Source organism: Procambarus clarkii, chromosome 25 (genome assembly GCF_040958095.1).
Source record: "Procambarus clarkii isolate CNS0578487 chromosome 25, FALCON_Pclarkii_2.0, whole genome shotgun sequence".
Lineage (NCBI taxonomy): Eukaryota > Metazoa > Arthropoda > Malacostraca > Decapoda > Cambaridae > Procambarus > Procambarus clarkii.
Window position 1 is genome coordinate 4,460,400 of NC_091174.1, and position 211,068 is coordinate 4,671,467.

Sequence of the window (211,068 nt, forward strand, 5' to 3'; positions counted from 1 at the left end):
ATAGTATAATGAAAGACTGAATACCATTAAAAGAAAATCCCTATACTGTACTCTAACAGCCTTTTTGAGCAAAGTGACTTTTTAACCAAAGAAACAAGGATGATGAATTCCAATTGCAGAGTTAGCTTAAGTGGAGGGGATGATGATTGTCTAGAATGAACACATACTGGTGAGGAAGGTTGAGAGAATTAATAGGAGAAATCTCCAAATTAGAAGGGTAGAAATTGTGAATGTAGTGTACTGCAGTTATTATACACAACAGAACGCTCATTTCCAAGTGAATTATTAGTTCTGACGTACCTTATTCTACATCACATTGTTAGCACAATTGAGCACTTTACCACTGATCTCCGAAAAGCTGTTTTCTGTCTTGAAAAACTTGTCATTCTGAGAAAGAGAGAGATGAATCAAAACCTATTCAGTTTATCAGCATTATATTTTCCAAATAACTAAGGCATTAGTTATGTTGACAATGTCAACATGCAGTGCCAGGGGTTTTGTCATGGGAAAGGGTTGTTATAAAAAAAAAAGTATACATGCTAGTTATTCCTTTTGTCCAGTTTGGAGGGGTCAATCACACCCTAAAGCTGGTTAAATTTGTGAGTATTTTACCTGCGGCCGGGTCTTGATTCACCCCGCCTGGAGGGGTTGCTACATTGTACAGTATGTTTGAAATGAATAAGGCAGCCCTGGAGCACAGTATAGTGGTAGGATTACATGAGTATACCACAACAAGTATCACAGTCACTTGGAGCAAGTTTAGTACTGGTGACAGCAGAACTTACAATGTATTGCAAAATATAATAAAGGTTGTGGCATTATTTATTGTATTGTATACCCAGTTTGCAAAATTTTGACTTCATTATGTTGACATTTTAAACGGATGTGTAAATTGGTACAAATCTACTTATTATAAAACCTAGTAAAAAATCACTTACCTATGACTGAACTGGCAGTAAAATTGGGAGTTAAAAGTCCTATAAAGCTAGTAAAAGAAAACAGGGGGTAATACAAATAAACAAACAGGAAGGAGATACCTGTTCATGTTTACAGGTGTTCACATTCTGTTCAGAATATCTGCCCCCGTTAACGAATTGTAAGTAGCATCACCTATACTGCCAGCAACTCTGATCAGAAGCATAGCTACCATATTAATGGAGTCACCACTACCTAACAACACTATCATTGTCACAAACACACCACCGCTTGTTAAAAACTACCACCATTACTATCACATTTCCACTTTACCAATTTCTGCCACGGACACCATTATTGTGATCAGTGGTGTAATTCCATTGGGTCTAATTGTTACAAGAAGCTACAAATATTCTAAACCAGGATATTTTAATCACATCAGATACACAACTGTAGCACTGTAGACTGCAGACTATTGTTTTATTGAAACTATACATTACTATAACCGACTATAATTTACCTCTATCTGGATAGTGAAATTGGCTCCTTTCCATTAGTGTGCCGAAAATATAATACTGTTAAGATGAATCTGAATAGATGAATATCCAAACTGTCCTATTCCCAAAATACCTGAAAATTTACCTGTGGCCCACAATCGCTCTAGTGGCCTCACATAGGACAGGAAGCCAGGGGCTTGTCAAAGGTTCCCATCCCCATTTGTCCTGGTGATTTTATCGAGCTGGATCTTGAATTGCAGCAGTGTTTTGGCATTTACAGCTTCGGTGGGTAGGCGGTTCCATCGCTTTATAAACTATGGGTGGAAAAAACATGTTTTCTGTCCTACATTGTGGCTTGTTGAACTTGAAACCTTCGCTCCTTGATTGTGTTGCATCTGACCTTTTAAAGTAGTGATATGGATCAATATCCTCCAAATGTGTCTGTATTTTAAAAGTTTCGGCGAGATTAGTTCTATCATGTTTGGTTTGCTGTGGCCCTCAACCGTTCCATATGAGTTGACGGAGTACTAGAATGATTTTTTTTAACTCTCTGCTTGGATACAATAATCCAAGTTTACCTTCTTTTTCACGAAGTCAAAGATTCGTTTTACTATTGCTAGTTTTTTTTTTTTTTTTACTGCAGCTCTGTAATTATTCTGTAATTTTCAGATGGGAGAAAGAACCTTTAACATGATTCTGGCCACGAAGAGAGGATATGGGTGGAAACTAGAAACTCAAATGATATGATAAACAAGGTTAGAAGCCACTGAAATAGACAACCAGCAACTGAAAGGCAGGGTCCAGGAACTAGAGCTGCTGGTCTTGCCAACACATATAGGCGAGTGCACACAGGCGAGTTAGGAAAGGTGTGGGGGTTGTGGGGCAGAGGGGGAGAGGGGGAAAGGTGCAAGCAGCGCTAGGAAAGTAAAAATTAGACAAAATCTCCCGAGATCAATGATCATGACTCATATGCTCACTCACTCCCTCCCCGCCGGCCTTCTTCCTTCCCTACCGCCTGCCCCCACCACCCACATCTCTCCCTTCCCTTCCCTTCCCTCTAACACCTTCCTCCCTGTGCATTTCAACCCGTCCTCAGAACAAGTCCATTCCATCCAGCGGTCGACCCCCAAAGACGCATTTATCAATTTTAACATGCTGTTCGTTCAAAATAGGAATGTTCTCAAATGTAAATTAATATTGTTATATGTTAGCATATTGTGCATATTTAGACATTGGTTAGGTGTGGTGTTTAGATTCTGTTGGCGATTATTTGTATTTGTGGTACGTGGGTGAAGCATTTATAGCGTTGTGGTTCGAACAAAATTCGTCAGTGAAGCACTTATTCCGGAAGCGTTCGCATGAAATCAGTTGCGAGTCGTCAGCCCGTTCTCCAAACAAAGATCCAAAAGTGATTCCATGCACCCACCAAACCCGCTGTTTATAAATGAAAAACGGTTTACACACGACTCAACTGATGACGTCCGAACACTTCCGGAACAAGTGCTTCACTGACAAATTGTGTTCGAACCACAACGCTGTATATGTTTCACGTTCTACAAATACAAATAATCGCCAACAGAACCTAATCTATGCCTAAATATGTGCAGTATGGTCATATACAATAATGTTAATTTAATTTTGAAGAAAATTATTTTTTTTTTAATGTGGTTAGTCTCACTAAAATTTGCAGGATTACTGGCAAGTCTATGGAAAGTGTCATGGGGGTCAATGTCGGCCTGTGTGGGAGGCGTGCATGTTCGCAAAAGCTGAGAGGGTGTGTTGGGGGAGATGGGGAGGGTGTGTGTTGGAGAAGAGACAACCCTGGTACCCACATCTAGCTCATAAAATATTTCCATCGGCGATCAACCAAGGAAATTATAACAATCTCCCAAATGAGAAAAATCCACAGGAGCGGTGATGAAGGTTCGAACCTATGCGCTGGGTGTTCCCAGATGCACGCTCTAGTCGACTACGCCACGACATGGTCAAATAATTGCAACCTGGGATACTACTGCAACCTCGAGGCTTCCACTGAAACCGAACCAGGGTTTAGGCTTCACACAATTCCCTCCATGCACTCTGGCTTTGTCGTCAGTAATTCTGGAACACCCAGCGCGTAGGTGGATGTTCGTCGACGCAACGTCGACCAAGCTCACGAGGCGTTTGACCTGTCATCTTCTATCAGGTGCCCCGAAAAATCACACGAGACAAGCCCATGACATTACCCTAACAGGAGAAATGTTGAATAAAAACACTTGTATAAAAGACAAAACCAAGATGTAAGCCGATTACAAATTCTTAAAGCAATCTACATAAACGTAGAACCCACCATAAATACCGAAGTAACGGAACTATTCACTCTACCCACCGCGAGAGTAAGAACAAGACCGGGACGTGAAGATGCCACCGTAGACGACACTACTCAAAACGCCATGCCCACTACACCTGATTAATCTTTATGTGCTTCCTCCCTTTTTTCCACTTTATTTGTCCCCATTTACGTCCCTTATTTATGTCTTATTCATCCCTCCTTTACGCTGTACTCCTCACCTGTTTGCATTATTTACCTGACCTTCCTAATAGTATAAATCCAATATGCCCAGTACAATTCCACGCAGTTACAACCCTGCTCCCGTGCCAGGTAAGTCTACTACGGGCTCGCCATAGCCCGTGCTACTTTGAAGTTTTTGTTCAGAGTTGCCAAATCTAAAACGACAAAAAGTCCCATCACTTGAGAATGAACCATGTAGGTTCAAAACGTTGTGCCAATTTATAATAGGTGTAATGCATTCTTCAGTTATTTATTTTAGTTTACCTCGAACAAGATGACATTTGGATAAATCCTCTTCCAATTAAGCCAAGATGCAAGAGCACGAGTCAGAGGGATAGAAGCCCTAAACAAGAAAATAAATACAAAAAAATGCAGTCATATTCAAATAAGGACTTATATTGGTTAGTGTCTTTGGTTACACTTTACAATAAAGTGTGTCACACTACACTACACAAAGTGTAGTGTCATTTGTTCAAAGTGTGTCATTTCTTTGATGTTTGTTGTTCAGAGTTGCACTTGGATACCTATTTACTTGAAATTACATCTTCAATATTATCATTTAATATCCTAATTTGATTGTCTCTCATACATAAATGGAATATTTTTTGTATATAGTTTTATTCTTTGAATTACAAAACCTTTCAGACAGGCGCCCCCCCCCCATGCATGACAGTCGTGCGGCCCCCCATGCATATGACAGTCGCGCGGTCCCCCCGTGCATATGACAGTCGTGCGGCCACCGTGCTTGACAGCCGTGCGGCCCACCGTGCATGACAGCCGTGCGGCCCATCGTGCATGACAGCCGTGCGGCCCATCGTGCATGACAGCCGTGCGGCCCATCGTGCATGACAGCCGTGCGGCCCATCGTGCATGACAGCCGTGTGGCTCATCGTGCATGACAGCCGTGCGGCCCATCGTGCATGACAGCCGTGCGGCCCATCGTGCATGACAGCCGTGTGGCTCATCGTGCATGACAGCCGTGCAGCCCACCGTGCATGACAGCCGTGCGGCCCACCGTGCATATGACAGCCGTGCGGCCCACCGTGCACACGTCAGGAATGCAGCCCCTCCCCCCCCCCCCCAACACAAATAATGTAAACAGAGGGACGTGACGTCACCCGTGTCACAACGCTCAAGCTGGCGACGGCTTCAGTCTTTTCCTGGGGGAACCAATTTACCTAATTGTATAAATCCGAACCTCCACGTTCAACTTGACTATACAGAAGGCTAATAATGATGCTAAAGAGTAGCATCACACTCTTCACGCAGGGAATTACCAAAGAAATGCTTGCAGGTAAAAGGAGCACAGAGAGCTATAATCCACCCACCACGAGTGTTGGCTCAGCACTGAGGTAGGGAGCGCAGCCCCCCGACGCACCCATTACGTCAACATAAAAGAAAACGAATATACATCCATAACAAAGACCCATAACAAATTGTGTCCTTCTATTAATTGCAGACAATAAGTCACAGTCACGTGGCTGAAATTTTGATACCCAGCTCACAATTGTGAAAATAAGGAATTATTTATTTACTAGTTTTTTCTACCAGCTTTTTTCGTTAGGAATAACTAGACTAGAGCAAAACCAGTCGCTTTGAAGGGAAAAGATGAGCACTGAAGACAAAAGTCTTTTAATATATGTAATAAAATGCATTATATAAATGCAATATATGTCAATTATTTTCTGTGAATAAGCAATTTAAGCTTAGACTAACGAGTGTAAATTAACACTCCCCACTGGTAGGAAGGTAGTGAAAAAGAGTAAGCTAAGCACACACACGTTCAAACGATTGTCCTCTGAAGGATCATTGATTTAACCTTCACGTACAACACGTCGCTATGGTGATCTCAGCATCGCGCTACAGTCTACTGACGTTATAATGAAATATTAGTATATCATTAAAAAAATGTATCAACATGATTCTAGAACCTAATTGTGGTCCCACACTAAAATCATAGGGCGCCGCACCGATAATCATCTGGTGTTACACCAATAATCTTTCTGGCGCCATACTGATAATATGGCATCACACCAATATAATCATTTAGCGTTCTACGATAATCTTCCGGCACGTCATTGATAAGCCTCTGTCGCCACACCGATAACTCTCTGGCACCACACCAATAGGCCTCTGGCGCCATACTGATAATTCTATGGTGCCACACCGATAATTCTCTAGTGCCACACTGATAATTCCCCCACAATGATAATCTTGTGGCGCCACTCTGATAATCCTTTGACGCTACATCGATAAACATCTGGCAGCAGTCCTATAATCCTCAAGCACTATATCAATTAACCTTTGGAACCACACCAATAATCATTTAGCATCATATCGATAATCATCTGGCGCCACACCTATAAACCTCTGGCGCCACATTAAATTTGTCTGAAGGCATGTTAATAACATTCATTAATAATTTGTAATGCTTGTATATATATATCGACATAATTTCGGACGACTGTGCATTTAGAGCCTTATTATATATGTTTTTTAGATCATATTCTTTAGTATTTACATTTGTTTATCTTTACAGATAAAAATATTTGGACGCCATAACGACTTTGTTACCGCCCTTCCCTTCTTCACACCTCATGGGTTACTCCCCCATTCTAATCATTCACTGCAGGTGTGTCTCTTTACCCCCCACCTCCCTCTATCCCCCCGAGATTCCCCCCTCTCTCGCCCTCTTCACCACTACCTCACGTGGAATACTTGCTCTCACCCCAACACCCAAAACTTCCACAACTGTGTATCCTCTTCCTAACTGTCCCTTATTATGTATCCACTCTGCCCCTTACTACGTCATCTCTTTATAACTATGTATCCTCTCACTGTTCCTTATAGTGTATTCGCTCTCTGTTTGCTCTCATGTCATATTCGCTCTCTGTCATAGCCTCATGCCTAGAAAACGCGCCTGTTGAAGCCGATACCCATCAACTGGTATGATCAACTGCTGGAGCTGGCCTTCCAGGAAATATTTATATGTCAAGAAATTTTCCTACTTTCCCTAGAAAAGCTGTGCGGGCATACTGGCCTCGCCGCCTGTAAATACTTCTCTGAGTTTAAGTATGGAATCAGCCCGGAATGGAGAGACGTAACACTGTTCAGTTTTACACTAGCCAGTGTTTGAATAAATCTGAAAACATATTTATTCAAACAGATAGCGTTTATTGGGCCTAGGATGATTACATTTATTTATTTTATTAATTTATTTATATATACAAGGTTTCTTAAATTCTTGTACACGCACAGAGTTTCGGGCAAATCTTTAATCCTAATATTCCCCGGAATACGACCCACCAAATCGTTTAATAACGAAGTACCCATTTTACTGTTGGGTAAACTGAGGCTAGTTAAGGATTGGCGCCCAGTAAATCTTCCCCGGCCAGGAACCCAGGCCAAAGGGCTTGCGAAACGCCAGGCGAGTATCTTACCACTACGCCACAGGGACATTAGATTCAGTTAAGCTTTATTAGCAACACAAATACACTGTTTATACTTTTACCGATCCTCGTGGTCAGTATCAGCATGGTAGCTCATGCTCACACCATGTACAAGTCAAGTGATCAACAAGTGGAATGTACTGAAAGTAAAGTTTGAATCCACCTCCATCCACAACTTTAAGACCAGAATCGACAAAGAAATCAAACGTCAGGATAGTTCGAATTGTAGAAAGTATAATACAGCAGGTATACAAGGCCAGTGGGCGAGGTATAAAGAGCCAGTAGTAACTGACATAAGCATTGTCATCATCCGGCAGCCAGCACTTGTGCCGCGCTGCTCCAATCACCGTCGTCGTCTCCCTGCGCCACTAGTGAATCGGCACAAGGCTGACATCCCGGATTTTTCCAGTGTTAGGCTACGGCAACATATGTGTGTACCATATTTACTCATACACAACTCGTGTGTGTTCAGCAGCAGACGCCACTCTCCAGCTTATGCGCACCGTTTCTCCAGTGACAACGCAAGAATAATTTATTTATATAAATATATTCACGAAGATCAGCTCAAGCATTTTATCACTCATGATGGGTGTCAGACTGTACATTTGGCTGAGTTTAGTTTAGTCCATTTATTATGCACTCCATATCCATCTTGTGGGCGGTAGTGAAAAGGGTTATAGAGACATAATGAGCTCAGGGATTGAACCCCATAATTCATTTAGCTAAGCAAGTTACAGTTTTGATGAGCTAGTTACAAAATTCAATGGACATCGTCACATCAACAATGGGTTCAAGACCGACCACAAGTACATTTGGCAGAGTTAGTATTAACGGTACAGTGGTCTACGCCTTCGGTCCACAATCATGAGACCCGGGTTTAATCTCCCGAGGACAGAAAAGGTTGGGCACGTTTCTTTTCACCTACAGTAAAAATGGGTATCCAGGAGTTGGGCCAATGTTGTGGGATGCATCGTAGGGAAGATCAGAATAATTGGCCTATGCCCTAGGCTTAGAGGGATCTCGATAAACCTAAGAACAAGCTTCCTGTCCCCAACAATGGGAATAAATATATCGACATTTATAATGTTCATTCATATCAACCTTACTAAAATTATGTTGATATGACAACAAATATAAACTTCAAAGCTAGAACCCCCGATATGGCTCTTCATTCACAAATGATTTTGTACACTCGTCTTAAAAGAACGTTGACTCCCAAAATGAATATTATAAACATGTATGATGTCAAGGCTGTATGACGTCACGTATTGTATGTAAACACTGCAGGAGTAGGAGCCAACTGGCACCGAGACCCGTCTCAGTGTCCCTATCAACATACCAGTGTCCTTATGGTATAAACATCGTCAGGTGAGAATAGTAAGCTACATCGGTGGCTGTATTATTATTATTTTCTACCACAGACGTGGCCACACATTTACAATGCTAACTAGCACATATACATTTTCTTCTGTCCTCCATGGACAGGGTGAAAGATTTGTCAAACATACAGTTCAGAGATTTATTGAACAACCACAGGTGATCGTAGTGCTTTTAAAATGTTAGGCTAAGCTACAAACGTAAATACATAGATTTATGAATGCATTAATGTCGTTGGCTGTGGCAGGGAGAATGGTGAGTATTACCTCACATCAATGACCAAACTGCACATCAACACATGATGTGGAGCGTTACGTTAAATATTGGCGCTAATAAAGTGATCATATATTTATTTACAAGATACAGTTATTAATACTTTTGGCAAGCGTATACAGTGAGTTTATATTTGTGCTTAATTATACCTATATACAGTACTCTTAATTGGATCATTAGTAGCGATCTAATACGAGTACTGTAGGGAAGGTTACGGTCCCCATGAGATACGGAATTAAGACTTGCAAGAAGTGTAACCTTGCAGTGTGTGCATACAAAAGGCAGACTAATTAGGATACTTGGCTAGGATTTTGGATATATCATCCTAGATACAGTACACGGACATTTCTTGAACATTGTAATAGAATTGTTTCTAACTCTTGAATTTATTCACATTCAGTTACCTTGTGACGTAAGGCTTGTCAACAGTTTTCCCTAGACAAAATTTACCAACCAGAACTGACACTGAGTATGCAACACATCCCCAAGTATTGCTTCATAGGACTTGTCTGGAGAATAATTGTCGTTGTTTTAACTATGTTATACAGGCGAAAACCTTCCGACAAAATTATAAATCGTATATAAAACCTAAAAATATAAGGAAGCCTATTGCCTAATTTCATATATAATCGCACATGTAGAAAACTTCATATCAATGCATAAAGATAAGATATCACACATAAATCGTGGGGAAGAAAACCATGTAATGTGTACTGCAATTCCCCAGCCGCAGGACCTATTATTACGCAGCTAATACATTGCATGGGTGTAATGGGTATTCGGGACCCACTGGTACTAGCACTTCGTACTCTCGACACCTTGCTCCTTTTCTGGGCTCTGTTTCTGTACAACTTACATTCAATTTCCCCCACCAGGCGAAGCTTAGCACTGGGTGAAAAATACGTCCGGTAACTACAGCAAGATGGGCCCCATGGCAACTGCGGCCTTGTACTGCCAGGAGGATCTTAGCTCTCTCTCCTGCCGCTGCTCGCCCGTCTGGCAGCGCGCACTCACACACACACACCCTATTCAAACACATTTGTTATTTATTTATTTATTTATATATAAGAAGGTACATTGGGGGGTTAACAGAGAACATAGAAATTAAGTTGTTTTTCATTCTTGTAAAGCCATTAGTACACATAGCGTTTCGGGCATATTTCGAAACCCTTAAATTATGTGGTTTCGGCGTGGGGTTATCTCACTCCCAACACACAAGTGTTACTAGTCTAATTCATCTTGTACCTTATGATATATATTTGATCAGTAAGGCGTTCAGTCAGCGGTGTCATGCAAGCCATCTTAGCTTAGTAAAATATAATAAAAATGTTATTAAAATATAATAAAATTGTCTGTAGCCAATAGTTTAGCGTCAATTGTGTAAAATAATATTTTGTTTTTCTTTCATTTAAATTGGCCAGGTTGTATAAAGATACCTGAGCGCTATATTACTATATTTGGAACAGGAACAGGTGCTAAACATGCAGCTGTACAACAGTTTAATCAAGCAGTATATAGAAAATGTTGTTTGATATCATGACTAACCATTTTTATCTAGTAATTTTATGATTTTGTTGTATAATAAATGATATACTGTATAGCCTTGAGTACTTTATTTTTATATAATAGATGATATACTCACAAGACATCATACAGATATACCGAAAAAGTTGGCATACAGTCGAATGCTCGATGTTATGTCCCTCTGCTCTTGAACAAATCCACAAGGGCCGTGACGAGGATTCGAACCTGCGTCCGAGAGCATCCCTCTACTCTTCTTAAACTATATATTATTCACCTATCTATCCATAGCTCACTCATAATACCTATGTATGGGATTCAACAAGCAAGCTAATCATTAAAAACAAAATTACCATCGTACAACAATTTGTTTCAGGCAACATATACAATATATTGTTCAAATCTAATAGTAGGCTAATCACGCATATATTTACCTTACTGTTGATTTGTAGTCTCCACATATACAAAATTATACTGCAGTATACTGTTGCAGTATAATATACTGTATACTCAGGCTTGAAACTTTTCATAGTGATATATTACACAAGCAATAAGTAGCTGACATTTGCAGAGTCCGACTCAGGCTATGAACACATAATAAAGGGACCAAAAATATCAAACTAAATCAATAATGAAATAAACTCATTGAGCAACACAAGTTATATAAAGTTAATGTTAAGAAATACCTATTATCTCTCATTATAATTTGGTATGCAATTAAATGTTTTCTAAAGACCTATCCTCACATCCTATAGGTTGTCTCCCCAGCACCAGTACTTAACTAGGCTTGTTAACAAAACATGTTAAGTTGATTGATTTTTGCTAATTTATTATGCACCTCATATCTTCCTATGGGCGGTAATGGAAAAGGTTAAAGTCGAGATACCTATCACAATCGACTTGAGAATGGTCCAGGACGGACCGAAACGTCGTCGTCCCTTCACCTTCTAGTGTGTGGTTTGGCCAAACATACCTATAATGGGCTCACAAATGCATTAGTGCATGGGCGTGTTAGACCAAAATCAACCTTATTGGCTTCTATCTCGCATACACAAAGTCTGTAAAAACATAGATACAGATTACCGTTATATAATGTAGTCAACCAATTCTGGTGGGCAGAGGATATCTGCAGTTGAAAGGTAAACAAAGAAAGTTGTTGTTGTTGTTGTTAAATGAATCACGGAATAAGTATATCTGCTTGCCCGGCAGCTTGGTCTTGCCTAGCAGCTTGGTCTTGCTTGGCAGCTTGGTCTTGCCCGGCAGCTTGGTCTGGCCTGACATGCGCAAGCCCAAGAGGACTTCCCTTCCGGAATTGATCAATAAGACGCTAGGAACTTTCGGGGAAATCTTAGCGCAGGTGGCGTGCCTATACTGGTCGTTTTCCTCAACCTAGCTTAGCAGCGCTTATTGAGTACTTGTTTTAAGCCATAAAACATACTGAATGATGTATCTGAATAGTTTACAATGCCTAGAGGGGACAGTCACCGTCATTATGTTAATATTACATTTAATAAATTACTGTAATATTCGGTACACGTAAGCATTAAGGTAAGTGGTGCCAGGGATTGGTTCGTTAGGTGAGCACAGGTCGAACACTGTAAGAACCATAGTAGTAGTAGGCATCCATCAGTCTCAGGAGACTATGGAGTTGCGCTCTGGTTGTCGGTCTGGAGTGACCTCTCCAGGGCGCAAAGCCAGGGTAGAGTGATAAGGGAGAGAAGCTGTTACCCAAGCAGCAACTCCCCCCCCCCCCCCCCGTCCACGGCGCCGAAAGTCTCCAATGGAAAGGCAAACGTCAATACGATTGGTTCCAGCGCCGTCGTAGGAATTAGAGATAGACCATAGGCCTATCTCTAACTTAACAAATCTAATGACATTCTACCTTATGCCTTCGGAAATTAATGTCCTCCTTTTACTATCACCATCATTACATACAGTATTTACCATGTAGTTTTATTTCTGTATAATATTTACACAGTCTGCTTTAACAAATTTAAACCAAATTATCAAATATGTCTACATTTCTTAGTATCACAAATGAGGTTATGTATTAATGCGCCCCTGCATCCTTGACTCACGAGGTGAATTGAATCGACGAATATTTTGGAATCCGGATCTTGCAAGCTATATTCGACGTGAACCTTAGAATAACTGGCCGGGTTTCGTAATATTTTATTAAACAAGTTGCATAGGTTTCAAGCTAAACAAGCCACAGTGTAGGACTAAAAACAGGATATGCTTTTTTCCCCCACAAGGTTATAAACTAATGGAACTGCCTACCCGCCGAAGCTGTAAATGCCAAATCTCTTCTGAACTTTAAACTCTTGCTTGAACTAATTATCAGGACAAATGGAGGAGACCTTTGACAAGTTGCCGGCTTCCTGTCCTCGTCGAGGCCACTAAAGTGTTAGTTAAGAGGGCGCGAAAGATGAACTGTGGCTCGGTAATATAAGTTATTAACAAGTAATATTGTTTAAGACAGGTAATTAAGGTATATAATAATTAAGAGATGTAATGCAGGTGATTAAAACATGTAAAATACAGGTGGTTAAGAGACGTATAATACAGGTGATTAGGGCATATAATACAGGTGATCAATACAAGATCTACTTAAGAAAGGAAATTATTGGTGATTAATACAAGTAATTAAGACAAGCAATACTTCTGATTAAGGTAAATGGTACAAGAAATTCGGATAATACAGATGTTTATGAAAACGAATGGTTAAAACCGAAAGCTAAATAAATAAGAAGCAATGAGAGTGGCTAACACGACATTCAAGTGATTAAGATAGATTAAACAAATAGTTACGACAGATAACACGTGTTTAAGATAAGCAGCCTAGGATGCAATTGAGTGAGACAGATAACTCCTGTGATTCGAGCAATTAACACAATTTTAAATCGTATCAAACAAATGTCTTAAACAGAGTATTTAGTTTCTTAAGTCAGGCAAGACAAAGTATTCATATAAAACATAAGAATAAGAGTTACAGCAATTATCATGAGAGAGGGGATCAACTTTTTCACCGTTTTTCTATCAACAACTCGGCTAGCTACCTGGTCTGCAGACGTGAGAACAACGACACCTATTAATTAAGCATGTTGTGAGTCGTGAGCTTATCGTCATAGAGATAAGTTATCAGCACACTAGTGGTAGGTAAAGGAGAGGAAATGACTGTATCTAGTAAAGTTGAGCTAGGCTATGATGAGAGAGGCGGTCCGGGCTCCTCCTCCTCAGTCTCTCTCTGGCAGTGGTGGGGGTAGGAGCCGACGGTATTTACTCTATATCTCACTCACTAGAATTCTAAGTCATTCTGACTTCCTTCATCGTGGTCTACTACTGCTGCTTGAAATGTGCTATGGTTAGTGGTGGTTAAGGAACAGTTAACACACGTTGTCTGGCTTGTTGGAATATATTATCATGGATGTAATGTAATGCAATCTCTTGTGCACTTGATTATTAAGAAAGGATTATCGTGCTTGTGTCGGATATATTACTGAATGTCTCACCAAAAATGAGGACAAATATCTACAGGAACTAGCCGGAAAGTTGTGGCTTCAGTAATGTTCTAAGTCTGATTACCTCATCTTTTCTATTTATGAGGTGAATATCAATTAGTATTAAAAATATACCCTCCAAAATACCATATTTATTGCGTAGAAAATGTGTTAGAACTAAATAATTTTATAAAACAATTTAGTTATTAATGTATTGGCATAACTATAAATAAATAAATAAATAAATAAATGTTTATTTAGGTAAGGTACATACATACAAGAGATTTTACAAAGTTTGTTGGATTAATAGATAGAGCTAGTACATACAATGCCTAAAGCCACTATTACGCAAAGCGTTTCGGGCAGTATTAGGTCTCTTGAATTAACTTATGGAACAAAAGGATAATAAAAACACATCCTTCGTAAGCAATGGAAATTTAGTTCAGTATATTCTAATACATTCACGTTCAAGGAAATTTGGAAAACACTGAAAGGAAAATCTACGTTGTTTTACAAACTGGAAGTGTCGATACCCATAGAAATAAATTTCGTCTTCAAGTTCAAGTATGTTTATTGAGACAAGAAAAAATACATCTCAAAGAGACCCCAATTTCGTCTTGTATCTAATAGTTTGTATCCTCATAGTTTAAACATTCACACAAAATTTACGAATATGAACATTCTACTCGACGTAAAAAGGTTTTATTTTTGTATTGTTTGCAACGTTATTGTTGTTTAAGATTCAGCTACTGGGAACAAAAAGTTCCAAGTAGCACGGGCTATGGTGAGCCCGTAGTGGACTTACCTGGGCACAGGAGCGGGGCTGTTACCTGTGGTGTTTGCAACGTAATTCCAGAGTAATATACACTTGTAAACAGAGCATGCGGGTACGGGAAAATGTATTCGGCAGGTGCAATATTGCACAAGGAATCGTGAGATGTAGCCCTGATATGTGTGGTAAGTGGAAGGGGACGTTTTCTGACATAAGAATTTGATATGCACACTACACTAAATCAGGATGATTTTCCCGGTTGCAATTCTTTTACCATGTCGTAGCTCAGTCGATTAAGGCAGCGTCTGGGATCTTCTCGGGCGTAGGTTCGAACCCTCGTCACGGCCCTTGTGGATTTGTTCACTTTGATATACGTGCTCGCGTTGAGGCTTCATGTATGATGACTAATATCTATTCATCATCGCTAGAAGTATTATTTATTATCTACTGTGGCGATGGAGACGTTTTATCCAGGGTGTTACAGCAGAAGATGACCACCTTCTCTTAATTGAAATTGAAATTGAAATAAGTTTATTGAGGTAAAATACACACAAAGGGATGAGGTAGCTCAAGCTATTTTCACCCCGTTCAGTACATCGTGTTAATACATACATAGATACACATCACAAACAATAAACGTATTACCGAACATTCTGAGAGATAAACATATACATTTCCTCCTTTACACAAGTAACCTTCTCGTAATGGCGTGACGCAGAGTGGGATGTGTGCGCGTCACTTCTAAGATGAGGTCTGATAAAAGACTTTTTGTGCCCTCTGTAATGCTTTTGCGCTACCGCTCACAGGATAAGTATGGGGTGCACAATAAACTAGCCGTCTTCGGCGGCAACAACACTTAATAAGTCACGTTAAACACTCTTCGGTTTGGCTAGTAACTGTGTTGGCCACCGCGCGGAAAGCCACACTCTTGGCTGGGGGGGACCTCGATAAAGCTAACATTCTTTTTCTCTTGTCTCTATCAGCAATCCAAATGCATAACGTGATTTGTGGATTTGTACTCGCCATGGAGGGACTTGAAGTAGAGGGAGTAGAAATAGCATAAGCTAATCTATCCTTTTGAGATTTTCTTGTCTCAATAATCATACTTGAACTTGAATGCCGAACATCGTCACCAATTTAAAATTCAAAATAGCCTGTAATTAGCCGAATATCTGGTTATCTTCCAATCTCTTATGGTTGTCGGCAATCGCTGGTGGGTTTATATATATTTATATATGTTAGTATATTTAGGTAGCAATCTTTCTTGTAAACATATGTTGTTGAATATGACCGTAAGGGTAAGATTAATGATTCTAACACGAATCTTCTCAATATTTGTTAAGTTTTTTTCACTGTCGAGGGTAATTGAAAAATTAACTCTCCAAAGTTCATTTTGACATTTTATTTATGGTCTGACGCATAGAAGCCTTTCGCAAGAGACTTCTTATATTTTCAAAGATAATTTTGAATACTCTGTTTCATGCCTATATTCGTTTTTGGGTGAGGTGATATGACCTAAATGTTTTTGGGTGAGGTGACAACACGAATCAATGGGTAAAGACAACTTTACATACTCAGAACACGAATCAATGTACAATCAAAACACGCAATGTACGCATTGATTCGTGTTCTGAGTATGTAATATTGTCTTTACCCATTGATTCGTGTTCTGTTGTCTACCCATTCTTTGTTTTCTTACCTCATTTTGGTGACCCTGTCATAGAATTTCAACAAGTATACCTGATATAATTTCCCCTCTGAATTCATGTTGTCCCTCAGTTACAGAATTTGCTCTTTCCCAACATTTAGAATGTAAGAATGTGATATGCGTGTTACTGCTGATACCTGTCTATATCTTAGGCTTCAAGTCTGTTTTAGTTTTGAATATTGGAACTACAGTGGACTTTCTCAAGATGTCTGCAAGCTTTCTATTTTCATGAGTTGTGTTTAATACTCTAATACGTGTGTGTGTGTGTACTCACCTAGTTGTGCTTGCGGGGGGGGGGGTTGAGCTCTGGCTCTTTGGTCCCGCCTCCCAAACCGTCAATCAACTGATGTACAGATTCGCGGTGTATGTGTGTGTGTGTGTGTGTGTGTGTGTGTGTGTGTGTGTGTGTGTGTGTGTGTGTGTGTGTGTGTGTGTGTGTGTGTGTGTGTGTGTGTGTGTATGTGTGTGTGTGTGTGGGTATGGGTGTGTGCGTGTGCCCGCATGCGTACGCACGCGCATACCCCGGATGATGTTTTGACACATCAGGAGTTACTAACGTTCTATGTTCATGTCAAACTCAAGTCATGACAACTATTTAATTGCTTTTTCCCTTCCAATAACTACAATTAATAAATAATTTTTCTTATGCTTATCTCGTTTATTTCTAATGCTTATCTCGTATGTAGCATTATTCTATATTGCCCATGTTCAACACCTGATACCCTTCAACGCTACCTAGTACTCACCAATACCACCAGGTGCCTTACAACATCACCTTGTATCCTAGAACATCTTCTGGTACTCTTCATCACCACCATGTACCCTCCAACATCACCAGGTACCCTCTAATACCACCAGGTACCCTTAAATAGAGTTAAGGACGAAAGTAAACTCAGTATATATATATATCACACACTTGCATGAACCCATAAGTTATATTTAACAAACGTTTGTTAAATATAACTTGCGCGTTCTTGCAAATGTGTGGTAGTAGGTACAGGCACGAGTTTTCCCTAGTAAATATGACTGATAGAAAAATGTGTGTGTCTGATCTGTAACCATCATCTGGCGTCATTGGGAACTAAGTTTCGCAGAAAAGCCGCTCGATTCTCAGTCCTTTTAATGATCTGATGGTGGTCTATTGGTTAGCACACTGGACCGCTACCCGGCTGGCCCAGGTTCGATTTTCTTATAGAGGAAGTGTTCTGTTATATAATCTAGAAGTGGGATTCATTTCTTGGCGTATATCTTGTTGTTTTGCAGTAGAATATTATGCTGTGAGAAAGGAGAAAGTTGGTTTTGATAAGTGGGCAGTCATATACTGGTGTTGTTGAACACTCTAATGGCTTTTGAGTCTTATGTAAATGTAAACATTTATGTAAATGTAAACCATGTAAATGTTTTTTTCCTGCCCGAAACGCTTTGCGTAATAGTGGCTTTAGGCATTGTATGTACTAGCTCCTATCTATAAAGCCAACAAACTTTGTAAAATCTCTTTATGTATGTACCTTTGCCTAAATAAAAATTATTATTATTATTATTATTATTATAATGCTTATTATCTTATATTAAGGGAAATTCATCTTTAGTTATATCTCATCTATATCACATATATAAAAAGGAAGAGCTCTATTTGGTACCCAATCATATAGACGTTGCCACAAATGACTGAGCTGAAAAAGGGACCATGTAAATGTTTACCAACACCCGAAATACCATCTTATATTCACATAGAAAATGGGACAATTCATTTACCAGAAAATGTACCGACATTCGCCATCGTATTTCTTATCGTATAGACATCTTGAGCGATATGTAGCTAGACAACGCTTAACGCTTTTCTTTAGATAACTACTTATTTCCCTGGCAGCTGTTAGATGTGTCATCCTCCGTTATATCCTCGACAGCTGCTACTCTTGGATGTGTCATCTCCGCTAGCGTCAACATGCTCGTCTTTCTTGACTCCTATAGACTTCCCGGACGCTGATGTTTGGAGATAGTGTGTGAGTGGGGCTGAGTATGTGGTGTTATGCGGTTAGTGGAAATAACGCCGACAGTGTTTGTCAACTGGTCAATGTCTGGATAGTCTTTAGGAACTTGGTTATAAATGGGTCTTCAGAGTGTCATATTCAGCCCACATAAGAGTCCCTCGACAGTGTTTGTCAACTGGTCAATGTCTGGATACTCTCTAGGAACTTGGTTATAAATGAGTCTTCAGAGTGCCATATTCAGCCTACATACAACTCCCACGACAGTGTTTGTCAACTGGTCAATGTCTGGATAGTCTTTAGGAACTTGGTTATACAAGAGCCTTTCCGATTGACTTATTCAGCCTACATAAGACTCACACTTGAATATGCAGACCTTGCATAAGTATAATCTGAAAATAAACAAATATAACTAGAAAAGTTCCAAAGAAGGCTTGTTCCAGAGCTGAGAGGACTGATCTATGAGGAAATATTGAGAGAACCGGATCTCACCACAATGGAGGAGAGAAGCAGTGGTGTATCGATATATAAGATTCTAAGGAGAATTGCTAAAGTATGCAAAAGAGCAGCAAAATGAGGGGACAAAGATGGGAATTAGAGAAATGTGTCTCAGTGATGTTAAAAAGAACTTTAGTAAAAGAGTTGTAAATAAACTAAATATGAAAAAAATCGAATGAATAGTCATTGCACAAAATAATAATTAGTTGGAAAGATGGAACCTGGGAGTTGAAGCTCGACCCTAATAACACATAAGTGATAACACACACATATATACACTAATTTGTTGGTGAAAATCTTTTAGCTCTTAAGTTTTATCAGTCAATTTAAAGACATAATTAATTCATAATTGGTCCTTAAATTTAAATGGGCTTTGTTTAGTAATAGCGTTGCTATCTATTTAGACACCCTTCCTTCACCCCATCCTCATGTCCCAGCAAAAGCCTTGTTCTCGTAGCTCTCCTAACAGCAGTACGGTTTATCACAATAGCTCAGATGAACACACTAGTGCAGGTCACCACAATAGCACATGTCAACACAACACCCCATGCTAACAAAACAGCACAATACCAACATAACAACCCGGGCTCATCACAACTGCCCGTGTCAACATAGGCCAACAGACTTATCAGACAACATAGTCATCACAACTGCCCAATGCTAACGAAATAGAATCGGTCAACAAAAGAGCTCATGCTGGTTGATACCTGGTTGTTAACACAACAGCTAACACAAATGCTAACACAACAGTACACACAACAACACAAGTTAACATAACAGCCACCGTCAACGCAACAGCAAAAGTCATTACAACAATCCAGGTCAACACCAACAATAAACAACAACCACAGGTTTTCATTTGCCACTACGTTTTATATACACAGAGAGGCTATGTAAACAAAAAATCAACTCTATTTACTAATCAAGTATTATCTCGTATGTAGCCTACGCTTTAGTAAAAATAATTTGTTGTAGTTTTTAATAGGTCAAACATCCCCCCCTGCCTTCTTACTTATTTTTCGGATGACGTGTAGTGCAGGACACGAGTAGGCTACACTATATCCTGCGACACGGCCAACGTTCTCGGATATGAAGCAGTTGTGCACGCGATTAAGTGTAGGTTAGATCATATAAACCAAAAAGGACAGAATAAATGTAGACGAAATGTAAAGGACGAAATAATGAAGATAGGAGGTGTCCGCTAGCTAGTGGAGGTTGTGGAGGACGCAGTTGAGGCTACAGACTAGACTCGAGGACACATACACTCCAATCTTGTCTGTAATCACGTAACGCGATTCTTGGCGAGCGACGTGTGCAAATGACAGCTATCTGGTTGACCAGACCACACACTAGAAGCTGCTGAAGGGACGACGACGACGTTTCGGTCCGTCCTGGACCATTCTCAATCGACTTGAGAATGGTCCAGGACGGACCGAAACGTCGTCGTCCCTTCACCCTCTAGTGTGTGGTCTGGTCAACATACTTTAGCCACGTTATTGTGACTCCTCGCCTGTACAGCTATCTGGTGCTGCAGTTATTTAAGGTGGCTTAAAGAATACACAATCAATGCAAGTAACCAGAGCACTTCAAGCATGTGAAACCTAACAAGTAAACTTAGGGAAAACGAACAAGAAAACGATAATGAAGACCATTTTGAAAAATGGTAATGGAAGAAGAAGAATAAGTAAATAAAAATAACACATATAAATATAATAAAATAATAAGTAACATAAAAATAATAAAAAATATGTTTTTTGTTAGGACAATTGATATGACTGGAGCCAGAGTGCTGGGCAGGAAGGCGAAGTTTCCTGTTTGTTAAGGGATATACGTGTCACCTCTTGCCCGCACGGAGGACCACTGGCCTCTCCTCTCAGCCCGTTCTTGCCAGCGGTCCCAACGTCAAGAAACTGTCCTACTAAAGTGCCCTATCCAAGCCAACCGGAGGACCGACAAACAGAAAGCGGGACATCTCTTGTTTAGTTCCTCACACACACCTTGTCATTCTCAGTGTTAAGGGTTATTCATGCCCGTGCCACCTCTTGGGTGGCTTAATCTTCATCTGTCAGTTAATTCTCTGTGAACCTGCCTGCCTCTTTTGTCAGTTTCATTACCTGTTCCTTTACTGTTGTTTTCTTCCTGATGTGACTATGAAGCAATTTGCGTTGGGTCTTTGCTTTATTTGCTATGTCATTTTCGTGCTGTCTCTCTGCTTCTCTTCTCACACTGAAGTACTCATTCCTGGCCCTCTGGTATTCTCCATCTTCTATTTGGTATTCTGTTATTTCTGTAGTTTCTCCATGTACTTTGAAGATGCTTTTATACTAAGATGCTTTGAGCGAGTGTGCGTGCGGATGCCTGTGCCACTTTGCCTCTAAATAATCTTTCTCCTGAACTGGATGTGGTTCGAAGAAATTGTCCCTGTTTTCCTTCCTCCACCACATCTCACGACATTGAGGTACAATAATCTTATAAAGACAGCTGCTCCCTTTTTTATATTTTCATTGTACCCTTTGACCAACGTATCTGCCTGTCTGTCTGTCTGTCTGTCATTTCTGTCGTAATAGTTGACAAATGTAATGCACTAGGAAGTGATGTGATGGAGGCAGACTATACGTAATTTCAAATGTAGATATGACAGAGCCCAAATAAAGTCAGGAGCCTATACACCAGTTGATTGGCTGACAGTTGAGAGGCGGGATTAAAGAGCCGAAGTTCAAACCCCTCAAGTACAGTTAGGTTAGTGTACACACACACACACACACACACACACACACACACACACACACATACCGGCCGGCCGAGCAGACAGCACGCTGGGTACGTGATCCTGTACTCACCTAATTGTGCTTGTGGGGGTTGAGCTTTGGCTCTTTGGTCCCGAGGACCATTGTCCTGTGGTCCCGGGTTCGATCCCGGGCGCCGGCGAGAAACGATGGGCAGAGTTTCTTTCACCCTATGCCCCTGTTACCTAGCAGTAAATAGGTACCTGGGATTTAGTCAGCTGTCACGGGCTGCTTCCTGGGGGGGGGGGGAGAAAAAAATAATAATAGTAGAAACAGTTGATTGACAGTTGAGAGGCGGGCCGAAAGAGCAGAGCTCAACCCCCGCAAGCACAACTAGATGAATACACCTTTCTTATACAGTGCATGATTTTGTGAAAACATCCATCTATTTCCTGGTGAACCGTATTCAACAAATGCTAAAACCTTAGTTTTTTCCGTTTCAGTAAATATGCAATGAAGAGGAAAGAATGCTGGATGAAATACCAGATAACGATAAAGATTATAAAGTAAAGACGCTCCTATAAACACTGGTGATTTGCGCAGAAGAACGGTTCCAGAAGATCTACGTCCGTTGTCTAGGGTTGTGGGGAGGGGTTCGACACCAGATCCCTCTGATACCCCTACACCACCACACCTCCCAAACACACTCTCTCAGGACTCACAAACTTGGCGAAATTGCCTTGGCAGAGCGAAGGGGGAAAGGTGGAACCAGACACTCCGCGATAACTACTCTCAGCACCGCTTTGATCACCAAGATGGATTCCACTTCCTCCACGGCCGAGTCAGCGACAGACAAGGTGCCTGATTGGGCAATTGTGTTAACTGCTGTGGCCGCCGTCATCATCTCCATACTAGGATTTTTCGGTGAGTTTGTAAAATGTTTTTTATTCTCCCTCAGTCCCTTACTTCCGGGTGACGACTTAGTAACATTTCTTCCTGGATACCACTGGTTGAAATTTAAATTTAAATTGAAATAAGTTTATTGAGGTAAAATACACATAAAGGGATGAGGTAGCTCAAGCTATTCTCACCCCGTTCAGAACATCGTGTTAATACATACATAGAGACACATCACAAACAATAAACATATTACCAAACATTCTGAGAGATAAACATATACAATTCCTCCTTTACACAAGTAAATACCACTGGTAATTTGATAATAATTATTTATACATAACCTTAAGTGACATGGCAACTCTTAGATATGTCTCCATAACGAAGTAATTTCATATTATATATTTCTCCATACATTTTAGTTAAATCCCAAACTTTTAACATAACCGAAAATTTTGTTTAACATAAATCACACTTAAATCATTAACTGTCGTTAGGTCTCTTAGTGAATCGTATCGCTTTAATATATCTACATTCATGTGTTCTTTTTTTCCTCTCGTATCGGCATCTTGAGTAATATGTAATTGACCTTTTGTTTACCTGAGCGGTGCTTTAGAGTCATCCTGGCTTAGCCTAGCGCCTTATTCTGCTGGTTACTTTCTTACTTTTTATTTGGCGACTTCTTATCACTTATACTTTTCTTGATTTGAGTAATTTTTAAAAACATATTATTAAATAGCTCTGAGTAGTATCTTGGATGATACTATAGTAAAACATATCTATGTTGGATTAATTTGGTAACACTTATTCGCGGAAAAATATGAATTGTCTCAATAAGTAAGGTATTTTTCCTTGTAGGCTTTAACTCGCATCCTAGCTTTAAATGGCAGCTTGCTAAGACTTATTCCTAACTGGAATAAAGTACTGATGATAAAATGCTCAGAATCAGTCTACCATCTGGTTATAGTTCACCCAAATCTGCCTTAAGCTATAGACTTTACTCACAGCAATTTATTGATTTATACCAGCCACCTGTTCTCAATAATGGCAGTACATTGATGACTATCTATTAAACTGTCATATATATATATCAGCGCGCTTCAGAACTATATTTACGATAGGCCATTTTCTATATATGCTTGCTTCAGATATAAATAATTTAACCCATCTATTAACTTTGCCTAACCCCAGTGATAATAAAGCCTAAATTAGTTTAGTTCATTTATTATACACCTAAACGTGGTCTCTGACAACGGGACCCTAACTAAAAGATTTCTCGAGCACTTTAATTTATAACTTTATTTTCCTAAATGCACATTCATTGTATTATATATTTTGGAGACTATTGATTGGCTTTGGTTAGCCTTTGGGCTCAAGGCCTATCGACTGCAAGGGTTATTTTTGATGTAACGAAGCTTGCTAAACAACTTGCAAGAATACTTTAGACTTCATTAAAGTTCAAGACTTAAGTAACCTTTGTGCATTTTCACTAAGAAGGACGCCTATCAGTGTGCATATATTCCTGTCGTTTGATTAGAAGATTGAGCTGTCTATTTATATGTATGCTTCAGGAGCCAGATTCACGAAGCAGTTACGCAAATACGCACATCTTTCCTCAATCTTTTAACGACTTTGGTTACATATATTAAACAGTTTACAAGCATGAAACTTCACAATCACCTGTTGTTATTGTTATAAACAGCCTCCTGGTGCTTCGGAGCTCATTTACTGTTTAATAATTGTAAACACAGCCGCCAAAGATTGAGAAAAGATGTACAGGTTCATAAGTGCTTGCGTAACTGCTTTGTGAATCTGGCCCCAGATCTGTGTATTTTGAATCAGTAGTTGCAATAGATCGCCATCTATGAGTGTGCTTCGGAACTACAGTTGCCGCTAGCGCACCTTCTACGGGTATTCTTAGGAATTATGGTTATGACAGTTGGCTATCTATGAGTGCACCTTCCCCGAAGTAGACTTCTTCTGCCTCCGCAGGAAACCTGTTGACTATCCTGGCGCTGCCCTACCCGACCCGCCTACGGAACGCCGCGACCTATCTGGTGGTGAATCTAGCGGTGGCTGAGGGCATCTTCTGTGTCACCATCCTCCCCATCTCTGCCGCTCACCTCTTCACTCTTTATATGACCAGCGGCAAGCCCCTCTTCGATGACAGGGGATGCAACGTCTTCGTCTTTTTGAGATATGTCAATATCCAGGCCGAGCTCCTCTCTATAGCCGCAATAGCTGTCAACAGGTGGGTTTGGAAATGGGGTTGGCTGAAAAGTTGCTTAATGATAATAATAATAATAATAATAATAATAATTCTTTGTGTTGGGGACAGGAAGCCAGAGTGTATTCATACACGTTAGGCTTTTATCTAGGCCCTTTTTTCATATGTATGTTATCTTATCTTATATTTCCGGCCTTTTCCATTTTGTTAATTAGTTACAAAACTGATCGATTACAAAAATGGAACACTAACTACATATCTTAAGAAGCTGTGGATTTATTTGAACTCCTCTAATGACAGGTTATCTTGAGGTTATCTTGAGATGATTTCGGGGCTTTTTAGTGTCCCCGCGGCCCGGTCCTCGACCAGGCCTCCACCCCCAGGAAGCAGCCCGTGACAGCTGACTAACACCCAGGTACCTATTTTACTGCTAGGTAACAGAGCAAACTCTGCCCATTGTTTCTCGCCGGCGCCTGGGATCGAACCCAGGACCACAGGATCACAAGTCCAGCGTGCTGTCCGCTCGGCCGACCGGCTCCCCGCATGGCGGACAGGAAATGAGGATGCCACATAGAGATGCTGGGAAATGAAGCAGGCTGTCCTTGGGTCTCTTGTTATTCCGATGACCCTGGAACCCAAATCTGTCTGAAAGCCCCTGGCGCTTTCTCGCCAGGGGCCGAGGTTCTCTGGTCCGATAAGGATAAAGTTGCACTGGAGTTCTTGTTAACTGTATGTGTTGTAATGTACTGTTTCCCTGTTTGACTCGCCGAGAAGGTGATGTAGACGAGGGAGGATATGCATATATGGTCCCATGCCAGTTGCATGATATTACTCCCGTCCCCTGTGCCAGGTAAGTCCACTGCGGGCTCACCATAGCCCGTGCTACTTGGAACCTTTTGTTCCGAGTAGCTGAATCTAAAGCAACAACAATAACATGCTCCAGGAGCACAGTGTATTCCCACCTGAGCAACCAGTATGGATAGCAGAATTACAGGATATAAGAAAACGGGTTCTCTAAGGGGCATTGGGTAGTGGTGAGACTCATATTCGACTCCATATTCAAGGTGACTTCGTCCCACCTCGTGAGAAGGTTAGGTAAGGTCGGTGTTTTCTATGAAGCTTTTCAAGGTAAACTAAAATATTCACAATAAATTAGTATGTCACATGTGCACGTATTTAATAAGTCAATATTGACTATACGAAAGTGCGAGAACGGGTTGCACCTTAATTTACATATCTTACCTATGTTAATTTACATATCTTACCTATGTTAACGTGAAACTCATATATAAAATTAAATTCATGAAGTGAAAAACTAAACATGTGTAGGTGGTTCTGAACAGAAAATTATTGAACTCTATAGACTTTGTTCAAATATTTGCGTGGGAACGTTTTTTCCCACTAATTATTGGTTCTTCGTTAACCGCCTTAGCCTCGCGCCCCTTGTTTGCTGGCTCGCCCCCTGGATAATTCTTCACCCTTGTCGGTTTTTCTTATTTTCATTTGCCTTAATTGCATGGGCTAAAAAAGCCATATGGTAGAAAACAAGTTCTCGTTTGATTACGGTTTTATATAGGGTGATAGTATGTTAAAACGTATACATGGGAATACATGTATACGTATATGTATATCTGCCCGAAACGCTTTGCGTAATAGTGGCTTTAGGCATTGTATGTACTAGCTCTATCTATAAATCTATACATTTTTGTAAAACCTCTTGTATGTATGTACCTTACCTGAATAAACATTTATTTATTAATTTTTTTATTTACATACACCGAGAGGAGTACCCCACTTCTCGGTATGTATATGTATTAAAATTTTATACTTTAGTCCTGGATTAAGTTCAGAACTAAAGTATACATGATGGTCAATAAGCTCTAAGCCTTAACCCTCCCGCGGTTGATAGAACAACACCAAGCCTAGCCAAGAAATATTAAACTCATTATAAAAATATGAAATTAGTTTAGTTCATTTATTATGCACCTACTACCCATCCTGTGAGCTATATTAGAAAGGGTTTCAGAGGCATATAATGGGCTGAGGAACTGAACCCCAAGATGTATTGATAAGCAGTTAGTTACAGTCGTGATAAGCTAGTTACATAGTTTAATGTATATAACAACAGTCTTTTGCACCATAATGGGTTCAAAAACTGGACCACAACAATCTCTAAGCTAATCAATTTACATTATGGTGAGCTCGTTACATATAATTTACATGTGTGTATCATGCACCCTTCATCTATCCTATGGACGACGGTGGAAAGTTTACAATCACTTGCATGTACTAGGCAAATTTTGGATATCTAACTACGATAGCTGGTAGAAGCACATAGCGAATTAAGTCATTCAAATTGAAAAGTATAAAACTTAGTAACACTTTCACTTAGTACTTAGTAAGTAACACTTAGTAAGACTTTCTAACCATCCCTAAAACGAGAGGGATGGTTAGAAAGATAGAGATGCGGCATTAGCATGAAGACAATCGACTTGAGAATGGTCCAGGACGGACCGAAACGTCGTTGTCGTCCCTTCACCTTCTAGTGTGTGATCTGCTCAACATACTTCAGCCACGTTATTGTGACTCATCGCCTGCATTAGCATGAAGAATGTACTGTGTTGCCTGAGAGCAACGACCACCACCTGGCGCACGAAAATCTAGGTATTTATGTGCTGGCAGAGGCCTGACGTCACGCTTTTGGTATCCAAATATTTCTCCACAGTCCTTCTGTTATAATTTTCAGGTGCGATTGGATAAAATGGCTAAGAAATAAGGTTTTCATGTGTATTTACAATGTTAAGACAATTTCAAAACATATTGAATAGTTATGATTTTCATATTCAAGGAAAAACAATGATGTTTACTTTTGACTTTAGTTTGCTCTCAAGTTTCCTCTGCCAGCGTGACTCTTTCCTTTCTTTTCCTCTTCTGGTATTTTCCGCGTTTTTTTTTTGTGTTTTGTTGGTTTGTTTACCCTTGCTATTGTAGTTCACATGTTTTGTTTGTGCATGATGCTATTCTCAGTTCCGTCTATGGTAGTTCCCGCATACCTTTATCACAGAGAAAATTTTTGTTGCTGGGCAAATTTGAATCTTATGGATGTCAATTATGTTTAATTAATTTATTTATATACAAGAAGGTACAATAGGTTGTGTATGAAAAATATTTTGATGTAAGTGGTGCATTCTTGCAACGTTACTAACATGTATTATCACATATATTCGGTGATCTAGATGTTCCGTGTAGTGAACATGTCGTATACATGTTTGAGTATTATAGCCGGTGTATTGAAGAGTGACTCACGTGAGTTAGGGCAATATGAGGTGTGTAGTAGATGTTTGACAGATGATAACACGGGAAGTCCTGTTTAGGCTATAGAGGTCCCCCCTCTATAACCAAGGCCGGAGAGGGGGGGGGACCTCTATGACCATGGAAGGGGAGGTACCCATTCGCTTACTAGCCAAACATAACAATGCTTAACCTGTCATATGATTTGTGTGTGAAACAAATACAGGTATACACGTGTATTTAATGAAAATGTGTGTGTGTGTGTGTGCCAATAGGTGTTCGTCTCATGCGTGTTTGAACATGTTAATGTGCCAACGCATGTTTTCTTCCTGTAGATATTGTGCAGGGGGGCATTGACCCCCAAAGCCAACAACAGGTATACATAGATAAGGCGTAATCACAAAAAAACATCTTGAAAATGTGTTAATTCACGAAAACGCTAGAATAATTTGAAACAAAATTAAAATGTTATTCTTAAGAATATATATATGTATCGACTTTTCTCCTCACAAGTGTTTTGATGACTGGTGAGTCCAACACGTGTTTGACAGGTGTTTCTACCGACAGGTGTGTGCTGATCGCTATACCCAAACAATACCCACGCTTGTTTTCTGGGCCTAAGACAGCTGGCCTCATCGCTGCCATCTGGCTGGTATCCGGCTTGGTGATGACAGTACCTCTTCTGGAGGTAGGTACTCTCTCTCTCTCTCTATCTCTATCTCTATCTCTCTCTCTATCTCTCTCTCTCTCTCTCTCTCTCTCTCTCTCTCTCTCTCTCTCTCTCTCTCTCTCTCTCTCTCTCTCTCTCTCTCTCTCTCTCTCTCTCTCTCTCTCTCTCTCTCAGAACCAGTTTATTTCACGAGTTTAGTCTGCCTGACACTCTCGTAACATTAATATAATTAGCCTTTAGCTATCTAAGAGGAAGGGAAGGCTGGACTAATTTCATATTTTTAGACTTCTGGAGGAACAGGAAAAACATTGCCTTGTTTAAGGAAATTCTGTTAAGTTGGTGGCAGAAAGAGAAAGAGACAGTCAGAGGCTACAAATAACAATGACTGGTGTGGCAAGCGTGTGCTGTAAGGCATCTAATATTGTCCCCAATACATGTTAATGGCCTAACCAAGGAAATACACAGGGGTGGAGCCAACTGGGTTTGGGGGCCCCCCTTGGACAAAAACAGGTAAATGGGGCTCCACCCTCTGGTCAGTGTGACTATTCAAATTATAAATATATACATGTGGACAGCTGGTAGGCCCCTAGGCCATGACCTATTTGGCTTATTGATGAATCTGTCCCTGAGTAAACTCGACAAACACATAGACAAACATGTCTATGTTTGTGTGTGGAACAAAGATGCTAAAATGAACTATTTAGAAATCCAACATTCTGCTTGTAACTCATTTTGTATGCATGTACTTTTTCCTAAATAAACGATGCCATTATCATTATCATTAGCTAACATGGGAGAGAACTGTAGGATGCTGCAGGAAACACTAGACTAATGTAGAGCTGGTCTGAGAGTTAGTTAGTCGACTTCAATCCTAGTAAACTTAAGGTAATCAAAGGGGGATAAATTCAGAGACCACAAGGCCAGAATACAATGCAGAATAGGGAGCTTCAGGAATCTGAAAACGATAACGATCTAAGTGAGAGCTTGTTTCTGGGGGCACATACAAACAGAATCATATTAGCGCATAAATAAAGCTATCGCACTTCTAATAGCTTTCAAAAACCTGATCAAGGAGGTTGTTGTTGTTTTAGATTCAGCTACTCGGAACAAAAGTTCCAAGTAGCACGGGCTATGGCGAGCCCGTAGTGGACTTACCTGGCACAGGAGCAGGGCTGTATCTGTTCTTCTGTATGCCTCTCAAGGAGGCATTCCGGGCACTATAAATATCTTGAGGCCAGAACTAAATCTTTACGGGCCATTCATGCCCGTGCCACCTCTTGGGTGGCTTAATCTTTATCAGTCAATCAATCAACTAAATCCGAATGCGGGAAGTCATAAATGGAGTGCCTCGGGGCTCTGTCCTGGAGCCTCTAATGTTCACTATATAAGCCTCTAATGCTCACTATATAAGCCTCTAATGCTCACTATATAAGCCTCTAATGCTCACAATATAAGCCTCTAATGCTCATTATATACTGTACATAAATGTATACAGGACAGTTGTAGAGTATTAGTAAATTTAATGGTGACATTAAATATGACGGGAAATAAATTCACACAAACTGACTTCAAGTTCAAGTATGTTTATTGAGACAAGAAAATACATCTCAAAGGGATAGAGTAGCTTAGGCTATTTCTACCCCCTCCCCCCTCCACTTCAAGTCCCTCAAGGGGCGCACAAAATTCAGTGAGTACAAATACACAAATCACAATACAAGAATCCTGACTTTAAGTGGACGGAAAATTAGTAGGGGTGAAGAATCGTGATTATTAAAGATCGAAAGCCCAGAAGCAGAGTATAAATGTTTGAAATAAAGGCAATTAGGTACAAGGATTTTTAATATTGAAACGATAATAATAAAAAACACTTTTACTGTAATAATATTATGTTCTGTATACACTTTATTCTTGCGCTTCTAAGACCTCACTTGGATCGTGCCCAGTACAATTCTGGGAACCAGTATGGACAAATATAACCTTCACATGGACTAATATGACCTGCCTCACATGGACCAATATAACCTTCCTCACTTGGACCAATATACCTTTTTCACTTGGACCAATATGACCTGCCTCACATGGACCAATATGACCTGCCTCACATGGACCAATATGACCTGCCTCACATGGACCAATATAACCTTCCTCACTTGGACCAATATGACCTGCCTCACATGGACCAATATGACCTGCCTCACATGGACCAATATGACCTGCCTCACATGGACCAATATGACCTGCCTCACATGGACCAATATGACCTGCCTCACATGGACCAATATGACCTGTCTCACATGGACCAATATGACCTGCCTCACATGGACCAATATGACCTGCCTCACATGGACCAATATGACCTTCTTTGGGACCTTCTGAAGATGTATTTAATATACGAAAGTACTTAAGGAAATTTCCTGTTTCATTTTTCCTCCGTGGTCTGACATTGTCATATATATATATCTGACATTGGGGTCAGGTGAAGTCACAGTGAGAGGTTGTGTTAACCGGAGCTCCTGAGTGTTGTGATATTATCATAGCAATATGGAAGTTGTAGTGAAGGACCTGGTGACTCTAGTGGGAGCCCTGAGGACAGAGTTGGACTCTCTGCGGGAGGAGGTGCGTCAGCTTAAAAAACAACGAGAAGTAACGAAGGAGGAGACCAGCAGTAAAGGGACCTCGTCTTGGAGAGTTGCGAAAGACAGGGGCCTTAAGAAGACTTTGATAAAGCCGCCTTCAAACGCCATAGCAACTTCAAATTCATTTGACGTTTTGGAGGACGAGTGCTGTGGAGAGACTGTGGATCGCGCAAAAGGGAAAGCAACGAAGAGAAAGGAAGCGCAGGCCCCTCAGAAAGTAAAGGAAGTACCTAAGCAAACATTAGTTGTGGGAGATTCCCAGATAAGGTATTTGGATAGAACGTTTTGTGCTAGAGATAGGGGGAACAGGTTAAGGGTTTGCTATCCCGGAGCTGGCATTGGTGATATTATAAACAACATGAATGATATTATGGCTGGTAATGGGAACAATCCCATTATTTGCATTAGCGTGGGAGGAAATGATGTTGGTCGAGTCAGGAGTGAGGAACTGATTCAGAGGTATAAAACAGCCATAGAGTTAGTTAGGAGCAAGGGAGGAATCCCGATCATATGTGGCATTCTTCCAAGAAAGGGAGTGGGAAATGAATGGATATCGAGGGCACTTGGTGTCAATTGCCGGCTGGAAAGATATTGCAAATCAAATGCAATATCTTTCATAGACAACTGGGAACACTTCTATGGAAGAAATGAAATGTATGCTCGTGATGGGGTGCATCTATCGAGAGCTGGGGTTGTTGCTGTTGCGAACTCGCTAGAAGAAGTGGTTAGAGGTGTTTGTTTGGGTTTAAACTGTTAGTAGATAGAGGTATGGGAATTGATTTGGAGGAAGGAGGTAATAAAAGTATGTGTTGGTGGGAGAAAGGAATTGGCAAAACGATCAGGGAAAGAGAAGGTCCGCAAAATAACAATTCACTTAGGGTATATTACACTAACAGTAGAAGTCTAAGAAATAAAATTAACGAATTAAATGCTCTTGTCTGCACAGAAAAAATAGATATTATTGCACTTACCGAAACGTGGATGAATGTAGAAAATAGAGAACTATTAGCTGAATATCAAATATATGGATTTAAACTATTTCACACAGATAGATATATTAGACGAGGAGGTGGAGTAGCCATATATGTTAGGGACAATTTAAAATGTAGTCTCAAAGAGGGAATCAAAACAGAGCCACACACAGAAACTATTTGGATTGAATTAAACGAAAAAGCTAATAATATTATAATAGGAGTAATATATAGGCCACCAAATTTAGACAGAATGGAAGCAAAGCATCTATGGGATGAAATATCTAGAGCATCTAGATCTAACAGTATTTATGTCATGGGTGACTTTAATTTTAGCGGAATAAACTGGTTGAACAAAACAGGGAATAGTGAAGCAGAAGATTTTCTAGAATTAATTGACGATTGCTTTCTTACGCAACACATTAAGGAACCAACACGGGAAAATAATATTTTAGATTTAGTGTTAACTAACAGGGAAACGCAAATTAATGACATCGAAATAGGGAGTGAGCTAGGGAGCAGTGATCACAAAGAAATCAGATTTAGCATAGAATGGAATAGACCAGTAGGAGAAAATTCTGTTAAAGTGCCAGATTTTCGAAAAGCTGATTTTAATAGCCTAAGAAATTTTTTGGGTCAAATTGATTGGAAAGGCTTGGGTATGGGGTGTGGGCCGGTCTTGGAGCGAGACATGAACCCAGCGATAGGTGACTTAAATGGGGATTTCGATGTGGATTCAATATATAACTTATTTAAGAATATTCTAAACAAAGCACAGGAACGTAGTATACCATACAAATTGAATAGATCGTATACCAATGACCCAAAGTGGATAACAAAGAATTTGAAGAACCTTATAGGTAAAAAGAGAGCTTGGTACAAAAGGATTAAAAATGGGGAGGTCACTTTAGAACAGGAATTCGTACAACTGGTTAGAAATGTTAAAAAAGAGATAAGGAAAGCAAAAAGAAACTATGAAGTTCGCATAGCAGGGCAAGCAAAGACAAATCCTAAAGGGTTTTTTCAGTTATATCGTACTAAGACTAGGGAAAGGATAAGAACATAAGAACATAAGAACATAAGAACAAAGGCAACTGCAGAAGGCCTGTTGGCCCATACGAGGCAGCTCCTATTTATAACCACCCAATCCCACTCATATACATAAGAACATAAGAACAAAGGTAACTGCAGAAGGCCTATTGGCCCATACGAGGCAGCTCCTATTCTATAACCACCCAATCCCACTCATATACTTGTCCAACCCGTGCTTGAAACAATCGAGGGACCCCACCTCCACAATGTTACGCGGCAATTGGTTCCACAAATCAACAACCCTGTTACTGAACCAGTATTTACCCAAGTCTTTCCTAAATCTAAACTTATCCAATTTATATCCATTGTTTCGTGTTCTGTCCTGTGTTGATACTTTTAATACCCTATTAATATCCCCCCGGTCAATACCCTATTAATATCCCCCCGGTAAATAGGTCCATTAAAAACTGAGACAGGTCAAATAACAGATAGTGATGAAGAGATGAGTAGTATTTTTAATAAATATTTTGTATCTGTATTTACTAAAGAGGAACTTAACAATATGCCTTCAGCCGAACAAGTCTATGTGGGTGGGGACGAGGACAGGTTGACGAGTTTAGCAGTTACCAGGGAGGATGTTCTTAAACAAATAGTAAAACTCAAACCAAACAAATCCCCAGGGCCGGATGAAGTGTTTGCTAGGGTGCTTAAAGAATGCAAAGAGGAGCTTTGTGACCCACTGTCAACCATATTTAATAAATCAATAGAGTCAGGCAGAGTGCCAGAGTTTTGGAAAGTTGCTAATGTGATACCAGTTTTTAAGAAAGGAGATAGATCACTTGCGTCTAACTATCGACCAATTAGCCTAACGTCTATTGTGGGAAAGTTACTCGAATCTATAATAGCAAATAAAATTCGTCTTCATCTTGAAAAACATAAATTAATAATTGAGTCGCAACATGGTTTTATAAATGGCCGTTCATGTTTAACAAATTTGTTATCTTTTTATTCTAGCATTGTTGAGGCAGTTGATAGTGGTAAGGATTGCGATGTTGTATACCTTGACTTTAGCAAAGCTTTTGATACAGTGCCACATGAAAGACTGATTAAAAAAATAGAGTCTCATGGTATTGGGGGTGCTATATTAAGCTGGATTAGGGCATGGCTATACCAAAGGAAACAGAGAGTTAGTATAAATGGAATCAAGTCAGAGTGGGAAAATGTTGTAAGTGGAGTGCCTCAAGGCTCTGTCCTGGGACCTCTGTTGTTTATAATATATATAAATGATTTAGATTCAGGTTTGAGTAGCAACATTTGCAAATTTGCCGATGATACGAAAATCGGTAGGGAAATTAATTCGGAGGAGGACTCACTATCACTTCAAGTTGATCTAGATAGGGTTTTGAAATGGTCAAAGGATTGGCAGATGCAGTTTAATGCTGATAAATGTAAAGTTCTGAGGTTAGGTAATGATGATAGAGTTACAAGATACCAGCTAGATGGTGTTGTGATTGCGAAGTCGGATTGCGAAAGGGATCTGGGAGTTATGATTAGTAAGAATTTAAAACAAAAGGATCAATGCATAAATGTTCGTAATAAGGCAAATCGGACACTTGGATTTATTAATCGCAGCGTTAGTAACAAGACACCTGGTGTGGTTCTCAAGCTATATCTTGCTCTAGTTAGGCCCCATTTAGATTATGCAGTTCAGTTTTGGTCGCCATATTATAGAATGGATATAAATTCACTTGAACGTGTCCAGCGTAGGATGACTAAGTTAATTCCCCAAATTAGAAATCTTTCATATGAAGAAAGATTAACAAAGCTTAAGTTGCATTCACTGGAAAGGCGAAGAGTTAGGGGTGACATGATAGAGGTTTACAAGTGGATGAATGGACATAACCGGGGGGATATTAATAGGGTATTAAAAGTATCAACACAGGACAGAACACGAAACAATGGATATAAATTGGATAAGTTTAGATTTAGGAAAGACTTGGGTAAATACTGGTTCAGTAACAGGGTTGTTGATTTGTGGAACCAATTGCCGCGTAACATTGTGGAGGTGGGGTCCCTCGATTGTTTCAAGCACGGGTTGGACAAGTATATGAGTGGGATTGGGTGGTTATAGAATAGGAGCTGCCTCGTATGGGCCAATAGGCCTTCTGCAGTTACCTTTGTTCTTATGTTCTTATGTTCTTATGACCTGCCTCACATGGACCAATATGACCTGCCTCACATGGACTAATATGACCTGCCTCACATGGACCAATATGACCTGCCTCACATGGACCAATATGACCTGCCTCACATGGACCAATATGACCTGCCTCACATGGACCAATATGACCTGTCTCACATGGACCAATATGACCTGCCTCACATGGACCAATATGACCTGTCTCACATGGACCAATATGACCTGCCTCACATGGACCAATATGACCTGCCTCACATGGACCAATATGACCTGCCTCACATGGACCAATATGACCTGCCTCACATGGACCAATATGACCTGCCTCACATGGACCAATATGACCTGCCTCACATGGACCAATATGACCTGCCTCACATGGACCAATATGACCTGCCTCACATGGACCAATATGACCTGCCTCACATGGACCAATATGACCTGCCTCACATGGACCAATATGACCTGCCTCACATGGACCAATATGACCTGCCTCACATGGACCAATATGACCTGCCTCACATGGACCAATATGACCTGCCTCACATGGACCAATATGACCTGTCTCACATGGACCAATATGACCTGCCTCACATGATCTGCCTCAGTAGAATGCTCATTCTTTGCTCTGATGAAGGCGAATTAAGCCGAAAACGCGTTAAGCATTCTCTATTTTTCACATATGTTTTTTTCCGCATACTTGGATCAGTGTTTTTGTGATCATTGTTGATCAATATTGATTTATATAATATATTGCGTGCCTTGATCTATTTTTTGTACAATTATACCATCATGCTTGAGGATGAACTGACCTAAGCACATGAACACCACCAGACCTGGAGCCAGATTCACGAAGCACTTACGCAAGCACTTACGAACCTGTACATCTTTTTTCAATCTTTGGCGGCTTTGTTTACAATTATTAAATAGTTCATGAGCTCCAAAGCACCAGGAGGCTGTTTATAACAATAACAACAGTTTATTGGGAAGTTTCATGCTTGTAAACTGATTAATTAATGTAACCAAAGCCGTCAAAGATTGAGGAAAGATGTACACGTTCGTAAGTACTTACGTAACTGCTTCGTGAATCTGGCCCCAGGGACAGAGGAGGGCGCTAATATTTACCTGTGGAGCGTCATCCGGGTAAACAATAGGCTAAGAGCCGCCTGCCTCTGGCTCCTGTTGCCCGGGTTCACCTGTAAGAGTTGTTGAAACTCTCATGTGGTGATTGTGGGTTTCCTGGGATTGTTTGTGTTGCTTGGGGGGGTACGAGTGTTGTGGTTAGTGTATATTACTCAGTGGTGTGTGGTTTGTCCACTACCCTGCCCTCCCTTTTACCTCTGTTTACACTCAAGAGCCTCTGACTGTTCTCCCACACACAAACCTTCAGACCTTGTGTTATGCGTGTGTAGTTCTTATGTCGAAAGTTATTCATTTATGTTTTTGCGTCTTTGTGGACCCGTCATTGAATTTGTACAATCACAATCGACTTGAGAATGGTCCAGGACGGACCGAAACGTCGTCGTCCCTTCAACTTTTAGTGTGTGGTCTGGTCAACATACTTCAGCCACGTTATTGTGACTCATCGCCTGCACTTGAATTTGTAATCTTCCTCCTCCTCCTCCTCTGTGTTATCATACTCTGATGTCCGTCCTTGGCGCCTTTCCCCGTCCGTAGATCTATGGGAAGTTCACGTACAACACCAGTACAGATGAGTGTGACTTCGACGACAGCACCCAGTTCGGGGAACGCCCCCGGAAGCTCTTCCTGGTTCTCGGCTTCCTGCTGCCTTGCATCATCATTATCGTCTCCTACTCCTACATTTTCTTCAAGGTGAGAGAGAGAGAGAGAGAGAGAGAGAGAGAGAGAGAGAGAGAGAGAGAGAGAGAGAGAGAGAGAGAGAGAGAGAGAGAGAGAGAGAGAGAGAGAGAGAGAGAGAGAGAGAGAGAGAGAGAGAGAGAGAGAGGGGGGGGGGGGGAAACCTGTCATCACTAGTGACGTGCCACGTGCCCTAACTTGTTACTCTGTTCACCCACCTCGTGGCACTCTTGACGTCATACATCTACCACATACCCTAACATATACAGATACCCGCAGTGCCAGTGAATAGGTGTCTGTGAATGAATATTCATATATATGAATTGGGAGTTGTTTGTATTTAACATACCTGGAACTGAACAACATTACTCCAATTGTGTATTTCTGTAGATGTATCTGTTCCTCCATCAATTGTCTGCGGAAATCCAGAGTTATCTGTTGTTGCTAGATCAACAGATCATCATCCTCAACTTCCGCAAGCAACTGATGACTGAACCGATACATATAAATAATTATATTAATGCTGCTGAGTTCAATTCTATGTGATATATATATATATAATATATACACCCCAGGCACGCCAGAGTTCGTCCAAGATGCAGTCTAACAACAGCCTCTTGAAGAACGGCGCCAGTAGCTCTGATCCAAGGTTAGTACCCGTCCCTATCATGTTTCACCAGCTACTACACCAACGGTTAATACCTCTGTACACTTGTTCAGCAACTGCAAATACTATGTAATCATTTTTTTTCTCTTAGCTGCTCCCGTTATGGGATTGTAGGCGGGAACTGGTGTCAATTTTAACCTGATGTAATATATTTTTAACTTGTATTATGAACTGTCTTTCCCTTGCCAAAGTTAAAATGGGGTGGGTGATTTGATTTGTATTTTCCCGGTAGGCTCAATAAGCCTCGGGTAGGCCTGAGAACACGTGACATCCGCATCGCCAGGACGATAGGGGTCATCTTCTTGGCCTTCATGATCTGCTGCACACCCGTCTCTATTGCTCACTACTTCGACTCCAAGGTACGGTTTTTGTCCCTGTCCTTTCCCGTGTCTCTAGCCTTCTGTGTCTTGTCTCTAACCGCCTGTCTCCTCCTGTCTTGTCCCAACCCGTCTCTCCTTGTGTCTCTGAGCACCCGTCTCTTCTCCCGTCCCAAAATCTCTACTCCACACACACACATTTATCATGCCTTTATCACGGCAAAATATCATCGCTTTGAAATATAAAAATTTGAGTGGAATAAAGCAGATATGTTTTGATTTGATAGATGCACATGCCGACGCTGCTGCTGCTGCTACACCCACTCTACTGGGCCCAATACTGCATCAACATCTTCATCTACGTCTTCATGAACAACCAGTACCGCGATGCCTACGTCAATTACATCTCCAGGTGGTGGCCCAACTTCAAGGAGGTATGATCAACGTCTTGTAATCTGGTAACGGATGCCATTTTTTTTTCTTGCTCCACTTTGGGTCAGGGGTACCAGCTTTTGTATAGTTGCCCGCCATTTTTGGGTCAGGGGTACCAGCTTTTGTTTAGTTACGCGCCATTTTTGGATCAGGGGTACCAGCTTTTGTATATTTGCGCGCCATTTTTGGATCAGGGGTACCAGCTTTTGTATATTGCGCGCCATTTTTGGATCAGGGGGAGCCAGCTTTTGCACTAAACATGATCTGTTATTGTGTTTAGGATTGATGACTTTTAGTCTCGCATACGAATGTTGTCGTGAGCTTCAGTTGGCGGAAATGTTTCACAATTTACACCAGTCATGTTGCAAAGTATATAATAATAATAACAATAATAATAATTATTATTATCTGTCAACAAGGTTGTTTTATTTACATATCACGAGAAAGGCAATTTTTCAGGGAGGGGGGAGTGGTCAAGTGAAAAGTGGTGCAGGTGGAGTGGTGGTGTTTACATCCTGGGTGAGGCCTCAGCACCACAGCTGACCTCAGTCAGCACCCAGTCAGCTGTCGAGGTGATTCACAGGCCACTCGTGCCCTCTATTATTGACTCTGCCAGCTTCGTGCAAACATTATGAACACTGTTGCAAATTGTTGCAAGCCACTAAACCCACTTCCAGTTCTAGCTCCGATGATTTGAAGATTATATAAATATATATATATATATATATATATATATATATATATATATATATATATATATATATATATATATATATATATATAATATATATATACGCTGAGAGTTTGCTTTTTGTCCTGGACGATTCGATTTCGTGATCATAGGGATTGGTAAGGATTGGGGGAAGTGAGTGGAAGACGGATTAGGATTAGAAATACAAGAAGTATGGGATGTGGATAAGTGGGAGAAGTTTAGCGGCATATCCATTTTGGAGTTGTAACAGTCGTGTTACTGTGATGTGTTGTTGTTGTTGTTGTTATAGATTCAGCTACTCGGAACAAGTTCCAAGTAGCACGGCCTATGGTGAGCCCGTAACTTACCTGGCACAGGAGCGGGGCAAGTAGCACGGGTTATGGTGAGCCCGTAGTGGACTTACCTGGCACAGGAGCAGGTGCGCTGCCCGTTGTTTGGGAGGAGGGTGTGATGTTAATAGGCTATTGTTTGGGAGGAGGGTGTGATGTTAATAGGCTATTGTTTGGGAGGAGGATGTGATGTTAATAGGCTATTGTTTGGGAGGAGGGTGTGATGTTAAAAGGCTATTGTTTGGGAGGAGGATGTGATGTTAATAGGCTATTGTTTGGGAGGAGGGTGTGATGTTAATAGGCTATTGTTTGGCAGGAGGGTGTGATGTTTATAGGCTATTGTTTGGGATGAGTGATGTTAGCAGGCGTTTGTTTGGAAGGCGGGGTAATTTAGCCTTTACACTAGGTAACCACTCGATCAGTCAATTAATGTTTATTCAAACGAATATGTCTATGAAGAACATAAGAGTAACGTACAACTGTAAGGACAGGAGTTACACATACTAATGAAACTCGCTATTACGCAAAGCGTTTCAGGGCAAACTAATGGAATCTGTTAGGCTATTCTACGCCATGTTTTACCTAGAATACGATCCACCCATTCGTGTTACATCCAGGTCCCCATTTACTACAGAGAGACAGCCGGTAAAAGAACTGTGCCCGTTCGTCCTATATCCTGCCCAGGGTTCGAATCCAGCGGTGTGAGGGCACTGACCACTATACACCAAAGGTTGCTGCTACTGCGTGTCTAGTTGCCACCAAACTACCAAACTATAGATTGTCTCTTGTTAATTTATCTGCTTCGCTTATAAAAATCCCAACGCTGTAAAGATTAGGCCAATGTTATATCTTCGGTAAAAAGATTCAGCATTTGTTAAATGTATTTGCGCTAATTAACTTTACTGATACCAGCGGTGTTAGTAAGGTGTTTTTGAAGATGTTTTTGTGTAGTTTTGGTGTTCTTGAATGTGGTACTGGTCATGCCGTGTTTTGTGGTGTTCTGGTTATCTTGAATGTGGCCAGCTTCGTGCAAACATTATGAACACTGTTGCGTTCGTGGTCGTGCCGTGTTTTGTGGTGTTCTGGTTGTCCTGAATGTGGTATTGGTCATGCCGTGTTTTGTGGTGTTCTGGTTATCTTGAATGTGGTACTGGTCATGCCGTGTTTTGTGGTGTTCTGGTTATCTTGAATGTGGTATTGGTCGTGCCGTGTTTTGTGGTGTTCTGGTTGCCTTGAATGTGGTACTGGTCATGCCGTGTTTTGTGGTGTTCTGGTTATCTTGAATGTGGTATTGGTCGTGCCGTGTTTTGTGGTGTTCTGGTTGCCTTGAATGTGGTACTGGTCATGCCGTGTTTTGTGGTGTTCTGGTTGTCCTGAATATGGTACTGGTCATGCCGTGAACATTTTGCACCAAAAAGCATTTCTACACGATGAAATCCATCACTGGGTCGAGTTTGTATATGAGTTAAGAAGCCTCGTCAAGTCTCCAGTGTTCACATTACCCGAGCGAGGCTATTTATACACCCTCATCGGAGTCAGGAAAGTGAGAAGATAAGACAGCTAGTGATAGGATACCATGGGGGCCTCATCATTTACATCACAGATTGGGGTCAATTAAAAATACTCCTTAGGTGTTTTTTTGTTTTGTTTTTAGAAAGAATATGATAGACACCATGGAATTTTAATCATCACTTCCCCGATGATAAGGAATTTAAATATATACTGTAATCATTTTTTGTTCGTATACTTCAGGTCAGCTTGCAGAATTAGGTAATAGTTTTCCTTACCACTAAATCCCCAATATTTAGCTCTATCCATTGATCTAAATAAAGCCATCTCCTTTTTATCGCATCAGGCTACATATAAGAATCGCTAAGCCAAATTTCCAGGAGAATGGGCCAAGCCATTACGACAATATAGCACTTGGAAGGGATTAGGATAAGAATTTAGGGTGGGACGGAGGGCAAGAATGGTACAATCACAGCATTGAAGACTGATTGGACAGTGTTTCATTTCTTGGAGTATCTAAAGTAGATATATCTAAAGCCGATCAATACAGGTGGACTAATCAGTAACTCCTTTCTTCTTCTTTTTGACAGTAGGTGCAGTTTGCGTGAAGGGTTTGCCAAGGTGTCGTGAATGCTGCTGATTTGACAGCTGGCGTGAAGAGAACCATTTTCCTTCAAGTCACATTTCTAACCAATATCATATTTGTTTATCTTTGCTTGTTGTCTTTGTGTTTCTTGTGTACAGTAATAATCCTCTTTTGATTTATTGAGTGGCTAAATTTTGTTATGATCAATATAAAAAAAACATTGAAAACCTTACATTTAACGTGATTAATGTCACACATTGACACTCATAATTTTGCTAGTCTTGAAATGGATAATGATGGAACATTACCGAGGGAAGATTTTGTATTCATTGAACATTATGAAGTGGAGGGCGGTATATAAAAGTTTTTTAAGTAATGTTTAGTCATTAATTACTGGTATGGCCCAAGCAAGCCATCAGGGAGACAGAAACAGACTGAAAATTAATTTGTTCTCCCTTGGGGTTCGATTGTGTCTCTGATCAGTGCTTTCCAAGTTTTGTTTTTTTGATTTACAGGCATGTTTGTATGTTGCAGATGTGTATTTATCTGCAAAGAAATCCACAAGGGCCGTGACGAGGATTCGAACCTGCGTCCGAGAGCATCCCAGACACTGCTTTAATCGACTGAGCTCCCGGACGCAGGTTCGAATCTGTCTGGGATGCTCCCGGACGTAGGTTCGAATCCTCGTCACGGCCCTTGTGGATTTGTTCATATGATGCATCACGTTAGTGTGATCTCTGTGTGTATTTATCTGTATGTCATAACGTGGATTTAAGGGTATTTTTGTATGTTGCGGACGTAAATTTACAGGAATGATGCAGTCATGAATTTACAGGTATATCTGACTTATATTTATAGGTTACATGTGAATATTTACTATTATATTTGTTGCAGGTATCGCGTAAGACGCTAAAGTGGAAAGAGGAGGCTACGAGTGACAACAGCCGCAGACCGTCGAGAGCCGCCACGCCCAACACCTCTTCCAGGTTCAACGTTCGCAAAATCTCCAAGTGCTCTTTGGCCAAGATCACTAACGTGGAAACCCCAGGAACCTCAAATGAACCCCCCGGAACCCCGCAGTTAATGCCAAAGGGCGCGACTCCAGACCTGGCTGACACCTGTCTGTAGGCAACCCGACCCTCTCCCAACAGCACGTCGCATTTTTATCGACGTATACTTCGCCTACGGACCAAAAACTGTCGTACTGGAAAATGATCGCGGCTCGCGAAATTGACATAGTGCCCCCGTTTTCTGTTCGGTATCTGTACTGTACTGTTTTCCGGTACGTTAAGGATAAAGCACTTGGGTACGATACTAGGACCGAGTAACTTCTATTGGTACTCCAGACGCTCTCACTTACGGGCTCACCATAGCCCGTGCTGCTTGGAACTTTTTGTTCCAAGTAGCGAATCTTAAACAACAACAACAACAACAACGCTCTCGCCTTGAAATCCCAAGAAGTGAATTTATCCTGCGAATTTCCAGATGCTACCACAATTCCTAACCACCAGCTACGACCATTGCTTACTATTTTTTTTTACTTGCATTATACATAATCCACTATTTACAAGTTTCCCTGTAGGTATATATAGTTGATGTCCTAATCTGTAAAAATCCAAGCTAGGATTTTATACTTTAAGTATATCCTCTGTATGAATTTATCCACTCAATAGAGAGTATTCATTATTCCAGGATTTTCAACCACGCATAGTAATCACGTTTATACTAAGATATGGTTATATTATATTGCAGAACATTTATGAGAGGATATCCCACAGTGTACTAGGAGGGATATCTGCGGGTGTACTAGGAGGGATATCTGCGGGTGTACTAGGAGAGGTATCCGGCGGTGTACTAGGAGGGGTATCTGGCTGTGTACTAGGAGGGGTATCCGGCTGTGAACTAGGAGGGGTATCCGGCTGTGTACTAGGAGGGGTATCCGGCTGTGTACTAGCACGGGTATCCGGCGGTGTACTAGCAGGGGTATCCGGCTGTGTACTAGGTGTATCCGGCGGTGTTTACATAGAATTTATTCATTATATAGAGTTTATAATGACATATAGTGTAAATATTTTGAATAAGATGTGTTAATAAACAATTATGCTGATTTCTCACTGATACATCACGTTATTAGAAACGGTGTTTAAACCTGACTGACTGAGTGACATGCATCATTCACTCCCGTCCTGTTACACAGATGATCTTGTCAGATGGGCACGACATACAAGGTTCTCCTCGTTATCCTCTCAAGCTCACTTCTGATAGAAGATATACACCTCTGGCCATGTCCTTGCGACAAATCTCCGTGGTAATTGAAAGGGATGTAAGGAACACTAGACTTAATTTACACACTACACCTTCAGGTTACGTCCATTACTGCGTAGACTCATATCATCCAGCTTTTTACCAGAATATCCCTGCCAAAGGCTACTACACAGGACTGGTTGAACACTTTCTTGAAGTAATTACAAATTACTATCGCCAGGCTCTGGTCATGACCATTTGGTCCTGGTTTGGTCATTATCACCTGATTGATCTCCTTTTAGGTTCATTAAATTTCATTTTTTTTACATTTTATATATATATATAAATATTTTTAATTTTAAGCTCTGGTGGTGAAACGTCTGTTATTAAGATGTTTATTCATTTTCCGATGTTTTCATACAGTTTAATTGATGTATAGTTGTGTTAATTTAGGATTTGTACAGTAGTATTAAAGTTTTGACTATAGTATGTATACAAAAACCCATGTAAACACACACACTTGCATTATATAAGGAAATTGTAAAATAAAATAAAATATCTGATATTAAATGTCTTTAATTAATAAAGCAGTAACTATGGGGGCCCGATATATGTGGGTAGTGGTATACATAAGAATAAAGGTAACTGCAGAAGGCCTATTGGCCCATACGAGGCAGCTCCTGTCTATAGCCATCCAATCCCACTCATAAACATGTCCATATATATATATATATATATATATATATATATATATATATATATATAATATAGTGTTCTGGGCTTAAAATGCAAGTCTGATATAATAGCTTCCACTAGCAAAATCTTGGTACAACACAAGAATATCTTCCAGTATTCATGAGTGCATGAACTAATAACAGCTCAAATAAGTACCACATATACCAAATTCAAATTCAAATTCAAATGTTTATTCAGGTAAAATACATACATACAAGATGTGATACAAATATTGATGAATTTATAGATAGAGCTAATACATCCAATGCCTAAAGCCACTATTACGCAAAGCGTTTCGGGCAGGAAAAACACTAAAGACTAAAACTTAATACTAATTGAGATTAAAGTATAAAATGTGTTGATAAAATAAAAAAAATAAAAAAAAGTGGGAACATGGCAGAAAAACAGCAAAAAATACAATTTGGTCGACAAACAGCATTGTTTGAAAATAACAGACATGGGTTGACATTATAGGGGTAAGGTAGGTTACAGGGAGTTAATTAGGTAGTGCTTAGTTTTTATCTTAAACTGGTTGAGAGAGGTATATACCATTTGATCTGAAATCACATATTACAGGGCACGCCTATAAATATAATTTAAATACACCTGTAAACAACATATAAACATAATACTATTCCTTAAAGCAACTTCCCCCGTCATCACACACACACACATATGTAGTATATTTATACATATATATAATTAATAATAGGCACGTTGATAAGGAGAGCTGTGACGTCACAGGCCAGATGTCCACCGGCAACATGGCGCTGGCGAAGGCTTACGGCTCGTCCGGTCTCCTCTCGACCCTCAATAATGGTGTGTAGCCTTCACCAGGGGCCTTCTTGTGGGAGTATGTTGTAGCTAGCTGTCTTTTACCCCACCACATGACACTACGTTCATTATTTATGCCCAAGATTGGAGAATATTTGTGTTTAAAATTGTATCCCCCGGAGAGAGAGAGTACGAGAGATGGTGCCAATTATTGTACGGCTCTTGGCACTTGATTAGTATTTTATCAGTAATTTATATTTACAGCATTAGTAGATATAGTATTTGCTTGTGTTGATATATAGCAAAGCTGTTCAGGTCGTAGTGTAAAACAGAAGCTTTTAAAGTCGATGTTTTGGTTATTAAAGTGATGTTCACACCCATTTTTCCGGATCATAAATGACCACAAATTATGTAGACGATGAGTGAGAATTATATGGCTGAAGATGTGATGACCAAACCACATATCAGGAAAATGAGGAAGAATGGACGTTATGGGTCAAGACGGACCAAAGGGAAGAGAACTATCAGAAGCAAGGTTCTTGCAAGGAGCACTTACTCCTGATAGTTCCCTTCCCTAGACGGTAGAGCGACGGTTTTGCTTCATGCAGGTCGGCATTCAATTCCCGACCGTCCAAGTGGTTGGGCACCATTTCTTCCCCCCGTCCCATCCTAAATCCTTATCCCGATTCCTTCCAAGTGCTATATAGTCGTAATGGCTTTGCGCTTTCCTCCTAATAATTTCCTCCCTCCCTTCCCTATGGTTCGTCTTGAATCATTATCAAGTCTTTAGACTACTTAGACTACTTAATAATGGTCGAGGAAGGGTGGCAACTGTCGTCGTTTCTTCGTGTTTTGATGTGTGGTTTGGATATCATTACCCAATGTTATGTCATTCTACAGGCAAGACTAGATGATTTGGCCCATTTCCGTAAACCCTAATGGCTGGTTTACCTAGTAGTGTAAAAGGTAGTTGGGGTTTAAGTTAACTGTTGTGGGTTGCAGCCTTCGATAAGTCGTTGTCCTTGGTAACATACCCTTAATGAGCTTCCAGGCCTCGACAGTATGAAACCAGTAGCAGACTTTTAGTAGATTATGATGATGTCTTTGTGCACACGAGAATGAGTTAAAAAAAAAAACAGCAACAGGGGGTGAATAGCAAAAAGGAGGCCTGGTCGAGGGACCAGGCCGCGGGGACGCTAAGCCTCGAAATCATCTCAAGATAACCTGAAGAAGATGGTAAAAATTAATAAAATTATTGTATTATATTCTTAATGTACCTTGCTAGTATTGTAGTTGCTTACGATTTTTCATTCTAGTTGGGACACGGGCACTTGGGACGTCGGCACCACATCTGGCGGTTGCCAAAACGAAAGCCTCTCTCTCACGGCCAGGACTGAAGAATATCGTGCTGGTGGATGGAGTGCGTACACCCTTCCTTATGTCTGGGACACAGTACCAGAAACTGATGCCACATGACCTTGCCCGACAGGCTCTCAAGTGAGTGTTGACTTGTTGCTCGCATGTACAGTACAGTACTGTATATTATTTGGGAGGATTTGCACTAGTACATGCATACAGTAGTTGTATTTTGAAGATGGTGTAAATGCAGTAATAGTCTCCATTTGTGTAAATTATGTATTGAAGGTAATCTTCTGCATAGGTTTAAAATATTGCCATTTTATCTTTTATATGACATAATAAAATATGTTATGTGGTTAAAAACCTTTGGAATTGCTTATCCCCTAAAGCCCTAAATACCAGACAACATGTTACGGCCCTCTCGGGTCGCAACCGGGTTCTTTCTCTGATGTTGTTAGAGGTAGGGTATCCGGCCCCAAGCTAGTGGTGGCTTTCAAGGGATGTGATCCGTAACGCAAGTAAATTAAAGGGGAAGGGAGACAAAGGCAAAAACTTAATACAGTAATATAATTGTCACCATCACCATAAATAATATATATCTTATCACACGGGGGGGGGGGGGGGGGTATAAACACTGTTATATACAACGTAGTCTTCCTCTGAAGACTCTGGACGTTCACGGTGCTCAACGATGCTAAGCTCTTGGTCCTTTTGTGGCCTCACGATGAATCCTTCGATTCTCTTGAGTCTACCCTGGCCACAGGCCAGCCAAATCACAGTTCCACTGGGGGCACCGTCGTGAAGGCCGTCAACCACAAATCCAGCCTGTAGCTGGCAGATTCCAATCAGCAACGCTGGTTAGGCCACTCCACGACTGATACTATGGTTGCGAGCCCTAGTCAGGAGCCTCGTGTGATCCCACAGGTCACTCTCCTTCACCACAACACCCCAGTGGTTAAGCGTCTCCACCAGTCAGCCCCGGGTACGACAATCCCTCAGCTGCCACGTCACCGGCAGGCTAACACCACAGTGTTCATCCGGGGGGTGACTCACAGCTGCTGCAGCAAATACTTGGAGACAAGACGGCTGCCTTGGGTAGACTGCTCCAACGTTCATTACAGCAGTCCCAGGTCGACTCTGTAATCAGACACGTCATCAGTAATAGGGACACTCTAGGGCACCTCACTTACAGGCTTAGACACAAACGCCCGACGTATCCACTTCCATAGATGGCGTTGCTGTCTAAGCTCCACCTCACCAGAGGTCAGCAGCGGCTGTGTTATGAGCTGATCAAGACGGGAAACTAGCCCTTGTGGCTGGTATTTCTCGTCCTCACTAGATGGCGTCGTCCATTTGGAGGGGGTTTCGGGAGCTGACCCACAGATGGCGCGGTCGTCGACTGCTCCGTGCTCGGACGCTGGGCTCGGGTCCGTAACACAACATAATAAAATATGTTATGTGGTTAAAAACCTTTGGAATTGTTTATTCCCTAAAGCCCTAAATACCAGACAACATAATAAAATATGTTATGTGGTTAAAAACCTTTGGGAATTGTTTATCCCCTAAAGCCCTAAATACCAGACAACCTAAATTTAAAATAAAAGTTTGATAAAACCGTCAGGACTAATGGGAAAGGGGAATGGGAAGAGTGTTTCCACAAGATACCAGACACCTAATGGCTTTGTTTCCATAGACACCATTAAAGATGGTGGCTTTTTTGTAAATTTAGGCAAATGTATTGTACTATTTTGGGAAAGACTTACAACCAGTGAATGTTGGAAATTCATTGTGAATTTTATTCAGAAGAGAATGAATTTTTTAGGAATCTGCTGCATACAATTTTTTTACTTGCACATTATGCATCTACCATTTGTTGTTGTTCAATTTTTAATGATTATGAAATCTGTAAATACGTTATCATTACCTTTGTAACCACTTTCATTGGGTAGAGATTATCAGAAAAAGCTGTAATAATGACTTCTGTTGTGAAAGGTTTTAGTTGTAAGTAAAAATTATTAATAAATTCATTATATTATTTGCACCAGTTATCTGTACAGTAGTAGCCTTTAATTAATTGCCATGTAGTTTATATGGCACAAATATATTTTTGACTGTTTTCTTGTTTAATAATTTTAAATATTAATGCTTATACAAGGTTTGGAAGCTACAGTACAATGTTTCTAACATGAGGTGTGTCTACAGCGTGTTCTTAAATTAAAAATAATAATAATCATAATGATTATTCTGGCCTAATGATTCAGTTTAAGATTGCATATTTTATTTTATTAGATTTGTGAAAGCCAACTGAATAAATTAGAGGACATGTCTAGAAGTTTTAGCGGTTTAAAAAGCCTTAAGGACGATGTCAGAAAAATGTTTGAACTTCTTATGAAGGTCAGACAAAGAAAAGATGAATATGGTCAGCTTTAATCATGACTATACATTATTAGTTTGCAAGTGTTTCTATTTTGTTGTTTTTTATTCTCTCTAGGAGCTTAGCATCTCGTATTGGGCTTGATAAATCTTCTGTGGATTACATTACTATGGGAACTGTCATCCAGGAGGTGAAAACTTCAAATGTTGCTCGTGAAGCAGCCTTAGGGGCAGGCTTTTCTAACAAGATTCCAGCCCATACTGTTGCTATGGCCTGCATCTCCTCGAACCAGGCAGTCACAACTTGTAAGTACAATGGTGGTTAGTGCTAGTGGAAAGTTTTATTATATAGTAGTTAATGGCTGCAATAGTAAAAGATATCTCATTTGCATATAGACAACTTATAAATTTGTAACAATTATATTTAGAGTAGTTCTGAAGCATGCACTTCAGTTGTAGGCAAAGCATAATTAACAGACATTTTGTTGAAAATTAAAAAGACAAAAAAGCATGAGGTATTTGGACTGAAAAGGGCAACAATTTTGAACTTGCAATAACTATTGAAGGATAACTGTAGGCATCAAAACTTTTCTGGTGTTTGATAAAAGTAAACAAAAACAAATAAAATTAATACAGTAACTAGTTTATTAGAAAATGTTGAATGCCAATAAATTGTATACTGTACCTTGTTTACTAGAGTTCATTAATGCCACAATACAGTATATCAAGCTATGCAAAAGTTAGATGTCGGCTGCATATTTAGCATTATATAAAACAAATTTCCTAGTAACTAAAATAAAATATTGTAAAAAGAGCACAAATTAAACAAATTAACATGTTTGAAGAGATTTTATGCTGAACTTGTGCAGCTTTTTTCTTGGAATTAAGATACTGATACTATTATATCAGACATGTTAAGTATACTGTAACAATGTTCAGAATTTACAACAATGCATGAGCTTCTAATATCCTCAAATTTTTGTTTTTCTTTTGAGAATTTGTAGTTTTATATTGGGTTGATGTCTCATAATAAATCCTTCCAAGTAATTAGTTTTGTAAATAAAACTTTTAGTTGGCCCCCTGATAGCTTTAAAACTAAAAATGTGCTGAGGAAATGTGTTCTCCAATTAAATTATGAATGAAGAGAATAGAGAACACCAAGATGTGATGAAGAGCTGCATCTTTAAAAGAAAAATGTATTTTTTTATAACAAACGTTTTACCAACAGGTGCAGGATTGATGTATGCAGGCGTGTATGATGTGTGTATTGCTGGTGGAGTAGAGTTCATGTCAGACGTGCCCATTCGTCATTCTCGCAAAATGCGAGAACTCCTGCTTAAGCTGAACCGAGCCAAAACAACGGGTTAGTATTGCACTGTACTTAGATACATGTGAGAGTTGCTCTCAAGTGTTCTCATAGATAAAAACTACAACTACTTTCATGTTACATTTTTGGCTTTGTGCTTTCTCCTGCTAATCCCCCTTCATCAATCTTCAGTTTCTCTTAACTATGTCATATATGTTTGCATATCTAGTAATTATCTATAGTCAAATTACCAGTTTTATTAGTGGTTGATGTATATAAAACATAAATTAGTGAAATTATGAAATACAGTATGTATTCTCTTTGTTGAAACCATCCTATAACAGGCAGAATGTTTCCTAGTGGTATTGGTTCAATGCTTTGCTGAAAATTGAGATACACCACTTAAAGGCTTATCATATAAATGTGAGGACATTATAAAGCCCTTTCAAGAGTAATTGTCATTTTTAATAAAGTATACTTAATTTGGTGACTTTTCTGTAGCTAGTAATACGGTATTAGTAAGCAAAGGACCGAAACCCAGCCTAACATGTCTTGGATGGCAAGTGTGTTGGAAAGTACACACTGGAATGAAAGTGTTTGCAAGATTAACACTTCATAAACTGCGTATTTCAGGTGCACGAATGAGTCTTCTGTCCCAGTTGTCGTTGAAGCACTTTGCTCCCGAGCTTCCTGCAGTGGCAGAGTTCTCTACAAATGAAACCATGGGCCATTCTGCTGACCGTCTGGCTGCTGCTTTCAAGGTTCTCTTGTGTGCTGATTTCTTTTTGAGTTATTATTGTCATTGTTTGCTCTGGGAACCATTTACCTCTGTGGATTCTGTAGAATAATAAATACCATATAAACATGGGAATATTTACCACCACCCTCATATGGTTCATAAGACCTTTAACAAGCTTTATTTTAGTGTTACGAGCCAATTATTTTTGTGTTTAATGCCCATTACTTTTTGGGTTACTGGTTAAATTAAACTTCTTAATTTTGCCTAATATTCTGGCATTATTTGAACAGATGTGGGGATTATAGGAAAATTTAAGCAAGTCATAGGACCTTGAGTCACATGTTGGAGTTTATTTATCTATCTTATGTATTGCACTCCCTGCTAATGCAATACTAGGAAGCTAACATGCACAGGCATATATATATTTTACTTACTTTTGAATACAGTATTTCCACACTTCTCACAAACTTTGTATTTATTATTATCTTTTCCATTCACTTATTAATTTGATTTATTGTTGTAATTTGAAATGTATAATTTGTATTACATTGTTTAATGTTTAGAAGCATTACATACAGTGCAGTATTACATACTCCACTGTATGTAATTTATAAAGATTTGATTTTTTATGCATTTGGACTTGGCATGCAGGTGTCCCGAGAAGAACAGGACGAGTATGCGCTGCGCTCGCACACACTGGCTCACAAAGCACAGGAGGCAGGACACCTCACTGACTTGGTGCCCTTTAAAGTCCCAGGTGTAGACCAAGTTGTGGAGAAAGATAACGGTATTCGTGTGTCTACTCCTGAGCAGATGGCCAAGCTCAAACCTGCATTTGTGAAGCCGCATGGCACTGTTACAGCAGCAAATGCTTCTTTTCTGGTAAGTGTTGCAAAAATAAGCTAGTACTTAATTAGAGGACCATATAATAATATGAATTGGCAGCCTGTCATGTCCATTAATTTATACTTTTTATGATGTATTTTTTGTTTTTTATTGGTTAGAAAAATTACACGACCATAATGGGTATCTAATCCTGATGTCATACTCTACTCAATTGATCTTTCTTAGATCAATTTATTTGATATATATTTAGTAGTTCATTATATTTCACGAGTTAGCATACTGGTTTAAAAAAAAATTGAATAGCTAAAGTTAATGAGCAATTTAAGATACTTTTGATTATGATACTCAGTTAGCTTACACATGGCTTTGCAGTTTGCTGAGGAATTTGGTGTTCATTGAACTACAGTATGTATATCCATTTCCCCAAGTAAGGCTGAAGCCCAAGTAGGGCTTCAGCTTTCAGGATACATTGTATCATTCTTTAAATTTATTGTTTGTGAACATAGAGGCAGTACAAACTCACGACTGAATTGTGGAGTGTACAATTTACATCAATAATAACAAATGAAAATTTATTTACCAGATTATTAAAACATTCTGACATGTTGAAAACACATTCTTGCATGCATTACAGACTGATGGTGCATCTGCTTGTCTACTTTGTACTGAAGAAAAGGCCAAGGAGATGGGATGGAAGCCCAGGGCTTACATCCGAGACTTTAGTTACACATCTCAGGACCCAAAGGATCAATTGCTCTTGGGGCCAACCTATGCAACACCACAGGTTTGGTAGTTTTAATATATGTATTATATAATGTAAATATTTGGAGAGTATTTACAGTGCTAATAGTATCCCGAGGTTGATAATTTACTTATTGACTTTGAGAATATTTTTGGAAAGTATGATAGAGGTTCAAGGCTGTTAATGTAGGCTGAACATTGTTTGAGGTTTAAGAAAAGTATATTTTATTTTACTATTGGTCCATGATGGAAGTCACTTAATAGTTTATCAGTGGGAGCAGAATAGGTATAAGAGGAGGTAGTTGAAAAGGAAGGGGGGATGAAATGTGTTGCAGTCTCTTCTTTTTCTTCAAAAATAACACTCCAGACGTAGGACAAAGAGTTTGTTTATACAAGACCCTAATTTCTAAATATTTTTACCTCAGGTTCTAGGAAAAGCTGGCCTTAAGAATTCGGATATTGATGTGTGGGAGATCCACGAGGCATTTGCAGGTCAGATGCTTGCCAACATGAAGGCCATGGACTCGGACTGGTTTGCACAAACTTACCAGGGACGCTCTGAGAAAGTAGGCGCGCCAGATCTGGCCAAAATCAACACTTGGGGAGGCTCGTTATCCATTGGTCATCCATTTGCTGCAACAGGTAATTTCATAATATTTTATGTACAGCCAGAGCAAGACTTGTGTTTTCGTCTGACAAATTTAAACCTAAACGGGTAAATATGACGTCTTTCCAGATTTTCAGCTTTTCTGTTCTAAGAGTTGTCTTAGAACAACTCTAAGAACAGAAAATGTTAACAAATGTTATGTTGTATGTTAACATAAGTGCCTTATGTTGTCATATCTTTGGTATAAATATGTTATGGATAAATAATTTTTTATTTTTTTTAAGGTGTGCGCCTAATGATGCACTCGGCCAACCGTCTGATAAAGGAAGATGGCACATTCGCTTTCATTACTGCTTGCGCTGCTGGTGGGCAGGTGGGTGATGCAGTATGCATTTTTAGCATTTTATTGATCCCGGATGGGATATTTGGCATTTTTAGTTTGTAATGATGTATAAATGTAAATATGTAATCAGTGATACCATAAAGAGTCTTGCTATGTGTATTGTGATCATGCAGTATGTTGTGTATTTTACTACTGGCTCTCGTTATTAGGCTCCATTTTTAGCCTTGATCACATTCCAAGTATTTTGCGATCATTCCATATATTTTGTTTAATGTGGAAGCACATAATATGCTACTGCAGTAATATAAACTGGTCAATGTTCTTTCTTCTAGGGTGTGGGTATGATTATTGAGCGGTATCCTGGTGCAACTGTTTAGGCTGGTGTGACTTCCAAATGCTACAAAAGACGACTTGAAAATCGTGATGATGCCTGTAAAATATTTTGCAGGGGAAACTCATGGGGTTATACACTTAGTTAAAGTACAGTAGTGTTTTTAGTCTCCTACCACATGTGTTTCCCCCTTTTAGATATAAAACTGCAATTATCAATGCAATAATTTTAGTGTGCAGGATTGCATTCCTTGATTTGTCGAATTGATATACTTTGTGTACGACATTCAATAAAATTGTTGTTATTATAAGGTGTATTTGTATATATCTTTGATGAAAAAATAAAATAAAATTGTCATGAAGGTTTTTTTATTTTCATAAAGATAATGGAAGAATATATATTTAGTAGACAGCTGAAATGCCCGTGGCAGGCCCCAGGTTCGATTCTCAAATAGACAGATGTTTAGAAATCGGGCGAAATGAAACGTGTCCCTTTTCATTTAGCAGCGACTAAGTACTCTGGAGTTATACAGCTATTGTGGGTTGCCCTGTGGTTGGTTGTGGGTTGTCCTTGATAAGCCAAACAGGTTTTTTTGTCCCCAACTATCGGAAATAAAAATGAGCATGTGCAAGATGTCAAAGCACTGTGTTGCACTGTACTGTACAGTATAAAACAGATTTTCCTTATATCCAAATAGTGCAGGAGGTCTTGTATTGCTGTACTCTTAAAAATACAGTATATTTGTATGTTATGCTGCCGAATTGTATTTCAGAATTTTCTGCATATAGCATGGTTCACAATTAGCATGTAGGTTCTGCTCATACAAACTATGAAATTGCCCTTTAGACATTTAAAGTAAATAAAACATTGCTTTGATTGCAGTCTCTTGAACTTGAATCACTCGCCTCGGTAGTATTTAGCTCCATTCTCAGGCAAGACTACTTGTGGTCATGTTCTACAAGCTTCCTTATTGCTGCACAGTTCTTTATATGTAAATAGATCATTCCACTTGACCTCAAATGAGAAAGTCTGGTGGAATTATTGGTACTATCTCAAAGCAGATATGACAAGTGACTAGTTCACTGATGACTGGTAAATTTATAAGTGATCTTAACCAAATGGAGAGCTGTTTTGAAGTCCCATGTCTCGAAAATGGAATGGCCAACCCTCAAAAGAAAAAGAAATGGCATGGAAAAAGTACACAAGTACTCTATAAAGATGTGTAGCATATGAGCAGAGAGTTAGGGTTTGGAAGACATCACACTTGATTGATAAAGATTAAGCCACCCAAGAGATGGCACAGGCATGAATAACCCGTAGCATAACACACTTAAAGAAACTGGTAAGTTATTAAAAGTGTCAAGTATCCAAGGAAGAAAATATTAAGGAGAGAATGGCTTGACTACACTAGTTTTATCGAAAGATAAGCCTATGCAAGTCAGGTGCGGGTAAAAACCTAGAAAACTAAAGAAGCGGGTAAAAACCTAGAAAACTGAAGGTGGTGAACGGCCTGCAGCAGAAAGACCCGAGGGTGAGGCTGAAGGACTTGTATGCAAGCAAAGTGATCCAGCATCATCCTTGCTCCTTGCAGAAATAAATATGGAGCAAACTTTGCAGCATAATGACAGAAGAATCAGGATAACGAGAGCATTATCCAGTGTGGATGAATATTTCCAAAAATTGCAGGTCAGGAATTAAGGGGGGCTATAAAAAATGTCCAGTGCCTGTCCCCCGACACATTTCATTATTATTAAATTGGGGTCTGACGGCTGAATGGACAGCGCTCGGAAATCGTAGTCCTAAGAGCCCGGGTTTGATCCCCGGCCAAGGCAGAAACAAATGGGCAAAGTTTCTTTCACCCTGATGCCCCTATTCACCTGAGAGTTAGACAGCTGCTACGGGCTGCTTCCTGGGGATGCGTGTGTGTGTGAAAATTAGGATTAAGGACTTGCTGGAAACGCTATGCGTGTTAGTGGCTATACAAGAATGTAAGAACTCATATATATAAATAAATAAATAAAATAAATACGGGCAACGTAACCGTCGTTGGATTAGTGTCACGTTTGCTGGTAGTCGCTGGCCAACGTTTGTTGGTGTGAACAAGATGCCTCAATGATTTTTTTTCATGCAAATTGCACGTACCATCAGGAAGACGATGACTTTTTTTAATGGGAGCTATCTTAATTATCATAGTTTCTCATTATTTAATTTAATTCTCCGTTTATAAATCATAGAACCTTGCTCACAACAATAAACTGAATTAACTCTACTATTATTGTAAATCAATAATAATAATTATTATTATTGCTATTATTATTATTATTATTATGTCTATTATTATTATAACCGTGACACAGGAAGTCGGAAGCGCAGTAGACAACCTCGTCAACCCTAAACCATAGAAATACCCAAAACCACTCAAAGCTTTCTAACAATACAAACATTACGTAAGTAATGAATAAATATAACATATTTATCCGTTATAATACTGGTGCTGAATGTGGGGAACATGAGAAAACATAATCTCATTTTATAACGAAATTAGACTTAAATATACTGCAGGCGACGTCATAGGAAGTCGACGATGCAAGCGCCAATGTTGTAGAGCGACTTATCCCAGATATATTGTTGTCTGGAGAGTGTTTGATGGCACATTAGCCTCATATACGCAGTGGTTCAATCGTCGCAAATTTAATAGGTGATATTAACTAGCAGAATGCATGTTTATAACAATATGTTGCATAAATTGTCACAAAACATTTGAGATATATTTAAAAAAAAAGTATCGGAAATTCAGGTAAAAATCTGATGTTGGTCGCTGTGAGTAGGTGAGACGCTGGCGTGTGTTCGCTGCCGCGGCTGACGCTGGACAAGATCTCAAAAGATCTCAACTCTCAGTTACTCTAACTTTAATGAACTATAGCAAGAGGAAATAAGATATCACGTCATTTGTACAGGTATAACATTAATTGTATTTAGCGTTAATATCGAGTTAAATAATATTATTGTATGTCTGGTGTGATGTTTGGCGAGCTGGAGGCTGTACTGCACTCTCTCACTAGTAAACTTTTGTAGTAGTGTAATTAATCCTTACCTGGCCAAAAGAATGTAGCTAATATGGCTAAAATAATAATCACCGCTGCTAATACAATAAGAGATATGGAGTTTCAGGTAAAGGTTTCATTCTTTTCCAACTTGATACAATTCAATTATTTTATTAATAACATTCTATTATATATTTACCTGAGGGCCACTAATACTAGTGGCCTCGATGAGGACAGGAAGCCAGTGGCTTGTCAAAGGTCCCCCCAGTTGTCCTATATGAGCAAATTTGCCCCTATGTGAGCAATATATGAGAGATTACACAATATAGATCTAGCTATAAGTTTACCAAATATCCCTATCTCACAAGACGGTTAATCATATATGGAATCAGAAAACTTAGACAATGCATATTATTTTTTGATTAATAAAGTACAGCTATACTTGATACAGTTAGCCCATAACCCCCCCATGGACCTGTTCCTAAATTGAATCATGCGCATATTTCATTAACATACAGCATCCACAATTATTACATTAGGTAATGTCCAGTGTAAAGTATTGTAAAGTTAATAATGTAAAGTATTGTAAAGTACAATGCTTTACATCCTCGGCTTACAATTGAGGGCCCTGTGTTTAATTCCCAGGTGGGACGGAAATGGTTAGGCACATTTTCTTGCACCTGATGTCTCCATTTACCTGTTAGTTAAATAAGCTCTCAGGAGTTAGGCAACGGTTGTGGATTGTGTCTTAGGAAAGTCAGTAGTTGGTATCGATAAGCATAAGTACAGGCTTCCTATTGTACAATAATTAATTCTCGTTGTCGCCGACAATGGGAATTAATTATTCAGATAACTATAATAATAATAATAAATAATAAATGTTTATTCAGGTAAATGTACATACATACAAGATGAGTTACAAACAGAATGTTGGATTTCTAGATAGAGTTAGTACTGTACATACTAGGCCTAAATCCGCTAATACACACTACATTTCGGGCAAGAACTCTTGGAACTTTCCTGAGAAAGTACTGTGCATTTTCCAGTGAGCCCTTGTTGCCAAATTGTCATGTAACAGAAGCTGTGCTTGTTGGGAATGTGGGAAGAGTTGCATGTTTCCTATTTGGATATACTTGTGCTTATACTGTAGTGTCACTTTACAAGTTGACTACATTCCCCCCATGACATTCTCTTTTTTCTTCACCTCAATGTCACCCTCGTAATATAATATCCGGTACTATATACTGTTTTCAAATTCAGTTTTTTCCTGTTGTTGATTTTCTGTTTTTCTTCCCATTTTTTTGTTTGATATTAAGTTAATGTGCTTGCCAAAAACAGTGCTCATTCCTTACACATATTCCAATTTTCTAGTGGAAGCATTTTGTGACTGCTTTACTGCTACAGTAGCCATATCAACATGTAAAATTATTTGGTCATGTCATACCCTGAAAGATATGTTTCAGAGTATCTTTCAGATATCTCTTAAATGCTTAATGGCAAGCTGAAATATCTGGAAGATAATGACAATCTGAAATATCTGGAAGAGATTCGAATTGTGACCAGCTCCTCAAGAATGGGAAACATCCAGGAATAAAAAATATATAGAAGTAAAGAATTTATGTACAGTACTATAAAATACGGTAAAGTACATAGGTAGTACTTATGAATTCAATCTATTGTACAGATTCAATATTTTTTATGAGCTGTATCAGTTACATTAGAACTCCAGCAAAAAATATTATTATTATTATTATTATTATTATTATTATTATTATTATTACTACAGGGTTATTATTACTGAGTATTTTGATTTTTTTTAATGTAGGTTGCACTGTACCAGCATAGACCCAGTGATGTTGTCGTCAATGGTCAAGGAGCATCAGGCAAGGCAGCAGTCCCGTAAGGAAGAACAGGGTGAGTGTAACTTAATTTTGCTTAGCATGGCACAATAACACTGCTACATAACCCACCATCTTAAGTATATTGCTTATTACAAAAAGTTCATAAAATAATTGAGAATATTAATAAAGGAGAATTTTATTTTATGGCATTGAAATGTATGGTATATACTAGTACAGTACCATTGTTGGCAAAAGAAGATATTTTAAACTTATTGATGAGTGGATGCATTTGTAATTCTTACTACATGGGATAAATTAATTGACTTATTAAATGTGATGATTCAATAGTAGATACTAAAGGTATATAGGAGTATAATTTAATAAAATAGTACATACAGTAGATAGGTGCACTAAAAATAAATAAATAAGTAGAAGAATACATAGGTAATTAGTTGAAGCAATTAATGCAATATACTGCTATTTGTACATGGTGGGATTTAGCTTGTTCTGCTTCCGTGCATGATGCAAAATTTAAATAATTTTTTGTTTTAATGCTATCAACTCTGTATTATTTGAGCTGCCAGTGTTAGTACAGTACAATGGACTCCTGCTCTTTGGTCCTGTCTCGGGCCAGGCTTGGGGAGTAAAACTGCCAGAACCCCATTAAGTAGGTATCAATCAGGTATACCCTGAAAGATATGTTTCAGGGTATCTTTCATATATCTCTTTAATACTCAATGGCAAGCTGAAATATCTGGAAGAGATATTTCAGGGTGATAAGAGATATCACCTCAACTGTCAATCTACTGGTGAACTTTTTGAGCTCTTATCATATCTACATTTGAAACTGTGTATGGAGTTAGCCAGCAGCACATCGCTTCCTGATGCATTCCATTTATTAACTACTCTGACACTGAAAAAGTTCTCTCTGCATGTTCTAAATTTCTCTCTGCATGTTCTAAAGTTCTCTGTGTGTGTGTTCTTCAGAGCGGCGACGCAAGGAAGCTGTCCAAGCAAGCAGTAACCTCACACACGCTCTCGTTGATCATCTAAATGTGGGGCAAGTTACTAGTTTTAGTATTTGTTTTCAACTATCATTTGATTTTGAAGTACACATTTTGTAAATTGTTTTGGCACAGTATTAAGTATTAACATATTCTTCACATCTAGAAATAACCACAGTTCTATATTTATAGAAATATGATGATTTTGGAGTGGTAAGGTACAATAATTATAAGAAGAATTGCAGTCTCCGTGGTGTAGTGGTAAGACACTCGCCTGGCGTTCCGCGAGCGCTATGTCATGGGTTCGTATCCTGGCCGGGGAGGATTTACTGGGCGCAATTCCTTAACTGTAGCCTCTGTTTAACGCAACAGTAAAATGTGTACTTGGATGAAAAAACGATTCTTCGCGGCAGGGGATCGTATTCCAGGGACCATAGGATTAAGGACTTGCCCGAAACGCTACGCGTACTAGTGGCTGCACAAGAATGTAACAACTCTTGTATATATCTCAAAAAGAAAGAGCTAAGCCAATATGACACTATAGCACTTGAAAGGGATATGAGAACAAGGAGCTAGGAAAGGACAGGGAAGGAATAGTGCCCAACCACTTGCACCATTGGAGTATCCTTTAAATTTAAAGTATCCTTTAAATTTTCATTACAGTTCTAGATGCAATTATGGTACTTTACTCTTATTGAAATTGTACTTTGTATATTACAAATTGTACAATTGTACTTTGTACATAAATTGTACAATTATGGTACTTTGCTTCTTATTGAACTTTAATACAGTATTTAACATATAACAAATACTGTAATTGGTAGTCATTGCCCAATTTAATTAACATGAATTTTAATGTTTGATAATTAGTCATATTAACATGTGATACTTTGCATTGTCAACAGAACTGATGTCATTTATAACAGCAGCAAAATTTAAAATTGAATGTGCAAAGTGCAAGAGCAATACATAATAACCTCAAAATTTGTTTCCATAATTTTATACCATAGTTGCTATTGTCATGTGAAAAATCTGTTTTTACTCTTGTTTATATATGATTTTGCATTTGCTTCCAGGGTGGCCCAAGCATATCTCAATCAGAAACGACTGGACAGTGAAGCAAGCCAGCTTGAACAAAATGCTACCAATTTTCAGAGACAGACATCCCAGTGGTTGGGTCTTATTTCATCTTTTACAGACTCCATGAAAGAGGTTGGCCACGTTCAAAACTGGGCAACAACAATTGAGTCAGACATGCAGACCATTGCTACTGCTTTAGAATATGCTTATAAAGGTCAGTTTTCTATTTATATGTAGTTATTTAATGTCAATACTTAATTCTGTGCTTCTTATTTACATTACAAACTAGCTTCATTACTGTTTATTATCAACAGTGAAAATGATAACAATGGGAAGTATAAACAATGAAAAGAGCTTGATCCCTCAAGATATATTGAAGTCGTTTTAATATGAAATATTTATGTCTTGCAGTTGAACAACAAGGTGGCATTGGTAGTGGATCAGCAACTTGAAATTTATTGCTGTTGCAAGCAAATGGCCTCATATTATTTTCAAGCACTTGCAGTGATAGAGAACAGGATAATATGGAGTGTGATTTTTTTAATATCAGTATTTCTGAATTCTAGTTGTCATTAAATGTTTTTGAAAGTCTCAAATTATATATTGTAGTGTATTCTTGTAATAAATTTGTGCAGGGAGTGATTGTGATGTTGATACGTATGGAATGGTTTTGAAATAGAGCTGTATGTACAAGGTGTATGTGTTTGTAATACATGATTATGTATGGTATACTTGTGGCATTGTACAATGAATATGAGGCTTCTGGTGTATGAGGATGTGTGATATATGTGCAACATTGGAAGCACAGTGTCTAAATATGACCATTTTGCAACAGATGTTTCTTTAATATTACCCACACACATAAGTGTACATCTATTACATACAAGTTATTTATAAATAAAATGTTATATGACAAGTATAAAGTGTAAATTTGTTAGGTATACAAATTGTATTAGGCAATTGTGTAACTAATTGCATTATAAATTTAAATATTTGAGCATTGCTTTTTGTAATCACATTCATAGTATATATATCATCATAGTCAATTAAAGAAGCACCATCATACTCTAGTAGTTATCCACAACAACAACTCATTCTTACAAACTTCTTACACCATACTTTGTTCCTTACTATATCCTCTCCATTGTTTGCAATTACTTCTTCACACATCATATCCACACATATTCTTATTGGCATTCCTCAACTGCTATTCTTAAATTCACTTGCATAAGATTCCTTAATCTTCTATCATCAACAACATCTTCAAAACCTTGTGTTTTATAAACCTTTGCATTCCACATTTCCCCACAACATTTTCATTCATTAATTTAACGTTTCTAATACCATACATGTTACTTAGATTATCCATTTTTGTTCTTTTTGCAAGTCCCAATGGTAACCATTGGGTTTATCACTCATTAATTTCTCTGTAATTTCCTCATATTCGTTTAGTCACATGTTATTACTCATCATAAATATTAATACTGTATATTGATTGACCTGTTTTAATATCCTAACATTTGATACAATTGATTTACATTTGGAGCTTTTAGAAACCACAGCATAAGTTTCTACAGTCCTTATAAATTTGGGTTTATGCTGTAGATTCAAAAAGTTTAAATTTTCAACACATCCTAGACTCGGGTCCATTACATCCAGCAGTTGACCCCACAGACGCATTCATAAATTTTATCATGCTGTTCATTCAAAACGGAAATTTTATCAAATATAAATTAATATTATAATACATTAGCATATTGTGCATATATAGGCATAGGTTAGGCATTTAGATTCTGCTGGCGATTATTTGTATTTGTAGTACTGTATGTGGTTGAAGCATTTACAGTAACCTAGTCTCGACTCTAAGTACATTACATCCAGCGGTCGACCCCACACACGCTTTCATTATTTTATTTTATTATTATTTTATTTATTTATATACAAGAAAGTACATTGGGTTTGTGAGGATACATAGCATGGTATTTACAATCTTGTAAAGCCACTAGTACGTGCAGCGTTTTTGGCAGGTCCTTAATCTAACAGATAATTTTAAGTAGGTAAATTCTAGCAGAATTAATAAAATTGAGTACAAAGGGCCTCGCGACTGAGTGAACAGCGCTCTGAGGTCGTAGTTCAAGTATGTTTATTGAGACAAGATAGAAATACATCTCAAAGGGATACGGTAGCTTTGGCTATTTCTTCCCCCTCCCCCCCCCCTTTGGGTTCGTAGTCCTAAGAGTCTAGGTTCAATCCCCGGTCGGAAACAAATGGGCAGAGTTTCTTTCCCCCTGATGTTCCTGTTTCCCTAGCTGTAAATTTCTAGCAATTTTGCTAGAAATTACCTTCTTATAATAATCTGTTAGATTAAGGACCTGCCCGAAAATGCGTGATAGTGGCTTTACAAAAAATTAAAACATCAATGCTTTGTACTCTCATAAACCCAATGTATATTCTTGTATGTAAATAAATAAATAAATAAGGTACCTGGTAGTTAGACAGCTGCTGCAGGACTGCTTCCTGGGGATGTGTGCGTGTGTAAGATAAAAATATGTAGTAGACATAATAGACTGAAAAAAAAGGTTAGAAAGGCGGGGTCCAAGAGCTAATAGCTCGATTCTGCAGATCCTGCCCGAAACGCTTTGAGTAATAGGCATTGTATGTACTAGCTCTTATCTATAAACCTATCAATTTTTGTAAAATCTCTTGTATGTATGTACCTTACCTGAATAAATATTTATGTATTTATTTATTTATTTATTTATATAGATACAAACGGTAAATACCCGCTAATAGTTTAATGTACGTCATCATGCGGGTGAGTGTACGACAGTGAGCTCCTAGGCAGTGTTGCCAGGTTGGGCTACAAGTTCAAGTTCAAGTTCAAGTATGTTTATTGAGACAAGAAAAAAATACATCTCAAAGGGATAGAGTAGCTTAGGCTATTTCTACCCCCCTCTACTTGAAGTCCCTCAAGGGGCGCACAAATTCAGTGAGTACAGATACACAAATCACAATACAACATTTAACATTGCATATTAATATAGTAAGTGTTACAATCATTGGGGCAAAATTCTTGTAGTTCCTAAGTATTCTGTCTATCATATCATTATCACACATCCAAACAATTTGAAGTGGTACACTACTTATTTCCTTATTTCTATGGTTATCCATAATTTGACACTTTAATACATAATGGTCTTCCAAGTTCAAGTAGGTTTATTGAGACAAGTTAAAAAAAAAAAAAAAAAAAAAAAAAAAAACTCGAAGATTAGCTTAGGCTATTTCTACCCCTTCCCATACTTCAAGTCCCTCAAGGGGCGCACAAATTCAGTGAGTACAAATACAAGAATCCCATGTAACATATCAGGTTAATATAGTACTATCTAAGAGTATAATAGTGTACATCCACCGCACTAGATTTTAACCCATTAACGCTCCAAGATAATATTCTCACTCTACTTTCATCCATGATTTAATAAAACTACCTTTGCCCTGTCTGTCACATTCCATGAGATACGAGATTTTCTCAGACAGACTCTCCCAACACTGTAACATTTCTGCTTTCTCCTCATTTGCACAACAGCTACTAGCATCAAAGGTGATCTTATTCATATCTAATTTCTTTCTTATTTCTCTATACCGTTTTACTTTAACCTTTGTTTCAACATTTGTCACTACAGAAGGTTGAACGCTAACACTACTAGAAAGTTCATTTTCCTGACTATCCTCTATCATCAATACGTCATGTTCTTCCTTACTTTCTTCAACGCACATTTCACGTCCTGTTTCACTTTCCACTTCACGTCCTATTTCACTTTCCATTTCACGTCCTGTTTGACTTTCCATTTCACGTCCTGTTTCACTTTCCATTTCACGTCCTGTTTCACTTTCCATTTCACGTCCTGTTTGGCTTTTCATTTCACGTCCTGTTTGGCTTTCCATTTCACGTCCTGTTTGGCTTTCCATTTCACGTCCTGTTTGGCTTTCCATTTCACGTCCTGTTTCACTTTCCATTTCACGTCCTGTTTCACTTTCCATTTCACGTCCTGTTTCACTTTCCACTTCACGTCCTGTTTCACCACCATCTTCACCCCGTCTACCCCCCATAGTTAATTTTTCTAATGCCTCAATCCTCTTTTCTAGTTTTTTTAGATATTCCAATATTTGAGTACCAACCTCAGAGTTCACTATATTGACCTGAACCTTGTTTCCACAAGGTTTAATTTTTTCAGCTGCATTTCCTACTTTCCCTAGGCTCGCCTTAATTGTCTCTGTTCCTTTCTCCCACACATTGTTCATAGGCGCTGTCATTGGCTTCCAACTGTTTCCTCCATGTTCCTGCTGCACAATCTTTCCTTCCTTCGAGGATACATCTATCCTGCTTGTAGCACCCGTCCTCGAGTCTCTCAGATGAGGCTTCATGCGACATAGATAGGAACCAGCATTGTGGCTTCCTCGACAATTGCAACAAGATGGGACGATTTTTTCACCGTTTTTAATCTTGACTCTACACTCTCGAGAGTCGTGTTTCTTACCACAGTACCGACACCTGGGGTCAAACTGGCATTTCCAAGCCATATGTCCCCAACGAGAACACTTCATGCATAATATGGGCTCCTCAATGTATTTTACAACTTTCCTGTAACCTAGTCCTTGCACAAAAAATCTTTCTGGAGCCTCACCCTTTACCAAGGCAACAACCTGGCTTTGTTTTTCACTACGAACACTGTTCCTCTTTGCCCAAACAACACTATCATTGTTGAGCAATAGATAATCAGGATCCAAATAAGTTGGTTGGATAAGTTGGATCCAAATAAGTTGGAAGTGATAGCCGAAGATAGCTTCGGCTATCACAACAAGATGGGACGATATATATATATATATATATATATATATATATATATATATATATATATATATATATATATATATATATATATATATATATATATATATATATATATATATATATATATATATATATATATATATAACCATAACACCCAGGAGCCTCACATATATATATATATATATATATATATATATATATATATATATATATATAGATATTTATATATATATATATATATATATATATTCACTAAAAACAAGAAGTTGGGCTACTCTTATTGCAAATTCGCTGCTTTTAGGCCGCCAGCTCGCTACTTTCCGCAATTCGGGTCTGGCAACCGTGAGGCTCCTGGGTGTTATGGTTAGTGCGAGAATGTGGTGTGGGTCAGTGTGGCTGTGGTGCTACTTCTTTACTGGCTGTGTGCTGATCTCCCCGTAAGACATCCTTCATCTTCCTAGATTATTAAAATGTCTGGTTCATATATCGCCCTGTGTTGGGCAACAGAGGTTTATTTATTTCTTTACATATATACAAGAAGGCATATTTGGTTTATGAGAGTATATCTTGTCTTGAGGTTATCTTGAGAAGCTTTCGGGGCTTATCGTCCCCACGGCCCAGTAGTCGACCAGGCCTCTTGTTTTGTTTCACATCCCCAGGAAGCAGCCTGTAGTAGCTGTCTAACTCCCAGGTACCTATTTACTGCTAGGTGAACAGGGACATCAGGGTGTAAGAAACTTTGCCCATTTGTTTCCTCCTCCACCGGGGATCAAACCCGGAACCATAGGACTACGAATCCCGAACGTTGTCCACTCAGCTGTCGGGCAGGATACAAAATTGACACAAAACTTTAATTTGATTGTAGTGCTGTATTTTTAACTACTGTTAAAGTTAACATGTTTGTACATGTTAAGATTTTTGTGAAATTTTGCAGATTTGTATGTGAAATGAACTGGCTTGCAAAAATACCACATGCTCTCTTGAGGTCTGGCTGTCGTTTTTCTATCCCGGCGCACTGCCAGACTTCCCGATACCTCACTTCTACTGTCACACTCCCACCGGGTGAGTATCCACTTACGGCAGATTTTGGTGAGAAAGAATTAATGCACAAAATAAGAAATATTGTCTTAAAATTGTAAATGTTCTCAATCTGCTTGCACAATACTTATTGAAGAATTTTGTTAGTAGCATGATTCACAGTACAGTACTATTGCACATCACATGATTGATCATTTTTCACTAGATAATTATACACAGTAGTACTCGGATATCAAATTTGTTAATACATGTAGTAGACTTCAGTGTGGTATAAATGAATTAAGATTTGTCTAAAAGTTATTGAAAATAGGCACTGTACATGTAATATTTTTTAAACTAAAATTAGCACAAAAGGATTAGTTAGCTGAATTAAAATATTTTAATTTTGGCATATATACTATGAAGTTTTTAAATGTACTAGCTGATAAAATCTTGAGTCACATGGTGCATACAGAGGGAGTTATGTTTTGACGAAAGCTTATAATTACTGTAGTCCACTTATTTATCCACAAATATATTAAACACAAAGCTACACAAATATAAACATTTACAAAGTTTTCAAAGGGTTCCAAACAGCAACAGAGCATTAGATCAGACCAACAAATCCATTAGACTAAGCTGCTGATGGTTATAAACATAGATGATTGAAGATTAGATGAATGTCTAAATTCAATTTAAATGCTTTTATTGTACCTCTCCATTATCTAGTATCTCCTGTTAAGCTGTTCCCTAAGGTTTGGCACTTGAATAATTAAGTAGTATTTAGCGGTATGTGATAGAAATCGTCTTTCTGTAATTTTAAAACCATTACTACTTCAGAATCGTGCTAAGAATCCTTACTCAGTAGACAGGTAGTTGTTTCTCCAGATGATGCACCATGTGATTTCGGATTATTGTTTCTATAAGTTTTCCCAACTACTGATGTTAAACTTATAGGTTGATTATTACATGGCTTAGATTTGTTATGCTTCTGCATGTGGAATACATTTGCGTGTTTCCTCATTTTGTGGAATTATTCCTGTCTTGACTGATTTGTAAAAAATTAGACAAGTTTTTATAATTTTGTCTGTCACTTACATTAATATTCTTGTATAGAGTTTGTAAGGGCCAGGTATATTATTTGTCATGGTTTTATTTTACACTGTGAACAAATCATGCTCATAAATGATAAAGGTGTGAAAGTTGTACAATTAAAACAATATCAAGACCACAAAGTGCCTAAAAGCTTTTTTTTCTTTGATGTTCCATTCAGCTGCTCCATAAGGTAAGATAATCACTGACTGGAAAGCCATCAAAGGAAAGTTTTCCATAATTACAATTAAATAACCCATTCTCAGGGAATGGTCAGGGAGCAGACCATTCGGCTGCTCCCTGACCTTATGTTGCATTTTAATGGAGACAAATACAGTAGTGCACTTGTTTATCCACAAATATGTTGAGCTTGACTATCAGTCATAGACGTGTCAATTAATTACAGTATAATGGGGAATTTTGTAAAATTATAAAGATATACCCTGTAACCCCAACAAAATGATAAAGCTATTTCCTGCAATATCCATACTGGCTTAACACTTTATGATACTTTACTTACTTGAGCTATTCAATTCAGCTGTTCCATTATATATGATTTATACTGCACTTAAAAGATAGACTCATGTAGTCGATTGGATAACATTCTTGCACTGGCATCACAGGAAAGTTTTTAAAATTTGAAATTTTAAGAAATGATCCAGTGGCTGAATTTGGTCTGTTGTCTAAAGAGATTCATTATAGGGAGATGCCACTGTGTATGTATTTGGCTAAAGATTTTCACCATCTCAGACATTATAAAATTAACAAAGAAAATTATTTATATATTTTAAAGATTTTATAAACATTGAATTTTTTAATTAGGAAGTTTCTTTCAGATATTGAATTTCAAGAGTTGAAGAACAAATTGGAGGAAGATAGGGTGACCCTGATCGATGTTCGCACTCCTAGTGAGCTTGTCACAGATGGAAAAATTCCTAAATCCAAGAATTTAGTATGTATGTATGAAAAGAACACTTGCAGTAATGCTAAAACCTTTGTGAGTGTGTTCTAGTTGTAAATTTGTAATTATATTTCTGGTACATATCCAAAGGTATTTATAGCTATATAACTAGTTTATATAACTAGTTTTGGCACAGTAATGCACAGCATGGAATGAAATATAAGACACTAACTCTTCAAATGATTTAGGATATGTACTGTAATAAGATTGTTTTGTTAGCAAATTGGTGCTTTCAATGTTTCATAATTTAAAATTTTATTCCAACTGAATACACTATGATAATTATTTACAATAATTAAAAGTATGAATTTATATATACAGTATATGCAATGCCTTTAAAGTGACTATGGGTATCACATAAGAACTAGTCTAAAAACATGAATTAAATAAATAAAGCTAATCCAAGGTATACCTACTGTAAATTAAATGATAAAAATTGTAATTTTTTAAATTCTAAGTTATTGCTGTATTTTCAGTACAAATGCTAGGAGTTAAGATCCTTATCCCTGAAGAGGATTTTGCAAAACAGCTTGGGTTTTCCAAACCCAAATTGGATGAACCTGTTGTTGTTAGCTGTTTGGGTGGTATTCGTGCCAGAACTGCTCAGCTGGCAATGATGGGAGTTGGATACACCAATGTCAGGTGAGAAGACTTGCTTTCTTAGTCAACTTTCAATGCAGTGAGTAACATTTGTAACATTTTAATGAACTGTCTTGTCCGTTTTGAGGTTGCTCATGCTGCCACTTTCTAAGGTATAGTCTGTATAGTCTGCTGTGGTATTGGAAAAGAATTATACACAGTCATGCAAGACAACATATGCACTGGTGCTATAGATATCATATTTGATTGTCCCTTCAGGGTCATATAAGATGGTAGGGAGACACTGGAGATATAATCATAGCCCCCTTTTCCTTGTTATATAACAGGGTGAGCATCCAAGGCAAGCTGTGGCTAATAACCAATTTTCCACACTTTATTTACCTTTGCTGACCACCACCAGGTGGCAGGACTGCACATAGGCCCAGCTTCATGTGTGTATTTACAGTAAGATTGTAGAATGGACCAGTTTTTAGGAATTGACCTGCTTTTTAATTTGGTTTGTATCTTGGAATCATAGAAATGTGTTCCAGTTATTAAGCTGTTGTCACAGTACACTGAAGTGAGGTGTTGTTATAGGTCTGTTGAGTGTCCCTTGTACATTATGGTATAATTCTTAGGTTTTCTGGGCAAATAGTTGCTTTTGGTAACCATTCTTTCTATTTGAGTTACTACCACTTGAAGTACAGTGCTCTCCTAAGGAAGCAACAGCGGAGTTCATTTGTTCAAGTTTCTGGTTCATTAGGCCAAGTCATCTTTTCCTCACTATTGCAAGTGGGGTTCTGGCTGATTTGTGAATCCAAAATGTTTAAAAAATCAAAATGTGAAAAATGTTTCACATTTCAAAAATGTGTACTTAGCTCGGGAAGGAGCCAAAGGGTCTTGATTTGGAAATGTTATGGAGTGTTTATGTATACAGACTTGCTACTTTAACTAGACTAAGGATACATTTCAGTAGTTTACATACACACTTAATGAAATTTTGCTCATGATTAAATCTTTAACAACTATACATTTCTTTCCTGGTAGGGTGTATGTTGGATCATACGAAGATTGGATAGAAAAAGGAGGACCCGTGGAATATCCTGAGCCAGAAACACAGGAAGAATGAATGTCTTTGGCTGATGAGTTGGAAAGATAGGTTAAGTAATTCTGTTCTATTTATTATGTACAGTAAAACACCCTTGTATCACACAATATTTCATATAGAAGATCCTTTCACAAATTGTTGCATACTGTATAGCAATAGAGGCTATACTTCACTTACGTCAGTGACATTGTAAGTAATAACTGGAGCAGAGTTTGCAGTACTTTAGTTAATGGTTGTACATAATAATAAAATATGTGAATACTGTACATTATATTAATTGACTTTAATTTTTCTTGAATTTCAAGTTTAGAATGAAATACAGTACTTGTATTGCATATCATACGTACTAAGATACAATCAACATATTGTCTCGAATAGTTCATGGTAATTTTAACGTACAACTTCCCTAAGGCCACGCCCTAAAAATCATAGTGGCTTGTAAAATTGATGTGATGTCTTGTTTTCTATTGATGAGTCCTTGGTTAGGTTAGGTTCAGGCCATTTAGTACATCAGTATAGTAATGACGTGAACGCTTGAGAGGACGGACTGATATAATGGCTGTGGTCTGATGTGCTCGTCTTCTGTCAATTGATAGGTTTTTAGCTTCGACTTTATGCTGACCTCCCAATGTACTTCACTGTACTTCACTAGGTTTTCCATTAGGTTATTCTTACCAGTCGGATCTAAATGATCATTGACTTAGACCAATTCATAGTGTTTTTCTTCTGAGCTTTGCATTGGCTGCTTGAGTAACCTCTTATGTTTTTCCTTTGCAAGATACTTTTAGCATGTAGCATGCTTGTCAGCATGGATGAATTAATTGAAAGTTTGTAGATTTAAACTATCAGCTCTGTTCTGCTTGTCTGGAATTTGTCTGATGGGTATACAGTATTGTATAAGCATCTATATGCTCAGGGGCTTAAGATTCTGTTCCTTAATCTTTACCTGCTGATGATTGTTCCCTTCACAGGATGTTCTTATGGGTTGCTTATTTGTTTTTAACCTTGATTTATATTTTAGTTTCACCCGTAACGGTTCTTTACGGACTTTGGTAGTCTGATGGGTTTTTCTGGTACTGTGCTTTGAGACATTTTTCAGAGTTTCTCCTCATGAAGTTTGGATTTTGCTTTACTGCTTGTTCCAGTTGTAAATGCATTGGTAAAGGAAAACTGCTTAATGTAAAACATGGTCTCTGTGTCCAGGGCATATTTTTCAGCAGATGTGTAGTTGGTTAAACTGAGTTGCCAGTAAGTAAATACTCAGGCACATGATCTTTGGAATGTTTCCACTAACAAGCTTTCATAACTTGGCCTGCTGTGGTGTGTGGGTTGGAGGGGCCGGTCAGAACGTTCTCCTGCACCTATGTAGTATGTTCTCTTCCCATTCTTCTTGCTGATTGTCTTTTCTCTTGCTTACTGTGCTGGTGTCCTGGCCTCCAATGAGAGGTTCTTTATCCTTCAGCATACCTCTCCAAAATATGGCTTTAATAATTACTGAGAATGTCAGTGAAGAGGTGCCATAAGTTTGGGTTGCTAAACTTCACTTGCATAAATGTATCCTATCAAGTGTATACCCCATGTATTTTAATTTCAATTTTAACACTCCATGCACCCAATATTCGCATATGAAATTTAATTCTCTACCCTTTCAGTCATCATATCTCTCGCACACAAGAAACTATCATCTAAACTGCCACAACTGTGGTATCTGGACAGTATCTCTCAAACATTAGGCTCACACCTTTCTGTAAATCTCATTTCACATCTCGCTATAATACAAGAAGAGGCGTGTTTACATGAACAAACATTATGGTAGGTTAATAGCTCTGGGTTATAATCCAACATTACTTTATTATAATATAACAGTGCATAACTTCATTCACCATTATAATGCGATACATAAAATAATAGCAATAGTTCATAAGAAAACATACTAATAATGAGGGTGAATAAAACATTCTTGACTTGGAAAACTGGAGTAAGTATTATCAAAATGGGGCACTAAACCAGAATGGTCAGGCTCCTCATACAACATTTTTCATAAAAGCTCATCCCCCAACAATATCCAGTGACATTGTCCTAATATTCATATGCATAAAGTGCATTTTTCTTTTTTTATATTACAGTACTTTCATGCATAGCATGTGAGAAAATCCAACATTCAAATCTGAAAGTCTGTCATAACTGAACGAACGAATGAACAATATTAAGGTTTGTTCCTATATACCCTTCTAAGTTGTGTACTAAGCACTAGGCATGATATAGTTAACTCAACAATACAAAACATGAACAGTACATATTTTACATAAAACACATGGGTTATGCAATCACATGATATTTCTCTTGTAGGCCCTGTTTTGGGTTACTTCACACAATAAAACTGTACATAAACATTCCCAAAACTTATTTTATATGTAAGTAGTGTAAGTATCTACATTTTAGTTAATTCTAAGAAAAATCTGGAATAAAGAAATGTAACCCGATATAATTTAATAGAAACTTATTGAATCTATTGCAAATAGCTTTATACAAATTTCCTTACTGCAGGGACATAATGGAGCACATTTAACACAATTTTGAATGTCATTTCCACCCCCCCCCAATAGGAAATCTTTACAGTGCTTCATTCATATGGGAACTGCAGGAAATTATACTTTACAATTTTTTTTTCTTTAATTTAATTTTATAAAACAAATATGCAAATTTTTAACATTTATTAAATGCAACAAAAAAGCTTTCGAGGCTAAATTTTGCAATGCATTCTCCTCCTGACTGTTACACACCAAAGTATCGAGAAGGCATTAACCTGAATTTGCATTCAGGATCCAACTGAAGTTAAGAGTTTTTAATTTTATAGTGTAGTGTCTTCCATTAGTTATCCATCAGCAAGATCTTCCTGGTTGAAGTATCTAGCCACAATACAGATGATAACGTTGAGATGAGGCAAATGTGGATGTTCTGAAGATTTCTGAAACAATATGGATACACTGATCAGGTAAGAGGAACAAGTTATCCTAACCTGAACAAAAAAGCTAAATTGATTTATAAAAGTAATTGTAAGAGCAAAGAGGAAACTACATAAAACCTTACTGCCCTATATATGGCAGCTCCCAACTACTCTCTCTCTCTCTCTCTCGTGTGTGTGTAACCTATGCTCGAAACCAGTGATTCCGTGTCTTTTTGCTACCTAGTTTCTCTAATTTTTTTTTCTCTCCACAGGTGCTACCCAGCCTGCTGCCCCTACAGAACCCCACACACACTAAATCAAACCTTGCCACCTGGTTTCGGCGTTACTGGTGGTAGTGTGTGCACATTTTTCAACCACCTGCAGAAGATGGGAATCATGTTGACCAATCCACACTAGAAAATGAAGGGACGACGACGTTTCGGTCTGTCCTGGACCTTGAAGTCGATTGTGATGAGGAAATAAGTTGAAGGCAATAAATAAGCGAGAGGTGAGGAACAAGGCAAAAGGTATGCAAGGTAAGGTGTAGTAGAGGGGATAGTAACAGGAAAAAGATCAAAGGTAACTGTAGAAGGCCTATTGAACCATACGCGGTAGCTCTTATTTATAACAACCCAATAAGAAGGGGGATAGTAATGGAATAAGAAGAGGATAGCAAGGGATCGTAAGAGAAAATAATGGACAGAAAACGAAAAAGAGAGAGATAAATGGAAGGGTAAGCTTATGTTAGGTCACGTTTGTTAGAAAGATTACAGCATTTGAGTATATACTGTGAAAGGGAAGAGTCAACAGCAACAAAGCGAGGACTCAAGTTCATGTTGGGTACATTATGTATTAGAGCCAATTCAACATGATGGCATCTGTGTAGAGTAGAGGCAGGAAAGATTATTTTGGAGGAAGACCAATCTTTCAAATAATCTTTCACGCCTCTACTCTACACAGATGCCATCATGTTGAATTGGCTCTAATACATAATGTACCCAACATGAACTCGAGTCCTGGCTTTGCTGCTGTTGACTCTTCCCTTTCACAGTATATACTCAAATGCTGTAATCTTTCTAACAAACGTGACCTAACATAAGCTTACCCTTCCATTTATCTTTCTCTTTTTCGTTTTCTGTCCATTATTTTCTCTTACGATCCCTTGCTATCCTCTTCTTATTCCATTACTATCCCCCTTCTTATTGGGTTGTTATAAATAAGAGCTACCGCGTATGGTTCAATAGGCCTTATGCAGTTACCTTTGATTCTTTTTCCTGTTACTATCCCTCCTCTACTACACCTTACCTTGCATACCTTTTTGCCTTGTTCCTCACCTCTCTTGCCTATTTATTGCCTTCAACTCAGTCCTTAATCACAATCGACTTGAGAATGGTCCAGGACGGACCGAAACGTCGTCGTCCATTCACTTTCTAGTGTGTGGTCTGGTCAATGTACTTCAGCCACGTTATTGTGACTCATCGCCTGCATATGGGAATCATTACCATCTAACAACCCTCGAGTCTTCATTCTTCAGGTAAATGCCTTCCTACCTCGTGAAAGCAGAAATGGGGTAATTGTTATTACTACTACTCAGGAGTAATCACACTAACGTGACTGCATCAGTGAGAATCCGCAGGAGAAGTGATGAGGGTTTGAATCTATGCTGGGGGGAGGGTTGCCACGCGTGCACACTAGCAACTATACCATGATATGTCATAAGGATTGCAACCTAGAGTTCAATTGAACCCACAAGGATTTCCCAAGGCTTCAACTGAAGCTGGAACAGGCTTTTCACAATCCTCCCCCCTAGGCACTCTGGCTCTGTCATCCAGGAATGTTCACTCTGTGTATTGAAAGAGGAGCATCAGAGGTAGAAAATTCCTAGATGACAGAGCCAGAGTGCATGGGAGGATTGTGAAAAGCCTGTTCCAGCTTCAGTTGAAGCCTTGGGAAATCCTTGTGGGTTCAATTGAACTCCAGGTTGCAATCCTTATGACATATCATGGTATAGTTGCTAGTGTGCACGCGTGGCAACCCTCCCCCCAGCATAGATTCAAACCCTCATCACTTCTCCTGCGGATTCTCACTGATGCAGTCACGTTAGTGTGATTACTCCTGAGTAGTAGTAATAACAATTACCCCATTTCTGCTTTCACTGAGGTAGGAAGGCATTTACCTGAAGAATATAAAATGGCACCACAGGAAAATATTAAAGATGCTGTATTGAAAATGACACCCCTCAATAAACTACCTGCCACATTTATGTATCATGGTAAAGGAATTGCAACTCGTTTTACTGCTGTACCCACAGGATCCCAAGGCTTCTACTGAAGCCAAACCAGGTTTTCACACAATTCCCCCATGCACTCGGGCTCTGTCGTCCCGTAGTTCTACCAGACGCCCCACATTCAATACACAGAAAAAATCACATTATCATGATATATCAATGAACAAATCCACAGGTGTGTTGATGAGGGTTCGAACCTATGCAGTGGGTGTTCCTAGATTCACGCTTTAGTCTATCTGGGAACCCCCAGCACGTAGGTTCGAACACTCGTCACGGTTCTCGTGGATTTGTTCATTGGTATGTCATGATGTGATTTTTGTGTCTTGAATGAGGGACGTCAGAGGTAGAGCTACTGGACGACAGAGCCCGAGTGCAATGGTGTGAAACCCCGGTTCGGCTTCAGTGGAAGCCTTGGGATCCTTGTGGGTGCAGTAGTAATGCAGGCTGCAATTCCTTTATCATGTTGTGGTACAGCTGACTAGAGCGTGCATCCGAGAACACCCACTGCATACGTTCGAACCCTCATCACCGCACCTGTGGATTTGTTCAATGTAATCACTATGTACTCTATGTCTATCTTGATAGATATCGTGCAGTTAATGAGAATAATATTAGCTGTGAAGAGCTGCAATTTACATGACAGACGTATGTTTGACAGTAAACAATCACTGAAAACTGTACAAGTTCTACACATTCCCATTTTAGCAATATCTTTGTACTATAAAGAATCTTATTAAAACAAACTAATGATGCAACTTAGACTTTTTATTTAAATAGAATGGGGGCCATAATATGCCAAACAAAATTAAAACTTTCACTTACCAAAGCTGATCTGATTTGAGCACACATCCTAGCTATGTGTCGAATTTGAGAACAGCTCTCTGGTGTGAGGGGTTTCTCTAGACATGCAAGGAGAGCATAAAACCAGCGACCCTGTGGCTCCGAGAAGCCCAGCACTTCCAGCCACTGAGAGTGCCACTCCAACAGGTTTTGAAGACCTCTCTGTTTCATAAAGTTTTAGACCTTTTAATTACAGGACAAATTAATGACTGTGTGTGAAATGACAAAAAATATGCTGAAATTTAATCTCAGATGCTTCATATGCCCTTCTTAAATCAGATATATATCAATATGATTAATTAACCTTAATATTCTTACTTTAGAAAACTTAATGTATATAGCAATATATTCATAACTTTCCAATTGAAATAGCAAATGTCGCCTTCTATTTTTGTTTTATAAAACACACTTATGGCACAGAATAATGCATGTCTAATATGGTATTAATGGATGTTACATAAACCAAAGGTAAACAATATACAAATGTCAGATGCATTACCTATATTTTGATGTGGAAAAATGAGACTGAATAATATGTAATGGAAGGGAACACAGAATACAAAACAGTGTTTCATATCAAATTAGTGAATACAGTACAATGAATTCTTGTGTTGAACTGGAGGTTTGGTTTGGCTTTAAAGATCAATGGAATGACTGACATAAGGCACTGTCCAACTGTGAAAATTTTTGGATTAAATTAGTAAACAAGTCAAAATGCATCTATTTACACCACTACTTTAATCAAGATTTATGGATGTTAATCTGTCTACTTTACTGTGGTCACTCCCATTTCTATGTACAATAAATTTTGCAAGTTTTACTTTACTATTCTGTCTTACTATATTTTTTATTGATTTAACAATGAAGACTGAAATTTAACCGAAAGTTGAAAGGCTGAACATTGATTTAACAATATTTTAGAGTCAATTTTGCTTTATTATTGTCTTACATTCATAATAGGGAGTAAAGAGCTTTATAATGTATCTACATCACAGTGAACATTCATTCCCAGCCTTTTCAATTCTGTCTTACATGAAAAACTAATTACTTAACAGTAGATTATTTTTGTTCTTTGGTGGAGTTTTTTGTTAACTTCATAGACAATTCCTCCTGGGAATGCAGGCCAATATATGTAGAAAAATGGAAAGAAAAACAAAAACGGCTGAACAATTGACACGGTCCAAATTCTAACCTGTTTAATGTTAAGAACGATGCTCATGAGTGGCTGCTGGCCCTCGACCAGTGGCGGTGGGGCAGCATCCTTGTTGGCCTGCTTCAGTAACGCCAGCTGGAAACTGTTACCAAAACATAACTTGCACCACTCCTCGTGATTTTTAAGACCTGGCTGGATGATGAAATATAGAAATTAAAAGATGATGCTCCCACATTAACTTATGTGTAATAAATCATATCAATGGCAATATAATCATTTGTCAGTAGTCTATTAGTGGTCTTGGAAAGGCATACAAAGCCAAACCAATAAACAAATCTTTCCGGTGATTTTTAAAACAACAATAATGAAGAAAAAAGTGTTTTAATGAAATGTTAAAGGGAACTGCTAAAACTGCATACAATACGGTGAAGCTTTATATAAGGAAAAAGAGGATGATGGCTGTAAAAACTTAGGTGCAAACTTAATTTTTAATAATCCAGTGAAAAGAAAAGGTGAATTACATGTACAATACACAAGATTATAGCTCTGGTTAAATCTACATAAACAGACTGAGTACCAATACGACAACATGTTCTGCTTCTATGACATCTTACCAATGGAATGGGTGATGGCGGAATTTGTTTTGATGTTCTTAAATTTGCAATCTGCGTTCTGAGTTTGGAAAATGCTGCTAATAATTCTTGCTGAGTCTCTGAAGATGGTGCGTAACCATTTGGGGCCGATGCTTTAACTTCTTTCTGTAATGGTTATTTGCTTAGATAATTACTGTATAATACAAAAACCTTGGCAAAATTACAAAATGTACTATTATAACCCTCAATTGTGAGGGTAAAAACATGAAAAATACATGTGGATGAAAATTTTTGTGTGGAATGCATGCCATAAGCTACAACTTTCGTGTTGAATTCCCATGATCAAGACTGTACCTTCTCACTCCTTTCCAATTTATATTGCCATTATTTTACCCATAAATTTGTTACCACTAAATTTTTTAATATAGTACTGTATAAATCTAATAAATATACAATGTGGGGATAATTTTTGGATTGTAGAAGTACTACAGTACAGTATTTCATACTTATTATGTCTGCTTAAGTTGTACAAAAAGAGTACATTAATAAAAACAAATGTAAATTGTCAATCGATAAATTTACTGCATTACTTTTTGGGATGTTAGGGAAGAGGGAGGAGTAAAGAGTGAAGGATGGTGGATACAGTATTATTATAATGCTTTATTCAGTCCCTTACTCATGATATTAACTCACAACTTTGCATTATCATTATAACAAAGCCTATTCCCAGTACAGTATCCAGTTCCCAGAACACGATCCTCCGATAAGTTTACATCTAGACTTCAAGTTTCTGCTGGGTGCACAGTAAAGTCAAGCTCTCAGAACTCACAATAGTGAGGATCCCGATAGTACAGACGGGTTCATTCTCAACTCAAAATTGAGAATCCCGGGGGTTCGAACCCTGGGCGGCACAGAAATTGTTGGGTGCGTTTCCTTTCATCTCATGCCCCTGTCCACCTAGCATTAAATAGGTACCCACGAGTTAGTCCGCTTGTTGTAGGGGTTGTATCCTGGGCACAGTCAGTAATTTGACCCTGTGAGAGGGGCATTTAGGACCTCGGTATAAGCCTAACATGTACTGTATGTACAACCTGACTTCCTCTCCCCCGACACAATGAATTATTAATTACAGTATTATTAAAGATAATTTTGTCAAATCATTTCACCCCTGTTTAGGATTTATACCAAAGATTTCTTGCTTGGAAAGCAGCCGTGCCACAGTAACTGCTACATTATACAGCCAGTAAGTATTTATGACACTGGGGACAAGGTAATAATATTTATATTATTGTAGTTCAAACCAAACATAAAACTTGGTTATTTTGATACGATAATAATGTATCAGTACAGTATGCTAATATTGCACATGGAATCCAAATCTTAATTTTAACTTAAACCATAAGAATACAAGACCATAGAAGCCTACTGGCCTATACAAAGCAGCTCCTATATATAGCCACAAACTCATTCATACATGTCTAATTTACTCCTGAAAAAATCCAGTTATCCTATAGCTATTATGTTACCTGGTAATTTGTTCTATAAATCAACAAGCCTATTCCCAAACAAGTACTTACTCAGGTCTTCCTGAATCTAAACTTGTCAAATTTGTAGCCATTCAGAAAAGTAATTGACTAGAAAAATTCAGTGGATATGGAAAGCTCCTCTATAAGCAGATTATTTGATTACTCTTTAAGCAAGCTTCACCATGTCTATAGGATATAATCATAAGCAATAAAACAAGTTGACATTTAAGTACCAGAGCCACGGTGAACTTTTCAAATGCTCCTGCATGTGCATATTAGTTCACCAACAAGTGGGTTCTAAACAAGAATCACTCCACATTCTTTCCAACGCAAGAACTCTGTTCGCAGCGCAGGCAAAGTAGTGCCACAAGCGAGGAAACACCGGTGGTCACTTTTGATGTCAAGGAGTGTTTGAAAGGACATTATAGAGATTTTATGAATGAACCTACAGATGATTCTGGGACAAATTAAATGTTCTTGTGTTTTCCAAGCCCTGGCCCTGCAGGAATGTTTGAATATTTCCTGTGGTGCTGGTGCCCGATTGTTGATATACCCTGTATGTTTATAATTCTGTCCCACAGACACAGCAAATCTTAATAAGCAACTGAGTGGAATAACAGGATGATGTCTTGAGCCCATTCTGAAAATGAAACCCAGCACAGTACAATTTGTACTTGCTCCAAATGCAGTACTTGCCCCAAATGCTGTGCATATTAGTGGATTTAGTATGTACCCTGTACAGTTGTACCTTATTTTTTTATTTAATCCGTTCCCAGAGACGGTTTGTAAATCGAAATTGTGCAAACCGAAAAAAATTTTCACACAAGAAATAATGTAAATTGAATTAATATTTTTGGGAGTGTGGAACGGATTAACCTCAAAATACACTTCATACATAATACAGTACACACAAATATTTTGTACTATAGTATGTACAAGTTATAGCTTACCTTTACTGATGACTCTTGTTGGCATATGGAAGACTGAGGAGGGTGGGAGGAGGAGAGGTGTTAGTGTTTGGAAGGGGAGTCCCCTTCCATTATAACATCAGGCAGTGATGACTTCTCTGGGGTACACATCTCTCCTACGTTTTGCAGGCATACCACTAGGACCTGGTTGTGACTCACTGCTTGTTTGTCTCACCGAGAACCTTTCCATACAGACTTGTTTTTCATCCATGGTCATCCTTACATGTGTTTTCTTAGGTTGAACCTTACCACTGACTTTCTTGGGACCCATGGCATGGTATATAATAATTACTTTTATGTTTAGATACCAAAAAAAAATGAAAAAACAATGAAATTCTTTACAAAGAATTCAAGCGAGATCGTCATTAGGTGGAAGGCACTGGTAAACTGCAGTGTGGTCGCCTGTGCCACCAGAACCCATGTGCTCAGTCAACCCATACGTGTATCAACAAACTCACAAAGCCAGGCAAAGCTCTTAAACCGATTCAAATTTTGCAAAGAAATTGAGCTAATAACCCGAAAAAATTGTAAAGAGGGATGTTCGTTACCCGAGGTTCCGCTGTACTAGCTCTATCTAGAAATCCAACATTCTGTTTGTAACTCATATGTATGTAATTTTACCTGAATAAATATTATTATATTATTTATTTATTATAATTAATCTGTAAGAAACTAACTTATCAATATTAAACCCCTAGCAGAGTAGATCAAACCCACCTTAACAATGCTTCCTAGTTTCTTTAATTTCTTCCTGTCCAAGTCCACTGTTACAACCTCTTGGCACTGCTTGGCCTCCCACCTGTGATAAATAATGACGTTATAAATAATAATGAGTTAATCATAGTTAAGCATTACTCTGCATTTTCTACCTGTGCTGCCAGCTAACTAGGTACAGAACAGTAGAAAAAAAAAGGACCTTTCAGAGAATTTATAAACTTTGGTCTTTGAAAAAGCATTATGAAAGCACCATCTACAAAAATTACAGCTAAGGTACTGTCTATTAACTTTATTACAGAATTTTCATGCATTAAAATTGGCATTTTGCATAATTATCACATTTGTACCATCCATATTATATACCGTATACTAAACTTTACTGTTTACAAACACAGAACAGAATTTCTAAATGATTATTCACTACTTATCAGAAAATACTTACACAACATGTCGAAGATACTCTTCAGCAGATGCTGGAGGAATTGCTGGGTTGTAGTCATTGGGAACTTTTGTTGTCGGTAAAGCCTGAGACAGGAGAGTGTCATCTGAGCTGTCAGAGTCACTTGCCATGTTCAACTATCTTGTGTGTCCTTTCCAAATTAATTATAGCATTGGTTAATATATTACAGATTATTTCATAGCACTAAAATAAAAATCCTTCACCTAAGGGTTCTTATCATGTGACACACTGTAAATTTAAGAGGTAATGAGTGATATCAAATTAAGAAGTACAATACAGGGGCTATCAGTTTACAGCAGGAATGTATTTCAAATTGGCTGTCATAAGTCTATTTATCAAAATTTGGAACACTATTTACCATATTGTACTGTACATACAATGCTGTAAAAAGAGAGTTAGGTTTCTGAATCAATAAAATCCCCATACAAAACTATTTAACAAAATTCTGAATAGTAATAAAGTTGAACAAACCTTTCCTTTATTTACCTGCAATGCTAGTTGCCTTATTGGAATTGCCAAGTTTCATACAGGACTGAGTACAGTATTTTACATGAAGTTACAAGGGTTTGGGGGTACCCAAAACTGCCTGGTTCTGTCTCCCCCATCTGTCTATCAAGCTATATCTCCAGCTATCCATCCATTTATCAATCTGTTTATCTCTCCAACTATCTCATTTACTTAGCTACCTATCCATCTATCTATTCATTTATCAATCTGTCCATCAAGCTATCTCTACATCTATTCATCAAGCTCGCTCACTCTCTCCATTTATCCCATCCAGTGATCTATCCATTTATCCATCCATCTATTGCTCAATTTACTCATCTATCAATTCCTGTATCTATTCTTCTATATCTATGAATATCTATCAATCTATCCAGCTATCTTTCACTATCCATCCATTATTAAGCCATTTATCTATTCATCCACCCATCTGTCTATCCATCTATATGGATAGATTCTGGATCCATCATCTCTTCATTAATCCATCATTCTATCTATCCATCTCTGTCTGCCTCTTTCCCTCTTTCTCTTATAAAAATAGTTTTCTACCATTACTGTGTGGCAGTCATTGATAGGAAGAGCTTAGCAGGCTGAAATATTAAAAAATATAAAGATTATCTTATTAGCAAGATAAACATATCAAAACCTTTCCAGTCTGCTGCATAGTACCTGTATACCAATGTATAGTTTTACTTGGTGGGGGGGTCATGCACTCTTATTAAATAAGGTAAGGGGTTAGTTAGGTTAGGTTTTGTTTAGTTAGGTTAGGTAAGGGTGAGTTTGGTTAAGTTTTAATTTTTTATTTATATATACAAGAGTTCTTACATTCTTGAACAGCCACTAGTACACATAGCATTTCGGGCAGGTCCGAAATCCTAAAATTCCCCGGAATATGACCCGCCAAATCGTTTAACAACCAGGGGCCAATTTTACTGTTGGGTGAACAGAGACTACAGTCAAAGATTGACGCCCAGTAAATCCACCCTGGCCAAAGTGCTCGCGAAACACCAGGCGAGTGTCTTACCACTACGCCTTGGGGACTACTAGTTTAGAGCAGTCTAGAGTAAGTTTAGAGTACAGTTTAGAGTAAGTAAGGTTTAGTTTAGTTATATGAATACCAGTATGTTTGGTTAGGTTTAAGGGGAGGACAACCAGGCGACTTGTCACTTTTAGTTTTCTGTCAACAGAGGACTAAATTTTCCATCTTGAAATAACAGTTATGGACTAAACATTTTGTGTAAGTGCTGCCACCTGGGAAGCTGGTACAGGTATAATCACACCAGATTTTTACCTTTTCTGTCTATTAACCAAAATGACAAAAAAAAACAGGGAAATCTTCTTCTCTATCATTGTAATTACTAGTATAAAGAGTGGCTAGAAAGCCAAATACTGTACTAATATTAATTAAATCCTGTACACCTTAAAACAGGCACACTTTTTTATAACAAGCCTATACATATTTTTGTTCAAACTAATTCCTCTCACATACCCGCAGCTGTGTTTTAACACGAATATTCCTCCACACCTGCACAGGTTCCTCGCGTCACACTACAGTTATAAACTAGAGACAACTAGAGACAACAGCAGCAACACTCTTGACTGGAAGACTCGGATGTGGAGGCCTTTGGTTTGCGTCGCTTTATGAACAAAACTTCCCATGCGCTCATTAAAGAAAACGACTCTCAGGACGGTCTATGTTGTATGGCATTCCGGTGCTCGCCGTTCACTACTCACCTAGTTGTGTTTGCGGGGGTTGAGCTCTGGCTCTTTGGTCCAGCCTCTTAACCGTCAATAAATTGGTTGATTGACGGTTGAGAGGCCCTAGTAGGCTGAGATGCCTGAGCCTACTGGGCTCTGATTGCTAATCACTGCTAATTAGTCATTGTTTTCGACCATTTCGATCATTGTCCAAAACGCTATGCGTACTAGTGGCTTTAGGTATTGTATGTACTATCTCTATCTTTAAATCCAACATTATGTATGTAATTCAATGTGTGTACCTTTACCTGAATAAAAAATTTAAATCTAAATCTATTAACGGGGGTGTAATCATCTAGTTGTATTCACCTAGTTGTGCTTGCGGGGGTTTGAGATTTGGCTCTTTGGTCCCGCCTTTCGGCTGTCCATCAACTACACTTACATAATCGTGAATTTCGTGGTGTGCGTCAATAATCGTCAATTCATTATTTCCACATTTCTTGATTACTGAACTGTGGAATACACACTTTCTGTCATCTTTGTCTTCACTCTTTTCTACAATAATATTTACTAATACGAACTACTTTAGTTTAAATTAATAATACCCAAATTACGAGCAGAGTAGAAGGTACAATCCTTAACTGTAGCCTCTGTTCACCCAGCAGTGATTGGGTACCTGGTTGTTAAACGATTTTTCGGGTCGTATTCCGAGGGAAATTAGAATTAAGGACTTGCTCGAAACGCTATGCATGCTAGTGGCTGTACAAGAATGTAAGCACTCGTGTACATATAAATAAATAAAAAATAAAAAATAAAAAAATAAAAATAATTAATAATAATTCACTATATCGGGGGACAGGAAGCCAGAGTGTATTCATACACATTTGGCTATTATCGAGTTCCCCCCCCCCCCCCCCTTAGAGTTGAATTACTGACCCCGCTGCTGACTACTGAGTACCTACTCACTGCTAGGTGAAGAGAGGCATTAGGTAATAGGACCTGTGCCCAACCATTTCTGTCCCGCCCGGGATTCGAACCCGAAATTCTCGATTGTGCATCGAGAACGAACCCGACTGTACTACCGGGACCCTATTGTCTTATCGTCATCGTAACAGTCCTTAAAACTCACGCCACGGACAAAGCTACGGGTGCAGCCCTTCTGGCGAGCGTTCTCAACGTCAAGAAACTGTCGCACTGACAAGCAGTCCGTCCTCTCGAGTGTTCACAGCGTCACTGAAATGTTGTACTAAATGTCCAGATTCTAACCTAACTGAGGACTCATGAATAGAAAACGGGATAGGACGTCAATTTTGCGAGCCTCGACTGCTTCGGCGGGTAGGCGGTTCTATGGGTTTATAACCCTGTGGATGAAAAAGCAACTCCTGTTCTCAATCCTACATTGTGGCTTGTTGAGCTTGAAACCTTTGCTCCTTGTTTAGTGTTACATCAGGGCAAATGGGGGGGACATTTGACAAGCCGCCACCTTCTTGTCCTCGCCGAGGCTACTAGTATTAGTGGCCCTCAGGTAAAATCAGGTAAATAAAATCTGACCTTTGGAAGAAACTGTCCTGCATCAATTTCCTCCAACGTGCCCAACCATTTCTGTCTCGTCCGGGATATGCTTCACCCTTCACAAGGCTAAACAAACACTTATTCAAGATGAATGGGTTTTTTATTCACTTAAATATAACTACAATGGTATTGTCTTAACTGGACTTAAACACGGAGGAGACACTAACCTAGTGCACAGGTACTTCAGGATACACAAGTCTAATTCATTCTTATTCATTAATAACAAGACTGTCTTGGTTAATACATTATAATATACACTTGCGCCTTAATCTACATCTGTACAGTATACCTCTATGTAACTTACCTAAATTATTAAATATATATATAGTGTGAGTTATATTGATAATATATATATATATATATATATATATATATATATATATATATATATATATATATATATATATATATATATATAAACCCATAACAATTTATTATAGCATCATTATAGTGTTGAAATAAGAAAATAGTGACGTACATATTAGATGTGGTTCTTTTCTCGAACATGTGTACGTAGTATTATGAGATATATAATAGGTCATGTCCATAGCCAAGGAAATGGGATGATTATACTGTATGTAGATGTGTATAGACTAGGTTGACAAAGACAGTAATAATATTATAGGTGTAAGATGTTTCTTCTGTAACTGTTTTAGTCACCTTCTGCGGTGTTGTATTCACCACATTGTACATTTGATCTATTGACCATGTTGATTTACAATTGATTCATTCACCACACAGGTGTACAATTGACCCATTCACCACACTGGTGTACAACTGACCCATTCACCACACAGGTGTACAATTGACCCATTCACCACACTGGTGTACAACTGACCCATTCACCACACAGGTGTACAATTGACCCATTCACCACACTAGTGTACAACTGACCCATTCACCACACTGGTGTACAACTGACCCATTTACCACACTGGTGTACAACTGACCCATTCACCACACAGGTGTACAATTGACCCATTCACCACACTGGTGTACAACTGACCCATTCACCACACAGGTGTACAATTGACCCATTCACCACACTGGTGTACAACTGACCCATTCACCACACTGGTGTACAACTGACCCATTCACCACACTGGTGTACAACTGACCCATTCACCACACTGGTGTACAACTGACCCATTCACCACACCGGTGTACAACTGACCCATTCACCACACTGGTGTACAACTGACCCATTCACCACACTGGTGTACAACTGACCCATTCACCACACCGGTGTACAACTGACCCATTCACCACACCGGTGTACAACTGACCCATTCACCACACCGATGTACAACTGACCCATTCACCACACCGGTGTACAACTGACCCATTCACCACACTCTATAATAACCAAATAGACTGCACTTAACCTCAGCTGTGGCCCTATAAGCACATTACTCTATAGCTGAAATATTTACCATTATTATCTACAGCTCTGCCCTTCGCCACACTGTTCTACCTATACTCCTGACACCACCATAAGACTACTGTAAACCAATAAAGGTTTCCTAAAATATATATATATATATATATATATATATATATATATATATATATATATATATATATATATATATATATATATATATATATATATATATCACCTTTCAAATTGTAAGCTAAATATGACTCATTTTATGCTCAAAATACTAAGTTTGATTTTGACTGATGGACACCTCTTTAGTTCACCCATTATTGTAACACATTATATTAGTTGTTAGGGATCAAATAGTTTCCTACTATAAACCTGAGAAGTGTAATGATGTTTAAATCACTGATTAATGTAACTTTGAAATCTAAATCTTATATCTTGAGAATACAGTTGATAATTTATTATATAAGTTTTATAATTTATAATATATAAATATATAATTTCATATATTACATGTTATGTTTATGATTTTGTTTTCAGTGAATATTTGACTGAAAATTTCTGTAATCAAGTCCAACTGTAAATGTATACATATATATGAATAAAGTATTTCAATTTCAATTAGTCTCTTCTTATCTCCTTCGCCTCCTACACATATATAACAAGACACTGCCAGCCTCACAGCTTAACGATTCTAATTAGTGTATTATAGTGGTACTGTAATGACACACACCACACTCACTGTTACAATACAATAGACCTGGGTTACAGCAAGCAAAAGGAACAAAAGATAGAGCAATGATACAGAAGGTAAGGGAAGGCTGCAGAAGGCAGGGGGAAGGATACAAGAGGTAGGAGACAGGATACAGAAGGTAGGAGGCAGGATACAGAAGGTAGAAAGCAGGGTACAGAAGGTAGGAATCAGGATACAGACGGCAGGGGAAGGATACTAGATAGAGAAGTCAAATTCTTGTTAATGGATAGGATGAAAGGGGTGTATATATTATACAAACTGTTACAGGTCTTACAGGTTTTTACAGGTCTAATTGGTTGGTAAAATCCCAAGGACTTAATGGCTCAAGAAGTACTTGAAGAAACAAGTAGATGTCTTGGTGATGAGAGAAGCATTTGGTGTGACAGGTCAAGAACCTTGTGAGATAATAACAAAAATGGGTAACAGTTTGGGGATTTTTGTGCTAATAAGGGAACACTTTGTGATAAATTGAAGGTTTGTTATACTAGAGTAGCACTTAGTGACAGGTGGAGGGCCTGGCAATACTAGATACTAGTGGAGTGCTTGGTGACCGGTTGAGGGCTTGGTGACTGCTTGAAGGCTCGGTGATACTAGTGAAGTGCTTGGTGATACTAGAGAAGCACTTGGTGACTGGTTGAGGGCTTATAGTACAATATAGATGAGGTAACATTAACAAGAGACTGGAGCAGCTACATAAGAGGCAGACATATCACAAGCATTCTCCAGATAACATAATGTCTCCACAGTGCAGAGACTGGATGGGGGGTTTATTCTCCTTTTTCGACGAATATTTTTACAATGGCACTGGGCACTATTGGTCAGTGGTGACAACACTAGGCACTACTTGGCCTCTGAGTGCCAATCCTGGGCACTATGAGATCAGTGGGTGTTACACTACTCGGTGAGTGGGTGCCAGTACTGGATGGCATCCTTCGGAGCTGAGAGGACCTCGTTCCAGTGGTTGAGAGCTCTTCCTCGTGCGAACATGAAGGAACCAATCACCACACGCCCCACTACGCGGCCTGCAACAGGAAAACCAATGATTAGCCTCACACTTAGTACGACTGGTAAATGTTACTGTGCCACAGGATAACTAGCCAGTTAATATCTCTTTTAAGATCTGAAAGTAACAGCTTATTCAGTTAGTCTCTGTCCCATTTCTACTTCATATGCCTCAACTCTCATGTTGGTTTGCATGTTGGTTCAGTAAGGGTTTTGTGTACATATTGGTCCAGTTAGGGGTTTCTGGTACACATATTTGTTCAGTAAGGGCTTCTGGTGTACATGTCAGTTCAGTAAGGATTCCTGGTGTAATGACTGTTCAGTAAGAGTTTCTGGTGTTTGTTCAGTAATTGTTTATGGTGTCCATGTTCATTCAGTAAGGACTTCTGGTGTACATTTTGGTTCATTAAGGGGGTTCAGTGTCCATGATGGTTCTATAAGGGCTTCTGGTGCCCATGTTAGTCTAGTGGGAGGAGGGGTTACCAGTGTATTGTAAATATGAACATGTTTATTGATAGGGTTTCCCAGTATGTTTGTTGATTTTGTAGTGTCTGGTATATGTACTGATATAATGCGGGTGTCTATTATTTTGACCTGATACCAATTAGAACGACATCCCTGAGGTAGACAATATTGAGGTAGACAATATTTCCTCGCTCACGCCTACATTGCGAATCATTAACATAAGCAACGTTATTTATCACAGTAACAAGGTACAAGGATAATGATCGAACATCACTTCAGGTGTGGGTTACGCGCTAGACTTTCTCTAAGGGTCATTTAAGGTCACTAACACCTGTGATATTAACCAAACAATACTAAGAGCTGTCACATCTGGAAATAAAGGTACTAATGGTCAAGTAACAGCACTCGCCACCTTTGGATGTGGGATTATTGGCCAGATGGAGTTGGATGTTGAGGTGAACTCCCTCAAGGGCTGGCGGAGGTCGGAAATGGAAGGACTCGTTATACTGGGGGTCGTCGGTCGCTGCCACTATTGTCGTTTTCTTGCTCTTGATCGCCCGCCTCTGACTCATGAGAGATACCTTGACCCAGGACACAGACTCGCCTTCGCCCACCTGCAATGTAGTGACATGAGCAGTTGCTTTGTGCTAATGTAGTAACTATATTATGGCTACTGGAATGACTATTGTGTGGCTACTGTAACGGCTATAGCGTGGGAACTGGAATGGCTACTGTAGTGAGTATTGTAAGTTATTGTGTGCTACTGGAGTGACTATAGTGAATTTGATGGAACAAGGAGGAAGTCAGGCAGATGGGACAGGGAGATGAGGTAAGGAGAGGGGGGGGGCAGTGAGTGGGACAGGAAGAGTGGGGACAGTGAGTGGGGACAGGGAGAGGGGAGGGGGGTGGCAGGAAGAGGGAACAGAGAGAGAGAGAGGCCTCACCTTGAGTCCCCTGGCCTGGAAGACAGTGAGAGTGAGACGGTGAAGAGTATCGTTGAATGTGAGAGAGACGAGGACCTCTCCCAAGTCGCTGCGACCCTCACATTCCTCCTCCTGTATAAGACAAGGCCAGTATTAGGTTAGCCGCCACAACCTCCAGCTGTGGTTAGCTGTGGTTAGCTCCAGCCACCACAACTTTAAAGCCAGGTTTGACAACAAAATTCGTACATCAGAATATTTATATTATAACCCGAAAGAGGGACAACAAAGCTGGTAGACGCTGAGAAGAGACCATGTCACTCACCCTGACCAGGTCCCTGGCTATGACAGTGGCAGGGATGGCGGCGGCGTTGGTGGCCGTAGCGGCTATGATCGCCGCCGCTGAGTCCTCCACCACCTGGGCCAGGGGACAGAAGACGTGGCCGATGGCTGGGAGTCGCTTGTGTCGCCCCCCGTCGAACACACTGATCCTCAGAGTCCTGTCAGCCACGCACCGGAGAGGGATCTACCAAAGAGAGATATGGTACATTGTCACAATAAAATGTTGGGTGTATGTAAGGCAAGAGGATTACATTGATGTTGACCAGACCACACACTAGAAGGTGAAGGGACGACCACGTTTCGGTCCGTCCTGGACCATTCTCCCTCTCACTGCCCCCACAATCGACTTGAGAATGGTCCAGGACGGACCGAAACGTCGTCGTCCCTTCAACTTCTAGTGTGTGGTCTGGTCAACATACTTCCGCCACGTTATTGTGACTCATCGCCTGCAAGAGGATTACAAATATAAAGGGGGGTTGGGAAATATCAAATGGAATAAAACATGATGAACCAACCAACAGCGTGCTGCTAGAGGCACTTTTGGGCTCGAATGCCATTGTTTGTGATCCTCGGACAGGTGATTTGGATGCCCACGAGGGTCCGTCTAATTACCCAAAGCTTCCCAGCATTACGTAAGTAATGAAGAACTATGATATATTTACTCACTATAATGTTAGTGCTGAATGTACCTCCGCTCCGGAACGACTTGTCTGCTCTGGAAAACGCTCGACACCGGGCAATAACAATAATTTAACCCTGTCGTACCTCAGTCGATTAAGGCAGTGTCTGGGATGCTCCCGGACGCAGGTTCGAATCCTCGTCACGGCCCTTGTGGATTTGTTCAATAATTCCAGCATTAAATCGACTCTCACACCGGGAACAGTTGAGGGCCACGGGGCTAAATACTTCAAACCTGACATGACAGGACTGATTTCAACGAAACTTTATTTTCAAATTTTTTTTTTCAAAACTTTTCACTGAATAATTTCGAGGATATTCATCCAGACCGCTTCTTTAAAAAGTCGGGTGTAACACAAACAAGGAGCAACGGTTTCAAGCTCAATAAGCCATAATTTAGGAAAGAAAACAGGAGATGCTTTTTCACCCATAGGATTATAAACTCGTAGAACCGCCTACCCGCCGAAACCGTAAATGTCAAAATATAAAACACTGCTGAATTTTAAAATCCACTAAACAAATATTCAGGGAAACAACAGAATCTTCCCTGGATGCCTTTTACTTTCTTCTGCGAGGTTATGTGTACTTGCAATATTGTTTATTTTCTTAAATCTCTGCAAACTAATTGTTCAATTAAAGGAAATTAATATATATATTAATATATATATTAATTAATATATATATTAATACTGTAATTTACTTACGCCTAATGTTCCTATATTTGGCCGAATTTTCTAATATTAGGCATATCTCTGGATGGCCTGCAGGGCCGGACTAAGACTTCCGTAGGCCTTAGGCACCTCCAAGATATATAGGCCCAGTTACGACATCATATTCACTAATAACACCAGCTAGTGCCTGCTATTTTGCTTTCATCTATAGCCAGAATAAATCTAAATAGTATAGAATATAATAAAGTCACATAGATACTAATAGGATTAAGCAATAAATAAATGGAAAAAGTGTCTCAGCATCAATTTAATAATATCCTTTAGAAAAGAGGCATGAGAAGTCCTCGTTTACTTTTTTTGTAGATCCTAGACATTGTGTCTACTGTGCCTAATGGATAATCTGGCACTGCATGTATGTGTGTGCATGTGATATGTATGCATGTATGTGTATGTAGTATATAGTATTGTAGTAGTATATATAGTATATGTAGTATTCGTTTCTGCCCGAAACGCTTTGCGTAATAGTGGCTTTAGGCATTGTATGTACTAGCTCTATCTATAAATCCATCAATGTTTTATATCTCACCTTGTATGTATGTACTTTACCTGAATAAATATTTGATTTTAATTTGATATTTGATATATACATATGTGTGTGTATGTAGTATATATTGTGTGTGTGTGAATTATGTAGAAGATGAAGAAGATGAAGATTAAGTCCCCCAAAAGGTGGCACGGGCATGAATAGCCCGTAAGTGGTGGCCCTTTTGAGCCATTTCCAGTATCAATAGATGATACTGGAGATCTGTGGAGGTGCGACTGCACCCTGCGTGACGGGAGATGTCTCCCGTCAATAATATTATGTATGCATGTGTGTGTATATATATGTGTACGTGAGGTGTAGGGAGGAGAGCTGCGGGTCTCACGTGGAAGCCGAAGTGCTCATCGAAGACAGGGTTGCAGGTCTTCTTCTTCTGTTTTGTCTGCAGGTAACGTCGCTCGTCCGGCATCACGCTGAGTCTGTAGGAGACGGGAGGAGGTGGTTAGTGGGTAATGGGTTAGTGAGGAGGGAGCAAATGTGGAATGTTGTGCACTTCTAACTGAATACAAATGTTGAGAGAGGCGCAAACTCAGCGGTTTACCTGTTTGTCCTATTGTACATGACGGCCCAGTCCTTGCCAAGGGGATATATATCATATTCCCAAAAGCTGAACTGGATCTTAGAAATGCACTTGTGTTACCGAATTCAGAAGGACTTTCTAAACTTTCTCCAGCTTTGAAGACTTAATATTAATTTGGTATTTACAAATTATAATATGATTAAGTCCATTTTAATCAAGAACTTACCACATATACATAGGACAAACAGGTAAACTACTGAGTTTGCACACACACACACACACACACACACACACACACACACACACACACACACACACACACACACACACACACACACACGTTAGAAAGAACTTTTTCAGTGTCAGAGTAGTTAACAGATGGAATGCATTAGGCAATGATGTGGTGGAGGCTGACTCCATACACAGTTTCAAGTGTAGATATGAGTCCAGTAGGCTCAGGAATCAGTACACCAGTTGATTGACAGTTGAGAGGCGGGACCAAAGAGCCAGAACTCAACCCCCGCAAGCACAATTACGTGAGTCCACACACACACACACACACCCGTGTGTGTTCCACCTGTCTACCACTCTGCAAAAGAAAACTTTCTAATTTTTTTCGGCATCTTTGTTTCCCCTAGCTTGAATCTGTGTCCTTTTGTTGTACACTGAAATCATAGATAACCTCAGGGATACATGTAGTCTTAGATTTAGCTACTCAGAACGAAATGTCCACGTAGCACGGGCTATAGCGAGCCCGTAAACAGGGATACAAGTTAACACTCAGTATGTATGAGAGAAGTGAACACATGCAACAGATGAGATGAAGCTGTAGGTGAAGCTTCACAACACAGCTGCCAAAGCACCCACCTCACATAAGGATCGCAAGCATTAGTCGAGCCAAAGGTCCTAGACGGCAGGTTTCTGAGCCGCAGGAGCCCCACCTGTAGCTTCTCGCTCTCCTGGCTGTAGTGTAGAGTGAGGAACAGTCGGCCTAGGTGCCCTACTGGGTAGTTACAGGGGTCGTCCAGGTGGTCAGGGATCCGGTACAGCTCAGGATTCAGTGTGCCGAGGCTGTATCCTGTACAGGCGAGGAACGAGTTACAGCACCTAAACAGGAGATTCAGTATATGTGAGTGGTAACATCCCGGCTTCAAGGCATTGACAAAATAAAGCAGCTGGCTTCCCCTATTTAATTTATATTTGATAAAATATTGTTTTGTGTTACATTATAAATATTAGATATGTAACTTGGTGGACGGGTGTAGCTTGGGAAAACATTGTTTGAGGATGAAGGTTAGGTTAGGTTAGGTATTTTGGCTGGTTGACAATTGCTTTTATTTATACTACGTGGATAAAAGCATTCAGGGAGGATTGCCTCGACCATTAGAAAATCACCGAAGTCCTGTTCGAATAAAGTTCGAACGTAAACAATTGTGAGTTATGTATAAAGTGTTGTTCATCGGGGAAACGGAAATAAACTTTCGGAAAAAAGGGAAAATTACCCAAATAAAGCGAAATACACTTTCACAAAAAGGGAAATTACACAAAGAAAACGGAAAAACACTTTCGGAAAAGGGGAAAATTACAGGAGGGAAAATGTAAAACCTTTAGGGGAATGGACTTTCCCTTCGGGCGTGAATCAGTAGCCGAGCCACTGACCTTGGAGAGAGCGCCTGCGCAGGTCGGAGATGGAACTGCGCCGAGCTTCGTTGTTGCCCCCGGCGGTGTCCAGGGAGGTGAGAGACGCCAAGGAGGTCGAAGACGGAGAGGCGAAGTCCTGCGTCGAGGACCCGCTGCTTCCCCCACCCCCACCTGGAAGAGGAACAACCACAGTCACTTGACTACTTAGACAACACAAGGTATCTACCAGACCACGTCTTCCAGACATCTACTAGCTCATGTCTCAACCACATCTACCGAATCTACCACACGTCACTAGCTGAGCCATATCTACTAGACTATGTATTTCTCTTCCATCCTGAATATGGTCTCCTGGATCTAGGGAAGGAGACGGCCGCCAGGAGGACCCACACGTACAGGCAGTGAAGGCGGCACTGGAGTTGAGAGGCTGGAGGTCCCCGTCGGCGTCACAGTCCGGAGGTCCGTCGTCCGTCACGGCCGAGGCCAGAGGGGCGAGGCTCGGGGGTAAGGTGAACCGGATCTCTCGCGTCCTGCGGGAGTAACAGTTGGGAAGGTGTGAGTAATGGGGCAGGTCACTGGGTATGTGGGTGTGGGTATGTGGTTACCCACCGGTTTGTGCCAGCAGCATCGAGCTGTTAGCTCTTGGACGCACGAGCACACACACCCACACACACACACACACACACACACACACACACACACACACACACACACACACACACACACACACACACACACACACACACACACTTTAAAACGCACATGCCAGAAAGCTTTCCACGAAGGGCGGCCGAAGATTGACAAAAGTGGATAAATTGCATATGTTTGGATTACCATAAAAGCCTTCGACAAGTTGGAGAAGCAGGCAGGAGTGACAAGGCAAGATACCAGAGTGGAGAGAGAGAGAGAGAGAGAGAGAGAGAGAGAGAGAGAGAGAGAGAGAGAGAGAGAGAGAGAGAGAGAGAGAGAGAGAGAGAGAGAGAGAGGGAAACATGATCGAGACACACAAAATAGTTAGGGAATTTGAGTTTCAGAACGAGAGTTTCATGGGTGTAACCTTGAGATACAGATGAACCCATACAGATGAACCCATACAGATGAACCCATACAGATGAACCCATACAGATGGCAGAACGTTTTTAAATAGCGTAAAAATAGTAGTCAAATTCAATAAACTAATATGAGCAGGTTGTATAAGGCAAATAAATTAACAATTAATACATTAGCTATGATAGATCAGTCACGAATCATTGCATTAGATAACGTTGTATTAGGCTGAAGAGACCGGGTTTAAGAGCTGTAACTCTCCTGCAGACACAAATAGGTGAGTACACGCACACAAACCCACCCACCCACACACACACACACACACACACACACACACACACACACACACACACACACACACACACACACACACACACACACACACGCACACAAACCCACCCACCCACACACACACACACACACACACACACACACACACACACGAACAAGGTGGTGGGACGCGAACAAGGGGACACAGGTGGAAGCTGAGTACCCAAATGAGCCACAGAGACGTTAGAAAGAACTTTTTCAGTGTCAGAGTAGTTAGCAAATGGAATGCATTAGGAAGTGATGTGGTGGAGGCTGACTCCATTCACAGTTTCAAATGTAGATATGATAGAGCCCAATAGGCTCAGGAATCTGTACACCAGTTGATTGACGGTTGAGAGGCGGGACCAAAGAGCCAGAGCTCAACCCCCGCAAGCACAATTAGGTGAGCAATTAGGTGAGCACACACACACACACACACACACACACACACACACACTCGTTGTACCCAACTAGGTGAGTACAACTAGGTGAGTATACACACACACGAAATAAGGACACACCTAAATATTTCTCATCCTTTCTCTCACACTTCCCCCCCCCCCCTCCCCCCCCACTTCTCTCCTTTCCCAGCACACTCCCCTCTCTCCTCTCCCTCCTCTCCCGGCGTCTGGAGGCAGCGTGAAGAACAATTGCAGCCATGAGTGTGGCAGGCAGCTGTCATACTCATAACGGAAGGGGGGAAAATATTACCAGTGTGTGTTTACTAGTTGTGTTACTAGTTGTGTTTTTACGGGGGTTGAGCTTTGCTCTTTCGGCCCGCCTCTCAACCAACTGTTTACTAACTACTTTTTTTTTTTTTTTTTTTTTTTTCTACACCACACACACACACACACCCACCCCAGGAAGCAGCCCGTGACAGCTGACTAACTCCCAGGTACCTATTTACTGCTAGGTAACAGGGGCATTCAGGGTGAAAGAAACTTTGCCCATTTGTTTCTGCATCGTGCGGGAATCGAACCCGCGCCACAGAATTACGAATCCTGCGCGCTATCCACCAGGCTACGAGGCCCCACACCAGGCTACGAGGCCCCACACACTGTGTGTGTGTGTGTGTGTGTGTGTGTGTGTGTGTGTGTGTGTGTGTGTGTGTGTGTGTGTGTGTGTGTGTGTGTGTGTGTGTGTGTGTGTGTCTGTGTGTGTGTGTGTGTGTGTGTATTAAGTAGACACCTATTTGTGTCTACTTAATCGTCTTTTAACTGCTAGTCTTTTTAACTGCGGCTGCCAACTACGAGAGAGAGAGAGAGAGAGAGAGAGAGAGAGAGAGAGAGAGAGAGAGAGAGAGAGAGAGAGAGAGAGAGAGAGAGAGAGAGAGAGAGAGACAGAGAGACAGAGAGACAGAGAGACAGACAGACAGAGGCAGAGACAGAGAGACACAGACAGACACAGCGTGTTCAATGACCCCCCCCCACAAAAGCATACACTCTCCATCACAGGAAAGAGTGTCCCGGCATTGTAAACGTCAGTCGACATAATCCACACTTTTCACAACTATTTTATATCACCCTCTTTACTACTAATAGTAACTTTACTGTTATCATTCGCCTATTCATGTTTACTACTAATATCCGCCTACTAGTGTCCCATAATGTCAACAAATCGCTGTCCTGTTTCATATAGTAAGTAACGGATTTGTTGATAAGAACATCTCTCTCTCTCTCTCTCTCTCTCTCTCTCTCTCTCTCTCTGTTTGACGTCATCTATCCAAGAGCTGATAAGAATTATCTTGAAATTAATGAACGGTTATTGAGTTTGTCAGCTTAAGTCAGTCTTTCATAAGAAGTGACACATCCACACACACACGTACACACACACACACACACACACACACACACACACACACACACACACACACACACACACACACACACACACACACACACACACACACACACACATAATCACACACGTAGTGGGGAAATGGAATGCACTTCAGGAACAGGTTGTGGAAGCAAATACTATTCATAATTTTAAAACCAGGTATGATAGGGAAATAGGACAGGAGTCATTGCTGTAAGCAACCGATGCTCGAAAGGCGGGATCCAAGAGTCAATGCTCGATCCTGCAGACACAACTAGGTGAGTACAACTAGGTGAGTACACACACACACACACAGATGCGAGACTGTTACATTTTGGACAGACTGCTTATATACAAAATTATATATTAAACAAATTGCAAACAGCAACAGTTTATTATATATATTTGAAGACGTGAGTGCAACAGCGAGCAACAATAGAGGTTCAGGTACAAGAAGAACCACTGTGAATATGTACAAGTACAGTTTGGAACCATACAAGTCACACACACACACACACATATATATATATATATATATATATATATATATATATATATATATATATATATATATATATATATATATATATATATATATATATATATATACAATAGTGATAGTATTCCAGGAATCATATTCAAATTACATTAATAGTGAACAGTAAGTGCTGACTCAAAATGTGTACCATTAGTTTTAAGACACCTGGCATTTTGAGGCAATTGAATATATTTTTTTAGTTATCTCTAATGGTTTTAATAACGTTAGAAATACGTATTTAAATTAATAGTTATAAAGTTACCTTTGTGGCACCATTTAAAAAATGTTTACAAATGTTTTATGTTTGCTGGAAAAACAATAGGATGAGAACTATGGGATTTACATCTATGTAAATTGATTTATGATCAATTGGATTTACATCTATGTAAACAATGCACTAGTTTGCTAACAAACAAATATATACATTCATGTTGTTTTACTGTGTATTTTATGTCTTTACCTGTTTGTTCAAAATGTATATGTTTATATCTTGTACACAAGACCTCTTGTATGACATTAATTATATTTTTAATTAATTATACAGTTCTGTAACATTTACTATATAAGGCGTGTGGGGGGGGGGGATGCTTGTGGTAGGCCTAAATATGATAGTTTGTCCTCATCTTTTTGTTTATAGATTTTTATCATTTTCTGTTGGCTAAGAATTTACTTGTGCAAAATACAGAAAATGGAGTGCTATCCCATGTGTCTTGAAATTGAAATTGAAATAAGTTTATTGAGGTAAAATACACACAAAGGGATGAGGTAGCTCAAGCTATTCTCACCCCATTCAGTACAACGTGTTAATATATACATAGACACACATCACAAATAAACACATTACCAAACATTCTGAGAGGTAAAAATATACATTTCCTCCTTCACAAGTAGTATGTTATCAGACGTACACACAAATACTTTTATGACCTAGGTATACTGTATAGACAATTTGCAAGACACCTGCAGATAATTCAACAAAATATTACAATCTTGGTGCAAAATTCTTATATCTCTCAAGAATATCATCAACCTTTCCGTTGTGACACATCCAGGCTATTTGTTCAGGAACAGTCCTTATCTCAGTGTTTCTATATACATTAATCAACGGACAATCAAGAATATAATGGGCAAGGGTGTGAGACCTTAACATACCACATAGTTTACACTTCGTGTCATTACCATGAACATCTATCCCATATTCCCAGTAATATTTGTACCCAAGCCTGAGCCGCATGTACACAGAGTCACTCCAAGCATTTCTCCTTTTACCATAAGTGAAATGGGTGTTTTGACTCACATACATGTAGTGTTGCATGGTTTGACTTCTCTCATCCCATGCAACACTACATGTATGTGAGTCTTGTGTCTTGTACTGATGCCTTCCATTCCCTGAGTGCTTGCATCTTGCACAATTGTCATATTGGTAAACAAATATATATGTGATTTGGAGGTGTGTAGAGAGCGAGTGTGTGTGCATGGGACTTACTGGAAGCTACAAGGTTGGGCCCCAACTCCCGGCCAGAGCAGAATCTGTTGTCGTTCCTCGGAGTTCTTCCTGGCCGCCCACCGTCTGGCCGCCCACACGCCCACAACCAGCACCAGCACCACGCCCAAGCTGCCAGCCACGCCCGCAGCTGCGCCCCACCAACTCACGCCATTCACTACGCCTGGGTCGTTCACCACAAGGGAGAGAGAGAGAGAGGGTGACCAAGAGCCAATATATGAACATCACTCAACATCATCCTATATAACAATTGACCTTCATCAGTATACATAAAAATGCGACCTTTTAGGCCCTTGATATATAATAGTATATAAAAGCATTAATTATATCACATATCTTCATTATAGCTTCCCCATTATATGTTTTAGGTTTAAAGTCAATCAAACTCTCAAAATGTTGGTTGTAAATGATTCTCAAACTGTTGGCTGTAAATGCATGCAGGGCCAGTGGTCTAATGGTCAGACCTTAAGCATTTATTTTCCTTCCATATTTATACTGTTATTCATAATTATAAATAATAATATTAATACAAATTATTATAATAAATAATAGTCATAATAATAATAATAATAATAATAATAATAATAATAATAATACTAATAATAATAATAATAATAATAATAATAGAGTATTAGTTAATGACAGACAGTTGGAGGAGGAGGAGGGGGGAGGATTTGGCTTTTTATTTTTTATTTTTGTTCCAAGGAATTGAATCTAAAACAAATCACAATCGTGAGCATCGGGGGAATGCTCACGATTGTGCAATCCACACACACACAATCACATGCCACTCACACTACGACGCTCTCTATAAGCATTTATAGACTCTAAGTACATTACTGGCTCGTTGGCGGAGCATAAAGAGCTAGATCTCACTCCCTCTTGGACACTGATTGGTAAGTACTGATCGGTGAGTAGTAAGCACATACTGAAGATGACCAAACCAAATCATTCAGGAACTAAAGTGAGAGAGAGACTAACATACTGCACAGAGACACTATGATAAAATACCAAAAGGGCTATGTGCCATTGTGGCTAAGAGGCAGGCAGGGGGCCCAGAGGCAAAAAGCTGCTGGTCCTTTAAGCACATAGAGTAACACCCCCACCTACACTTTAGTCCCCGCTGGAAGACCGCCCCCCAACAATACCCCATTCTCTTTGACGTCCTTCATCCTCTTTTTAACATCGTCACGAGAGAAAATCACAAGCGCTCGGTAAGGGCGTTTCTTCCTCGTCTGACAGTTCACACTCCACCCTTACGGTGTTTTCCCAGCTATCCATCCCCCAACTTGGGGTCACCTTCCTTGGGGATATCACACTCCATCCTTCCTGTTCTTCATGATCTCCATTCCCCACTAGGGATCACCTTCCTTGGGGACCATGGCTTGTTGATCTTGGGAAAGATCACTCACTGTCCTGGGTAGATGCTATGGTAAATCCATCTTACGTGAATTCAGATGTATATTATTATATCTAAAATTGGTATCTATAAGCAGTTTCAAAAGACACACTCACACACACACACACACACACAGGAATCTCAGGAATCTGTATACCAGTTGATTGACGGTTGAGAGGCGGGACCAAAGGGTCAAAGCTCAACCCCCGCAAGCACAAATAGGTGAGGTGAGTACACACACACACACACACACACACACACACACACACACACACACACACACACACACACACACACACACACACACACACAGTAAAAAAAAAGAGATAAAAGTACGTGTCTATCCTCAGACCGTATTAAGAACGACTGCATCTCATTACAAAAGTCGGTACATACCAAAAGCATAGAAAACGTCCACCTAAATTAACTAAACGAATATGGAACATAATGAACCCCCAAATACGTAATCATAAATAGGTTAGTTACACATACAAATCTGGTAAAATACCATTCTCCCCCTCACGAAGGTCGCAGGAGCTCGCTTAAATCACCGGAACGGGGCGTGAGGAGGGTTCCATCAGAGAAAAATGGGATGTTTTCACGGGCGGACCAATGCAATTTCGGACTGGGTGTGAATCCAGTTTTTCCCGCGATCGGTTCCATTGTACAATTTGTTATCTACTGTTGCATCCAACGAAAAAATTCCTCGCTATCCTGGACTGATACATAGAGGAATGAACAGGTGGGTAAAGGGAGATATGAATACAACATTTTTAGTGTATGAAGCAGAGGGATACATACAGATAGACACAGGCACACACTGAAGACACAGGTACACACTCAAGACACAGGCACACACTGAAGACACAGGTACACACTCAAGACACAGGCACACACTGAAGACACAGGCACACACTGAAGACACAGGCACACACTCAAGACACAGGCACACACTGAAGACACAGGCACACACTGAAGACACAGGCACACACTCAAGACACAGGTACACACTCAAGACACAGGCACACACTGAAGACACAGGTACACACTCAAGACACAGGCACACACTGAAGACACAAGTTTCGGTCAGACAAGAACAGTGAAAGTGAAAGGAAAGCGAGAAGCGAAAGGGATGAAACTGGAAGGAAAGAAAGCCTGAATGAAAGCGAGGGAGGGAGAGGAAGAGAGAGTGTTGTTGCTTTAGAAACAGCTACACGTAACAAATAGTTCCAAGCAGCACGGGCTATGGTGAGCCCGTCGTCCTCACCCGGCACAGGAGACATGTGGGAAGACAGAGGAAGGAGGGAACGTAAGGGACAAAAACAGGTGAATGTAGATAGCGGAAAAGGAAGACAAGTTGGTGGATAGGACAGAAGGAAGAGGATTACATGGGACAAGACAGACAGTAGAATAACTATAGCTCCCAGACTTAGTTACATGCTGAGATTAACTGCACTAGTAGATTAACTGCATGAGTAGAGTGAGTAACAGCGCAGGGAAGAGAGAGAGAGAGAGAGAGAGAGAGAGAGAGAGAGAGAGAGAGAGAGAGAGAGAGAGAGAGAGAGAGAGAGAGAGAGAGAGAGAGAGAGAGAGAGAGAGAGAGAGAAAGAGAGAACATGAGAGAAACAAGAAAGGGAGGATGAGAGAAGAAGAGCAAGAAAATGAGTAAGAGAGAGAGAAATGAGAAAGTGAGAAAGGAATAGGAGAAGGTTGTAAGGTAGTAAAGAAGAGAGAAGGTATTGTCTGATCTGCGCTGAATGCAAGGGATCACCAGCCGATGATAGGATAAAGGGAATTCAAGCAGGAATTGGCTTCTACAAAGTCCTCAAAATTCCCTGCTAGAGAGTGGAAATAGAGGAATGGAGTGGAGAGAGAGGGAAAGGGATTTTGACATACCTAAGGATGAACAATGTTCAAATTTGAACTTTTGTAATGTTTATTGTTCATTTTACATTGATTAATTTTTTGCAATTCCCCCTCCCCCCCCCCCCTCTCTCTCTCTCTCTCTCTCTCTCTCTCTCTCTCTCTCTCTCTCTCTCTCTCTCTCTCTCTCTCTCTCTCTCTCTCTCTCTCTCTCCTGTCTCAGTGATCTAGTCTTCAGGAGGGTGGGCAGCGGCAGCGGTCTATTGTGAGAGGGAGGAAGTATACTGGATATATTTATGAACGGGGGAGAGACTGTATATAGCAATGGTAGGGTGGAAACCAGGGAGGGAGAGAGAGAGAGAGAGAGAGAGAGAGAGAGAGAGAGAGAGAGAGAGAGAGAGAGAGAGAGAGATGATGCTACCATTTTAAGTTGACATGAGAATATTACCTAAAAAGGGGTACCACCTCTGGTGCAAGGGTAGGGACCCATAGCCTCGGAGAAGAAAATAAAGAGTACTCAGGGAAGACCTTGTGGATCCTCACTGAACACTTTGATATTTTCTTCTCCTACCACCCCTATTCTCTTTGAGAATATTATGTACTTGAATGTTTCAGCGAATTGCGAATTAAAGGAAAAGTATTTTTGTAACTATAATGAAGGATACAGCCTACTGATATGATAGTACTTAAAAGTAACTTTTGGGTCCATAAGTTACTATAAGTACCAATATCTAGTGATGGTAAACCAGTAAACCGCTCATTAATTTCGTAGTCCGGAAAAATAAGGCTAAAAACCGAACTTAAATACTCCTAGGTCTAGTATAGCACATGTATATGTACTATATTAGGCCTAAGATAGCATATATTAGGCCTTAGAATTAGTAGGCGAGCGTATGCTTAACTAGGTTAGGTATTTTATTTACGATGCGGTTAAAAAAAGTTTCTGATTTGTCTAAATTCAATAATATAAAAGTCTCCTAGACTGTGATTGGTCAGCCAGTAGCCGTACCCACCAATCACAGGCAATGATGGAGAGTCTCATAGACTGTGATTGGTCAGCCAGTAGCCGTACCCACCAATCACAGGCAATGATGGAGATTCCCACAGACTGTAATTGAGCGGCTAGACATTAATCTTGTCGAAACTATTTGGTTTTCCCCTCTGTTAATCGTCACGGTCTCTTGAGGTTATCTTGAGGTTATCTTGAGATGATTTCGGGGCTTAGCGTCCCCGCGGTCCGGTCCTCGACCAGGCCTCCTGTTTGCTACATATCCCCAGGAAGCAGCCCGTAGCAGCTGTCCAACTCCCAGGTACCTATTTACTGCTAGATGAACAGGGGGCATCAGGGTGAAACAATCTTTGCCCATTTGTTTCCGCCACCGCCGGGGATCAAACCCGGAACCTTAGGACTACGAACCCCGAGCGCTGTCCACTCAGCCGTCAGACCCTTAAATATAATTGATGATACTTTTAGATCTGATGATGAATGGTGTATCTGGGGGCATTGCATCTGCAGATCAATACGGCCTCCATGGCGCGGTCTCTCTTAAGTCAGAGCAAAAGATTGTTTGACGTCAATAAGTTAATGACATCATTAAGAGAGGTCCCTCAGTATTCGCTAGTTAGAAGCGTTCAGAAAGAGGGTCCATTGCAACGCTGGCACGATGGGTTATATTGCAACACTGGCAGATGGTAAGTATGTAACGTAACTATAAGCTTTTTAATGTAAACAAATCCACAAAGGCCGTGACGAGGGTTCGAATCTACGTCCGAGAGCATCCCAGACGCTGCCTTAATCGACTGAGTTACGACATGGTAATCGACATGTTATTTTTAATGTAATTCACTCGGTACATATATTTCCCAGTAATAGAATAAATCACAATATGTAAATTCGCCCAATGAACTTTATCACAGGTTTCAGTTATATGTAAACAGCATCGTAGAGATTATGATAGTAAAGTAGACTACTGAATTTCCTTCTATCCAACCGGCTTATAGGAATCAATTTATGACTGTAAACTATAGTTTAATATTTGATAGATACCTTTACGGTTATTAAATGGAATTCCAATTTTTAGCATTCCGTTTGGCTCACTCCCTCTGGGATGGCTAATGGAACACTCCATCTGGGATACGTAATGGAACTTGACTGGTTCTGGGCTGAATGTTCGTTTAAAATAATTGAAACAAAGTTTTTTGTTTAAAAAATATATAAATATATATATATATATATATATATATATATATATATATATATATATATATATATATATATATATATATATATATATATATATATATATATATTTAAAGCCCCTTACAAACTATAGAGCTGTAAGGAATATAACTACGGGCTCACCATAGGCCGTGCTACTTGGAACTTTTTGTTCCAAGTAGTGAATCTTAAACAACAACAATGTAAGGAATATTTTAACTACAAACCAGGTAATTAGAAAAAAAATACGTGACGGGGGCTATGGTAAAAGTAAATTAAATTGGAGATTAAGAGATTAGGACTAACGCCGCCATTATAAAAAGGAGATTAATTACAATCGTGTATCTTCTTGCGCATGCGCGGACCACTCTGCCGCTAACTGTTCCCGTATGATGGTACACTTGACTGTTGGTGCTTGCTGTGGACATGGAGCGATCAACACATTCGCAGGCGATGAGTCACAATAACGTGGCTGAAGTATGTTGACCAGACCACACACTAGAAGGTGAAGGGACGACGACGTTTCGGTCCGGACCTGGACCACAGTCGACTTGAGAATGGTCCAAGACGGATCGAAACGTCGTCGTCCCTTCACCTTCTAGTGTGTGGTCTGGTCATCGACCAACACATTCATCAGTGGTAACAAGCTCTTCATTTGAAACAGGAATAGTTCAGATATGGTTAGGGATTACGGCAGCGTCTGGGGTGCTCTCGGATGTAGGTTCGAAACCTCGTCACGGCCCTTGTGGATTTGTTCATGGTTAGGATGTTTAGGTTCCGTTGGCAATCATTTGCCTTTAAAATACGTGGGTGGAACATTGACAGAGTTGCGGGGCGAATAGCGGACGTCAGCAAAGTATTCACCTAGTTGTGTTTGCGGGGGTTGAGCTGTGGCTCTTTGGTCCCGCCTCTCAACTGTCAATCAACGGTTGTTGTCAAAGTGTTGTTTGATAAATGTTCGAACGTCATCAGTTGTGAGTCGTGCTCATAGCGTCATTCACTCACAAATTGTATGGATACAGTTACTATAATACTATTATAGTTACCATATAACAGCCAAAGTTACCATACTTTGGCTGTTGTATGGAATGACTGTCTAGCCTCCCTATCTAGCCTATCTAGAGAGCCGGTGGCTGAGCGGACAGACCACAATGGGCGGTTTCTTTCACCCTATGCCCCTGTTACCTAGCAGTAAATAGGTACCTGGGAGTTAGTCAGCTATCACGGGCTGCTTCCTGGGGGTGGAGGCCTGGTCGAGGACCGGGCCGCGGGGACACTAAAGCCCCGAAATCATCTCAAGATAACCTCAAGAATCTCAAGATAGCTGTTATTGATGAGGACGGGCAGCCTAGCCTGGACGTAGCCCGTCCAACAGCCCGTCCTCATCAACAAAGGCCAAATTCTCGTAAATTCAGTCGAGAGAGAGAGAGAGAGAGAGAGAGAGAGAGAGAGAGAGAGAGAGAGAGAGAGAGAGAGAGGAGAGAGAGAGAGAGAGAGAGAGAGAGAGAGAGAGAGAGAGAGAGAGAGAGAGAGAGAGAGAGAGAGAGAGAGAGAGAGAGAGAGAGAGAGAGAGAGGGAGAGAGAGAGAGAGAGAGAGAGAGAGAGAGAGAGAGAGAGAGAGAGAGAGAGAGAGAGAGAGAGAGAGAGAGAGAGAAATATAGTGAAAAAAATAAACTATTTACACACGACTACACCTCATAGCACCGGTCTTGTGCCAGGTAAGTCCACTACGGGCTCACCATAGCCTGTGCTACTCGGAACTTGTTCCGAGTAGCTGAATCTATAACAACAATAACTAAACACCTAACCTAACCTAACCTAACCTACGCCTAACTATACATAGAACTCCCCATTGGCCTCATGACCCAATCCTCCTCATGTACCTCATCTTCCCCATTCTCACCATGACCTTATCCCCCATTGACACCAGGGGGCCAGATTCACGAAGCAGTTACGCAAGTACTTACGAATGTGTACATCTTTCCTCAATCTTTGACAGCTTTGGTTACATTTATTAAACAGTTTACAAGCATGAAAACTTGCCAATCAACTGTTGTTATTGTTATAAACAGCCTCCTGGTGCTTCCGAGCTCATTAACTGTTTAATGACTGTACACAAAGTCGCCAATGCTCGAGAAAAAATGTACAGGTTCGTAAGTGCTTGCGTAACTACTTCGTGAATCTGGCCCCAGGTCATGGTGTGTGGAATACGGAAGCCATTACCCTCCTCTTATCACCGCCACTCAGCTGCTGGATAATACCATCCAGTATTCACAAGCTCCAATTATAATTTCATGTGTATTTTTCCAGACGAGGCGCTGCAGTTTTTTTTTTTTTACCTATTAAGCCAAAATGCAATATTTGTTGAGCGATATTCTCCAATTGACTGTTAAGAAGACTTAATTGTATGTCATAGAGACCTGAGTGTGTGTGTGGTAGAGTCCAGTGTGTGTGTGTGGCAGAGTCCAGTGTGTGTGTGTGGTAGAGTCCAGTGTGTGTGTGGTAGAGTCCAGAGTGTGGCATACAGGCCACAATGTTACGGAAGCGTCATAGACATGTAGAATCTACGTTCATTTTAAGTGTTTTGTCTACGTTAGCTGTGTTCATTATATGGGAGGTGCCTGCTTCAAACGGTAGGAGGTGCCTGCTTCGAACGGTGGGAGGTGCCTGTTTCAAACGGTAGGAGGTGCCTGCTTCGAATGGTGGGAGGTGCCTGCTTCAAATGGTGGGAGGTGCCTGCTTCAAATGGTGGGAGGTGCCTCCTTCAAACAGGAGGAGTTGCCTGCTTCAAACGGTAGGAGGTGCCTGCTTCAAACGGTGGGAGGTGCCTCCTTCAAACAGGAGGAGGTGCCTGCTTCAAACGGTAGGAGGTGCCTGCTTCAAACGGTGGAAGATGCCTCCTTCAAACGGTGGAAGATGCCTCCTTCAAACGACTCTTCCCCCTCCCCCACCCGGCGGAGAACAGCGAGAGGGTGAAGACAAAGCCTCACACAAAATGTCTGGTCGTCGCTCTGAAGGTCAGGTCGACGTGCTCGACCATAACTCACACCAAGAGGAAAACACGAAGCTTCAAGCCAAAATAACTTCAAGTTTCTTGAAGTTCCCTCCATAAAACCCTCGGCACTTATAATTACTCAGATCACCTCAGTCTAACTTTCCTGTTCTAGTAGAAATGGTTGAAAACCATCTAACACGTTTTAGATTTAGAGTTTCTGAAATTATCGCGTATTCTTCAGGCGTTTGGCGCCAAATTTGAGGTGTTCTTGCGCCTGGCGGTCAGCGAGGGCGGCTTATAAAGGAGGCAAGTCGATCAGGGGAGGAAGAGAGCCCATATGGTCTGTCCGCGGAGGGATAAGGACAGGTCTTTTGTTTTGGTATTGAGCGTTCGTGACAGCTGGATTCGGATTCTCAGAGATTCGCTTGTTGGTCGAACTGTATTGCGTTACATTCCCAGTGCTTCTTCGTTATTTTCACCATCATCATCTTATTATTATTATTATTATTTATTGTATTTAGTAGAAGGTTTATTACTAATATTATACAAACTATTTCCGTCACAATAATTAGCGTCTAGAGTGCTACAATAACACGTCTTAGTTCAATAAAAATTCACTTATATATAAGGTGTTGTTAACTAAAAATACTTAAGGCGGGTTTCTTTTCAGGATATATTAGTTAAATGGGAAAACAACTTAATCTTATTTTCACAAAATACTAAATTTGAGTTAAAATTGAGAGAGGAGAGAGAGAGAGAGAGAGAGAGAGAGAGAGAGAGAGAGAGAGAGAGAGAGAGAGAGAGAGAGAGAGAGAGAGAGAGAGAGAGAGAGAGAGAGAGAGAGAGAGAAAGAGAGAGTACAAATTTCCACACTCATACAGATTTACAGACATTCACTGGTTAAACAAAACCATATTAAACCTGCCTTGCTTATACTTTAGTTTAACTTCAATAAATATACAAATTCCATTCATATGAACTTTATTGGCGAAGCCAGAGCCACTCTTCCTCGCCCAAACCTCCGAATACTGCTAATTTATGTCTGAGTATCCCAGTAATAAAATGACGAAATTTAATGCTAATTCCCGCTTGCTCACTCGATTTCCTGTTCTCATTATGGCGTGTTTGTGAGCCTATGATTTTCTGAGTATTTCCTACACTCACGAGTGTATTTCAGTATATCTATACCTTGATATGTGTATAGGCTGGTGTATAGCTCTGTATATAACGATGAAAGATAACATCCGGACTAATGGATCCGGATCCTAGACACAACCCGTCTATTGTTAGTAACCAACATTAAAAATTCAACCTACTATGGCTCAATTGTGGTCTTTGGTCTGTAATAGGGAAGCCTACAGACCCCAAGGTAAAGGTCTGTAGGCGTAGTGAAGGTCTGTAGACAAGTGAAGCTGCTTGGGTAACAGCTTCATTTGAGGGCTTTGGTCCGAGCGAGTTTTTCAGACAGGACGTCTGAAAAAAGGCCTATACAGAAGCTATAAGGTACTGAAACACAAACTGTATAGGGATTATACAGGACCTAAACAAGATCTAACTAGGATACTAGAATTATACAGGGCCTATACTAGGGGTAAACAGAGACCATACTAGATTTACACAGAATCTATACACAGGACCGTCAAACAGCAGCGCAACAGCCTGCCATTGCTTCCTTCAACATTAAAAGAACTTTAACAAACAATAAAGTGATGCAAACAATTTACAACAGTGCTGTAAACTGTTTACAGTGGTGCAAGAAGCTGTTTACATCGGTGATGGACTCCCCCCCCCCCCCCGAGAGCCAAACACGGTCATTAAGAAAACGGGAATACAAATCAGGATTCATCAACCCGTTAAGAAACCTGTATATCTTTTCCTTAATAACTGCAGCCTTGTTTACAGTTATAAGATTGTTTACGATCTTGGAGACGTCACAACCCCGAGGTTATTAGTGTTATAAATAGCCTCCTAGTAGGTTAGAGTTGTTGTTGTTTAAGATTCAGCTACAGGGAACAAAAAGTTCCAAGTAGCACGGGCTATGGTGAGCCCGTAGTGGACTTACCTGGCACAGGAGCGGGGCTGTAACTTGTGGGTTAGAGGTTCAGGCACTCTTTAATGCATGAAAATAAAAGCAGTATGATTGATTGATTGATGAAGAGTAAGCCACCCAAGAGGTAGCACGGGCATGAATAGCCCGTAAAGCATGATTGAGGATAGATGTACGGGTTCCGTAAGAGAGCGAACATCAGTAGCATGTTAATAATTACTTTAGGATGTAATATTCAACAGGTGTGTAAATACCCAGTTCATAAAAAAGTCAACAGTTTAAAGATGGTAAACACACTACATTTACTGACGCTTAAAAGTCAAGGTTAAGTGAAGTCAGAGTATTATTATTATTATTACTATTATTATTATTAATAGTAGTAGTAGTTATCTTGAGGTTATCTTGAGATGATTTCGGGGCTTTAGTGTCCCCGCGGCCCGGTCCTCGACCAGGCCTCCACCCCCAGGAAGCAGCCCGTGACAGCTGACTAACACCCAGGTACCTATTTACTGCTATTTACTACATACCTATGTAGTAGTAGTAGTAGTAGTAGTAATATTGTATGATTGCACCCACTAGAGATTTGTTAAGCTAAACAAGGCTAGAATGCACTAGTGGAGCTCAATCATCAGTTAATAAGCAAAAGTGCCACAATAACGAACAAATAATCAACGTATTTAACCAATTGGTGTTTCCTGAGCACACTAGAGTGAGATGTAGAGACTCAACATATTATTGATATATAATTCTTCACGGGGAAGCTTGGAGAGGTATACTGGCTGCTTGGCGTGTAGGAAGGAAAGGAAGTGTGTTGTGTTGAGGGAAGATGGAGTGGGAGATCCCAAGTTTGGGGAAGGGAGGACCTGCTGCTTGGGTAACAGCTTCTTCCCAATGTCAACCTACCCTGGCTTTGCGCCCTGGAGAGGCCACTCCAGAGAGCAACTCCATAGTCTCCTGAGACTGATGGATGCCTGCTACTATTGTGCTTACAGCAGTAGAGCTTCGGCTCTTGGTTACCGTTTCTAAACCTTAAATCTATCGGTGTAGAGGTTCGTGAGCCAATTTGGGGTTGTCATTATCTACTCTTAAAGGTGTGAATACAGCCTGCTTGCACCACTGTCCTAGTGCGGGCCATTGTTCGCTGCTCTGACACGGAAATCATTCTATCTACTGTCACTTTGTTGCCACCTGTGTCCCCACGGTCGTGTATCACTTATGAAAATTTTATATCGTTGTTTGGGCTGTCAATTCCTCTGAGAATTTTGTATGTGGTGATTATGTTTCCTCTCACACTTGCCTCATAGTGAAGTTATGTGTAATTCCTTTAGTTTTTCTTATAGCGCTTACGTCTCAGGTTTGGTATTAGTCTAATGGCATACATTTGGACTTTATTCAGCTTCGCGGAGTATATGTTTTGTTAATATGTCGTGTGTATCTATGTGTGTGTGTGTGTGTGTGTGTGTGTGTGTGTGTGTGTGTGTGTGTGTGTGTGTGTGTGTGTGTGTGTGTGTGTGTGTGTGTCTCACCTAGTTGTACTCACCTAGTTGTGCTTGCGGGGGTTGAGCTCTGGCTCTTTGGTCCCGCCACTCAACTGTCAATCAACAGGTGTACAGATTCCTGAACCTGTGTGTGTGTGTGTGTGTGTGTGTGTGTGTGTGTGTGTGTGTGTGTGTCTCACCTAGTTGTACTCACCTAGTTGTGCTTGCGGGGGTTGAGCTCTGGCTCTTTGGTCCCGCCTCTCAACTGTCAATCAACAGGTGTACAGATTCCTGAGCCTGTGTGTGTGTGTGTGTGTGTGTGTGTGTGTGTGTGTGTGTGTGTGTGTGTGTGTGTGTATCTTTCTGTATGTGGGTAAGTCAGTGTGTGTGTGTGTGTGTGTACATATCTGCATGTGTCCATATATAGTTGTGTTCCCCCTGGGGTTGAGCTGTAGCTACCTGGACCCGCCTTGTAACAATCGACCGTTTGGTGTTGCGTCTCCGGACTCTCTTGGGAGAAGTCTGACCTTCACGCCCCGTCCCCCTCCCTCCCTTGCTCTGATTCCTTCCTCTTAACTTACTATTTTCTCCTCGCATTTACCTTTAACCTCTTTCTCCTCCTCCTCCTCCACCTGCCCCACCTCTTCCCCCCCCCACCTCTCTCTCTCTCTCTCTCCCTCCTCCCCTCTCCTCGTCGTGGGAGAGGAAGGAGATTAAAGGTGAGCAACCCTCTTTCCGCTTCTCTCCCTTCCTCTCACACTTTCTCTCAATGTGTCACTCACACTTTCACATTCTCTGTCACTCTTATACTTTTTTCTCCCTATTTCGCTTTATCTCAATTTCTTTCCCGCTCTTTCTTCCCCTCGCCTTCTTTCTTACTTCATTCCTTCCTTTCTCTCGCTTTCTCGCTTTATCTCAGTTTCACAGTTATTCTCTCTATCTCCTTATCTCCGTTTCTCAATCCTTTTTTCGTTCTTACTGCTTGTCTCTCTTATTTTGTGGCCTCTCTCACTTTAATCTTCCTTTTCTTCTTCTTCCTTTCTTTGCTTTCAGTTCCGCTTCAGCTCTCCCTACCTCTCTCTCTCTCTCTCTCTCTCTCTCTCTCTCTCTCTCTCTCTCTCTCTCTCTCTCTCTCTCTCTCTCTCTCTCTCTCTCACCTTTACTTTTACTCATTTTCTCTCACCAACTTTCATTTTCACACGGGATTAGTAATCTCCGCCCCTTTAACCACACTTTCGCTCACGAATATCAAGGATTACACGTTAGTTTGGGATTATTTTCATACGGGGGGTATTACTCTGGAGGGATTTATAGGTAACTGGCACGTGGGGATGACTTTGGTCTGTGAGAATAATTACAAATCAGCGGATTTCCGTATTATGTGGAGATTGCCACTTTGATGGGGATTACTTTGTCATGTGGGATTTACTTTGTTATATGAGGATTACTTTGTCATGTGGGATTTACTTTGTTATATGAGGATTACTTTGTCATGTGGGATTTACTTTGTTATATGAGGATTACTTTCTCATGTGGGATTTACTTTGTTATATGAGGATTACTTTGTCATGTGGGATTTACTTTGTTATATGAGGATTACTTTGTCATGTGGGATTTACTTTGTTATATGAGGATTACTTTGTCATGTGGGATTTACTTTGTTATATGAGGATTACTTTGTCATGTGGGATTTACTTTGTTATATGAGGATTACTTTGTCATGTGGGATTTACTTTGTTATATGAGGATTACTTTGTCATGTGGGATTTACTTTGTTATATGAGGATTACTTTGTCATGTGGGATTTACTTTGTTATATGAGGATTACTTTGTCATGTGGGATTTACTTTGTTATATGAGGATTACTTTCTCATGTGGGATTTACTTTGTTATATGAGGATTACTTTGTCATGTGGGGATTACTGTGATATGTGAAACTAATATATGTTTTGATGATGTTATAATATGGATTTATAGTATACGAAAGGATTATTGTACTATGTAGGATTTAGAGTATCCTATGTACTGTAGATTAATCAATATCTATAAAAGATAATGTTTGATTGTCTGTTCGAGGTTGGAGACCAGATGGCTGCCGGTAGCCTCACACAATCTTCCAGGTGAATTGTGATTGTAAGGGCGAGTGTTATGGTGGGTGAGATTGGCATCAACCCCATGCCCCTCTTTAAGTAGGGTTGGTTCCTATTGCTACAACCGATGACTCTGATGAAATCTGGAATGTGGGTTTGATTGTCCATGTTTTGCCCCCTGGGAGAGAGACCAGGGAGGGAGGGGAGAGAGAGAGAGAGAGAGAGAGAGAGAGAGAGAGAGAGAGAGAGAGAGAGAGAGAGAGAGAGAGAGAGAGAGAGAGAGAGAGAGAGAGAGAGAGAAAGAGAGAGAGAGAGAGAGAGAGAGAGAGAGAGAGAGAGAGAGAGAGAGAGAGAGAGAGAGAGAGAGAGAGAGAGAGAGAGAGAATGAGAATGGGAATAAGCACACACACGCATTCCATCTTGGTGTGTGTGTGTGTGTGTGTGTGTGTGTGTGTGTGTGTGTGTGTGTGTGTGTGTGTGTGTATAATTCACAATTTCCTTGACTTCTTTCTCCACTGATGCTCTCATTACCTCTCCCGTCTACTCATTTGATCTCAGATCCCCACCATCTGATCACACCTCTATTCTCAGCATCTCTATCATCTAATCCCATCTCCTCTCTCTCTCATTCCCCCCCACCCACCCTTCCCCTTCCCCCCCCCCCTCATCAGGGCGTGGCCCTATGGACGTGGGTCGGACGCCATAATTGTAGCCATTGTTCTCTCCCGATCCGAGGTCCGACCTGTAATTATCGACAATGTCAGTGGCTGAGACCTCTGGTATAGGTGTAATCACCAGCAAGGCCGGCGCCATGGGGCTAATCACCAATACTAGCCAAGGTTAGAGGACTTTTCCTGGACGCCATTTCAGCGTCTAATTTGGAACGCCACGGAATTAGTAATTAATACCTGATTTCTAGGTCTCTAATGAGAGAGAGAGAGAGAGAGAGAGAGAGAGAGAGAGAGAGAGAGAGAGAGAGAGAGAGAGAGAGAGAGAGAGAGAGAGAGAGAGAGAGAGAGAGAGACAGAGAGAGAGAGAGAGAGAGAGAGAGAGAGAGAGAGAGAGAGAGAGAGAGAGAGAGAGAGAGAGAGAGAGAGAGAGAGAGAGAGAGAGAGAGGAGAGAGGCGGACACAGCCACTAGATACATGGTGGCCGGTGGCTGACTGAACAGCACGCTGCACGAGTAATCCTGTGGTCCCGGGTCCGATTCCCGGCGCCGGCGAGAAACAAAGGGTAGAGTTTCTTTCACCCTGATTATCCTGTTACCTAGCAGTAAATAGGTACCTGGGAGTTAGTCAGCTGTCACGGGCTGCTTCCTGGGGGTGGAGGCCTAGTCGAGGACCGGGCCGCGGGGACACTAAAGCCCCGAAATCAACTCAAGATAACCCTGATGCTTCTGTTACCTAGCAGTAAATAGGTACCTGGGAGTTAGTCAGCTGTCACGGGCTGCTTCCTATGTGTGTGTGTGTGGTGTGGAAAAAATGCAGTTAGTAAACAGTTGATTGACAGTTGAGAGGCGGGCCGAAAGAGCAGAGCTCAACCCCTGCAAGCACAACTAGGTGAATACAACTAGGTGAATACAACTAGGTGAATACAGGCCCTCTAGAAATGCATATATGACAGAATAATCGCAGCGTTCCTCTTTAAACCCATAATCTCTCGCGGAGTTGTGTTATGTTGTGTGTTAAAGCCGACACGCCTCACAGCCACCAGTGTGGCGTCCTCATCACCTCTACTCTAACTCTCAAACTCCCACCAACACAACTGACTGATGATTGATTGACGATTGATGAAGATTAAGCCACCCAAAAAGGTGGCACGGGCATGAATAGCCCGTAAGTGGTGGCCCCTTTGAGCCATTACCAGTATCAAGAGCTGATACTGGAGATCTGTGGAGGTGCGACTGCACCCTGCATGACGGGAGATGTCTCCCGTGACATCAACAACTGACTCATTGTCATTTGATTGATAAAGATTAAGCCACCCAAGAGGTGGCACGGGCATGAATAGCCCGTAAGACTCATTGTCATTCTCTGCCGGTATTAATAACACTCCTGAACCACACGAGAGACACGGGAGACATCTCCCGTCACGCAGGGTGCAGTCGCACCTCCACAGATCTCCAGTATCAACTCTTGATACTGGTAATGGCTCAAAAGGGCCACCCCTTACGGGCTATTCATGCCCGTGCCACCTTTTGGCTGGCTTAATCTTCATCAATCAATCAATCACACGAGAGAGTATATATGTAGTAGAGAAAACTCCAGGGCTGAAATTTGGCGCTATCACTGGAATATTTCCGGCGGCGTGACAGACAGGCGGGAAACTCGACAAGAAAGAGCATAACGTTGTCAAGTTGCCACATCGGTAATTATCTGCGGCCAGAGGTGACACCTGTCTCTCTCTCTCCCTGTCTTGCCAGGCTCATGTTTCGAACACTGTGGTGTAAGTGATTTATTGATATTTCGAACACAATGGCGAAAGTGGTTTATTGATATTTTGAACACAATGGCGAATGTGGTTTATTGATATTTTCAACACAATGGCGAATGTGGTTAATTGATATTTCGAACACAATAATATTAGTGATTTGTTAATATTTTTTGAACCCACTGATGAAAGTCATGTATTGATGCAACCCGTTCTCAGACCATTCCATCCAGCGGTCGATCCCTACTGACGCATTCATCAATGTTAACATGCTATCCATTTAAAACAAGAATTTTCTCAAATATAAATTAATATTATTATATTACCATATAGTGCATATATAGACATAGGTTAGGTTAGGTGTTTAGGTTCTGTTGGCGATTATTTGTATTTGTAGTACGTGGGTGAAGCATTTACAGCGTTGTGGTTCGAACAAAATTCGTCAGTGAAGCACTTGTTCCGGAAGTGTTCGATCGTCATCAGTTGTGAGTCGTGTGTAAACCGTTTTTCATTCTAAAACAGTGGGTTTGGCGGGTGGATGGAATCACTTTTGGGTCTTTGCTTATGAGGACGGGCTGAATTGATGTTTGGAATCGAGTGAAGAAAGTGACTTATTGATGTTTCAAACCTTTGATGAAAGAGACATTTATATTCCGAACCGAATGGTGAAAGCTATTTACAGATACATAAAAAGCAGACAGGAGCATCATTCCATAAAATCTGTATAAAAACATGACAAAAATGGCATATTTAAAAGTAAATTGATATAAACAGCGAGATAAACTTAATTTACATTCTGTAAAAATCACAGTTATATTTATGAGAGCTGATAAGGTGTTTTAATTAATGTTAATTAAATCCTAACTGATATATAAAATATGTGGTAATTACGCTTCGGGTATATATTATATCTCTATCTATCTCTATATATATATCTATCTATATATATATATATATATATATATATATATATATATATATATATACGTGTGTGTGTGTGTGTGGCTGCTGGGACGCAGGGGGAACATATATACATAAATAAACAAATCCATAAGGGACGTAATGAGGAATTCGAACCTACGTCCGAGATGATCCCAGACGCGCCTTAGTCGATTATACTAAGTATATCTTTATATATCTATCCTCCCCCCCCCCACTCTACCCAGAATATATATATTCTGCCTCCTCTTTCTTCCCCTTCCCTTCACAGAACACTTTTTAACCCTCCGTCTGGAATTATAAGCGAACGTCCTCTTCCTCTTAGAGAGCACACAAAGGTTCAGATCATTTTTATTCAGCATCTCGTTAAGCTTCTGAGCTGAGAGGAATCTTTGTGATGACTTTGGAGAGAGAAACATCTTGTTGGAACTGGGAAGTTCTCTTTCATTTAAGAATGGTTTTTTCTCTTTTCTTAAATTGGTGGGGATTTTTACTTTTTAAGTTTTATTGCTACTGGGGAATCTTTTCTCTCTAATTTCGTTTACGAACGGGAGTAGAGATAAAGAGAACGAGAGTAGAGAGTACGAATGAGAGTAGAGATCCAGCAGCTAATAATCTATGGCTGCTGGCTTCCGCAGCCATATAGATTCGGCCCAATAAATTTAAGTAAGAATATAGATGAATTCTATCATGGAAAATTGAGAGAGAGTGAGAGAAGAGAGAGAGAGAGAGAGAGAGTGAGAGAAGAGAGAGAGAGAGAGAGAGAGAGAGAGAGAGAGAGAGAGAGAGAGAGAGAGAGAGAGAGAGAGAGAGAGAGAGAGAGAGAGAGAGATAGAGAGAGAGAGAGAGAGAAAAAAAAAGATAACGAGGAAGAGCGCAAGAAAATAAGAGACAGATTGACTACAAAAATGAGAGTTTTACTAATATTTTCGGCGACATTCGTTATCTTATTGATTGAATTTGGAAGATTGGAAACGAGAGATAAGGAACGCTAAAAGACGGGAAAAAACAATTTCCAGAGCGATGATATCAGTAAACTGTAGAAAGATAACGATGATGAATTGAAGATTACGAACTAACCCGTCCACAGTCCTGGTGACACTACCAGAGGCCTACTGAGACAGGAAATTGATATAATACATGAAGCTCGGAACTGTTATATTTCTTCAGGCCTATGATAACGAAAATAATATAACTAATTTATATAACTTGAATTCTATCTTTTTTTCCCAGGAAAATCCCATCACATAACACCATGGAACAAGGGACGGGAATTATCAGGGGAAAACCCGATAAGCCATTATGACTATATAGCACTTGGAAGAGATCAGGAAAAGGATTTGGAATGGGACGGGAGGGAAATGGAATGGGACAAATGTTGGCAATCGTTCTAGACAGAGAGCAGCTGCCTCGTCTAGGCCAATATAGGCCTTCTGGAGCTGTCATTATTCTCATATCCTACACCACTCTAGGAATTTCTGAGAGCAAATTCCTTCCATTTTTGCAAGAGACGGTTTTGTAATTGAGTCGAGACCAGGGGCCTTTCTCGAGGCCTCGTTCTGAGGCGTGGAGCTGAAAGATGTGGAGGGGGGATGAGAGAGAGAGAGAGAGAGAGAGAGAGAGAGAGAGAGAGAGAGAGAGAGAGAGAGAGAGAGAGAGAGAGAGAGAGAGAGAGAGAGAGAGAGACAGAGAGATAAAGAGAGATAGAGAGAGAGACTCAATGAAAATTACGATTACCTTCAAGAAAACGAACATATGTTCACCTTTTAGCCCAGGTACACACTCCTCCAATTAATTAAGTTGTGAATACCTGACTCTGGGAAGGTGGTTGGCTCCCCTGACCATACTCGCAGAGCCCTAGAAACAAGCGAGTTACGTCACTACATGGATCGTTAAAATCTGTTTGCGCAATTAGAGCACATTGAAACACCTGGGTTCCCTTTACCCGAGGTCTTAGTTACCTCCCCCGAGGGGCGGCACAGTGCCAGGCAACAAAAGAGGCCAAAAGGAGTGTGAGTGTTCCTGCATAAAAAACAAAAGAGTGCTTTAAGGCAGAGAGAGAGAGAGAGAGGGTGTGTACCAGAGTGAAATACGAGTGTAATGAGGCTCACCTGAGTACTGGAGCGCCTCGGGCGGTAGAGGAGGCAAGTTGGCCTCCACAGGATGCATGTCCTTTAAAACGGTGTCTACAGGATGCATGTTCCGGATGTAGGAGTCCTGTGTGTCTTCGTAGTATGTGTCCGGAGCGCTAGGTGGCGCCATGGTCGAGTTCCGCCTGTTCTTACGCTAACAGTAGCTGGTGTACGGTGTCCACAGCCTGTGCACGGTGTCCACAGCCTGTGTACGGTGTCCACAGCCTGTCCCAGGTGCCCACAGCCTGTTCACGGTATTCACAACCTGTTCACGATGTCCACAGCCTGTTCACGGTATCCACAGCCTGTTCCTGGTGCCCAAAGCTTGTGCACACTGCCCACAGCTTATGAACTATACTCGCAGGTCGTGCATGATAGCCTGGGGTCCGTAATGGAGCTGGCACCGACACGATACTGCCCCCGGGGAGGCTATATCACTGGCACACACACCAGGTCGAACGAGGACACTTATTGCTACCCTGAGTGCCACTTGCCCTTCTTATTATTCTCGCTCTCTCGTTCTCTCTTTCCTCTTTCGTCTCGTCTACTTCCTCTTCGTAATGTCACCTTCCCTGTCGTCTTCGCGTTGCTTCTTTCAAGACGGTGCAATCTTCTTGACAGATTTTTAGTCAAGACGTTCTTGGGCGTTTTAAGGTGGTGACGAAGCTTTAAGTAAAAGATGATAACTATGTAGAGACCAGAGATAACTCAATAGAGATCTTTTACCAGAGATATTCTTCGAGGTCGCAGGTTTCTGTGACTTAAGGGCTCTGCGACTAAGGTGTGGGGTTGTACTAAGAACTGTGAATGACAATTCTGCTGGTTTCTGAGATACGGACGAAGGGTTTCTCTGAGGTTATCATTCAGTGCTAATACCTTGTCAGTCACTCACAACTAATCACTAAATGAAACTCCAGCGAGCATCTCAATCAACTTCAAGTTTCATTTTATTGATTAGAAAAGGGAGAAAGTTCTGGACAATTTTGGGGTGAGAAAGAAAATCGAAATTTCAGGAACAATTTTCAGAACCTCAACCCACAGAAGGTTGGAACCTTATAAGACACAAAGAGATTTAGTGCTATGAGTCTCTCAGACATTACAAGGACCCAGCAAGTTTAGCACTTCAGGGGAGTGGGAGTCGTTTGGAGTCATTCTGAGAAGACACTATCAATTCCTGACGATGCAACACGCTCTTGGATTGGCTGGTTAACAACGCGAGCGTCAGACCGGCGCTCTAAACTCATGGGTTCTCAAGAGGGCCTTTGAGAGTTCTAAACTCTTTGGTTCTCAAAGGGCATTGAGACCTCTAAACTCTTTAGTTCTCAAGAGGGCCTTTGAGAGCTCTAAACTCTTTGGTTCTCAAAGGACATTGAGATCTCTAAACTCTTTGGTTCTCAAGAGGACTTTGAGATCTTCGGCTGATTCAGACAGATGTTAGTCGTGTATAAACTAACCCGGGGGTTACCCGAAGGGAAAGGAAGAGTGTGGAGGGGCTCCTGGTGGAGGTCCTCCCTAGGGCAGGTGCTCCCTGGGGCAGGTGCTCGCTGGGGCAGGTGAGAGAGAGTCCACAGCAGCTGTAAGGAAGACAGAAAAATCAGATGTCACTATTTCTATACAATTATATTGTTTCAACCGTATAGCATAAATGTATGATAATATATGGCATTGGTGATTGTCTTTCCACAACTGTGCTGTCACCCAGTTATCACGGCAATATATACACAAGTACATATATACACGAGTACATATATATATACATATTCGTACAGACATACTGTAAACATATACAAATACACATATACACACACGCTTGTGGCCGAGCGACAGTCCTTGGAATTCGAAGTCCCATGGACCCAAGTTCGATTCCCGACAGAGAGAGAAAAATTACAGGCTGTCTCTTTCACCTGATGGCTTTGTTCACCTAGCAGTAAATAGGCACCTGGAAGTTTATCTGTTGCAGGCTGCTATTTGTTGATGTATATGACAAAAATAAAGTAGTAGATATGATAGAAAAAAAAATGCCAGGAGTCATTACAATAGACAACTGATGGTTAGAAAGGCGGGGTCCAAGAGCTAAGAGCTAGGTCTTTCAGGAACAAATAGTAAACACACACACCCCACGAGGACACCTGGTGTGTGGAGACCTTCATGCATAAAGATAACCCGTTATCTATTTTTGTTTGGGGCACCGCATGGTTTTCTGCATATAAATCACTGTAACTAATTCTGGCTCCTTTCCTAAAGCCACAGGATTATATATAAATATATATATATATATATATATATATATATATATATATATATATATATATATATATATATATATATATATATATATATTGCTTGCCCCTATAACTCCTATTTGTGTTGTACACGATTAAGGTGTTATTTTTTGTATGCCCTTGTATTATCATAATATTTTTATACAAATTTGGTATTACATTTACTAAGACGAATCTTTTATTATTATTTAATGACAAATTATCCAACTTCATTATACATCTACATGTCCCCCCCCCCCCACCTCATTTACACCCATACCACTATTAAATACTAAATAACTGGTTAAAACTGTGTACACTATTTCCTCGTTAGGAGTCAGGAAAAGTTGGCACTCCTGTTTCCTTGAAGAATGCCACTTGACCACGAGTTTTGTAAACAATGAACCACGGTGAAAAGTATCACGCTGCGGTAATTGTCAATTATTATTAATGAGTTAGTGCAACTGAAATGCATGGCTCTAGCAACCAGGAGGCCTGGTCGACGACCGGGCCGCGGGGACGCTAAGCCCCGGAAGAACCTCAAGGTAAGGTAAGGTAACCTATCAGTTGTAAACAACAGTAGGAGTTGTTAGGATGTAGTAGTGTGGGTGTAGTGTGGGGTGTGGTGTGTGGTGTGTGGTGTGGGGTGTGGTGTGTGGTGTGTGGTGTGTGGTGTGTGGTGTGTGGTGTGGTGTGGGTGTGGTGTGGGTGTGTGTGGGGTGTGGTGTGGGTGTGGTGTGTGGTGTGTGGTGTGGTGTGGGGTGTGGTGTGTGGTGTGTGGTGTGGGGTGTGGGGTGTGTGTGGTGTGTGGGGTGTGTGGTGTGTGTGTGGTGTGGGGTGTGTGGTGTGGGGTGTGGTGTGTGGTGTGGTGTGGGGTGTGGTGTGGGGTGTGGTGTGTGGGTGTGTGGTGTGGGGTGTAGCGTGGGGTGTAGTGTGGTGTGAAGTGTACCTTACCTTGAGGTTACCTTGAGGTGCTTCCGGGGCTTAGCGTCCCTGCGGCCCGGTCGTCGACCAGGCCTCCTGGTTGCCGGACTGATCAACCAGGCTGTAGGACGCGGCTGCTCGCAGCCTGACGTATGAGTCACAGCCTGGTTGATCAGGTATCCTTTGGAGGTACTTATCCAGTTCTCTCTTGAACACTGTGAGGGGTCGGCCAGTTATGCCCCTTATGTGTAGCGGAAGCGTGTTGAACAGTCTCGGGTCTCTGATGTTGATAGAGTTCTCTCTCAGAGTTAGTGTGGGGTGTGTAGTGTGGTGTGTGTGGTGTGGTGTGTGTGGTGTGTGTGGTGTGGGGTGTGTGGTGTGGGGTGTAGCGTGAGGTGTAGCGTGCGGATAAAGACGGTGCTTCTCGCCGGGCAAGAAGGTACCCAAGGAAGTAGTACTCACTGCACGCACACACACGCACGTGCGGGAGAATGCGTGTGAAATGGACGAATGTGAAGGGCGGAGCTTGTCGCAGTTATTGGACTACGGTGGGGGGGGGGGGGGTTGGGGGTGGTAGGTATTGGTGTGGGTGAATGGGCGTGGGTGGGGTGGGGGTGGGGGGAAAGCGTGGGCGGGTGGGGGGTGCGTGGGTGGGTGTTGGGGGGTTGGAAGCGGTTGAGTCAATAACATGGTGCAGGGAGGGCGGCCTTACCAAGGTCACTAGTCAACCTCTGGGTACTACACTGGTTGGGCCCACTCTCTCTCCCACACACACCCTTATGAACACCCCACACACCAACAAGGCTAATATATATATATATATATATATATATATATATATATATATATATATATATATATATATATATATATATATATATATATATATATATATGTCATCTCCGTTTTGGTCGGTAATATAAGTTAACAGGAATGGAACCTATGCCCAGCCCGCATTCTCTACGTCGGGGTCCAACATGCCAAATATACTACATGGCATACATACACATATATACATGGCACACACACACACACACACACACACACACACACACACACACACACACACACACACACACACACACACACACACACACACACACACACACACACACCTCCCCCTGCCCTCCACACACACAAACACTGTCCAAACATCACTGTGGACCGTCACACCTGTGCAGGCAGCCCCACCCAGCCACCACCGTCACATTACACCCGTCCACAGTCAGTGGTAGACAGACAGCAGCAGCAGCAGAAGCAGCACACCTCACCGACCCTCTCATTATGACCGGACAGAACACAACACACAGGACTTGTGTCCAGTGGTAGACGCCGGACAAAATGAAAGCTTATCCTCGAATACCTTCCAAGGATAAATTCTTTCCAACAAATTATTTTCTACAAATAATTTTCGACAGAGGAGTTTTGTGGGATACAACTGAATGTTTTAATAATAATAATTATAATAATTCAGTACTGTAATTCTAATTCATTTTGTCGTGGCAACCCCGTAATAAGCTAACTACCGGGTTCCTATTTACTGCTGGGTAAACAGAGGTATTAGGTGATGGGGGGAAACGTGACCAGTAATTTCTGTCTCGGCCGGGATTCGAACCCGGGATGTTTTGTTGTTATCTTGCTTCTATGATGGCTAACCCCTTGATTCATTTAATTGATGTTAGATGATCCTTTAATAAATTTCTGCAGCTGTCTATCACGATTTGAAGAACGTCAAATTTGAAGTGGTTTTACCCCCTATTAAGTTTTTTTTTTTTTAATTTTGCTAAAGCAACGGATTTGTTACGTTACCGTCGTATAGACTGTGGTGCTTTGTTACAGCAGACTGTTGTGTGAAGTTTTCTGTAGACAACATCTGTACATCTCTACACCCAATATATATATATATATATATATATATATATATATATATATATATATATATATATATATATATAAATATATGTGTATATATATATATATATATATATGTGTATATATATATATATATATATATATATATATATATATATATATATATATATATGTATATATATATATATATATATATATATATATATATATATATATATATATATATATATATATATATATATATATATATATATATATATATATATATATATACATATATATACATAATTTATTTTTCATTGACGTCCTATTCTCAAATATATAAACTTCAATCAAATCCACAGGAGGGAATTATCAAGGAGAAAGCGCCAAGCCATTACTATATAGCACTTGGAAGGGATCAGGATAAGGGTTTGGGATGGGACGGGTGGGAAGGAATGGTGCCCAAATACTTGTGGACGGTCGGGAATTGAACGCCGACCTGCATGAAGCGAGACCGTCGCTCTACCGTCCAGCCCAAGTGGTTGGACACAGGAGCCGCCGTGACGAGAGGTTCGAATCCACACACGGCTCATGTGAATCTGTGTATTTAAACTTTGTTTAGAGCGCGGCATTTTATCTACCCTGTCAATTCCCCTGCGGATTTTGTCGGTAGTGATCATGTCTCCCCTTACTCTTCGACGAAGATGAGGCTTTCCCCAGACACTCAACTGGCTGCCTTATATGATTTTCATTTTTATTTTATATGCGTTCCTGTCAGAGTTGAGAAGCGTGGCTGACAGCAATTGAGGGGGGATATGGATCTCAATATCCTCTCATCCGTTTTTCTCAAATCTCAGCTAAAAAACAAACAATTAGAAATGAATTCAATAATCTCGTTAGTAGATGGTGTCATCAAAGTTGATGCTAAACGTCGACTTGGTTCGAAGTCTAAATCTATATTATACAATTATAACGAGTATGTGTTATGCAGCTATTATGACATTCTCTTATGTAAATAAAGTACTGTAATTATGTGCAAACTAATTCAGTTACAACTGAACACCCATCCGTGAATAATGTGACTGATTTGATTTGAACACAACGAATGTTTATCAAATAAAACAAAATCTGAACCCGAGTCAACACCATCGACCAAAAAAGTTTCCAATGATGACAATTAAACTGCTGGTTACATATAATTAAAAAAAACAATTAAATTACTATTACGCCTCGCAAGAACGTTAATGACAACAATAAATTAGTAGCCCCTCATAATTTGTACTAATGTAATAGACAATTCCCGATGGGGGACATTCAGGAATAGCACTTTGATATATAACTTTTTCTTCCTGCAGGCGCACTGAGTGCATTTACCTTTTATTTACGAGAGTGTGTTGGAGCGGCAAGAAAACCCCGACTTTTGGAGGGGTTCCAACACTCTCGGCGGCCCGCTCGTCTCTGCAACTTTAAGCGACCTAAACAAAAAATAAAAGAGTATCCACTGGAACTATTCTCTACAGTCTCGTCTCTCAGATAACTGACTATATAACTGTTCTCGATGCAGATCTGACACAGATCGACTAATGCGAGATGTTAATGTTATTGTTTATATGTCATCGAGCTTCAGGAAATATGTATGAATTATTCGCTGAAAATTGGAATGATTTTTTTTAATGACCCCAAAAAGTTGCGAGAAATACGATTATTCGTATTGCCGGGGACAGGACGCTTATACATTTATATATATATATATATATATATATATATATATATATATATATATATATATATATATATATATATATATATATATATATATATATATATATATATATATATGATGCGAACAAGCCTGAATGGTCCCCAGGACTATATGCAACTGAAAACTCACACCCCAGAAGTGACTCGAACCCATAATGCCAGGAGCACTCTGCTGGCGTACAGGACACCTTAACCGCTCGACCAACACGACCGGACAAAAGAGGATGGCAGCAGAGGCTATTTCCATCCCCCCGCCGGCACTCGGTTGGTAATCTTGGGCATGGTATTTTATCAAATCAAATTGTTCGCATTTGTGTTCCTCACGTGTGCCCCAAAGGTCTAGGTCTAGGATACAAGCCCATAACAGTTGCCTGACTTTCCCGAGTATCTATGAACTGCCAGGTGAATAGCGGCATTAGGCAAAATGAAACGTAGTCAACCATTTCTCTCCCGCCCGAGAATCATACCTGGGGTTCATGATTGTGAGTCGAGAAGGAAGCCAACTGTAATACCAAATGTAATAACAAATATTACATTCAATATAATCACGTAAGTTTCAGGCAGCATTAAAAAGAACAATTAAGTAGCCTAGTGTTAGGCTGTAAGACAATAAATTAAGATATAGGTTAGTCTTTAGTATTCACAGACTGTGTATGTTTGTGGCACACACACACGCACACACACACACACACACACACACACACACACACACACACACACACACACACACACACACACACACACACACACACACACACGCAACCTGGTCTAACATATCCCTTGTAACTTCATAACTTTTTTCTCTCTTGCGAGGAGTTTCCAATTGGGAATGTGTTGTGTTGGACAGACGCCGCTGAAGCCAGCCCGGAGAAAATCAATACCATTTGGTATAATGAACACGGGAGATGCTATTAGTTCCTCGTGGCTTTAGCGTTAGCCTTTTATTGCACACTCTGCATAATTAAAACCTCTTTGCAGGCCCACACACGACAGAGCGGCGAGTGTTTCAGGTGCGGACGTTTTTGTAGCATGTTGCGCTTGTAGGTTCCCGCTCCCTTTGCTCTTGAATATTATTCCTTACGGGTTTTTGCTTTTCTCTCTCTCTCTCTCTCTCTCTCTCTCTCTCTCTCTCTCTCTCTCTCTCTCTCTCTCTCTCTCTCTCTCTCTCTCTCTCTCTCTCTTTCTCTCTCTCTCTCTCTCTCTCTCTCTCTCTCTCTCTCTCTCTCTCTCTCTCTCTCTTTCTCTCTCTCTCTCTCTCTCTCTCTCTCTCTCTCTCTCTCTCTCTCTCTCTCTCTCTCTCTCTCTCTCTCTCTCTCTCTCTCTGCCTCTTCCTACTTCCAATGCCCAGTAATCAATTCAAATGGAATTAACAAAAAACAGTTTATAATTAACAACAATTAACAATAATTCACGAGTCAAAAGATCCTATCGCGTACGCCTACACGCACGCACACACACACATACACGCACACACACACATACACGCACACACAGAGGGGCCAGTGGCTGAGCGGACAGCACGCTGGACGCGTGATCCTGTGGTCCTGGGTTCGATCCCGGGCGCCGGAGAGAAACAATGGGCAGAGTTTCTATCACTCTATACCCCTGTTACCTAGCAGCAAATAGGTACCTGGGAGTTAGTCAGCTGTCACGGGCTGCTTCCTGTGGTGTGTGTGGTGTGGGGGGAAAAAATAGTAGTTAGTGACAGTTGAGAGGTCGTTAGAAAGAACCTTTTCAGTGTCAGAGTAGTTAACAGGTGGAATGCATTAGGAAGTGATGTGGTGGAGGCTGACACCATACACAGTTTCAAATGAAGATATGATAAGAGTCCAGTAGGCTCAGGAACCTGTACACCAGTTGATTGACAGTTGAGAGGCGGGACCAAAGAGCAGAGCTCAACCCCCGCAAGCACAATTAGGTGACTACAATTAGGTGAGTACCTGCCCGCGAAGGTTGTCAACAGCCAAATAACACTCCTGATGTCATATCAGCTGTCATATTTGGACACCTATCAATCCCAGGTGTCACGCACTGATCAGCTGTAATGACACACACACACACCTGCCATCACATACCTGTCACCACATACCTGCCACCACATACCTGGCACCACATACCTGCCACCACATACCTGCCACCACATACCTGCCACCACATACCTGCCATCACATACCTGTCACCACACATTATACCTCTCCCTCACAGGTATAGACTCGGGTGTATAATGCATATAATGAACACGGTAACCTGTGACGTTACAAGTATTTTAGATCTGTTTAGATATGATGAATACCATCATCATCGTGGGGGGATGATGATGATTGTGGTAGTGATGATGATGTTGGTGTAAGGAAGAGGAAGAGAAGATGCTAAATAAGAGTCGAGAAAGGAGAGAGCAGAAAGAGAGAGAGAGAGAAAGAAGGAAGGAATTATCAAGGAAAAGCGCCAAGCCATTACGACTATATAGCAGAGAGAGAGAGAGAGAGAGAGAGAGAGAGAGAGAGAGAGAGAGAGAGAGAGAGAGAGAGAGAGAGAGAGAGAGAGAGAGAGAGAGAGAGAGAGAGAGAGGGAGGGAGGGAGAGCTTGGACCCAGGTCACGCACGCAGGTACAGAGCGGCTTACAAGTGCGTCTTGAAGACTCAAACTGAAGACAGAGTGCCATGTAAGAGGTGGTGGTGGTGGTGGTAGTGGTGGTGGTGTGGTGGTGGTGGTGGTGGTGGAGTGGTGGTAGTGTTACCACTACCATCATCTCCACCATTACCACCACCACCAATACCCCAACATCACTACCATTCCCACCACTACACTAACCACCATCACCACTTCCGATACCGCTACCACCATCACCATAATCTCCACCATAACCAGCCTCAAAACCACTATCACAACCACTAACACCATCATCATATCCACCATCACCATCACCACCATCACCATCAAACCAGAGCACCAACAATTTTCAGAAAGTTCATTTGCAATTTCCTTCAGTATTGTCCGCTGAGAAATTTCCTTTGAAGAGTTTTTCCGCCTTTAGCCAACCTTCCCTCTCTCTCTCTCTCTCTCTCTCTCTCTCTCTCTCTCTCTCTCTCTCTCTCTCTCTCTCTCTCTCTCTCTCTCTCTCTCTCTCTCTCTCTCTCTCTCTCTCTCTCTCTCTCTCTCTCTCTCTCTCTCTCTCTGATCAGTAACCAAACAGTACAGTGTATCACTGACCAAAGCAATCAGGATTTAGGTCAGGGTGACTTAAACATATGAGACCTATATGTTAGGTCAGACCTATATGTTAAATAAACAGACTTATATGTTAGACGAGTCATTAAGAATTACACGCGGCAAGAGTGGATGGTTCTCCCACTTCTGCTTCAACTTACATAGATCTTCACGTTAAATATAAGAGGGGCTCGAAACTAAAGGTCTGCTAGAACCAGACTGTGTGTGTACAACTTATGATTCAATAACATATGTACTTGATATGTAAGTTACATGTTCTTCAGATTAATGAACAATTTGCCTCCACTATGTATACATATATATCAACATTGTCAAGCCATTCACATTGGCAACTTTGTTATGATTGGTAAATTTTGGGAAGGTTTCAGCTCCGAGGAACATATGATAATATGTATTTATCTGAATTTACCTGAGGCCCAATGTCTCTAGCAGCCTTGGCAGGGACAGCAAGCCGGCGGCTCGTAAAAAAGCCCCACTCCACCCATTGGTTGAAGCTATTTTGTGCTCTGAAGCTGAATATTTCCTACACATTGGAAATATATCGTCATGTAATTACAATAAAGAAGAGGCAGGGAAGAAACGACTGACTCACGCGATAGACATCACTATATATGATATATATATGGTAGATATCACTAGATATGATATATATGGGAGATACCATCAGATATGATATATATGATAGGTATCACCAGATATGATAACTATGACAGATATCACCAGATATGATATATACGACAGATATCACCAGATATGATATATATATATGATAGATATCACCAGATATCGCCCTTAAACTCTCAGTTAACTCCAATTCTGTACTGCTTTTATTACCCTAGTTAGACGAGAGCAATTCAAGAAACACCCATAACACAGGTTCATCTAGAAAACCTTACAAAATTAAGACGTTCTGGGAAAATAAAGATTATTCAATCGAGTCTTCACAGTTACAATTTTTTTTTACCATAACATGTGAATATTTTTGGGCAAACGCCATCTACTGAATGGATTCCTAATATTATTACGTCGCGTTTTGATTGGCGGGTACTAGCCAGTGACATTCAATTTTAAACTTATGAATATTATGATTGGTTGACACTAAATCAATTATATGTTTTGTATTGACTCAAATTTTATATGTATGAACGCATATCTGGTGATTTTCTATGTGTTCAAATAGGCGAATTGTTATGTTCGATACGTGGGAAATACCTCACGAAATTTGATATACACCGTTCTTGTGAGGGTATGACTACGTCTTACCGCCCTGAAACTTAAGACGATATATATCTTGTCACTTATTATACTTTTTATAATAAAGTTGTAATTCCCGAAAGGAAACCCCAGCTTAGCCGCCTAATTCAGATTTTGACGCAACGGTATTAAAGCGGAAATTCCCGTCACACACACACACACACACACACACAGTTTTTTTTTTTTTTTTGTGTGTGTGTGTGTGTGTGTGTGTGTGTGTGTGTGTGTGTGTGTGTGTGTGTGTGTGTGTGTGTGTGTGTGTGTGTGCAGTTCAGGGTACAGTTGAGAGGCAAGACCAAAGAGCCAGAGCTCAACCCCCGCAAGCACAAATAGGTGAGTACACACACACACACACACACACACACACACACACACACACACACACACACACACACACACACACACACACACACATTAAGTTAACACTCTTATGAGACCAAAAACTCTATACTCTTCACCAGCCGGAGAAGAATATAGAGTTCCTCACTCTTCACGGGTGACAGATATCAAAATAATTGACAAGAGTCGACAGGAATCCCTAAGCTGGAAAACAACCTGTGGGTCTTGGAACATACATGACGAGGCCTCGGACATATTGGACAACCTTCTGCCAGTCCTGCAACCCATACAAGAAGCTCGACTAAGTTGAAATCTAATGAAGCCTTACACAAAAGTGGGATGTACTCTGGGACAGGGACAGATAGACAGTTGGGACAGTGTTGGTCGGACAGACAGGCCTAACCTGTCTGGTAGCTTCTGTCTACCAGTCCTGGAAGACACAACGAAGCCCCGTTGAAGCTGGACCACTGTCTACCAGTCCTGGAAGACACAACAGAGCCCCGTTGAAGCTGGACCACTGTCTACCAGTCCTGGAAGACACAACAAAGCCCCGTTGAAGCCGGACCACTGTCTACCAGTCCTGGAAGACACAACAAAGCCCCGTTGAAGCTGGACCACTCTCTACCAGTCCTGGAAGACACAACGAAGCCCCGTTGAAGCTGGACCACTGTCTACCAGTCCTGGAAGACACAACAGAGCCCCGTTGAAGCCGGACCACTGTCTACCAGTCCTGGAAGACACAACAAAGCCCCGTTGAAGCTGGACCACTCTCTACCAGTCCTGGAAGACGCAACAAAGCCCCGTTGAAGCTGGATCACTGTCTACCAAACTTAGAAGAGACGCAATGAAACCATGATGTGTCTGGGAGTCTACTTTCTGCTAGCCACGGAACAGAAGGACGTCTCAACCCCCACGCAATTCGATAAATCCTTTTTATCCTCAAAAAGTCCTATACATCATGGACCTAATGGCCTCCCCCTTAGGTCACTGGCCGTTAAGCCCAACAATAGGATTTACGAATATTTTTAATATAGGATATATAAGCTTGTTGCGTGTCTTATCGCGACAGATTTCACGTATATTTCTTTGCAAGGGGCTTTGCATAATTATACAATCCCATTCCACCAGCACCTTCAGAGAAACAACATTTAGATGATACGAGCAGTGAGCGAAATGTGACCCTCCTTTCCCTCCTTGTGTGTCTGTCTGTCTGTCTGTCTATCTGTCTCTTTCTTTGTATGTCTATCAATAACATTACCGCTTCTCTTGTTATTCTTTTCTTATTCCCTGGCCTGTTCTCCATTCTTCCATCCCAGTCATATTTCTCTCCATCATTACCTCTGTTTTCCGCCTCATCTCTTCTCTATATTCCCTCCCCTCACCCACTAACACTGCCTCTCTTCCTCTCAAGCACCCTCTCCCCCCCTCCTCTTTGTCCTTCTCCTTTCGTACCCTGCGGCCCTGGAACAGAGCCACCAGGAAGAGAGAGAGAGAGAGAGAGAGAGAGAGAGAGAGAGAGAGAGAGAGAGAGAGAGAGAGAGAGAGAGAGAGAGAGAGAGAGAGAGAGAGAGAGAGAGAGAGAGAGAGAGAGGTGTGACAGGGAGGAGAGACGTCTACCTTAAGATCGTTTCTGTGTTCCCTCCCCAGGGCACTAAGATAGCCTCCACCACCCTGTGTCTCACATCCCGTGAATCACGCCCCGTGTATCACACCCTGTGTCCCCACCCCTGTGTCCCTCCCCCTGTGTCCCCACCCCTGTGTCCCACCCTGCATATCAACCCCCCCACTCACCCACCAACTGCCCACAGCGGCAGTTCCCAGAACGGCATCATCACTCGATTCTCCAAAAACATCACGGAAATGGTCCCAGGGCGTCACGCCCTGCGCCACAACCTGCCCCTCCTCGCCCTTACCTGCTAACCAGCCAGTGTGGCTGGTTGTTAGAGGCTCATGTGGCTCTCTAAGGGGTCAGTGGTGCGTTGTTAGTGGTCCTGATGAACTGCTAGTGGTGCGTTGTTACTGTTCGTAGGGGCGTTGTTAGGGCATTGTTAGTGGTAGCGGTGGAATATCAGTGAGGAATAGTGCATTTTATGCGGTTTTGGATCATTGTTAGTGGTTAGTGGGGGCATTGTTAGTGGTTAGTGGGACACTTTTAGTGTTACTGAGTTACTATTAATAGTTGGTAAGAATGAGAAAATAGATCCCGATATATTTCTCACTGTACAGTACTCAAGAGCATTACTGACCAGAGAGAGAGAGAGAGAGAGAGAGAGAGAGAGAGAGAGAGAGAGAGAGAGAGAGAGAGAGAGAGAGAGAGAGAGAGAGAGAGAGAGAGAGAGAGAGAGAGAGGGGGATATTGGTAGCATTACACAGGTATCATATAGACATTAGCTAAGATCACACTTCCAGCTGGGCGCATCCAATGGGGATTACCTGAAGGAGCGCTCCAGTATTCTCAGTAATTGAAGCGGTCTACCTTCATCAATAAGCGCTCAGGGACACTCATTTACACACGCGCGTGCATGCATACACACGCAACACACACGCAATTAGCAATAAGTCCATTGCTCTATCCAGACATTACCCAACAGGTGACTGGAAAGACGGAAACCAAAAACTAAATGCTCAATCCTGCCGGAACAAATAAAGTTAGTATAATTAGGTGATTACACACACGCCTGGAAACCTTATGTCGGTTGATTGAATATTGAGACCTGGGACCAAATACCTGCTGCTCCCCCCCCCAATCTCACCCCAACCCCACCCCCCATCCTCAACCTCACCCCCATCCCCCTACCACCCCACAAGCAAAATAGGTAAGTACATGCGGAGGCAGAGCGCAGGTTTGTCAAGAACTAATGAGGGATTTAGAGGCGGCAACCAGAAATTAGATTCAGAAGCCGCAACCAGAATTTATATTTAGAGGCCGCAACCAGAATTTAGATTTAGAGGCCGCAACCAGAATTTAGATTCAGAGGCCGCAACCAGAATTTAGATTCAGAGGCGGCAACCAGAATTTAGATTTAGAGGCCGCAACGAGAATTTAGATTCAGAGGCCGCAACGAGAATTTAGATTCAGAGGCCGCAACCAGAATTTAGATTTAGAGGCGGCAACCAGAATTTAGATTCAGAGGCCGCAACCAGAATTTAGATTCAGAGGCCGCAACCAGAATTTAGATTCAGAGGCCGCAACCAGAATTTAGATTTAGAGGCCGCAACCAGAATTTATATTCAGAGGCCGCAACTAGGATTTAGATTTAGAGACCGCAACCAGGATTTAGATTCAGAGGCCGCAACCAGAATTTAGATTTAGAGGCCGCAACCAGAATTTATATTCAGAGGCCGCAACCAGAATTTATATTCAGAGGCCGCAACCAGAATTTATATTCAGAGGCCGCAACCAGGATTTAGATTCAGAGGCCGCAACCAGAATTTAGATTTAGAGGCCGCAACCAGAATTTAGATTCAGAGGCCGCAACCAGAATTTAGATTTAGAGGCCGCAACCAGAATTTATATTCAGAGGCCGCAACCAGGATTTAGATGTAGAGACCGCAACCAGGATTTAGATTTAGAGGCCGCAACCAGAATTTAGATTCAGAGGCCGCAACCAGAATTTAGATTCAGAGGCCGCAACCAGAATTTAGATTTAGAGGCCGCAACCAGAATTTATATTCAGAGGCCGCAACCAGGATTTAGATTTAGAGACCGCAACCAGGATTTAGATTCAGAGGCCGCAACCAGAATTTAGATTTAGAGGCCGCAACCAGAATTTATATTCAGAGGCCGCAACCAGAATTTATATTCAGAGGCCGCAACCAGAATTTATATTCAGAGGCCGCAACCAGGATTTAGATTCAGAGGCCGCAACCAGAATCTAGATTTAGAGGCCGCAACCAGAATTTAGATTCAGAGGCCGCAACCAGAATTTAGATTTAGAGGCCGCAACCAGAATTTATATTCAGAGGCCGCAACCAGAATTTAGATTCAGAGGCCGCAACCAGAATTTAGATTTAGAGGCCGCAACCAGGATTTAGATTTAGAGACCGCAACCAGGATTTAGATTCAGAGGCCGCAACCAGAGCAGTTTCCCCAGAATGCTGGATGCGAATGAAAGTTGGATGAGACGAGGGCAGGTGAACTCATCAACTAGTTCCAGGAAGTACACACGAGTGAACTGGCAGCGCTGCCTCACACGGATTCCAACGGGAGAAAAGACGACATCGCAACACTAAAGAGACAAAGGGGGTCATGATCACGACATATAAAATTCCTTGGGGGAATGGAAGCGGAGAAGAGATGTTCAGGAGAACAAGACTGAACGAGGAGGCAGGAATTATTATATTATAATGTTTTCATAGATAATGGAATATATGAAGGATAACAAGAAATATAAAGAAAATTAAGACTTCGAATATAATTTTCCTTTGAAAGTTAATAAAAATAAAGACTTCAATGTGAATGTGAATGACGATGAAGGTAAGGGAAGCCCATGAACAGGACCTGCATTCACGAAGAGTTACGTATTTGTTCTTAAGTAGCTGTTTTACGAAGGTTCTTAAGAACTGTCCAGAAGATTCCTACACACGCTTCAGCACGGTGAACTTACACGACTCAAAGGAACACTGGATACAACATATAATTCATCAGAGAGCAAAGATACATATAAAACATATGTATCTTTGCTCTCTGATGAACTTTATGTCCCTTGATGGAGTGATAGTAACTTTTATAACTGTGGTCCTGGTGATATTAACAACACATTCTCTAATTACCTCTGTTAATTAGAGAATTAATAGAAGCATGTCAAGGGTTCGTCACTACAAGAGGGCTGAATGACAGGTCGTGCTTGCAGATACTATATATTTATTTTCGCCTAAACTTGAGATATTTTAGAAGGTTAGGTTTTAAATTGTTGCTTGTATTTCTGCCTTTCTTGAGACATAAAACATTTACATTATGTTCTTTGTGTACACATTCTTATGAAAATAGACAGTACACATTATTATTATTATTATTATTATTATTATGATTTTGTATTTAGTACATAAAATTAAATAACAAATGTTATAAATTGAATGATTATGGGTAAAGCTATTTTCATGGCATTTGCAATATAAAACTGATCTACTTATTAATTAACCACTGTAACATGGTTTAATGTATATTGTATGATATAAATATAAAAAATATTATTATTACCAGTATCATCCTTATTCAATTCAGTAATCCTTATTAGTAATTCAGACTTTCCAATGTTTGTAATATTGTCAAGGTATAAACATTATTGGTAAATATAGGATCTACAAAACATTAGTTACTAGTAACATTAGTACAGTAATGTGCTTTATATAACTTACTGTAAGTATTATACCACATTCAATTCTACACTAGACTCTAGTATATTTGGTCTAAATCTTGTTAGGTATTGATTCAGTCTTTATTACGATTTCATTTTCGTAATAAAATCCTTTCATTTACGATTTTATTACGTAAGCAATTTCAAACAATAAACAGTATCTATAATATAAAAGTTAGATAAGACTTATTCTGATTCAAAGTCACTGGCTTAGTCTTCAGTCTTTAATTTACCATGAATAATTTAATATGTAGGCCTCTAATTACCAAAATACCTTACAACTTTAATTATGAGTGAACTATTTCTATTGGGAAAACAATTGGTATGTTGTTAAAGCACATTAACCATTGGCCTTCTCCTAGTTTAAGTGAACAGCTGTTAGTATTGACTTAAGAACTGATATAATAACTTACTATGGTAATTTGTATTTGTCTGTTCATAATATACATATTTAATATGAAATACGGTCACACAAAGCACCTATTGCTTGACATTACGAGATCGAACTGAGATCCGCCGACCAAGGTAATATATTTTGAGTTCCCAGTTGTGAAAGGGTTGTAGTAGTTGAGAAACCTTGACTTTATGTACGGTTTACGTAAAGCTACGAGTGCTGTGGAGGTGTCATAGCGTGAATCATTGTTCTTAGGAGGAACGACGTTTGTAAACAGCTTGCTGAATCGCGACGTAACCGCCAAGAAGGCGATAAGAACGAAAAAAAAAGTTAGTTAAGTTCTTGCGTAACTGCTTAATGACTCCGGCTCCAGGGCCTTCCAAGTATAAATATTCTTTTCCCGCACTTTTGTGTCCCGCAGGCAGCCGCGCTATCTGGCGGCGCCGCCAGCAAACTTGGCGACGCTCTATCTTTCGGTCCTTTTTCTTCCGGGGCTCCCTGGTACATTCTTAATGTCTTCTTGTTCTTAGTTTCTCTCTCTCTCTCTCCTCTCTCTCTCTCTCTCTCTCTCTCTCTCTCTCTCTCTCTCTCTCTCTCTCTCTCTCTCTCTCTCTCTCTCTCTCTCTCGATATTTTGAGGGATTTGGTGTCGGTTCTCATTTTGCATAACATTTTATCTTAGCTTCTGGAAAATATCTCACTATTTTTATTGATGTTTTACGTTAAAATTACCTTTCTCGTTTTACTGAATAAACTGAAAAAGTTCAGTACTTTTTTGTCTTTATCCTTCCTCACTCCGTTAACCCCGAGCCTGCCCTTTTCTCCCTTTCTTTATTTTTCTTTCTCTCTCTCAGCTGCCGAAGTAGGCAGCGCGGGACTTACCTTAAGCGTATTCGCTAGAAGTGTTCGCTGCCGCTGAGTGGTCGCTTGCAAGGGGTCGCTGCTTCACCTGCATTAATGGAAAAAATATCCATGAGAATATATGAATGAGATAATTTCACAATATTTTATTTATTCGAAAGTAAAGTAAAAAAAACATTTAATTTCATCATTAAAGTATATAAAAATATTTGATATTCTGCTCAGTGTGCAATATGCGGTCTTATATACTATTGACCTAATTCAACTGGAAATAGTAATTTTGTGATACTTTCAGTAATTAATATTGTAGTACAAAGTTACTAATTAGGCTTGTAGTGCCAATTAGCCTTGTAATACCAATTAGCCTTGTAGGAACCAATTAGCCTTGTAATACAAATTAGCCTTGTAAGAACCAATTATCTTTGTAGTACCAATTATCCTTGTAATACCAATTAACCTTGTAAGAACCAAATTAGCCTTGTAGTACCAACTAAAATTTTAAAATAAAAACTACATGAATATCATATCACGTAATTGCCAACTTTCCCTACAACTGTCGCTACAGTCACTAACGAGCACCTTAGCCTTAACAAGCACCCTACACGTTAACTACAATATACCAATTAGGTTCACGAGTTCTAAGATTGCACTTCTTTTAACTTACAAACCATTGAAAATTCTCAATGAATACCACAGTCACTACACAGAAATCCCAATTGCGTCATGCATCATATGAACAAGGCAGGGATTAAGGCAGCGTCTGGGATGCTCTCGGACGCAGGTTCGTATCCTCGTCACGGCCCTTGTGGATTTGTTCATTTAATACCACAGTCCTTTGGTTAGCCTCTAGGAGTTGCCAGGGATTTGATGTGTATTTGTAGGTTGGAAAGACTGTATCTGCCTTATTGTTATCTCAAATTTTTATATTACAGCTATCTACTGTACTTATATGTCTTGTATCAAGCACATCAAAACTGTTAAAAAATCCCAATATTTTCTTGTAAATTACATTCACTTTCATGAACACTGTGGTAGGAATATTATTAGTATTATTATTAGCATGTTTCTCTGTCTAAATTCCAGAGAATTCATGTCAATACTGAGCTTAATAGAAATACAAAAGTGCATAAAGTAATGAAAAGAGAAAAACAGACTTGGAAAAGTTAAATAAAATGGAAATTGGAAAGGTTATACCGCATGCGGTATTACGGGTTAGTGAGATGTGAGCGTTGGGGGGCTTATAGCACCCTGCGCAGTGCACGGGTTTAGAGACTCTGCGATGCCCACAGCTTTGAGAGGATGGCTTCACGCCCAACGTGTATTCTTAAATATAAATTAAACATCAACATACTGCAAATGAACATGAGGTTTACCTTTCTGTCCCAATCTCTCTCTCTCTCTCTCTCTCTCTCTCTCTCTCTCTCTCTCTCTCTCTCTCTCTCTCTCTCTCTCTCTCTCTCTCTCTCTCTCTCTCTCTCTCTCTCTCAAGAGGTGCCTCACACTAGGACGAGCTTGAAGCCTCTCTTTGAAGGTGAGTGAGGCAGGTAATCGTGAGAGCGGCAGTGTCCCCTCACCCCTCACAACCACTCACAGGCCGCGGGACCCACCAACAATACATCCGCTTCTCTACATTTCAACCTCACGTCACCTTCCACCATTTTAGTTGACCCCGTAATTCTCTCTCTGTTACGGGCTTACCATAGCCCGTGCTACATGGACATTTTGTTCTGAGTAGCTAAATCTAGAACAACAACTCTCTCTCTCTCTCTCTCTCTCTCTCTCTCTCTCTCTCTCCCATGAACACAACGTTGGTCTACACCAAAGCTCCTTTCCGTGGCTTCTCTTGAAGGTCAAAGGTCACTCCGGAGCATCACGCCCCCTTCTCGGTATAGGTGAGAAACCTTCCCCGGGGGGGGGGGCGGGGCGGGGGGGGCGGGGGCGGGGGGGGCGGGGGTTGGGGGAGAGTGAGGAGAGGGAGAGGGAGAGGGAGGGAAGGAGGGCAGGGGAAAAGGAGCAACAGACACAGGAAGAGAGGAACTGCAGCAACAGGAGAGAAGCGAAAGGAACAGGAGAGGAGACGCAGGCTCAGAAAATGAGCAGCAGCAGGAATAGGAGAATCAGACGAATGAGACAATAAAGAACATGAATAAAAGGAGGAGCGGACGCAAGAACAGGAGAGGGGCGCAGAAGGAGGCGACAAGGTGAGGCACAGGAGCAGCGGGCCACGGTAGCGGAAGCAAAGGAGCAGCAGCAGCAGTAGTGGAAGGAACAGGAGCAGAAATCAGAATCAGGAGCAATATAAGGGGCATCAAAGCTAGGCGGCGGGCACCATCTGTGAAGTAAAATGTGAAGTAAAAGGAATATGCAAATGAATGGGCAGTAGTAAATCTGGGTCCTCCTTCCTCCATGATTCTCTTCCCTTCGGTATTTTTATTTTACTATTCTTCTTTATTTCTTTTTCTTCTTCCTGTTCTTTATGTCATTTTATTTTCTATTCACATTTCCCGATTATTGTTTTGATTATTATTATTATTATTATTGCTAGTGTTATTTGTAATATTATCCTTCTCTCTCTCTCTCTCTCTCTCTCTCTCTCTCTCTCTCTCTCTCTCTCTCTCTCTCTCTCTCTCTCTCTCTCTCTCTCTCAGCACAAATAGCATCACTTTTATAAATATATAAGAAAATTATATTCACCACAACTCCCATTAATCTTTGGCACTAACAACAACTCTAAGTTGGGTCAGGCATTAAGGTCTTGGCTAAGTCTATCTGGCTAAATCTATCTGGCTAAGTCTATCTGGTTAAGTTCATCTGGTTAAGTCCGCCTGTCGGGTGATGATTTTTCCTTCATAGAAATACTATTGCTTGGGTTTCTACGCATTTAGTTACGCTAAACCACTGCAAATTTTACGTTTTCAAAGTGTAAGAACGGAGGGGGGGGCTGAAGCGGGGGGCCAGAGCTAGAGCTCACTTCCCCGTAGGTACTAATAGGTAAGTGTTGATAGGCAAGAAACGCAAGAACTCCGAACGTTGGTTGAAGTCTACGGACTCTGCCACCCATGTTTCATTAGTCGCTTTTGGCGGTTCATTGCGTGGTCCCTGAGTTGTTCACCCGTTGTTCATACGTTGTTCATATGTTGTTCATACTGGTTGTTCATACGTTGTCCACCCCAGCGTGGGTCTCCTTCCCCTTTGTGGGTCTGTCTCTTCCTGGGTTAGCCCCTTCGTTGGTCTAATGTTACAGCCACAGACAGAGACACACGAAAATATATAATGGAGTTGGATATTGATAAACCAGATGTGTTTTTACAACAAGAGAGAGAGAGAGAGAGAGAGAGAGAGAGAGAGAGAGAGAGAGAGAGAGAGAGAGAGAGAGAGAGACAGAGAAGACAGAGGCAGACAGATACAGAAATGAGCCAAACATATTAGAATGTTTCACAGCACTACATACTGATTCCACACAGCCAGATGAAGTTATGTTAAACAATTAAAGGCTCTTCCCCCTACAACTCTCCTCCACTCTCTACATAATGCACCGACGACAAAGACACATTGACGGCATCAACCATTCATCCTTTTACTATTAACTGCTACTATTGTCAGTTACCTGAGTGCTACTATTAGTTTCTGCTACTGCTAGTGCCACTATTTAAAACTACTATTATTTCTACTTATTAATACTATATCATCAACCCCCATATTATTTCTGCGACCACAACTGCTGCAATTAATACTTGAACAACTTACTCAACTATTGCTACGAAAACTATCAATTACTACTACAATTACTTGTCTTTTACTACTACTACTACTACTAATAATAATAATAATCACTGCATTGCTTCAATTAATTTTCTCATTGATATGTCACGTTAGTGTGAGTGGTTTGTGATTAATAATTATTTAATCATAATATTAATCATACGAGTACAGAACTACACACACATGCATAAATAATAAATTTGTTAAAGGGCTGACTAGAAGTGGGTACCCCGGCAGTGCCCGGGACAGTTTATTAGTCCCCCTACCTCCTCCCCTTTCCACCCTATTTAACCATCTTTTATTCCCTCCTCTCATCCATTTCCTCTTACCCACCGTTTCTCCTTCTTCATTTTCATTCCCTCCTTTCTCCCCTTTCCCCCTCATCTCTGTCCCCCCTCACTCTTTTCCCTCCCTTCTCCATTTCCCCCTCTTCTCCCCTCTCTACCTCCCATCACCCCATCTTTCTTTGGGTTGATAGATGGGACAAACAAAAAGTGATCCCATCACTTTTATGTCCGACCTCCAACACGGGTCAGACATTTCCATTTAATACTAAATTCACTTCAACTTTCAAGTGAAGAACTCTATAGGGTCTCTAGAACCAGCCACCTTCTTAATAGCACCAACAGAGGCAGGTCCTGACCAGCCTATGCTCGTTCCGTACTCCAGACCATTCCACCTGCAAAGTCAGTTAAGCCCCAAGAATCAGGCTTCCAACTTTGGAAAGATATATAAACATTCTCCCATATTTATATAGATATATATGTCTATCTTGGTGTTTGGTAAGGTGACAGGCAGTTGGGTAATTAAGAGTTTGCGCTAATTATACGAAAACAAGGGTGGGTGTGACCGGGGGGAGGGGGGCTGGGGGGGGGGGCTGGGGGGGGGCTGGGGGAGGGGGGGCTGGGGGAGGCTGGGGGGCGAGGGAGACGGCCCAGTAAACAGAGGGTTCTTAGTTCAGCGTCTCAGATGGGTAGGGTTTCACAGGAGTGAAGGCTGAGACAGACGGAGTGAGGGCATGGGAGAGAGAGAGAGAGAGAGAGAGAGAGAGAGAGAGAGAGAGAGAGAGAGAGAGAGAGAGAGAGAGAGAGAGAGAGAGAGAGAGAGAGAGAGAGAGCTTGTAGCTTAGCACTGTCACGTCCTGGGATCAATGAGTTAGTGGCGGAAAGAACCATCAAGTCACTGTGTCACTGTGTGGGTGGTGCACACACACGCACGCAACACCCCCCCCCCTCACACACACACACACACACACACACACACACACACACACACACACACACACACACACACACACACACACACACACACATGGGGGAAAGGCAGACTCTATACATAGTTTCAAATGAAGATACGATAGAGCTCGAGGAGCTCGGGAATCTGTACACCAGTTGATTGACAGTCGAGAGGCGGGACCAAAGAGCCAAAGCTCAACCCCCGCAAGCACAACTAGGTAAGTACACATACCAGTACATTACAGCCATTAACAATTGCAAGATATATTTAGCAATGAAAATTTTGAACTTTAAATGAAAAAAGATGGTTTTGATAATTTTTGGCAGTAGGATATATATATATATATATATATATATATATATATATATATATATATACATATACCTTTGAATTTGGACAAACCTGAAAAGGTTTTATATTTTCGTTGCTAATAAAACTCAACCTAACCATCCAAGGCCTAAATACACGCTATCTAAGGCCTAATATAGTACAAATATGTGCTATATTAGGCCGAGGAATATATAAACTCAGCTTTTAACTTAATTTTGTCCGGCCTCTATAGAGTGAATAGTTCCAAATTCTACTTTGAATTTGATTCTAATTTGAATTTCAAATTCAAATTCTAATCATCCAATAGGTCAATATATGTACGATGGTCCATATAGGCACAAAACGTATTATCCAAACAGGACGATGGAGTGCGTTTTATTCAAAAATAAAATCATTGTAATATTTTACATACAAATATCGAATGATTAATATGTTCTTCTTTAAGTGTAGTGTTGTTGTAAGCAACATATAATGTGGATTATTATAACTAAAATAAGTAGACTATCACCACCACATGTGGTAGGTGACTCAGGCCATACCAGGAAGACTACCATAACAGGTACACCACAGGTACACCACAGGTACACCACACCAGGTACACCACAGGTACACCACACCAGGTACACCACAGGTACACCACACCAGGTGCACCACAGGTACACCACACCAGGTACACCACTGGTACACCACATGTACACCACAGGTACACCACAGGTACACCACTGGTACACCACAGGTACACTACCACAGGTACACCACTGGTACACCACAGGTACACCACACCTGGTACACCACAGGTACACCACAGGTACAACACCACAGGTACACCACCACAGGTACACCACAGGTACACCACACCAGGTACACGACAGGTACACCACTGGTACACCACAGGTACACCACAGGTACACCAACACAGGTACACCACCACAGGTACACCACAGGTACACCACTACACCCCACAAAGGGCACCAAACACCAAGGGGACACGAAAGAAACCTCGGGTCTAGCCCATGATTTATGGCGGCCCCAAAACAATGAAGTTCACCGATTTAAATACAAAATACAGTTTACTCCTTTTCTTTTATAAACCCAACCACGTGGATTCGTTGCTATATAGCGGCGGCCTCGCTTTTTTTTTGTAGGTCGGCGTTCGATTCCCGATGGTTCAAGTGGTTGAGCTGCAAACACTCAAACGACAAGGCCGACGGGTACTTATCAACTGGGAGCCAAGTCATGTGGGAATAATAGGAAATGACATTGCAGACGAAGCTGCAAAACTTGCAACTAAGAGGAGAAATGTAGACATTTACATGCCACAGAGTCTATCACAGATTAAGAAAGTAATTAGAAACAGAGCAATGCAGATGATGTAGAGTGACCACAACACAGCAGTTGCAACATTAGGATCTGCGGGTTGGTACAAGAATTCAACCAACTACGAACCACTTAGTTTGATGAAAGGGAGCAGTAGAGCAACAGAAGTACACTTACATCGCATCAGGCTTGGATACCCATGTGCATGGGAAATAGGCTTACAGGTTCCGGAAGATGAGAGGAAATGTCAGCACTGTGGAGAAATGCCACTGGAACATTATCTAACACAGTGCACAGTTACAAACCCATTAAGGTTTCAACTTCGATTCAACAGAGCAGCAGAAGTTGTTAAACACATGGGGCAAAATCTTACTGAAGCGACCATACGAGTCATAAATACTCCGTCCAAGTAAAACAGAAACAAGCAACACTTAGTGGGCCAACCAGTTTAGTGGGCTGTTCGGGCTTAGGGCCCGAGCAGCAATAACCCTGAAAAAAAGTGGTTGGGCGCCATTCCTTCTCATCTTCCGGCCAATCCCAATCCCAATCTTCTTCCGGCCAATCCCATATCAGTGTGCTCGTATCCCTTCCAAGTGCTATTTGGTGCACTAACATTGCGCGCTTTCTCCACAAAAATGATCCTGTTTTGCATTACTTCTTTTCTCTACATTTATCACATTACCTTATTATTCCTCGGCTGGTGAAGTATTAAATTTTTGCTTCGTAAATGAAGGAAAATAACTGAGTTTATAAGGTTTGTCTAGAGACTTATCACGCGCTACTGGGCCTTATATCTGACTCTGGCATACTACACGGCATTATATGTGACTCTGGCATACTACTGGGCCTTGTATCTGACTCTGGCATACTACACGGCATTATATCTGACTCTGGCATACTACTGGGCCTTGTATCTGACTCTGGCATACTACACGGCATTATATCTGACTGGCATACTACACGGCATTATATCTGACTCAGCAATAATACTGGATATTATATCTGACTCAGCGATACTACTGGACATTATATCTGACTCTGGCATACTACACGGCATTATATCTGACTCTGGCATACTACACGGCATTTTATCTGACTCTGGCATACTACTGGACATTATATCTGACTCTGGCATACTACTGGACATTATGTCTGACTCTGGCATACTACTGGGCCTTATATCTGACTCTGGCATACTACTGGACATTATATCTGACTCTGGCATACTACTGGACATTATATCTGACTCTGGCATACTACTGGACATTATATCTGACTCAGCAACACTTCTGGACATTATATCTGACTCAGCAACACTACTGGACATTATATCTGACTCAGCAACACTACTGGACATTATATCTGACTCAGCAACACTACTGGACATTATATCTGACTCAGCAACACTACTGGACATTATATCTGACTCAGCAACACTACTGGACATTATATCTGACTCAGCAACACTACTGGACATTATATCTGACTCTGGCATACTACTGGACATTATATCTGACTCTGGCATACTACTGGACATTATATCTGACTCAGCAACACTTCTGGACATTATATCTGACTCAGCAACACTACTGGACATTATATCTGACTCTGGCATACTACTGGACATTATATCTGACTCAGCAACACTTCTGGACATTATATCTGACTCAGCAACACTTCTGGACATTATATCTGACTCAGCAACACTTCTGGACATTATATCTGACTCTGGCATACTACTGGACATTATATCTGACTCAGCAACACTTCTGGACATTATATCTGACTCAGCAACACTACTGGACATTATATCTGACTCTGGCATACTACTGGACATTATATCTGACTCAGCAACACTTCTGGACATTATATCTGACTCAGCAACACTACTGGACATTATATCTGACTCTGGCATACTACTGGACATTATATCTGACTCAGCAACACTACTGGACATTATATCTGACTCAGCAACACTACTGGACATTATATCTGACTCATCAACACTACTGGACATTATATCTGACTCATCAACACTACTGGACATTATATCTGACTCATCAACACTACTGGACATTATATCTGACTCAGCAACACTTCTGGACATTATATCTGACTCATCAACACTACTGGACATTATATCTGACTCAGCAACACTTCTGGACATTATATCTGACTCTGGCATACTACTGGACATTATATCTGACTCAGCAACACTTCTGGACATTATATCTGACTCAGCAACACTACTGGACATTATATCTGACTCTGGCATACTACTGGACATTATATCTGACTCAGCAACACTACTGGACATTATATCTGACTCAGCAACACTACTGGACATTATATCTGACTCAGCAACACTACTGGACATTATATCTGACTCACCAATACTACTGGACATTATATCTGACTCACCAACACTACTGGACATTATATCTGACTCAGCAACACTACTGGACATTATATCTGACTCAGAAACACTTCTGGACATTATATCTGACTCAGCAACACTTCTGGACATTATATCTGACTCAGCAACACTACTGAACATTATATCTGACTCAGCAACACTACTGGACATTATATCTGACTCAGCAACACTACTGGACATTATATCTGACTCAGAAGTAAGAGAAACTTTCGGCATCTCGACCATTGAAACCTTGAAAATCTTTTAAGTACTTTTATTGAATTTTCCCAATTTCGTTCCTCAAACTTCTAATCAAAACTTTCACGCCGGTTACCCACTATCTATTTCTTATTCCGGATAAACTCTTATTTTCCGCCAAGGTGTTCATGCAGCACATGAACGTTCTCTTAAGCGTTCAAAACGTCATTAAACGTATGTACTAAATTGCCTGAATTGCCCTAAACAACCGAGGACCCACAACAGAAGACGGGACATTCCGTTAATCTTGTGGCACTTATGATTTTTGTTCCAACAGTTTTTTTGTCGAATTAGGAGTGGATTTATACGTTAAAATGCGATGTTGTGTTCGAGATGACGGATTGCACGATATCTAAACCGGTTCGGATGCTCGATAAACACCCACTAAGATATCCAGAACTTGCCCTTCAATGCTTTCCAAGCGCTATGTAGGCAGACTGGCTTAGCGCTTTCTCCTAACAGTTACCTAGATAACATCAAAGATATCCGATCTCAACTCCCCCCCCCCTCCCCCCGTGTTTAGGAAGGCTAAGGTTTCTTTCGCTATCGTTGCTGTTTGCTCATATATAACCAGATTTAAGTTCGACAATAACAAAAAGTTCTGTTCAGTTTAATATAACCAATGATTAAGTTCCTGTCGTTCCGTGCACATATAACCAATTTACAAGTTCCTGTTGTTTCACCCAATATAACCAATTTATAAGTTTCTGTTGTTTCACCCAATATAACCAATTTCCTCCCATTTCACCCCATATAACCAATTTCCTCCCATTTCACCCCATATAAGCCAATTTATAAGTTCCTGCCAATTTCCAAGCCTAGTTACTGCACAACTTTCCATACAACATGACTTTATTTCGACAGCATTTAGTTGTGAAGAAAATTAACCACATCACTCGTATAATTTGGGTGTAATTATATTAATGAATGTGAATGTCGTGGATTCTGTCAGTGGCTTCCAAGAATATACAAATTAATTAATTTACACGGTCGATTAGTACCAGGAATCGTCCGATTGTGTATAGTTGAAATATTTGCGTCATATTGGCACATTCTCATTTCCCAGATTCTGTTTTAATCTCAGGAAACATTACAAATAAATAACAAGGGGGTTTTACGTTGAATTCTTAACTTTCTGTCGTATTGTTAGGTAGGTTGTTAGGTTAGACATCTCTGGTATAGGTTAGACATTATATATATATATATATATATATATATATATATATATATATATATATATATATATATATATATATATATATATGTGTGTATTGACAGCGTGACAGCATATCCGTGTAAGTACAGCTACTCTGGAATACATATGAAAGGTTCCAGAGCGCAAAAAGCTAGCTACGTGATACTAAAAATAAAACCAAAAATTGCCCATCTCGCCGGAAGGTTAATCACACATGTTATCAGTTGCCTGTCCTGCCAAACTTGGGGCTGAGGATATCTTTAAGAACACTGGAGTGACTCAAGTAATTGCAAAGCCCCTCAGGAAGTCTTACCGTGAGAGTGATCAACTCTACGTGTTTAGCGCTCCCAGTTTCAACAACCTGACCACACTAAGAATAAGCTGTACTACAAATCGTTGTCGTCTCATCTGTTACACATGAAAGTTTATTTAGTTTTTAATTAAAGCTTCGTTCTCATCTTGGGTAAAGTCTTAAGATATTTACGTCTCACGGAGGCTCCTCAACCAGGTGACAAAGAGCACTTGTGTGAAGTTTCTCCCGAGATGTTGGTGAGTTTCTTGACTCACCAAATAAATAAAGATGGAATAAAGGTGGAATAAAGATATATAACAAATACAATCCCATCACTTGCAATACACATTTCTGTTTTTAGATTGAATATCTTCCCCTTTAATATCTGGCTTAGGTTTGGCGTTAGGCTTAGAAGCTTCATTCTTAAGTGATTCACACAAATTTTAAGATGTGCATCTGGAGTGAACAGGTCCAGAGAGAGAGAGAGAGAGAGAGAGAATTTCTTCCATCTATTAATAACAAGTCTCTCTCTCTCTCTCTCTCTCTCTCTCTCTCTCTCTCTCTCTCTCTCTCTCTCTCTCTCTCTCTCTCTCTCTCTTTCTCCATCCCCTGTATTTATCATCAAACATATTTTCTTTACTTTTTCCGTCCATTTCTTCTTTCTGTCTTTTAATATCAGTATCGCTATTCGATCACCATAAAACCTAGTCCAGGTCATCACTGTCACCAACACAAAGACAATTCCACGATCAATACACATTTTCCCCGCCACAATAAATCTTAAAATGTAAGACTTGAGGCCCTAATGCATGTCAACACAAGTGCCTCACACACCTGCTCTCCCTCCTTGTATACAACACATGTGCTGACGTCACGGCCAAGGCAGCTCCTGAGTGGTTGATAATGTCCCATCTTCTGACGTCACGGGCGAGACTGATCCTGATTGGAGGTCAATATCCCAAGTACTGACGTCACAGGCAATGCGGATCCTGATTGGAGGCCAACATCCCAAGTACTGACGTCACAGGCAATACGGATCCTGATTGGAGGCCAACATCCCAAGTACTAACGTCACAGGCAACGCGGATCTTGATTGGAGGCCAGCATCCCAAGTACTGACGTCACAGGCATTGCGGATCCTGATTGGAGGCCAACATCCCAAGTACTGACGTCACAAGCAACACGGCTCCTGATTGGAGGCCAGCATCCCAAGTACTGACGTCACAAGCAAAACGGCTGCTGATTGGAGGCCAACATCCCAAGTACTGACGTCACAAGCAACGCGGCTCCTGATTGGAGTCCAACATACCAGGTACTGACGTCACAAACATGGCGCGTACCGATGTGTAATTTTTCCCGCCAATTAAAATGAAGAGCAACAAGAGACCCGACTGAACAAAGTGAGTCTTGAGTAATGAGAGCATTTTCCATCTGCAATACTGCCAGGTTTCCCCAAGCAGATGATCGTTAAATTTGAAGTGGTTTCGCCTAATACTGAACAAACGTTGGCAACCCATCGCCGAATTGATTAAAAACCGATCCTCATTCGCACGAGTTAAGCGTCAATATGACGGTGTTTTTAACGTCCACTATACCGTCGGAATTTTGACGTTGTGGTTGCTTGTGTGTCAAAATGACGGTGGAGTGTGAGGACAGGTGGATAGACCTTATATCTCAGCTCCTTGTCCTTATATCTCAGCTCCTTGTCCTCATATCCCAGCACCTTGGCATCATATCCCAGCTCCTTGTCCTCATATCTCAGTTCCTTGTCCTCATATTCCAGCTCCTTGTCCTCATATCTAAGCTCCTTGTCCTCGTATCTCAGCTCCTTGTCCTCATATCTCAGCTCCTTGTCCTCATATCCCAGTTTTTTTTCCTCATATCTCAGCTCCTTGTCCTCATACCTCAGCTCCTTGTCCTCATATCCCAGTTTTTTGTCCTCATATCTCAGCTTCTTGTCCTCATATCTCAGCTCCTTGTCTCATACCATATAATTGGGTGATATATATACCCCTGAAACCAAGGGGGGGGGGTATATATAGATAACCAAGATATATCTATATATCTATATAGATAACCCAAAGGTTATCTATATAGATAACCCAAGGGTTTAATATATAGATAACTGAGGTTTAACGGTCACACACTACAACCCGTTCTTCTAAAGGTTTTCCAACGACAAGAAACTATCGTACTAAAGTGTCCTCTGCTAATGTACACGAGGACCTAAAACAGAAAACGGGACAGTATGTCACATTTCGCGAGCCGCTTTCATTTTCTAGTACGACATTTTTTGGCCTTAGACAGAAGTTCTGTTAGGAGGACGGGTTGTGTGAGACAGAGGGGTTGTGACAGGATAACCTAATTACCCCTGCAGGTTCGAACACAATTTCGACGCTATTCGATTGTTATCGTTCAACATTAAATAACAAAATATGCTCTTCCGTACAATATTATTTGCCAGTTTTTGTTCGTGATGTCACTTATGCCGTCCTTCATCTGTCACAGTACCATGTGTCACTCAAACTGTCAAGCAACAGTCATACTGTCAAGCACATGTTACACTGACAAGCCTGAATCATATTGTCAAACAACCAGTCACCCTGTTAAGCCCCAGTCATCCTGTAGAGAGAGAGAGAGAGAGAGAGAGAGAGAGAGAGAGAGAGAGAGAGAGAGAGAGAGAGAGAGAGAGAGAGAGAGAGAGAGAGAGAGAGAGAGAGAGACAGACAGAGACAGAGACAACGTGCCATAGAATACCATATCACAACCAACACCAAAGAAGCAAATTAAGCAAAGAAGAGTGCATCCAGTTAACCAATAGCAAGAGAGAGATCACAACATACCGGCAACCAATCAACGTAAAGCTTGCTTCCCCGCCAGAGGGGGGCCATGCGCCCCCACACCTAAAATATAATTAAACCACCGAGTTTCCGCGGGATATTAGAGCGGGTTCTATGATGTCCTCAGCACAGGACGCAGTCAACACCACCAGCGTCCGGCGCACTAACCCCCATAACAACTTAATTGCTTGAGACGTATGCACATTAGGCGCCCAAGACACATAACTTGGTTAAAGAACACATCGTGCGATTGAAGGAGGAGGAAAGGGATAATTTTTGAGGAGTGAGGAGGGTGATGAAAGAGGGAATGGGGAAAGCCAATGGGTGGAGGGGACTACAGTTAGGGGAAGGGGGGTGTATAGAGGTAAGGGAGGTGCGTAGAGCTGACAAGAGAGGAGTACAAACAGTAGAGCTAAGGTGAGAGGGGGCGAGAGGTAGGGATGTATGAATGATATAAAGGTGTGTGTGTGTGTGTGTGTGTGTGTGTGTTTACTAGTTGTGTTTACTAGTTGTGTTTTTTGCGGGGGTTGAGCTTTGCTCTTTCGGCCCGCCTCTCAACTGTCAATCAACTGTTTACTAACTACTTTTTTTTTTTTTTTTTTTTTTTTTTTTTTCCACACCACACACACACACACCCCAGGAAGCAGCCCGTGACAGCTGACTAACTCCCAGGTACCTATTTACTGCTAGGTAACAGGGGCATTCAGGGTGAAAGAAACTTTGCCCATTTGTTTCTGCCTCGTGCGGGAATCGAACCCGCGCCACAGAATTACGAATCCTGCGCGCTATCCACCAGGCTACGAGGCCCCCCTACACACACACACACGAGGTGTGTGTGTGTGTGTGTGTACTCACCTATTACACAGGTGATAACTGTGATAACTCTATAACCCTGACGGTACCTCTGCAAGTATAATTTATTCGAAAAATTATGTTCCACAGAGTCAAGTTCACTTCATCACTTGCTACCCGAACCTAACCCACCCTCACAGATATCTGTGTTGGAAAATCAACTTCTGGAGGATAATTAAGACCCCTCCACAATACCTTACTGACCAACACACACATACACTTTAGACCTGAGTCCAATCACTTGGGGAGGACGGTAGAGCGACGATCTCGCTTCATGCAGGTCGGCGTTCAATCCCCGACCGTCCAAGTGGTTGGGTACCATTCCTCCCCACCCCCCTCCCCTCCCAAATCCTTATCCTAATCCCTTCCAAATGCTATATTGTCATAACGGCTTGGCGCTTTCCCTAGATAGTTCCATTCCATTTAGACCTGAACACCACAGTTAAGGACAAATGTATATTTTCCTAGTATATACACCCCATGTGAAAAGATACACTTCTCGATGTATATGTTCAGAGGTTTAAATTAAAAAATTGTAAACAATAGTTAAAAATCCTAATTTATATCTTAAAAAAATACTAATGATTATTATTTTAATCTTAAGAGAAAAGTCTCCATTTTAGCTTTTAATTCCCAATAACTTTTTCTTTGCCCAATTTGGATATATTAAAAAATATCTTAAATTAGTCATTGTGGCAGTCCAGATCTCTTTAAAGTCAGGAATTCAATTTCACAATAACAGAATTTAAAACCCCACCTTTAAAAGTTTTTCTTCCCATTATAATGAAGGTTTTCTACGAACCGCCTGGCCTGGGGAGAGCTGTGGGCGGTGGAATACATATTCAGACCCCAAAAAAAACCTATTCGCCATATTTATTTCTACCGATTTCCATTTAGATAAAATCATTGTTGACCCTCGGGCGAATTTTATTTAAACACAAAAATTAAAACAACATCCACGATAGACGAGGAGAATTCTCTGGAATTCAAAGCTCTTGGAACAAAGCTCTTGGCCCAGAGTGAAACTTGCTTGGTTTGCTTGGGGTATCCCGTCTTCCCAGTACTCTTTGTCGTACTGACGGCTTTGACCTCCACCACCTTCTCACTGAACTTGTTTCCTCTGCCACACTCACTCTCTCTTTGCAAAGATCTTTGCTTATATTTGTTCCAGCATGTTTGTTTTCTTAGCTGATGCTGTAACCTCTTGGTTCTTGAAGTTGCAAGAAATCCTCTTTGTTAATTTACTTGATTCCTGTTACTATTTTGTATGTGGTGATCATATATTGTCTCTATATATATATATATATATATATATATATATATATATATATATATATATATATATATATATATATATATATATATATATATGAAGAGTATTACGCCAATATTAAAGAGGATAGAGAAGAGAGATAGGGAATTGTTTACCAAACACTTCGCTTAATATTTCACCGTCAAACTGATGACAGGTCTTGGTTTTCAACAGTATAATTTTCCTGCCAAGGATTTCGCCCAATAACTTTCCTTTTTTGTGGAGTAATTTTTTAATAATTATGTTTTAACTTAAGGTTGCGTGAATAGTGTATTTACGCTGCTGGCACTATTTACCAACCGACGGGTCGTAGTGAGGGCGCTTGCGAGCTGAACAATAACAATAATTATAGAATTACATGTTTTTATGGATAATGGCATAAGTTACCTGGAGCTTTGTGACTGGTGTGTTCACACACACTGTAGTGTCTCGTAGTCTGCACTATAGACAGAGTTGGTGTGGTTGTGGTGGTTTTAGAGTCAGCTAAGTGGAACCAAAAGTTGCAAGTAGCACGGGCTATGGTGAGCCATATATATATATATATATATATATATATATATATATATATATATATATATATATATATATATATATATATATATATATATATATATATATATATATATGTCGTACCTAATAGCCAGAACGCACTTCTCAGCCTACTATTCAAGGCCCGATTTGCCTAATAAGCCAAGTTTTCATGAATTAATGTTTTTTCGTCTACCTAACCTACCTAACCTAACCTAACCTAGCTTTTTTTGGCTACCTAACCTAACCATACCTATAAATATAGGTTAGGTTAGGTTAGGTAGGGTTGGTTAGGTTCGGTCATATATCTACGTTAATTTTAACTCCAATAAAAAAAAATTGACCTCATACATAGAGAAAATGTTGCTTTATCATTTCATTAGAAAAAAATTATAGTATATATATTAATTCAGGAAAACTTGGCTTATTAGGCAAATCGGGCCTTGAATAGTAGGCTGAGAAGTGAGTTCTGGCTACTAGGTACGACATATATATATATATATATATATATATATATATATATATATATATATATATATATATATATATATATATATATATATATATATATATATAGTGTGGTATTCTTGAAACACGCTGGAAAGGAATTAATGGACACGTAATGGATAGATCAACAGTGTGGCGCCCCTTAGGTATGTGTGCGTGCGTGCGTGCGTGCGTGTGTGCGTGCGTGCGTGCGTGCGGGATGGCGGGCGGCCGTTTGCAGTAAACAAAATTAAGGGCACAGGAGATGAAGCGATGCAGCCTGGCACTGTGCCACACACACACCTCCGGCAACCGCTGGCAATACTTGCCGTTATCTTGCCCAGATATGTCAGTGTTATCAAGATGCCTGTGTACGAATATTCGTCAACCAATTACCGCGTGGCGTGGTGGAGGTGGGGTCCCTTGGTTGTTTCAAGCGTGGGTTGGACATGTATATGAGTGGGATTGACTGGTATGATTCTGCAGTTACCTTTATTCTTGTGCAGGCGATGAGTCACAATAACGTGGCTAAAGTAATTTGACCAGACCACACACAAGAAGGTGAAGGGACGACGACGTTTCGGTCCGTCCTGGACCATTCTCAAGTCGATTGAGAATGGTCCAGGACGGACCGAAACGTCGTCGTCCCTTCACCTTCTAGTGTGTGGTCTGGTCAACAAATAGACAGAAGCAAGAATGGTACACTGTCCAGTTTCCTGTCGAGAATTCACGAAGACAGTCAACAGCAGAAGTCAGCCAATGAGGTTACTCCATCCAAGCAACAAGCAGCCAATTGGATTATACATCAGCTTTATCCCAACCCCGCCGTGAGCTGCCTGACGCCAGAGCAATAATGAGTCGTTGTTGGTTAAATGTTACCGCTAAATACACTGTGTGTTGTGTGTTTGTTGACAGCTGTCAGCTGGGGCAGTGGCGGCAGTGTTGTTGTTGTAGAGTTAGCTACTCGGAACAAGTTCCAAGCCGGTCTGCCGAGCGGAGAGCACGCTGGACTTATGATCCTGTGGTCCTGGGTTCGATCCCAGGCGCCGGCGAGAAACAATGGGCAGAGTTTCTTTCACCCTATGCCCCTGTTACCTAGCAGTAAATAGGTACCTGGGTGTTAGTCAGCTGTCACGGGCTGCTTCCTAGGGGTGTAGGCCTGGTCGAGGACCGGGCCGCGGGGACGCTAAAGCCCCGAAATCATCTCAAGATAACGGGAAGCACGGGCTATGGTGAGCCCGTAACTTACCTCTGTCAGGAGCAGGGCAAGTAGCACGGGCTATGGTGAGCCCGTAGTGGACTTACCTGGCACAGGAGCGGGACTGTAACTGTCGGTAAAAACAAACGAACAACACCGATTGATAAACATTAAGCCACCCAAGAGGTGGCACGGGCATGAATAGCCCGTAGGGACAACTTCGTCAAGTTCCACTTTATAAAGCTAGGGGTAAGTTACGGGAGGTTATAAAGCCTTGACGCTCCTGACCTCCTAGTCACGGGGCTCACGCTCCTGACCTCCTAGTCACGGGGCTCACCATAGCCCGTGCTACATGGACACCTCGTTCTGAGTGGCTAACTCTAAAACAACAACAACAACAACCAGGGGCCAGATTCACGAAGGAGTTACGCAAGTACTTACGAACGTGTACATCTATTCTCAATCTTTGGCGGCTTTGTTTACATTTATTAAACAGTTTACAAGCATGAAAACTTGCCAATCAACTGTTATTATTGTTATAAACAGCCTCCTGGTGCTTCGGAGCTCATGAACTGTCTAATAAATGTAAACAAAGCCGCCAAAGATTGAGAAAAGATGAGCACGTTCGTAAGTATTTGCGTAACTGCTTCGTGAATCTGGCCCCCAGACCTCCGGAGGTCACTGTTGTCAAGTTTGGCGAGACTGGGATACGAACTTGTCAACACGTTCAAGGTCGACGGCATGATTTAATGACAGGGTCTGACTAGCAACACTCTCTCTGATATTTTCCTGGTCCTGTCCTCACTTTACATGACAGTGGCGACATTTTTGTTAAAGTTCAGGGATGGACAACACCACTATGAATCCACACACACACATTAGCGTGATTCATAACGGAGGTTCGAATCCGTCTCACGCCTCCTGCTGATTTCTTTTTTCACTACTTTGACTGCTACTAACGGTGTTTTCATGACTATATTTTATATATATACATGCTAGGTCAACCCCGGGATCATTCCACCAAAAATCATATCCAAGAAAAATGACTGAGAAATGACGATATTAAACGAGATGATATACGGCATCCCAATGTATGTGAACCCATCCCGTCTCTATCTTCTATATATGAGTCTCTCTGTCTTTGTCTGTGTTCCTTTATGGCTGTGCATCTCTCTATCTCTGTGTCTCCCTCTTGTCTGTCTCTCTCTCTGTCTCTCTCTCTCTCTCTCTCTCTCTCTCTCTCTCTCTCTCTCTCTCTCTCTCTCTCTCTCTCTCTCTCTCTCTCTCTCATTGTCTCTACTCGTCTATGTCTCTCTGTGTTTATATATGTCTGTTTCTCACTATATCTCTCTCGCTTGAGGTGTATGGAAGGGGGAAGGGAAGGATATATGTGTGTGTGTGTATATATATATATATATATATATATATATATATATATATATATATATATATATATATATATATATATATATATATATATATATATATATATATATTCACTCCCAAAAACAAAGAAAATTTGCACTAGAAACCAGACAACCCCAATAAACTTTCACACTAAAAAAAAAACACGAAAAATACGTGTCAAGAATCCTGACAGGTATTGATGGTTTCCGGAAGAGCAATTACCAGGTACGCCAGCCATTACCACCAGCCAGGTAGGTCAGGGAGGCTCATTAAGGTCAGAGGTCATCTTGGGGTCACAGAGAGAGAGACAGAGAGACAGCACGACCTTCTCCAATGGTGTCACCAGCCTGATTTATTTTGTAGTTTTAAATGTTGAAATGCTTTAGTCTGTGCAACTAGTAGTTTATTTAATGTATTCTTGGGGATGTGATAAGGACAGAAGGTGTGTTTGTGATAGACAGAAGGTGTGTTTGTGATAGACAGAAGGTGTGTTTGTGATAGACAGAAGGTGTGTTTGCGATAGACAGAAGGTGTGTTTGTGATAGACAGATGTGTTTGTGATAGACAGAAGGTGTGTTTGTGATAGACAGGTGTGTTTGCGATAGACAGAAGGTGTGTTTGTGATAGACAGATGTGTTTGTGAGAGACAGAAGGTGTGTTTGCGATAGCCAGAGGGGTGGGATTATGATAACCCCCAGGTATGATATATATATATATATATATATATATATATATATATATATATATATATATATATATATATATATATATATATATATATTCACAGGAGGTTGTCCCTTGCAATCTACACAATAAACAATACTATTTAAATTCTAAAAAAAACTCTCCCTCCTTTATACATATTTAAACCAGATAATTAACCAATAACCCAAAGGCAAGTTAGTCTTGGATTGATCGATTCAGTGGCGCCTTTCGCTTCTTGCAGGTCGGCGTTCGATCCCCGATGGCCCTCCCGAGAGTTTTTTTGCACCATTCCTTCCCACCGTCCACCCCCAGGTCCTTGTCATCCCCCAATATCCCTTCTAAGTGCTGCATAGTGACTTAGAGCACTTTTTCTGACACTTACGTCTTAAGCATATACTTCTCCCTGAGAAGTATACCACGCTTCTCCGTGAGTATACTAGCCAGGTATATCTTAACCCTGGATTATATTCGGGAATAAGGTACACTTGTTGGTTAATATCAATGTGTTGACCCCCTAATAACCCCAGCTACTGATAACAGGACTTAACCCCAACATCAGACCAAAATGAATAAAGAACAGATATAGCAAAATAAAAAATAAACAAGACTAATAAATAAACAAATATTATTTGTTTATAAACCCCTCTCCCCCCCTCCCCCCTTTTTCCAATTAGGGGATACCTAAAAATAGAAATAACTTATTAAATTAAAAAAAAAACGAACCCAACAGCAAATAAAATATCCACTTTTCCCTTGGCTAGTTTCCCTGGGGTCCCACAACGCCAACCTATTTTAATAGGTTCAATAGGTTTCAACCTATTGCATCATAGTTATGTACGTTAACGAGCGAACAGCCACCTATGTGAACACTTCACCTACACACACACACACACACACACACACACACACACACACACACACACACACACACACACACACACACACACACACACACACACACACATTTTAACTATAAAAACGTTTGGCAAGACCCCTTTCCCCCCTCCCCCCTAGCCAAATATACATATCAAATAAAAATTTGATATGTCCGGCGTAATAACTGAATGACATCATTCACAGTACATCGAAATGGGTTCGTGATGCGTTCTGATTGGTTCAGGGCAATCGCCATGTGTGCTGATTGGTTCAGGGCAATCGCCATGTGTGCTGATTGGTTCAGGGCAATCGCCATGTGTGCTGATTGGTTCAGGGGGCAATCGTGATACGCCCTGAACGGCTGAAACCTTTTTGGTAGCAAACTGCTGATAACAAAATTATTTGCAATCAATTCGATTGGCTAAAGCCGTTCGTTTGGAAGTGCCTGGTTCAATTTATGGTGGCCCACGATTAGCCGAATCACTCTAATGGTCACTCTGATTGGCTGCCGATCTTTATGGACTATTGTGGCTAGTTCAAGTCCTTGGTCCTGATCGAGGACCATGGTCCTGATCTGGTTCTCAGTCGACTTGAGAATGGTCCAGGACGGACCGAAACGTCGTCGTCCCTTCACCTTCTAGTGTGTGGTCTGGTCAACGTCCTGATCGACCATTTATCAATGTTTTTAGAGACCTCTGATTGACCGAACCACCTCGTTGAGGTTTCTGATCAGGCTGAGACAGTCGTTAGACACGCCCAGGTTGACTGCTGACCTTTTCTGCGCTGTCTGATTGCCTAGATAACTTCATTGCACTCCCTGATTGGCTGGAGCCCTTCATCGTGCTCCCTGATTGGTCGTGGCCCCCCCTTCACTGCGCTCCCTGATTGGACGCAGCGCCTCAGGCCTAACAACATCACCCACTCGGAGACCAGCCAACCAACAGGAAGCTGAAAGTCTTGGAGACGCCGTTGTTCTAGGCCCCGTTGTTCTAGACCCCGTTGTTCTAGACGCCGTTGTTCTGGATGCCGTTGTTTTAGACGACCGTTGTTCTAGACCCCGTTGTTCTAGACCCCGTTGTTCTAGACGCCGTTGTTCTAGACCCCGTTGTTCTAGACCCCGTTGTTCTAGACCCCGTTGTTCCCGTTTATCCTAACAGGAAGAACAGCGATGAGGTTCATCTATAATTGTTCAGAGACTGTTACACAAAAATAAACAATTTGCAATTGCAATGAGTTCAGAAGATGTGATGAGTTCAGAAGGTGATGAATTCAGGTGTGATATTATTCTTCAATCATTTAGACAAACGTTTTGACAGTAACTACAGTTCGATGATTCAACATGTTCAACAACAGTGCACAATCATTGCAACTACAGTATTGTCATTACACATACGAATATGTACAATAATGTCCATACAAAGAACGATATGTAGCGTTATACATATGTATAGTGAACTATAATACGTACATGATAGAATGAACGGCATAGAATACACAATACAGAATGTACATTATAGAATGTGACTTATAGAATGTATATTATAGAATGTAGAGAAAGTGGGAGAGAAAGAGAGAGAGAGAGAGAGAGAGAGAGAGAGAGAGAGAGAGAGAGAGAGAGAGAGAGAGAGAGAGAGAGAGAGAGAGAGAGAGAGAGAGAACGAGAGAAAGGAGGGATATAGAAAGGTAGAAAGAAAGGCAAAGGAGGGAGAGAAGAAGGGAGATAAAGAGGGAAGGAGAATAGAATGAATAGGAGAAGGGAAGGAGGGTGTGGCAGGGGAATAGGGAGGGAGGGGGGGGGAGGTATATGGAGAATTGGTAATAAGGGGAAACTTGCTTAAAAGGAAAGATGACGAAATAATTAAGTTAACTCATGGCTGGTTCCATAAGGAAAAGGGTAAAGCGCAATAGGTAGCGAGAGAGAGAGAGAGAGAGAGAGAGAGAGAGAGAGAGAGAGAGAGAGAGAGAGAGAGAGAGAGAGAGAGAGAGAGAGAGAGAGAGAGAGAGACAGAGACAGACAGACAGAGACAGACAGACAAACAGACACAGACACACAGACAGACAGACAGAGAGACAGACAGACAGACAGACACAGACACAGACAGACAGACAGGGCGTAACAAAACAAATCGTGAGAGAACGGGGGGTTGAGTTAAGATCTTGACAGTGAAGCAGAAGAAGAATGACAAGCGCACTACACGAACTCAAACTTTGTTAAAGTGTTTAATGGAGCGACGCATATATTTCCCGCCAACCGTCCCATGTTTACCCGCACGAGGGCGAGTCAGAATTTAAGATGTGAACGTCTACAGTGACCCGTTACCCCTTGTGATTCCCAAAAGGCCAGGTCTAGGCCCTTAGGCATCAGCCTCATAACAACATCACTTATCTTACGATAAGGCCAATCACTGCCCAAGAGATGTCAACTGGCGAGGGAAGTCACAAGTCAGTGACTTCACGAATCGTCAGTTATCAAATTCAAATTCAAATTCAGGTTATGATACCTAATTATGACCCTAAAGTAACGCTATTCTTTTTTTGTACAAGTTTGACATGCAATTAAATACATGCCGTGACGTCATTAAACCTTAACCAATTAACGATCATTTGTAGAGAGAGAGAAAGTAATAGTAAGGTGAGCCAGCCAATAGGAAACCGCGTACGATATCGTTATTCAGGCACGCTGGCCAATCATCGACCCGGTGTGACGTCATCGCTCACACTCGCTGCCAGACGTACCCCAAACCCAAGCCATATACATTATTACAATACATACAGATATTAAAACATATTAAAACAGTCACATATTTAAAAATACAAGAATATTATGAGATAAATTAACAAAATGTACAGTTATTGGCAGCTATTAACTTACAATTTAATGTAAATAAGAGGTCAATATTGGCCTTGGTCAATATAAAGTATATTGGCCAGCGCTAATCATCCCAAACCTGACCTTCACTAGGGAATATTGACCCATGGACAATAACTGGACAGAATGACCTTACCAATGCAGAGAATTATAATTGGGTTATTTATATGAATGGTCTGCATATCATATATAATATATTAATATATGTATATTTATATATGACAAATTTATTGTATAAATATATAGTGTTTCACTTTCCATTCGTGGTTTTATATTTTCACTTTATCGTGTGTGTGTGTGTGTGTGTGTGTGTGTGTGTGTGTGTGTGTGTGTGTGTGTGTGTGTGTGTGTGTGTGTGTGTGTGTGTGTGTGTGTGTGTGTGTGTGTGTGTGTGTGTGTGTGTGTGTGTGCGTGCGTGTGTGCATCATAAATGGAGCGTCTTACCAGGGTTGACACATGTGTAATACACCTGTTACGTCTGCGACACCTGGCAGGTGAAGCGGAAATAGTTGTGTGTGTGTGTGTAGATCTCTGTGTGTGTTGGGGGGGGGGACATGAGGGGGGGGGAAGGAAAGGCTTAAAGTGCGATGTTGGCAGACTCAAAGAGCAGCAGGAGGAGGATGAGAAGGTGGGTGTACACACACACACACACACACACACACACACACACACACACACACATCTCAGGAATCTGTACACCTGTTGATTGACGGTTGAGAGGCGGGACCAAAGAGCCAGAGCTCAACCCCCGCAAACACAACTAGGTGAGTAGGTGAGTACACACACACACACACACACACACACACACACACACACACACACACACGGAGGAACATCACGCAAAGAGACCAAATTATGTCAACACGAAACCCGAACCCGTCATCTCGTCCCCAAAGAACTATCAAAAGAGGGTTAACACAAAACATTCATCATGAATACAGGCCTCTCTAACTCATCCCCTCATCAGCTGCTTGCTACAGCCAGGTTACAGGCCGCCCACGTTCGATACAGGCAGCAGCAGGGGCCAAGAACAGGGAACATTAAGACAAGAATTAAGGAAACAAAAATTAAGGAAATTAAGGAATTAAGGAAAAGAGTTTCAGGCTCACCATAGCCCGTGCTACTTGGAACTTGTTCCGAGTAGCTGAATCTATAACAACGGTGCTTTTTTCTGATAATTCCCTTCCCCCTTCCTGCGCGGTGCACTAAATCTCTCACAAGTCAAGCCTGGCCTCGGGCCGGGCTTGGGGAGTAGAAGAACTCCCAGAACCCCATCAAGCAGGTTATCAAGCAGGTATCAAGCAGGTATCAAGCAGGTATCAAGCGGGCCCTGAGCCTCTGGCCGACCACCACCAAATAACTCTTCGCTTGACCACTGCCGGCTCCACAACAATCAGTCCCAGGAGCTAGAGCCCCACCTCCACAATAAAACCCAAATCACAGTTGCCGTTACCACTAACGCTCAAGTTTGCAGTTTGTAAAACTCTTAATACCACTAAATCCTGCGACATAACATCGAAAACCGATCAAATAACAAAACAAGTCAATAAAGCACTCTTAAGAGCCAAGTTGTTTTACTAGTGAAGTAGAGTGAAGGAGAGTCACTGTACCCGACTCTCCGCTATATTTCCCCTGACGCCGGTGGTGCTGATAAGAGAGGCAGAGGAGAGGACGGGGAGAGGAGGAGGAGGCGTGATAAGAAGAGGATAGCCAAAAGGAGTGAGGGTGATAAGAGAAGTGAGAGAGATAGGTAAGGGAGGGATAGAGGGGGGAGGGGGTTGTGGTGATGACAGACACACACACACGGAAAGGAAGGCATGTGAAGTGGAAAGTAGGGATAATAAGAGGAGTGATGAAGAGTTACTTTGATGAAGATAGTACTCACCTAGTTGTGCTTGCGTGGGTTGAGCTTTGGCTCTTTGGTCCCGCCTCTCAACTGTCAATCAACTGGTGTACAGGTTCCTGAGCCTACTGGGCTCTATCATATCTACACTTGAAACTGTGTATGGAGTCAGCCTCCACCACATCACTGCCTAATGCATTCCATCTGTTAACTACTCTGACACTGAAAAAGATCTTTCTAACGTCCATGGTGTGTGTGTGTGTGTGTGTGTGTGTGTGTGTGTGTGTGTGTGTGTGTGTGTGTGTGTGTGTGTGTGTGTGTGTGTGTGTGTGTGTGTGTGTATGTGTGTACTCACCTAGTTGTACTCACCTAGTTGTGTTTGCGGGGGTTGAGCTCTGGCTCTTTGGTCCCGCCTCTCAACCGTCAATCAACAGGTGTACAGATTCATGAGTCTATCGGGCTCTGTCATATCTACACTTGAAACTGTGTATGGAGTCAGCCTCCACCACATCACTTCCTAATGCATTCCATTTGTCAACCACTCTGACACTAAAAAAGTTCTTTCTAATATCTCTGTGGCTCATTTGGGCACTCAGTTTCCACCTGTGTCCCCTTGTGCGTGTTCCCCTTGTGTTAAATAGACTGTCTTTATCTACCCTATCAATCCCCTTCAGAATCTTGAATGTGGTGATCATGTCCCCCCTAACTCTTCTGTCTTCCAGCGAAGTGAGGTTTAATTCCCGTAGTCTCTCCTCGTAGCTCATACCTCTCAGCTCGGGTACTAGTCTGGTGGCAAACCTTTGAACCTTTTCCAGTTTAGTCTTATCCTTGACTAGATATGGACTCCATGCTGGGGCTGCATACTCCAGCCTAATGCATTCTAATGCATTCATAATGCTAATGTGTGTGTGTGTGTGTGTGTGTGTGTGTGTGTGTGTGTGTGTGTGTGTGTGTGTGTGTGTGTGTGTGTGTGTGTGTGTGTAATATTAAAGAATAAAATGCTCAATAAATCGAAACAGTATAACCCAACACAAAATAACTTTCACATTGTTATACTCGTCAAAATTAGGCACAAGATCGATCGTTTGCTCCGTGCATGTACAAACCTCGCTTGTAAACAGTTTGTTGACATTCTGGGACCTCGGAAGCCGGTGGCTGAGTGGAAAGAACACTGGACGCGTGATCCTGTAGTCACTGGTTCGATCCCGGACGCCGGCGAGAAACAATGGGCAGAGTTTCTTTCACTCTGATACCCCTGTTACCTAGCAGTAAATAGGAACCTGGGAGTTAGTCAGCTGTCACGGGCTGCTTCCTGGGGGTGGAGGCCTGGTCGAGGACCGGGCCGCGGGGACACTAAGCCCCAAAATCATCTCAAGATAACCTCAAGATAACCTTGGGGGTCCAAGCACTTGTAAACACTGTAGACATTTCGAGTCCGAGCACAGAATCCAAAAAGTATCCATTTTTATTCCCCCTAAAACGATAAAACTGATGCTGTCGGAACGACGCTCAAGCGACGACAGACAACGAAAATACAATACTGATGCTCGTTTGTTTTAATACATAAAAAAACAGTGTTCATCTTTCCTTTTTTATCTGCGAGTGTATATATATACTGCGCTAAACGATTCCCTTTAGTCACAATCTGCAAACACCAAGAATAACAACTTTTCCAAGTGTTTGCACTACGACAACGATTTTCCTTTGTTTAAAACAGTATAAACTCCACAATAACGGGAGATTTTCATGTGACTATAGCCTTTAGCGTGCACCTTTTGTTTTTGTTTCTCATTCGAAAGACAGCATCAGTTCCCAAACTAAAATGTTTCTAGTCGTTTATATGACAAAAGCAGTGGAGCTTCTTATGTCTATAAATCGCTCATTTGATTTTACCGGAACAAGCAGCTCCAATTACCACACTTGACCGAAACTATAAGTGTAATCCGAGACGACACAGGCGCCAACTGTAATCCTACAAGAGCGCCACATTACAGCTACAAATCCCCTGGTACAGAACCCTCAGACTACCTAGACTAAGGCTACAGACGCAATACAACGTAGACTAGGCCTATCGTGGCTAAAACTACATATACTCTTGCAGGACTATGACTACTAAATGACGGCTACCCAGTGAGCAAATTCCCTGCCTCTGGCTGATCCATCAAAGGCATATTAATCTGGGTCTCAGGGAGGTGGTGATTAATTTAATGCACAATCTGTCCAGTTTCTCAGAAAACGGGAGAAGTAGGGGTGGTAAGGGAGGGGGGCACCCTACTAACCCTGGTCGAGATTCGACCAGGGTTGGTCTAGGAGGCTTGGTCGAGGAGGCGTGGTCGAGGAGGCCTGGTCGAAGGCCAAAAGCTGATGCACTAAATGTCATAGCAGATCGTAAACTGGACGTGATGTTCCGTTTTCAATTCGTTGGTCCTCCGTTGGGTTAGCTTCGGGCAATTTAGTGCATCAGTTTAGTGGCGTTTGTGAACGCTGGAGAGAACGGCCTGCTCACATACACACACACACACACACACACACACACACACACACACACACACACACACACACACACACACACACACACACACCGTCCCCATAAACACAAACGTGTCAGAATAAGGCAAACAAACCCTCCCCCTCTTTCCTTCCCACCTCTCACCTGGTCCAAACACATCACCTATAACAAGATTGAAATCAACACAGAGTACAGGTAAGCTCATTAAGGAGAGGGGGAAATAGAGGGAATGGAATGGAAGAGGAGGAGGAGGAACAAGCGAGAAGAAAGGGTGATCAACTTGTTGACAGAGCTTTAGCCGATAGTGAAGCATCGCAAGGGAACACCCAGCACCCACAGCCCCCCGCTCCTGTGCCAGGTAAGTCCACTACGGGCTCGCCATAGCCCGTGCTACTTGGAAGTATGTTCTCCAGTAGCTGAATCTTAAACTACAACAACCCAGCACCAATGTCACGCTTATGGATGCCTCCACGTCACTGCCTGGGATTGGAGAGGGGCACCCATGCCGATTGGAAAGGGAGGTAAGGGGGGTGAGGCATGGGTAGGGGTAGGGCATGGCTGAGGTAGAGGACATGGCTGAGGTAGAGGGCATGGCTGAGGTAGGAGGCATGGCTGAGGTAGGAGGCATGGCTGAGGTAGGAGGCATGGCTGAGGCCTCTCACTCAATGCCTCTGAGTGATCTATACCGTCGGAGGGTGAAAACACTCATATTTACTAATTGGCTGAACGCCATTAAGTCGAATAATCATCCAGATGTGTGCCCGAGCCTACACATAACTACATACAACCTTACTTCTGGGACATGAAACAATCTCCGATAGCTGTATGTAATTTGCGCTGGTAGAAGGCAACATACGGACACCCCAGCCGTACGACTGTTGCGCAGACTGCAAAACTTGGCTGGGACGACGCGAATAGAGCTACAATGTTTCTATATCAGTCTCTGAAACAGAACTGTAGTTCTTGTATCTTACAAAGATGGAAACGGTTGGGGAGAGGGGATGTCGCTGGAAATGAAGGTAGTATAGAGCAATGGAGACTTGTACTCACTCACACATGCACTCACACACACGCACACACACACTCTCTCTCTCTCTCTCTCTCTCTCTCTCTCTCTCTCTCTCTCTCTCTCACTCTCTCTCTCTCTCTCTCTCTCTCTCTCTCTGCACCTCCAACGCACAGAGTAGACGGACAGTTGAGAGGCGGGATCAAAGAGCCAGAGCTCAACCCCCGCAAGCACAACTAGGTAAATACAGACGCCATCACAGTTTTACCTCCAATCTGTCTAGCCCCCGTCCCTTCCCAGCGCAACTTGAAGAAGTGTAATAAGACTGTCAACTTAATTAGCGAAGTGCAATACGCCTCCAGGAGGAGGAAGAGGAGTGCTTCTGCCCTGCCCTGAAGACCCACCGCTGAAGACAGAAGCGCAAGACTGGTGCCAGATTCACAAAGCAGTTACGAAAGTACTTACGAACCTGTACATCTTTTCTCAATCTTTGGCGGCTTTGTTTACAATTATTAAACAGTTAATGAGCTCCGAAGCACCAGGAGGCTGTTTATAACAATAACAACAGTTGATTGGCAAGTTTTCACGCTTGTAAACTGTATAACAAATGTAACCAAAACTGTCAAAGATTGAGGAAAGATGTACACGTTCGTAAGTACTTGAGTAACCGCTTCGTGAATCTGGCCCCCAGGTGATGTCTGGGGCTGTGAGGCGGAGGGAAGCGGTGGACGCGAACAAATTCAAATTCAAATTTGTATTCAGGTAAAAGTACATACATTGATGAATAGTTACAAACATAATGTTGGATTTATAGATAGAGCTAGTACATACAATACCTAAAGCCACTAATACGCATAGCGTTTCGGGCAGCCAAACAGGCGCGAATAAAAGAGAGAGAGAGAGAGAGAGAGAGAGAGAGAGAGAGAGAGAGAGAGAGAGAGAGAGAGAGAGAGAGAGAGAGAGAGAGAGAGAGAGAGAGAGAGAGAGAGAGAGAGAGAGAGAGAGAGAGAGAGAGAGAAAGAGAGAGAGAGATCTGTTCACGCCTAATCTATTGATGTGAAATTTATGTTCATTTGGAATTTATATTCTTCAAAATATGCATAACTCCCAGAACCCCAACTATGATAAGGGCAACACTCAGACCTTAATGGCAACGGGCTTCCCTATTAATGTTTTGATAGGCAATTAAGACTGCCAGTTAATGCAACATAACTGTATGCACATTATAACTTTGGGTGTCTTAAACCAGTGTCTCATACGGAAAGACTTTGATGAACTGATTTGTTTTCAACCTGGGAAATTTTGTGAGCTCGTATTAATGCTTTTGTAGCTACGATAGCTAGTTGCGTAGCTACTAGCCTGCTATCCTACTAGGGTAGCTACTAGCCTTACCCACTAGTATCCCTGGAATACGACCCGCCAATCGTTTAAGAACCAGGTACATAATCACTGCTGGGTGAACAGAAGCGGACAACTAAGGATTGCAGCCTAGTCAATCCTCCCGCCCCCAAGCCTGGATACGAACCTTGTCACTTGTACCCAGACGCAGCTTGAAAACTTGCTACACGTCTCAAGTCCAGCACCTTAGTTCCTTGTACAATTGTTCCTCCTATTTTCTTCGTCAACGGAACCTTACTCAATTTCTTTTCAACTACTCCTTTTCTCCTCCAACAGGAGTTGTGGGAGAAGATATTCTTGAAACATATTCTTTAAACACATCCCCTGTGACCTTCACACCACACCCCCACACCCCCCACCTCTTCCCCCCTCCCCAGGTGCACTTGCCAGGTCAATCCATTCGTTAAGAGAGCCTAATTGCCTCGTTACTCTCACCTGTCCTCTGGTGACTAATTATCAACACCTTTGTGGCCTTTCAAAATAATTAGACCTATCTACGGAAGGCTCATCCCCCCTCTCTCTCTCTCTCTCTCTCTCTCTCTCTCTCTCTCTCTCTCTCTCTCTCTCTCTCTCTCTCTCTCTCTCTCTGTCTCTCTCTCTCTCTCTCTCTCCCTCTCTCTCTCTATCTCTCTATCTCTGTCTCTGTCTCTGTCTCTGTCTCTCTCTCTCACTCTCTCTCTCTCTCACTCTCTCTCTCTCTCACTCTCTCTCTCTCTCACTCTCTCTCTCTCTCACTCTCTCTCTCTCTCTCTCCACACCACACATAAAAGAGCTTGCAGGAATCCCCAACATAAAGTAGAGCTGAGATATTGCCCACTAGTAAATCTTGTCTTGAGGTAACACAGGCTATATAAGCGATCATTTTTCGTTACCCCTGGACACAGCCTCGCTCCAGGTAAGTCAACTACGGGGCTTACCATAGCCCGTGCTACTTGGAACTTTTTGTTCCCAGTAGCTGAATCTTAAACAACAAAGTTAATCTGTGATACTGAGGCGGCTCTGGTTAGGGCCTCCCTGGGTATAGAGGGGTGGTGGCTGTGTGTTCGATATTGTCTTGTAAAAAGCTTTATATGAGTGCTTGGTGGACTTCGTTAGTGCGTGTGTTTTGTTAGTGCATGTGTTACGTTAGTGTGTGTGTGTGTGTGTGTGTGTGTGTGTGTGTGTGTGTGTGTGTGTGTGTGTGTGTGTGTGTGTGTTTCGTTAGTGAGTGTGTGTGTTTTGTTAGTGTGTGTGTGTTTCGTTAGTGCGTGTGTGTTTAATTAGTTAATGATTGCTTCATTGTTAGTACAAATGGGCTTCGTTAGTGCACGTATACTTTGTTAACGTGTGTGACTCGTTAGTGAGTATGGACATTGTTAATGTGTTTGTGTACACTCATCTAATTGTGCTTGCGGGGGTTGAGCTTCGGCTCTTTGGTCCCGCCTCTCAGCTGTCAATCAACTGGTGTACAGGTTTATGAGCCTATTGGACTCTATAAAATTTACATATGAAACTATAGGGAGTCAGCCTCCACCACATCACTGCCTAATACATTCCATTTGTTAACTACTCTGACACTGAAAAAATTCTTTCTAGCGTCTCTGTGGCTCATTTGGGTACCTAGTTACTACCTGTGTCCTTCAGTACGAGTACCTCCCGTCTTAAATAGTCTGTTTTTATTTACTCTATCAATTCTCCTGAGAATTTTTTATGTGGTAATCATGTCTCTCATAACTCTTCTGTCTTCCAGTAACGTGAAGCTCATATCTACCCCCTTCCTTCCATCTCCCATTTGATACCTTGTGTCTGTACTTCTGACTCCTCGACCTAGCTTCATTACTTTACATTTACTTCAGTTAAACTTTAGTCTCCATTTCTTGCACCCTTCTTTCAGTCTGTCCAGGTCATCTTATAGTCTCTTGCTGTCTTCCTCTGTCTTAATTATCCTCATACTTTTCGCATCAGCAAAAATTAAGAGTTCAAGAGCTGAACCCTGAGGGACTCCGGTAGTGACGTCTCGCCACTCTAAGATCTCACCCTCTCACAGTGACTCTCTGTCTTTTGTTGTTTCGGTACTCCCTTATTGGAGCTTTTTTGTGATGGGCTTTTTAGCATTTTTTTTGTGACGGCCATTTAACATTTTTTTAGCGTTTTGCATTATATTTAGCTTATGGAAGACGTCTTGAAGTAATATGAAACTCCTTATCTAGAGCTGGGACACATTGCTTCATAAGTCGGCTGCCTTTGGGTACCTTCGGACATTTTCCTCTCTCTCTCTCTCTCTCTCTCTCTCTCTCTCTCTCTCTCTCTCTCTCTCTCTCTCTCTCTCTCTCTCTCTCTCTCACTGCACCAATGAAAAAAAAGATCACTTGTGTATTCCGTCAAACCATTCACTCCTTCAATAGTCCTTACACACACACACATCAAACACGTCTGGAACAAGTCATAAACGAGCAAAATAGTGAACATTTTCAGACGTTCTTATGAGATTTTGGCAGGCCAAACTGTTTCCCTCCCTCCCCCCCCCCCTCTCTGCTACCCAGCAGGCTGGGGTTGATTAATCGCCCCTGTTGGCGGTCTGTTAGGGCGGATTGCCCGTCAGTTCATAACCGGATTACCTGACTAACGACCCGGTCGAAAAATTGAGAACCTGGTCGAATTTTTTTTTTTTAAGAGGTTGAAGGAGCAGTGGTGGTTGGTTGTAGAGTTGTGGTGGTGGTGGTAGAATCACCAGCGGTTGTGGTAGCAGACATGATAATGGTGATTGATGATCACAATAATGAATAAAAACAATTAAATATAACAAGAGCAATTCAAATAGGCCTAATTAATAGGCCTATCATACAAATAGCCAATTAGGGCATTATCTATCATTTGTTATACGTCAACCGATGTGAGAGTTCTGTGTTATTTAGCTGCCAAACATTTTGAGAGGAAAATGGCTATGGGAAATCAACTGGAAAATGTAATGTAGTCCAACCAACTCTAGTCTAATCTCACCTAACCCAACTTAATCTAATATAATCATCGCTAATCTAGCACATCCATATAATTGATATATAAAAGGATATATCAAATCCTCTATATCGGCCGAAACGTTCATTTCTCTTTCCCATTTCTCTGTGGATTTTCCGCATATCTTATATGGTATATAGTGGTTATGCCATATATATATATATATACATATATATATATATATATATATATATTTATATATATATATATATATTTATATATATATATATATATATATATATATATATATATATATATATATATATATATATATATATATATATATATATGTCGTACCTAGTAGCCAGAACTCACTTCTCAGCCTACTATTCAAGGCCCGATTTGCCTAATAAGCCAAGTTTTCCTGAATTAATATATTTACTATAATTTTTTTCTTATGAAATGATAAAGCAACCCTTTTCTCTATGTATGAGGTCAATTTTTTTTTATTGGAGTTAAAATTAACGTAGATATATGACCGAACCTAACCAACCCTACCTAACCTAACCTGACCTATATTTATAGGTAAGGTTAGGTTAGGTAGCCAAAAAAAGCTAGGTTAGGTTAGGTTAGGTAGGTTAGGTAGACGAAAAAACATTAATTCATGAAAACTTGACTTATTAGGCAAATGGGGCCTTGAATAGTAGGCTGAGAAGTGCGTTCTGGCTATTAGGTACGACATATATATATATATATATATATATATATATATATATATATATATATATATATATATATATATATATATATATATATATATATATCACCGGTTAGTGTAATTGTAAGGCGAATACCAGCTGCCAACAAACATAAGCAAGACGATCACGCTAGTGAAATATACAAAAAGCGATCACAGGCTCGTTACCTCTGATAACGCAAGGCTGACTGGTTGGCGAGGCTTCTGGATCGTTAGTTACCGCGGGCCCAGCCGTTCACCGTTAGTTGGAAGACTGGTGTATGTGCTATGGGCGCGCGTTGGCTCATTACTTCCTCGCTCTTGACATCAATATGCCGATAATGGGTCCAATCTTTTATATTGAATAATCGACATGTATTTTCTTCGCAGCTAATTGCTCGTTAATATATTATCTCCTGTATCACCTCCAAACAAAGATCCAAAAGTGATTCCATGCACCCGCCAAACCCGCTGTTTATGAATGAAAAGCGGTTTACACACGACTCACAACTGCTGACGTTCGAACATATCCGGAACAAGTGCTTCACTGACGAATTTTGTTCGAATCACAACGCTATAAATGCTTCACCCACGTACTACAAATACAAATAATCGCCAACAGAAATTAAACACCTAACCTAACCTATGCCTATATATGCATAATATGCCAATATAATATTAATATATATTTAAGAAAATTCCCATTTTGAATGAACAGCATGTAAATATTTATGAATTCGTCTGTGGGGGTTGACCGCTGGATGGAATGGACTTAAGTCGAGGACGGGTTGCCTGTAGATAATTCGTAGTAAATGGTCCATGGCCAGTTAAACAAAAAATTATTAAATCACCATTAATGGCTCATGAAGGAAAAATTGACTAGATTGGTTGGAATAAATAACATTTCATAAGAATACATAACACAGGTTAGACAAAGATAGGTGACACAAGGCTGGGGTTAACCAAACTACGTTGGATAGGGATAGCTAAATGCGAGATCAAGCGAGGGAAATATCAGGAAAGCGCCAAGCCATTACGACTATATAGCACTGGGAAGGGGTCAAGATAAGGATTTGGGATGGGACGGGGGGAAAGGAATGGTGCCCAACCACTTGGACGGTCGGGGATTGAACGCCGACCTGCATGAAGCGAGACCGTCGCTCTACAGTTAAGCCCAAGTGGTTGGGCTGGACGGTAGAGCCAAGGACGATATTCCCCAAGGCGAGGCAAGATTACACGATAGGATAACAAGGGGGCCAGGTTAAGCAAGGATATGTTAAGCAAGGATGAGTCCAAACAAGGTCAGGTCAAATACGTATAGTCTAAACAAGGTCAAGTCAAACAGCCTAATAGAACTTAACCACCTAACTTAACTAAACTAGGGGGAAGAAAACTATCAGGATAAAGCGCGAAGTCATTACAACCATATGGCTCTGGGAAGGGGTCAGGATAAGGATTTGGGATGGGACGGAGGGAAAGGAATGGTACCCAACCACTTATGGACGGTTGAGGGATTGAACACCGACCTGCATGAAGCAAGACCGTCGCTCTACCGTCCAGCCCAAGTGGTTGGCTTAACTATTCAACACATTATAATACGTAATAATATTTCCTTACATTTGAGAACATATCAAGTATTAATACTTAACACGTTTAAATTAATGACTGCATCTCAGGGTTCGATCCCCGGTTGGACTATTCATGGCAGCTGCGTGTGTGTTAATGTTTGTTTTTTCATGTGTGTGTTTTTTTACACGTAGCTACGATTTTAAAGTCTCTGTTCCCTCGCAGTTGTTTTATGTTTTTTTCATATTCGTGTTTAATAACGTTATGGATTTTTTGGCGGGAAAATCCAGAGCCTAACATTTTGCCTCTGGATTTTGTCCAACGTCTCTTGGTTAGTACTGGGACTGTTTACTATTGTGTTTGTGTTTACAGTTGCTCTGTTGATATTTTCCAGATCAAATTAAGTTCTAAAGTCTTTCGCGCCTTCCTGTTTATGTCGTCGCGATAATCTTCGAGTGTCTTTAAGATTTATGTTTATTAAACGTCAATAAAGTTCATAATATTGAGTACAATATCAAATTATTTGCAATTTTAAATATAAAATAATCTCATCAGCGGTTAGCACTTAATATAATTGAATAAACCTTCACCCAAAATTAGTTTAACTCGCAACTGAATGATCCCAGGTTCGATTCCCGGAAAGACTTTTGTTATCCCTATGCCTGTGTTCACCTAGCAGTAAACTAGAGTGTTTCCTAAGGAGTGCCGGACCAACCAGGCTGTAGTGGGTATGTGGGCCTGCGGGCCGCTCCAAGCAACAGCCTGGTGGACCAAACTCTCACAAGTCAAGCCTGGCCTCGGGCCGGGCTTGAGGAGTAGAAGAACTCCCAGAACCCCATCAACCAGGTATCAACCAGGTAAACAGGTGCCCGAGAGTCACGGAACTGTCGTGGCTATATATGGCAATAATGGCAAACACAAAACTTTACAGTTGTGAAGTGTATCAACAATGAATATCACTTTGTGGCACGCCAATCTGGACGGTACGAAGCCCTTTCAGTCACAGAGAGGACGAGTAAATATGGTTGGTGCACAGATATCTTCTTGAGGTTATCTTGAGATGATTTCGGGGCTTAGCGTCCCCGCGGCCCGGTCTTCGACCAGGCCTCCTTTTTGTAACACACCCTCAGGAAGCAGCCCGTAGCAACTGTCTAACTTCCAGGTACCTATTTACTGCTAGGTAACAGGGGGCATGAGGGTGAAAGAAATTCTGCCCATTTGTTTCCGCCTCCACCGGGGATCGAACCCGGAACCTCAGAGCTACGAATCCGAAGCGCTGTCCACTCAGCTGTCAGGCCCCAAGGTGGAGATATATGTACCACCACCGCCATGTTTCGATCTATGACGGTTCCTTCAACAGTCATTTCATTCTAAACATTAATGTAATATTCACTTTTTGTTTTGCGCAGAGAATGCTAAACGCGTTTTCGGCTTAATTCGCCTTCATCAGAGCACTTTAGAATGAAACATTTTAGAATAGGTTTCATTTTAAAATGCTCTAATGAAGGCGAATTGAGCCGAAAACCGCGTTTAGCATTCTCTATTTTTTACATGTAGTTTTTCCACATACATGGATCAGTGTTTTTGTGATCGTATATATATATATATATATATATATATATATATATATATATATATATATATATATATATATATATATATGTATATGTATATATGTATATATATATATATATATATATATATATATATATATATATATATATATATATATATATATATATATATATATATTTATATGAGGTTGGAGACCAAATGCTTATCCAACTTTGCAGGGTGAATAGTCTGGCGTGTGTGACAGACATTCAGGTCGGTGTGGGTCCTATTGGTCCTATTAAGAGTGGGTCGAGCCTAATTGTGACTGACGTGACTAGCAGAGTCCCTATATAGCTATGTATATAAATAAGTAAAGATGTCTGTTCGACGTCCAAGGCCACGTGAAGAAGAGAAAGGGAAAGAGAGTGGGGCACAGTAGGGAGAGGGTGAGAAGGGAGAAAGTAGGGGGGATGGAGGAAGAGATGAGGGAGGAATGGGAAAGGGAGGGAGGGAAGAGAGGTGTGGGAGAGGGGGAGAAACAGACCATTCAGGCTTCCGCAGAGTCCCCCTTCCAGTGTGTGTGTGTGTGTGTGTGTGTTTTCAACACCGGTGTTGCCATCTAAATGGTAAAATCAACTGTTACCGGATTCTCTTTATTCTGTTCATTTACCTCATCCCATATTAAAGAAGAAATGCTAATACCGCAATATATAAAATTTAAATACCTTATACATGAATAATCTGAAATTCTGAAATAACTCCCATAATGAAATAACTCCCATGATGAAATAACTCCATGATGAAATAACTCCCATGATGAAATAACTCCCATGATGAAATAACTCCATGATGAAATAACTCCCATGATGAAATAACTCCCATGATGAAATAACTCCCATGATGAAATAACTCCCATGATGAAATAACTCCCATGATGAAATAACTCCCATGATGAAATAACCCCCATGTTGAAATAACTCCCATGATGAAATAACTCCCATAATGAAATAACTCCCATAATGAAATAACTTCCATGATGAAATAACTCCCATGATGAAATAACTCCCATAATGAAATAACTTCCATGATGAAATAACTCCCATGATGAAATAACTCCCATAATGAAATAACTTCCATGATGAAATAACTCCCATGGTGAAATAACTCCCATGATGAAATAACTCTATGATGTGACATAAACGACAATGAAATAATTGATTATTTCAATAACTGATGTTGATTGAAACAGTGGACACTTCCGCGACACCATAAAGGTGAGAGATCGTTCTTGTTCAGAGGTCGAGGGTTCGATCCCCCAGCTGTGTTAAATAAGAATATTCTCACTTAAATATGTATCGTACACTCGCTGCGACTGCGGGAAGATTTACATCCAGATTCACGAAGCAGTTACTCAAGCACTTACGAACCTGTCCATCTTTTCTCAATCTTTGGCGGCTTTGTTTACAAATTATTAAACAGTTAATGAGCTGCGAAGCACTAGGAGGCTGTTTATAACAATAACAACAGTTGATTGGCAAGTTTTCATGCTTGTAAACTGTTTAATAAATGTAACCAAAGCCGTCAAAGATTGAGGAAAGATGTACACGTTCGTAAGTGCTTCGTGAATCTGGGTTCTGGAGTTTGTGTATGCTAGACTAGGCTGTTGATGTGGTCGGGGTTACCCGCCTATCTCAACTTCATATTTATTATGCTTTGTTCCCTTAATGACATTTGCAAGGCTTTCCGACGACTACTCCACCAGAAATTATATTATGGCGCTAGCCTATCTCAAAAAATATACATGAGAAACATTTCTGCCGCACACAGGCTGCGACTTTTTGCTAATCACGAATTGAAAAGAAACAAATTCACGAGTAACCCGCGCTGGTCAGCCAATCATAGATCAGAAAACATACATTATTTATTCTACACAATAAAGCGGCGTCTTTCAACCAATCGCGTACCAGGAGACAACTTTGCACTTCTTGGGCAGCCCAATTCACCCAATCAGAGACCAGGAAACAAATTTCTACCACTTAGATTACGCCACTAAGCCAATCAGAGACCAGGAGACACTCAGATTATCCCACTCAGTCAATTACAATAAATAAAGTCATGCCCATAAGGAAATGTATATGTTTATCTCTCAGAATGTTTGGTAATATGTTTATTGCTTGTGATGTGTGTCTATGTATATATTAACACGTTGTACTGAACGGGGTGAGAATAGCTTGAGCTACCTCATCCCTTTTGTGTGTATTTTACCTCAATAAACTTATTTCAATTTCAATTCAAGCCATACCCAATGACGATAAAATTTGACACCTACGTAGCAATTATCGAAAAACTTTATCTTCGAGTAATGTATAGCCTAATACGGACTATTTATTGGTTAACCTGATTTCAACCGCTGAATGAGTAGTGAAAGGAATTAATGATTAATGATTTCATTGCAAAATATAACATTGGGCGATTCAACACACTTACCTAAGTGAAGGAATGCAACAGGTGGCCCGTGCAATAAAATGTGGCAGCTGTACACATGTGGCAACACAGGTGTACACATGTGACGACACAAATATGTGTACAAATATGTACCTTGGTGAGACCAACTGGCCCAAGTTCTTGCTACTCAAATACTAGAAATATTATAGAATTAAACGTAGAATGCGTCAAATTGTTTTATTTTAAACGTAGCTGACACTAGCTAATATACGGTCATTTCATTTTAAACGTAGCTGACACTAGCTAATATACGGTCATTTCATTTTAAACGTAGCTGACACTAGCTAATTTACGTTCATTTCACTTTAAACGTAGCTGACACTAGCTAATATACGTTCATTTCACTTTAAACGTAGCTGACACTAGCTAATTTATGTTCATTTCATTTTAAACGTAGCTGACACCAGCTAATATACGTTCATTTCATTTTTAACGTGGCTGACACTAGCTAATTTACGTTCATTTCACTTTAAACGTAGCTGACACTAGCTAATTTACGTTGTTTTCATTTTAAACGTAGCGGACCTAGCTAATTTACGTTGTTTTCATTTTAAACGTAGCTGACACTAGATAACTTACGTTTAATTGTTTAATTTATTATGTGTAAACTAAATAGAAAGGAACCCACATAACGGAATAAAACCCGTCAGTTGTAATATCAACGAATTCGTCAGATATGACGCAATTCAACAAATTCATCGTTAATGAGCACATTATAACACATCAAACAAGTCAGCCTGAGACAATATGCATTAGACATTACGTAAATAAACATTTGATCTTCTAATAATGGCATTTACCATTATTTTGGTCGAGTTATATTTATGCAATGTTATTTTTTCTTCTTCGAGGTATCTAACACTACGGGAAACAGGGCCCGTTCAGAGTGAATGACCCGACGAAAGCAGAAAACAGTGGCCCCCTCCCCCCCCCCCCCCCCACCCACCGGAATTACAGAAATTAATCTCTTTCGACAAGCCTCGTTAAGCCGGCGTAATTCAAAAGGAATAGATTGCGGTGTATTACCCCCTTTAAATACATTCAGGAATGCAGGCATATATATATATATATATATATTTTAGTATACCACAGGCGAGGCAACTATATTATAAAATTGCTACGGAACGCAATTAGTAACGCGGAAATCGGCCACGAATTCACAATTAGTAACGCGGAAATTGGGCTGGAACGCAGGAACGTTATAAACAGATGAGACCCCCCTTAGAATAAACAGGATTAATGGGCGTGCAACAGAGATGCGAACATTGTAAAGCAATACGGAACACTATGAGCATTATACAGCAATACAGAACACACTATGGGCATTATACAGCAATACGGAACACACTATGAGCATTATACAGCAATACGGAACACACTATGAGCATTATAAAGCAATACGGAACAATCTATGAGCATTTTACAGCAATACGGAACACTGTGAGCATTATAAAGCAATACGGAACACACTATGGGCATTATACAGCAATACGGAACACACTATGAGCATTATAAAGCAATACGGAACACACTATGAGCATTATAAAGCAATACGGAACAATCTATGAGCATTTTACAGCAATACGGAACACTGTGAGCATTATAAAGCAATACGGAACACACTATGAGTATTATACAGCAATACGGAACACACTATGAGCACTATACAGCAATACGGAACACTCTATGACCATTATAAAGCAATACGGAACGCACTATGAGCATTATAAAGCAACACGGAACATTCTATGACTATTATAAAGCAATACGGAACACACTATGAGTATTATAAAGCAACACGGATTACACTATGAGCATTATAAAGCAATACGGAACACACTATGAGCATTATAAAGCAATACGGAACAATCTATGAGCATTTTACAGCAATACGGAACACTGTGAGCTTTATAAAGCAATACGGAACACACTATGGGCATTATACAGCAATACGGAACACACTATGGGCATTATAAAGCAACACGGAACATTCTATGACTATTATAAAGCAATACGGAACACACTATGAGTATTATACAGCATTACGGAACACACTATGAGCATTATAAAGCAATACGGAACACACTATGAGCATTATACAGCAATACGGAACACACTATGAGCATTATAAAGCAATACGGAACACACTATGAGCATTATAAAGCAATACGGAACACACTATGAGCATTATAAAGCAATACGGAACACACTATGAGCATTATACAGCAATTCGGAACACACTATGAGCATTATAAAGCAATACGGAACACACTATGAGCATTATATAGCAACACGGAGCACTATGAGCATTATAAAGCAATACGGAACACTATGAGCATTATAAGTTTGTACGAAGCTTAAGCAGAAACTAACCCGCACGGAACATATATTATGTTTTATGTTGTTACCGCACACACAAGTAACACATTGAAACGGAACAGAACGCCAGGCAACACGGAACACCAGAAACACAGGATAAATAATTACAAAATGCACACTAAAAATCAGAACGGAACAACAGTGACCCGCTGTAACAAATACGGAGCACAAAAATAACAAATTTTTAATTGTTACGGAACCCCCCCCCCCTCAAAATGTACGGAACAAAGAGTCCATTATAAATAGGCACGTAACACACTTAGTACATTGGAAATAGGTATGGAACATAAGTGATCCATTATAAATAGGCCCGGGACACAGGTAGCAGATTATAAATTCCGTACGAAACAAAAGTGGCCCATTTTAAATAGGTACGGAACACACGCAGCACATTATAAATAGATACGGAACACAAATGACCCATTATGAATAGGATCGGAACACAAGAAACCATCATAAATAAGTACGGAATACAAGCAACACTAGAGACAGTGGACCTCAGGTAAATCCAGGTAACACCCCCCCCCCCCCATTGAAACTACGACATCAAGGTAATCCCCATTAGATATATATGGATAAGGAAGACCCTTAACAAACAATTAATAGGTTCGGAACACTTATATAAACCCAACAACCGCGGAACACGAGAAGCCCAATAAATCAGGTATGGAACACAATTAAGTAGCCGATGAATACATGTACGGAACACCCTTCAAAGGGTAAGAAACAAAAAGTAACACGCTACATATCAGTAGGGACATCGGCAACTACCTTTCAACAAGTACGGAACGAATGTAGTCCATTATATATGGGTACGGAACACACGTAACCCATTATATACGGGTACGGAACACACGTACCCCATTATATATGGGTACGGAACACACGTAGCCCATTATATATGGGTACGGAACACGGGTAACCAATTATATATGGGTACGGAACACGAAAAACACATTCAACAGGCACGGAACACCAGAAAAGGCCCTTCAACAAGCACGGATCACAGGTACGGAAGATTAGAACCTGTGATCACAGGTACGGAAGATCAGTACCCTTCAACACGCAATATATATACAAATCACGTAAGATCAACAGGGTTTACGGGCTATTCATGCCCGTGCCACCTCTTGGGTGGCTTAATCTTCATCAATCATCATCAACGGGATGGGGGCGAGTGATGCCCCCTCAATGACTCCAGGTGATGTGATCGACTTGCCCTTAGTGGTATTTTACGGTATTTTCCCGCGTAAATCGAGTGTGGTGTGGTACCAGGTGTCAAGCCTGACCCTCGGCCAGACTTGGTACCCCTCGTGAGCGCCTGGTATGACGGTCGTGTGAAAACGGAGAGTGGTATCGAGTTGGTTTGAGATTACATGGTGTGAAATTTGGTATAGCATCAGAGGGGTACCTTGAGTATGATTTCGGGGGCTTAGCGTCCCCGTAGCCCGGTCGTCGACCAGGCCTCCTTAGAGGGAGTTGGTATCATAGTGAATCGCTCTTAATGACGGTGGTATCACGATGGTATATTACGTCACCTCACGTCCATACAAAGCGAAGATCAAGTCCAGGAGCTGGTATTCCTGGTTCTTTCGCCAGGTATGAGCTGGTATGACAATAGAATAAGGAATGTTAAGTTTTACCTTTAGATAGCGTGGTCTCAACTCCGGTGCGAGCCTGAGCAGCCTAGGTACAGCTCTAGACGACGCTGGTATGCTGGTATGCTGTCTGGTATGACTGTGAGATATACACCAGTCACAACTTCCCAACACCGGAAGCTTATATAACTCTGGTCCGCCCCGGGGAATGTAATATTAATATGTGTAATATCCACTTATGCCGTTCTGTGTTTTTTCCACTAGTCTACTGTTTCATCCCTCTCTTCCACCTTTCTCATCAGTGGGAGGGAGGCAGACGTGAGTGTGAGAGAGGGAGGGAGAGAGAGAGAGAGAGGGAGAAATCGGGTAAGAGCTGACGATACTTCTAGGAGGACCTAGCGATACTACTGTCTTCCACCACGGTCGGCCGTCGAATGAGAGGGAGAGAAGACTAGACCTCTCACCTCCCCCCCATCCAAATCCAACACCCCCACCACGACCCCACCCCCACCTGGCGTGCGCCCGCCCCGCCCCCATTCCACCCACACACACCCGCTCCGCCCCCTGCCACCCACACACACACACACCCGCAAACCCGCCTCCTGCCACCCATCCACACACCAACTCCGTCCCCTGTCGACCCCCTTCATCCATACCCATTCCACCGGACTCTAACCGATCCAAATACGGATCCACAGGGCCCATTCCACCGGACTCTAACCGATCCAAATACGAATCCACCAGGGCCCATTCCACCGGACTCTAACCGATCCAAATACGGATCCACCGGACTCATTCCACCGGACTCTAACCGATCCAAATACAGTATCCACCGGACTCTAACCGCTCCAAATACAGTTTCCAGGATACGAGCAAGGATGAGAGGTCCTTTCTACGGGTCCTTGAGAAGTCCCTACGAGTCTTCTCAAGGATGAGAAGATCCGTAGAACAACGCACAGTCAAAAGGGAACAAATGATTCCCCACATAACAGGAGAAACAACCCTGGAATACATAACATCAATTCTTATACCAAAGGCAAATATACGCAGAATAACGTCAGCGGCATATGCCAATCTGGGTCAATGTCGGCGTAGCCTTCGGGAACATGAACACTGGAGCACATGAAACTCCTTGCATCGTAGCGAATTTTCAGGGGGGTAAAGCGCCGAGCCATAACGACTATATAGCACTTGGAAGGAGGTCATGATAAGAATTTGGGATGGGACGGGGGAAAGGAATGATGCCCAATCACTTGAGTGTTGGGCTAACTTCGAAACTGTTGGAAATATGCAACAGGGATGAGATACAAGAGTTCTCTGCAGGAACAACTTGCTCCTTCAGTTGTAAACAAGTAAAAAAAAAAGGCAACATGAAAACGTTGGCGAAGGTAAGTTAGTTCACTATTATACACGTATATATGGTAACAAATCAGAGAGGGCCGGGTATCAGGAGCTAATGCTCAACCTTTCAAGCACATCTGAATGAACAACACACACACGCACACACTTTCTGAATTTCTCTTAGTCTTAGTATTTATGTATTAGCGTATCTTAAGGTTTGTGATTTTTACACATACATACATACATACATACATACATACATACATACATACATACATACATACATACATACATACATACATACATACATACATACATACATACATACTTACATACATACATACACACACACACACACACACACACACACACACACACACACATTGATTGTGTGTTGATTGACGGTTGAGAGGCGGGACCAAAGAGCCAGAGCTCAACCCCCGCAAACACAACTAGGTGAGTACAACTAGGTGAGTACACACACACACACATGTTGTATGTGAAAATACTAAAAATCCACGCCCAATACGTCTGCCATCCACCTCACCACCCACCAACCCACCACACCCCCCATCATACCACCCAACCCACCACACCCCACCTCCACCACCCACAGTCTTGTGGTGTACCCTTAGAGGATAAACTTACCCAAATTCACATTTTTCCCCAGAAACTCCTAGACAGTTAGCCACGGGGGTGAGGGATTTTCCCTAAGTAGAAGTGCTTACACCTTGCTCACTTTTCTCGTACGTCACATCTTGACATTGGTCTTAAGTCGTCAAGGACCCGAAACTTGGCCAAGCTGGGCCAGGGGGCCAGATTCACGAAGCAGTTACGCAAGTACTTTATTTATGGTCTTTAGCGGCTTTGTTTTACAATTATTAAATAGTTAATGAGCTCCGAAGCACCAGGAGACTGTTTATAACAATAACAACAGTTGATTGGGCAAGTTTTCATGCTTGTAAACTGTTTAATAAATGTAACCAAAGCCGTCAAAGATTGAGGAAAGATGTACACGTTCGTAAGTACTTGCGTAACTGCTTCGTGAATCTGACCCCTGGTTGCCAAGGATGGACAGGGCATTGAGAGAGAGAGAGAGGGGGAAGGGTCTCTTCCATTGCTTGGGGGTGTTCAAGAGTTGAGGGTAAGGGGCCTTAGAAACAGGAACTGCTACACTACTGGCCAGTAGGCCTCCCTCCTACAGTTTTATGTTTTTATGCTTATACACGCTTGCCAATTTCATGGAACTTACTATGTAAGTGTCATGGGTGATTCGACGTTACTCCAACGACATTGATTCGACGTTACTCCAACGACGATTCAATCCACGTTACTCGTTCGACGTTACTCGAGCGACGTTGATTCGACATAACTTTAACAATATTTTCCCCATTAGGAATGGGTTTTAATCCCATTATTCGACCTTAACATTTTCCATAAAAAGTCCACCTTCCTCTTGCCTGCCAAATAGCCAAAGTTGTAAATATTTTGCCTAACCCGTATGACACTTTCCGCACTGACACACCATTAATTAAACTATATTGACCAAACCACACACTAGAAAGTGAAGGGACGACGACGTTTCGGTCCGTCTTGGACCATTCTCAAGTCGATTGTGAGAATGGTCCAGGACGAACCGAAACGTCGTCGTCCCTTCACTTTCTAGTGTGTGGTCTGGTCAACATATTTCAGCCACGTTATTGTGACTCCTGGGGATAGATTCACGAAGAAGTTAAGCGAACACTTACGAACCTGTACATCTTTTCTCAATCTTTGGCAGCTTTGTTTACAAATTATTAAACAGTTAATGAGCTCCGGAGCACCAGGAGGCTGTTTATAACAATAACAACAGTTGATTGGCAAGTTTTCATGCTTGTAAACTGTTTAATAAATGTAACCAAAGCCATCAAAGATTGAGGAACGATGTACACGTTCGTAAGTGCTTGCGTAACTGCTTCGTGAATATGGCTCCTCGTCTGAATTAATTAAACTAATCAACTAAAAATTTCCTCACACACAATATTTTACACAATCTAGTTTCATATAAAAATAAAGCTGCATCCTCCTCTCCACACTGTTAAGCTTCCTCCACTCCCTCTTGGTACCAAACACAAAAGAAAGTCGAGTGTAAAAGCCTTGGATAAAACTGGTTAAAGTCTTGCTAAGTCTCTAAACCTTCCGCGCTGCCAATATTTACCTAAACAGGAAAGAGGTTTTTGCCTGTCATGAGCAGGAGGACCAATCAGAATTTCCGTAAACAAAAATTGGGATTGATTGATTGTGTCAGAGTGGGTCAATCAGAGAATATGTAAACAAGGATTGGATTGGCTATCACGAACCAGAGTTCATATACACTTCCGAATGGCTATCACATACCAGTCAGTTTACATAAAGAAAGGATAGGAGATAGGCTATCACGGACCGATTAGTTTATATAAAGGATAGATTTCGCTGTCACGGACCTATCAGAGTTTATGTAACATCAGCAATGTCTCCTGTAAATCAGCCTGTCCTCTCGAGGGCTCCCAACGTCAACGTAAAACTGATGTATTCCATTACCCGAACCTAACCTTAACCGAGCACCCACGAATAGAAAACGGAACATCGTGTCACTTTTGCAAGCGGCTATGATTTTTAATATATCAAATTTTGGTCTTGTGGGGGAATTTATACGTCAAAAATGTTATATATTATTCTGGAGGACGAGTTGCCTGAATACGACCCTTCATAGCTGGAAGATGAAAGTTTGGCGCTTAATTGGTCGGACTAACTAAAAAAAATAGTTCAACTGACAGTTGAAAAAGAAAATGGGAATACTGAATTCCACGGGGGAGACGATAGCTTTCCGGAAATACCGAAGCGATTGTCAAAGTTATCAAAACTTTGATCTCTTACATTACGTTTTATGCCTACTTGAAATAAGTTAAAAATAATATTGTTACGTGAGGACATACAGTATACGCACAGGACACCTTGTAGAAATGTTAAACCTATAAATGTTTTCGTTACCCATAACAAAATGATGTTACAGATATATCGGTAGTCCCCATAATTGGTCACATCAGTCAGTTAGAAACCCGCAGAAACATCAGTGCAAAACATGTTATAAACATCGGTAACAAACTGCTTTATTTTAAATATACATATATATATACCACTTCTGGTGCAAAAAAATTATATATATATAATATATATATTTATATATATAATATATATATTTATATATTTATTTGTATTTAAAGGTTACAAGATATACATTGGTTGGTACAAAAAATGCTTAGAGGTTATGGATCTCTTGAAGCTCCTCCGCTTCCGGGCAGGAACCGAGGACGCAGCAGGCGTTTCCCCTCTGGATCGCCACACTGAGACGCTGAAACAAAAAACTGGCAGCCCTTGGTTCTCCGGTGACGTCAATGAGCTTGGAGCCCAATTCCCTGAGAAACCCCAAGGCACTCTTGCCCCAGGGGCCATGCGTCTCAGATGCTATGGGAACAAAGGTGTATTGACCTTCCAGTCGCCTGTACTTGAGTGATTTTGCTGTTTCCCTGTGGTTGGCCGCCCCACCTGCTTGATCAGCACCTAAGTGTACATAGGTGTCAGCCAGGGTGGATGCACATGTGTAGTCCCACACCAACTGTTTGCCCCTTTTCCAAATGTATATAGTGATGCCATCAGGGTCAGGCCTATTGGCCTAACCAGGAAACGAATATATATACACCATGAGATGTACTGTACTCTATTTGTCGGTGTACACTGTGAATTTACTTTAGTCCTGGACTGAACTTTACTTTAGTCCTGGCTGTAGCGTCACGGCCTTAATTAACCCTCTTGTGGTTGACAGACCTCTCGAGTCAACACCAAACACTGCCTAACCTAACTGGCTAATCTAACCAGCCTTATCCTACGTTATCTTAAACAAACACAACAATTAAACCCGCAGACGCTTAAAATGAGTACAATTATACCATGTTGACATACGAATAAATGTAAGAAAATATGATAAGCAAGACTTTTACAAACGATGGAGATGAGGTAGGAAGGATGAGGGATAAGAAATAGTGATGTGGAATGTTACCTGCTCTGTTCCAATCCCTGCAGATTAATAATTAATTTTGTCAGGGACAGGAAACCTACATATATATACTTTAGGCTTGTATCTATGTTATCCCCCCCCAAGGTCGAGCAACTGACCCTTCCCAGGATGCAACCCCACAAGAGATACCTAACTCCCGGGTACCTATTTACTGCTGGGTGTACAGGGGCATTATGTGAGAGAAAACGTGCCCAAACATTTCTATCACGGATTGTTTGCATTCTTCTTCCATCCAGGCTCTACTGTTCCACTGGTCTTTCTTTTCCTTCACACTGTACTTTTCCTCTAGTCTCCTTCCCAACCATTTGGGCTGGACGGTAGAAATTGAAATTGAAATTGAAATAAGTTTATTGAGGTAAAATACACACAAAGGGATGAGGTAGCTCAAGCTATTCTCACCCCGTTCAGTACATCGTGTTAATATATACATATACACACATCACAAATAAACATATTACCAAACATTCTGAGAGGTAAACATATACATTTCCTCCCTCACAAGGAGTATGGTATCAGACGTACACACAAATACTTTTATGACCTAGGTATACTGTATAGACAATTTGCAAGACACCTGCAGATAATTCAACAAAATATTACAATCTTGGTGCAAAATTCTTATATCTCTCAAGAATATCATCAACCTTTCCGTTGTGACACATCCAGGCTATTTGTTCAGGAACAGTCCTTATCTCAGTGTTTCTATATACACTAATCAACGGACAATCAAGAATATAATGGGCAAGGGTGTGAGACCTTAACAAGTACTAACCAAACCCAACGTTGCTACTTGTTAAGGTCTCACACCCTTGCCCATTATATTCTTGATTGTCCGTTGATTAGTGTATATAGAAACACTGAGATAAGGACTGTTCCTGAACAAATAGCCTGGATGTGTCACAACGGAAAGGTAGAGTGACGGTCTTGCTTCATGGGGCCGTCGTTCACCATTCCTTCCCCCCGTCCTATCCCAAATCCTTATCCTGATCCCTTCCCAGTGATATATGGTCGTGATGACTTGCCACTTTCTCTTACGGGCTATTCATGCCCGTGCCACCTCTTGGGTGGCTTAATCTTTATCTTCTTCTGCCACTTTCTCCTGGTAATTCCCTTCCCTTCCCGACAGTTTTTTTTTAGTTGCATATTGGCTTGGGACCCATTCAAGCTTGTTCGCATTTGTGTTGCTCATGTGGCCCCACCAAGTGAGGTGATTCGATGAAATATCTATGCCCAAGTTGACCACCGAGCACTGTCGGATCTTGGATATTTGGTCTCACGACTACCAAGATTTTTGTACAATCAGTGTGGTCTAGTGGTTAAGGTACCAGGTATACCAAGGTGCATAGTGCTCCTGGCTGTTTGGTTGTGAATCCTTCTAAGGTGTGGAGTTACAGTATATGTATATGTGTATGTGTATATATATATATGATCCAAGAGATGATGATTAATTATTGTTACTAGATGGTAATGTGTTAGCTGTTACTTTGTTATAATTGTTTTGTTAACATGTAATAATTCTAAACAATTTTACCTGGTGAGTTAACTATAAATACGTGGCAATGTACTACTATTTTGTTTCCTGATGAATTAAATGTTAATTGTTTATTATTTGATGCTTTGTTAAATATTGAGTTAGTTTTTACTTGTTACCTTTTGGGGTCTGGATGATCCTTGGGAATAATGTTGGTGTTGCCTGAGGAGCTTACTGCTACTGGTAGGCCATTTATTACATTATTACCTGGCAAGTTACCTCTCACTTTACCACTTGGTGAGTAGTGGGCTGCCTGCTCAAACCCTGGAAAGTAAAATGTGAACCTCACCAACACTAACTTGTTTAAACAATCTTAAAAGTCTATTTTTTTCACCTTTTTTTTTTATTTACAGGACAAGTGCAAAATTTAAATACTGTAACAGATTTTAGCCTTTAAAGTAATTTGCATATACATTATTCTTTTACAACAATAATCAAGATATGGAAATTGAACCAATGCAGTGCAGTATTTTGTTATGGACCAGGATCCCAGCCCAGACAAGTTTCCCTCTCACATTGTAAGACTAGAAATATATTTACAAGTCACGCCAATCGTATCTAGAATCACTTCAACAAATCGAGCAAGACAGGAAGGTCTATCCATGTCATCTGACTGGATATTTATGGCCAATTGGATTTGTTCACAAGCCAGAGGATACAGCTTTACTTCTGGAACAGACTTGAACTGTGTAAACAACACTGCCTCCTTGCTGAGAACATATTGAATTGTTAGTCCAGTTTGGGCAAGTTCCCTTACACCTGATGCCTCTGGGAGTTAGACAACTGTTGTGGGTTGCATTCTGCTGAAGGCCAGCTTTTGTCCTAGGAGAACCTCAATAAGCTAGACAGACATCATGTTGTCTACATAAACTAGATTTTGCACATCTACAAACTAGCGAGGAGTATTGGTGTTGCACCATAAACACTCAAGAATATATCAGTGAAGGTAATACACTTTTCTAGACAGCTTATAACTTGTGTAATAACTTACCTACATACTGTATTCCATGACCACGCCCACCCCAGAAGTTATTGTGCCATCTGTTGTGACTTCCTGTTTATGTGACGTTTTATTTCCAATAAAATTAAATAAAACTTAAAAGGTTTTTACTTCATTCTTTATATTATTACATTTTTCATGATGATGCTTCATATCCTAATGTGTTGAGTTTTGATTTATATGCTTTGAAAATGTAAATGATTAGCCAGCACTGACTGTCTTTAAATGTTAATAAGATTTACCTCACTATACAACAGATAGCAATGTATAAAAAAATTGCTCAGAGACTTTAAAATTTAAGGAGTGAAATTATCTTTTTAAGATATGTTCCACTAAGCAAGTTCGTTTAGCTTATAGTGAGTTTTGCTACAACAAATTACCAAACTTCTGAAAGTGTTTATGGAAAGGTTATTGAAACGTAGGGCAATATATTTATGGTTTAAAAAACTTATATTTTAAAATTGACATTCTCTCGCACTTATGTTATTGTCCAGAAATAAAAATACATTCCTTTGTTAAGGTTTCTAAATCTAACTTAAAATATAAACTGAGGCCTTTTCAGACTAAACAATGAGCAAGTAATGATCAATGTTTTGGAGATATTTTTTACGTAAAAGTAATACACATCAATTCCTGCTCTCAGTACTAGCAGCCGATCCTCTCGAGTGTTCACATCATAAAATGATGTACAGGTATTAAATTGCCCAGCCCTAAGCAAGTACCCACAAATAAAAAATGGGACATCACATTAATGCGAGCCACTATGAGTTTTGACACATCTTACTTTGACATCGGGAATTTTTACATCAAAATACGAAATGTTATGCAAGAGGACAGGTTGATATTAGAGCTAAAGTTATTTTAAGCACTTAAAAAACAAACACTGATTAAAAAAGTAAATAAGTTAAATAAAATTAAATTAGAATTTTCCATAAATGCTTCATTAACCATATGTATAGCTTAGAGCAAATGCTAATGGTAAGGAATTTAAATAAAAGCGATGACCAGGAGGCCTGCTAAGACTGGGCAGCGGGACATTGATTCTCAGAATCATTGACAGGTACACGACAGGCATACGCTTACCCTTAGGTCCTAAGGGGTATGTATACCCCACATATGGGATGCCTTCTACATATTGGCTTTACATAAACTTCAAGGTATCAGTAACTTTTAGAATTATTGTGTACCTGAAAGATCCTCCCCTTGCGTACCCCTAGGGAAACATGTACCCAACGTCATAACGCTTATAATGTATGAAGCAATGATCAACTCTTTAGGTGCTGTTTCACTAGCTCTGCAACAGGTAATGTTGATGAAATTACTGACTGTCTCACATCACACTGGTGTCTCAAAGTAAATACAAGTTTCCTGATGGTACGACGGTAAGCATTACTGACTAACCTCCGAGTCGCCTGATAAACATCTCTCTCTATGTACTCTGCAAGCACTTCAATGGAGTCACTTGTGCCTTCACACATTTTCTTTTTATTATTTTCCACTGTCTTTTCTGTACATTTGCCTTCATTCTTTTCAGTCTTTTCTCTTTGTGGCTCTTTTTGTGCCCCTGAATACTCTTCACCCTCAGATTTCTTGAGTGCATCTAGTAACATTCGCCGTGCAGTGTTGCGGAAACTTTGTGTCTTGGCATCACATCTGACTTCTATCAATGGTCTGTTAACTTTACTGAGCACATGCTCCTTCCACAGGCTGTAGACCTCTTTTGCTGCCTCTGCCACATCTGCATCCTTCGACTTACACAATTTATGAACAGTTTTACCTGAAATACAGTATATTTAAAATAAATTAAACTGAATATAGCATAGAAAAGTAAATCATTTAAAATCTGAATTAAAACTTCTATAACTTCTGACACTAAGGAGTAACTTTAGTCATTTTTAGAGGTTTCCAATTTCAGCATGCTGTGTGTATAGCTTTAACCCCTGGACTGCACAGCTATTTAAATCTACTACGTCAAGATACACTTGACTAAAAATATTAGTTCACAAATCAAATAGGAAAAAATTACATGGAGATGAAGCACAGAAGAATTAAAAAAAATACTTTAAGAATTTTTATTGGCTCATACATGGCAGCAGCTAATTATATCCACCCAAAATCATTCACAACATGCATGTCTAACCTACACTTGAAACAATCGAGAGATCCTGTGTACAGGGTATTATGTTACCTGGTAATCTGTTTTGCAAATCAACAACCTTGTTTCCAAACCAGTATCTACCCGAGGTCTTTCCTTAATCTAAACCTATTCAATTTATATCCATTGTTTTGTGCTCTATTTTGAGTCAATATATGTAAGACTTTGTTTATTCACCTTATTATGCCCATTCATCTGTTTGTACACTTGGAGCAGACAGTGCAAGGGTTCAAGGAACTAACCTAGTTGTGTTTTAATGAGAACTTCTTTAGCTGGCCTCTTGCGCTTCAAGTGTTGTAGAGTGTCAACTTTCAGCTCGCTGGAAGTGTCGCTGCGTTCCAAAACTACCCTGGCTCTTTCCAGCTCCTCTATTACTACAACACCCTGGAAATACATCCATACTGAAATTGACAAATATATTTTGCATATTTTAATAGCTATATAACCTACATGGTCACAAAATTATGTATAATTTTCTAAATCTAGGTAGTATCAAGCATTTCCTAATAAATGTCACAAAAAAATCATGCATTTATTGTGTACTTCAGCATTGACATAATACCAACTTGGATTTACGTTAACTCAAAAGAAAAAAATTACAAATTACATTAAGCTTTGTTCCCTTTGTACAATCTCATGCATTTTCAAAAATTATATTCCTGAATTCTCCATTAGTATTTACAGTACATGGTATACACACACAAGGCTAAAATTAAGTTTGACTCAAAAGTACAGTACTGTGCAGTACTTTTGAGTCAAACTTAATTTTAACCTTGTGTGTGTATATACCATGTACTGTAAATACTAATGGAGAATTCAGGAATATAATTTTTGAAAATGCATGAGATTGTACAAAGGGAACAAAGCTTAATGTAATTTGTAATTTTTTTCGTACTTCATACCCTTAGAACATCCTGCAACCCAGTATATAGTGACAAATTTCAATTTTTTTAACTCCAATATAAACCAAAACAATGTACAAATAATACAAACAATTTTTAAGTCGCATCTTGATCAACAAATACAGTACTGTACGCGTTCCTAGTGTTGCCATTTTGCATGCAACCACAGTAGGATGTTGCTGCATTTTCTCTTCATGATAACTTCTTGCAAGTAATTTTTATTCATTATGACTAATGGTGCCACACATAAGCAAGATAATGTATACAGTATACCAAGATGAGTGAAGTTTGCCTCAATACACCAAGCAAAAATACTAACTTCCTACAGTACAACTGACTGTAGTGAAATCGTTAATTCAATGCAACTTTATTCTGCAAAATCAGACAGTGGACAGAATACAAAATATTCTGGACAGTCGGGGATTGAACGCCGACCTGCATGTAGCGAGACCGTCGCTCTACCGTCAAGCCCAAGAGATTGGAAGCCAATGTGCAGGTACTTACCTCTCAGTAACTATAGGGGCAGGAAGATCTAGCGCTTCATGCCTCACGTACTAACCGTTTATACCTGATGCTCTAATTACATCTCTAAACGTTATTGTTTCCATCATATATTTTCTTAACATTGTGGATGGAATTGGTTTCAACAACTGCTTCCTTCAGTCCATTCCACTTGCCAACCACCCATACAGGGAATGAGAACTTACACCTCTTCGACTAAATACCAAAAGATGTAACGAAGTTCTCCTTTCCTGAATAGGGGTGGTTGATAAGGGGGAATGCACTGAAATAAGAGGTTGCTGAACCCAAATCCATCCACAGTTCACAACGTAAAGAAAATATACGATGAAAATATTAATGCCGAGATGTAATTAAAGCATTAGATATAAAAATCTAGGAGGCATAAAAAGTTAGATCTCACTTATCAGTGACAACAGGGAGTAATTACTGACAAGCAGGCACCTGCACACCACCTCTCATTTGCTTTATTTCTCATTAAATAATAAGTAGAGTCAACATGGAAAACAAAATTCTGATCCATCGTATTCAGTTCTTCCTTAAGGTAAGAGAGCATCCAGTGTTATTAGATCTGATTAATGTACAGTCACACAGGATGACATTCTGGCACCAACACCACAGGGCCATAGCTCAAAAAATACCTCAAAGACCAGCAACTTTACCTTATAGTATACATTAGCATGTAAGTGCTAGTAAGTGCATGCAAGTAGAGCTCAAATACACTCCTAAGAGATACAAAATATACATTACAAGGAGGATTGACAACCTGTAACAAAATTAAATAGTACTACAAATAAATTACATGAATGTTTAATTAAAATATAATTTATTTAAATGAAAATAGAAAAAAACACCTTGAGAGACTCAATAGTTGCTTGCTTTAAATAAGAGCCCTTTTTTTTAGGACTTGATGATGGCGAATTTCTGGGTTTGCGAATTACAAACTTATCCATGTTTTCGTAGTTCTAATTTGTCAATGTCTAGATGATCTTCCTGAACAAATATCCTTTCTCTGACATCCGTCTGAAATGTAACAATATATACATTCAGTATCGGTATATGGTAATAGAAACAAATCAACTAATGCCTCTTTGGTATTGTCCACTGCGGCATCATATTAAACACGTGGACACGGAGCCTCCATAACTCCCCAGATATGGACCAATTAACACAAATTAAATAAATAAATAAGTAATAACACACAAAAAAAATTAATCTACCTAGGCACCATATCTCGGGTACGAAATGACCACACAACACAACCTCCTCCTTCCCTCCTTCCCAACCTTTAGTGACCATGCTTTTTGACCTTAATATCAAATATAAATCACTGTAGTATATAGTAAAGCAGTAAGAGTTAACCTATGACCCGTGACACGCGACCACTGGGGGTCACCACCCCCTACCTGGTCACAGTTCCCGCCACATTCCTCGGTCGTCTGGTCGTACACTCCTTCGTATACACCTCCAGCGCCCTCTATAATAATAATAATGGGAACTATTATTATTATATACATATATATTTATTATTGTTGTATCAAGTATGTATATACATATATATGTATAAGGTGAAAGCGTGAAAAAATGCACAAATGCAAAATTTTGCTTTTAAAAAGATAAAATGAATTAATATTTTTCGTGTATAGCAACTAGGTGAATACAACTAGGTAAGTACCTGTCATGTCTGCCAGATATAATTTAAATATTTAGCCCATAACAGTTTATTGTGCACCCCATACTCATCTTGTGGTAGTTTATTGTGCACCCCATACTTATCCTCTGGTAGTTTATTGTGCACCCCATACTCATACTCTGGTAGTTTATTGTGCACCCCATACTTATCCTCTGGTAGTTTATTGTGCACCCCATACTCATACTCTGGTAGTTTATTGTGCACCCCATACTTATCCACTGGTAGTTTATTGTGCACCCCATACTCATACTCTGGTAGTTTATTGTGCACCCCATACTTATCCACTGGTAGTTTATTGTGCACCCCATACTTATCTTCTGGTAGTTTATTGTGCACCCCATACCCATCCTCTGGTAGTTTATTGTGCACCTCATACTCATCTTCTGGTAGTTTATTGTGCACCCCATACTCATCCTCTGGTAGATTATTGTGCACCCCATACCCATCCTCTGGTAGTTTATTGTGCACCCCATACTCATCTTCTGGTAGTTTATTGTGCACCCCATACCCATCCTCTGGTAGTTTGTGCACCCCATACTCATCCTCTGGTAGTTTATTGTGCACCCCATACTCATCCTCTGGTAGATTATTGTGCACCCCATACCCATCCTCTGGTAGTTTATTGTGCACCCCATACTCATCTTCTGGTAGTTTATTGTGCACCCCATACCCATCCTCTGGTAGTTTGTGCACCCCATACTCATCCTCTGGTAGTTTATTGTGCACCCCCATACCCATCCTCTGGTAGTTTATTGTGCACCCCATACTCATCCTCTGGTAGTTTATTGTGCACCCCATACCCATCCTCTGGTAGTTTATTGTGCACCCCATACCCATCCTCTGGTAGTTTATTGTGCACCCTATACCCATCCTCTGGTAGTTTATTGTGCACCCCATACCCATCCTCTGGTAGTTTATTGTGCACCCCATACCCATCCTCTGGTAGTTTATTGTGCACCCCATACTCATCCTCTGGTAGTTTATTGTGCACCCCATACTCATCCTCTGGTAGTTTATTGTGCACCCCACTACTCCTCTGGTAGTTTATTGTGCACCCCATACTCCTCTGGTAGTTTATTGTGCACCCCATACCATCCTCTGGTAGTTTATTGTGCACCCCATACTCATTCTGTGACGGCAAGTACCACATTATTTCGGTGTGCATTTGACACAATAAATATTTTTGTCGTTCCTTGCCATTCTGGAGCCTCTTCCCGCAGGTTGGGTCAAGGAGATGAACAAATATCACTACAACGGGGCTTCAGCCAACATGTTAGCGAGTGCTGCTTAAACTTGCTCAGTTCTCCAATATGCAGAACTTACACATAGAAATCACAATAGCGTGATGCATCAAATGAACAAATCCACAAGGGCGGGAATCCACTGACCATATCGTAGCTCAGTCGATTAAGGCAGCATCTGGGATGCTCCCGGACGTAGGTTCGAATCCTCGTCACGGCCCTTGTGGATTTGTTCATGCAGAATTTAATTAAGCATAAAGAAAATCAAAAAGCTCGTTTAACATTCAATATTATTAATATCATTAAAGACACAGCAAATGTTTCAGCTAGTTGCCTCAGCTCCATTTTGTACTATTGTAACTCTTGTCAAGTAATCACAACATCAACTACAAATATGGATCACCATCAGCTTATTAAATCAGATTAATTGAAAAACTACATACATGATACAAGATGTAATATATCCATAACATAAGACAATTTCAGCAGTTGCATAAACATTAAAGATATTGCAATATAGAACTCGGGCAGTTTTCATCCTCAAGGAACGTTATAAAATTTTCAATGTGGATATAGTTACAAAATACACACTAATAATTCAGACTTTACATGAATAAATCATTCTATCAAATAACAAATTGTAACAAATTGCTATTACTAGAAATTTAAAAACATTTTGTATGCTTAGGTATAGCATCATGAAAAGTGGGTAACACTATACGACAAAGCATTCCCTACATCATCAGCTGTTTTGAATTGATAATAGTGTGAACCCCATGCCACAAACTCTCTTGCTTTAGTGTGTAAGTTCCAGAACTGTAAAGCCAGTTGCCACAACGCAGCAGATTATCATATGCTACCTTAAAGTAGCTTGACCACTGACCCTGTGGCCGAGTAATCACACCTCACTGTCAATCCAAAATCTGTGCCTTTATTTAACCCATCAGCTTTACTCATTATACCATCTGTCCAACCACTGTATAATGATTATATCACTCAGGTCTTCTAAATTTAACAAAAATACTTCAGTGCTACTTATCCCATTGTCAGAGAGAAACCCTGTTAGGCTAATTAATTCCCCCCCCCCTAGGCCTACTACTGGCCTTCAGGATGTAACCCACAATATCCACCTAACTCTTGGATACTGTACCTATTTACTGTTTAGTAAATAGAGGCACGAGGTGAAAGGAAACACCTCCAACCTGCCATGTCGTACGAATCCCTCGCCTGCACTGTGCTACAGAACTCTTGCCATCACATTTGCTATGTAAAATTTTACCTACCAATTACAAAATTTCAATGACTGCTGAAAGTGTAATAAAAGAAAAATAATACTACATGTACATGTTGTACCTAATAACCAGAACTGCATTACTGGGCAAAGTAGGCCAGAATTGCATTGCCTTATAACCAAAGCAATATTGATTTTTAAATGTTTCAAAAATTAATTGGCTCTTAATAGTAAATCATTGTACAGTATTATAGTGGCTTCATGAATTGCTACCTTTATTAGGCCTAGTTTGACCTATATTTGGCAGTACCGAGGAACAACTAGAAAATTTTGGTTATATCCATTTGCCATATAAAAAAATAAAATAAACTAAATCAAACAAAATTATTAAAATAAAAGTAAAAAATCTTTGAACAATTATTTTAAACAAAATTCAACTTGTTCAGCAACTCTGGCTTTTAAGTACAACACATATGTATGCAACTAATATACCAACATTTGTATTTACTTTCACATCATATATATAAATCCTTAAGAGAGCAAAGGTTCTGAATATACCAGTACATTAGGAAAGATATTAAAAAATAATATTTGTAATGTACCAATTATCTACATGAACCTGTTTAGTAAAAATATAAGGGAACTATAACATGAACTGCTCTCAAATTAACTCAGTAGCTCAAAACATACTTCCTTTCAATGTCAATAAAATAAAGTGCTATTTAATATACATCTCTCTTCAACCGAGTACATTATGTGGTGGAAACAGGTTCCAGACATCTGTCCTGGTTTCCGGTCCTGTACCATTGGCTTCATTCAAACCCGTTTCTGATAAAACGGCTTTCTTGTACATTTTGCCAGAAAAGAGCAAAGGTAAAGATCTTGATTTTAGAAAGGTATAAAACTAAATACGGTAATTCTTTTTTGCAGTTTTCTTTAATGGCAATCCCCAGGCAAGAAGGGGTGACCAATATTTGTCGGTTTCACGTGCTCCTTAGCAAAAACAGCCGGCAATCTTGCCTTGCATCCAGTATACTCACGGTTTAGGGGATGCAAGTTTACATCATTACCTTTGTATTATCAATATTTAACTTACCAAAATAAGGAGAAAATTTTTACCACATGCATAAAATGCAGTAATATCACTGATATGAAATTCACACAACTAAACTGGCCATAACCAATTTATTAAAAAATTATAAACTTTCAATCACATTACAGGGGTACTTTATAGACACAAACATTATACTAAATGACTACATAAAATACCCTTCAATATTTTCATGGTTTTTAAGCTTTAACTGCAGTACCTGTTGACAACTTCAACTTTTTCCACTGCAGCCTTCCCTTGCTTCCCATGAGCCATTTATTGTTCACATTTCAGTTTCAGTGATATGAAGTAATTTATACATAGTGACAAAACACATTTCTAAAGTTACATTAGTTTAAGCAATCAAATGTATATGGATGCCAGCTTGCATGGCTTTTACGACACCGTACTTGGTTGCCTGCATTTTCCATTGTATAACTACATCTCCACAAAACATGTCATGAAAATCTGTTATTTTAACCAACTGGAAAGCAAGTCATCTCAAGCACTAACAAAAATAGTAAAGTATGAGCTCTCATGTTAAAAATAAAAAATAAAAATTACTATACAGTATATTATATATAGCTTAATACAAAAACAAAAGTCATTTCATTTTTAAAAAAAATAAATAAAGGATATTTTAACCCTTCAAAAATAAAATTATATCCGCCAGAGTAGTTACTAATAAAACAGCCATGTAATTTATTACCATTACATTAGGTGGTAAATTATTTGGCCTTTTCAAAACCCTTCTAGCAAAAATTATATTAGGTGTATATTCACATTTACTTGCATTTCTCTAGTGCCTATTACATTTTTTACCCAAACATCCTGTACAGTGTGCAATCTTAACACATTTAAAATATACCAACAGGTTCACATTAAAACTATGAGGAATTGATCATTTGCTCTCCTTTTTTTTTTCAGAAAGCTAAGTACAAGTATATCTGCTTTAGTAAACACATAACTATGACAACAGTAACTACAGGTCAAAAAATTTATAAAATATTTTATTTGTACTACCTTTCCAGTTGCTGTTAACTGTACCAGTTCCCTGAAGGTAAAGAAAAGTTAAGTGGGGACGACTAACTTGACAATAGAATACTCTAAATCCTTCCGCTTTTTTCTTGCTACCAAATAACACACAATTTCCAGAAACAAAACCAAAACTGATGCAGTTTAAAACCTGTCGACTGCATTCTTTGAAATGTACGTCCTTACCCTATAAATCAAGAGGCTATATGTATGACCTAATATCTTACCTAAAATACAGTTGCTTGAACTAGATATCAATCCTTCATTCTTGAAATCTCAAGTTCCCGCTCGAACCACTCTGTCATAACAGTCACAATACTTCCAAAACCATGTAATTTCTTACCATTAACTTAAATGACAACTACTTAAGCACACAAAACCAACTGGACGGCTCTGGAAATAAAGTAACCAGTCTCTCGTACTCCTGTTAATTTCAAGGGTAACACATCACACCGCGACGTGTGTTCACCACACAATAATGATCGAGTGAAAACTATTTTTCCAATATAAACATTTACTGGTAATAAAATGAGGATGACAAATGATGCATGGAAAACTACCAATGACAGTTACCTACTGACTGGTGAGGGAAGAAATCGCAACCTGCATTGGATGCAAAAGTAGGTACACTGTTCTTTGAATATCTAAATTATAGTGAATACTGTAGCTTAATTAAGTGTATTATGTACATTCTCCCCATTTGCAATGCAGACTGGCTTATGACGGTGTAAACAGACCTTTCTAAGCACAAATCCATACACCAAATTTGTGGAGCTTTCTACGCCTTTGTGTTACCAGCATACAAAACACAATTCTGTATGGATGTATATACATTTATCAGAGATACCACTTTTACAAATTTATGACGAATTCAAATTGCCTCGGCACCAAAATATAAGAGATGTAAGAAAACTAAAACTTTTTTTTTTGTTAATATAATTAGGTCAAACATATTTGCTGTTCGGCATCACAAGGAAATGAATATGGCTGATTACTAATTACAGATACCCAATACTGTATTAATAAAAATTACTTTAAAAAATATAGCAATTTTAGATACAGAATCTTACACAGAACTTGAATATTGTACAATATATTGACCGATCTCATAAACATCACCTGAAAAGTTTTGAAAACCTGCTAAAAAGCAGCAACTTTCCTAAGCCCTTCAGTTTACCGTGAATGAAATATGTCACCATTAAATTTTCCTTCATTGCATAACATGTATAAACAAATTCTGACATAACCACAATAATGATTTAAATGCCTCTATGTTGGGTACATTGTCTTCATTTTATTATACTATCATTATGTGCAATCTTTCATTACTAGTATTTTTTTTCTAATATCTCTGGCTCTAATAAAACAATTATTTCACTTGCCATCTTCCATAAACATAATTACTTGATGTCCATGCTCAAGGCAGTCATCATTGTTATCACAAGATGGAAAATATTTCCCCCTTTTCCACTATAGAGGTAAAAAGGATAATGATTTGCTATTTATGCCAATAATTTGGAAATGTAGAAATAGAACTAGCTTACAGTGTTTGGGAAGATCTTGAAATCATCCCATTTCGAGTACTAAATACAGTACATAAAATTATCGTAACGAATTATATGCATTGCATACATTTCAACTAAAACTAATCATTTATTTTCATCAATTTAAAAAAAATATATATAAAAATAATAATACTCAAGAGGATACAAAACAATTAATTGACAGCTCCGTTCTGAAAATTTATTTACTTTCATGAAATATTTGTATTCTTAAGATTTCAGGACTTGGAGTAGGGGGAAGGGAAAAAGAACCTCTGCACTGCAATTTAACACGAGTTAACAAAAACAGTCAACCAAAGGATCACGTCCAGGTGGTCAAGAGAGGTCAGCAGAAGCCAAACGCTCCAAGACGTGCAAATAATGCTCCTCAAGCTCTGTATATTGACGCTCCAAGCTCTCCAAACGCTGATCTTTGCTGGTGACTGTCATAGTGGCAGCAAACTCTTCAGGTCTGAGCACTTTCTTAAGTTTCTCCATATCACGGTCCTCTTTCTGCCAAGACAAACATATCATTTTTTGTATCATATTAAATTTTGGAACTAGCTTATCAAAATTATAACTAACATAGCCAAATAAATTATGGGGATTAATAAACACTCTTATAATGCAAATTTGCCACATTTTTACCCGTGGCATGAGATAACCACATACATATGTCATACTTTGTTTATAATAGTTTGGAAGGCTTAATATAACCAAAACCATATGCACACCTGGTTAATGGAGGCCACTACTGATGGAGCTTGCCAGCAGATGACAATGAAAACTCCATTACCATTACTCTTGGTACACAATATAAAATTTATGTTAATTATAGCTCCTGACAAAGCAAAACTAGTTTGTTTTTTGCGCCGATATAAAATGTGGATATATTCATTATACGGGAAAGTTGGTTGACAGCAACAACCACATCCCATATCCCCCACCACTCTTCAGTCACCCAGCAGACATTTCTCACTTCACAACAATACACAAATTCAAAAATCACACACACATGCTTAACAAATGTTATTTAGGATTCTAGAGTTAATAGGCTTTCATATACTGTATGCCCGAAACGCACCACCACTGTGTATTAGTGGCCTTAGGCGATATACCTTTCTACCTATGACTCCATCAATCTGTGTGTATCCAATGTTTGTACCTTTGCCTAAATAAAATGTTAATTTTTTTTAGGATGGCAGAGTGCTAATTTGGCCCAGAGACAGACATTAACAGACAGCAGTGCATCAAGTGAGGGCTGGCATATGCCATAGACATAATCCTGTGCAATTTTAGTGTTACATTCTTCCACTCTTCATGTCACACAGCTTTTTCCAAGACATTTATTTAAGTTTACAGTTTAAACATTGTATTTCTTCAACATTTTACTTTATCTGTGGCAATATAGCTTGAATAGACATTCTTGGTAAGGTTAGGCAAGGAAATTAATTTTCACTGAACAGCACCGAGATTCCATACAGATAAGAGGGATGAAGAACTGAAGTTATGTCTGGATAATTACAGAATTCAGAAAACAAGGAAACATAAGGGGGGGGGAAAGGTTCCTCTGCAGTGATTGGTCAGTGGTCTACAAAACTACATTCAACAAAAATCACGTTAAAAACATGTATGGAACAAGGAGACTCGAAGGACTCCACCACTGTTCTTACTATATGCTAGTTTATTTAAAAGAAAAGCCATACCTTGTACTGCACATTGAGGCGATTCTTAATGTCTAACCTATACTGTCTATAGGCCTCCTTGTCTGATCTGTCAGTCGCGTGCAGTCTCAGGATCTCATAAACTCTTCGTACCTGACGCTGAAATTGAAGAAATTTGTGAACAAAAGGACACCCCCAACTGACTTGCATTAATCACTAGAGCATATACCAGTAAACAATTCAGATATTCTGCAATTCAAAAGAAAACAAATGCTTGCTAACGGCAAAATTACATATCAAACATTATGAAAATTGTATAAGGGGAACAATATAAAGCTGCCCCATGCACTAGCAACAGTTTTAGTTTGTCACTTGTTACCTTATTAAGTTTCAACCTTTTCTTCGCCTCTTCCACCATGGCTTCTGAAAACCCTTGTAGAAGTTTTTTGGACTGGAAACTTTCCAATTTCAAGCAATTTTTACTGTCCACAAAGTCTCTTAATCTTGCAAAGTTGTCTGATGGGTCTTCCACTGCAGAGAGATGTCAGTTATTTCACATTATAACGCATAGTATCAGTATTAAATGCTGTATATGCCTAATGTGTCTCATTTTCAAGAGCAGGATTATGCAACTGTTTATGGCTAGGCCACTTATGGCTTGGATGTTGCAAGTTTGATTTCACACTGTCAATCAATCAAATCATCTCAAGATAACCACTGCTTATTTTAATTACATTAAATTTACTACATTCCCTTAGAATTCTATATTTGATGCAAAAATATATTACAATAAAACTGAAATTACACTATCCATGACAGTGATTACAATAGCATCTCGACCTTGATCATATGAAAAAAATTGTTCAGACTGTATTTCCATTACGATGAGATAGGTTTTCACACATGATGAATTGATTAAAATCATTCTTTCCTAACTTCACCCAGAACTCACTAATTCCTTATCTTACGCTTGCAACTTACTATTATATCAACTCCATGTACCTTAAATCATAACCCAACATCTCTAATAATCAAATCTTAAATATTAGGTCCCTGCCACTATAAATATTATACCATCTTCCTAATTGGGGGCCTCGTAGCCTGGTGGATAGCGCGCAGGATTCGTAATTCTGTGGCGCGGGTTCGATTCCCGCACGAGGCAGAAACAAATGGGCAAAGTTTCTTTCACCCTGAATGCCCCTGTTACCTAGCAGTAAATAGGTACCTGGGAGTTAGTCAGCTGTCACGGGCTGCTTCCTGGGGGTGGAGGCCTGGTCGAGGACCGGGCCGCGGGGACACTAAAAAAAGCCCCGAAATCATCTCAAGATAACCTCAAGATAATAATAGTAGTCAAATCTATCTTCCCCCTAATCTCTTTACACATTCGTTCATGCAAACAGTCTCCTTATCCAATAAAAATGGGAACTGGGTCTGGAAGAGATACAAATTATCAAGATAAAAAGCCAAAATAAAAAACAAAATAAAAAAGTCTTACCTGTAATATCCAGAACTTTAATATTATCTTTGTAGTTATCGTATATTATGTTCAACATCTCTCCTCCTAAACCTAATCTCTGGAATGGTGGAAGAACCAACATCTGTGAGATACGTGGTCGAATGTTGGCTGGGTAAGCGTAGTACTCGTACACAGTAGTATAACCCATAAATGCATACTGAGGGCTGCCATTGACCACATACTTTTCATACCTAATAGGAAAGAAAATATTTAAAAATTTAGCCAGTTATAGATTAAGAAAAATTACACAAAAATATTTATGCCTTGAATTAAAAGCCTTTTAACCTTAGATTTAAGCCTTTAAAAATCAGTACTGTATTTTAATATTCCTATCAAATATAACATGTGTTCCCTTTAAAAATTAAATGTATGAAGGCTTCGCCTCAATCACAATCATCCTACACATTTCAAATACTATACCTAATCTTCCTTGTGGAACACAAACTCTCAGTGACATGCTCAATGAAATTACACAAACACAAACTCTGCATGCTCAACTGTGTACATGCTAACCTGACTGTGCAAAAATGTTTCACTAGAAATTTATTCCTTCATTCAAATTACCATATTTCCCCTTTTCTAAATTATTACCATGCATTTTTTTCCAATTCTAGCAACTGTCCTGATTTGCCAATGCCAAATGTACTGTATATTAGGTATTAAATAAGTCTTCACCAAGCATTAAAACTTACATTAGGAAAAATCTCCACTTGTCGTCATCCACATCTATATAGGAAGCAGCATCAATGTACCACAATATAAATGTCTGGATACGCTCGTGATATTCTAAAAATCCTGTTGCTGAGATGTCACACAGATACACTTCATAGGTTTTTTCTTCCCCGTCCACTGTAAAAATTTAATAGAAAACTTAAAAAGATTGCTGCAAATTCATGGTTCTACAAGATGTTTGTGGATGGACCAGATACTGTACTGTACTGCTGTATTTTATTATCAACAAGGCATTAGTGATTACTTTTTACAAATAAAACATATCCCTAAAGTAACATTTTAAATTAATACACAAATGACTCAAGATGCAATGTCAACGTGTAACTATTTATTGAATGGAGGGACCAGATATAAATATGCAACAATAAAATGGGGAAAGCCATGACATGCAGTGTACCCCCGATTATCAAAATATCTCTATGCAAATTGCTTTGCATATGGTTAGTACCTCATTGCTACAGATATCGAATCCATTACGATAGTAGGGGGAGGGGGAAATGGCAGGGTGAACCACCTAATCCTGGTTTTGCAGAAATAAAAAAAAAAAAAAAGTTACTGTAATTAAAAATATTTCAGTGTACTTCCATAAATATATTTAACCTGTATATGCAGATAGGCCTTAGATTGCGAAGTACTGTACATAATTGGAGAATGTGAATTTATTGGAATGCAGGTACACTTAACTTCCCATGTGCATGGGTGAATTTTTAGTTGAAATTAACACATTCAATCCATGGGTTTACAACAGCAATACTGACGTGTTCTCTGTTGCTTAATTTCATTAGACTATTATAGTTCTTATCATTTTGTCTTCTTGTCATTTGGTTACACATACATTGCAAGAAAATGACAAGTAAATATAAGCTCTAATGTTCCAAAAGTAGAATCAATAGTTATGCCAGTACAGTACTTTATTCTTTATTAAAGAAAAAAGTCTTGAAATAATTATGAAACAAATGGTGGTGATAAAGATATTCAAGGGATATAAAAGTGACCAAACTACACACGATTAAAGAATTATTTGCAACCACATTACAAATAACTTTAATAGGAAATATTTAACTGTGCAACTAACCGAACTATAGAATCATCTTGATAATAAAACAAAACTGACAAATATTTGCCTACCATCTAATTTGAATCGTCTTTTCATTTCACCAAAAGGTTTGAAAGAGGCATCCTTTTGTAGTGCTGCAGTGAAATCATTCAGGTTTGTCAAGTATCCTGGGGGAATCCGCTCTGCTATTGGTTTTATTACTTCATCCGGCTGAAAATTAATGTAAATTAATGGTCTAGCATCAAATGACATTCCTTTAAATTTCATTCTAACTTTGTTTAGGCTTTTATATAATGACACTTTACTAATGAGCCTTTAGGTACTGTACAATTTTTATCCTTTATCAAATGGTAATGACCTTACTTCAAATGGGTTAACTATTAGATTAAGGCAGAAACTCTTAATTATGGCCAAGTGCTTGACAAATTTGACAAAATCTTGTAGATATGTCACACTTTCTTTAGCATGAATGATGAGTACTCTGACAAACATGGCAATATATAACATTTTCCATTAATATATTCATCTATTAATACCGTACACAAAATGAAAGATTTAATGTATGTTACTCTGCGTTTCCCCACAAATACGTTAAGGTTTGGTACAAACCTTAACATTAAGTAATGCTAACAATAAATGTTTGTTACATAAATGTTTCTTGAAGTCTACTCCAGGTAAATTATTATACAGTAACAACTAATAGCAAGTTTAATTATATGCACAGTATTTTTTTATTTACTCCGAGTTTATGACAGGCAAGAAATGATGCTTTGCTATGCATGCAACAGATTAGGATTTACTTTAGCATCCATCAGGTTATGATTTCATAAAATTAAAAGTAAAAAATCCAAAACACACACCTCGACACCCTCAAACTTTTCTGGATCAACTTTCTCTGCAAAAGTGTGGGCCAGGTATGTTGTGAGGCGACACGCACTGTAGTACAACTTGATACGCAGCCCACTGTATCCGAATATTTGTTCACTGCAACGAACGCTAATTATCAACAACAAAATTCACCAACCTCAGGTACCTAATTTAAATTTGTAATAATATCCAATATATTATAGGCATCAATTATAGAATTTAAATGTTTTAATTGATAATGTATATTCTGCAATTTAAAATTAATAAATATAATATTAAAAAAGGGTAGAGGAAAATCTTAAAAAGATACAATTAGATCCTGTACTGTATAATTCAACTTGTATATACAAGGTATACTAATTGCATGCTCAAAATATGAGAAGCTCCACATTGACAGTGGTGTAGTTAGGGGAGAGGGGGGGAGTGGCTTTCATTTTGTTTTTTGTCTACATTTAAAATGTAAACTTAATTCAATAAAATGCTTTTATTATGCTTTGGTAATGAATACAATATAGATTAATAATTTCAATTTAAACAAAATTTTTAATCGTTTTGATTTTAAATACGAAATACAGTATGTGCTTCCTTTAAAACTCTCCCCCATCTATTTCTATTTTAAATACGTAAAAAAAATTATTATGAATTAAAATATGGAACGTGTAATGGGACCTTTTTATGTACCCACTTCTCTCAACTTTAGAACCTGGCTAAACCACTGTACGCACAAAAGAGAAGCTTGATAAAGATTCGCAAAAATATGACATGGGACAACACTACCAGTGGTACATACACCAGACAGAAGCTCACCTGTCTCCATACACCTGGTGAGACATGTCAGGTTTGAATGACGTCTCCTCATCGTCAATGTCGGCCGAAGATCGTACTACAACATAATTAACCAATAAACTTTTCCTCATACTTATTAATCGATAAGAAACCTACATTCAAAATTATATTGTGCACATTTTTAGGTATACACACAGTAAAACAGCGTAACAAAAGTGTGCTAATCAAAATTTGTGGGTGCTATATTAATCATAACTTTACATTTTAGCAGTTAATGGAGCTATAACATTTTGATATAATGCCAGAACATGCAATTACTTCAAATATTAAGACAAACTTTAATGTTTCACACTTATTCTAGATAATGCTGCTACAGGCATAAACAGTACAGCATTGCATGACATGTTATTCGCTGGAATAAAATCAATGACATTAAAATCTTACCCAGCTTGAACTCCAACGCATCATTACTATCAATAACAAAGTACTGCAGGGAGTTTTTGACTATTCCTGTCACATCTGCAATAAAAAGGAAAAAAATATTAATATAATTTCTACTGTAGTTGTATAAAAAAATCATAACTTCCCTTAAAATATGTTAAAAGATGTTAGGTTAGCTTACGATAGGTTTGAACAAAGATGCAGTCAGACAACTGCTAGCATTGTTTCCAGCTTTAATTATAAAGACCAACATCACACAAGCTACATTTTTTTTTGTATAGACCCTACATTTTCAAGAGAAATTCTGTACGAGGAACTTAGGAGTAATGTACAATTGTTGTGACTGGAGTTACACAATCTACAAACCCACTTTTATGCTAATCATTTCGGGCAAGACATAAAATAAGACAAAAAAATTTAACTAAAAGGGCGAGTAGGCAAAACACTTAATACAATGAAAGGAGAAGCTAGCCAACAAATAATAAAATATTTTATTTAGGAAAATCATACATAGATGAAGTTACAAACATTCCGATTGATTTATAGATAGAGCTGGTACATACAATACCTAAAACCACTAGTACACAAAGCGTTTCGGGCAATGACAACGTTCCTGACAACGTAACAAAATGACAACGTTCATGGAAAATAAGAAATGAATGCAAAATAATAATAATAATGGCGATACTTAGGATTGATAGACGATTACACAACACTTCTGAATTACGAGGACGACTTCGAGTCTGACAAGACATTAAAGGCGAGATGAGGTCAGATCAACTTAGGAACAAGTTTCAAGGGCCTGGTTAGCCAGATATCCACAGTGAACACACACCATGCTGGGTAGACGGGACACCACGAGCTTAGATAATTACCAGATTCTTTGACACTCTTAGTGGCAAAGAGGAGCCACAAGTCAACAGTCATACGTCTTACAAGATTAAGATACACCCCTTACAGATCTCACCATGCCGTACCTCCACCAATTTACCCCATAACCACATCACCCACACCTCTTACATCGCGACAACTTTCCATTTTGACCCCATTTCAAAAAATACAAATAGATACAATGAGACCTCTAGTCCCCGCCTGAGAGAAACAATCACCCTCCATTCTCTTGCCTAGATAACCGCCAGAATACATTGTAAATGCCACTATATCCGGCACCGAGTATGTATACGTAGTGTGAGGGTGTGGTGGGGGAGCCCGCGAGGGTGTATTAGTGTGTCCAGGGTGGGTTTTAGGGCCCCGAGAAGGCAGACACAAGCACGACTCACCCGCCATGTTGTTGTGCGCGGGAAACACATTTCATAATTTTGGGCCACTAACTTTGGAAATTGTGACTAGCCATCATCTTTTCTATTTTTAAAGTAACCATTAAATATTTACGATTAAATTTATGCAAACAAAAATATCAAATTGTAATCGTATATTGATATATATAATATAATAGCAAATGTTCACCAAATTAAAAAAAGGTTGTAAATCGTCCGTTTCCTCTCATTCTCCTTAATTACCATTATTTAGTTATGTTTGGTTTAGAGTTTACACTCTGTTGTATTTTAATTCACAATTGATTAGGAAACTGCTTAGGTAATTAGTCATGGATGCAGATTAGCAGGTTATTAAGGAATTACATAATAATAATAATAATTAAAAACTCGAACACGTCAGGATTTCTATATTTGTATTAATTAGTTTTTCTCTTTATTAACAGGCCTATGTATACACAGCAATGTGTTGCCGCCTTATTATATATGAACGATTACAAATTACATATAAAAAACTAGCTATAAGTTCATCTCATCCCCTTCTCACAGGATGATACATGGAATCACGAGAGAACATAAAATGATAATTTAATCATTCACTGTATCGTAGGGTCGTGGGACAGGCAGCCAGTTTATATATATTAGTATATTTTGGTAGCAATCTTCAGTCTTTCTTGTAAATATATGTTGTTGAATATGACTGAAAGGGTAAGATTAATGATTTCTAACACAGAATCTTCTCAATTTCTGCTATACTGTCGTGGGTAGTTAGACAAATTAACTCTCCAAAGTTCATTTTCACACTTTATTTATGGTCTGACGCCTAGAAGCGTTTCGCAATGACACTTATTCTTACATTTTCAAAGACAATTTTTATATACTCTGTCAATGCTTATAGTCGCTTGGGATGAGGTGATACAAGACATGATTGAGATGAGGTGATACAGGATATGATTGAGATGAACAAGTGAATTGATTCACCTGTTCATCTCAATGAAGATGAACAAGTAAATCAAGTGAATTGATTCACTTGTTCATCTCAATCATGTCTTGTATCACCTCACCCCAAGCGAATATAAGCATTGACAGAGTATGTAAAATTGTCTTTGTGTCATATTTCAGCTTTAT

At 40.2% G+C, this 211,068-nt stretch overlaps 9 protein-coding genes across 24 annotated transcripts; 4 read left to right on the forward strand and 5 right to left on the reverse strand.

Annotated features, from left to right (window-relative positions):
- Positions 1-13,787: 13,787 nt before the first annotated feature.
- Positions 13,788-44,880, forward strand: LOC123756401 (protein trapped in endoderm-1). 4 transcript variants are annotated; one of them, XM_045739524.2, is made up of 9 exons: positions 13,788-13,858; positions 22,279-22,699; positions 24,665-24,923; positions 28,758-28,878; positions 37,374-37,529; positions 38,090-38,163; positions 38,414-38,540; positions 38,786-38,932; positions 42,961-44,880. In XM_045739524.2, exons 2-9 carry the CDS (start codon positions 22,591-22,593, stop codon positions 43,192-43,194), a joined length of 1,227 nt encoding a protein of 408 aa, XP_045595480.1. In that variant the 5' UTR covers positions 13,788-13,858; positions 22,279-22,590; the 3' UTR covers positions 43,195-44,880. The 4 variants fall into 4 exon arrangements, with proteins under 4 accessions (XP_045595480.1, XP_045595479.1, XP_069187285.1 ...); XM_045739523.2 differs by having other exon boundaries at positions 13,790-13,947; XM_069331183.1 differs by lacking the exon at positions 13,788-13,858 and adding an exon at positions 14,165-14,189.
- A 911-nt stretch (positions 44,881-45,791) lies between these two features.
- Positions 45,792-54,825, forward strand: Mtpbeta (mitochondrial trifunctional protein beta subunit). Its single transcript, XM_045739522.2, has 10 exons — positions 45,792-45,864; positions 47,136-47,316; positions 49,670-49,857; positions 50,780-50,914; positions 51,491-51,618; positions 52,248-52,478; positions 53,077-53,226; positions 53,609-53,825; positions 54,075-54,163; positions 54,466-54,825. Exons 1-10 carry the CDS (start codon positions 45,795-45,797, stop codon positions 54,508-54,510), a joined length of 1,434 nt encoding a protein of 477 aa, XP_045595478.1. The 5' UTR covers positions 45,792-45,794; the 3' UTR covers positions 54,511-54,825.
- Positions 54,826-57,273: 2,448 nt separating this feature from the next.
- On the forward strand, positions 57,274-62,929 carry Blos1 (biogenesis of lysosome-related organelles complex 1 subunit 1). The gene is made up of 5 exons (XM_045739521.2): positions 57,274-57,421; positions 59,334-59,422; positions 60,337-60,409; positions 61,430-61,647; positions 61,845-62,929. The coding sequence occupies exons 2-5, from the start codon at positions 59,362-59,364 to the stop codon at positions 61,883-61,885; spliced, it is 393 nt and encodes a 130-aa protein (XP_045595477.1). The 5' UTR covers positions 57,274-57,421; positions 59,334-59,361; the 3' UTR covers positions 61,886-62,929.
- A 3,629-nt stretch (positions 62,930-66,558) lies between these two features.
- Positions 66,559-74,492, forward strand: LOC123756398 (rhodanese domain-containing protein CG4456-like). 4 transcript variants are annotated; one of them, XM_069331186.1, is made up of 6 exons: positions 66,610-66,719; positions 67,217-67,344; positions 69,228-69,347; positions 69,829-69,994; positions 70,979-71,090; positions 74,259-74,492. In XM_069331186.1, exons 1-5 carry the CDS (start codon positions 66,643-66,645, stop codon positions 71,058-71,060), a joined length of 573 nt encoding a protein of 190 aa, XP_069187287.1. In that variant the 5' UTR covers positions 66,610-66,642; the 3' UTR covers positions 71,061-71,090; positions 74,259-74,492. The 4 variants fall into 4 exon arrangements, with proteins under 4 accessions (XP_069187288.1, XP_069187287.1, XP_045595476.2 ...); XM_069331187.1 differs by lacking the exon at positions 74,259-74,492 and having other exon boundaries at positions 66,559-66,645; positions 70,979-71,303; XM_045739520.2 differs by lacking the exon at positions 74,259-74,492 and having other exon boundaries at positions 70,979-71,303.
- On the reverse strand, positions 72,871-84,703 carry Gem2 (Gemin 2). 4 transcript variants are annotated; one of them, XR_006772641.2, is made up of 8 exons: positions 84,524-84,683; positions 82,513-82,660; positions 82,071-82,152; positions 78,881-79,024; positions 78,306-78,458; positions 77,096-77,275; positions 76,238-76,807; positions 72,871-74,007 (listed from the first exon to the last, which is right to left on the reverse strand). XR_006772641.2 is itself a non-coding variant. In XM_045739518.2 (7 exons), the coding sequence occupies exons 2-7, from the start codon at positions 82,638-82,640 to the stop codon at positions 73,915-73,917; spliced, it is 780 nt and encodes a 259-aa protein (XP_045595474.1). In that variant the 5' UTR covers positions 82,641-82,660; positions 84,560-84,703; the 3' UTR covers positions 72,871-73,914. The 4 variants fall into 4 exon arrangements, 3 of the variants coding, with proteins under 3 accessions (XP_045595474.1, XP_045595473.1, XP_045595475.1); XM_045739518.2 differs by lacking the exon at positions 76,238-76,807 and having other exon boundaries at positions 84,560-84,703; XM_045739517.2 differs by lacking the exon at positions 76,238-76,807.
- Positions 84,704-86,386: 1,683 nt separating this feature from the next.
- Positions 86,387-182,653, reverse strand: LOC123756396 (synaptotagmin-15). 2 transcript variants are annotated; one of them, XM_069331189.1, is made up of 12 exons: positions 182,277-182,653; positions 138,346-138,412; positions 120,072-121,666; positions 100,484-100,664; positions 95,682-95,815; positions 95,304-95,456; positions 94,512-94,722; positions 93,450-93,543; positions 91,158-91,358; positions 90,857-90,967; positions 90,325-90,526; positions 86,387-89,467 (listed from the first exon to the last, which is right to left on the reverse strand). In XM_069331189.1, exons 3-12 carry the CDS (start codon positions 120,220-120,222, stop codon positions 89,340-89,342), a joined length of 1,566 nt encoding a protein of 521 aa, XP_069187290.1. In that variant the 5' UTR covers positions 120,223-121,666; positions 138,346-138,412; positions 182,277-182,653; the 3' UTR covers positions 86,387-89,339. The 2 variants fall into 2 exon arrangements, with proteins under 2 accessions (XP_069187290.1, XP_069187291.1); XM_069331190.1 differs by lacking the exon at positions 138,346-138,412.
- Positions 145,898-147,622, reverse strand: LOC138368343 (serine-aspartate repeat-containing protein F-like). Its single transcript, XM_069330869.1, has one exon. The coding sequence runs from the start codon at positions 147,620-147,622 to the stop codon at positions 145,898-145,900; it is 1,725 nt and encodes a 574-aa protein (XP_069186970.1).
- A 7,969-nt stretch (positions 182,654-190,622) lies between the features above and the next one.
- LOC123756395 (transcription elongation factor A N-terminal and central domain-containing protein 2) lies at positions 190,623-195,250 on the reverse strand. 3 transcript variants are annotated; one of them, XM_045739514.2, is made up of 4 exons: positions 195,179-195,250; positions 194,627-194,795; positions 192,594-192,735; positions 190,623-191,973 (listed from the first exon to the last, which is right to left on the reverse strand). In XM_045739514.2, the coding sequence occupies exons 2-4, from the start codon at positions 194,723-194,725 to the stop codon at positions 191,462-191,464; spliced, it is 753 nt and encodes a 250-aa protein (XP_045595470.1). In that variant the 5' UTR covers positions 194,726-194,795; positions 195,179-195,250; the 3' UTR covers positions 190,623-191,461. The 3 variants fall into 3 exon arrangements, with proteins under 3 accessions (XP_045595470.1, XP_045595471.1, XP_045595469.1); XM_045739515.2 differs by having other exon boundaries at positions 195,135-195,205; XM_045739513.2 differs by lacking the exon at positions 195,179-195,250 and adding an exon at positions 194,993-195,128.
- A 3,857-nt stretch (positions 195,251-199,107) lies between these two features.
- Positions 199,108-210,008, reverse strand: Hat1 (histone acetyltransferase 1). Of its 4 annotated transcripts, none has more exons than XM_045739512.2 (10): positions 209,947-210,008; positions 208,670-208,744; positions 208,247-208,322; positions 207,433-207,556; positions 206,644-206,782; positions 205,476-205,632; positions 204,763-204,974; positions 203,647-203,798; positions 203,310-203,426; positions 199,108-202,116 (listed from the first exon to the last, which is right to left on the reverse strand). In XM_045739512.2, exons 1-10 carry the CDS (start codon positions 209,951-209,953, stop codon positions 201,940-201,942), a joined length of 1,236 nt encoding a protein of 411 aa, XP_045595468.1. In that variant the 5' UTR covers positions 209,954-210,008; the 3' UTR covers positions 199,108-201,939. The 4 variants fall into 4 exon arrangements, with proteins under 4 accessions (XP_045595468.1, XP_045595467.1, XP_069187293.1 ...); XM_045739511.2 differs by lacking the exon at positions 209,947-210,008 and adding an exon at positions 209,791-209,936; XM_069331192.1 differs by lacking the exon at positions 209,947-210,008 and adding an exon at positions 209,776-209,910.
- Between the last annotated feature and the right edge of the window lie 1,060 nt (positions 210,009-211,068).

Bases quoted from the DNA above. Each gene is read 5' to 3' on its own strand.
- LOC123756401 (XM_045739524.2), top strand. From the start codon at position 22,591: ATGGATTCCACTTCCTCCACGGCCGAGTCAGCGACAGACAAGGTGCCT. The intron at 22,700-24,664 runs GTGAGTTTGTAA...CTGCCTCCGCAG, and splicing joins CTCCATACTAGGATTTTTCG to GAAACCTGTTGACTATCCTG. The intron at 38,164-38,413 runs GTTAGTACCCGT...TTTTCCCGGTAG, and splicing joins GCCAGTAGCTCTGATCCAAG to GCTCAATAAGCCTCGGGTAG.
- Mtpbeta (XM_045739522.2), top strand. From the start codon at position 45,795: ATGTCCACCGGCAACATGGCGCTGGCGAAGGCTTACGGCTCGTCCGGT. The intron at 49,858-50,779 runs GTAAGTACAATG...TTTTACCAACAG, and splicing joins GAACCAGGCAGTCACAACTT to GTGCAGGATTGATGTATGCA. The intron at 53,826-54,074 runs GTAATTTCATAA...ATTTTTTTTAAG, and splicing joins TCATCCATTTGCTGCAACAG to GTGTGCGCCTAATGATGCAC.
- Blos1 (XM_045739521.2), top strand. From the start codon at position 59,362: ATGTTGTCGTCAATGGTCAAGGAGCATCAGGCAAGGCAGCAGTCCCGT. The intron at 59,423-60,336 runs GTGAGTGTAACT...TGTGTTCTTCAG, and splicing joins GTCCCGTAAGGAAGAACAGG to AGCGGCGACGCAAGGAAGCT. The intron at 60,410-61,429 runs GCAAGTTACTAG...ATTTGCTTCCAG, and splicing joins GTTGATCATCTAAATGTGGG to GGTGGCCCAAGCATATCTCA.
- LOC123756398 (XM_069331186.1), top strand. From the start codon at position 66,643: ATGGTTAGTGCGAGAATGTGGTGTGGGTCAGTGTGGCTGTGGTGCTAC. The intron at 67,345-69,227 runs GTGAGTATCCAC...AGTTTCTTTCAG, and splicing joins TACTGTCACACTCCCACCGG to ATATTGAATTTCAAGAGTTG. The intron at 69,348-69,828 runs GTATGTATGAAA...CTGTATTTTCAG, and splicing joins TAAATCCAAGAATTTAGTAT to TACAAATGCTAGGAGTTAAG.
- Gem2 (XM_045739518.2), bottom strand. From the start codon at position 82,640: ATGGCAAGTGACTCTGACAGCTCAGATGACACTCTCCTGTCTCAGGCT. The intron at 82,153-82,512 runs GTAAGTATTTTC...TATTTATCACAG, and splicing joins GAGTATCTTCGACATGTTGT to GTGGGAGGCCAAGCAGTGCC. The intron at 78,459-78,880 runs GTAAGATGTCAT...TTCATCATCCAG, and splicing joins CGCCATCACCCATTCCATTG to CCAGGTCTTAAAAATCACGA.
- LOC123756396 (XM_069331190.1), bottom strand. From the start codon at position 120,222: ATGGCGCCACCTAGCGCTCCGGACACATACTACGAAGACACACAGGAC. The intron at 95,816-100,483 runs GTAAGTCCCATG...TTACTCCCGCAG, and splicing joins GCCCAACCTTGTAGCTTCCA to GACGCGAGAGATCCGGTTCA. The intron at 90,968-91,157 runs GTGAGTGACATG...TGTCTTATACAG, and splicing joins TAGCCAGGGACCTGGTCAGG to GAGGAGGAATGTGAGGGTCG.
- LOC138368343 (XM_069330869.1), bottom strand. From the start codon at position 147,622: ATGCCGAAAGTTTCTCTTACTTCTGAGTCAGATATAATGTCCAGTAGT.
- LOC123756395 (XM_045739514.2), bottom strand. From the start codon at position 194,725: ATGGATAAGTTTGTAATTCGCAAACCCAGAAATTCGCCATCATCAAGT. The intron at 192,736-194,626 runs GTGTTTTTTTCT...ATGTATTTCCAG, and splicing joins CAACTATTGAGTCTCTCAAG to GGTGTTGTAGTAATAGAGGA. The intron at 191,974-192,593 runs GTTAGTTCCTTG...ACTGTATTTCAG, and splicing joins TCTCATTAAAACACAACTAG to GTAAAACTGTTCATAAATTG.
- Hat1 (XM_069331192.1), bottom strand. From the start codon at position 209,812: ATGTATTCTGGCGGTTATCTAGGCAAGAGAATGGAGG. The intron at 208,745-209,775 runs GTGATTGTTTCT...TTTTTATTGCAG, and splicing joins TCTAGGCAAGAGAATGGAGG to ATGTGACAGGAATAGTCAAA. The intron at 208,323-208,669 runs GTAAGATTTTAA...ATTATGTTGTAG, and splicing joins TGCGTTGGAGTTCAAGCTGG to TACGATCTTCGGCCGACATT.